At 45.2% G+C, this 288,358-nt stretch overlaps 3 protein-coding genes and 1 long non-coding RNA gene across 8 annotated transcripts; 3 read left to right on the top strand and 1 right to left on the bottom strand.

The window, feature by feature from the left end:
- Positions 1 to 69,735: 69,735 nt before the first annotated feature.
- On the top strand, positions 69,736 to 94,717 carry LOC147112331 (large ribosomal subunit protein uL5-like). The gene is made up of 6 exons (XM_085996487.1): positions 69,736 to 69,811; positions 80,199 to 80,343; positions 85,262 to 85,368; positions 88,046 to 88,177; positions 89,893 to 90,003; positions 94,642 to 94,717. The coding sequence occupies exons 1-6, from the start codon at positions 69,806 to 69,808 to the stop codon at positions 94,669 to 94,671; spliced, it is 531 nt and encodes a 176-aa protein (XP_085852613.1). The 5' UTR covers positions 69,736 to 69,805; the 3' UTR covers positions 94,672 to 94,717.
- A 4,313-nt stretch (positions 94,718 to 99,030) lies between these two features.
- Positions 99,031 to 223,978, bottom strand: eloal (elongin A, like). 5 transcript variants are annotated; one of them, XM_085996483.1, is made up of 11 exons: positions 223,597 to 223,773; positions 200,507 to 200,563; positions 194,096 to 194,208; positions 187,186 to 188,158; positions 178,523 to 178,628; positions 165,893 to 166,045; positions 165,221 to 165,318; positions 145,943 to 146,123; positions 141,345 to 141,468; positions 139,039 to 139,172; positions 99,031 to 99,266 (listed from the first exon to the last, which is right to left on the bottom strand). In XM_085996483.1, the coding sequence occupies exons 1-11, from the start codon at positions 223,666 to 223,668 to the stop codon at positions 99,247 to 99,249; spliced, it is 2,031 nt and encodes a 676-aa protein (XP_085852609.1). In that variant the 5' UTR covers positions 223,669 to 223,773; the 3' UTR covers positions 99,031 to 99,246. The 5 variants fall into 5 exon arrangements, with proteins under 5 accessions (XP_085852609.1, XP_085852610.1, XP_085852606.1 ...); XM_085996484.1 differs by lacking the exons at positions 99,031 to 99,266; positions 223,597 to 223,773 and adding exons at positions 137,806 to 138,171; positions 223,897 to 223,978; XM_085996480.1 differs by lacking the exon at positions 99,031 to 99,266 and adding an exon at positions 137,806 to 138,171.
- Positions 135,974 to 193,142, top strand: LOC147112330 (uncharacterized). The gene is made up of 3 exons (XR_015079481.1): positions 135,974 to 137,571; positions 183,858 to 183,983; positions 192,992 to 193,142. It is a non-coding gene; the product is annotated as an uncharacterized LOC147112330 (long non-coding RNA).
- Positions 223,819 to 232,889, top strand: klhl31 (kelch-like family member 31). The gene is made up of 4 exons (XM_085996486.1): positions 223,819 to 223,919; positions 225,362 to 225,403; positions 227,650 to 228,849; positions 231,135 to 232,889. The coding sequence occupies exons 3-4, from the start codon at positions 227,678 to 227,680 to the stop codon at positions 231,865 to 231,867; spliced, it is 1,905 nt and encodes a 634-aa protein (XP_085852612.1). The 5' UTR covers positions 223,819 to 223,919; positions 225,362 to 225,403; positions 227,650 to 227,677; the 3' UTR covers positions 231,868 to 232,889.
- Positions 232,890 to 288,358: the final 55,469 nt, after the last annotated feature.

Here is a 288,358-nt window from a genome sequence, read left to right as displayed (position 1 = left end):
TTAGTTATGCCGCGGATGTGTGGTCGGAAGCTCATTTCAGGGTCAAATATGACACCAAGGTTGCGAACAGTGTGGTTCAGCCTCAGACAAATGTTAGGGAGAGGGATGGAGTCAGTGGCTAGGGAACGGAGTTTGTGGCAGGGACCAAAAACAATGGCTTTGGTCTTCCCAATATTTAATGGAGAAAATCTTTGCTAATCCAGAATTGAATGTCAGACAAGCAGTCTGACAATTTAAAGACCGTGGAGGGGTCGAGAGAGGTGGTGAGGTAGAGCTGGGTGACGTCAGCATACATGTGGAAACTGATGCTGCGTTTTCAGATGATGTCGCCAAGGGGCAACATGTAGATGAGAAATAGGAGGGGGCCCAGGATAGATCCTTGGGGGACTCCAGAGGTAACGATGCGGGAGCGGGAAGAGAAGCCATTGCAGGTGATTCTCTGGCTACGATTAGATAGATAAGAATGGAACCAGGCAAGTGCATTCCCACCCAGCTGGACGACAGTGGAGAGACGTTGAAGGATGGAGTGGTCAAACGTGTCAAAGGCTGCAGACAAGTCGAGAAGGACAGGGAAGGATAGTTTACCTTTGTCACAGTCACAAAGGATGTCATTTGTGACTTTGATGAGAGCCATTTCCGTACTGTGGCAGGGGCGGAAACCTGATTGGAGGGATTCAGACATGGAGTTGTGGGAAAAAGGGGCACGGATTTGGGAGGCGACAACACATTCAAGGACTTTGGAGAGGAAAGGGAGGTTGGAGATGGGGCAGTAGTTTGCAAGGACAGAAGGGTCAAGGGTTGTTTTTTTGAGGAAAGGGGTGATGACTCCAGATTTGAGGGAGAGGGGGACAGTACCTGAGGAGAGAGAACCATTAACAATGTCGGCTAACATGGGAGCCAGAAAAGGAAGTTGGGTGGTCAGCAGTTTGGTGGGAATAGGGTTGAGGGAGCAGGAAGTGGGTTTCATGGACAAGATAAGCACGGAGAGGTTATATGAGGAGATCGGAGAGAAACTGGAGAAAGATGTGAGTTCAGGGCTAGGGTAGGGGGGAACCTTAGAGGAAGTTTGCCCGGTGGGCTAAGGGAAGGAAGGGGAGTGACAGAATAAGCTGAACAGATGGTCTCAATCTTAGAGACAAAGAAGTCCATGAGCTCCTCACACTTGTTGTTGGAGGTGAGGGTGGAGGAGACAGGGGAGAGGGGTTTATGAAGATGGTTAGCAGTGGAGAATAGAAGCCAGGGTTTATCTTTGCATTCCAGAATGATTCTGGAATAGTGAACAATTTTGGCAAACGAAAGCAAGACTTGATAGTGCTTTATGTGGTCCAGACAGATCTGGCAGTGAATGGCTAAGCCAGTTGTCCGCCATATCCGATCAAGTCTGCGTCCCTTGGACTTAAGGGAGCGAAGATAAGGGCTGTACCGGGGGAACAGCCAGGGTGAGAGAGAGTAATTGTTTTAATAGAGACTAGGGCATCAGAGGTGGTGGTGAGGATGTGGTTGAGCAGATCAGTAGCTGCAGAAATGCCATGGTGAATGGCGGGCCAAAGGCTGGACAGTTGGAATTTTATAAGTGCAGTTGTAAGAGAGTTGGGGGAAATGTTTTTTTCCAGGGGCGGACATAGAAGGAAGTATGGTTGGTGGGGGGGAGGGAGGGGGGAAGAGGGATGTGGTGGAGAGCAATACAAGGAAGTGGTTAGAGATGGTCTGATCTGCGATTTACACGATGGGAGTAGCAAGGTCAAGGGGTGGCCGTGAATATGGGTTGAGGAGTTTACATGGAGGGAGAGAGTAAGGGGGGATATGAGGCTATTGAACTCAGAGGAGAGAGATGGATGTTGAAATTACCAAGGATGAGAAGTCGCTCAGTGCAGAGGTTGAGGGAGGAAAGCAGTGAAGATAAAAACAGAAAATGCTGGAAATACTCAGCAGGTCAGGCAGCATCTGTGAAGACAGAAACAGAGTTAACGTTTCAGGTCGATGACCCTTCATCAGAACTGGAAAAAGCTGGAGATCGAACAGGTTTTTAAGCAAGTGTAGGGGCAGGGAAAGGGGGGAGGGGAGGAAAGAACAAAAGGGAAGGTCTGTGATAGGATGGAAGGCAGGAGAGATTAAGAGACATTAAGAGATGGTGCAAGGCAAAAGGAGATGGTAATGGGACAAGTTAAGAAACAAAAGATGGCTCTAGATGGCAGAATGAAAGACAGTTGCCATGTGGGAGAGAGAAAAAAATAATAATAAATAAAATAAGTGGAAAAGAAAAGAATAGGGGCCGAGGTTATGGTCTGAAATTGTTGAACTCTATGTTGAGTCCAGAAGGCTGTAAAGTGCCTAATCGAAAGATGAGGTGCTGTTCCTCGCGTTTTCATTGAGCTTAATTGGAACAGTGTAAGAGGCCGAGGATGGTAAGGTCTGAGTGGGAGCGGAGCGGAGAATTAAAGTGACAGGCGACCGGAAGCTCGAGGTTACCCTTACGGACTGAACGGAGGTGTTCCGCAAAGCGGTCACCTAATCTGCGTTTGGTCTCCCCAATGTAGAGGAGACCGCATCGTGAGCAGCGAATACAGTATACTAAATTGCAAGAATTACAAGTAAATCGCTGTTTCACCTGGAAGGAGTGTTTGGGGCCCTGGACAGTGGGAAGAGCGGAGGTGAAAGGGCATGTGTTGCATCTCCTGCGCTTGCACGGGAAGGTGCCAGGGGAAGGGGTGTTGGGGGTGATAGAGGAGTGGACCAGGGTGTCACGGAATGCTGAAGGGGGAGGTGAGGGGAAGATGTGTTTGGTGGTGGGATCATGCTGGAGGTGGCGGGAAATGGCGGAGGATGATCCGTTGAATGTGGAGGCTGCTGGGGTGAAAGGTGAGGACAAGGGGAACCCTATCGTGGTTCCGGGAGGGAGGGGAAGGGGTGAAAGCAGAAGTGCGGGAAATAGAATGGACACGGTCAAGGGCCGTGTCAACCACAGTAGAGGGGAATCCTCGGTTGAGCAAAAAGGAAGACATGTCTGAAGCACTGGTATGGAAGGTGGCATCGTCAGAACAGATGCGGCAGAGATGGAGAAACTGGGAGAATGGAATAGAGTCCTTACAGGAAGCGGGTTGGGAGGAAGTGTAGTCCAGGTAGCTGTGGGAGTCAGTGGGCTTGTAGTAAATGTTTGTCAATAGCCTATCCCCAGAGATGAAGACAGAGAAGTCGAGGAAGGGAAGGGAAGAGTTGGAGATGGAAGGGTGAGGGAAGGGTGGAAATTGGAAGCAAAGTGAATGAAATTTTCTAGTTCAGGGCGAGAGTAGGAAACAGCACCGATACAGTCATCAATGTACCTGAAAAGGAGGTGAGGGAGGGGACCTGAGTAGGACTGGAACAAAGAATGTTCCACATATCCCATGAAAAGGCAGGCATAGCTGGGACCCATGCGGGTTCCCATAGCAACACCTTTAATTTGGAGGAAGTGAGTGGAGTCAAAGGAGAAGTTGTTCAATGTGAGAACAAGTTCAGCCAGGCGGAGGAGGGTGATGGTGGTGGATGGGGACTGGTTGGGCCTCTGTTCAAGGAAGAAGCGGAGCACCCTCAGGCTATCCTGGTGGGGGATGGAGGTGTAGAGGGATTGGACGTCCATAGTGAAAAGGAGATGGTTGGGGCCAGGAAACTGGAAACTGTTAAAGTGACGGAGGGAGTCGGAAGAGTCACGGATGTAGGTGGGAAGAGACTGGACAAGGGGAGAAAAAATAGAGTCGAGATAGGAAGCGATAAGTTTACTGTGGGGCAAGAACAGGCTGAAACAATGGGTCTACCGGGGCAGTCCTGTTTGTGATCTTGGGAAGGAGGTAGAAGTGGGCTGTGCAGGGTTGGGGAATTATGAGGTTGGCGGCCGTGGAGGGAAGATCTCAACATAGAGTTTAACAATTTCAGACCATAACCTCTGCCCCTATTTTTTTTTCCATTTTTTTTTCTCTCCCACATGGCAGCTGTCTTTCATTCTGCCATTTACACTTCATCTAGAGCCATCTGTTGTTTTTTAACTTGTCCCATTACCATCTCCTTTTGCCTTGCACCATCTCTGAATGTCTCTTAATCTCTCCTGCCTTCCATCCTATCACAGACCTTCCCTTTTGTTCTTTCCTCCCCTCCCCCCTTTCCCTGCCCCTGCACTTGCTTAAAAACTTGCTTTTTCCAGTTCTGACGAAGGGTCATCGACCTGAAACGTTAACTCTGTTTCTCTCTCCACAGATGCTGCCTGACCTGCTGAGTATTTCCAGCATTTTCTGTTTTTATTTCAGATTTCCAGCATCCGCATTATTTTGCTTTTGTAAGCAGTGAAGATATCTCGGTAGTAAAAATTTTATGGTACTTGGTTGGGTGGATAGTAGAGAACTAGAATTTTAAATTAGTTGATTCAAATGTAGATGGTTTATATTAAATGCAGTACCATACACAATTTTTTCAATTCATGTTTCTTAAAACTTTTTTCCCCAGCGGTAGATTCAGTTGACGTCACCCATTCTATCATTGACCAGCTTTTTCCTTCCACCAGAACATTTGATGGTCAGTGACACAAACTTCTCCCAAGTTGCTTTCAGTAATTTTGTGATTGGCTGACAAAGGGTGTACTTCTTGAAGGTAGGGCTCGTCCTTATTAGTTTTTTTCTGGATCCACTATGAAATGCTTCTTCAGTTTGCATTCAGTCAAAAGCTAACAACTAAAAAAAACTCAAGTTAATAATGAAGATTGAATTAAAATTTGGGTCCTCTGACTCGGAACCCAGTACAACTATAGATGCACCATGCCAATTATTTAATTATTTTAATTAAGTTATTTTGCATCTTCAACTTTTAACTTATCAGGTCTCCATGAATACAAGAAATACAGAATAATTCATTGCCCATCTTTAGTTATCCTGGGAAGCTCACCACCATCTTCTGAGGGCAACTGAAGATGGGCAATACATGTTGCCTGGCAGGCATCACCCACATCCCAAGAACAAATTTGGGGAAAAAAAGGGAATTTGATCCATCAAGGTCATTCAGGGTTTCTACCTCACAAATTGAATCTCCATTCCCTGATTCCCCAGAATATCCAACTCCACCATTCAACCATGACCTGCTGTCCTCGACACACAATACCCTCAAACCCCAGCAGCACAGGAACGATTGTGTCCCAAGGAATATTTAATCATCTGTTACTGTACTTGTTCTTATAAACTTTAGTCCTGTTCCTAGTTATTTACTTATCCAGCCTTTTTTGAGCAAATTACCCAACACAACATTGGTCATTTTTTCCTGGGAATCTATTGCATCACACATTTGTGTTGACATCAAACATTAAGGGAGCAGGACTGAGACACACTGGCTATGTCTGCACCTTATGTCATAACGTTCTGCCTCTGCCCAGTCCCCATCCACCTGTACGTGTTTCAATGTACTAGTGAGCTTAACCTGACAGATTGTGAGCTCAAGCCCCACTCCAGGGACTTGAGCACATAATCTAGGCTGACACTACCATGCGATACAGAAGGAGAGCTGCAGTGTCAAAGGTGTCATCTATCAGACGAGATATTAAACTGAGGTCCAGAGATTTCACATCTCGGGTGGATGTAAAAGAACCGTTGTAGTGGCTAACATTTATCCTTCAACAAACACCACTTAAAAAGATTAACTGGTCATTTATTTAATTGCTGTTTGGCTGCCGCATTTGCCTACATTACAACAGTGACTACACTTCAAAAGCATTTAATTATCTCTAAAGCACTTTCAGATGTCCTGAAGCTGCGAAAGGTGCTATATAAATGTAAGCTCTTTTGTTTCTTTCCACCCATGGAGGAAGTTACTAGATGGACAGTAATCACCTGTTACTGCCAAAACATTCTCCACAAACTGGTAACTTAAACACTGCAGCCTAGAAACTTGGCCATGCAACACACATTTTTTGAACACTAAATAGCGTCCTAAGCTTCCAATATGACAGGCAGGAAGCGCACGCTCATTATGAGCGGAAGGCCGCTGAGGCCAAAAAATCAGCGTGCATTGCCCGCGGCTGAAACAGGCGTTAGACCCATTGCATATCCAAATAAGGGGCCTAAGGCCTTTTTGATGCCCCCATTGAAAAATGGGTTTGCCTTGAGGTAGCCGGCAGCGGTGGCGGCAGTGGCAACTGCACTCAGGCTTCATGTAGGCCTGGTTTTCTAACAAGCGATCCTTAAAGGGCCCACTGTTAGGCCACAACCAACAAGGTAAGCTTTTGAAACATACTTACCTGCATGTGGAGCCCAAATTAGAAGAACACGGACTGCAGCTGCTATGGCTATCGATTTTACCCCCTCTCCCTGGCCACTGATTACACTCCCTGGCTACCGATCTCTCCCAGTCACCAATCACCACCCTCCCCCCACCCCACCCAGACACAGATCTCCCCGGATACGGCTACCTGTCTCCCCTCCCACTGTCCAACAATGCCCTCACTTCCTGCCCACTGATATCCACCCACCCCCGCCACTTGCCACCCCACTTCCTCACTTACCTGCTAGCATTGCAGCAGCCTGACCTTCAACCATGCTTCAACCAATATCAAGGGCACCTCGTGCATCACCATTCAAGTGCAGTGATCGTACCCTGCGCCGTCCACGCGCCCAAAAATGGGTGCACCGTAGTTCTAGGCCTGGTACTTCAAACATACTTAAATTTAAAATTAACCTTAACAAATCATTTTAAATACAATCACAGTGCCTGTGCTCAGAGTGCATGTCAAATGTAATACTAGCTGGTAAGCTTCTCCGCGTACAAGGAAACAGGCATTCTTTGAGAAGCAGAGGACAATGTCGGACCAGCATGTTACGGATCACACACCTCTGCTGCTCACCCAGTCTTGTTTTCCTACCTGTCCTGTAGACTCCTGTTCTCTTCTTTCTGATTACCAGTCAGTGCAAGACTGGAAGATGGAATAACCAGCAACTGTTTTGTTATGCCTCTGGACTCTTTTGTTTAAAATTGGCAGGCTTAATGGTTTGAAACATATATTTATGGCATTGCTCCATTGCTAATGGGGGAGCAGTTGGTCCCACTGCTGCCCCAACTTGGCACCTGCAGCACCACGTCCCTGTGGTGAATTAAGCCAATCGGAATGGAATGAGTCCTCAGGCCAAAACTGTTGTACAGTGGTAGCCAGGAGGTAAAGGAGTGTGGTCCAGATTAACTTGTATTCAGTTTTTTTTTCTGTGGTTAATTGTCTGGCCTATGCTCAGTGCCTCCCCTTGAGCACCACAGTACCATCCACCCTTAAAGTTCTATCCTGTCATAAATGTCTAAAATGTCCAAACTATTCAATAACATTAGTGTTCCACTCTTATCTATCCAGTCAAAGCCAGAGAATCTCCTGCAATGGCTTCTCTTCCCGCCCCCACACCATTACATCTGGAATTCCCCCAAGGATTTATCCTTGGTCCCCTCCTATTTCTCATCTACGTGTTGCCCCTCGGTGACATCATCCAAAAACACAACGTCGGGTTCCACAGGTACGCAGATGACACCCAGCTCTATCTCACGAGTCACGACCACCTCTCACGACCACGCCACTGCCTCTGGTTTGTCAGGCTGCTTGTCCGACATTCGGTCCTGGAGGAGCTGAAATTTCCTCCAATTAAACATTGGGAAGATCGAAGCCATTGTTTTCAACCTTCGCCACAAACTCTGTTCCCTAGCCATCGATTCACACCCCCTCCCCAGCCAGTGTCTGAGGCTCAACCGGACTGTTCGCAACCTTGGCGTCTTATTTGACCCTGAGCTGAGCTTTTGTCCCCATATCTTCTCCATTGCCAAGAGCGCCTACTTCCACCTCTGCAATATTGCCTGTCTCCACCTCTGTCTCAGCCCATCTGCTGCTAAAACCCTCATCCATGCATTTGTTACCTCTAGACTCAACTATTCCAATGCTTTCCTGGCCGGCCTCTCATCTTTCACCCTCCATAAACTTAAGCTCATCCAAAACTCAGTTGCCCAGATCCTGACTCACACCAAGCCTCGCTCACCCATCACCCCTGTACTCGCTGACCTACATTGGCTCCCTGTCCACCAATGCCTCAATTTCAACATTCTCATCTTCATGTTCAAATCCCGCCATGGCCTCCATCCTCCCTATCTCTGTAACCTCTTCCAGCCCTACAACCCTCCGAGAACTCTGCATTCCTTCAATTCTGACCTCTTGTCCATCCTTCATTTCCTTCACCCCACCATTGGTGGACATGCCTTCAGTCGTCTAGACCCTGAGGTCTGGAATTCCCTCCCTAATCCTCTCCACCTCTCTCTCCTCCTTAAAGCCTACCTCTTTGACCAAGTTTTTGATCACCTGTCCTAATGTCTCCCTCTTTGGCTCGGTGTCAATTTTTGTCTGATTATGCTCCTCTAAAATGCCTTGCAACGTTTTACCACATTAAAGGTGCTATATGAGTGTTATTGTTGTTGTTGTTGGAGCTGAACTAGCACAGCTCTCTTAATCCAGCACATAACTTGAGTATTCCAACAATGTAATCATTAATAGTGAGCAAATGATCTCTGCGGCCAACCTTTAATTTGTGCTTGTAGAAGCGCTTCAATTAACAAGGAGGAATGCACCTCTACTGACCTATTGTCACATACTGTAAATTGTGTAATTTTTGAATGGCCTTATCTGCTGTGATCGTGCATCTGCCCATCTGTTATAAAAATTAAACCATTGTGAATTTTATCCTCATGTTTATTTTTAAAATGGTAGAAAACTAGCCAGGTGCAGAATTAAAGCCACATAGTCTTTATTAAGCTCACTTTTGGGAAAAATTTAGCCTCAAAAAGATTCAAAAGCAAAATACTGTGGATGCTGGAAATCGGAAATAAAAACAGAAAATGCTGGGAATACTCAGCAGGACAGCATCTGTGGAGAGAGAAACAGAGTTAACGTTTCAGGACGATGACCCTTCGTCAGAACTGGAAAAAAGTTAGAGATGTAACAGGTTTTAAGGAAGTGCAGGGGGCAGGGAAAAGGGATGGGGAGGAAAGAACAAAAGGGAAGGTCTGTGATAGGGTGGAAGGCAGGAGAGACTAAGAGATGGTGCAAGACAAAAGGAGCTGGTAATGGGACAAGTTAAGAAACAAAAGATGAGTCTAGATGAAGTGTAAATGGAAATGGCAGAATCATCAACGGCTGCCACGTGAGAAAATAAAATGGGGGCAGGGGTTATGATCTGAACTTGTTGAACTCGATGTTGAGTCCAGAAAGCTGTAAAGTGCCTAATCGAAAGATGAGGTGCTGTTCCTCGAGCTTATGCTGAGCTTCATTGGAACTGTGTAAGAGGCCGAGTACGGAGAGGTCAGACTGGGAGTGGAGCGGAGAATTAAAGTGACAGGTGACCAGAAGCTCGGGATCACGCTTGCGGACTGAACGGAGGTGTTCCGCAAAGCGGTCACCCAATCTTCGTTTGGTCTCCCCAGTGTAGAGGAGACCGCATCGTGAGCAGCGAATACAGTATACTAAATTGCAAGAAGTACAAGTAAATCGCTGTTTCACCTGGAAGGAGTGTTTGGGGCCCTAGACAGTGGAAAGGGAGGAGGAAAAAGGGCAGGGGTTGCATCTCCTACGCTTGAACAGGAAGGTGCCGTGGGAAGGGGAAGGGGTGTTGGGGGTGATTGAGGAGTGGACCAAGGTGTCGCAGATGGAGCAGTCCCTTTGGAATGCTGAAAGGGGAGGGGAGGAGACGATGTATTTGGTGGTGGGATCACGCTAGAGGCTGATTTACAACAACTTGCCTTTATATAGCGCTCTCACAGACAAGAATGCCTCACATTACTTCATGAGGCAATGAGGTGGGCATGGAAAAGAAAATTTAGGGGGTGAATTGGAAACAAAGTCAAGGGGGGAAAAATTCAGTTGGTTGCGCCTCCCGTTAGCGCCTTAAGAGGGCGCTAATGGGACGCAAAGCAACTAGCACCCGGGCGCAGCACTGCCCACGCCTCCCGCAAAATTCAGCGGGAGGTTAGTGCTGATGCTAACCGGTAGCACCCTGCGGTGCTGCGCCGCTGGCGATGACGTGATTGGCATGCGCAGCTCCCCGCTCACACCCCGGCCACGATCTTCGGGAGCGCCCCTTGACTTACCGCCGGACGCTATGTCCAACGGGGTCAGGGGGGCGTACTTGCGGCCGGGGAGGCGCAATTTAAAGGCGAGGTGCAGGGCGGCCATTTTTGTTGCTGGCCGCCTGCCAGCACCTGCCTACACTCCCGTCCCAGACCTCCTGAAACGTCCCCGCCCCGGCGGAGTGCTGGCTGCGCTCCAAGAGCCCGGCACTTCTCTTGAGTGCCAGGCTCTTTTGCCTGCACTCCTGATCCCCGGGGGCCCAGTTGGGCCCCAGGTCGCGCTACACAAGGCCCCTCCCCTTTAAGAAGGGGAGGAAGGCCTGCAGTACCGCAGCGCGACGTGCCGCACATAACGCCGCAATATTGACTCACAGCACCCCAAGAGGGATGCGGGGCGCTTCCAGTAGTGCTCCGCTTCCCTCTTGGGGTGCAACCACTCAATTTCCGGCGCGGGGACGCTAATTTTTCTGGCCGACAAAGTTAGCGCCCCAATTGGGGCACTACTCAATTTTTAACCCAAGGACTTTTGAAAGCAGGGAAAGAGTAGCAAGGCGATGGGTTTTGGAAGGGAGTTCCAGAGAGTACAAGCATGGTGAATAGAGGAACAGAAGCTGTTGGAGGCTATGCAATATTCATTTTTGGCTGTGTTGGATTTTTCAACTTATAATCATAGAATCACCTATTCTGCTAAAATCAGCGTGTTGTGGATTAAATCAGTATCACTCAAGGTTTCACAACAAGAGGTCACAGCTACTTCATTTTAGACGTCGTTGTTGCTTAGTTATGCAAGGTGTTAAAGCTGAGCAAACTCCAGGAATAAATTAACTGGCATTGACAAATATCTTAGGCCATTAATAGTGATTGCTTACATTAAATATTGAATAATAGCTATTCCGGTTTAATTAAATTAAGAAAGGTATATTGACCACCCACATTTCAACGGGTAGGCCCAATTCTGAGATACAGTAGTGACTTTGATTAACAACTATTTCTGAATACTTTGAAGAAAGAGGCAAGTCCATGATTGGCTGTAGGCCCCTGTGACTGACATCTTGGTGGACAGAGATTCCATCTCACAGCCTTAAGGGGGCTTAACAAAGACAGTCTGAATCTCAGAGTGTGTATAGATTATGTAACCAGCAGCCAAAGGTTGTCTATACTTTGAGGCCTGAAGACAGGGTTAAGACAGTGCAATTGGAGTTCTGTCTTAGGACCCATGTTTAGATAGAAAGCAAGTGGTGTTTTTGTTTTCATAGATCACCGGAGAGTAGGGAATTATACATTCTAACTGTGAAAACGGTATATTGTTCATTCATATGCCTTATTGGTTCAAAGCCTGTGTCTAGTCTCAGTAGAATGCTTATTTAATCCACCTTTTGTAAAGAGAGGAGAATTCACATGATATATTCCAATAGCTGATGCGTGGAGTAAAGATTTGTTGTAACGATTCATGGGTCATGCTATTGTTTAATATTATATTGGGCAGTAAAGGGTGCACTCAGATCATAGGGAATTCAAAACCCGCTTACTGTAATGGCCAATGACATTGAACCTGAGGCAATTTCTCGCGCAAAAACCCATAACTGTTGCAGAGGCAATTGCAATGAAGGATAGGTGGTGGCGGTGATGGAATGTGAAGTGTTCATAAGGTGAAGAAAGTGCCAGAGAATTTTGTGGACAGAGTAAAGTAAGCTCTGGAGGTGAGAGCCACACCACCTTCACAACAGTTCAGGTGGGGCATGTTGAAACACATAGCTGGGTGGAATGGCATTGGTGAGAAAGAAGGAGTTACCACCATTGAACCAGGATTTAGTCAATGCAAGCCCAGGATGAAGTCAAGTTTGGGGAAGATCTTGTTCGCAAACAGAGCAAATGTTTTGTAGGATGAAAGCACAGCGTCAGTTTCCACATGTACACTGACGATACCCAGCTCTACCTCACTACCACTTCTCTCGACCCCTCCACGGTCTCTAAAGTGTCAGACTCTGACACCCGGTACTGGATGAGCAGAAAGTTCCTCCAATTAAACATTGGGAAGACTGAAGCCATTGTCTTCGGTCCCCACCACAAACTCCGTTCCCTCGCCACCGATTCCATCCCTCTCCCTAACATCTGTCTAAGGCTGAACCAGACTGTTCGCAACCTTGGTGTCATATTTGACCCTGAAATGAGCTTCCGACTGTTACGTCCATGTAATAATAAGAAAAGGACTGCAGAGAACGGTACAACAGGTGTTTACTCAACGTGGTTCAAACTGCAACTGAAACAACAGATTACTACTCAGCGTTATATACAGGTGTGGTCACTGCCGGTACTACAGTATACGTGAGCTGTAGAAAGTAGTTCCCCCCTTAAAGGTACATACATTACAATTCCTCCCCTTTTAGATTAACAGTACCATAACACTCATTTAACAATTAAATATCAAACTAATTACAATTAACACTTTTAACATGCAACATTAGCTGAAAATAGTCTATTTATATATTCAGTCTTTGGGGAGGCTTCCTGATCCTTTCTGGATAGCGCCTTTCCCGAGTGTCTTGCTCTTGGTGCGGAGGCGATTCTGGCCCCCTGTCGTCGGATGTTTCATCAGCTTCCGATGCTACTGTTTCTGGGGTAGATGCTACCTGTACGTCGGGTTCATCACCAGGTACGTATGGGTGAGGCATGGGGTTGACTCGTTCCTGTGACTCTAGGATCTGGTCAGCATGGCATCTCACGATGCTCTCCCCAACGTCCACTGTGTACATTAGTGGCCCCTGCTGTGTGCATATCGTTCCTGGTTGCCATTTCTCTGTTCGGTAGTCGCGGGCCAAGACTGGTTGCCCTTCATTGAAGCTCCTTGTCGGCTTCTCATTGATGTGCTGGAATTGCTTACTCTCAACATCTCTTCGTACATTTGGTCTGAGCAAATCCAGACGAGATCTCAACCTTCGGTTAAAGAACATCATGGCTGGGGCCTGGTTGGTGACTGCATGTGTCGCATTTCTGTAGGCTAACAGGAAATTGTCCACCTTATGCTGCAGTGGAATGTCGTCATCGCACATGGCCTTTACTGCTTTTTTAAAGGTTTGTACGAACCTCTCAGCCAATCCATTTGTGGCTGGATGATGCGGGGTGGATGTGTAATGCCTTACCCCATTCCTTTTCATAAATCTTCGAAACTCTTCGGACACAAACTGTGGTCTGTTATCAGAGCAAATCTGCTCTGGCAAGCCGTTCCTGGCAAAAATGGTCCATAGGACTGCAATAGTTTTCTCCATGGTGGTGGAGGACATTTTGATCACCTCAGGCCATTTCGAGTGCGTATCCACGGCTATTAAAAACATTGAGTCCATGAATGGACCAGCAAAATCAATATGCACCCGTTGCCATGGAGATGAGGGCCATTCCCATGGCTGTAGAGGGGCATGTGGTGGTGCATTTTGGACCTTCTGGCATCCTGAGCAGCTCTTTGTCAGGTCCTCGATTTGCTGATTGATCCCCGGCCACCACACATAAGCCCTAGCAAGGCTTTTCATTTTCACCCCTCCCAGATGACCTTCGTGAAGCTCATTGAGCACTCTCTCCCTTAACTTGGGTGGAATTACCACTCGGGATCCACACATCAAGGTCCCCTGGCATACTGACAGCTGTTCTCTTCTGGATGAGAATGCTGGCAACAGTGAGTCGCCATGTGCTGGCCATCCCTTCACCGTCAAATCATATACCCGAGACAGTGTCAGGTCATTTCGGGTCTCCTTCTCTATACCAGCATTAGTTACTGGCAAGCATTCAATTATAGTCGAATGAAATATTTCGACAGGATCCACTGCTAGTGCTTCCTCCGCAGTAGGCAGTGGCAGGCGTGATAGCCCATCAGCGTTTCCATGCTGTTTCGTGCCCTTATACTCGATTTCATATTGGTGCGCCCCCTAGAAAAAGGGACCATCTTTGTAGCCGTTGCACAGTCCTCACCGGAACGCCCTTCTTTGGATTAAAGATGGAGACAAGTGGTTGGTGGTCAGTCAGCAAGGTGAACTTCTGCCCGTGCAGATAGTGATTGAACTTTTTCACTCCCCACACTAGGCTGAGGGCCTCCCTGTCAATCTGAGCGTAGTTACGCTCGGCTGAGGTTAGTGACCGAGACGCAAAGGCTACTGGCCTCTCCGAGCTGTCCGGGAATTTGTGCGACAGCACCGCTCCAATGCCATAGGGTGATGCATCACACGCCAACCGAATTGGTAGTGCTGGGTTGAAATGAGCCAACACCTCTTTTGATGTGATCAATGCTTTGCTCTTCTGGAAAGCTCGTTTATATTCGTCACTCCACTTCCATGGTACCCCCGTTTGCAGTAGGGTGTTCAGTGGGTGTAGTACGGTAGACAATTTCGGCAAGAACTTATGGTAGTAGTTCACCAGCCCGAGGAACGACCTCAGTTGTGACACATTTTCCGGTGCTGGAGCCTTGACTACTGCCTCAATCTTTTCAGGGGACTTATGTAACCCCTCTTTATCAATAACGTGGCCACAATACGAGATCTGCTTCTGGAAAAACTCGCATTTGTGGCGATTAGCTCGGAGCCCATATTCCTTCAATCTAGTGAGCACCCGCTCCAGGTTGGCGAGGTGATCACTGTCATTTTAACCCGTGACCAGGATGTCGTCCAAATAACACTGGGTCCCTGGAATCCCTTGCAGGACTTGTTCCATTGCCCTTTGCCAAATAGCCGGAGCTGATGCTACCCCGAACACCAGCCGGTTGTATTGGTAGAGACCTTTATGAGTGTTGATCGTGAGGTACTGTTTCGAGGCTTCTTCTACCTCCATTTGCAGGTACGCCTGGGCCAGATCAATCTTAGTGAAGCGTTTCCCTCCAGATAGCGAGGCGAAAATATCTTCAATCCGCGGAAGCGGATATTGTACAGTGTGAAGGACTGGGTTCACTGTCACCTTAAAGTCCCCACAGATGCGAACCTTCTTTGGTTCCCCAGGCGTATTACTCAACGACCTCTTCATTACAGGAACGATGGGTGTAGCCCACTCGCTCCAGTCCACTTTGGACAGTACTCCTGAACGTTCCAAACCTTCCAGCTCTGCTTCGACGGCTGGGCGGATCGCATAAGGTACCGGCCTGGCCTTAAAAAAACTTTGGGCTTGCATTTTCCTCTATTTTGATCGTCGCTGTTATGCCTTTTAGTGTTCCAAGTCCCTGCTGGAACACTTCTTGTGCATCAGTTAGCATTTTTGACAGTCGTCCAGGTGTGACGTCGTCATCCTTTTTGGCATCTACAGTCAGTGCTTGTATGGAATGCCAAGCTAGCTGTATCTTCCGGATCCATTCACGTCCTAGTAGTGGTGGTCCTCCATCTGGCAATACATATAGGTCCATTTTTGGTGTTTCCTTGCCGTTATATATAACGTTCACCCTTATTTTTCCTTTGGGGTAGATTTTTGCCCCGTGTACGTCTTCAAGACAATCTTTGTATCTCTCAAGGGTATATGTGAGAATAGCCGCTTGTAGTCCCTTCGGTTTATGACTGTTAGGGCTGATCCTGTGTCCAATTCCATTTTCACTTGGACTCCTGCTATCTTGAGCGTGACCCAGATAGTTTGGTGATCCTCCATTTTGATCACATTATGTCGTTTCAGACAACCCAGCTCCTTGCTTCCGGAGTCTGTATCACTCTTCTGTTCGTCTGAACTACTCTCCGTCACCTTATGTACCTTCTTGTACTTCTCCTGTGGAGATTTCTTGCTGCTGGTTTTCTTTCCCGACCTGCAGACTCTTGCTATGTGTCCTACTTTTCCACACTGTCTGCACACTTTGCCCTTGAACCAGCAATCATTATGGTCGTGTGTTGTTCTGCCGCAGCGATAGCACTTCACTGTTCCGTATGACATTTCATTTGTGCATTATTCTTGCGGTCTCCGTTGTATCTCTGCAGCACCCTGTGCTGCTGCTTCGTGTGATACTGCAATGCTGAAAGCCTTGTCCAGCGTAAGATCCTTTTCTGATAGAAGCCGTTTCTGGGTTCCTTCACTTTGAAGCCCACACACAAACTTGTCCCTTAAAGTATCTGCTAGTCCCGTTCCAAACTGGCAGTGTTTCGATAGCTTGCGCAGTTCCGTTAAATACTCAGCATTACTTTCATCTTTATGCTGGTTCCTTTTGTGAAACTTAAATCTTTCTGCTATCAGCAGCGGTGTGGGGTTTAAGTGGTCCTGTAGGATTGACACTATGTTTTCAAAATCCTTTTCTACTGGCTTCTCTGGGGTTACTAGGTTTCGTAGTAAGCCATACGTTTTTGCACCCATTGAATTCAACAATACCAGCGCTTTCTTGTCATCTGGCACTTCATTCGCCTTGCAGTATACTTCTATGCGTTCGACATATGTCGTCCAATCTTCGACTTCATTGTCGAACGCTGTGATACTGCCAGTCTTCGGCATTTTTGGGTGTGGTTAGACTGGCTTAAAATGGCGTCTCCCGCGCTTTCCTTTCTTCCCCGCTGCGGCTTAAAATGGCGTCTCCTGCGCTGCTGCCAACGCCGCTCTCGGCGGTCCTCGTGGCAAATGGCGACGCCCTGTGGGTTTCATGCGCTGCTCCTGCGCTGCTGCCAATGCCGCTCTCTGCGGTCCTCGTGGCAATGGCAGCGCCTCGCGTTTTCCTGCGCGCCTCTCTCCCCCGTTGATGCTGCTTGGCCCTTGACCACTGGCTGCGCTCTGCTCTCTCTCGCCTCTCTCCCCCGTTGACGCCGCTTGGTCCTGAACACCGGCTGCATCCTGTGCGCTCTGCCCTCTCTCTCCCCCGTTGATGCTGCTCGGCTTTTTTCTGTGCCGCTCGGTCGGGCACTAGCCCGTCGCTGTCCGGGAAGGGTCTGCGCAGTACCTGTTGCCAGCCTGTTAAGCTGGACCACTGTGACTGGAAAGCCAAGCCTGGCTCTCGACAGCCTCCCCTGCGATGCTCAAATCTCCACTGGATGACTGGGCGGTTGCCCGTGGTCGACGCCCGTGCTTCTGGACTCGACCTTCTTCCACTGTTCTCCAGGAGCGAATCCCTGGGAGGTGATGCAGAGTTGCAGGTAAGTTCGAACTTGCTCGTCGCCACTGTTACATCCGTGTAATAATAAGAAAAGGACTGCAGAGAACGGTACAACAGGTGTTTACTCAACGTGGTTCAAACTGTAACTGAAACAACAGATTACTACTCAGCGTTATATACAGGTGTGGTCACTGCCGGTACTAGAGTATACATGAACTGTAGAAAGTAGTTCCCCCCTTAAAGGTACATACATTACACCGACCACATATCCGTGCCATAACTAAGACCGCCTATTTCCACCTCCGTAACATTGCCTGTCTCCGCCCTTGCCTCAGCTCACCTGCTGCTGAAACCCTTATCCATGCTTTTGTTACCTCTAGACTTGACTATTCCAACGCACTTCTGGCTGGCCTATGTAAACTTGAGGTCATCCAAAACTCGGCTGCCCGTGTCCTAATTCGCACCAAGTACCGTTCACCCATCACCCCTGTGCTCGCTGACCTACATTGGCTTGCAGTTAAGCAATGCCTCGATTTTAAAATTCTCATCCTTGTTTTCAAATCCCTCTATGGCCTCACCCCTCCCTATCTCTGTAATCTCCTTCAGTCCCACAACTCCCCCGAGATATCTGCGCTCCTCTAATTCTGCCCTCTTGAGCATTTCTGATTTTAATCGCTCAACCATTGGTGGCCGTGCCTTCAGCTGCCTAGGCCCTAAGCTCTAGAATTCCCTCTCTAAACCTCTCTGCCTCTTTACCTCTCTTTCTTCCTTTCAGATGCTCCTTAAAACCTACCTGTCATCTGCCCTAATTTCTCCTTATGGGGCTCGGTGTCAAATTTTGTTTTATGACACTCCTGTGCGGCGCCTTGGGACGTTTTACTACGTTAAAGGCGCTATATAAATACAAGTCGTTGTTGTTGATGAAAAAGAGACTTGTGCAGCCAATTCATTGTGGGAGTTGGAAATAATACAAGAAAACGTGTAGGGAGTGTGGGAGTGGAGACAGGGGTGAGAGAAGTTAACCCCCAGACAGGTAAGTATTGGCAGAGGAGGATGATACAGCACAAGTGGATGGGTGGAGAAAGCCAAAAATGTGTGCCATAGTGCGTTTGACAAAGGAACCCCAGCTGGAGCAGAGAGAGAGACTGTGAGCAAATCCAGGAAAGGTAAGAGCTTTGGCAGCAGCAGGATCACTCAGAGGGCAGTAGCAATGAACAAGGTAGAAGACTGATGCAGACATCGTACAGTGTGTCACGGAGAGTGAAGGGGAGCTTGAAAGGCAAAGACTGTGAACATGAGATGACTCAAGGTAGATAGGGAGGTAGAAGAGCGGAGGTCCAATATGCACATATACAAGTGGACAAGGAGCAACCTGTAGTTCCAGTACACCATCTCCCCAACCAGATTACAATTTAATGTATTAGTCTTAGGCCACTCATTACTGAAAAGCCTCCTGATATTCATCACGAGGATCACACATAAACAAGGGCTACTTGGACAAGGCATTAGAGGGCAACTGCTGAGCATGGAACCATACCCCGCGGAGGCAGACAATACCTTCAGGGGTGAAAGGGAGGATGGAAAATTGAACAGCTAAAACAATAAAAAATGTATTACATTTTTGTGTGGAAGTAAACTTTTGAAAGTTTGCCCTGATTTATATTCATATAAAATTCCCACTCAGTTTTCTTCTGTCATTAGAGTACAATGTAGGAGTAGTGCTATAAAATTATAACACTTGGGCTCCAACATCATAGCACTACTTTACACACCATTTTCATGCCACAATTTAAATGAGGGGAAAAGATAATCAAAAACAGGCTCCGGTGTCTTTGATAAAAAAAAATCTGTTCTTATTTAAGACCAAAATGAGTGAATAAAAACTCCTTATTTCTCATAACAAAATGATATATCCATAATTATAAAAAGAACAAAATATCCCAACAGCATAACCCAGATAAGGCAGTATAGCCTCTATTGATGCTCAGATAGTACAGTGACGTGCTAAATTCATCTGCGTCATATTTTAAGCTGAACAAAGTAGTCTCAGGTGACGCATTTTTAAATTTCAATGAAATTAATATGACTATAAATGTTCTTCAGTCAAGAAAGTTACATAAAAGGCTCACTGACTGCCAAAGAAACAAAAGGAAAATTTAGGAACAGAAAAAGGTTATTTGATCCAACAAAAACATCCTTTTGATTGATCTCAACGATACTTTCTCAGCATATCATTTGGCTCCTGTTTTTCCAGAAACACATCTGGTAGCTTATTCTATGAAATCAATGGAATGAAAATCAGGCTGGTTCTAGAATGGTCAGGTAATCCACTCTCCCAGGTTACTGCCCAGGCAGTGAAGACAGAAATATATCTATAATAAAATATGACAGAACAGATTTTTGCTACTGATCTGTAACTTTAAAATTCTGATGATTTTGTACAGATTTGTAAATGCAATATGCTTTTTTTTGTGGTCCATACATAACAGGTTTACAATATTTTGAAATGGCACAATTTGTCTGTTCAGAAATACCTTTCTCAAATGACTACTAACATACAATGGAGCATCATACTGCTGTTATCCACCGTCTTAACTATCTGTCAGAATTTTCAAGGAGAAATTGTTTCTTTTGCACAGCTTCCTTTATTTTGTATTTTATCAGTCTTGTCTATGCAGTGATAGCACTATTGTCTCTGAGTCAGGTCATGGGTTCACCACCCACTTTCAGTCTTCATCCAACATCACTAAAACAGAGTATCTGGTTCTTTAGCTCATTGCTGTTTGTGGGACCTCCTGTGCAAATTGAATGCCACATTTCCTTATATCATGACAGCGACTACAGTTCAAAAGTACTTAATTAGCTGTGAAGTGCTTTAGGGCACCCTGAGGACGTGAAAGGCGCTATAGAAATGCAAGTTTGTTCTTTTCTTGGTGAATAAAATCATTCCATTTTTCTTTTGTCATTTGTATTGGTCTTTTCTTTGTTCCCGCACTGAAGGAATTAATGTACTGTATGTGCAACCCCAAAATATGGAGACACTCAATTAACTAATACTGTCTGTATCTGCAGGAGGGATTAATGGCCCAGACTTTGCTGTCAAAACAACAGTGAGGCTAATGGTGCTCACTGTTATTTATGCACAAATGGTACAGCAACCTCAGGTGAAGTATGCAGATGCATGGTAAAACTCAAATATCAAACTCAAATTAGCTTTGTGAAAACGGCATCTCGATTTCTGCTTCTCCATTGAAATGCATTGAACGGCGTGAATCATAGAATCATCGAAATTTACAGCACAGAAGGAGGCCACTCAGTCCATCTTGTCCGTGCCGGCCGACAAAGAGCTATCCACCCTAATCCCACTTTCCAGCACTTGGTCCGTAGTCTTGTAGGTTACAGCACTTCAAGTGCATATCCAAGTAATTTTTAAATATGATGAGGGTTTCTGCCTCTACCACCCTTTCAGGCAGTGAGTTCCAGACCCCCACCACCATCTGGGTGAAAACATTTCTCCTCAAATCCCCTCTAAACCTCCTACCAATTACTTTAAATCTATGCCCCCTGGTTATTGACCCCTCTGCTAAGGGAAATAGGTCCTTCCGATCCACTCTGTCTAGGCCCCTCATAATTTTATACACCTCAATTAGGTCTCCCCTCAGCCTCCACTGTTCCAAAGAAAACAAGCTCAGTCTATCCAATCTTTCCTCATATCTAAAATTCCCCAGCCCAGGCAACATCCTCATAAATCTCCTCTGCACCTTCTCTAGTGCAATCACATTCTTTCTGTAATGTGGTGACCTGAACTGCACGCAGTGTTCTATCTGCGGCCTAACTAGTGTTTTATACAGTTCAAGCATAGCCTCCCTGCTCTTCTATTCTATGCCTCGGCTAATAAAGGCAAGTATCGCGTATGCCTTCTTAACCACCTTATCTACCTGTCCTGCTACCTTCAGGGATCTGTAGACATGCACTCCAAGGTCCCTCTGATCTTCTGCACTTTTCAGTGTCCTACCATTTATTGGCCCTGAAATTAGGATCGGGTGCTTGCCGCGCGTGCAAGCCCCCGATCTGCACTCACCCTGCGCGCCGACATCTGAAGCCCGGGCCTGCTTGCATTTCCTGTCACTGGCCCGGTTCAGATGTCGGCGCGATGTGCTTACCTGATCCAGCGGCGTAGTTAGTGCGATGTGCCGGCTGGGATCAGGTGAGCACTGTGCAGCCAATCAGGGGAGGGGAAACTCATTCATGAGTTTGACAGAAAGAGCTGTCAAACTCATGAAAACTCCTGGCCCCAAAACACTACTTAAACCTGAAAGAAAATTTAAAAAAACATTGCACTACTTAAATGAACAATAAAGAACTCTGAAAAACTATTTTAAACAATAATTTTAAAATTTGAAAAAAAATTTTTTTTTTTTAAATCGGGGCTAAAACTAAACTTACCTCACTGTAAATTCTTTAAAAATAACAAACCTGTGGGGAAAAAAATTCTCAATTGTACTAAAAGCCCACTTACCTGAAAAACTAAGTACTTACGTGTGGTTTTTCAATGTGTAAAGACCGGAGGCCTTTACACACGCGCAACTCTGAAAAAAAAAGGAATTTCACTGCGCACACACTGCCTGTGCAGTCACGCACGTTCTGCCTCTTAACCCCTTGGGTCAGAGGACAGGAAATGCCGGTTTTCAGCGCATGCGCTGTGCATGCTGAAAACCGGCAATTCCTCCGGACTCACGCATTGTGCCCGGAATTACTGGGCCATTGTGTTAGCTGTTGTGTAACCTTGCCTTGTTAGCTGTTGTATCCGTGTGTTAATGAAGACCCGGAAAGCAGGAGTTGATTTAACAAGTGTTTACTGAACAAAGTCTGGAGGTGAACTAAACTATACAAGATGCTATACAGGCTTATATACCCGAGTGGTCACTACCGGTACTACAGTACACAGGGGCTTCAAAAAAACATAGTTCCGCTTAAATGTACATACACCACAATTCCTCCCCTTTTAGATAAATAGTACATAATATTTTAAGTAATCATTAATTAACATTTTTACAAGAACAATAATCTACACATTTGCTGAAGTTAATCAATTACAAATTCAGTCTCTCTGGAGGCTTCCTGACTCGGTCCGGATAACACCTCGGTGGTGTAGTAGGTTCTTTTGGCAAGGTCGATTCGGCTTGAATGCCAGTGTCGGGTTCATCTGGTTCCAGTATCACCGGATCGGAGGTAGATACTATGGGTATCTCTGCTTCATCATTAGGTGTATAGAGTTGTGGTGTAGGTTGTCCATTTTCGGATGACTCTATGATCTGGTCAGCATGGCGCCTTATTATGCTTTCTCCAATGTCCACGGTATACATCAGCGGCCCTAGTCGTGTGCAAATAGTTCCAGGCTGCCATTTCTCGGTACGGTAGTCCCGGGCCAAAACTTGTTGACCTATCTGGAAGGTTCTATTTGGCCTTTCATTCATGCCTTGAAATTGCCGGTTCTCTACGTCCCTTCTGATGTTTGGCTTGATCAAATCCAGCCGGCATCTTAGTCTTCTATTGAAAAACATCATGGCGGGGGTTTGGTTTGTAACCACATGTGTTGCATTCCAGTACGCAAACAAGAAGTTATCTACCTTATGTTGTAGATTTATGTCTTCATTACCCATGGCCTTTATGGCCTTCTTGAAGGTCTGGACAAACCTTTCAGCTAATCCATTGGTGGCGGGATGGTATGGGGCAGACGTGTAGTGCTTAACCCCATTGTTTTTTAAGAACTTCCTGAATTCTTCAGATACAAATTGTGGTCCATTATCAGAACAGATCTGTTCAGGCAGCCCATTCCTGGCTAATATGGTCCTTAATACTGTGATGGTTTTTTCCGCAGTGGTGGAGGACATCTTTATTACCTCCGGCCACTTGGAGTGTGCATCAACCGCGATTAAGAACATTGAGTCCATAAATGGACCAGCAAAGTCGATATGTACCCTTTGCCAGGGAGATGAGGGCCACTCCCATGGATGTAGAGGGGCCTGTGGTGGGGCGTTTTGGACCTTCTGGCATCCTGGACAGCTCTTGGTCATTTCTTCAATGTCTCCATCGATACCTGGCCACCACACAAACGCTCTGGCTAGGTTCTTCATTTTCACTCCACCCAGATGCCCCTCGTGAAGCTCCTTTAGCACTTTATCCTGGAGTTTGGGTGGAATCGCCACTCTGGATCCACACATCAAGGTTCCTCGGCACACTGACAGCTGTTCTCTTCTTTGCGAGAATGCTGGCAACAGTGGTTCGCCATGTGCTGGCCATCCCTTCACCGTTAAATCGTAGACTCGTGAGAGAGTCGGGTCATTTCTCGTTTCCTTTTCAATGGTAGAATTTGTCACTGGTAGACATTCAACTATGGTCGAGTGGAACATCTCCACTGGGTCCACTGTAGGTGCCTCTTCTACCGTTGGCAACGGTAGGCGCGATAAACCGTCAGCATTCCCATGCTGTTTTGTTCCTTTGTATTCTATGTCATATTGGTGTGCCCCTAGGAAAAGGGACCACCTCTGTAGCCTTTGCGCTGTCATAATGGGAACACCCTTTTTAGGGTTGAATATGGAGACGAGGGGTTGATGGTCAGTCAACAAGGTAAATTTTTGTCCGTGTAGGTAATGGTTGAATTTCTTCACCCCCCACACCAGGCTGAGTGCCTCCCTGTCGATCTGGGCATAGTTACGCTCAGCTGAGTTCAATGAGCGTGACGCAAAAGCTATCGGCCGCTCCGAGCCATCAGGGAATTTATGCGATAATACCGCTCCCACGCCGTAAGGGGATGCATCGCACGCCAGTCTGATTGGCAGTGATGGGTTGTGATGAGCCAACACTTCCTTGGACGTGATCAAGCCTTTGCATTTATGGAAGGCACGTTCACAGTCTTCGCTCCATTTCCAACTTACTCCCATTTGTAGCAGTGCGTTAAGAGGGTGCAGAACCGTTGACAAGTTCGGTAAAAATTTATGATAGTAATTTATTAATCCCAGGAACGACCTTAATTGTGAGACATTTTCAGGTGCTGGGGCTTTTACGACCACTTCAATTTTTTCAGGTGATTTATGCAACCCTTCTTCATTAATGACATGGCCACAATATGATATTTGTTTCTGGAAAAATTCGCACTTGGGGCGATTTGCTCGTAGGCCCCGTTCTCTCAGCCTTGTGAGCACCTGCTCCAAATTGGCAAGGTGCTTGTTGTCATTTTCTCCTGTTACAAGGATGTCGTCTAGGTAGCATTGAGTCCCCGGAATCCCTTGCAGTACTTGCTCCATAGCTCTTTGCCAGATAGCTGGAGCTGATGCTACTCCGAAAACTAGCCGATTGTACTGGTACAGGCCTTTGTGTGTGTTTATTGTGAGATACTTTTTAGAGGTCTCCTCAACCTCCATCTGTAGATATGCCTGTGCCAAGTCAATTTTGGTGAAACGTTTCCCTCCGGATAGTGAGGCGAAAATATCTTCTACCCTCGGAAGAGGATACTGTACCGTATGAAGAATCGGGTTTACAGTCACCTTGAAGTCCCCACAGATGTGAATTTTTCTCTGTTCTTCAGATTTATCATTATTCAACGTTTTCTTCATGACCGGGACGATGGGTGTTGCCCACTCGCTCCAATCTACCTTGGATAACACGCCTGCTTTTTCCAAATTCTCCGGCTCTGCCTCGACTGCTGGACGAATTGCGTATGGCACCGGCCTTGCCTTAAAAAACTTGGGAATTGCCGCATCTTCCACTTTTATTGAGGCGGTGGCGCCTTTCAGGGTTCCTAGTTCCTGTTGAAACACTTCTTTGGCGTTAGCCAAGATTTCTTTTAATCGTCCAGGGATGACGTCATCATCATTTTTTTCTTACTGGTCACCATCAGTGCCTGAATGGAGTGCCAGTCCAAACGTATCTTTCTGATCCATTCACGTCCCAACAACGGTGGACCACCATCTTGCAGAACGTATAAATACAACTTCTGTATTTCCATGCCGTTGTATACAACAGGCACCCTTATTTTCCCTCTGGGGTATACTTTCTGCCCCATATATGTCTTCAAGATAATGGATGTGTCTTTCAAGGGTATATGCGGAAATAGCCGCTCGTAATCCCGTCGACTTATGACGGTCAGATCTGATCCTGTATCTAGCTCCATTTTAAATGGGGACCCCGCTATTGTGAGGGTAACCCAAATGGTCTGGTAATCTTCTTTGGCAATTACATTATGTAATTTGAGACAGCTTAGTCTCTTGTTTCCGGAGTCGCTATCGCTCTTCTGGTCTTCGGAGCTACTGTCTGTCATCATTTGTACCTTCCTGTACTTTTCCTTATTGACCTTTTTACTGTCAGCGGATTTTTTTCCAGATCGGCATACACGTGCAATGTGTCCCATCTTTCCGCATTGCCTGCATGCTTTGTCCTTGAACCAGCAGTCCCTCTGGTCATGGGTGGATCTGCCGCAGCGATAACATCTCTTGAAACCCCGTGTCATTTCATGGGTGCCGAAGTCCTGTGGCTTTTGCTGTATCTCTGCAGCTCCTCTTGCTGCTGCTTCATATGATACAGCCACACTGAAAGCCTTGTCCAGTGTCAAATCTTTCTCAGAAAGTAGTCTTTTCTGTGTTCCTTCACTTAGGAGACCACAGACGAATTTGTCTCGTAGAGAATCTGCCAGTCCTGCCCCGAATTGGCAGTGCTTAGACAGCTTTCGTAATTCGGTGAGGTAATCAGCGTTACTTTCATTCTTGTGCTGATTCCTCCTGAAGAATTTGAATCGTTCCGCTATCAGCAGCGGTGTTGGGTTTAAGTGCTCCTGTAGGGTATCCACAATCTCCTTAAAATTCTTGTCCATCGGTTTGGCTGGAGTGATCAAGTTTCGTAACAGCCCGTATGTCCTTGCGCCCATCAGATTTAGAAGTACCGATGTCTTTTTATCATCCGCTACTTCATTCGCCTTGCAATATACCTCCACTCTTTCCACATATGTGGTCCAATCCTCTATATCACTATCGAAAGCAGTAATATTGCCAGTCTTAGGCATCCTGAAAATCAAAAATGGCGCCTCCCGCGCTTTCCTTTCTTCCCTGCCGAGTCAAGATGGCGCCTCCCACGCTTTCCCGCCGCTGCCGCTGCTGCCAACGCTGTTCTCTGCGGTTTTTATTCACATATATATTTTTAAACACTTTCTCCGTCACTCCGTCGGACTCTCTGGGACTTTCCCCTCCCTTTGCTTGGTCCGAACGCCGACCTGCTTTGCAGCGCCGGCCGTGTCCTGGGTGCACCACCCTCTGTCTCTGTTTGCTTCTGCCTTACGACTCACTGTCCGGCCCTGCTGCAGAGCTACCCGATCGAGCCCCAGCCCGCCGCCCAGGAAGGATTAGTGCACTACCTGCCACCAGCCCGTTTAGCTGGTGAAACCACAGTTTTTTTTTTTCTTCGACCGTCGTCTGAGGAATCGATCTCCTTGAGGTGCTGCCGAATTGCAGGTAAGTTCATTTCTAACTCGTCACCACTGTTGTATCCGTGTGTTAATGAAGACCCGGAAAGCAGGAGTTGATTTAACAAGTGTTTACTGAACAAAGTCTGGAGGTGAACTAAACTATACAAGACGCTATACAGGCTTATATACCCGAGTGGTCACTACCGGTACTACAGTACACAGGGGCTTCAAAAAAACATAGTTCCTCTTAAAGGTACATACACCACATTAGCCCTCCCCAAATGCATTACCTCACACTTCTCCGGATTGAATTCCATTTGCCACTGTTCTGCCCACCAGACCAGTCCATTGATATCTTCCTGCAGTCTACAGCTTTCTTCTTCATCATCAACTACATGGCCAATTTTTGTATCATCTGCAAACTTCATAATCATACTTCCTACATTCAAGTCCAAATCATTGATGTATACCACAAAAAGCAAAGGACCCAGTACTGAGCCCTGCGGAACCCCACTGGAAACAGCCTTCCAGTCACAAAAACGCCCTTCGACCATTACCCTTTGTTTCCTGCCTCTGAGCCAATTTTGGATCCAACTTGCCACTTTGCCTTGGATCCCATGGGCTTTTAATTTCATGACCAGTTTACCATGCGGGACCTTATCAAAAGACTTGCTAAAATCCAGAAAGACTACATTAAACGCACTACTCTAATCGACCCTCCTTGTTGCCTCCTCAAAAATTTCAATCAAGTTAGTCAGACACAACCTTCCTTTAACAAATCCATGCTGACTGTCCCTGATTAATCCATGCCTTTCTAAATGAAGATTTATCCTGTCCCTCAGGAATTTTTTCCAATAATTTTCCCATCACCGATGTTAGGCTGACTGGCCTGTAATTACTCGGTCTATCCCTTTCTCCCTTTTTAAACAACTGTACCATGTTAGCAGTCCTCCAGCCCTCTGGCACCACACCTGTAGCCAGAGAGGATTGGAAAATGATAGTCAGAGCCTCTGCTATTTCCTCTCTTACTTCTCTTAACAGTCTGGATACATTTCATCCAGGCCTGGGGATTTATCCACTTTCAAAGATGCTAAACCTCTTAATACTTCCTCTTTCACTATGTTTATTTCATCTAATATTTCACACTCCTCCTCCCTAATTGCAATGTCTGCATTGTTCCTCTCTTTTGTGAAAACAGACTCAAAGTATTCATTAAAAACCATACCCATGTCTTCCGCCTCCACACACAGGTTACCTTTATGGTCCCGAATAGGCCCTACTCTTACTTTAGTTATCCTCTTGCTCTTAATGTTTTATAAAACATCTTTGGGTTTTCCTTGATTTTAGATGCCAATATTTTTTCATGCCCTCTCTTTGCTTTCCTAATTTCCTTTTTAATTTCACCCCTGCACTTTCTATACTCCTCTAGGCTTTCTGCAGTATTGAGCCCTCGGCATCTGTCATAAGCTTCCCTTTTTTTCTTTATCCTACCCTGTATGCCCCTTGACATCCAGGGAGCTCTAGATTTGTTAGTTCCACCCTTTTTCTTTAAGGGAACATACTTGCTCTGAACCCTCACTATCTCCTCTTTGAATGCCTCCCACTGCTCTGACACTGATTTACCTTCAAGTGAAGTTGTTGTATTTGCACGCTAGATACAAACTAAACTTGCCACAGAAAGTTAAGTCTTGTCCATTCCAGTCTAAGTATCCTTTTAACGATGTGATACGTGTTAATTAGTGCCAATCAACCTCTCTGGTACTGAAAATTAACCGTTCCAAACGTGGAATCTCATTCCTTCAGGTTTTAATTGTTGTTGAAGATGTAAAAAAAATGTTTAAACATTTTGGGCTAGAAATTGACTTTGGGGCGGCCAGCTCGCTTGCGCCCAGAAATTACCGCTGCGCGCGGAGCCACTTGCGCCCGCCGGAAATTCAGTTTCAGCGCCCCAAGTCGATGCCGGCCGCAAAGCAAGGGTTTCGGCGCCCCCGCTTGGGGCGCTGAAACTGAATATCGGCGCACTAAGTGCCGCAGCGCCACCCGCTGCGGAGCGGCAGGCTGTGGTACTGCAGGCCTTCCTCCCTCTCTTAAGGGGGAGGTGCCTGCAACAGCGCGATCGCCGCTCGCTAGTGCCGGCAAATGAGCCCGGCACCACGGAGAAGTGCCGGGCTCCCTGAAAACAGCCGGCAATGCCGCGGGGGGGGGGGTGGAGGAGGCCGGGGAAGGAGGTGGGGCGGCCGGCCGCACATCCGCCTTAACTCGCCCCACTACCGCATCAGGTAGGCCCCGTTTTCTGGTCGCTGTTTGCGGCCGCCGCGGAAGAGGCGGCCGCAACTCAATATGGCGGTCGGGCCGGTAGTGGGGCGGTAGCGGGGCACTGCGCACACCGATGACGTCATCGGTGGCGGCGCAGCGCTACTGGCTAACGCCACCATTACCGCACCGCTGAATATCGGGGGAAGTTTAGCAAGTGGCGCAAAAGCCCTCTTTGGGCGAAAACTGGGCGCAAAGCCAACCGAATTTCTAGGCCTTTGTTTCTGCCTATTTTCTCTATCTTAATCCAATCTTTCTTTCCCCCTCTTATTTCTCTTTCTGTACCTGATTTGGCATTGAATTCACCCGCTCTAATTTACATTTACTTCTCAGTTCTTGCACTGTTAGTTTCACAATCCTTCAATCTGATTCGTTAGAGAGGTACACAGTTGGTGGCCCTGTTCACTCAGGTCCCAGATACCCTGTTTCCCTCACTGCAACATTACCAGCTTGCGCTTTCAGCAACTTCCCACGCATAAAAACCTAAACGTGCAAGGACAGGTCTAACACTCAGATGCCCTGTTACAGCAAGATTTGGCCCATTATGAAACAACTGATGCATATAATTGGCTTTTAAATTAAATTAAATTACACTTCATCAACAAAAGGTGTAGAAGTGATCTTAATGAAATGAGTCTTTGAACAACTAATGTACGTGGCTAGGAAACTTTGCCCGACAGCAATAGTATTTGTTTTATAAAGAGAAAATTAAACTCGTTCGAAAGGAAAGTCTTTTAAGTATTGTCTTAATTCAAAGGGTACTTACATAGTCATGAATGGATTACAGAGTTCGTGATAATTGTTTTGTTCAAGAAAACTAACATTTTTACATGAGAAATAGGAAATAGGAGCAGAAGTAGGCCCATCGCGCTGCTCCACCATTCACTAAGATCATGGCTGAACTTTTACAGCAACTCCACTTTCCTGCCCTATCCCCATATCCTTTGATTCCCTTAGTGCCCAAAAATCCATCGATCTCAATCTTGAATATACTCAATGACTGAGCATCCGCAGCTCTCTGGGGTAGAGAATTCCAAAGATTCACAAACATCTGAAGGAAGAAATTTCTCCTTATCTCAGTTCTAAATGGCTGACCCCTTATCCTGAGACTATGGGGGAGAAATTCGGTAGCGACCATTTTGGGGCGCTGACATCGCCTGGACGCTAATTAGTGCCGCTGAATGCGAAATTGAGTTTTAGCGCCCCAAGAGGGAGGTGGAACGCTAAATCAAGCGCTACATACTTCTCCTAGGGCGCTAACGTCGCAGAGTGGGGCGCTACCTTCAAAGCGCTAATCAAGTTCCGGCGCTGTCAATTAAAGAGTCCTCAGACATACTGGCCACTTACAGTTCTTAAAGGGGAGGTTCAATCATGCTGCACAGCCTCACTCTGATCATTGATGCTTGTGAACTGGGCCTGCAAGCAGCTGCAATCTTTCATTCAAGCAACTGACAGCTGAACAGAGGCCCAGGCAAAGAGCTCACCAGTTCAGCGACCACGCCTTGGAGGCTCTGGTCGTGGCTGTGGAACACCGAAGGGCAGTGCTCTTCCTGGACACTGGCAGGAGGTCATTGCTGTAATGATCAATAACATGTCATTCTATAGTGGACACTAGGTGGAGCCGTAGAGCTGTGTAGAGCTGTATATAGCTATATGTATAAGACTACACTACCCAGCTGTATATATATTAAGACTACATTACCCATGAGGCACTAGGCTACCCACAAGGCAGCAGTCAAGATGGAAGCCTCTACAGATACTGTACCTAGTCCACATGGGCTCAATAAAGTAACTAGCAAAAGCTAGCTGTGTTCATAATAAGAATGTCTATTTATTAATGAACATAAGATGGTACCAGGGTGGTGAAGATCTGCTGAAAATTGTGAAAAGCGAAATGGAGAATTTGAAGCCACCAGAGCGTTTGAAACTCACAGGAACTTTCAACTACAATTGGCAAACTTTTAAACAACAATTCGAACTCTACATTGCAGCCATCGGATTCGGTACAAAGCCAGACGCAAGGAAGATAGTGTTGCTGCTTACGGTTGCAGGCCCACAGGCGATAGAGGTATTTAATACATTTGTATTTAATCCAGAGGAGAACAGAGAAAAATTAGAAGATGTGCTAAAAAAATTTGATGCACATTGCTCTCCCAAAAAGAATGAGACGTATGAAAGATACATCTTCTGTTCTCGGACACAGCAACAAAATGAGACTTTTGATAGCTTTATAACTGATCTGAAACTGAAAGCACAGACATGTAATTTCTCTGAGCTCAAAGCATCCATGATTCATGACCAGATTGTGTTTGGTATTCATGATAAAAAAGTCAGGGAACGTCTGTTGAGAGAAACCGAACTAAATTTGGAAAATGCGGTGAAAATATGCCAAGCCAGCGAGCTAGCTCAAAAGCATGCGAAGACTTTCAGTGAAATCAATAATGATGCGATTGTAATGAGTGATAATGCTGCTGTCGGTGCTGTGTCCTATAAGGGGAAGAAACATGGGCAGAACAGAAATGAAAAGCAATCGGAGGATGACATTTTTAATTGTAAACGCTGTGGTTACAAACACCAGTTAAGCCAATGCCCAGCATTTGGAAAAATGCGCACAAAGTGTAATGGAAAGAATCACTTTGCTAAACAATGCTTTTCAAAAGTACAAACTAAGAAAGGGCAACGAGTTAATGTAATTGAGGACACTGATTTAAGTGAGACAATTTTTGTAGGAATGGTGTCGTGACAATATCAAAAAGGATACAGAAAATGTGCAGCCCTCAGAAATGGACAATGCTGAACATAAAGTTAATGCAGTAAAAGAGGACAAATGGATGACCCCACTGCAGGTAAATGGAGCATTAGTTACCTTGAAACTAGACACTGGGGCAAAAGCAAACTTAATCAGTATGAGTGACATTAACAATATGAAAGAAAAGCCCAAAATACAGAAAAAGTCAGTACTACTGAAGGACTATAATGGACAGAAAATAGATAGCTTAGGTGTATGCAGACTTAAAGTGACAGTCAAAGACAAAGTGCATCATCTCATGTTTTCTGTTGTGGCTGAAAGGCTTGATTCACTACTGGGTGACAAAGCTTGTGAGGACTTAGAACTGGTCAAAAGAGTCTACCGTATAAACTGTGCCATAAGCAGACCAGATGACTCGGTGGATTCTGTAGTGAATAATTTCCAGGATGTGTTCAAAGGATTTGGAGTTCTACCATTCACTTACAAGATCCAGCTAAAGCAGGATGCTCAGCCAGTGGTATGTGCTCCACGAAGAGTTCCAGCACCCCTGCGTGACCGGCTCAAGAATGAACTGGACAGAATGACCGCACTAGGAGTATTCAGGAAAGTCGAAGAGCCAACAGACTGGGTTAACTCCATGGTATGTGTAAAGAAAAAGAACAATGATCTAAAAATATGCATGGATCCAAAGGACTTAAATGCAAACGTAAAACGTGAACACTACCAGATTCCCAAGCGAGAAGAAATCACCAGTGAAATGTCAGGTGCCAGATACTTTACAAAGCTCGATGCCTCACAAGGATTTTGGCAACTAAAACTGGATGAAGAGAGCACCAAATACTGTACCTTCAACACACCATTTGGCAGGTATTGTTTCCTCAGAATGCCTTTCGGGATAATATCTGCATCTGAAATCTTTCATAGAGCGATGGAACACATAATTGAAGGTCTGGAAGGAGTTCGGGTCTATGTTGATGACATCATCATCTGGGGCTCCACACTGAAAGAACACAATGAGAGACTGACTAAAGTGCTACAGAGCATACGCTGGAATGGACTGAAGCTCAACAAAGCCAAGTGTCAGTTTGGCATCCAGGAAGTCACTTTCCTAGGAGATAATCTATCTGGTAAAGGAATAGAGCCAGATATGGAAAAAGTAAACGCCATACTCAAAATGCCCCAACCCACTGACAAAAAAGGAGTGCTACGCATCATGGGGATGATAAGCTTCATTGGAAAGTTCATTCCTAACTTGTCAGCCAAGATAGCCTGTCTGCGAGACCTGCTACATAAAATAAATGAGTTCGCATGGACAGAAAGACATGAACAAGAGTGGATAAACCTCAAAACAGTGCTGACAACCACACCTGTACTCACCTTCTTTGACCCAACAAAAAGAATCAAAGTGTCAACGGATGCATCAAAAGATGGCCTAGGTGCGGTCTTGCTACAAGCAGAGGGTGAAGATTGGAAGCCTGTTGGCTATGCCTCCAGGTCTATGACTGATACTGAGTGTCGATATGCCCAGATTGAAAAGGAATGTCTAGGCTTGGTAGTTGGACTAGAAAAGTTTCATGGCTACATATATGGACTTCCCACCTTCACAGTTGAGACAGACCACAGCCCTCTGGTTGCCATCATAAAAAAAAACCTGAATGAGATGTCTCCAAGGATTCAACGACTCATGATGAAGCTGCAAAGATATGACTTTGAACTGATCTACACACCAGGCAAATACATAGTGTTAGCAGATGCACTATCCCGAGCACCCACAATGAGTCATGTGAGCTCTACTGAAGAAGACGTGGATGTTCATGTGAGTATGGTCACTGCTGCGCTGCCCGTGTCAGACACAAAATCAAAGCAAATAGCAGAAGAAACAGTAAAAGATACAGTATTACAAACAGTAATAGAGAACATTCATCATGGTTGGCCAAAAGGTTCCTGTCCAAAATATTTTCACATAAGGTCAGAATTGAGTGTCGCAAGTGGACCATTACTAAAACAGAACAGAATAGTCATTCCACAGGCTCTACGTCAAGACATGCTCAAAAGGATTCATGAGGGACACCTCGGAATTGAAAAATGCAAAAGGAGAGCAAGAGACACTGTTTATTGGCCTGGCATAAATAAGGACATTGAGAACATGATAGGCAAATGTGAGACATGTCAGAAACACCAAAACAAACAAGCAAAGGAACCAATGATAGTAGCTGACATACCAACAGCAGCATGGCAAAAGGTTGGTATGGACCTTTTTCATTTAAATGGTAAAGACTATCTAATAGTGATTGACTACTATTCTAACTATCCTGAGATGGCGCTGCTCTCAAGCACCACAGCAAGCAGTGTCATAATGCATGTGAAATCCATCTTCGCCAGACATGGAATTCCCAGGATTGCCGTTAGCGACAATGGTCCGTGCTTCAACTGTAAGGAGTGGCAACAGTTTGCAGCACATTATGACTTTCAGCACATCACATCCAGTCCTTTGTATGCTCAGTCAAATGTTAAGGCAGAGAAAGGTGTTCAAGTTCTCAAGCAGCTACTGAAGAAAGCGACAGTAAGCAAGTCTGATCCTTATCTCGCCCTGCTGAGCTACCGAGCCTCACCTTTAGACTGTGGTTCTTCACCTGCTGAACTACTAATGGGTCGCAAGTTGCGCACCACGCTACCCTGCTGTGCAAAAGAACAGCAAAGTGAGGAACTGAGACAGAGACTTCAACTGTTAAAGCTGAAACAGAAATCATACTATGACAAGTCATCCAAAACTCTAAAACCATTGACAAGGGATGATGTTGTCAGGATTGAGGATCCAGATGCATGGAACAGGAAAGCTACAGCTCTTGAGGAAGTAGGACTAAGGTCATACACTGTTAGAACTGAGGAAGGACAGATTCTCAGGAGGAACCGCCGTTCCCTCCTAAAAACACAAGAGACTATTCAAGACCAGATTGATGACAATGCCGCAACTGCATCTTGTCATTCACCGCCAGAGCAATCTCATGAAGACACATCAGACTTACCTGTGTTGAGAAGATCCACACGTGAAGTAAAAGAGCCTGATAGACTTAATCTTTGAGTACAATGTAAAGCTTTGAAAATGTGTTGACTGTTTTGAAAATGTTTATGTTTTTTGAGCACTAACAAAGTGTTACTTATATTATCTTTATTGTTTTCTTGAAAGTTGATTGATATTGATTTTGTTGAACCTCAAAGAAAGGGGGATGTAATGATCAATAACATGTCATTCTATAGTGGACACTAGGTGGAGCCGTAGCGCTGTGTAGAGCTATATATAGCTATATGTATAAGACTACACTACCCAGCTGTATATATATTAAGACTACATTACCCATGAGGCACTAGGCTACCCACAAGGCAGCAGTCAAGATGGAAGCCTCTACAGATACTGTACCTAGTCCACATGGGCTCAATAAAGTAACTAGCAAAAGCTAGCTGTGTTCATAATAAGAATGTCTATTTATTAATGAACATAAGAATTGCCACAGGCCAGAAGTGTGGTCCCCAGAACTCCCACCCAGTGCCGGAAGAAATTCAATGACCTCACTCAGGTGGTCAGGGTGAGTAGATGCTTCAAAAACCTCTACATGCCACCATCTCAACCTCACTCTGTGCACACACTGTGCAAACCGCCACATCCCCAACACTCACCCACCAACTATACCCACCTACTAAAAGTGACATGCACGTCTCATGCCTTGCATACATTAACAGACATTCAACTATGGTAGGCACATATACCAAACACACAGCTGCACACTCACTCACACGCTTTCCTTTTTCTTGCAGGCCAAGCTTGCTCACAACAGGAGGGAGCAGGTATGAATGGGAGCAGGTGAGGCAGACCTGCACCCCCTTACAGACCTGGAGGAGTGAGTGGGCCGCATCAATGTCACCCATATCGTGGGCGCTGTGACCGTCAGAGACGTTGACCCCCTTGGGGACAACGGTATGTTCATCACCTCTCCCTCTTCTCTCATACCACTTCCCCCTCACACCACAAGCCTTTCCCACTTTCCATCTAAGTATACTGTCTCCATTCCTTGCTTCCTTCCTGCCCCACTCCCCTGACCTTAACCCCACTCTTGTGCCTTTATGCTTTCAGATAATCAGCCACCACATGACTAGCCTGTCCCGCAGCCTCCCAGAGGCAGCGATGCAAGAGAGGAGGAGGAGAAACAAGCCACAGCTTCACTGCCTGTGTCTCCTGATGCTGGGTCTGATAATGGGGCGACGCGGTCGCTGGAAGGGAGCTTAGTACATGGGTCTGATGTGGGTGAAGCTCCGAGACCCAGTGGGCTGTAGCAACGCCCTGGGGAAAGGGAAGCTCGGGGCCATCTCCCCGGAGGGTGAGTTCGCGTGTGTGTTCTGCTGCACAGGACTCAGATATGGAGGCAATGACCAGACGGGCGATGGGCATGCACACCGAGCTCATGGGTACAATGGCAAGGGTGCCCGAGAGCTTGGATGCACTGGCTAGGAGCTTGGAGGAGTCCACCTCCAGCATTGTACTCATCTCTGCACACACCATCGAGCCCGTCCTTGGCAGGATGGTCGACTCGCAGAGAGACCGTGGGGACCCAGACCTCATGGGTGAGGTGGCAGCAGCTATTGCAGCACAGGCCAAAGCAATGGCTTAGTGCTGGAATGGAGTCAGTGGTTGCTGGCATGTAATCTCAGAGTGCTCTCATGCAGTCTCAGAGTGATACCACGGAGCACTGCCGATCACGCCCTGACATCACCTCAGTTACCGCCCCACCAGGAAGTGGAGCGCCCAAGATTTTAGCGGCCGGAGCGGTACTTCCACACCAGGCGCTAAATGTTCGGCCTTAACTCGGTTACCGCCCCCAGATGGGGCGTAACCAAATTTCGCGTTTCTGGACTCTCCAGCCAGAGGAAACAGTCTCTCAGCATCTACCCTGTTAAGCCCTCTAAGAATTTTCTACGTTTCATTGAAATCAGCTCTCATTCTTCTAAACTCCAGAGAGTATAGGCCCAATCTACTCAATCTCTCCTCATTGGACAACCCTCTCATCCCAGGAATCAATCTAGTGAACCTTCGTTGCACCCCCTCTAAGGCAAGTATATGCTTCCTTAGGTAAGGTACGTGTAAAGTGCTAATTCTGAAGTAATGAACAGACACTTTCATTTGTTTGCATGTTATTTAAATATGCCCACCCAAATTGAATGCAAAATCAGCTGTGATTTTATTTTTTCTTATCTTCCCTACCAGGAATCTCAAGCATAAAACTGTAGTAAGGCATTTTATTGACATAGTCCTTTAAAGAGTTCATTTTAACATTCTAATTGCTATTTTAGAGCTTTCATTTGATAATCACTTTTCTTCAGTCCCCACCTGAATTCTCCTTTCCTCTGACTCTAGCCTCTTGTGCAGCCCCCACCCACTCCCACTTTGCTCTACTATTTGCGGCTCCTTGCTTTGGAATCCCCTTCCTAAATCCCTGCGCTTCTCCTTTAAAACCCTCCTTAAAATCCATCTCTTTGACCAAGCTTTAGTTCACCTCTCCTAATCATAGAATCATAGAATATTACAACACAGAAGGAGGCCATTCGGTCCATTGTGCCTGTGCTGGCTCTTTGAAACAGCTATCCAATTAGTCCCACATCCTTGCTCTTTCCCCAAAGCCCCGCAAAATTTTCCTTTTCAAGTATATATCTAATTTCCTTTTGAAAGTAACTATTGAATCTACTGCCACCACCCTTTCAGGTAATGCAGTCCAGATCATTAACAACTCGCTGCATAACCCTCTAATAATAATCAACTTTATTGTCATTGTTAGTGCACAAGTGCAGTACAACGAAATGTAAGCTTGCGGCTCCCGACAGTGTACATTTTGATTAAGACATTTAACATTCATTTGGCTTGTAACATAAACATAAACATAATAAAGTGCATTGGCAGATGTGCAGGCTTTAGAGTTTATTTGCAGAGTTCAATAGGATGACAGCCCTGGGAAAGAAGCTGTTCCTAAATCTGGTCGTTCGGGTGCAAATGCATCTGTAGCGTCTCCCAGATGGCAGGGGGGCGAACAAACTGTGGCTGGGGTGGGTAGGGTCTTTGATGATGGTCAGTGACCTCCATAAACAGTGTTTCTGGTAGATGTTCTCAATGGTCGGTAGCCGGGTGCCGGTAATGCGTTGGGCAGTTTTGACTACCCGCTGCTGGGCTTTCCGGTCATAGGAGCTACAGCTGCCATACCACACTGTGATACAGTTCATCAGGATGCTCTCTATTGTGCAGCGGTAAAAGTTAGAGAGGATCAGGGGTGACAGATTACATCCCTTCAGCCTCCTTAGGAAATATAGGCGCTGCTGGGCCTTCTTCACCAAAGAGGAGGTATTGAGGGACCAGGAGAGGTCTTCCGTGATGTGGACTCCGAGGAACTTAAAGCTGTCCACCCTTTCCACCACAGCCCCATGGATGTGGATGGGGGTGTGTCTTCCGCCTTTAGACTTCCTGAAGTCCACAATGATTTCCTTGGTTTTCTTGATGTTAAGGGCCAGGTTGTTATCGGCGCACCACTTCACGAGGTGCTGGACCTCCTCCCTGTAGGCTGACTCATCGTTGTTGGTGATCTGGCCTACCACCATGGTATCATCCGCAAACTTGATGATGGTGTTGGAACCATGAACAGCCACACAGTCGTGGGTGAAGAGGGAGTAGAGGAGGGGGCTCAGCACACAACCTTGTGGGGCCCCCGTGTTCAGGGTCAGGGGGGGGGAGGTGTGGTTACCTAATTTGACAGACTGGGGTCTGTTAGTTAGGAAGTCCAGGGTCCAGTTGCAAAGGGAAGTGTTCAGGCCAAGAGTGTGGAGTTTGGTGGCCAGCTTGTTGGGGACGATAGTGTTGAATGCTGAGCTGTAGTCTATGAACAGCATTCTGATGTAGGTCTCTTTACTGTCTAAGTGTTTCAATGCAGAATGTAGAGCAGTTGTGATTGCATCCTCTGTTGATCTGTTTGCACGATAGGCAAACTGGTGTTGGTCAAGAGAGGCGGGAACACTGGCTTTGATGTGAGCCAGGACCAGTCTCTCGAAACACTTCATTATGATGGGTGTGAGTGCGACAGGTCGATAGTCGTTCAGGCACGTCACAGCCGTTTGTTTTGGCACAGGAATAATGGTGGCGGTCTTGAAGCATGTAGGGACTACTGCCTGGGCCAATGACAGGTTGAAGATGGTGGTGAAGACACTCCTCCTTTATTGTGACATTGGCAGCATCCTCTTCTTTTGTGAAGGCAAATGCAAAGTACTCATTCAGTACCTCAGCCATGCCTTCTGCCTCCACAAGAAGATTTCATTTTTGGTCCCTAATTGGCCCCACCCTTCCTTCAACTGTCTATTTATTCTTCATATGTTGATAAAAGACTTTTATGATACCCATCAATTTTTTCTCATACACTCTCTTTTCCCCTCATTTCCTTTTTCAGTTCTCCTCTGCACTTTCTGTCTTCTGCACTATATTAATAACTTAAAATTTATCAAAAGCCACCTTTTTCTGTTTCATTTTAATCTCAAATTATTTTGTCATCCAGGGAGCTCTAGCTTTGGATTCCCTTCCTTTCCCCCTCATGGGAATCGGAACATAGGAACAGGAGTAGGCCATTGAGCACCTAGAGCCTGTTCCGCCATTCAATTAGATCATGGCTGATCTGCGACCTAACTTGTAAGTTGCAGGGTTCTCAAAATTCCTGCACTCCCCAAATTATGGATCAAGGGACCCTATTTTGGACAAGTTATTAAAACCAGGGTACCCAAAATGGCTTCTGTAACCTCGTGACCAAAACTGACAGGATTTTTAAAAGCAAGGCTCTGCAAACAAGCAGGCCCGGAGACGAAACTTAAAATGCAGGAATCTGTGAAAAGGGACTCTCTGGAGCCAGCCAGACAAAGTAAACACAGAATATGCATTTATTCGACTTGAATCAAATCAAGCGAGAATGGGCCTATAATTGTGGCCATTAGGTTTCTGCATGTTTAATCGATAACAGCTCACAGTAGCCATCAAGTCAGGATGGGGACAATTAAGTCTTATCCATGACAAAACAACCCGGACATCGGGGCCATTAGACCTGGAGACAATCACTCCAAAAGTAGTTAAAATAAATGGTTGTAATCATTTAAAACAAGCCTGCCAAAAGTTAAACAATGGACTGACCTGATTCGGCGCGCAGATAAGAAGTTGAAGAACGGGTATAATTGTAGGCCCATCAGTAGCAATCGCTCTCTTGACTCTTGACTCTGACCTCTTGCCTGTGGCCTTGGCTGCTCATACTCGCGCCCTGGCCTCGTGGCGGGTTCTCTTCTTGCTCCCCGCACCACTCAACAACCAAAGACGCCCATTACACCGGGGGCCAAATGCGGGAGGAGAACGAGACTCGAATTCAAAGCCACACAGGACACACAGGCCACAAAAGGGGCGGACGAGACGAGACGAGACGAGATGAGACGAAGAAGAAGGTAAACCAATAACAGCAGAGAAGGGCAGCGAAAGACGCATTGATAAAAACCAAACGCCTAGTTATAAGCTGGCGTTTGGTGAAGAAAGTGGCGGTGCATGTATGGACAGTGAGAATAAGTTGGCGTTTGAACACTGCGAATAAGCTGGCGTTAAACGCGGGTGTCAACGCCCACGATGAATAAACCGGCGCTCGAAACTTGGGTACTGAAATCATCTAAGCGGTAAAAACCGCCAACCGACCCCTAACCGCAACATTACTGCCGACGACTGCCTGAGGGAGAAGAAGAAGAAAACCCATCGCAACGAGACGACGACAGTAGTTGAGAAAAGAAGGGTGCTTCGCATCAACAACTTCAGCGCCGCGCCCTGAGACCACGTGGCGACGGGATACCCCAAAGGATAGGGAAAACGGACCTCAAAATTCACAACCGTTAAAGCAACAGGTTTTGGATTGGTGAGCATGAATTCCTGGCCCCTCATAGCTTAATCTAGTTAGGTATAGGGGGTGGGATAGAGATAAGGGGATTGTTAATGTAGTTGTTTTCCCTCGATGTGCCGTGTGTTCCCCGTTCCCATATCAGTGTAATTGTTTTATGCCTGTATTTTATACCAGTAATTTTTCATAAGATTGTTGTATTCTGCTTTTAATAAAATCTTGGTTTTCTTACACCAAACCACTTGTCTACTCGACTTTCTGTATCGCCGCCTGTACCTAAGTCCGGTGTCTAGAACCCAGGGGTGTGGGAGCGATTCGAACCGCTCAGAGGACAGTCAGAGGTGAAGCTGACTGGGCATGCACACGCCACCCCCTACAAACTCCATATATTTGCCTTTGGCCCATATCCCTTAATACCTTTGGTAAACAAAAATCTATCAATCTCAGATTTAAAATTAACAATTGATCGTGCATCAATTGCCATTTGCGGAAGAGAGTTGCAAACTTCTACCATCCTTTGTGTGTAGAAGTGTTTCCTAATTTCTACAGGGCATTCTTAAGGGGGAGGGTGAGCAGGCAGAGGTCGTGGTCCACATTGGGACCAACGACATAGGTAGGAAGGGGGATGAGGTCCTGCATCAAGAATTTAGGGAGCTAGGTAACAGATTAAAGAGCAGGACCTCAAAGGTTGTAATCTCTGGATTACTCCCAGTGCCACGTGCTAGTGAGTATAGGAATAGGAGGATAGAGCAGATGAATGCGTGGCTAAAGAGTTGGTGTAGGGGGGAGGGTTTTACTTTCCTGGATCACTGGGCCTGCTTCTGGGAAAGGTGGGACTTGTACAAGTCGGACGGGTTGCACCTGAACCAGAGCGGGACAAATATCCTTGCGGGGAGGTTTGCTAGCACTGTTGGGGGGGGTTTAAACTAACTTGGCAGGGGGATGGGATACAGAGGGGAGCTGAAATAGGGGGTGATGTGCTGCCAATTATAGAGAAAAAAACAAGTCAGCTTGGTAGACAGGGCAAATATACAAGGGCAAGGCTGGATGGCATCTATTTTAATGCAAGGAGTCTTGCAAATAAGGTGGATGAACTGAAGGTGTTGATAAACACATGGGAGTATGATATTGTTGCTATCACGGAGACATGGTTGAGGGAGGGGCAAGACTGGCAGCTCAATATTCCGGGGTACAGAATCTTCAGGCGAGACAGAGGGGGGGGGGGTATAAGAGGAGGGGGTGTCGCAATATTAATTAAGGAGTCAATTACTGCAGTAAGGAGGGATGACATATTAGCAGGTTCCTCTAATGAGGCCATATGGGTGGAGCTTAAAAACAAGAAGGGGGCAAGCACTTTGCTGGGAGTGTACTATTGTGGTAAACCACTTTTATCGTTCACTATCGTTACACTATAGTTATCACTGTTGTATTGTTATCACTGTTCTCACTGTTGTATCACTATACGAGGTCGCCTCTTGTTATACCTGGGCTGACCACCTCCGACTCCGCCCATGGCTCCACCTACCTGCCCAGGTATAAAGGTAGTCGACTGGCTGGTATTCCTCCTTGTTGGACCCGATCACCCACGAGGGTGGGCTCTGTTATTTAGTCAATAAAAACCTTTAGTTACGTTCCTAACTCGTCGCTTTTTATTGGACGAATTGATAGGTATATCAATTTTATTGACTAAATAACAGAGCCCACCCTCGTGGGTGATCGGGTCTGATAGGTATATCAACTATAGGCCTCCAAACAGTCAGGGGGAGATAGAGGAACAGATATGTAGGCAAATCTCAGAGAAATGTGCAAATAATAGGGTAATAATAATGGGGGATTTCAACTTCCCCAATATTAACTGGGATAGTCAGAGTGTGAAAGGCACAGAGGGTGTAGAATTCTTAAAGTGCATCCAGGAGAGCTTTTTGAGCCAGCATGTAGAAGGTCCTACAAGAGAGGGGGCGGTACTGGACCTAATTCTAGGGAATGTGGCCGGCCAAGTGGAAGAAGTGCTAGTAGGTGAGCACTTTGGTGACAGTGACCATAATATGGTGAGATTTAAGGTGGTCATGGAAAAGGACAGGGATGGGCCAGAAATAAAGGTTCTAAATTGGGGGAAGGCCGATTTTAATAGGATAAGGCAGGATCTGGCCAAAATGGACTGGGATCAGCTACTTGTAGGAAAATCCGCATCGGAGCAATGGGAGGCTTTCAGAAGGGAGAGTGAGATCATACAATGGCAACATGTTCCCGCAAAGGTCAAGGGTGGTTCCAAAAACCACAGGGAACCTTGGATGTCAGGGGATATACGAGAATGGATTAGAAAAAAAAGGAGGGCTTTTGGCAGATACAAAAGGCTAAAGACGGAGGAAGCCCTAGAGGAGTACAAAAAGTGCAGGGGGATACTTAAAAAAGAAATTAGGAGATCAAGGAGGGGCCATGAAATAACACTGGCGAGCAAAATAAAGGAAAATCCTAAGATGTTTTATAAGTATATTAAGGGTAAGAGGATAACTAGGGAAAAAATAGGGCCCATTAGGGACAAAAGTGGCAATCTGTGTGTGGAGCCGGAAGATGTAGGAGGGGTTCTAAATGAATTTTTTGCATCTGTTTTCACTATGGAGAGGGACGATGTAGACATAGAAATAGGGCGGGGGGGCTGTGATATGCTCGAACATATTAACATCGAGAGAGAGGAGGTATTGGCGGTTTTAGCAGGCCTAAAAATGGATAAATCCCCAGGCCCGGACGAAATGTATCCCAGGCTGCTGTGTGAGGCAAAGGAAGGGATTGCGGGGGCTCTAACACACATATTCAGAACCTCTCTGGCCACAGGGGATGTGCCAGAGGACTGGAGAACCGCTAATGTAGTTCCATTATTCAAGAAGGGGAGTAGGGAAAAACCGGGGAACTACAGGCCAGTGAGCCTAACATCAGTGGTGGGAAAATTATTGGAAAAAATTCTGAGGGACAAAATTAGTCTCCACTTGGAGAGGCAAGGATTAATCAGGGATAGTCAACATGGCTTTGTCAAGGGAAGATCATGTCTGACTAATTTGATTGAATTTTTTGAGGGGGTGACTAGGTGTGTGGATGAGGGTAACGCAGTGGATGTGGTATACATGGATTTCAGTAAGGCCTTCGATAAAGTCCCGCACAGGAGACTGGTCAAGAAGGTAAGAGCCCATGGAATCCAGGGTGCCTTGGCACATTGGATACAAAACTGGCTTAGTGGCAGAAGGCAGAGGGTGATGGTCGAAGGCTGTTTTTGTGACTGGAAGCCTGTGGCCAGTGGGGTACCACAGGGATCGGTGCTGGGTCCCTTGCTGTTTGTGGTCTACATTAATGACTTGGATATGAATGTAAAAGGTATGGTCAGTAAGTTCGCGGATGATACAAAAATTGGTAGGGTGGTAAATAGCGAGGAGGGTAGTCTCAGTCTGCAGGACGATATAGATGGGTTGGTCAGATGGGCGGAACAGTGGCAAATGGAATTTAACCCGGAAAAGTGCGAGGTGATGCACTTTGGGGGGACTAACAAGGCAAGGGAATACACAATGAATGGTAAGACCCTAGGCAAGACGGAGGGTCAGAGGGATCTGGGTGTGCAAGTACACAGATCCCTGAAGGCGGCGGAACAGGTGGATAAGGTGGTAAAAAAGGCATATGGGATACTTGCCTTCATTAGCCGAGGCATAGAATATAAGAGCAAGGAGGTTATGATGGAGCTGTATAAAACACTGGTTAGGCCACAGCTGGAATACTGTGTGCAGTTCTGGTCGCCACACTACAGGAAGGATGTGATAGCTTTGGAGAGGGTGCAGAGGAGATTCACCAGGATGCTACCAGGGCTGGAACGCTTCAGCTATGAAGAGAGACTGGGCAGATTGGGTTTGTTTTCCTTGGAGCAGAGGAGGCTGAGGGGGGACATGATTGAGGTGTACAAAATTATGAGGGGCATAGATAGGATGGATACTAAGGAGCTTTTTTCCTTAGTAGAAGGGTCAATAACTAGGGGGCATAGATTCAAGGTAAAGGGCGGGAGGTTTAGAGGGGATTTGAGAAAGAACTTTTTCACCCAGAGGGTGGTTGGAGTCTGGAACTCACTGCCTGAAAGGATTGTGGAGGCTGGAACCCTCACAACATTCAAGAAGCATTTGGATGAGCACTTGAAATGCCATAGCATACAAGGCTACGGACCAAATGCTGGAATATGGGATTAGATTAGACAGGGCGTGATGGCCGGCGCGGACACGATGGGCCGAAGGGCCTCTATCCGTGCTGTATAACTCTATGACTCTATAATTTCACTCCTGAAAGGTCTGGCTCTAATTTTTAAACTATGCCCCCTAGTCCTAGACTCACCAACCATCAGAATTAGTTTCTCTCTATCTACCTATCTGTTTCCCTTAATGTCTTGAAAACTTGGATCAGATCACCCCTTAACCTTCTAAATTCTAGGGAATACGACCCTAATTTGTGTTTAGTCTGTACCTGAACTATCTCCTCTTTGAAGGCCTCCCATTGCTCACTTACTGTTTTGTTTCCATTCCCCCTGGGCCAGATCCCTTTTCAACTCACTGAAATTAGCCCTCCTCCAGTTTGCTTGTTGCTTGTCCTTTTCCATAACTAAGCTAAGCCTAATATTTTCCAGATGCTCCTGCACTGAAAATGCTCCACTTCATTCCCCTGAACTAGGTCTAGCACACTTCCTTCCTTGTTCGGCTGGAAACATACTGATCATGAAAGTTCTCCTGTATATATTTCAGGAATTCTTCCCCCTCCTTGCCCTTTGACTGTTTCTCCCCCAGTCTATATTAGGGTAATTGAAGACCCCCATTATCACTGCTCTATTGTTTTTACATATTTCTGAAATTTGCTTGACACTATTTGGTGTCCTATAGTTTACACTCAGCAGTGTAACAGCTCCTCTTCTGTTCCTTAATTCGAACCAAATAGATTCTGTCTTTGAACAATCTGTCCCTTTAGAGTCATAGAGTCATAGAGTTATACAGCACAGAAAGAAGCCCTTCGGCCCATCGTGTCTGCGCCAGCTATCAAGCCCTGTCTATTCTAATCCCATTTGCCAGCACTTGGTCCATAGCCTTGTATGCTATGACATTTCAAGTGCTCATCTGAATGCTTCTTGAATGTTGTGAGGGTTCCTGCCTCTACCACCCTTTCAGGCAGTGAGTTCCAGTTTCCAACCACCCTCTGGGTGAAAAAGTGTTTCCTCAAATTCCCTCTAAACCTCCTGCCCCTTACCTTGAAACTATGCCCCCTGGTTATTGACCCCTCTACTAAGGGGAAAAGTTCCTTTCTATCTACCCTACCTATGCTCCTCATAATTTTGTACACCTCAATCAGGTCCCCCCCTCAGCTTTCTCTGCTCTAAGGAAAACAACCCCAGCCTGTCCAATCTCTCTTCATAGCTGAAGCGCTCCAGCCCAGGTAACATCCTGGTGAATCTCCTCTGCACCCTCTCCAATGCAATCACATCCTTCCTATAGTGTGGCAACCAGAACTGCACACAGTATTCCAGCTGTGGCCTAACTAGCGTTTTGTACAGCTCCATCATAACCTCCCTGCTCTTATATTCTATGCCTCGGCTAATGAAGGCAAGTATCCCATATGCCTTTTTAATCACCTTATCTATCTGTTCTGCTGCCTTCAGGGATCTATGTACATGCACACCAAGGTCCCTCTGATCCTCTGTCCTTCCTAGGGTCCTACCATTCATTGTGTATTCCCTTGCCTTGTTAGTCCTCCCAAAATGCATCACCTCACACTTTTCAGGGTTAAATTCCATTTGCCACCATTCTGCCCATCTAACCAACCCGTCTATATCGTCCTGTAGCCTGAGGCTTCCCTCCTCGCTATTTAGCACTCCACCAATTTTCGTGTCATCTGCGAACTTACTGATCATACCTCCTACATTCATATCTAAATCATTAATGTACACTACAAACAGCAAGGGACCCAGCACCGACCCCTGCGGTACACCACTGGACACAGGCTTCCAGTCACAAAAACAACCTTCGACCATCACCCTCTGCCTCCTGCCACTAAGCTAATTTTGGATCCAAGTTGCCCTGGATCCCATGGGCTCTTACCTTCTTGACCAGTCTCCCATGCGGGACTTTGTCAAAAGCCTTACTGAAGTCCATGTAGACCACATCAACTGCACTACCCTCATCCACACACCTAGTCACCCCCTCGAAAAATTCAATCAAATTGGTCAGACACAATCTCCCCCTGACAAAGCCATGCTGACTATTCTTGATTAATCCTTGCCTCTCCAAGTGGAGACTAATTCTGTCCCTCAGAATTTTTTCCAGTAATTTCCCTACCACTGATGTTAGGCTCACTGGCCTGTAATTCCCTGGTTTATATCCCTACTACCCTTCTTGAATAATGGTACTATGTTAGCTGTCCTCCAGTCCTCTGGCACCTCCCCTGTGGCCAAAGAGGCTCTGAAAATTTGTTTTCAGAGCCCCTGCAATCTCCTCCCTTGCCTCACACAGCAGCCTGGACTGTAACAGTATCTTTGACCAATACTGCCACCCCACCTCCTTTTTTTCCTTCCCTATACCTCCTCAATACATTGGCCCGGATGAGAATAATGGCGAGGCTATCAGCGCTCACCATTACTATGGAGTAAATCGGACAGCAACTTCTGGAGTCCACACATGCGCAGTTAGGCATGGAAATCCGGAAGTTGCTGCCCGATTTGCCCTGCTCTTCCACGAGTTGTGCACCACCGGTACCTCGCCAAGAGGCATTGAAATCCATGTAAGGACATGAAGTTTCTGTAATTGCCCACTGAACACATCAGAAAAAGTTAGGACTGGTGCATTCAGGTGTATGTGAATTTTTAAAGGCATGATAAGTCATAATTAAAGCCAAACATCTCTGACCCTGAAAATTTAATTTTACAATTCTAAAGTTTCATTCCTTCAGTATTTAGTTGCTGTTGGAGATTTTTTTTAAATTAAAATGATTTTTTTAACTTTTTCTTTCTGTCTCTTTTATCTCTCTCTCTCTTAATCCCATCTTTCTTTCCATCTCTTTATTTTGCTTACTGTACACAATTTTACAATGAATTAAATCTAATTTATACTTCCTGGCTTATACTCCCTGGTGTCTCTGCGTGTCTCAGTGAGGATTCTTCAATTTGATTGGTTGGAGAGACACGCTGTTGCTTGCCCTGCTCTCCCACACACCATAGATCCCCTGTAGAGGCCGTGCGCCCAAAATTTATGTCTAATTCCCATAAGATGCTGCTCAAAAGCCATTGCTATTAAATATATCATGACAAGCATCATGTTGTGGCCTCTATCGCAATTAGTTATTTTTATTTGTTCTCGAGATATGGGTGATGCTGGCAACTCCACATTTATTTTCCATGCCTCGCTGCTGGTGGGCCTTCTCCTTGAACCACTGCAGTCCTTGTGTTGGTGCTGCTCCCATAATAGTGTTAGTTGGGAATTCCAGGATTTTTGGCCCAGCGGCCATGAAGGAACGGTAATGCACGTCTAAGTCAGGAGTCTGTGTGACTTGGATGTGACGGTGTTCCTATGATCCTGCCGCACCTTCTTGGTGGTAGTCGTTGCAAGGTGCTATCGAAGTATGTTTGGCAAGTTGTTGCAGTGCATCCTGTGGATAGTACATACTGAGCCAACGTACTGTCGGTAGTAGAGGGCTTGGATATGGAGCCCAGTGGCAGGGGTGCCAATCAAGCAGACTGCTTTGTCTTGGATGATGTTGATCAGCTGTAGTGTTGTTGCAGCCGCACCCATCCAGATGCCGCAAGGTACCGCAAGGATCGGTCCAAGGACCCCAGCTGTTCACAATATATACTAATGATCTGGACGAGGGAATTGGATGTAGTATCTCCAGATTTGCAGATGAAACAAAGCTGGGTGGGAGGGTATGCTGTGAGGAGGATGTCGTGAAACTCCAGTACGATTTGGACAGGTTAGGTGATTGGGAAGAAACATGGCAAATGCACTATAATGTGGATAAATGTGAGGTTATCCACTTTGGTGGCTGTGATATCCGAGTGGTAAGGTCCGAAACTGAGAGAAGCGAGTTCTTAGGCAGAAAACCCAACTGTTTATTACACGGTGTAGCAGAGAGACATAGCTCTTACAGGCTGCAAGCAAAACACAGTATTTCTAACTGCACGATGCAAGATGGAGGATTCACCTCTGAGTCATACCCATAATGCAATGCCACATTACCTTAATAACTGGTGTACCAGGACATTGACTACATGACCCATTACCGTAAACACTGGTGAATGTGATACCTTAATCTTTGGCTCCATCTGGTGGATAATTTAAACATTACATCCCAGATTACTATATCCCCCCCCACCGTCTTAAGTTTACATTAATTTCGTAACAACATTCTTAAAAAGTCCCAGAAGGAAACTCCTTTAACAATAGTCCATACTGAACGAATCTAGCAGGTCGTTATCAATCTCTCTGGCGGCTTGCGACACCTTGGTGAACGTCTTACAGTCAAGTCCCTGCTTGGTTGTGGTAGAGCCACCTGCTGCTCCTGAGCAGTACCAGAGTATCTGACTCTGCTATGATGGTTTCCTCTTGACGAAGGGGTCCAGGTGTAACTGGCTCTGTTCGTGGTGTTGGTACCACCAATGCATTTGGATAACTGGGGGCCAACTTGTCCTCCGACATCTCCTCTGGAACCTTCAGTTCGATTTCCCCTTGTCTGGTCAGTATCTGATCTACATGTCTGCGTACTACCTGACCAGTTCCCACCATGACCGTATATGATACTGGACCGGTCATTTAAGTCTATGACGCCAGGAATCCATTTTGGACCATAACTGAAATTCCTGGTAAGGACCACATCTCCTTCTCCAAAACTGCGGCTCTTTGTTCTTCTGTCATGGTTCTCCTTTTGTTTGATTTGTCGGTTTTCCACCTTTTTAGGTCTGGGTGAACCAGGTCAAGAGTGGAGCGTAGTCGACGCCCTAACAACAGCTCAGCAGGAGAGAGTCCTGTGGTAGATTGAGGTGTTATTCTGTAGCTGAACAGAACTCGTGACACCTTGGTTGCCAAACTCCCTTCCGCACTTTTTTTCATCATCTCCTTAAATGTTTGTACGGCTCTCTCCGCAAGTCCATTTGAAGACGGATGATATGGAGCTGAGGTCACGTGCACTATGCCATTGTTTCTCATGAACTCTTTTGTTTCTGTACTCATAAAACACGTGGCATTGTCACTTACTACGATCTCCGGTAGCCCTTGATTACTAAAACTCCGACGCAGGCTGTCTATAGTAACAGTAGATGAAGCAGAATTTACAGGATACACATCCATCCATTTGGAATGTGCATCAATGATTATTGTTAAGTCTGTGAATTATTTAGTTAATTAAGACACAGACTAATGAGTAACAATAAAAACAGGTCTTTACTGGTTGGAGGTAGGGACTATACTGAATACAAGATTACTGCACAGTGCTTATATACCGGTGTGTTCACCCCCGGTATTACGTCTACAGCAGCCTGAGAAAGTAGTACATCTCTTAAGGTGGAACAGGCTTAAGCTCTCTTAAGGTGGAACAGGTTACATACACAACACTCCTCCCTTCTTAGCTTTATAGTCATCCCCCCATTTAACATAACGTAATAACATATATACATATATAACTTCATGTTTAACGTAACATATCACAGATTCAGTCTCTGCGGAAAACAGTTCACAGATTCAATCTCTGTGGTGTAGTCGGTTCACGTTACTCATTCAATAGTCCTTTCATGGATTTAACAGCTTGAACTTCCGAACTGATTTGGCTCCGTTCGGAGGGACCACGTGTGTGATCTGGTAGAGGTGATAATGGTTCAGATGGGTCATCTTCTGTTTTTACTTTTCCTTTTCTGCTTCTTGGAGACTCTCTGGGCTCCATTGTCAGCTGCCACAGCTGCCAGCTGCATGCGCAGTTCCTCCTTCTCTTCCTCCTGTTTCCGTCATAGAGCCAGCTTCTCCCGATGTTCCGTAGACTTTTGGTGCTCCTCCATGATTTCTGCACTTTGGGAGTCGAAGTTACAAGCTGGGCAGGACAGGACATCGTAATATTCGGTGTCGTCCACCAGGTCATGGTAATATTCGGTGTCGTCCTGAGCTAGACCAGTGAGAGGGTCGTCTATTTCCTCCATACCCAGCTGGACGTTAGCCAGCTCTTGTTCCAAATCCAGACATCTTTCCTGAAGAGACTTCTTCATGTGTACCTCTGCATCCAGCTTTTTCTGGGCTTTCAGCAAGTCGTTTACTAGTGACCTCATTTGTGATTTTAATACTTCAACTTCCTTTGGAGATTGATTGATCGGACTATGCAATCCCTCTACCGGAGCAGCTGTTTCAGCGGTCTGTTGTTCTACATTGACGTGAGTCAGCGTACTTTTGGCATCCAATGGCTGCTCTGTTGCAGTCGTTTCAGTCTGTGTCGTCACATCAGCCATCTCAATGACTTTTGAGAGCTCCGAACCCTTTTCCTTTGAAGATCGCAGCTCGTGTTCAAGTTTTTCCCATTTCAGAGTCTTGTCCTTCAGCATATGAAGGAGTTGGCTGACCGTTAACTCTTCTGACACCAGATTATGGCACGCACCTTCAGAACCTGAATCAGCTTTGATTCGTTCGGCCTCCTCGCGCAGATGGTTGGTGTGCTCCTGCTCCATTTTCTCCATCAGTTGCTTCTGTTGCCTTTCCAGATTCTCCCACTCTGTAACAAAGAACTTTTTTATTTCATTCATCTCTTGCTCAAAACGGCGAATCATTTGTTCTAATTGCTGTTGTAGTTTGAAATGGAGTAGAGTTTGAGCCCAGTGTCCCTCAAAAATGTGCATATCAGTAGACTTGACAGACTCAGAATTCTCTGTTAAACTATGTTGTTGTTGCTCAGTGGAATTCTGTGCTGAAACTTTGTCTTTTGCACATGGGTTGGTCTTACCATCATCAGTTCTAGAGTCTGGGCTGATTATCTGCACCGAGTTCTCACTCTTTATGGCTTTTAGCGAATGCCAGTCCATATTTATGTTTCTAAACCACTCCCGGCCTAGTAGTGGTGGACCTCCCTCCGGTAGCACATATAAGTCCATTATTTGACTTCCTTCGCCCTTGTTGGCCACTGCAACCTTTATTGTCCCGATGGGGTACACTCTCTGCCCCGTGTAGGTTGTCAATATAATCTCCGTATCCTGTAGGGGAATATGTTGGAATAACCTTCTGTAATCTTTCTTATTCATGACCGACAATGCCGATCCAGTGTCCAATTCCATTTTTACTTGGACTCCTTCTATCTGAAGAGTAACCCAAATTGTCTGGAGGTCTGCACCCTTACCAACGTTGAGTACCCTTAAGCTAGCCAGTTCAATACTGCTTAAGCCAACCAGTTCATTACTGCTAGCGTCTGAATCGGACTCCTGTTCGGCCACCTTGTGTAACTTTGCGTATTTCCCTTGCGGTGACTTCTTGTTGCTGGTCTTCTTCCCTGACCTGCATACTCTAGCTATATGTCCAAGCTTACCACATGTTCTGCATTCTTGGTTTTTAAACCAACACTGGTTCTGATCATGCGTTGTCTTTCCACAACGATAACATTTAACAGAACTCACACCCAATTTGTGTGCACTGAGCTCCGGTGACCGTAGCTGCATTACTGCCGTGCCTCTCGCTGCGGCTTCGTGTGCTGCTGCCATAGTGACCGCCTTCTCAAGCGTCAGCTCATTCTCCTCGAGCAGTCGCTTTTGTGTATCCTGTTTAAATAAACCACACACAAATTTGTCTCGTAGTGCATCTGTCAGTCCCGTTCCAAACTGGCAATATTTCGCTAATTTACGCAATTCCAGCAAATATTCAGCATTGCTTTCATGCTGTAGCTGCCTTCTGTCGTAAAATTTAAATCGTTCCGCTAGCATCAGCGGCGTGGGGTTTAGATGATCTTTCAGGACAGTAACAATCTCATCGAACGTCTTATCGGCCGGTTCATCTGGTGATAACAGGTGTTTCAATTGCCCGTATGTCTTCGCACCCATTAAATTTAATAATGTTAGAGCTTTATCTTGGTCACAAATTTTATTGGCCTTACAATAATTTTTTACTCTTTCAACATATATGGCCCAATCTTCGAGGTCACTATCAAAGGTGCTAATATTCCCGTGTTTAGGCATTGTAGATTTGCAATTTCTCAGATTTTATTTTCTTTACTTGTTATCAAAGATGGCGGCTTCCCGCTCTTGCCGTCGTCCTCCGCCCACAAAATGGCGGTTTTCCCGCGCTTGGCGGTCTTCACCCGTCCCCCGACGCCGTCTCCCTTCAGCCCCCGAGTGCGGCCCTTATCTTCGCCGCGATCGCCCGAGTGCGGCCCTTATCAACGGATGCGATCGATGGCCCAGCTGCTCCTCGCACTTGAAAGTGGCCCGGCCCTTATCAGTGCTTGCGATCGATGGCCCGGCTGCGCCTCGCACTCCAAAGCCCTTATCTCCCGATCGCGATCGATGGCCCGCGCTGTGCACCACGGCTCTCGCGCCTTCAATTTCTGCAGCCGCTGCCCTTTCAGCCTGAGTGCGGCCCTTATCGGTGGTTGTGATCGATGGCCCGGCTGCGCCCCTCACTTGAAAGCGGCCCGGCCCTTATCTGCCGATCGCTATCGCCCTGTACCTCTGTCTTCCCCAGCCCTGTCTTCTACTCCGGTTCACAAGCTGATGGAGGCTTCAGGGTCCTAATGCCTGTCGCTTCCAGTGGGGTGGTGTGGTTTGAAACCTCTCTTCAACCGCCGTGGAATAACTGCCGCAGGGTAAGAACCTGACTCGTCGCCAGTGTTAAGTCTGTGAATTATTTAGTTAATTAAGACACAGACTAATGAGTAACAATAAAAACAGGTCTTTACTGGTTGGAGGTAGGGACTATACTGAATACAAGATTACTGCACAGTGCTTATATACCGGTGTGTTCACCCCCGGTATTACGTCTACAGCAGCCTGAGAAAGTAGTACATCTCTTAAGGTGGAACAGGCTTAAGCTCTCTTAAGGTGGAACAGGTTACATACACAACAATTATGAGGAACATCTTTCCCATGAATGGACCCGCATAATCTACATGTAATCTTCTCCATGGTCTATCCGGCCACTCCCAAGGGTGGAGAGGAGCCGCTGCTGGTGCCTTCCTGTGTACTTGACAAGTGCTGCATGTCTTGACTAGATTTTCTATCTCCTCATCTAGCTTTGGCCACCACCAGTAACTCCTTGCCAAGGCTTTCATACGCGAAACTCCAGGATGACACTAATGTAGTTGCCCTAGGATAGACTGTCGTGCTGGCTGTGGAATAATCACTCGTGCTCCCCACAACACGCAACCATCCTGCACACTCAGCTCTGTCTTCCTGACACTGTAAGGTGTGAAATCAGTCCCTTCCGGATGTTGTGGCCAACCCCTCATCACATATTCTCAGACTCTAGACAGTACTGGATCTTTACCGGTCCATGTCCTTACTTGTTCTGCGGTCACAATTGCCGTGTCCGTGTCCCCCAACATCAACACTCTGTCCTCTGGAGCTGCACGGATAGGTGTACCTGGCAGTGGAAGATGGCTCAAGGCATCTGCGTTCCCATGGTACTTGCCCGCCTTGTAAATGATGACATACTCATACGCCCTCAACGTCACTGCCCACCTCTGGATCCGGGGTGACACCATCTGTGGTACTGCTTTCATTTCATTAAAAAGAGATAGAAGAGGTTTATGATCGGTGCATATGGTGAATTTCCTGCCATATATGTACTTGTTAAACCTCTGTAACCCAAACATTACTGCTAACCCCTCTTTATCTAACTGGGAATAGTTTTTTTCCGCTGGTGTCAGAGTTCGAGACATAAACCCTATTGGTCTTTCTGATCCATCTTCCAAGCTGTGTGAAAGAACCGCCCCCACCCCGTAAGGTGAAGCATCACAAGAGAGAATGATGTCTTTCTCTGCATTGTAGTGAACCAGCACATCCGAGGACAGCATCAGTTTCTTGGACTGTTCAAATGAAACCCTCTGTCCCTCTTCCCACCGCCACTGCATCTCCTTGTGCAGAAGTTTGTGAAGAGGTGCTAACACTGTTGCCAAGTTTGGTAAAAATCTGTTATAATAGTTTAGCAGTCCCAGGTAAGCTTTTAACTCAGTCACATTGGTAGGAGCTGGGGCCTCCTGCAGTGCTTGTACCTTCTCCTTGATTGGATGGAGCCCGGTGACGTCCACTCTGTGTCCCAAGAACACAGCCTCATTCCCCAGGAAAGTGCACTTACTCCTCTTGAGCCGTAACCCAGCCTTATCCAATCTTTGTAGTACCTCTCTCAGAGTGCTCAGATGCTCCTGGTCGGTTCTTCCCATCACCAGAATGTCATCCAGATAGATTGAAACATGTGGGATCCCTTGCAGTACACCCTCGATAGTCCTCTGGAAAATAGCTGGACTAGATGAGACACCGAATGGTAAGCGGTTATAGGTAAACAAACCCTTGTGTGTATTTATGGTTACATACTTCTTGGATTCCTCATCCAGTGTAATCTGCAAGTATGCATGACTCCTATCCAGCTTTGTGAATTTCTTCCCTCCAGCCAGGTTTGCAAAGAGATCCTCTGTTTTGGGAATAGGATACTGTTCTAGTTTAGACACCCTATTTACAGTCAATTTATAATCTTCACAGAGTCTTACCGAATTGTCCGGTTTTAAAACAGGTACAATGGAAGCTGCCCATTCTGAACATTTCACGGGTTCCAGAATGTTCTCTCTCAAAAGACGGTCAAGCTCAGCCTCTACCTTCGGTTTCATGGCATATGGCACAGGTCGTTGTTTAAAAAACCTTGGCAGTGCCTCCTTGTCTACATAAATCTTAGCTGGGGGGCCATTAAATGTGCCAAGTTCTTCCTTGAACATGTTCTCATGTTCAATCAACACTTCTTGCAAAGACAACTGTTTGCCTCCCTCTATTTGATTTATTGCTCCCCAATCTAATTTAAGTTCTTGTATCCAGCCCCGACCTAACAAGTTTGGTCCAGAACTCGGTACTACAACTACAGGTAGCTGTTCCATGGTGTCCCTGTGTTGCACAGTTACAGTAGCTGTACCCAATGTCGCCACTCGTTCACCAGTATATGTTTTAAGCTGCATAGAGCAAGACTTTAACTCTGGAACTTTTGCACGGTTCCACAATTTTGCGTACTCCTCCCTGTTCATTATGGTTACGTTGCATCCCGTATCCACTTCAAAGTTGACCTTAGAGTCATTTATTGTCAGTTGCAAAGTGATACGATCCACTTTTGGAATGTTCTCTACCATACTATGCATTACGAACATGTCATCTTCTTGCTCAGCTTCTCCGCTAATGTGATGGGCTCCCTGTTTTTTCACTTCTCTTCCTAGGTTTTGCTTTCCTCCCCCGTTTGGTTTGTATTCCTCCACAGTTGCTTTTGCCCTGCATGCACATTTTATATGTCCTGTTTTCCCACACTTGTGGCACTTTTCCTCCAGAAACCTGCATTCCCTCGCCAGGTGATCGCCATTGCATCTATAACATGCCTTTACATGCTCACGTTGTGGTTTCTGATGCAACTTTAACTTGTGCACATTAACCTGACCTCCAACTTGCTTTGTCGTAGCCCAGTCTGAACCTTGTATTTCTTTTACATCTCGGTTCGCTGTCTCTATGGCTTGAGCAAGTTCCAACGCTTTTTCATATGTAAGCCCAGTCTCGGACAATAATCTCCTCTGCATTCGATCATCCATTATCCCGCAAACAAGCCTATCTCTCAGCATGTCTTTTAGGTTGTTCCCGTAATTGCAATCGTGTGCCAATTTTCTCAACACCGCTACATAATCCAATACAGTCTCTCCCAGTTTCCTGTTCCGTGAATTAAATTTGAAACGCTGTACAATCTCACTCGGTCTGGGATTGAAATGGTTCTTCAGCAAGGCCACTAAGTTAGCAAATGTAATGTCTCCAGGCTTTTCAGGACTGCACAAGTTTCTCATTAAACTATACGTCTGACTTCCCACGGAAGTGAGCAAAATAGCTCTCCTTTTCCCGACATCATCTATATCATTTGCTTCAAAGAAATGCATCAGCACCTCGCAGTACTCATCCCAGGTCTGAGTCTGAACATCAAAAGCAGAGATCTTTCCTACCATAGCAGCCATGATCTGTTATTCAGCGCTCTTTTATTTCTCTTCTTCAAGATGTGATCTGTTGACCCTCGTCGCCAATATGTGACATCCGAGTGGTAAGGTCCGAAACTGAGAGAAGCGAGTTCTTAGGCAGAAAACCCAACTGTTTATTACACGGTATAGCAGAGAGACATAGCTCTTACAGGCTGCAAGCAAAACACAGTATTTCTAACTGCACGATGCAAGATGGAGGATTCACCTCTGAGTCATACCCATAATGCAATGCCACATTACTTTAATAACTGGTGTACCAGGACATTGACTACATGACCCATTACCTTAAACACTGGTGAATGTGATACCTTAATCTTTGGCTCCATCTGGTGGATAACTTAAACATTACATCCCAGATTACTATAGTGGCAAAAACAGGAAGGCAGATTATTATTTGAATGGCAATAGATTGGGAGAAGGGGAAGTGCAAAGAGACCTGGGTATTCTTGTGCACCAGTCGCTGAAGGTAAGCATGCAGGTGCAGCAGGCGGTTAAGAAGGCAAATGGTATGTTGCCCTTCGTAGCGAGAGGGTTTGAGTACAGGAACAAGGATGTCTTGCTGCAGCTGTACAGGGCCTTGGTGAGACCGCACCTTGAGTATTGTGTGCAGTTTTGTTCGCCTTATCTGAGGAAGGACGTTCTTGCCATGGAAGGAGTGCAGCGAAGATTCACCAGGCTGATACCTGGGATGGCAGGAATGACATATGAGGAGAGATTGGGTCAATTCGGCTTATACTCACTGGAGTTTAGAAGATTGAGAAGGGATCTCATCGAAACTTTTAAAATTCTGTCAGGCCTGGACAGACTCGATGCAGGAAGGATGTTTCCGATGGCTGGGGAGTCCAGAACCAGGGGTCATAGTCTAAGGATAAGGGGTAAGCCATTTAGGACTGACATGAGGAGGAATTTCTTCACCCAGAGAGTGGTGAACCTGTGGAATTCTCTGCCACAGAGGGCGGTGGAGGCCAGTTCATTAAATATATTCAAGAAGGAGTTGGATATGTTTCTTAAGGCTAAAGGGATCAAGGGATATGGGGAGAAGGCAGGGATAGGGTACTGAATTTGAATGATCAGCCATGATCTCATTGAATGGCGGAGCAGGCTCGAAGGGCCGAATGGCCTACTCCTGCTCCTATCTTCTATGTTTCTATGATGCATGGTCAGTATTCCGTTATACTCCTGACTTGAGCCTTGGAGAAGTTGGAGAGGCTTTGAAAGGTCAAGAGGTGAGCCACCGGTTGCAGGGTACCCAGCCTCTGCCCTGTACGTGAAGCCATGTTGTTCATATGGCTGCTCCAGTTAAGCATATGGTCAAGGGTGAATCCCCGGCTGTTGATCGGTGGGGAACGTGGGACGTTACTGGGAGCTGATTGGCCCTTTTCTTGTTGGAGATGGTTGTTGCTGGCTCTTATGTGCTGCAAATATTACCTACTTTCCTACAAAACAACAGTAACTACACTTCAAAAGTACTTAATTGGCTGTAAAGCACTTTGGGATGTCCTGAGATCATGAAAGGTGCTATATAAATGCAAGTTCCTCTTACCGCTCTCTCCAAAGCACGCCCATGCATGCAGCTGTTGACAGCGCGTAGAGCCGGGAGAACGCAGTGGTGAGCTATAAACCATACAGTAAACAACTGCTGAGATAACCGATAACTGTGAAGAGCTCAGACTATGTAATTGAAGTGAAAACTGCTTCCAATGCGATGCATCAAATCTCAGTCAAGCATTATGGTAAATACTTCTATACTGTACTGTACTACAGTAGTAATAATCTCAGGAAAAACTCATAGCTACATTTCCTTAAATTTTATACATTGGGTTTTCTAGTTTAGGAACTGATGAAATAATATGCAAAGTTTTAAAGTCTGTTTATAAAAGGCCAAGAATTAAGGAAGATTTAACATAGAAGATAGGAGCAGGAGTAGGCCATTCGGCCCCTCGAGCCTGCTCCATATTCTCACCCAGAGTTCTTCAAGATTTGTTGTTAAAAATTTAATTGAACTCTCTTCTGCACAATTTACACCAGTAAACTCGTGACCAAGAGGTTCATGCTTCCCTTTTAATTTTTTTTTATTTCAACTGATTTCTCATGCAATGGTTTAACAACATCTATGCCACAGTCTTTATGTGGTGTTTCCAGTCACAGTCCCTCCTGATCTGAGCCTGTGCTTTAAGACCCACTCACCAGGGAGTGAATCCCCTATGTGATATGCAGGCTAGCTGCAAGACGGTACATCCCCCTCCAGCACCATGGTGGAGCACAAAACCTCCACACAGCAAACTTCTGGGTGAAACATTTGTGGACCTATAGCAGCCAGCGAAGGTGGGAGTACCAGGCAGTCTGGTACTCATTTGTGGACCCCACACAAGACCCAGACTAATGTCCGAGAAAGTAAGAGGGGAGCCGTGGATAAACAAATGTCTCTGAATGTGCAACAACGGAAAATGCTCCAACCTTACAAGGGTCATCAGTGGACTCTATACCTCCTGACCCAGCAAAACCCAGGAACCGCCACCAAATTATCCCAAACAGCACATTCACTGTCAATAGGTGCAGAGATGCCACACCGATCCTTTAAATGCAGCCTTCAGCCTCCTGCTGATGTTACCGCTGCAAAGAGCGTGTTGCACAGGAGATTTTTAAAAAAAATTTATTCATTGATGGGATGTGGGCGTCGCTGGCTGGCTAGGCCTGCATTTAGTGCCCATCCCTAATTGCCCTTGAGAAGATGGTGGTGAGCCGCCTTCTTGAACCGCTGCAGTCCATATGGTGTAGGTACACCCACAATGCTGTTAGGAAGGGAATTCCAGGATTTTGGCCCAGCGACAGTGAAGGAACGGCGATACAGGTCCAAGTCAGGATGGTGTGTGGCTTGGAGGGGAACTTGCAGGTGGACTACACTTCCTCCCACCCCGCTTCCTGTAAGGACTCTATTCCATTCTCCCAGTTTCTCCGTCTCCGCCGTATCTGCTCCGACGATGCCACCTTCCACACCAGTTCTTCAGACATGTCTTCCTTTTTCCGCAACCGAGGATTCCCCTCTACCGTGGTTGACACTGCCCTCGACCGTGTCAGTTCTATCTCCCGCACTTCTGCCCTCACCCCTGCCCCTCCCTCCCGGAACCACGATAGGGTTCCCCTTGTCCTCACCTTTCACCCCACCAGCCTTCACATTCAACGGATCATCCTCCGGCATTTCCGCTACCTCCAAAGTGATCCCACCACCAAACGTATCTTCCCCTCCCCTCCCCTTTCAGCATTCCGTAGGGACCGCTCCCTCCGAGACACCCTAGTCCACTCCTCTATCACCCGAAACAGCCCTTCCCCTTCGCCTGGCACCTTCCTGTGCAAGTGGAGGAGATGTAACACCTGCCCCTATACCTCCCCCCTTCCCACTGTCCAGGGCCCCAAACACCCCTTCCAGGTGAAACAGCGATTTACTTGTACTTCTCGCAATCTAGTATACTGTATTCGCTGCTCACGATGCGGTCTCCTCTACATTGGGGAGACCAAACGCAGATTGGGTGACCGCTTTGCAGAACACCTCCGTTCAGTCTGTAAGGGTGACCCCGAGCTTCCGGTCGCCTGTCATTTTAATTCACCGCTCCATTCCCACTCGGACCTCACCGTCCTTGGCCTCTTGTATTGTTCCACGGAAGCTCAACGTAAACTCGAGGAACAGCACCTCATCTTCCAATTAGGCACTCTGCAGCCTTCCGGACTCAATATCGAGTTCAACAATTTCAGATCATAACCTCGGCCCCTATTACATTATTTCTCGTAATTTTTCCACTCCTTTCCCCCCCCCCCTTTCCTTTTGTTTCTCTCTCACACCTGGCAGCTATCTCTTGCCCTGCCAGTACACTTCACACCTAATCTCAGCCTATTACCATCTCGTCTGGCTTCGAATACCTTTTATTGTCTCTTTTACTACTTTTGTTTCTTTCACTTCTTTTGTCTGATCGCAGCCCTGCCTTCGATCTATTTTCTTTTCCTTCCAGTTTTGAAGAAGGGTTCGACCCGAAACGTCAACTCAAATTTCTCTCCACGGATGTTGCCTGACCTGCTGAGTTTTTCCAGCATTTTCTGTTGTTATTTCGGATTTCCAACATCTGCAGTATTTTGCTATCGTTGTAGGTGGTGATGTTCCCATGCGTCTTTTTTTTCTTAATTCATTGATGGGATGTGGGCGTCGCTGGCTAGTCCTGCATTTAGTGCCCATCCCTAATTGCCCTTGAGAAGATGGTGGTGAGCCACCTTCTTGAACCGCTGCAGTCCATATGGTGTAGGTACACCCACAATGCTGTTAGGAAGGGAGTTCCAGGATTTTGGCCCAGTGACAGTGAAGGAACGGCGATACAGGTCCAAGTCAGGATGGTTTGTGGCTTGGAGGGGAACTTGTAGGTGGTGATGTTCCCATGCGTCTGCTGCCCTTGTCCTTCTAAGTGGTAGAGGTCGCGGGTTTGGAAGGTGCTGTTGAAGGAGCTTTGGCGAGTTGCTGCAGTGCATCTTGTAGATGGTACACACGGCAGCCACAGTGCGCCGGTGGTGGAGGGAGTGAATGTTGAAGGTGGTGGATGGAGTGCCAATCAAGCGGGCTGCTTTATCCTGAATGGTGTCGAGCTTCTTGAGTGTTGTTGGAGCTGCACTCATCCAGGCAAGTGGAGAGTATTCCATCACACTCCTGACTTGTGCCTTGTAGATGGTGGAAAGGCTTTGGGGAGTCAGGAGGTGAGACACTCGCCACAGAATTCCCAGCCTCTGGCCTGCTCTTGTAGCCACAGTATTTATATGGCTGGCCCAGTTCAGTTTCTGATCAATGGTAACCCCCAGGATGTTGATAGTGGGGGATTCAGCGATGGTAATGCCATTGAATGTCAAGGGGAGATGGTTAGGGTCTCGCTTGTTGGAGATGGTCATTGCCTGGTGTAGTGTATGTACCTTTAAGAGAGAACTACTTTTACAGCTCCTGTATACTGTAGTACTGGCAGTGACCACACCTGTATATAAGCCTTGAGCATGCCTCTGTACTGTCAGTCTTGAGACTACCCTACTCCAGTAAACACCTGTTGATTGTTAAGTTACAGCCTCCGTGTAGTTATTGGAAAACATCATACTTTAAGAATCACGGATCCAACACCTGGCACTTGTGTGGTGCGAATGTTACTTGCCACTTGTCAGCCCAAGTCTGAATGCTGTCTAGATCTTGCTGCATATGGACACGGACTGCGTCAGTATCTGACGAGTCTCGAATGGTGCTGAACAGTGTGCAGTCATCAGCGAACATCCCCACTTCTGACCGTGTGATGGAGGGAAGGTCATTGATGAAACAGCTGAAGATGGTTGGGCCTAGGACACTGCCCTGAAGAACTCCTGCAGTGATGTCATGTGATTGAGATGAATGAGCTCCAACAACCACAGCCAACTTCCTTTGTGCTAGGTATGATTCCAACCCTTCTCCTTCTAAGTGGTAGAGGTCGCGTGTTTGGAAGGTGCTGTTGAAGGAGCTTTGGCGACTTGCTGCAGTGCATCTTGTAGATGGTACACACTGCAGCCACAGTGCGCCGGTGGTGGAGGGAGTGAATGTTGAAGGTGGATGGATGCACTCCGCTCATTTAAATCAGCAGGTAGCACTCTTAAATGCTATTTTTTTAAAGCAACGTGAATTCACACAAGCTTTAGAGAAAACACACCTAGATGAATGGAGGTTACTATGCTAATAGCAGCTACTTTTCTCAAAGACTGTAGACAACAAGCCATGTGTTAGCCTGTCTCGACAATCAGTGAATATCTCACACCCATTGTGTTGGTAAGCCTTAAGAGGCTTACCAACACAATGGGTGTGAGATGTTGGTGAACGAGGGGGTGATAAAAAGCAGTGACAGAAATGTGATGAAATATTTCCATTCATCACTGCCTGTGACTGAGATCGGTTTCAGTGTCATTTCCCTTCCCCCAGACCTCATTGTATTGTGTACTGGAATGTGCTGTATTGTATACTGGAATGTGCTGTGTGTAGGGCTCCGCCCATACCTGGCCCCGTTTGTAAGCTAGCTTCAGTCTAGCCCCAGTCTCCAGAAGGACAACATCTCTCTCGCTTACGTGTTTCGTTCTAAGTTAATAAAAGCCTTGTTTTGTTCTGCTACCTTCGAGTCTCGGAATTATTGAGGCACATCAATTTTATTAACTTATTTTCAACACTATGGATCAACTCCTGAAACCCGAACGTTTGGATTTGGATCAACATGCTCCGGACGCATCAGCACGCTTCGGACACTGGTTTGAGTGTATGGAATTCTTCCTGGACAATTCCGCAGCCGTCAAAGACGCTACGGACGCTGCAAGGATGAGACTCGGAATTCTGCGGAATTGGGTAAGCCACCGGGTTTACCCCCTCATCCAAGACGCCGAGACGTACCTGGCCGCCTGCGACATCTTAAAGGCGCATTACCAGCAGCCTACGAATGAGGTGTATGCTAGGCACCTGCTCGCCACCCGCGCACAGCGACCTGGGGAATCGGTGGAGGAGTTCCTAAGCACCCTGAAAATGCTTGGCAAAGACTGCAAGTGCCGAGATGTAAAAGCCGCAGTGTACACTGACGAGCTTGTTCGCGATGCCTTCATCACAGGCCTCAGCTCCACTTACATCCGGCAAAGACTGCTGGAAAAAACGGGGTTGGACCTGAAACAGGCTGCGGACACCGCGCGATCCCTGGATGTGGCCCAGAGAAACTCGGACGCCTACTCTTCAGCCCGCGCCGTCCACACCACCACGTGTGCACCAAGGGCGCTGCGATCTTGGAAGGCATCTTCCCCGCCCGGCAGCCCGACACCGTCGGGGCCCCGCTCTCCCCCCAGAAGCCCTACGACAGCCGCGACGCGTCGGGGACCCAACTGCTACTTCTGCGGGCAGCCAAAGCACACCAGGAACCTGTGCCCGGCGAAAGGCACCACCTGCTTTAAGTGCGGTAAGAAGGGGCACTTCGGGAAGGTGTGCAGAGGGAACCCCGCCGGAAAACCAACCGCCGGAAAACCCGCCACCGCCGCGTGTGCGCCGTGGGAGCGGCCATCTTGGACGCCATCTTGCCCGACCTCGTGGGGTCCGCCATCTTGTGAGCAGACAGCGTGGACGCCATCTTGTATCGATCAGGGCCCTACAGTGGCATCGGTCACAGTGGACCAGACCAGGCCGCACCCGCTATCCAGATCAATGGTGGACATCGAGGTAAACGGGTGCCGGGTTAAATGCTTAATTGACAGTGGAAGCACGGAGAGCTTTATCCACCCAGAACTGGCACAACAACTCTCCCTAAAGGTGGTCCCTACTCAGGGTACCATCTCTATGGCTGACAAAACCCAGACATCGACCATTCTGGGTTACTGCACGGTACAATTGTGCGTTAACGGAACTGTATATGATAATTTTAAAGTATTAATCATAAAGAACCTATGTGCGAGCGTGATCTTGGGCCTGGATTTCCAGTGCAACCACCAAAGCATCACGCTCAAGTACGGTGGGTCCCAGCCGCCCCTCACAGTGTGCGGTCTGGCTACCCTGAAGGTAAAGCCGCCTTCGCTATTCGCGAACCTTACCCCTAACTGCCGGCCAATAGCGACCAAAAGCAGGAGGTACAGCTGGGAGGACAGGCGGTTTATCGCGACCGAGGTAGACAGGCTCCTGAAAGAGCGCATTATTGAACGCAGCAACAGCCCGTGGCACGCCCAAGTGGTAGTGGTAAGGGGTAGCGAGAAGAAACGGATGGTGATCGACTATAGTCAAACGATCAACAGGTACACCCTACTAGACGCCTACCCGCTACCCCGCATATCAGAAATGGTGAACCAAATCGCCCAATACCGGGTGTTCTCCACCATCGACCTCAAGTCAGCGTACCACCAGCTCCCTATCAGACCAGAGGACCGCCCGTACACCGCCTTCGAGGCGAACGGACGCCTCTACCAATTCCTCAGAGTCCCCTTTGGGGTGACGAATGGGGTCTCGGTCTTCCAGAGGGAGATGGACCGCATGGTCGATGACCACCACTTGCAGGCAACCTTCCCCTACCTCAACAACGTCACCATCTGCGGTCACAACCAGCAGGATCACGACTCGAACCTCGAGAGGTTCCTGAAAACCGCACAAAAACTCAACCTCACCTACAACGAGGACAAGTGCGTTTACAACACCACGCGCCTCTGCATACTAGGCAGCGTGGTGGAGAATGGGGAAATCGGACCAGACCCCGACCGATTGCGCCCCCTACGGGAGCTGCCCCTACCCAACACTCCCAAAGCCCTGAAAAGGTGCCTGGGGTTATTTTCTTATTATTCCCAATGGGTCCCCAACTACTCCGACAAAGCCCGCCCCCTCTTGAAAGCATCCTCTTTCCCGCTCTCTGCTGAGGCCCACGCCGCCTTCAAAAGCATTAACTGGATATTGAGCGGGCCACGCTACAGGCAGTGGACGAGAACACTCCAGTTCAAGTGGAAAGTGATGCATCTGACTTCGCCTTGGCGGCCACCCTCAACCAGGCGGGGCGGCCCGTAGCTTTCTTCTCGAGGACCCTCCAAGGGCCCGTGATCAGACACTCCTCCGTGGAAAAGGAGGCCCAAGCCATCGTGGAGGCAGTGCGCCACTGGCGCCACTACCTAGCCGGCAAACGCTTCACCCTACTTACCGACCAGCGGTCGGTAGCGTTTATGTTCAATAATAAACAGAGGGGGAAGATTAAAAATGATAAGATTCTTAGGTGGCGGATCGAGCTCTCCACCTTCGAGTACGACATCATTTACCGGCCAGGGGCCCTTAACGAATCCCCTGACGCCCTCTCACGAGGGATGTGTGCCAGCGCCACCGGGGATCGGCTACAGACCCTCCACAATGACCTCTGCCACCCAGGGGTCACACGGCTGTTCCACTTCATAAAGTCCCGTAACTTACCCTACTCGATTGAGGAAGTTCGGTCCCTGACCAGGAACTGCCGCACTTGCGCTGAGTGCAAGCCTCGGTTCTACCGCCCAGATAGAGCCCACTTAATCAAAGCTACACGGCCCTTTGAGCGGCTCAGCTTAGATTTCAAGGGCCCCCTCCCGTCCGTCGACCGCAATGTTTACTTCCTGAACATTGTGGACGAATACTCCCGGTTCCCATTCGCCTTCCCCTGCCCAGACATGACCAGCGCCACGGTCATTAAATGCCTCAACAGCCTGTTCTGCCTGTTCGGTATGCCGAGCTACATCCACACGGATAGGGGGGCGTCCTTCATGAGTGAAGAGCTACGCCAGTACATGCTGTCCAGGGGGATCGCCATGAGCCATACCACCAGCTACAACCCCCGGGGTAACGGCCAAGTGGAGCGAGAGAACGGGACAGTATGGAAAGCAGTCACTCTAGCTCTAAGGACCAAGGGCCTCCCTATCTCCCGCTGGCAGGAAGTCCTCTCGGATGTGCTCCATTCGATACGGTCGCTATTGTGTACGGCCACTAATACCACGCCTCATGAACGAATGTTTGTCTTTCCCCGGAAATCCACCTCAGGCGTATCCATGCCGTCATGGCTCTCCACCCCAGGTCCGGTACTCGTGCACCTACTCCACGCCAACCCCCAATACGCATATGTCCGGCACGCAGACAGAAGGGAGGACACCGTGTCCATAAAAGACGTCGCCCCAGCCGGCATCGACAACAACCACGGCAATAGCGGCAACGACGATCACAGCAACTCTTACCCACCCACTACTCTTTCATCACCCCCGGAAGAACACCGACCAACGGCACCCCCACCAACTACCCCTTCAACAACCCTGGCGGCACCCCCGGCAGAGACCCAGGAGGCTACCGGGGACACCCAGCCAACACCCGCGGCACCGCAACAGCCACATCGGTCGCAGAGGACTATCAAACCCCCGAACAGACTAAATCTATAGAAGGGGTGAATGTGATGAAATATTTCCATTCATCACTGCCTGTGACTGAGATCGGTTTCAGTGTCATTTCCCTTCCCCCAGACCTCATTGTATTGTGTACTGGAATGTGCTGTATTGTATACTGGAATGTGCTGTGTGTAGGGCTCCGCCCATACCTGGCCCCGTTTGTAAGCTAGCTTCAGTCTAGCCCCAGTCTCCAGAAGGACAACATCTCTCTCGCTTACATGTTTCGTTCTAAGTTAATAAAAGCCTTGTTTTGTTCTGCTACCTTCGAGTCTCGGAATTATTGAGGCACATCAAGAAACACAGAGACAGCCAGGTTTTTAAAACAGAAAGCTGCAAGACAGCCAAGCAAAATGACGCATTGATGTGCATAGCGAGTCCATCATTTTATACTATTATATGATAATCGGGGGGGCAGTACTGTGTGGCGGGGGCAGGTTGGTAGAGGGCCTTTGTCTTACGGATGTTTAGTGTAAGGCCCATGCTCTCGTACATTTCGGTAAAGGTGTTGACGATGGTTTGGAGTTCGACCTCCGAGTGAGCACAGACGCAAGCATCGTCTACATACTGTAATTCGACGACAGAGGATGGGACGACCTTGGATCTGGACTGGAGGTGACGGAGGTTAAACAGTTTCCCATTTGTTCTGTAATTTAGCTCCACTCCAGTAGGAAGCTTACTGAAGGTGAGATGGAGCATTGCAGCAAGGAAGATCGAGAAGAGCGTTGGTGCAATGACACAGCCTTGCTTGACCCCGGTCCGTACGTGAATTGGGTCTGTGGTGGAACTGTTGGTCAGGATGACGGCTTGCATGTCATCATGAAGCAGGCAGAGGATGGTGACAAACCTTTTGAGGACAGCCAAATTTGAGGAGGACACTCCATAATCCCTCATGGTTGACAGTGTTGAAGGCCTTTGTGAGATCAAATAAGGTCATGTACAGCGGTTGGTGCTGTTCCCTGAATTTCTCTTGTAATTGACGTGCGGTGAAGATCATGTCCATTGTGCCCCTTAGTGGGCCACACAGTACTGCCCCCCGATTATCAAAATCCACGACAAGGCCTTGAACAACGTGGACCACTTTCCGTACCTCAGGAGCCTACTGTCAACAAGGGCAGACATCGATGATGAAGTCAAACACCACCTTCAGTGTGCCAGTGCAGCCTTTGGTTGCCTGAGGAAGAGAGTGTTTGAAGACCAGGACCTCAAATCCGGCACTAAGCTCATGGTCCACAGAGCAGCAGTGATACCCGCCCTGCTGTATGCCTCAGAGACATGGACCATGTACAGCAGGCACTGGGCTGTGAGCTGGTGCTGGGACACTGGGCTGTCTGTGAGCTGGGACACTGGGCTGTGAGCTGTTGCTGGGCTGTCTGTGAGCTGGGACACTGGGCTGTGAGCTGTTGCTGGGCTGTCTGTGAGCTGGGACGCTGGTGCTGGGCTGTCTGTGAGCTGGGACACTGGGCTGTGAGCTGGTGCTGGGCTGTCTGTGAGCTGGGACACTGGGCTGTGAGCTGGTGCTGGGCTGTCTGTGAGCTGGGACTCTGGGCTGTGAGCTGGGGCTGGGCTGTCTGTGAGCTGGTGCTGGGCTGTTGTGTGAGCTGGTGCTGGGCTGTGAGCTGGGACACTGGGCTGTGAGCTGATGCTGGGCTGTCTGTGAGCTGGGACACTGGGCTGTGAGCTGGTGCTGGGCTGTGAGCTGGGACACTGGGCTGTGAGCTGGTGCTGGGCTGTGAGCTGGTGCTGGGCTGTCTGTGAGCTGGGGCTGTGAGCTGGGACTCTGGGCTGTGAGCTGGGGCTGGGCTGTCTGTGAGCTGGTGCTGGGCTGTTGTGTGAGCTGGTGCTGGGCTGTGAGCTGGGACACTGGGCTGTGAGCTGGGACACTGGGCTGTGAGCTGGTGCTGGGCTGTGAGCTGGGACACTGGGCTGTGAGCTGATGCTGGGCTGTCTGTGAGCTGGGACACTGGGCTGTGAGCTGATGCTGGGCTGTCTGTGAGCTGGGACACTGGGCTGTGAGCTGGGACTCTGCGCTGTGAGCTGGTGCTGAGCTGTGAGCTGGGACATTGGGCTGTGAGCTGGGACACTGGGCTGTGAGCTGGGACTCTGAGCTGGTGCTGGGCTGTCTGTGAGCTGGGCTGTTAGCTGGGACTCTGAGCTGTGAACTGGGACACTGGGCTGTCTGTGAGCTGGGACTCTGGGCTGTGAGCTGGGACGCTGGGCTGTCTGTGAGCTGGGACTCTGGGCTGTGAGCTGGGACTCTGGGCTGTGAGCTGGGGCTGGGCTGTCTGTGAGCTGGTGCTGGGCTGTTGTGTGAGCTGGTGCTGGGCTGTGAGCTGGGACACTGGGCTGTGAGCTGGGACTCTGGGCTGTGCTGTCTGTGAGCTGGGACTCTGGGCTGTGAGCTGGGACTCTGGGCTGTGACCTGGGGCTGGGCTGTCTGTGAGCTGGTGCTGGGCTGTGAGCTGGGACTCTGGGCTGTGAGCTGGGCTGTCTGTGAGCTGGGACTCTGGGCTGTGAGCTGGGACTCTGGGCTGTGACCTGTGTCTGGGCTGTCTGTGAGCTGGTGCTGGGCTGGGGCACTGGGCTGTGAGCTGGGGCTGGGCTGTCTGTGAGCTGGTGCTGGGCTGTTGTGTGAGCTGGTGCTGGGCTGTGAGCTGGGACTCTGGGCTGTGAGCTGGGCTGTCTGTGAGCTGGGACTCTGGGCTGTGAGCTGGGACTCTGGGCTGTGACCTGGGGCTGGGCTGTCTGTGAGCTGGTGCTGGGCTGTGAGCTGGGACTCTGGGCTGTGAGCTGGGCTGTCTGTGAGCTGGGACTCTGGGCTGTGAGCTGGGACTCTGGGCTGTGAGCTGGGCTGTCTGTGAGCTGGGACTCTGGGCTGTGAGCTGGGACTCTGGGCTGGGCTGTCTGTGAGCTGGGACTCTGGGCTGTGAGCTGGGCTGTCTGTGAGCTGGTGCTGGGCTGGGGCACTGGGCTGTGAGCTGGGGGCGGGGCCTCGCGTGCGCGGGGGGCGGGGTCAGTATTTCCCGGCGTGCTGCTCGGCCTTTGGCGGCAGGGACTCTCTGGTAATGGCGGTGAGTGTTGTGCTGGTGTGGGTGAGCGGGACGGAATCTGTCGCCATCGGCTTCTTTCATCCCTTTCTTGGTTTGAGTGCTGGGGCTGTACAGTCGGGGTGCGGGCTCACGGTGCCGGCCGGCCGGATATTTAAGCCGTGGCGGTGATTTATGAGATTTGTCGGTTGGAGCGGGACCTCAGCTAGGCCGCAATTCTCGGGTGTGGGAGGCTGGCTGGCGGCCGGGTGGCTTGAGCCGGGGCCGGAGGGCAGGGGCTGGACTGAGCCGGGGCCGGAGGGCAGGAGCTGGACTGAGCCGGGGCTGGAGGGCAGGTTATCTGAGCTTGGTCGGTCTGGAGGGGAGGCTTGGATAACGGGCCAAGATTTCGGAGCTAGCCCTTTGCTGCCAGGATTTTACACTCCTGGTTCATTTTAGCCTTAAACTCCCCACTTGAATTTTGCTACAGGAATGGTGTAAATAAGTCATTGCCAGTATCTGGGATGAAAATACTGCAATCAAGGCGAGATTCGGGTGCAGCCAGTTTAAAGCAGCGGCGTCTACTTTCTTTTGAAAGTGCTGGATGAAACTGATCTGAACAAATATTAAAAGACAGTTGCTAAAATAGAGGTCGCCCTTGTGCTGATGAATGTAATTTTACGAGAGATTTATGTCTGTTTAATAATAATGTTGAATTAACAAAAGGCTGGAAACACCAGCAGGTCAGGCAGCATTGTTATTTCAGATTTCCAGCTTTGCAGTATTTTGCTGTTATAATAAAGATGTTGTATTGATAACTTGGGATGGAGTGAAAGTTTAGGATAACTAAGAACCTGCATTTTATACAGTGCCTTTCCTGACCTCAGGATGTCCCAAAGTGCTTAGCAGCCAATGAAGTACTTTTGAAGTGTAGTCACTTGGAGGAAATATGGTAGCCAATTTGTGCACAGTAAGGTCCAACAAACAGCAATATGATAATGACTATAATCTGTTTTAGTGATGTTTATTGAAGGATAAATATTGGTCAGTACACCAGTGGGAATAATGCTTTCTTTTACTCCACCTGAGAGCTGAATGGGTAATGTTGCATCAGAAAGATAGCTTCAACAGTACAGCACTCAGATGAGATGAGAACACCGAGTCTCTTCGCTGGGAGCAAGCGGAAGCCAAGCGCAAGGAGCGCACGTCAACCCAAGCACCCCACCCACCTGCCCCTTCAACCACCATCTGCCCCACCTGTGACAGACTGTAGGTCCTGCATTGGACTCATCAGTCACCTGCAAACTCATTTTTTAATGTGGAAGCAAGTCATCCTCGCTCCGATGAGAGTACTACCACTGAGCCAAGGCTTACCCCTAACTTGCATTTCTATCATGCCTTTCACATCCTCAGGGTGACCCAGAGAACTTCTCACCCAATGTATTACTTCTGAAGTGTAGTTAGATGATCAGCTAGGTGTGATTGGGGTGCTACAATTGGCCGTCACCTAGGAGTTAGAGAGGTGGAAAGCCAGCTGGGATTCTTGCTCCTGATTACCAGCCAGTGATCCTTGTTGGAAGGTGAACGGGTGTCGGTGTTGGGGGAGTATAGGATCAGAAGTTGCTGTCATGTTTGGTCGAATAGTCTGTTGACATTCACTATCCTAAGTTTGTATGATTTGCATGAGGGCTGCTGCCATCTTTGGAACTGTACCTCAGCCAGTGTCAGTGGGGTTAGTCTTTAACTCCGGCAACGACAGAAAACTTCAAAGAAAAAGCCATGTATCGGGCAGCTGACCTGCTTTGTCTAGTTTTCCCACATCGAAGTTGAAAATTACGCCAGCACTTTCAAGAGAGGCATAAAAGTTTGATCACTTTGTATTTAGCAGTAGAATTGCTGTATTAGTAACACGATTTGGTTTGTAATGTGGCTTCTTTTTAAGTACCTTTTTGGCTTTCCAGAATGCAAACCTTTTCAACCCAGTTATGTAATTACTAATTGGCCAGTACTGCTCACCTCCATAAGGCTTTGGTTTATTAGCCTTTTGATGCAGCACAGCTGAGCAACATCTAGACAGTAAGAGCTTAAATTTAGCAGAAAACATTTTTATAGTGTTGACTGAGTAGTTCACACTCTTGCTTCTTGAGTCAGATATTTGTGGACCACTTAGCATGTAATCTAAAGTAACCTTTCAGTGCAATGCCGAGGAAGTGTCACATTGTAGGAAGTGTCATTCTTTTGGATGAGCTACTAAACTAAAGCCCAGCCTTCCTGTTCCGCTAGTTCGTGTGGGTATTAAAGACCCCACGACAATTTGAACAAGAGCACGGAGTTCTGGTCATAGAATGGTTATAGCACGGAGGAAGGCCATTCGGCCCATTGAGCCTGTGCCAGCTCTCTGCAGGAGCACTTCAGCTAGTCCCACTCCCCCGCCCTTTCCCTGTAGCCCTGCAAATTTCTTTCAAAAGGGAGTTGGATAAGTATATTAAGGAAAGATAAGATTGAGTCTGCCTCCACCATTCTTTCAGGCAGTGCATTCCAGATCTTAACTACTCGCTGCGTTCAAGTTTTTTCTTACGTTGCCTTTGGTTCTTTTGCCAGTCACCTTAAATCTGTGTCCTCTGGTTCTTGACCCTTCTGCCAATGGGAACAGTTTCTCTCTATCTACTCTGTCCAGACCCCTCACGATTTTGAACACCTCTATCAAATCTCCCCTCAATCTTCTCTGCTCCAAGGAGAACAACCCCAGCTTCTCCAGTCTATTAGTGTAACTGAAGCTCCTCATTCCTAGAATCATTCTTGTACATCTTTTCTGTATCCTCTCTTAAGGCCTTCACATCTATCCTGAAGTGTGGTGCCCAGAATTGGACACAGTACTCCAGTTGGGGCAGAACCAGTGTTTTATACAGGTTCATCATTTCCACACCTTTGTACTCCGTACCCCATCTGTCTGGCCATTTCACCAGTCTCTCTCTCTCTCTCTCTCTCTCTCTCTTTTCCCCCCCCTTCACCACTACTGTTTCCCATCACTTGGCCAATTCTGTATCCATGCTGCCACTGTCCCTTTTATTCCATGGGCTTCAACTTTGCTGCCAATCCTATTATGTGGCACTTTGTCAAATGCCTTTTGGGAATCCATGTACACTACGTTGACTGCGTTACCCTCATCAACTCTCTGTTATCTCATCAAAGAACTCAATGAAGTTAGTTAATTTGCCTTTAACAAATCCATGCTGGCTTTCCTTAATTAATCCACACTTGTCCAAGTGACTTAATTTTGGCCCTGATTACTGTATCTAAAAGCTTCCCCACTAATGAGGGTAAACTGACTGGCCTGTAGTTGCTGGGTTTATCTTTACACCCTTTTTTGAACAATAGTGTAACATTTGCAATTCTCCTGTATCTAAGGCGGATTGGAATATTATGGCCAGTACTTGTTGTTTTCCGCCCTCAATCCTCTCAGCATCATAGGATACATCCCATCCACTCCTGGTGACTTAACTACTTTAAATGCTGCCAGCCTTTCTACTACCTCTTATAATTTTTTATTCTAACTCCTCCTTTACGATGTCTGTCTTCATTGGTGAAGACAGATGCAAAGTACTCGTTTAGTCCCTCCGCTATATCCTCTGCCTCAATGCAGGGGTCTCCTTTTTGGTCCCTAATCCGCCCCACCTTTCCTCTTGCTAACCTTTTACTATTTATATGTGTATCGAAGACTTGGATTGCCTTTTATCTTTGCTGCCATTCTATTCTCATACCCTCTCTTTGCCCCTCTTTCTTTTTCACTTCTCCTCTGACTTATACAGGAAACTTTGGTTTATCCGGAGGTTAACTGTCCGGAATGCTCGATCCACCGGCAAAAATCAGGAGCCGTTTGTTAGGTTTTTTTTCTCTTCGTTGCTTTTTTTTCACCAGTCAGGCTCTGCAAGGTCTCGCTGAAGCTGTTGCTAAGCTACAGAGACGTTTGCAAGGTACGGCCGACTGTTTAGAAGCTGTTGCTAAGCAACAGGGTTTGTTGCCAGATACAGAGCTACTCTGTATGTTTCAACATTAGCACTGGTTTGTCTGGCAGTTTTGATTGGACGGCAACAGCTCGGTCCCGTCCTGTATATAGCCTGATTCTCTGATGTTTTTGCAATCTGTCATACGTGCTCTTTTTCTGCTTCATATTCTCTATCTCTCGTCATCCAGGGAGCCCTGACTTTAATTGAAATAACGAAAAACGCTGGAGATACTCAGCAGGTCAGGCAGCATCTGTGGAGAGAGAAACCGAGTTAACGTTTCAGGTCGATGACCTTTCATCAGAACTGGAAAAAAGCAGGAAATGGAACAGATTTAAAAGCAATTTTAGTGGCTGGGAAATGGGGGAGGGGACGAAAGAACAAAAGGGAAGGTCTGTGATAGGATGGAAGGCAGGAGAAGTAGAGGCATTCAGAGATATTCAAGGCAAGATGGTATTGGGACAGTTAAGAAACAATGGCTCTGGATGAAGTGTGAATTGTGCTGGCAGAATGAAAGACAGCTGCCCTGTGGGAGGGGGGAAAAGTGTGGATAAAAAATATATATACAGGTAGACTACCCTTTATCCGAAAACCGAAACCCTCTAAAAACCAAAGGTTTTTTCGTTCAGCGTAAGTCGTGCGCACGACCCCCCGCCGGCTCCGACTTACGCTGAGCGTCAGCGTAAGTCGTGCGCACGACCCCCCGCCGACACACCTTCCGAAATTCTCCGAAACACGGCTGGTCCCGAGGTTTTCGGATAAAGGATAGTCTACCTGTATATGATAGGGGCTGAGGTTATGATCTGAAATTGTTGAAGACTGTAAAGTGCCTAATCGAAAGATGAGGTGCTGTTCCTCGAGCTTACGCTGAGCTTCCGTGGAACAATGCAAGAGGCCGAGGACGATGAGGTCTGAGTGGGAATGGAGCGGAGAATTAAAGTGACAGGCGACCGGAAGCTCGGGGTCCCCCTTACGGACTGAACGGAGGTGTTCCGCCAAGCGGTCACCCTGACGTTAGTTGCCCTGCCTTTCCCCCTAGTGGGAATATACCTCAACTGTACTTGAACCAGTTCCTCTTTAAAAGCAGCCCAGTGTTTCATTACTGTTTTGCCTGCCAATCTTTGATTCCAGTTTACCTGGGCCAGATCTGTTCTCATCCCACTGAAATTGCACCCCCCCCCCCCCCCCCCCCCAGTTAAAAATTTTTACACTAGATTGCTCCCTGTCCTTTTCATAACTAATCTAAACCTTATGATACTCTGATCACTTCCCTAAATGTTCACCTACTGACACTCTCTCCACTTGACCCACCCCATTCCCCAGAACCAAATCCAGCAATGCCTCCTCCCTCGTCAGGCTGGAACATACTGATGAAGAAAGTTCTCCTGAACACACTTCCCCTTCTCTGCCCCTTAACACTATTACGATCCCAGACTGTGTTGGGATAGTTGAAGTCCCCCATTATCACTACTCTACAGTTCTTGTACCTCTCTGTAATTTCTCTGTAAATTTGTTTCTCCATATCTTTCCCACTATTTGGCCATTTATAGAATACACCTAGTAGTGTAATGGCACCTCTATATTATTTCTTAACTCTAGCCATATAGATTCATACAGGATGTCCAGGACATCCTCCCTCTCCAGCACTAACATTCTCCTTGACCAATACTGCCATACCATCCCCTATCTTTCCTGAACACTTTATAACCAGGAATATTTAATGCCCAATCCTGCCATTTTTTGAGCCAGGTCTCAGTTATTGCCACAACATCATATTCTCATGTTGCTATTTGTGCCTGCAGCTCACTCACTTTGTACGTTCACATTCACTGTAAACCCATCTTGGACCATCCTGTATTCTTAGTTTGATGCCCCTAATACCTTACTATTTCTTACTCTAGTGCTCTCCGCCTCTCCCAATCCTTTGAGCACTTTATTTCCCCTTTCTAATGTTACATCCTGGTGCCCATTCCCCAGCCAAATTAGATTAAACCCTCCCCAACAGCACTAGCAAACCTCCCCTGCGAGGATATTGGTTCCGGCCCTGTTGAGGTGCAACCTGTCTGGCCTGTACAGGTCCCATCTACCCCAGAACTGGTCCCAATGCCCCAGGAATCTAAAGCCCTCCCTCCTGCACCATCTCTCCAGCCACACATTCATCTGCGCTGTCCTCCAATTTTTATACTCGCTAGCGCGTGGCCCTGGGAGTGATCTGGAGATTACTACCTTTGAGGTCCTGCTCCCTGAAAGCTGCCTGCAGGATCTCATCCCTCTTTCTACCGATGTTGGTACCGATACGGACCACAACCTCTGGCTGTTCACCCTCCTGCCTCAGAATATTCTGCAGCCGCTCAGTGACATCCTTGACCCTGGCACCATGGAGGCAACATACCATCCTGGAGTCACATCTTCGGCTGCAGGAACGCTTGTCTGCCCCCCTAACTATCTAATCCTCTCTCCCTCCCGTACAGGTGAGCCACCTGTGGTGCCGCAGACTCTGCTCTGGCTAAACACCCAGAGGAACCATCGCCCTCACCAGTACTGAGAATTAAATACTGTTTGGAGAAGGAGATGCACTACCTGTCTGCTGGTCACACTCTATCTGCGGGGTGACCACCTCCTGAAACGTGCTATCCACGAAGCTAACGGATGCACCGTAGTGACGCCAGCCGCTGCTCAAGCTCCAAAACCCGGAGCTCACGCTCCTCCAGCTGACTACGCTTCCTGCACGTGTGGTTGTCCAGGACATGGGAGGTGTCCTGGAGTCCCCTCATGGCACAGGATGTGCATTTCATGGGACTGAGCTGCCCTGCCAAGCCTTTACTTAATAGACTATTAACTAGAAACGCTTACCAGCTACTCGCCAATCAGCTCCTTCCCTGGTTGTGATGTCACTTGAGCTGTTTTGCAGCTGTTGCTTCAGAGGTTTTGCTGGAGGTGCTCCGCCTCCTCGCTGCCACTGCTGCTCTCGGCTCTGCTCTTTTTGGGCCTCCTGCTTGATTTATACTCCACCTCCTTCAAATGATATTAGTTTAATTAGTTTGTTATTAATTCAATAAAGTTACAGTAGTTAATACTCTCCCAGTTCTGAATTTAATCCACTTACCTAACCTAGAGAGCAAAAGAGCTGCAATACTCACTAACCAATCACCTACCTTCTGTCCTGTAGTGTCACTGCTTGGTTTTTTAAGTCGCCGCGCAGCTCCCTTTATGCTCCCGCTCGGGTCCGTGCTGTGTTCTGGGCCTTCTCTCCGCTCCCTTTAGGCTGCCACTCCCGCTCAGGTCCGCGCTGTGTTCTGGGCCTTCTCTCCGCTCCCTTTAGGCTGCCACTCCCGCTCGGGTCCGCGCTGTTCTGGGCCTTCTCTCCGCTCCCTTTAGGCTGCCGCTCAGGTCCGCGCTGTTCTGGGCCTTCTCTCCGCTCCCTTTAGGCTGCCGCTCGGGTCCGCGCTGTGTTCTGGGCCTCCGCTCCCTTTAGACTGCCACTCCCGCTCGGGTCCACGCTGTGTTCTGGGCCTTCTCTCCGCTCCCTTTAGGCTGCCACTCCCGCTCAGGTCCGTGCTGTGTTCTGGGCCTTCTCTCCGCTCCCTTTAGGCTGCCACTCCCGCTCAGGTCCGCGCTGTGTTCTGGGCCTTCTCTCCGCTCCCTTTAGGCTGCCACTCCCGCTCGGGTCCGCGCTGTTCTGGGCCTTCTCTCCGCTCCCTTTAGGCTGCCGCTCGGGTCCGCGCTGTGTTCTGGGCCTTCTCTCTGCTCCCTTTAGGCTGCCACTCCCGCTCGGGTCCGCGCTGTGTTCTGGGCCTTCTCTCCGCTCCCTTTAGGCTGCCACTCCCGCTCGGGTCCACGCTGTGTTCTGGGCCTTCTCTCCGCTCCCTTTAGGCTGCCACTCCCGCTCAGGTCCGCGCTGTGTTCTGGGCCTTCTCTCCGCTCCCTTTAGGCTGCCACTCCCGCTCAGGTCCGCGCTGTGTTCTGGGCCTTCTCTCCGCTCCCTTTAGGCTGCCACTCCCGCTCGGGTCCGCGCTGTTCTGGGCCTTCTCTCCGCTCCCTTTAGGCTGCCGCTCGGGTCCGCGCTGTGTTCTGGGCCTTCTCTCTGCTCCCTTTAGGCTGCCACTCCCGCTCGGGTCCGCGCTGTGTTCTGGGCCTTCTCTCCGCTCCCTTTAGGCTGCCACTCCCGCTCGGGTCCGCGCTGTGTTCTGGGCCTTCTCTCCGCTCCCTTTAGGCTGCCACTCCCGCTCGGGTCCACGCTGTGTTCTGGGCCTTCTCTCCGCTCCCTTTAGGCTGCCACTCCCGCTCGGGTCCGCGCTGTGTTCTGGGCCTTCTCTCTGCTCCCTTTAGGCTGCCACTCCCGCTCAGGTCCGCGCTGTGTTCTGGGCCTTCTCTCCGCTCCCTTTAGGCTGCCACTCCCGCTCAGGTCCGCGCTGTCATGGCCAACATTTTTCAACAGATTAATTAGTCAATCATCTCATTAATGTCGGTGGGATCTTGCTGTGGCTGCCACTTCTGCCTTTTCATAAATACAATGACTACTTCAGAGCTTTGAGATGTTGGGAGAGAGGGGCTAAGGTGCTATACAAGAGCTTTTTTCAGTACGTGCTGTAATTGAGCCCATGTAAATTTCTAATTGCAGTATTCCAGAGCACCAAATTCACTGCTGTGAAGAATTTCTTGTGATTAAGAATTTCTCATGCAAATAAAATGCAAAATTCCTGTTTATGACCAATATTTAGCCCATTTCTAAACCAAAAGCAGCACATTGTATCATTGTTATAAAATGTTAACTGCTGAATGAAGTATTGAAAAGGAAACTTTCCCAGCTTTACGGAAACCTGTTCAGCTACAGCCTTACTTTATAAGTGGTTTTGAAATAACTTCACATTTCTGCTGATTTGTAGGTTGGTCTTTCAAACTTTGTTTTAATTCTCCCTTTAACTTTTTTTGCTCCTTTTTTTTAAATATTTATTTGCTTTACTTAGAATCTACAGCACAGAAACAGGCCATTCGGCCCAACCAGTCCAGGCCGGCGTTTATGCTCCGCTCGAGCCTCCTCCCGTCTTTCCTCATCTAACTCTTAATCAGCATAACTTTCTAGTCCCTTCTCTCTCGTATGCTTAGCTAGCTTCCCCTTAAATGAAACTACTATTTGCCTCAACTACTGCCTGTTTTAGCAAGTTCCACATTCTCACCACTCTCTGGGAAAAGAAGAAACTTTTTCACCCAATTTGTTTTGCTCGTTCTCTACTCTATCAAAACCTTTCATAATTTTAAAGACCCAGCCTGTTCATCCTTTGTTGATGGGTATAGCCTCGCATTTCTGGTATCGTCCTTGTAAATCTTTTTTGCACCCTCTAGTGCCTCTATCCTTTTTATAATCTGGCGACCAGAACTGTACACTGTATTCCCAAGTGTGGTCTAACCAAGGTGCGATACAAGTTTAGCATAACTTCACTACTTTTCAATTCTATCCCTCTAGAAATAAACACTGTCACAACTTTGATTTGTATATTTGAACTCTCGGATCCCTTTGCTCCTCTACCCTGCCCAATTTAGATTTGTATTTTTCAAGTACTGTACTGTGACCTCATTTTTCTTAGCATAATGTAAAACCTCACTTATCTATGTTAAAATTAATTTGCCAATTATATGCCCCATCTGCAATTTTATTAGCGTCTTGTAATTTGCAGTCCTCCTCAGTTGACTTTCTCTCCCAATTTGGTGGTCTGCAAATTTAGAAATTATATTTGATTCCAAAGTCTAAATTGTGAACCGTGGTTCCAGCACTAATCTTTGTGGGACCCCACTTCCTATCTTCTGCCACTCTGAATAGCTACCCTTTACCCCAATTCTGCTTTCTGTCTTGCAGCCAGCTAGCTACATGTCCCCTGCCTCCGCATGCTCTGACCTTATTCATTAGTCTATTATGTGGTACCTTATTGAAGACCTTTTTAGAAATCTAGATATATTCTTCCTGATGCTGATGGCAAACACTTGTTGGCTGCCTCTTCAGTCATGCTGCTTTCATTTCTTTTACTTCAAATTGTTCCTTTTTTTTTTTTACATCTACCTATATCTGGTACTAGAATAGACCTTCAGGGCACTTGTCTAGAATACCATACTGTATTTTGATTTATAGTCTTGTATACAACAGTGGTGCTCACTTTTGGAATGCCTGCAGTCTTGGGCACCTGACTGTCGCAAGCATGTTCTAAAGTGATATTAGTGATTAATCACAAGTGGTTGCATATCAGAAAATAAGAGCTGTGACTGTCTTGAGAGTGTTATGGTACTGTGTAATTGCAAGTCCTTTACTTTCATTAAGCACTCTGTTTGAATGGCTTGGTTGTGGGGAAAGAAACTGGGATGAATCTTGTCCTAAATGAAGCTTGATGTAACAGATTGTCATATTTTACTTGATGGTTTTTATTGGCTTGTTTCAGAGTGAAAAGAAAGAAAACCCTATGCGTGAGCTCCGCATCAGGAAGCTATGTCTGAATATCTGTGTAGGTGAAAGTGGTGACAGACTCACCAGAGCTGCTAAAGTGCTGGAGCAACTCACTGGCCAGACCCCAGTGTTTTCCAAAGGTTAGTAGTTCTGACTCTTTCTTTCTCCTCCCCCCCCCCCCCCCCCTCCCTCCCTCCCTCCCTCCCTCAAACCACACCTGATGTACTGGATTGAATGTTTTGAACAAAATAAGACAGTAGCTTAGAACAATATTCACCTCTGGGTTCAAATCCAACTTATACAGGATGAAAGTCTCGGATGCTGGCTGAAAGTGTGCTGAGTGGAATAAGTTTACAGCAGTGTCACCTCTGTTCACTGTTTTCTGTCCGTCAACCAATCCTCAATCCATGCTAGTATATTACCCCTAATTTTGTTTAATTACCTCTTGTGTGGCATCTTATTGAATGCCTTCTGAAAATCCAAATACACCACGTCCACTGGTTCCCCCTTATCTATTCTGCTAGTTACAACCTCAAAAAAAAACAGAATTGTCAAACACGATTTCCCTTTCATAAATCCGTGTTGACTCTGCCCAATCCTACTATTATTTTCTAAGTGCCCTGTTACCACCTCCTTAATAATAGATTCTAGCATTTTCTCTACTACTGATGTCAGGCTAACTGCTCTGTAGTCCTGAGGATGTAGGTCATCGGGATTTATTGGCTTTCAGTCCCATTAATTTCTCCAGTACTATTTTTTGCTAATACTAATTTCTTTCAGTTCCTCATTCTCGTTAGACCCTTGGTTCTCCACTATTTCCGGGAGGTTTTTTGCGTCTTCATCTGTGAAGACAAACACAAAGTATTAGTTTAATTTCTCTGCAATTTCCTTATTCCCCATTTATAATTTCTCCTGTCTTGGCCTGTAAGGGACCCACACTTACTTTTGCTAATCTTTTCCTTTTTACATACTTATAGAAGCTTTTAGTCTGTTTTTATGTCTCTTGCTTGTTTGCTCTCATTCTATTTTCCTGTTCTTTGGCAATTTCTTGGTCCTCCTTTGCTGAATTCCATAATTCTCCCAAACCTCAGGCTTACTATTTTTGGCAACATTATAAGCCTCTTCCTTTGATCTAATACCATCTTTAACTTCTCATGGACCACTTTTCCTGTGGGGTTTTTGTGCCTTAAAGGAATGTATATTTGTTGTAAATTATGTATTCTTTAAATGCTAGCCACTGCTTGTCTACCGTCACACCTTTTTAATGTAGTTCCCCAATCTACCTTAGCCAACTCCCCCCACCCCCCTCATACCTACGTAGTTTGCTTTGTTTAGATTTAAGACCCTAGTTTCGGATTAACTAAATCACTTTTAAACTTAATATAAAATTCTAACATGTTATGGTCACCTAATAGGGGTGGGGCTTGGAGGCTCAGGGCAAGGCTAGAATACTCAGTACTTTATCAGTATTTACTAAGGAGGTGGATGTTGACAAAATATTGGTAGAAGTGGAAAAGGTACAAGCAATGGAAGGGATAAAAATTGATAGGATGTACTAGAAAGGCTAGGTATGCTTAGTGGATAAGTCACCTGGTCCAGATGGCTTGCATCCCAGGTTGCTGAGTGAATTGGGGGAGGAGATAGTGGAAGGACTTGCCATAATTTTCCAATCTTCCCTAGATGTGGGGGAGGTGCCTGAGGATTGGAAAGTGGCATATGTGACATCATTGTTCAAGAAAGGGTGTAAGGACAATCCTAGTATAACTACAGGCAGGTCAGTTTAACATCAGTGGTGGGTGAAGTTTTAGAAACAATCAAGGAAAAAAATTAACTGGCAATTGGAGAGGTTTAAGCTAATTAAGGAGAGCCAACACAGATTTGTAAAGGGCAGATCGTGTTTGACTAATCGAATTGAATTTTTTGATGAAGTAACGGAGGATTGATGAAGGGAATGCAATCAATGTTGTCTACATGGATTTTAGGAAGACGTTTGACAAAAGTACCACATAGAAGGCTGGTTAGCAAAATTGAGGCTCATGGAATAGGTGGGTCAGTTGCAGCTTGGATAAGGAATTGGCTTAAGGATAGAAAACAGCGAGTTGTGGTGGCTGTTTTTCAGACTGGAGGATGGTAGACAGTGGTATTTCCCAAGGGTCAGTGCTGGGGCCACTGCATATATATATAAATGACCTGGATGTTGGAATAGAGTAGAATTTCTAAATTTGCTGATGACCCCAAACTTGGGGGTGTGGCAAACAGTGAGGCTGATACCAATCGACTGCAACAGTACATAGAAAGGCTAGCAGAATGGGCAGACAAGTGGCAGATGGAATTTAATAAAGAAGTGTGAGGTGATGCATTTTGGCAGAAGGAACAGCGTGAGGCAATATACACTTAATGGCACAGTTTTAAAGAGTGTGCTGGGACAGAGGGACCTGGGAGTTAATGTGCATAGGTCCCTGAAGGTGGCAGGACATATTGAGAGAGTGGTTAGCAAAGCATATGGGATCTTGGGTTTCATAAATAAGAGGTATTGAATACAAAAGTAGAGAAGTTATGCTGAACCTTTATAAAGCGCTGGTTAGGCCACAACTTGATAGAGGTGTACAAGATTATGATGGGTTTGGATAGGCTAGATGGGGAAAGGCTGTTCCCACTAGTTGATGGTACAGGGACAGGGGGGCACAGATTTAAGGTTTTGGGCAAGAGATACAGGGGGATGTGAGGAAAAACCTTTTGACGCAGCGCGTGGAGGGATCCTGGAAAACTCTGCCAACGGAAGTGGTGGAAGCGGAGACGCTCAATGTTTTCAACGGGATACTGGATAGGCACTTGAGGGAATAATCTTATGGGGTTAGCACGGAGGAATGGGACTGACTGGATTGCTCTGCAGGGAGCCGGCACGAACTTGATGGGTCCAGTGGCCTCCTTCTGTGCTGTTATGACTCTTCCCTAAAGGCCCCTTTACTGCAAGGTTATTAATTAACCCTTTCTCGTTATACAATACTAAATCTAAAATAGCTTGTTCCCTAATTGGTTCCTCAACATACTGATCTAGAAAACTATCTTGTATACATTCCATAAATTTATCCTCCACACTATTGCAAATTTGGCTTGCCCAGTCTATGTAGATTAAAGTCCCCCATGATTACTGTATTACCCTTGTTACATGTGCCTCTAATTTCCTAATTTTATACTCTGCCCTACATTACAATTACTGTGCAGAGAACTGAAAAAAGAAATGAGGGGTAAAGCAAGTGTATGAGAAAAGATTAATGGATAACAAAAGGGAACACTAGACATTTATAAATATATAAAGCATGGAAGGGTGGTACCAACTGGGGACCAAAAAGGACATCTTGTGGGGAGGCATGACTGAGGTACTAAATGAGTACTTTGGCAGCATCCTCTTCAGTGAAGACAGATGCAATGTCACAGTAAAGGAGGAGGGGGTAGAGAAATTGGAGAGGATATAATTGGAGGTACTTAAGATTGGCAGCGCTCCAAGTAGAAAAGTTACCTGGTCTGGATCGGATGCAACCGAGGTTGCTGAGGGAAGTATGGGTGGAAATAGCCACAATCTTTCAATCCTCCTTGGATATGGGAGTGATGCCAGAGCACTGGAGGGTTGCTAATGTTACACCCATGTGAAAAAAGGGGAGGGGGACAAATGCAGTAACTACAAACCAGTCAGCCTAACGTTAGTGCTGGGGAAACTCTTGGAGGCAATAATCTGGGACAAAATTAATTGTCACTTGGAAAACATGGGTTAATAATTGATGGCCAGCACAAATTTGTTAAAGGCATATCATGTCTGACTAACTTGAGTTTGTTGACGATGTAACGGAGGGGATTGATTGGTGTAGTGTGGTTGATATTATCTATATGGACTTTCAAAAGGAGTTTGATAAAGTACCAAATAATAGACTTGGTAAAATTAACGGGACAGTGGCAGTGTGGATACGAAATTGGCTAACAGAGAGAAAGCAGAGAGTAGTGGTGACTGGTTGTTTTTCAAACTGCAGCGAAGTGTATAGTGGTGTCCCCCTGTGGTCAGTATTAGGACCACTGCTCTTTTTTGATATAATGACCTGGACTTGGTATAAAGGGCACATTTTCAAAGTTTGCAGATGACACAAAACTTAGATGTGTAGGAAAGAGTGAGGAGAATAGTAGCAGACTTGAGGACATACAGACTGGTAACATGGCAGAGAAGTGTGTGAAGTGATGCATTTTGCAAGGAAGTATGAGGAGAGGCAATATAAACTAAATGGTACAAATTTACAGCAGGTGCAGGAACAGATGCGTGGGATGTATGTACAGAAATCTTTGATGGTTGCAGGACAAGTTGATGAGACTAAAATAATAAATAAAAACAAAGTGCTGGAAATACTCAGCAGGTTTTAATCTTGCCTTCATACCTTTTTGTCATTTAATCTTTCCTGCCTTCCACCCTATCATAGACATTATTTAAGAGTTGTTCAAAATTATGAAGGGTTTTGATAAAGTAAATAAGGGGAAACCATTTCCATTAGCGGGTGGTTCGGAAACCAGAGGAATCCGATTTGAAGTATTGGCAAAAGAACCAGAGGGGAGATGAGAATTGTTTAAGCAGAGTGTTATGATCTGGAATGCACTCTGAAAAGTGCTGGAAGCAGATTCAGTAGTAACTTCCAAAAGGGAATTTGATGTATACTTGAGAAGGAAACATTTGCAGGGCTATGGGGAAACTAATTGGATGGCTTTCAAAGAGCTGGCACACATGATGGGCCGAATGGCTCCCTGTACTGAGATTCTATGATCCTAACCCTAAATGCAATTAAATTGGTTTTAGAATTGCATCAAATTTATGTCAATGTTCAATTCTTTTCCAATGTACTTTAGGGTTATTTGTTTCGAGTTTAATGAACGGTTCAGTAGATTGCTTCCTTTACACACCCCTGGTTTTAAGGTACTTCGGTTATTGAAATTGTCTTTCCTTGTTCTGGACTGAGCAGATGCTCAGTATTTTGAGACTGTAACAGCAGCAGATGTCCAAACTCGCTTATTTCTCAACAGCTCGCTATACTGTCCGTTCATTTGGTATCAGAAGAAATGAGAAGATTGCTGTTCATTGTACAATTCGAGGGGCCAAAGCTGAGGAAATTTTAGAAAAGGGTCTAAAGGTGAGTTGTTTTATATATTGATGTGTATTTTTGATGCATTTAAAGCTAATTTTACTTAAAATTAACCAAAATGGTAAGTGGGGCAAGCCACCAACTAATCTCTTTGTATATAAAATTCAGCAAACATCCTGCTTGCCATGCTTAAAGTGCAACGGTGACACTCGATTCTATTACTTTTAATAGTTAACACTAATGCTTGTTTGTTAGTCCTTCCCCCACTGGTGGTGCCATGGCATGAATCACCCAGGTCCAACTGGTCTGCTATAACAAGTCGAAAGAGATGCCGTTTCCTTGGCTAACTGAGCACGGTCCTGTTAACCATTGATTGTGTAGACAGTGCATAAGTTTTGTTTAATGAATAGAGATGTACATTTTTTTATTAACTGCTATTGTATGGACATTACAGCTGGTCTTGCCATCCCCGAGTTGGGCGGGTTCCTAAATATAGCCAGGGTTCCTGCTCATGATCGCCATCTAGTAACTGTGCTGGAAGTGTTTGGGTGAGGAAGGGATCATGCGGGGTTGTGACGCTCCCAACAGTCAAATGGTTCGCCATCACTCACTGTTGAGGTTTGCGTGTGTAATGGCTACTTGGGTAAGGTATCAGGGTGACCAGTGAACAGAAGAGATGCTTTTGTGTTTTTTTTAATAACCTTGGTTCCAACAGATTCCTTACACTCCCTGCCCACCCCACCCCCCACCCCCCTCCACTACCAGAAACTGTACAATGTATGCTGCTAGTTCCCTGAACACCTTGGGCATTGGGTACACTTTGTCATCTACCTAGCCAGTTGACTTCCCATGTTTGCCAATGTAAACAAAATGCACATGCCCAGGAGTTCATCCCCCCCCCCCCCCCCCTCCCCCAAGCAAAGCACTACAATTCCATCCATTTCTGCTATAAAAAGCTACAAATCCCAGTGGCCAGAGTGGCTGTGGCCCCCAACACCTGCACTAAGGAATTTGCTGCTTCATGTTACAAATGATGGCCCTTGTGTTTGGATGTGCAGTAGTACATCTCCAATTAACAAGTTCCTGTGTTCAGAGGGAGAAGATGGATGCTGTTTTTGAGGGTGGGTGGGTGGGTGGAGAGAGAACCCAGATACAGAAGTATTTCTGCTTGGGCCAGGAGGAATGAGTGCTGTCGGGACTTAGTGACTGCATGGTATTTAGCACCATATCCTCAACGTAAACCTGAGCAATTGCACAAGAGACCTGCCAATATGTAGTATGTTTCATTTATAAATGTAGGGTTCCTAATTGCTTTTTGATTGGTTACTGGACAAATCATTGCAGAAGAAATAATTGTCATGATTAGTACTGTGTGCACCTGTGAGACGCCGCTTCTGAAATGTGGACTGATGAGCATTGAGTGAATACCCCTCCTGACCTGAGAATTAGCACGGCCCTCATAGGAGCTGCAACACTACAAACATGAACTGCCAGTGCTTCCTTTCTATTTACGGCCTTCTGCCCAGACGGTCAGTGGTCAGTCCGGCCTGCACACTGCAGACACCACCGTACCCATGCGCAGCACCTCGAGATTCTGACTGGTAATTTTACAATTTAGTATTTTGTAATTTAAAACCGTTGTCTGAAAATGGTGCAGAGTAAAAGCTAACTGCTTATCCATAAGGAGAGATAATTGAACAGTAACACCTGCTTGTTGATTACCTCCCACTAGCTGGTTACAAGGCTGGAAGGGCGTGGGAACAGGCTGCATACACACACTCGTGCATAGAAGTGCTTGTGGGAGAACAGTGATTCTTCATGAAGACCACATGGGTGTAATAAGACGTTCTTTATCTTGTAATGAGCTTTGTGCAGTTGCGAGCTGAAGTGTACTGGGATGGTGCGAGTTGTTGGAACACATTGTATCTTTACCTTTGAATCCAGCCCAAAGTGACGAACACAACACCTCTTCTCTGGATGTACTGATCTTGTATGTAATGAAAGCAGTCTCTTGCAGGGAAGCCTCAAGGATTGTTGAAGTGGAGGAATAGACAATGCTGCATTAGGCGATGCAGGTCTGATGTTAATGTTGAGATGCTGCTGAGGCAGAATGTTCAACCTCAATTTTTTCTCTTCCCCCTCCTCCTTGAAGGCGTTGCCTCCTACTGAGGCACAGTTGGATAGGGGCCAGCAATCCCTTGTACCTTATCCAAATGGACACACTTTGTATGGGATGCTGAGATAGTGAGTATGAGTAGGGCATTTTGATTATGGGGGGCATCACGAGTCTTGCCCTCGACTGACTTTCACTTGTTTATCCAGTTACCCCTCTGCTGGAATGAAGAACAGAGACCCTGGCTGGTTCCCCTGCCACTGCCGCCCCCCACCCCAAATCCAGGAAACCAAGTCCAACTGTGGTGCCCCCATGGCGAGCCTAGCTGAGATTAATTAACTTCGTGTAGCCCAGAGGTCATACCTGGGACCTAGCATGTATTTGTGGCTCAGTATCCAATTAGGCAGTGTGCTTACCTGCTGAGCTTTTGGAAGCTGTGTAAAGTGAGGTTTTCTGGGCATCTGGCCATGCTATATGTGACCTGTGACCTTCGATGTTGACACTGGGTGCTAATAGAAGTCAGTGATCCATTCCCTAGCACTGAAGTTTCTCGCCTAGAATTAATCAACGTTTATGCTTCAGATCTATATAAATAGCACAACTTTTTTTTAGGTTCGGGAATATGAACTGAGGAAGAGCAACTTCTGTAACACTGGGAACTTTGGCTTTGGAATCCAGGAACACATTGATCTGGGCATCAAGTATGATCCAAGTATTGGAATTTATGGTCTGGATTTCTACGTGGTGAGTGAATGCTGAGATGTATAAACTGCTTTCAGCTTTATAGTTAATGCTTGCAACAAAGGGAGATACTGTGCAAGTTAGAAAATGACCTATTGGTAGCCCAAATCCAGACATTGGTAATTAATACAGGTCCAAAATTAACATTGTAGTATTTACTGCAGCCGTGATTGCACTTCATGTCTTATCAGGGGGTGCTTGCTAACTTTACATCAGACTATTCTTGCAAACATGCAAAAAACCTACATTTTTAAGAATAGCATGTGTGCCAAGTATGCCTACTGTGGTTTTCAGGTACAATGTTTTTGATTTGGGCAGGTCCACATTTAATCATCAGATGATCACTACATCTGATTGCAAAGATTAATATTTCGATACCAGCATTGACGGGCAGTAAGCAGAGCCTACTGAATGTAACACCAGCTGCTGACAATCCACACAGCAGCATGCACTCTGCTCACCAGTACCTCAGATGGTTGGACCTCTAATTTTAAATAGGCAATCTGATATTGGGTGGAGCACATGTTAAATATGCAATAAGCAATTGGTTGCATTCACTTACATGCACTCACTGTAAAAGTGTGCCATTGAAGTTTCACGAGGTGGTGGAAATTTTCTTGTGACGCTACAATTGTTTTTTATGCTGGGCTTTGACCGTGGGTTTTTCTGTAGTGCAGTTTTTGGATTGAACTGCGTTTTTAAAACTGGCCAGGAAGACTTTTTTTGTAATGGATATTCTTGACTGCCAGCAGTCTTTCAGGGACCATTAAACACACTGTTCCGACAGCTGCAGTGCGCTTTGACACAACATTACGCGTATTGAAGTTCTCTGTCGTGGCACAATATCGCTAATCTGTGCACTGGACAAAATGTCACAGCCAGTCTACACTCAAATTAATAGCTCTCCACAGTGCAGCTATTTTACAGTATAGCCAACTGCACACTAGAATGGTAAGTGAGACAGTGCCACAGCTAGCAGGCTCTCCCAGGACCTGACTGCAATACAGCAGGAACTCAAGTATTCACAACTTCCTTCAAAGCAAAGCCACACCATCCTTTACAGCAGTGTCCTTAAGCAAATTGTTTCTGAACGATTTTAAATAGAAACAAATTAGCAATACTGTCTTTTTCAGGGTGGGAAAAGATCTTATTCTATGGTGATACCATGGACTGAGATTAGACATACTGCTAATCTGATTAATCGCACTGAACCCCACGAGCATTTCAATAAATCATAATGGTAGGCAACAGGAAATGTTCATATTATTCCACTTGTAGTAGCCGCACCAGCTGTAGGATTATGTATTTTGCCTTTCCAAGATTGGTTTGTATTTAGAGAGAACATTTCAAGCTGTATATTTGAACTAGGACAAAGTACTGGCTGTTAGTCTTGTAACTATAGCTGATGGCGGTAGGAGCAGTTTGAGATGATGAATTTAGAGTATCTCAGTGAACACCCTTCACATAGTATATGAGGATCTGTTCACGCCAAATTGACACTATTCCTGATCATTGAAATGGAGAGTGCAACTCACCACATACTAACATAAAGCATTTGTTTTATATACCTGTTTGCTTGAGGTATATTATCTCAAGTACACAGAAGGGCTGACAGCCAGCTCGCGTCTTGGGAATGGAACAGGTTTGCAGAAAGAAGGAAAATCCTTTTTTAGCCTTGTTGAATTCTTGCCCGGTAATGTCTCTTTTGTTATTCACAGGTCATGGGGCGGCCTGGTTTCAGTATTTCTGATAAAAAGGTGAAAAGGGGACGCATTGGTTCAAAGCACAAAATTTCCAAGGAGGAATCGATGAGGTGGTTTCAGCAGAAAGTAAGCAGTGTCTCTGATTCTAATGTCCCTCTTGTTTCTTCCCTCTTATCTTCACTGCCTTTATGTTCAGACCATATGGAAAATACAAACCATGAATTTACAGCTGGTCAGAATCATGAATCTGTTTCCATCTCCAACATGTTTTAAATGTTTAGATATCAAAGAAGACTGCAGAATAAATACTGGTATTGCTTGGGGGGGATAAAAAGATTTGGAAGATTTAAAAACGTTTTATACAGACGATTCCTGATCAAAGTTGCCGTGACTTTTCAATGTGGCTTCTGGTCCTTGACCTTTTGCCCCCATTCCCAAATAGTGGGTCAACTAAAAGATTGCTGAGGTGCTGCATTAAGTGGTAGCTTTGATCTAGGATACAACTGCTGAATTAAGTGTTGAGCATTTATGTTTTTATCTTTGAAGAATATAGCCCTGCTGATCTAATAAGATCCCATGTTGGGATCTTTGTTTTAAGACAAAATCCTTCCTCAGAGTTTGAATTCCAGAACTAACTGAACAGTTGTGCATGTCACTACTAGATGGCGCCTTTCCAGTGCCGTGTTGCTAACCTTGGAGATCCCAGCTGTATGCAGCAATCAGTAGATCAGAGTTTATTGTGTGCATCAGTCTGTCAATGGACCACTCCTCCCCATATTAATCTGAAGTACCGCATTGACCTTTTAGCAATCTGGCTGGTGTGCAAGTGTTCAAAACTCTAGGAATTAGCACTAACCAAAAAAACAGTAGGCAGAGGGGGAGGTGTAAATGATGTAAGTTCAGTTCTTAAAATATTTTTTAACTAATCTGGGACAAAGCTTGTGCATTTAAAATTTAGCAAATTACCAGTTTCGGACCTTTTCAGCAGCTGCTTGTGAATAAACCTGTTTCACCAATCAATTACTTTTTAAAGACTAATTCATCCATTTTCTTCCTCCTCTTCCTCCCCTTTCTTCCCCCCCCCCCCCCCGCCACCATGTGTCATTACCCATGCACCACCTGCATGGGTACTGGGTGGTTGACCTACTCCCAATTCAATTCTCTTGCTCCTTAACTGATGTGACACGAGAGTGGTTCCCATTTCCCCTCTTTGCATCTGAGATTGGAAACTTGGGAGGGAGCTGAACTGGCATAATTCCGTACATTACACTTGTCTGTATATTTCTCTATATAGCTTTGCCATCTCTTGGGGTGTCGCTTATATTGAATGACATTTGGGTTTCTGGTGATGTACATGAAAACAATCTTGTAGTTTCATATGCAGCTTCTAAAATAGAGAACATGCCTCTTTCAAGCATAGAGTTATACAGCACAGAAAGAAGCCCATCGCGTCCGCGCCGGCCATCAAGCCCTGTCTAATCTAATCCCATTTTCCAGCACTTGGTCCATAGCCTTGTATGTTATGGCATTCCAAGTGCTCATCCAAATGCTTCTTGAATGTTGAGGGTTCCTGCCTCTACCACCCTTTTCAGGCAGTGAGTTCCAGATTCCAACCACCCTCTGGGTGAAAAAGTTTTTCTTGAAATCCCCTCTAAACCTCCTGCCCCTTAACCTTGAATCTATGCCCCCTTGTTATTGACCCCTCTACTAAGGGGAAAAGTTCCTTTCTATCCACCCTATCTATGCCCCTCCATAATTTTGTACACCTCAATCAGGTCCCCCCTCAGCCTTCTCTGCTCCAAGGAAAACAACCCCAGCCTGTCCAGTCTTTCTTCATAGCTGAAGCGCTCCAGCCCAGGTAACATCCTGGTAAATCTCCTCTGCACCCTCTCCAAAGCAATCACATCCTTCCTATAGTGTGGCGACCAGAACTGCGTGCACTACTCCAGCTGTGGCCTTACCAGCGTTTTGTACAGCTCCATCATAACCTCCCTGCTCTTGCCTTCATTAGCCAAGGCATAGAATATAAGTATCCCATATGCCTTTTTAACCACCTTATCCACCTGTTCTGCCTTCAGGGATCTATGTGCATGCACACCAAGGTCCCTTTGATCCTCTGTCTTTCCTAGGGTCTTGCCATTCATTGTGTATTCCCTTGCCTTGTTAGTCTGTCCAAAATGCATCACCTCACACTTTTCAGGGTTAAATTCCATTTGCCACTGTTCCGCCCATCTGACCAACCCATCTATATCGTCCTGTAGCCTGAGGCTTCCCGCCTTGCTATTTACCACCCCACCAATTTTCATGTCATCTGCGAACTTACTGATCATACCTTTTACATTCACATCCAAATCATTAATGTAGACCACAAACAGCAAGGGACCCAGCACCGATCCCTGCGGTACCCCACTGGACACAGGCTTCCAGTCACAAAAACAACCTTCCACCATCACCTTCTGCCACTAAGCCAGTTTTGGATCCAATGTGCCAAGGCACCCTGGATCCCATGGGCTCTTACCTTCATGACCAGTCTCCTATGTGGGACTTTATCAAAAGCCTTACTGAAATCCATGTAAACCACATCCACTGCACTACCCTCATCCACACACCTTGTCACCCCCTCAAAGAATTCAATCAAATTGGTCAGACATGATCTTCCCTTGACAAAGCCATGCTGGCTATCCCTAATTAATCCCTGCCTCTCCAAGTGGAGACCAATTCTGTCCCTCAGAATTTTTTCCAATAATTTCCCTACCACTGATGTTGGGCTCACTGGCCTGTAATTCCCTAGTTTATCCCTACTACCCTTCTTGAAGAATGGTACTACGTTAGCTGTTCTCCAGTCCTCTGGCACATCCCCTGTGGCCAGAGAGGTTCTGAAAATCTGTGTCAGAGCCCCTGCAATCTCCTCCTTTGCCTCACATAGTAGCCTGGGATAAATCTCATCCGGGCCTGGGGATTTATCCACTTTTAAGCCTGCTAAAACCGCTAGTACCTCCTCCCTCGATGCTAATATGTTCAAGTATATCACAGTCCCCCTGCCCGATTTCTATGTCCACATCATCCTTCTCCATAGTGAACACAGATGCAAAAAATTCATTTAAAACCCCACCTACATCCTCTGGCTCTACACACAGATTGCCACTTTGGTCCCTAATGGGCCCTACTCTTTCCCTAGTTATCCTCTTGCCCTTAATATACTTATAAAACACCGTAGGATTTTCCTTTATTTTGCTCGCCAGTGTTATTTCATAGCCCCTCCTCGCTCTCCTAATTTCTTTTTTAGGTATCCCCCTGCACTTTTTATACTCCTCTAGGGCTTTCTCTGTCTTTAGTCCTTTGTATCTGCCAAAAGCCCCCCTTTTTTTCCTAATCCATTCTCATATATCCCTTGACATCCAAGGTTCCCTGGGCTTGTTGGTCCCACCCTTGACCTTTACGGGAACATGTTGCCATTGTACTCTCTCAATTTCCTTTCTGAAAGACTCCCATTGCTCTGATGTGGATTTTCCTTCAAGTAGCTGATCCCAGTCCACATTGGCCAGATCCTGCCTTACCATATTAAAATCGGCCTTCCCCCAATTTAGAACCTTTATTTCCGGTCCATCCTTGTCCTTTTCCATGACTACCTTAAATCTCACTGAATTATGGTCACTGCCACCAAAGTGCTCACCTACTAACACTTCTACCACTTGCCTGGCCACGTTCCCTAAATTAGGTCCAGTACTGCCCGCTCTCTTGTAGGACTTTCTACATGCTGGCTCAAAAAGCTCTCCTGGATGCACTTTAAGAATTCTGCACCCTCTAAGCCTTTCACACTCTGACTATCCTAGTTAATATTGGGGAAGTTGAAATCCCCCACTATAATTACCCTATTATTTGCACACTTCTGAGATTTGCCTACATATCTGTTCCTCTATCTCCCCCTGACTGTTTGGGGGCCTATAGTACACTCCCAGCAAAGTGCTTGCCCCCTTTTTGTTTTTAAGTTCAACCCATATGGCCTCATTAGAGGAACCTGTTAATATATCATCCCTCCTTACAGCAGTAATTGTCTCCTTAATTAATATTGCGACACCCCCTCCTCTTTTTACCCCCCCCCCCCCCTCTGTCTCGCCTGAAGATTCTATACCCTGGAATATTGAGCTGCCAGTCTTGCCCCTCCCTCAACCATGTCTCCGTGATAGCAACAATATCATACTCCATGTGTTCATCAACAACTTCAGTTCATCCACCTTATTCGTAAGACTCCTTGCATTAAAATAAATGCCATTTAGCCTTGCCCTACTCCCTTGTGCCGTTACATATTTGCTCTGCCTTCCAGTCTGACTTATTTTTTCCTCTATATTTGGCTGTACATCACCCCCTATTATAGCTCCACTCTGTATCCCATCCCCCTGCCAAGTTAGTTTAAACCCCCCCGAACAGTGCTAGCAAACCTCCCCGCAAGGATATTTGTCCCGTTCTGGTTCAGGTGCAACCCGTCTGACTTGTACAAGTCCCACCTTCCCCAGAAGCAGGCCCAGTGATCCAGGAAACTAAAGCCCTCCCTCCTGCACCAAATCTTTCTTGTATAAGTAATTCTATAAGCTTCAGCATTAGGAATAGTACTTTGGGACTGAGTCTTGGTGCTCCAGAGATTAGGGAGCAGTTGGGTGAGGATTGAAATGTTGATGATGCAGCTCATCTTAGTCAGTTTGTCAAATGTGCTGCATGCTCACTACTGTAATCTTTGGTGAATATTTTGTTTCCTTTGTTTTCCAGTATGATGGTATCCTCCTGCCTGGAAAGTAATTTGCAGAGCACGTGAAACATGCAATAAAAGCAAATTGATACAGTACTATTGTTGTCGGTGTTTCTTTAAACAAAGTTTGACTGGTAATCTTCAGTAGTTTAAAATTGCTGAATGAAAGCGCCTTGGGACGTTTTACTACGTTGAAGGTGCTATATAAATGCAAGTTATTGAGAAGTGCAATTTTGAGATACAGAATGTTTTGTTAACCAGGAGTTCTGGTTACTTGTGCAGTCTTTGATGGCTGGCAAGATGATGAAATAAATTCTCTCAACATGTCATCATTAACCAGGAAGAACAGCTTCAGTGTGACCAGTAAAAGTTCTTGTTATCAGTCAAATCTACGCATTATTGTTAGCAATGCAGTCAAACATTTACATCTGAGTTCTTGAAAACGAAGCACACTGCTTTTGTAAATGAAGCAATGATGGTGAAAGTGTAACTTGAGAGAGTTGATAAGTGACCCTAGTATAGTGCTATAACAGAGCAAGGGTGACTATATGTAATGTCAGTGCAAGCAAGTGCCTAACCCAGGCTACCTTAATATGGGACACCATGCAGTGTTTAGTTTTAGCCACTCTTAAAGAATTCCCCCAGCTCCAGACAAAGTTGGTTGTTGTAAATTAAAATGGGAGTGATCAAAGTCCACGTGTAAGCTATCTGAAGGGAGTTACATGTAAGGTCTGATTCAAGGCTGTAGTTGTCATACATGCCCTCTTGCCAAACTTTTCATTGTATGTAAATCAAGAAAAAGGACAAGCATGTTGAAGAAAATAGCAGGCGATATGAAATTACAAAAAGCACACCATGAAATGTGAATAATTCACAATGATGTGATGTTAGACTGGATTCCCTTTACCCCACCCTACAATTTAGAAATGCTAATATTACCATGCTGCTCTGTGTCTTAAAGTTAAAATGGACTACCCAATGAACTACAGTAATACAAAATGTAACTTGAAACAATTTGCTGCAATTTTGAATTTACAACAAGATTCAGTTTTTATATTTTAAAAAGTGGGAAATACATCATTGCACTTACTCTGCCAAAAAGCACTGAGTTTTGACCTGATCTTCACCTCGGAGATTGACCCGAGGTGATAGTGCCAATCTTTTTTTGTTTGAGTGCAAAGCTGATTTTTAGCCAATACTTAAGTTGTTGCTGCCACCTTTGAAAAGTTCAGTCAGATCAAGGCACCTTAAGGTGCGTTGCATGTAAACCTAAAATAGTGGAAAGATTCAAATAGAGCTTCTGTTTGTGTAAAGTTGTAGCTATTTTAGTAGTTTAGAGCTAATCAGTAATAGTTATTCATGTTTAGATAACTGTAAAATAGGGATAAACTGGTCGTTTTCAGGTTGGCAGGTTGTAACTAGTGTGATGCTGCAAGGATCAGTGTTGGGGCCTCAGCTATTTACAATATATATTAATGACTTGGATTAATGTATCCAAATTTGCTGACGATACAAAGCTAGGTGGGGACAGTAAGCTATAAGGAGAACAGTCTGCAAAAGGATATAGGCAGGTTAAGTAAGGTGGCAGAGTATAATGTGGGGAAATTAGGTTATTCACTTTGGTAGGAAGAATAGAAAAACAAAATATTTTTAAATGGTAAACTTTTAAATGTTGGTGTTCAGAGATTTAGGTGTTCTCATACAAGAAACAAAGTTAGCATGCAGGTACAGCATGCAATTAGGAAGGCAAATGGCATGTTGGCCTTTATTGCAAGGGGGTTGGAGTGCAAGAGTAAGCAAGCCTTGCTACAATTGTACAGGGCTTTGGTGAGACTGCACCTGGAGTACTGTGCAGAGTATTGGTCTCCTTATCTAAGAGATGTACTTGCCTTGGAGGCGGTGCAATGGAGGTTCACTAGACTGATTCCTGGGATGAGTAGAATAGGCCTATACTCTGGAGTTTAGAAGAATGAGAGGTGATCCAATTGAAACAAGATTCTGAGGGCTTGACCAGGTAGCTGCTGAGAAGTTGTTTCCTTGGCTGGCGAGTATAGAACTAGGGGGCATAGTCTCCGGATAAGGGGTCGGCCATTTAAGACTGATCAGGAATTTCTTCACTCAGGGTTGTGAACCTTTGAAATTCTCTACCCCAGAGGGCTGTAGATGCTCAGTCGTGAGTATATTCAAGGCTGAGAGAGATTTTTGGACTCTAGGGGAATCAATGGCTATGGGGGTCGGTGAGAAAGTCAAGTCGAGGTTGAAGATCAGCCATGTTCATATTGAATGGCAGAGCTGGCATGAAGGGTTGTATGGCCTACTTCTGCATCTATTTGTGTTTTATGTTTCTTTTGTAATATTGCTTACTGCAGTGTCACACTGAGCTTAAAACCTACAGAACCGGTTGGCTCAGGGTGATGAGTGTCCTTGGAGTTACTGGCATTAGAAGGCTACAACAAAGTGTGGATGAGGCACCTGAAGACAAAAACAATTCCTTTATGCTTAATTATAGGGTAACTTTGTGCTGTGGACTATGGGGAACTGGATTTGATACTAACCCATTTCACTCGGCGTCAATGCCTTTTAATTTGATACTGGAGTCTTTTCATCCCCCAACTCGTGGTTGAATTTGAACTTCCTGTGGCTCTTGCTGTATTCCGTAGCCCCTCAGTATAAACCAGCATTGTTTGTTGCTGGGAATTAGTTTGTGTTCTCTAGTTTTCAGAAAGTTCAACATGCTGAGCTACTAATGTTGAATTTGACTAGTACAGTGTACGTGCTACATTGAATTGTTTTCTACCTCGCTTTATAGTTGTGTCTTGTTGAATTAGCCACAAAGCTTTTTGAAAACCATATGGTTACTGCCTTTTTCATTGTATCCTTTAGCTATAGTAGTTTTGTCCCCTTCCAAGATTAATATTTTATTAAAAGGCCTTTCCATTGCATTTGCTCCATGGCCTTTTCCTGCAGTGGAGGGGAAGTTGATATCTGACAGTTAGGTTGGAACACTAATTCAGCTATACAGGCAGACTTGTGGTTTTGTGAAAGATCAGCAATCTGCAAAATCTTCAGTTAATTTGGGTTACTGTCACTAACATTTAAAAGTTAATCAGACAATGGCCCAGATTTTGCACTTGTAATGATGGTGAAACTGACAGCAACTTCCGGCGTCTGCACATGCGCAAGTCACGCATGGAATTCCAGAAGTTGCTGTGATTCCTTCCCTGCTCCTCCACCGGGTGTGCTGTTGAAGTCTCTGCAGATGTCAATCTTTAGAAAATCAATTGAACTGATATGAACTTCCCTTTTACACTAATCGCTGTTCAACCTGGAAAAAGTTGAGCCTTGTTAAATGAGGTGTAACTGGGTTTTTAACGGTGTACGAATTCATAACTACTGCTGAACAACCTCTCTGGCCCTGAATATATTTGGAATGTCAAATGTTTCCATTGATTAAAAATGCCATAGGTTTTTAATATAATTGAGGCTTTTTAAAAATATTTCAGCTTCTACCTTAATCCGATGTCTATGTCCCAATCTTTATTTTGCTCTCTCTAAAAGTTATAAAAAGTGAAGGATTATCAGTGCATTTTACTTCCTGGCTTGCTGTCTGAGAATTTTTCCATGTGGTTGGCTGCTGAGCCTGCTTGATGACTTCTGTTGCTGGAGATTCCCTGTACATAGCACCAGAATGAAATTAACGCTAGGAAAGGTGAAATCGACACCACAGAGTTAGCTAGATCTTTGTGGGCAGTTTTCTTAGAGGTCAGCGTTGACTGACTGCAAAATCCGAGCCATTACTTAATCACTCTGATGCAGTGATTTTGGGGGGGACTTCAAGCCAAAAATAGCTGCTAATGCAGAAGACTGCTGTGCATGTTGAGGTTTTGTGACCTACCCCAATAGGCTAATTTACACTGATATCAGTGCCCATAGAGTGCAGTGTAATTCCAGTCTTAAGCCACTGTTTTATTGCTACCAGGTCTCCAGCCCAAATATCAAACACTACTGGCAGAATGTGCTGTTTAACTCTTAAGATAAATAAATGTTCTATTGTGATGTGAAATGATTTCTAGTATTCGGGTGTCAGCTATGGCTTAGTGATGGCACTTCTGCCTCAATCGGGTGGTAATGGGTTCAAGCCCCAAGCTGGAGAGTTGAACACAATCTAGACTGATTGTTCAGTGCACTAGTGAGTGTGCTGTCTCTTGGGTGGATATAAAAGATTCTATGGCACTATTTGAAGAGGAGGGGAGTTCTGGTGTCTTGATTACTTCAACCAACATAAATGATCAGATAATCTGTTTAAGTTATCTCATTGCTGTTTCCCTACATTACAGCAATGACTGGACTAAAGGTGCTACATAAATGCATATTCTTTAATAATGCTGTTGGACAAGGCTATACATAAAGGAGCTGTGTCACAACTGCCAAGCACTAAAGATCAAATGAGTCAGACCATCACAGCTCTTTGACTTTAAGTCTAAGAATGTTCACTGACTGATCCTGTTATTTTGTTTCATTGTAATTTCTTGTATTTTTTTTTAGCTTGGCAGAATGTTCCAATTGTTTCTCTGATTGTTCTCTTGCTCTTTTTATGTTGGTATGATCAGTCAGCATCACCAAGGTCATTGGTTTGCAGTTCTCACTGAAAAATGGATCAATTGCAGAAAGCAATGCTTTAAACACCCAGAAAACACTACAATAAAAATCACTGATTTTGTTAAGTCACAATAAAACAACAGTGGTCTTAATTATAAACAGTAGCATTGAATATGATACACACAACCCACAATCTAATTAAATAATTTATTTGGTCACTAGTAACCAAGAACTGGCAGGGCCACTATTTTAAGGTTAGTACTGTAAAGTATACAATTGATGCAGTGGTGTTATCTCATTGGTTTAGTTTGTGTTTTAATCATGTGCTTCTGATGCTTAATATTTAGACATTCCCAGGAAGCACACGCTCATTTAAACAATGTAAAAGAATCTTTTATAATCTGCATCAGATACAGGTTGTAGTCATTGTCTCCTGTTCCAACAATAAAAATACTTGGAGTTTAGAGTTTAATAGTCTTTCTGAAAAAGGAAACTACATTTAGCAATCTTCTCCACAATGTAATAACAATCTACTTTATGAAGTATTCAAATGAAAGCATCAGAACCAGAACAGTGTGACTTCCCAATGACACAGCCAGATTAATGAAATGGATAAGTGAGGTACAGGAAACTGGTTTATCCGGAGGTTTCCGGAATGCTCGAGCCACCGGCAAAATTCAGGAGTCGGTTCAGTAAGTTTTTTTTCTTTTCATTGCTTTTTTTTCCCCACTAGTCAGGCTCTGCAAGGTCTAACTAAAGCTGTTGCTTAGCTACAGAGACGCTTGCAAGCTACGGCCGACTGTTTAGAAGCTGTTGCTAAGCAACAGGGTTTGTTGCTAGATACGGAGCTCAAAAGCTTCCGTATGTTTTAACATTAGCGCTGGTTTGTCTGGCAGTTTTGATGGGACGGCAACAGCTCGGTCCCGTCGGTGCCGGATATCACAAAGTTTCCTGTAATAGTTTTGAGGAAAACCAGGAATGTAAGTATACAATTAAGGGCAAGATGGTGAAGGGTGTGGATGAATAGAAATCCCTCCTTTTTAATCCACATACTCCCTGATCTATCTCTCATAGGTTCACACAGACTACTTCATTTTACAAGTCAGGCTGCGGAATACTTTCTTTTAAATGACAAGGGCAAGCAAATTTAAAATAAAAACAAAATACTGGAAATACGTCAGGCAGCATCTGTGGAGAGAAACAATGTTTCACGTCAATGACCTTTCAGCAGAGCTGGAAAAAGTTAAGATGTAACAGATTTTAAGCAGGGGGAGGGGAGGAAAGAACAAAAGGGAAGGTGATAGGATGGAAGGCAGGAGAGATTGAATGACAAGGGATGATGGTGATGGGACAAGTAAAGAAACGAGTCAAGAAGAGGTAAATGGGAAAAGCAAACATTAACAGCTGCCATGTGGAAATAATAGGGGCAGAGGTTATGGTCTGAAATTGTTGAATCTATTAGTGAAGCAAATCAGACCACTTGTATCTAATGGAAATACTCAGCCGGTCAGGCAGCATCTGGAGAGAGAAACGGTAACGTTTCAGGTCGATGACCCTTCGTTAGAATTGGCAGTTCTGATGAAGGGGTCATCGACCTGAAACGCTAACTCTCCGCAGACCCTGCCAGACCTAAGTATTTCCAGCATTCGCAGTATTTTGCTTTTGTACCTGTATCTAATGTTTAATGGGACAGAAAATGCTGTTTCCTTTAAGTAACTTGAAACAGCAATCCTGTTTGAGGTGGAAGTCAGACGGTTATAATTCTAACATATTTCACCCAAACAGTTGTTAATTCAGCAGTGTTGGAGGTTCTATAATCCCTCTGTTTATATTGTAGGGTGATTTGAGCAAAACCAGAAGAGCTGGAAAGTCCACACATACAGCAAGCAATAGGTTCAAAATTTTGAACACCTCTTCGATTTCCCCTTGTGCTTCTCGGCTCGAAGGAGAACAATTTAAGCTTCTCTCACCTCACCCCATAACTGAAGTCACTCATCACTGGTATAAGTCTAGTAAATCACCTCTGCTCACTCCAAGGCTTTGACATCCTGCGTGAACTGTGCTGGGCAGAATTGGACATAACACACCAGCTGAGATTCAACCAGTAACTTGATCCAAGGGTCTGCTAATATGGCTCTTGAGCTGGCCTCCAAAAGATGTTTGGGAGCTACTTGGCGAGATTCCTTTCACCTCCCCCACCACCCTATGCTGTGGAAGTGCTGGTCTCCGATTAGCAGCTCTCTCTGCAAGGGTGGGTTACGAATCCATGAGTGCCAGTAGTTCTCCAGTACATCAACCAAATGGCCATTGTGCATATGTGAACCTGAACAGCGAGTGTCAGCGGGTTACTCAATTGGGGAGAGCTTTGCAGCTGAGCCCGATCCTGCCCTTACCTGGTAACCACATACATACACTTCCTGGTGTAGGTCTCTGAATAGGATACAAGAGTAGGACTCCTGGCTGATTGTTCCCTCCCCAGTCCAGGGGCACTGTAATCAATTGTATCTTGCATCATGCTTGAGATCAGTTAACCCAATAGACTTTTACAAGGAAGGAAATCCCACAGCTGCCCATTTTTCTGTCCTGAAAGCAGTGACGTACTGGGATACAGTGTCACAGATTCAGCCCAGTGGCCATTCTTGCCACAGATTTCTGATCATCATAAAGCCCTCAGTAACCCATGCAAGATGAATGGGTTATTCGGTTGTTATAATTGGAAAATGTAGGCCTAAGTGTCAGCAGGCTATTTGACTGCAATGGATATTACAGCATAGGTTCTTTGCCCAATGCCTACTTTTGTGCTCATTGCTGCAGTCACTGGACAGTGATCAGGAACAGAGTAGGAATAATGAGTATGTACTTGAATTGGCAGATGATCAGTGGTATCCCTTAGCGATGTGTAGTAGGGCCTCAGCTTTTCACTATATTTATCAATGACTTGGTTGAAGGGATAGAGAGCCTTATATTCAAGTTTGCTGATGATACTTAAGTTGCAAAGAGACATTGACAGATTGAGTAGGCAAAACTGCAGCAGATGGCGTTCAATGTAGGAAAGTGTGGTCATCCACTTTGGCCCCAAGAAAGATAATCCGAGTATTTTCTACATGATGACAAGCTAGGAACTGGGCAGGAGCCGAGAGATTGATGAGTCCAAGTACAGCAATCACTAAAAGCTAGCAGACAGGTTCAAAAACTAATTAAAAAGGCTAGTGAAATGTTGGCCTCTAGCCCAAGAAGGCTGGAATACACAGGAGTGGAAGTTGTGTGTTCAGTTCTGGACACCGCACCTCCAAAGGATATATTAACTTTGGAGGGGGTGTAGCACAGGTTCACTAGAATGATACCAGGGCTAAAAGAGTTAAATTATGAGGACAGGTTGCATAGCCTAGGCTTGTATTACTTTGAGTATAGGAGATGAAGGGGTGATCTAATTGACTTGTTTAAAATGGTTAAAGGAGTTGATAGGGTAGAGAGAAATTATTTCCTCTAGTGGGGAGTCCAGAACAAGGGGTCATAACCTTAAAATTAGAGCTCAGCCATTCAAGGGTGATATCATGAAGCACTTCTTCACACAAAGGGTAGTGGGAATCTGGAACTTCCCCCCACCCCAAAAAGCTGTTGAGGCTGCGGGTTAATTGAAAATATCAAAGCAGAAGTTGATAGAATTTTACGATAGCAAAATACTGCAGATGTTGGAAAGCCGAAATAACAGAAAATGCTGGAAAAACTCAGGTCAGGCAACATCCGGGGAGAGAAATCTGAGTTGACGTTTCGGGTCGAACCCTTCTTCAAAACTGGAAAGAAAAGATAGATCGGAGGCAGGGCTGCGATCGTGTTTTGTTGGGTAAGGGTTACGGAACCAATGCGTGTAGATGGAGTTGAGATGTAGATCATCCATGATCTAATTGAACGGCGGGATAGATTCTAGGGGATGAATAGCCTACTCCTGTTCCTATTTATTAAACTGGTATAAAGCCAGCACTTCCTGTCATGTCATTTTTAGCATCACACTTTTTGATTCCCTTAAATTGAAACGGCAACAAATGAGAACTGCCAAGTTTGTGAACGTGCAAATCGAAAGCGAGGACAGCAGCTAGAAAATAACCATGAGAAATGACTAAGGACGTCTGAAAGTAATGAATCCTGAACAGTCAAGAGAAGGCAAATCAATCAAATTGCACAAAAAATGTTTTGAAAATTGTTTCATTAGTCTTCGTTTCCCCCTCTACCTGCCAACAATGGACTGAAAATCAAATCATTCCAAACATAACAAAAACATTTTAACTCTTGCACACAATTAGACTTAACTATACAATTGTCTACAAATACATTAATTAATTCTAATCAAAGACACAGACCTTCAAAAGTCAGTTATGAATTTAATCTTTTTTCCTATCCCATCACTCTCGCCAAGCTTTGCACAACCTCAAACCTAGGGCTGCCTGTACTCCTGGCCTCATCCCAAGAATGCAAACACCCTGGTGTTAGGCCACCTCAAGCTCTGAACTGATGCCAAGTACCTTCCAGATGCTAAATTGGCCCCACTCCATCCCATCTTCAATGTAAGTCTTATGGTGCTCAATCTCCATGCCAGCTCCGATTTGGTCTAACTCCCTAACCCATGCTGCATTGCACAGCCTATGTGCTGGATTACCCCATAGCATTGCCATGGGAGAGCTATCAGCATTTCAGAATATTTCAGCTCATCACTAATGATTGCTATTGAGGTGTTTTTAAAGGAATTACCCTGCCAAGATTTAGTTGTTTCTGCAAAGATTACTAGCATAGTAACTCTCTCATTCATTAATGAGATGTGATGTTTCAGTGCAATGCAGAGTTGAGCCAGCAAGGGGAGCTACAGCTGTGCACACCAGTCCTTCCTGTTACTTCACTATAAAAGGAATATAATCTTCATTGAAGTGTGTTTGGCAAACATTTTTTATGTTTGGATGCAAATCTTGTTAAAATGTATTATTGCTGTGGTTATGCATGAGGAAAACTATACCAGCTTTTCTCCCTCTGCCAATGAATATTTTTAAGTTTACCTTTGTCTATTTATGCCAATAATTCCTTCAGATGTAAATAGTTAGTCCATAATAGTGTAGATTGTCATGGTCTTTAGAGTGTGCTTGACTGACAAAATGGCCTTTTCCTGTTTTACTCTTTATGCTGTCGTCCCCCGGCCCAATTTTCTCCATCTTCCTGCAGACACTAACTCTTGCTGACATAGTTGCTCTGGCACCATTACTGGAGCCTTCTTCTCTTTATGAAGTGACAGGCTATTTGAGCGAAACATATAAGATTGTGAGGGGGCTTGATCGGGTGGATGCAGTGAGGATGTTTCCACTGATGGGTGAGACTAGAACTAGGGGGCATAATCTTAGAATAAGGGGCTGCCCTTTCAAAACTGAGATGAGGAGAAACTTCTTCACGCAGAGGGTAGTAAATCTATGGAATTTGCTACCCCAGAGAGCTGTGGAAGCTGCAACATTAAATAAATTTAAAATGGAGATAGACAGTTTCCTAGCAGATAAGGGGTTACGGGGAGAGGGCAGGGAAGTGGACGTGAGTCTAGATTCAGATCAGCCATGATCCTATTGAATGGCAGAGCAGGCCCGAGGGGCCGTATGGCCTACTCCTGCTTCTTATGTTCTTACGTAGAGGCCATCATAGCCACGTCTGACCCGGTCCTCACCCAATATTCACACATGCACTTTTCCAGCAAGGGTTAATAGATAGGAATCAGGAGTCATAGCCCTGGTTTATTTTTCAGCATACTATCCCAAGCATGCAGAGGCCAATTGTAGCACAGGCAATCAGGACTGGGACCTTCTGGTGTGTAAGACTTTGTACCACATGGTACATTCACCCACTAGGTCACTGGGAGCTTCCAATCTTCTGATTATCTAATTGAAAAAGGTTTGCCAAACACTTTCCATCATGATATTGCCTATTTAATATATTGACAGACAACAAGGTTATTGCCATGTATATTACTATACCTGCAAGTCCACTACTGGAAATGCTACACACAAGTGTATTAATTATAGAATCATAGAATGGTTACAGCACAGAAGGAGGCCATTCGGCCCGTGCCGTCTCTCTGCAAGAGCACTTCAGCAAGTCCCGCTCACCCGCCCTTTCCCTGTAGCCCTGCATATTTTTTTCCTTCAGGTACTTATCCAATTCCCTTATGAAAGCCATGATTGAGCCTACCTCCACCACCCTTTCAGGCAGTGCATTCCAGATCCTAACCACTCTCTGCGTAAAAAAGTTTTTCCCTCATGTCACCTTTGGTTCTTTTGCCAATCACCTTGAATCTGTGTCCTCTGGTTCTCGACCCTTCCGCCAATGGGAACAGTTTCTCCCTATCTACTCTGTCCAGATCCCTCATGATTTTGAATACCTCTGTCAAATCTCCTCTCATCCTTCTCTGCTCTAAGGAGAACAACCCCAGCTTCTTTAGTCTATCCATGTAACTGAAGTCCCTCATCTGTTGTCTTCCTATCCTATCAGTTCTTCTTTCTGATGCATTTCAGCAGCTATGTTCTGAAATTCCTCCCTTCTACCTTTGTCATACCGATGGACCACTTACTTTCCCTCAAATCTAATCTTAATGAGCTTGACAAAGAACATTGTTCCATTCTGTACTACCACTATGACCAACATTAAACTTTACCCTGCCATATCTGTCTGGTCACCAATAAGGCACATACTCATGATGCCAGCTGTCCCTCCTATTGTCCCCAAGATATATGCCTTTGAACCAGCCCTATCTTGCTCTTCCAACTCTTGCCTTGAAAAGGACTAGATTTGACAGGCTGAAAAATGCACCAAGTTCATATATAAGCCCTCTGATTTGAAGATTTAAAGGATCAAATCCAATAACTGTTGAAAGATGAATTTCAAAATTAAGGTTAAATGCAATAAAACTCAGAAATATCATTAGCACACTGCATTTCTGGTGTGGCACACACAACAATTTCCCCTTCTTGCTTAGGGGGCACTTCTTCATCTCCCCATACTGGGCAGTGCACAATGCAGTCAATGAGCTGAATGAAAGTGTGTGGGGGGGGGGGGGGGTGGAGGAGATACTGAGGATGGTGCAAATGATGCATACCGACTTCTTTTAGCATGATACATTATGAAGAAGACAACAACAAATTGCATTTATACAGCACCTGTAGCTTAAAAACCAGAGAGGAAGAGCAAATGAATGAAAGACAAAGCAACAGACGCCAAACCATAGTAGGAGAGGTGACCAAAAGCTTGATCAAAAAGACAAATTTTGAGACAGTTTTTAAAAGGTGAAGAGAGAAATGGTGAAACACAGGGGTTTAGGGAGAGAATTCCAGACAGTAGGGTCAGGATGGATTGATGGATGTGTAAAGGGCCAGGGACAGAGGCCAGTTTGGAGTATGGGACTCAGTAAGGAGGACATTGGAGGTGACAAAAACCTGTGGACCACTTACCTTTTAAAATTAAGTCCTTACGTCTGCTTTTTTAAAGTGTAAAAAGTGGAGGCCTTCACGTACGGGCAAACCTGGGGGAAAAAAAGGAAGTTCAACACGCACGCGCAGACTCCTGCGCGCACGCGTTCGACCTCTGAAGGATCGGAAATGCCAGTTTCCCGCACATGCGCTGTGCATGCAGAAAACCAGCAATTCCATCGGTCCCACGCGTGAGTACACTGTGCTTACTCGTGCGCTGGGACACTAATTTCTGGGCCAAAGTGCTTTAGCATTGTGGGGCAAACGCAGCTAATTTTGCCGAGATGAAAGTGGTTTTAATGATAGACAGGTTGTGGAGATTGAAGCTGAACTGTGGGTCAAACAGGGCAGCAAGGCTTTGCATGATCTGGTTCAGCCTCTGTGCATGGCTGGGGTGGCAAGGGAGCAAAGATTATGGCAGGGGCTAAAAATGATGGTTCCGGTCTTCTCTACGTTCAGTTGCAAGAAACTTTAACTCATCCATGCCTTGATATCCAGACAGGTTGTTGTGAGGTTGAGGTAAGTGGCGGAGAAGTAGAGCTGGGTGGCAGTAGCATACATGCGGATGCTGACTCGGTGCCTACAGAGATTACTTGAGTGGCAACATGTAGATGGGGAAGGAGGGAGAGCATTCCAGGGTGACTGCTCAGGGGTTGGAAGAGAAGCCATTGCTGGAGGTGTGCTGACTTTGTTTCGATTAGGTAGGGGTGCAACCACATGAGGCCAATCCCATAGAGCTGGACAACAGAGGAGAGGCGAGGGAGGAGAATCGAGTGGTCGACTGTATTAAATGCTGCAGAGAGGTTGAAGAGGGCAAGGAGGGAAAACGCAGCACAGTTACAAGCTTTTCTTAATTTAAAGCAATACATTTGTTCTTTCCAAAATGGTTTTGCTGATTAAATCTGAACATTGCTTTATTTTTTCCCAAAAAACATATGCGCACAACCTAAAAAAACTATTTCCAACTGCATGATCAACCTTAAAATAGCTGTGAATTATTTGGGCAAAATCATAAAATGGTGCAGCACAGGAGGTGGTAATTTGGCCCATGCCCACTCTTTGAAAGAGCTATCCAATTTGTCCCATTCCCTTTCTCCATAGCCCTGCAATTTTTCCCCTTCATGTATCCAATTCCCTTTTCAAATTTATTACTAAATCTGCTTCCACCACCCTTTCAGGCAGTGCATTGCAGATCATAACTTGCTGCATAAAAAGTTAAAAAGAATCAATGATGCATCAAATTGTATTGTATATTGTTTAGAATATAGCTGGAATTATTGTATGTGTTAACTATTATGGGTTTGGAATGTTTAAAATTTAGATTTAAAGAAACAGTTCAAAGTGTAAAGGTCCAGTAATTAGAATATAATGCAGAAAAAAATTTATGGAAATTATATTGCAAAAGCTATAAAACAGATTGGAATTAGCAGCAATGTTATCAATTCTCACTACTTGATGGACCAGATGCAAACTTGCAGTTCAAACAGCTGAGAATTGAGCCAAGCTAAAACTCTCTTCTGCACTGTAGCTCCTATAGAGCAATGTGGCTTAATCTTCAACAATGGAGCACATCCAGCAAACGATATGCATAAATTGTTTTGACATTAGGTTAACACCCAGTCGAATGCTGAAAAAGTTTGTTGACCAAAGAAATGTTTGGTTTCACAGTTGACTAAATATGCAGATGTTTAGCTTTGTTGACATTCCAATTAAATGTGAAGTTTGGCTGATGTGAGGATCGTGATTAATTTACAGAGACTGTTGCACCACGTGATGCTGATCGGGTGGGTAAGGTCATGCACTCTGGATGTTCAGTAATTCTGTGGTGATCTATTAATGAAGAGTGCAATGGAAACACTGCACAGATGATTAAAGTCAAGCAGGGAATCATTTCAAGATTAGGCAGGCAATCATCATTAACATTACTTCTGGGAGTGTACACATAGTAGGTGGTCACGTAAAGCCCATAATGCTAGAGTATTTGTAAATACCATAGTATACGAGGAACAAGTAGCGATGATACCAAGGGAAATACAACATGGTAACAGTGATTGTGCAGATATGTTACACAATACAAAAGCAAACAAAAGTTATGATTCATTTGTACATGGCAATTGTGAGGTTATAGTTAGAGTACTGTGTGCAGTTTTGGCCACATTATAGGAAGGATATTAAAGCCATAGAGCATACCGCTTAGATTCACCAGGATGATAACGAGGGTGGGGAAGGGTTATGAGGAAAGGCTTGAAATAGTGGGATTGCTGCCACTGGAGCAGAGCTGGCCAAAATGAGATATAATAGAAGTTTTTTAAATTATGAAGGATTTTGTTAGGTCGATTAGGGAAAAACCATTCGGCTGCGGTGACTGATGAAAGGTTAGGAGAAATTTTGCGATAGAGCGTGAATGCTTTGCAACAAGGAGCAATTTGGTCAGAAACTGTTACCGAAGAGCAGATAAACAATTGAAACAGAAGCCGGGCTATGTGGCGAGCGAAGAGCATTGGGCTGAAGTGCCTTCTGCGCGGTGGTCCTTCTACACAGTCCCAATTATTGTGTGTGAAAACGGCTCACCATTGCCAAGGCAGAAATGCAGCACTTTCTGATCAACAGTAGCATGACTCCCACCCACGGAAAATTAAACCACCCACCTACAGCTCAGCCATAGTAATCATAGTTTAACACCATAACAAGGGAAAACTAAATGATACCAGGTGGGATGTTATGCAAATATACAGATCATAAAATTGTAACTTAAGGCCATGGAAAACCTGAATGGCATGGAAGTACTGTTGAGGGGAAGTGATCTTCAACATCGGAACAGCATACCTTAGCTATACACCAGGAGGCAGGCCTGGAGGAAACAAGGTGACATCTGAAAGTCATCTCTGTAGTGTATGTACCTTTAAGGGGAGAACTACTTTTTACAGCTCCTGTATACTGTAGTACCGGCAGTGACCACACCTGTATATAAACCCTGAGTAGGGATCTGTACTGTTAGTTTTTGAGAGACCCTCATCCAGTAAACACCTGTTGATTGTTCCTCTGCAGTCTCTGTCTATTTGTTGAAGGACACCATACATCAAGATTCACGGATTTAACATTGGCGACGAGTTGATTCGAACCTACCTGCAACTCTGCAGAAGGCGGCCGATTCCAGGGGCACGGGCGTCGACCATCCAGCGGAGACTCCAGCGAGACGGGCTGGCAGGAGGTACGGCGCAGACCCTTCCCGGACGGCGGCGGCTGGAGCCGACCGATGGCACAGGGGAAGGCCGAGCAGCGTCGACGGGGTAAGAGAGAGGGTAAAGCGCACAGGGCGCAGCCAGGGTTGAAGACCGAGCGGCGTCAACGAGAGAGGCACGCAGGAAAACGCGCAGAGCGCGGCCAGTGTTCAAGGGCTGAGCAGCGTCCGCGGGGGAAGAAAGGAAAGCGCGAGAGACGCCATTTGAGCCGCAGCGGAGAAGAAGGGAGAGCATGGGAGACGCCATTTTTAGCCAGTCTAACCACACCCAGGAATGCCAAAGAGTGGCAGTGTCACAGCGTTCGACAATGAAGTCGAAGATTGGGCGACATATGTAGAACGCATAGAAGTGTACTGCAAGGCGAATGAAGTGCCAGATGCCAGGAAAGCACTGGTATTGTTGAATTCCATGGGTGCAAAAACGTATGGCTTACTGCGAAACCTAGTAACCCCAGAGAAGCCAGTGGAAAAGGATTTTGAAAGCATAGTGGCAATCCTACAGGACCACTTAAACCCCACACCGCTGCTGATAGAAAAAGATTTAAGTTTCACAAAAAGGAACCAGCATAAAGATGAAAGTAATGCTGAGTATTTAACAGAACTGCACAAGCTATCGAAACACTGCCAGTTTGGAACGGGACTAGCAGATACTTTAAGGGGCAAGTTTGTGTGTGGGCTTCAAAGTGAAGGAACCCAGAAATGGCTTCTATCAGAAAAGGATCTTACACTGGACAAGGCTTTCAGCATGGCAGTATCACATGAAGCAGCCGCACGGGGCGCTGCAGAGATATAACGGAGACCGCAAGAATATGGCACAAATGAAATGTCATATGGAGCAGTGAAGTGTTATCGCTGCGGCAGAACAACACACGACCATAAGGATTGTTGGTTCAAGGACCAAGTGTGCAGACAGTGTGGAAAAGTAGAACACATAGCAAGAGTCTGCAGGTCGGGAAAGAAAACCAGCAGCAAGAAATCTCCACAGGAGAAGTACAAAAAGGTACATAAGGTGACGGAGAGTAGTTCAGACGAACAGAAGAGTGATACAGACTCCGGAAGCAAGGAGCTGGGTTGTCTGAAACTACATAATGTAATCAAAATGGAGGATCACCAAACTATCTGGGTCACGCTCAAGATAGACAGAGTCCAAGTGAAAATGGAATTGGACACAGGATCAGCCCTAACATTCATAAACCGAAGGGACTACAAGCGGCTATTCTCACATATACCCTTGAGAGATACAAAGATTGTCTTGAAGACGTACACAGGGCAAAAAGTCTATCCCAAAGGAAAAATAAGGGTGAACGTGATATACAATGGCAAGGAAACACCAAAAATGGACCTATATGTATTGCCAGATGGAGGACCACCACTACTAGGACGTGAATGGATCCGGAAGATACAGCTAGATTGGCATTTCATACAAGCACTGACTGTAGATGCCAAAAAGGATGACGACGTCACACCTGGACGACTGTCAAAAATGCTAACTGACGCACAAGAAGTGTTCCAGGAGGGACTCGGAACACTAAAAGGCATAACAGCGACGATCAAAATAGAGGAAATGCAAACCCAAAGTTGTTTTTTTAAGGCCAGACTGGTGCCTTATGCGATCCGCCCAGCTGTCAAAGCAGAGCTGGAAGGTTTGGAACGTTCTGGAGTACTGTCCAAAGTGGACTGGAGCGAGTGGGCTACACCCATCGTTCCTGTAATGAAGAGGTCATTGAGTAATACGCCTGGGGAACCAAAGAAGGTTCACATCTGTGGGGACTTTAAGGTGAGTGAACCCAGTCCTTCACACAGTACAATATCCGCTTCCGCGGATTGAAGATATTTTCGCCTCGCTATCTGGAGGAAAATGCTTCACTAAGATTGATCTGGCCCAGGCGTACCTGCAAATGGAGGTCGAAGAAGCCTCGAAACAGTACCTCACGATCAACACTCAAAGGTCTCTACCAATACAACCGGCTGGTGTTCGGAGTAGCATCAGCTCCGGCTATTTGGCAAAGGGCAATGGATCAAGTCCTGCAAGGGATTCCAGGGACCGTGTTGTTTGGACGACATCCTGGTCACGGGCGAAAATGACAGTGATCACCTCGCCAGCCTGGAGCAGGTGCTCACTAGATTGAAGGAATATGGGCTCCGAGCTAAATCGCCACAAATGCGAGTTTTTCCAGAAGCAGATCTCGTATTGTGGCCACATTATTGATGAAGAGGGGTTACATAAGTCCCCTGAAAAGATTGAGGCAGTAGCCAAGGCTCCAGCACCGGAAAATGTGTCACAACTGAGGTCGTTCCTCGGGCTGGTGAACTACTACCATAAGTTCTTGCCGAATTTGTCTACAGTACTACACCCACTAAACACCCTACTGCAAACGGGGGTACCATGGAAGTGGAATGACGAATTTAAACGAGCTTTCCAGAAGTGCAAAGAATTGATCACATCAAGAGGTGTTGGCTCATTTCAACCCAGCACTACCAATTCGGTTGGCGTGTGATGCATCACCCTATGGTATTGGAGCGGTGCTGTCATACAAATTCCCGGACGGCTCGGAGAAGCCAGTAGCCTTTGCGTCTCGGTCACTAACCTCAGCCGAGTGTAACTACGCCCAGATTGACAGGGAGGCCCTCAGCCTAGTGTGGGGAGTGAAAAAGTTCAACCACTATCTGCACAGGCAGAAGTTCACCTTGCTGACTGACCACCAACCACTTGTCTCCATCTTTAATCCAAAGAAGGGCGTTCCGGTGATGACTGCGCAACGGCTACAAAGATGGTCCCTTTTTCTAGGGGCGAACCAATATGAAATAGAGTAAGGGCACGAAACAGCATGGAAACGCTGATGGGCTATCACGCCTGCCACTGCCTACTGCGGAGGAAGCACCAGCAGTGGACCCTGTCGAAATATTTTATTCGACTATAATTGAACGCTTGCCAGTAACTAACGCGGATATAGAGAAGGAGACCCGAAATGACCCAACACTGTCTCGTGTATATGACTTGACGGTGAAGGGATGGCCAACACATGGCGACTCACTGTTGCCAGCATTCTCATCCAGAAGAGAACAGCTGTCAGTATGCCAGGGGACCTTGATGTGTGGATCCCGAGTGGTAATTCCACCCAAGTTAAGGGAGAGAGTGCTCAATGAGCTTCACGAAGGCCATCTGGGAGGGGTGAAAATGAAAAGACTTGCTAGGGCTTGTGTGGTGGCTGGGGATCGATCAGCAAATCGAGGACCTGACAAAGAGCTGCTCAGGATGCCAGAAGGTCCAAAATGCACCACCACATGCCCCTCTACACCCATGGGAGTGGCCCTCCTCTCCATGGGAACGGGTGCATATTGATTTTGCTGGTCCATTCATGGACTCAATGTTCTGAATAGCAGTGGATGCGCACTCAAAATGGCCTGAGGTGATCAAAATGTCCTCCACCACCACGGAGAAAACGATTGCAGTCCTATGGACCATATTTGCCAGGAACGGCTTGCCAGAGCAGATTTGCTCCGATAACTGACCATAGTTTGTGTCCGAAGAGTTTTGGAAATTTATGAAAAGGAATGGGGTAAGGCATTACACATCCGCCCCGTATCATCCAGCCACAAATGGATTGGCTGAGAGGTTCGTACAAACCTTTAAAAAGGCAGAAAGGGCCATGTGCGATGACGACATTCCACTGCAGCATAAGGTGGACAATTTCCTGTTAGCCTACAGAAATGCGACACATGCAGTCACCAACCAGACCCCAGCCATGATGTTCTTTAACCGAAGGTTGAGATCTCGTCTGGATTTGCTCAGACCAAATGTACGAAGAGATGTTGAGAATAAGCAATTCCAGCACATCAATGAGAAGCCGACAAGGAGCTTCAATGTAGGGCAACCAGTGTTGGCCCGCAACTACCGAACAGAGAAATGGCAACCAGGAACGATATGCACATGGCAGGGGCCACTAATGTACACAGTGGATGTTGGGGAGAACATTGTGAGACGCCATGTCGACCAGATCCTAGAGTCACAGGAACGAGTCAACCCCATGTCTCGCGTACCTGGTGAGGAACTCGACATACAGGTAGCATCTACCCCAGAAACAATAGCATCGGAAGCTGATGAAGCAGCCGACTACAGGGGGCCAGAATCGCCTCCGCACCAAGAGCGAGACACTCAGGAAAGGCGCAATCCAGAAAGGATCAGGAAGCCGCCCCAAAGACTGAATTTATAAATGGACTATTTTCAGTTAATGTTGCATGTTAAAAGTGTTAATTGTTAAATGAATGTTATGGTACTTGTAGTGTATGTACCCGTCTACCTTTAAGAGAACTATTGTATGTAACCGTTCACCTTTAAGAGAACTATTTTAGGTGTGGCACTACTTTGTTTGGCTTCTGTATACGGTAATACCGACAGTGACCACACCAGTATATAAGTGTTGTGCCAGGAGTTATTGGGCAGATTCGCCCTGACCTTCGAATAGTAAAGTCCTGTTTTAAGTTACTCTTGGAGTCTGTGTATTAATTAACTAAACAACCCACAGACTTTACAGTGGCGACGAGTCCGATTGTACCCTGCGGCAACAATAATTCCGAAGCAGTTAACGAGCGTCGAGAAGAGGCAACCGCCCTCGTCATTCTGCTGGGAGAAAACTCGAGTCTGCAGAGCTGGAAAGGAGGAAGAATTCAGAGACAAAGACTTCCATCAGCAACAGGCACTGACTGTCCCTTCTGCCACGGTGAGGAGTGAGCCGATCAGCACGAGAAGCAAGGCGGCCACGGTGACTGTGAGTAAGGGAAAAGTAAAAAGAATAACCGGAGGATAAGGGCGGTGCACTCGACCACGGTCGAGGGGGAAAGGAGCCGGACAGAAGTCGGGCCCAGAGGCGCCGAGACTGGGGCAGCGTGGAGCAAGGAAGCCGCGGTACAGACAGGCTGGGGACGCAACGGCGTCGTGAGACAGCTAGACCGCGACCGGCGAAAAAGGCCGGGCAGCGACCGAAGCCACGAAGCGCTGCGACCGGGAGCGTAGGCGCGGGAAGATATAAAAACTCAGCCGCAGCCGGGGAGGGAAGCACCGGACTGCGAGACGGCTGGGAGAGGCGTTTGGGAGCCGAGCGAGCGGGAGAGGCAGAGCCGACCAAGGGAGACTGCGCGAGAGCCAGTCCAGCGGCTGAAACTGTTCTCCGTCAACGGGGTGTACCCAGCGCCGGTAGAGCCGAGAGAGCGGGAGAGAGACCGAGCCCGAGCAAGGGGAACTGAGCGAGAGCCAGCCCAGCGGCTGAACCTGTTCGCCGTCAACGGGGTGTACCCAGCGCCGGTTGCCTTGCCGAGAAAAGGGAAAGCACTGAAGCCGACGCGCAGGCTGTGAATCTGAAAGCCAGCGGCCGTCGCCTGTGGGGGAAAGTGTACCCCTCCCGCTAGTGAAGAAACGCGGGAAGCCGCCATTAGGCGGGGAAGAAGACAGAAGCGGGAAACCGCCATTGAAGTGGGCGGGGAGAGAAGATAAGCGCGGGGAGAGAAGATAAGCGCGGGAAACCGCCATTTTTGCGGGAAAACCGCCATCTTAGAAAAAAAAAGTTAAAGAAATAATTCGGGGTGTTATCAGAAAGAGAGGAAGATGCCTAAGCGTGGTAACATCAACGATTTTAATGCCGAGGTAGAAGACTGGGCCACGTACGGGGAACGCATCGAGATCTTTTGTGAGGCCAATAAAATAGAAGATGATGACAAAGCTATAACCTTGCTAAACTCGATGGGCGCGAAGACATACAGGCTCTTGAAGCATCTACTATCACCAGCTAAACCGGCGGATCAGACTTTCGATGATATTGTGGCTGTTCTGAAGGATCACTTGAACCCCACACCGTTGATGTTGGCGGAACGATTCAAATTCTATGCAAGAACGCAACGGAAAGACGAAAGCAACGCAGAATACTTGGTCGAACTGCGTAGACTAGCGAAATACTGCCAGTTTGGAGGGAATCTGACAGAGGCATTGCGAGACAAGTTCGTGTGCGGGTTGGCAAAGGAAGGAACGCAAAAGCGACTACTCGAAGAGAACGACCTTACACTTGACAGGGCTGTCCTTATTGCAGCATCGCACGAAGCCGCAGCGAAGGGAACTGCGGAAATGCAGCTAAAGACAGCAGCACTAAGTGTGGATCAAATTACCTCGACAACAACAAAATGCTATCGTTGTGGGAAGACAACACACGACCAGAACCAATGCTGGTTTAAGAACCAGGAATGTAGGAAATGTGGCAAACTGGGTCACATAGCTAAGGTATGCCGGTCAGGGAAGAAGACCAACAACCAAAGGACCAACAACCAAAGGACCAACAACCAAAGGAAGCCATCACAGGAAAAGTACAACAAGGTACACAAGGTGGCTGAGAAGAGTTCAGACGAACAGAATTCAGACTCAGACCCAAACGGCCAGGAGCTGGGTAGTCTGAGAATTCACAATGTGAGTAAGGAAGCTGACCTACAAACTATCTGGGTCATGCTAAAAATAGCTGGAATCCAAGTGAAAATGGAGTTGGACACTGGATCAGCTCTATCAGTCATAAATCGAAGGGATTACCACCGGCTATTCTCACATATACCCTTAAGAGATACCAAGTTCGTATTGCAGACATACACGGGGCATAAAGTATACCCCATGGGAAAGATAAGAGTCAAAGTGAGAGATAGGGGTAAAGAACACCTGATACGCTTATCAATTATTCCATAAAAGACGATGAATCAGGAAGGTGATGAAAAGGCTTTTATTAACTAGAGAACAGAGCATGCCTCTCGTGGGTGGCTGGTTCCAAGAAGGAAGTGAGTCGGCGAAACCCCCACCTTTATACCTGGTCATGTGGGCGGAGTCAGCTGAGGCATGCCTTGGTACACAGCGCCACCCAGAGGTAACAATATACAACAACAGTGGTTTACCACATTCACCCCTTGTTTAAAATTAAGTCCGGCGGGGTGAAGGGTACTACAAGTTCGTGTAGTTAAGTCTATCAGGAGGCCTTGTCTGACGTCCTGATCGTCGTGGTGGCGGCGGCGGTGTTGCAGCATCCAACGTCGGATCTGGTGTCTGGGTGGTCAACGAAGGGTCCTGGGGCTCCGGCATGTCGTCTACAGGGGTTGGATTGGGAGGGGTGGTGGGGGATAACGGTGGTAGTTCAGGGGTACCCGAGGGTGCGAGATCTCGTATGGAGACCGTGTCCTCCCGCCCATCTGGGTATGTCACCCAGGCATACTGGGGGTTGGCGTGTAGGAGGTGCACCCTCTCGACCAGGGGGTCCATTTTATGGGTCCTTACGTGCCTCCGCAGTAGGACGGGCCCAGGAGAAGTCAGCCATGCCGGTAGCGAGGTTCCCGATGTGGACTTCCTGGGGAAAACGAACATTTGCTCATGCGGGGTGGCATTAGTGGCAGTACAAAGCAGTGACCGGATGGAGTGGAGCGCCGCAGGGAGGACCTCCTGCCAGCGAGAGGTCGGAAGGCCCTTAGATTTTAAGGCTAAGAGGACGGCCTTCCAAACCGTCACGTTCTCTCTTTCCACCTGGCCGTTCCCCCGGGGGTTGTAGCTGGTGGTTCGGCTTGTAGCAATACCTCTCGCTAGCAGGTACTGCCGAAGTTCGTCGCTCATGAAAGATGAGCCCCTGTCGCTATGTATATAGCTAGGGAACCCGAACAAGGCGAAGAGGTCATTCAGACATTTGATGACCGTGGTACTGGTCATGTCTGGGCAAGGGATGGCAAACGGGAAACGGGAGTACTCATCAATTATGTTGAGGAAGTACACATTGCGGTCAGAGGAGGGGAGGGGCCCTTTAAAATCGACGCTCAGGCGCTCGAAGGGGCGAGTGACCTTGATCAGGCTTGCTCGGCACAGATTTGGCAGTTCCTGGTCATGGTCCTGACCTCCTCGATGGAGTAGGGCAGGTTACGGGATTTGATGAAATGGAAGAACCTGGTGACCCCCGGGTGGCAGAGGTCATTGTGGAGGGTCTGCAGTCTATCAACCTGCGCGTTGGCGCATGTACCACGTGATAGGGCGTCTGGGGGCTCATTTAGTTTCCTGGGCCGGTACAAGATATCATAATTGTAGGTGGAGAGTTCGATTCTCCACCTCAAGATCTTGTCGTTCTTGATTTTGCCCCTCTGCTTATTATTAAACATAAAAGCTACTGAACGCTGGTCAGTGAGCAGGGTAAACCGTTTTCCGGCCAGGTAATGCCTCCAGTGACGCACCGCTTCCACAATAGCCTGGGCCTCCTTTTCGACAGAGGAGTGTCGGGTCTCGGGGCCCTGGAGGGTCCTTGAGAAAAAGGCCACGGGTCTGCCCGCCTGGTTAAGGGTCGCAGCTAGGGCGAAGTCGGATGCATCGCTCTCCACTTGGAAGGGGATCGACTCATCCACTGCGTGCATTGTGGCCTTCGTGATATCGCTCTTGATAAGAGTGAAGGCTGCACACGCCTCTGGTGTCAGGGGGAAGGAGGTGGATTTGATGAGGGGTCTAGCTTTGTCTGCATAGTGGGGCACCCACTGGGCATAGGAGAAAAACCCCAGGCATCTCTTCAGTGCTTTTTGGCAGTGGGGGAGGGGTAGCTCCATTAGGGGGCGCATTCTGTCGGGGTCGGGCCCGATGACTCCGTTCTCCACCACGCAGCCGAGAATGGCGAGGCGTTTGGTGTGAAACATACATTTCTCTTTATTGTACGTTAGGTTCAGCCGTTGGGCCGTACGGAGGAATTTTTCTAGATTAACGTCATGGTCCTGCTGGTCGTGGCCACAGATGGTGACGTTATCCAGATAGGGAAAGGTGGCCTGCAGCGCGTTCTCGTCAACCATCCGGTCCATCTCCCTTTGGAAGACCGAAACCCCATTGGTGACGCCGAAGGGAACCCTAAGGAAGTGGTAGAGGCGGCCGTTCGCCTCGAAGGCAGTATACTGGCGGTCCTCATGGCGGATGGGGAGCTGGTGGTATGCTGACTTAAGGTCAATGGTGGAGAATACTTTGTATTGCGCAATCTGGTTGACCATATCAGATATGCGAGGAAGGGGGTATGCGTCCAGCTGAGTGTACCGGTTTATGGTTTGGCTGTAGTCAATGACCAGGCGGCGTTTATCAGTGGTTTTAACGACTACAACCTGGGCTCGCCAGGGGCTAGTGCTCCCTTCGATAATGCCCTCCTTCAAGAGCCGCTCCACCTCAGAGCTAATGAAAGCTCTGTCCCCGGCGCTGTACCGCCTGCTCTTGGTAGCGATGGGTTTACAGTCGTGGGTGAGGTTAGCGAACAAGGGAGGGGGGGGGGGGGGGACTTTTAGTGTGGAAAAGCTGCAGGTGGTTTGCGGCGGGTGATTTAAAAGGTGTTGGTTGCAGACTGTGAGTGGGGGGAGGGGTCCACCGTATGCTGTGACACTAGCAGCACGGCAGCGCAGAGACGGGGCAGGACTAGAAGTTTAAAATTTTTTATATTCTGTGCCCCCAACCGAAAGGGTCACCACACAGTAGCCGCCGACGTCCATTGAATGGGACTTGGACGCCATAGAAATCCGATGGCGCGTCGGCAGGACCGTGAGGGAGTGGCTACGTACCGTGTCTGGGTGAATAAAACTCTCTGTGCTCCCGCTGTCGATTAGGCAAGTGGTGGCGCAGCCGTTTACCGTGATATCCATCATGGAGCTGGATAGATGATGAGGGAGGGCTTGATCCAGCGGAACGGAGGCCAGTGTATGGCTTAGTGAGTCGGTATGGTCGTCCGACGAGACGGTGGTCGAGTCCGGAGACGAAGTGGCGGTTGAGTGCGGCGGATAAAATGGCAGCGGCCATGCGGCCGGAGGTGCACAAAATGGCAGATAAGATGGCTGCCCCCATGGTTCGCACGCGGCGCTGCTGGCGTTCGCTGGTTTCCCCTGCAGGCATTGGCATAATGGCCTTTCTTCCCGCAGCCCGAGCAGGTAGCGGTCTTAGCCGGGCAGTGCGCTCTAGGGTGTTTTAACTGGCCACAGAAATAGCATTTTTGGGCCTGGTTACGGGGCATCGCTGCGGTTCTTACCGGGGGGCGGCTGTCCCAGTTGATTTCAGGACATCGCTGCAGCAGTTGGTGCCGGGGGCGGCGGTCCCATGTCCCACGGTCGCGATGGCCATGGCGCGGCACCGTTACGTGAGTATGCTTCGAGGTTTCGGTGGGCCGCATGTAGCGAGAGCGCAAGGGCTACGGCCGTCTTCAGGTCGAGCTCCTTGCTTTCGAGCAGTCTCTGCCGGGAGTAGTCGGACTGGAGGCCCCTGACGAAGGCATCACAAGTAAGTCCCTCCGCGTGCCCCGCAGCCGTTACCTCCTTACAGTCGCAGTCTCTGCAGAGTGTCTGTAACGCCCGTAAAAATGCCTCTACCGATTCCCCCGGTTGCTGCCTGCGGGATCCCAAGAGGTGTCTGGCGTAAATCGTGTTCACTCGGCGCGTGTATTGCCCTTTTAGTAGTTCGAGGGCCGCCGTGTACATAGTAGCGTCCCGGATGAGCGTATATACTTGAGGGCTCACCTGGGCGGTCAAAACTTTTAGTTTGTTCTCCTCCGATGTCACGGCGGAGGCTCCTAGGAAGGATTCAAAGCAGCTCAGCCAGTGTTCGAAATTGGTTGGTGAACCCGCTGCTTGAGGGTCGAGGTCCAGGCATGCCGGTCTGAGGGCTCGCAGCAACGCCTGCTGTTGTTGCTGTTCAAGTGTCGCCATTTTACTTCTAGTTAATAAAATTGATACGCTTATCAATTACTCCATAAAAGACGATGAATCAGGAAGGTGATGAAAAGGCTTTTATTAACTAGAGAACAGAGCATGCCTCTCGTGGGTGGCTGGTTCCAAGAAGGAAGCGAGTCGGCAAAACCCCCACCTTTATACCTGGTCATGTGGGCGGAGTCAGCTGAGGCATGCCTTGGTACACAGCGTCACCCAGAGGTAACAATATACAATAACAGTGGTTTACCACAACACCCAAGAATGAACTTATACGTACTACCTGAGGGAGGACCACCACTTCTAGGATGGGAGTGGATCAAGAAAATAGACATGGAATGGCACTATCTAAAAGCCATAACGAGTGAGGACTCGGTGCAGACAATCAGCTCAGATTCTGAAACGGATGACGATAAGACCAACCCAAATATGAAAGACAAGGCTGAAATCGACTTGCCGACGAAGGTTGGAAAAACGAAGGCATGCATAAAGGCTTATGCTCCAGAGAAGAACAAAGTTTCAGAGCAGAACTCCACCGAACAACGACAACCTAGTTTGACAGAAAATTCTGAGCCTGTTCAAGTTACGGACATATCCATGACGGAAGAACACCGAGCTCGGACTCAAACTTATTTCAAATTACGACAACAATTAGAACAATTGAGTTACCGTCTCGTACAAGAGATGAAAACAATGAAAAAGTTCTATGACACCGAATGGGAGAATCTGGAAAGACAACAGAAGCAGCTAGCTCAAGCAGAGAGCGACCATAGAGCCATCGTGACCAATTACCGATCACATCTCCCTTATGCTGTTCAGGAGTTAGAATATTTGCAGGAAGAAGCAAATGAAGAGGAATCTTCAGGAAGCCAGGATTTTATTCCAGTTCTTCTCTACGACTCCTTACAAGCAGAGTGTGAGAAGTTGAAAGAACAGTATGAACAGGCCCAGGCTACAATTCTGGAAGGGGTTAACTCGGCAACCTCCGAAAAGCTAGTTTCAGTGGAAGCATATGAGCAACTGAAGGTTGAACATGAGCAAGAAGTCCAAAGGCTGCAGGAAATTCTTGATGAGCTCAAGGCCAAGACAGACTCATCGGTAGAAGTTCCATCCATAGATGAGAAATTAGAGGTGAAAGACATGGCAGAACATGAAAGACAAGATGTACAAGAACTCAAAAATATTAAAGGAAACCCAAGACAAATATGGGGCGGCAATGACCGAGATTCAACAACTTGAAGAACAGATTCAACTGGGAATCCGTTCAGTGGAAGAAAAGGGAACTGTAAGAAACACAGAGACTGTAAGAATGGCCTCTGAACATGAGCTAGAGAGCATCAAGGCGCAACTTCTCCGAGCGCTGGAAGCCAAAGTACAAGAGGAAAAGGTGAAAGCATTGGAGGAAAAGGTGAATGAAATGGAGAAGACTCTGACCCACAGTGTTCCCGTGGAAGAGTTAACGGTCAGCCAACTCCTTCATATGCTGAAGGACAAGACTCTACAATGGGAACAATCTGAACACGAGCTTCAATCTTCAAAGGGAAGGAGTTCGGAGCTCTCAAAAGTTATGGAAATAGCTGAGGTTGCAACACAGATTTTACGGGGCTGCCAAAAGTACGCTGAATCACGTCAATGTGAACTACAGAATGTTGAAACAGCTGCTCCAGTAGAAGGATTGAATAGCCCGATCAATCAATCCCCGATGGAAGGGGAAGTATTGGAATCACAAATGAGGTCATTAGTGAAGGATTGGCAGGAAACCCAGGAAGAGCGGGATGAATATGAACGCATGAAGAAGTCTCTTCAGGAAAGATGTCTAGGGAGGGAACAACAGTCGGCTAACGTCCAGTTGGGTAAGGAAGAAGTAGCAGGCCCTCTCGCTAGACTAGCTCAGGACGACACCGAATATTACCATGACCTGTTGAGTGACACGGAATATTACGATGACTTGGTCTGCCCAGCTTGTGATGAAAACTCCCAAAGTGCAGAAATCAGGATGAAGCACTTAAAGTCTAAGGAACATAGGGAGATGGTGGCGCTACAGCTGGCAGCGGATAAGGGAGCCCCGAGAGTCTCCAAGAAGCAGAAAAGAAAAAGACGAAGCAGAAGACGATAACCATCTAAATCATTATCACTTCTATCAGATCATGCACGTGGGCCCTACGAAGGGGGCCAAATCAGTTGGAAAGTAGGAAAAATTACCAAGGCAGTCCAACTGTTTGTAAAAGTCAGCACTGCTGGTTCAGCAGGACGGAAGTTCAAGCTGTTAAGCCAAGGGAAAGACTATTGGATGAGTCACGCTAGAAATGTGAACCGGCTACACCACAGAGATGTTGTTCGGACCGAGTCAAGACCAGAGACTGAATCTGTGAACTGTTCCCGCAGAGACTATATCTGTGAATTGTTTTACATGAAGTTGATTATATGTTTAATGGGGAATAAGTATGTTGTAAGCTAAAAAGGGAGGATTGTAGTGTATGTACCCGTCTACCTTTAAGAGAACTATTGTATGTAACCGTTCACCTTTAAGAGAACTATTTTAGGTGTGGCACTACTTTGTTTGGCTTCTGTATACGGTAATACCGACAGTGACCACACCAGTATATAAGTGTTGTGCCAGGAGTTATTGGGCAGATTCGCCCTGACCTTCGAATAGTAAAGTCCTGTTTTAAGTTACTCTTGGAGTCTGTGTATTAATTAACTAAACAACCCACAGACTTTACAGTACTGTTAATCTAAAAGGGGAGGAATTGTAGTGTATGTACTTTTAAGGGGCGAACTACTTTTTACAGCTCCTGTATACTGTAGTACCGGCAGTGACCACACCTGTATGTAAGCCCTGAGTAGGGATCTGTACTGTTAGTTTTTGAGAGACCCTCATCCAGTAAACACCTGTTGATTGTTCCTCTGCAGTCTCTGTCTATTTGTTGAAGGACACCATACATCAAGATTCACGGATTTAACAATCTCGACCGGCTGAAAGAATTGATAGGACAATTTAATGACATCAACAAGATAAGAAAGGTAAAAGGTGCCTTTAACTGGCAAGCCAGGACAAACACCTCGAGATCTATAATGTGTTGGACCAGAAAAATTGTTTCATTGTAATCAACTATGCAGGGGAATGTTAACCAGAATGCTGGCTGCAATGGAAACCTTGGTGACCCAGTAACATTTATATCGTTTCAAAATATCCTGACTGCAGTTATGCCTCACATGGGGGTCTATCTGAGGAGTCTTGCAGTCAGGACTGGACAGCTTGCAATGAATTTGCAGTTGACCAGGAGGGACGATTTCTCTCATTCCCAGACGCGGCCCAACAACATAAGAGTACGTCAACACAAAAAGAAAATACTGCGGATGCTGGAAATCTGAAATAAACACAGAAAATGCTGGAGATACTCAGCAGGTTAGGCAGCATCTGTGAAGAGAGGAACAGAGTTAACGTTTCAGGTCGATGATCCTTCATCAGAACTGGGAAAAAAACAAGGAAATAGAACAGATTTTTAAGCAAATGTGGGAGCTGGGAAAGGGGGGAGGGGATGAAAGAACAAAAGGGAAGGTCTGTGATAGGATAGAAGGCAGGAGAGGTTAAGAGACATTAAGAGATATTCAAGACAAAAGGAGTTGGTAATGGGACAGGTTAAGAAACAAAGGATGGCTCTTGATGAAGTGTAAATTGTGCTGACAGAATGAAGGACAGCTGCCTTGTGGGAGAGAAGAAAAGGAAACACAAAAAAAAGTGTGGAAAAAAATGATCGGGGCCGAGGTTATGATCTGAAATTGTTGAACTCTATGTTGAGTCCCGAAGGCTGTAAAGTGCCTAATCGAAAGATGAGGTGCTGTTCCTCGAGCTTATGCTGAGCTTCCGTGGAACAATGTAAGAGGCCGAGGACAGTGAGGTCTGAGTGGGAGTGGAGCAGTGAATTAAAGTAACAGGCGACCGGAAGCTCGGGGTCCCCCTTACGGACTGAACGGAGGTGTTCCGCAAAGCAGTCACCCAATCTGCGTTTGGTCTCCCCAATGTATAGGAGACCGCATCGTGAGCACCAAATACAGTATACTAAACTGTGACAAACTTTTGAGGGCAGCTGAATTTGAGGATGACACTCCATAATTCCTCACGGTTGACAGTGTCGAAGGCCTTTGAGAGATCAAAGGAGGCCATGTACAGTGGTTGGTGCTGTTCCCTGCATTTCTCTTGTAATTGATGTGCGGTGAAGATCATGTCCATTGTGCCCCGTAGTGGGCGGAATCCGCATTGCGACTCTGGGAGGAGCTCTCGGCCACTGGGAGAAGGCGATTGAGGAGGATTCTTGCGATGACTTTCGCTGTGGCAGATAGCAGGGAAACTCCTCTGTAATTACCGCAATCGGACTAGTCACCTTTCTTGAAAATGGTCACAATTACGGCGTCCGAGATCCCCTGGCATGCTCTCCTCCTTCCAGATAAGAGAAATTAGTTCATGAATTCGCGCCAGTAGTATATCTCCACTATGCTTTAGTGCCTCGGCGGGGATTCCATCTGCTCCTGAGGCCTTGTTCTTCAGTTGTCGGATGGCCCTTTCAACCTCATGCCGGGCTGGGGTTGTGCTGAGATAGTGGCGGGTAGCATGCTGTGGGATGGAGTTGAGGACACTCATGTCGAAGACAGTGTCGTGGTTAAGGAGATCTTCGAAGTGCTCCTTCCAGCGGGCACTGACTGCTTCCCTGTCCTTGATGAGTACCTCGCCGTTCTTGGCCCTCAGTGGGGAAGGGCCTTGGGTTCTTGGGCCGTAGATGGTCTTGACTGCGCTAAAGAATCCACGCACATCGTGGTTGTCAGCTAGCTGCTGGATCTCCTGTGCTTTCTCCACCCACCATCTGTTTTTTGTTGGACCTCGGCCTTCAGGCTTCTGTAGAGCTGCTTTCTTGCTCTCGAGTTCTGTTGCTGTTTCCAGATCAGAAATACCTTGCGCTTGCGGCTTATTAGCTCCTGGATCTCCTGGTCATTCTTGTCGAACCAGTCTTGGTGTTTCCAGGTTGAGTGACCACTAGGTTGAGTTGTCACCATCCTCCGCCTGCTTCACGACGACATGCAAGCCGTGATCCTGACCAACGGTTCCACCACAGACCCAATTCACATACGAACCGGGGTCAAGCAAGGCTGTGTCATCGCACCAACGCTCTTCTCAATCTTCTTTGCTGCAATGCTCCATCTCACCTTCAGTAAGCTCCCCACTGGAGTGGAGCTAATTTACAGAACAAACGGGAAACTGTTCAACCTCCGTCGCCTCCAGTCCAGATCCAAGGTCGTCCCATCCTCTGTCATCGAATTACAGTATGCAGATGATGCTTGCATCTGCGCTCACTTGGAGGTCGAACTCCAAACCATCGTAAACACCTTCACCGAAGCATACGAGAACATGGGCCTTACACTAAACATCCGTAAGACAAAGGTCCTCTACCAACCTGCCCCCGGCACACAGTGCTGCCCCCCGATTATCAAAATCCGCGACAAGGCCTTGGACAACGTGGACCACTTTCCATACCTTGGGAGCCTACTGTCAACAAAGGCAGAAGTCGACGACAAAGTCCAACACTGCCTTCAGTGTGCCAGTGCAGCCTTCGGTCGCCTGAGGAAGAGAGTGTTTGAAGACCAGGACCTCAAACCCGGCACTAAGCTCATGGTCTACAGGGCAGCAGTGATACCTGCCCTGCTATATGCCTCAGAGACATGGACCATGTACAGCAAGCACCTCAAAGCACTGGAGGGGTACCACCAACGCTGCCTCCGCAAGATCCTGCAAATCCATTGGCAGGATAGGCGCACCGTCAGTGTTCTTGCTCAGGCCAATATCCCCAGCATCGAAGCTCTGACCACGCTCAATCAGCTCCGATGGACGGGTCACATTGTCCGCATGCCCGATACGAGACTCCCAAAAACAGCGCTCTACTTGGAGCTCCAACACGGCAAGAGAGCCCCAGGTGGGCAGAGGAAACGCTTCAAGGACACCCTCAAAGCCTCCTTGAAAAAGTGTAACATCCCCACCGACACCTGGGAATCCCTGGCCCAAGACCGCACAAAGTGGAGGAGAAGCATCCGGGAAGGCACCGAACACCTCGAGTCTCTTCGCCGAGAGCAAGCAGAAGCCAAGCGCAGGCAGCACACGTCAACCCAAGCACCCCACCCGCCCGCCCGCCCCTTCAACCACCGTCTGCCCCACCTGTGACAGAGACTGTAGGTCCCACATTGGACTCATCAGTCACCTGCGAACTCATTTTTAATGTGGAAGCAAGTCATCCTCGGTTCCGAGGGACTGCCAAAGAAGAAGAATATACTAAATTGCAAGTAGTACAAGTAAATTGCTGTTTCACCTGGAAGGGGTGTTTGGGGCCCTGGACAGTGGGAAGCAGGGAGGTACAAGTGCATCTCCTGCGCTTGCACGGGAAGGTGCCGGGTGAAGGGGAAGGGGTGTTGGGGAGTGGACCAGGTGTCGGAGGCAGCGGTCCCTTCGGAATGCTGAAAGGGGAGGTATGGGGAAGATGTGTTTGGTGGTGGGATCAGGCTGGAGGTGGCGGAAATGGCGGTGGATGATCCGTGAATGTGAAGGCTGGTGGGGTGAAATGTGAGGACAAGGGGAACCCTATCGTGGTTCCGAGAGGGAGGGGCAGGAGTGAGGGCAGAAGTGCGGGATACAGAACGGACACGCCAAGAGCCGTGTCAACCACAGTAGAGGGGAATCCTCGGTTGAGGAAAAAGGAAGACATGTCGGAAGCACTGGTGTGGAAGGTGGCATCATCAGAGCAGATGCAGCGGAGATGGAGAAACTGGGAGAATGGAATAGAGTCCTTACAGGAAGTGGGGTGGGAGGAAGTGTAGTCCAGGTAGCTGTGGGAGTCAGTGGGCTTGTAGTGAATGTTTGTCAATTGCCTACCCCCGGAGATGGAGAAGAGTACGTCAAAGTCACTGAAGCAAAAATGACAACTTCACAAAGTCATTGAGTGAGGCGACTGCTGCCAGCCGAGGAATGGCTGGGGAGGGAGCAGGCTCCGGGAAGGTTTGTTTTTTTTGGGGGGGGGGGGGGGGGGGGGAGAAATGGGACAGAAGGAAAAGGTGGGGGGGGGGCAGAAGGAAAAGAGGTGGGGGGGGGGGGGGGGGGGGGAGGGAAGTGCAGGCCAGGCAGGGGGAGGCAGGGAAGGAAAGACCGGGGGTGAAGGCCAAGTTTTTTTTTTGGGGGGGGGGGGGGGGTTGGGAAGAAACATCAAGCTTCCGGTTCCAGCTTAATGCGCAGTACGCCTCTGCGCAACTTCCGGTTGTTGGCAGCAGTCACTCCTTTTTACATTTTTCCCCACAGCAAGTGAAAGAAACAAAATAACAGAAAATGCTGGAAAAACTCAGCAGGCCAGGCAGCATCCGTGGAGAGAGAAACAGAGTCAACATTTCAGGTCGATGACTGTGTCAGAACTGGAAAAAAGCAGGAAATGGAAAGCAGGTTTAGGGGCTGGGAAAAGGGGGAGGGGATGAAAGAACAAAAAGGTCAGGTCAGTGATAGGATAGAAAGCAGGAGAGATTAAGAGACATTAGAAGATATTCAAGGCGAGACGAGATGGTAATGGGACAGGTTAAGGAACAAAGGATGGCTCTAGATGGGGTGTGAATTGTGCTGGCAGAATGAAGGACAGCTGCCATGTGGGAGGGAAGAAGAGAGGGGGGCCAAATAAAAATTGTGGATAAAAAAAAAAATATATATATTTAATATGTGATAGGGGCCAAGGTTATGATCTGAAATTGTTGAACTTTATGTTGAGTCCAGAGAGCTGTAAAGTGCCTAATCGAAAGATGAGGTGCTGTTCCTCGAGCTTACGCTGAGCTTCCGTGGAACAATGCAAGAGGCCGAGGATGGTGAGGACCGAGTGAGAATGGAGCGGAGAATTAAAGTGACAGGCCACCAGGAGCTCGGGGTCCCCCTTACGGACTGAATGGAGGTGTTCCGCAAAGCAGTCACCCAATCTGCGTTTGGTCTCCCCAATGTAGAGGAGACCACATCGTGAGCAGCGAATACAGTATACTAAATTGCAAGTACAACAAGTAAATCGCTGTTTCACCTGGAAGGGGTGTTTGGGACCCTGGACAGTGGGAAGTGGGGAGGCATAAGGGCAGGTGTTACATCTCCTGCGCTTGCACGGGAAGGTGCCGGGCGAAGGAGAAGGGGTGCTGGGGGTGGTTGAGGAGTGGACTAGGGTGTCGCGGAGGGAACGGTCCCTATGGAATGCTGAAAGGGGAGGAAGTGAAAGAAATAATTCAGTAACTGGTCGTCAATGAGAGATTCAACTCCAGGCTGTAGTTTGAGCACAGTTGCAGATTGGGTGCCACCAGTGCTTTTTGACAGTCACTTACTTCCTATCCAAGACATTAATTTTAAAATAGTTTACAGAGCTGTCACAGTGACAGAGGAACTCTACTTCCCCTGTATTTTCTTGACTCTCAAACCTCCTCCCCCAACACCTCTGCTGACTCTCATACTATTGCGCCAGCCCCTTGTGCACTGCAGGTAGGAATCTGCAAAACTAGTGCAAGAATTCCCGCCCACAATATGCAGCAGCAGTTGTTCCCTGTTGTGTCTCCTTGTGTTCTTATGACTATGTAATACAGACACTTAACTCATTTAGTTTACAACTTTCACTGTTTTATTCTTGTTTTTATGATGTTGCTGCCGCATGGTGCGGAGTGATACAAGATGTCCGACCTTGCACTGCCTTTTACAGTGTGCCACATAGCAATATAAATACACTAACCAAAGTAGTTCCATATAACGATGTAACACGTAGTTCCATTTAACGATGTAATAATAACGATGTAACATCCCTCTCTCTCAAAAAAACTAAAACATGAAATTTAATTTAATTTAAAAATTATACCTAAACTATGATCAAATACAAAGAATCGTGAGTTTTCTTTTCTTATTCGCGATATCACTCAGGTGGTTGGATATTGTCCCTCCATCTTGTGGATTTGGTGGTGACCACGCCTCTCTGCGGTGTTTTGCTGTGTTCCGCTCCTCTTGTTGTTGCTGTCACACTTGGAGTTGGAGTGTGCTTGCTCGTGGTTGTTTCATTTGTGACGCTTGTTTCTGGCATTGTACTGCTTGTGGTAGCTGGTGTTGTCAATGTTGCTGATGTTGTCTGCTGCTTAACCAGTTCAGGTGAAGGTCTGATGTGGAGTCTGTTCCGTCTGTATTGGTTACCAGGTTCGGTCTCTACGAAGTAGGATCTTGGAGTATCAGCTTTTCCAATGACCTTGGCTGGATTCCAGGTTTTCAACACCGGGTCTTGCACATGCACTGACTGCCCATTCAGCAATTCTGGTATCATCTTTGCATGTTTGTCGTAATGTTTGCTCCCTACGACTTCTGCTTCTGCCAGCTTCTGTCTGAAGTCCTCCTGGTCCTGGGGAGGATGTATTTTTGCTGGTAGGGTAGTCTTAAACTTCCTCCCATTCAGCAATTCCGCAGGTGATTTCATGTCTGCTTTCAGTGGTGTTGATCTGAGTGATAGGAGGGCAAGGTCTTGGTCTTCCCCCATCTCACTGCTTTTGATGAGAGTTCTCTTGACAGTCTGGATCTGTCTTTCGATGAACCAGTGTCCCCTTGGGAAATGTGAGGATGAGGTGAATTCACTCGATGTGAACTGGGTTCCATCGTCACAGATTACCTTTTCTGGGATTTCTTGTGCAGCAAACAAGCTCTTTGCAATTCTGGCGGTAGTTGTGGCTCTCAGATCTTTCATCCTTCTCACAAAAGGAAACTTGGAATAGTAATCTGTCACTATGAGATACCATTCTTGATTGCACATGAAGAGATCTGCCCCAACAGTGTGCCATGGTCTTGACGGTATTTCACTAGGTATCATCTCCTCTTTCTGTTGTGCATTTCTGTATTTCTGGCATATACCACATGCAGAGACCATCTGCTCGATATTTTTATACATGCCTATCCAGTATACAGCTGATCTGGCTCTCAGCTTGCATTTCTCCATTCCCATGTGGCCTTCGTGTATTAGATGGAGAAGTTCTGTCTGCATTGTCTTTGGCACAATGATCCTCGATCCAGCAAGGAGAATACCATCTTCTATTGCGATGTCGTCTCTAATCGTCCAGTATTGACGAATTGTCGCCTGTACCTGCTGGATTCTCTCCGGCCACCCCTGTATCACTTGTTGTGTGAGTAGTTGCAATTCCTCATCTTTGCTAGTCTCATCTCTGATTTGACTGAGCTTTGTAGGGGTAACACTCACTAGGTCGTGGATGTTTACTGTTAGACCCTCCACATGGTAACAATCGAGACAACGCATTTGCTTGCACCATTTCCTTTCCTGGCTTATATTTAAGCATGAAGTCATAGCTTTGGAGCCTTAGAAGTAGTCTTTGCAGTCTTGTAGGTGCTTTGCACAGATTCTTCTTGTAGATCTGTTCTAGTGGACGATGGTCACTCTCTATTGTAAACTGCCTTCCATACATGTATGTATGGAATTTCTCACATCCATACACTACTGCTAATAGTTCTCTTTCTATGTTGGCGTATCTCGTCTCGGCTGACGTCAAGGCCTTTGATGCGAAAGCTATTGGCTTTCCTTCCTGCACAAGAGCTGCCCCTCGTCCTCTGGTAGAAGCGTCTACTTGTAGAGTGACTGGTTTTCTTCTGTCATAATATGACAGACTTGTTTCTTTGCACAACAATTCTTTAAGTTGTTTGAAATTCCTTTCATATGATTCAGACCACTGGTATTCGGCGTCTTCTTTCATTAGCTCTCAGATTTGTTGTATGTTCCGACATGTTCTGTGATGTTTGGGATGAAAGAACTCATGTATTGGACCAAGCCGAGGTAGCTCCTCAGCTCTATCTTTGGGTGGTTTCATTTCAGCAATCGCCGCAATCTTCTCAGGACTTGGCTTGACTCCCTCTGGTATGTAAATCATACTGAAGAATTGGCATTCCTTGACTTTAACTATGCACTTATCGGCATTTAACTTGATGCCAGCCTTCCTGGGATGCTCCATGGCCTCATGTAGGTGCATATCATGGTCTCTTTCATCTGCTCCATAGATCTGAATATCATCAGCTATTCCTATAGCTCCTCCACATGTCTTGTCTACTTTCTGTTGAAAGATATCTTGACTGACCTTTAACCCAAATGGTAGCCGTAGGAATTTGTAATGCCCAAATAGTGTGTTGAATGTTGTCAGTGATATGATTCCTCATCCAACTTCACGTTCCAATATCCATTTCTGGCATCTAGTTTTGAGAAAACCTTGGCTCCTGCCAGTGATGGCGTAATCTCCTCTAGCATTGGGGTGGGATAGTGGTCCCTCTTTATTGCCTGGTTTAGATCTTTGGGGTCCAAACATATTCTGAGATGCCCGTTTAGCTTTTCTCATACCACAATTGAGTTTACCCAGTCTGTGGGTTCAGTGACCTTAACGATCACTCCCTTTTCTTCCATCTCCTTTAGCTCTCTTTCAAGCTTTGTCTTCAGCTCGATGGGTACTTTTCGTGGAGCATGGATAACGGGCTTTACCTCTGGATCGATGGTGATGTGGTATTGGAAATCTCCGAAACATCCCACTGTGTCATCGAAACATTCCGGATACATGTCTATCAAGTCTTTTTTACTCTGATTTGTGGGCGATTCTCCAGCGGGGTGTTGCTGTCTATCCTCAGTGATGTTTCCGTCAGCTCGTGATTCACTGAGATCAATCTCAACTTCTCGCAGCTGTTTAATCCCAGGATCGCTGGCCCCTCAGTGTCGATGACATAGAACATGCAGTTGATGTTCTTTCTTTTATGTGTCTCTTTGACAAAGGTTATTCCGAGTTGTTTAATCTCACTTCCCCCGTATGTTGTCAGCGTGACATTACTTGCCTTTAAACAACCCTTTTTCGGGTAGCCATCTTCTCTCAAGTTTTCGGGAAAGATCTGCTGGTACAGTCTCAATGGGAGAATGTTGCTCTGAGCCCGTGTCCAGCTTCAACTTGAAGTTGATGGTTGTGGGCTGACCTTTGACCCTCTTTTCGATTTGGATGATGGTGTGCAATTCTCTCTTCGGAGTGTTTTCCGCTCTGGACATCTCGTGAAGCTGTACCTTTATGGTTTTGATGTTTAGTGTATTGTCATGACCATAATCATCATCATCCTGTTCATCCATGGCATGGATATTATGTTTCTTTCTCTGGTTCTGCTGTCCGCCTTTGTTTTTGATGTATGTTCCTTCTTTCTTTGTTCTACATCTCTTTTCCCAGTGGTTTAGTTTGCCACATGCATTGCAGCTTGTTCCATATGCTGAACATTTCCTCCTGTCTGTATAATCGTGTGGTCTTCCACAGTTTCTGCACGTTTCTCCCGTTGTCATGTGCATGTCTTTGTGTGTTGTACTTTTCTCTCACTGTATCCACTCTGTTGTCTGTCTCAGAAGTGGTCCGCATATCAGCCGTTTGAGAAATCAGCGTTCTCATTTGCTGCTTCATGGCTTCATGAGCTCTTGCAGTATCTATAGCCTCTGTTATTTCAAGCTTTTCTTTCCCTATCAGGGCTTTTTGTACCTCTGCATGCGCTGACCCTCATATCAGCTGGTCCACAAGCCTTTCCTCCATTTCCTTAAATGCACACTTGCTGGCTTCATTTCTCAGCCTGGTCAGGAAATTGTCAGCTGTTTCACCGGATTCCTGTCTTAGACTCTGAAATTTGCATCTGTGTATACGGTGATTGGATTTAGGCTCTAGATGGTTGCTGAATTTCTCAGATTGTCGCAGGGTTTTCCTTTTCCTCTTCAGTCAAACTCCAGCTATTATACAAATCTAGACCTTTTTCTCCTGTCCACAACAGAATATAACTAACTTTTTCTTCGTTGGCAGTACCCTTCAGGAAGCTTTTGAATGTAAGGTCACATTTCTGTTTGAACTTGCGGAATGCCTCTACTATATCGTCTGCTTCCCAGTTCATGAGGGGTTGCATTTGCGCAGTCAGTGCAGCGGCAGCCACCATCTTAGTTGCCTGTACGATTCACGTTCAATCACCACAGACACCGGCACTCACGATCAGCTCATATATTCACTTTTCGTCTTATTCGTAGTTCGTATGGCACAAGTTGTACTCACTTATACCGCTGCCACCATGTTGTGTCTCCTTGTGTTCTTATTACTATGTAATACAGACACATTTAACTCATTTAGTTTACGACTTTCACTCTGTTGTATTCTTGCTTTTATGATGTTGCTGCCGCATGGTGCGGAGTGATACAAGATGTCCGACCTTGCACTGCCTTTTACAGTGTGCCACATAGCAATATAAATACACTAACCAAAGTAGTTCCATATAACGATGTAACAAGTAGTTCCATTTAACGATGTAATAATATAACGATGTAACATTCCCCCAGAGCAGCAATAGCAGGCCGGAGCTGTGGCTGGTGCGGAGTTTCAACTGTGACCATAAACAAGCAGACCCCGCGTTCGCTAGCAATGCATGCATGTGTTTTTACCACATGCAATTAACGCTCAGCGGGTTCAGTGGCCACCATATGTAAAAAACAGTATTTGAGGAGCTATTTGATTTAAACCTTATTCAGCTGTGTGCGCAGCAGAAGCTACTGAAAACAGGACAAGTTAAGAGTTTCTGGTTTGACACAAGGTTGTTATGCTATGCTGCCTGCTAACTGTACTTTAAAAAAATATTTGCCCTCGGGATAGGGATGCTGGCATGGTTACATTTATTGTCTATCTTTAGCTGGTACTAGTTGGCCCAGAAATTGGTGTCGGGGGCTTCCCGCGGGTGCAAGCCCTCGACCTACACTTACATAGCACGCCGACAGTTGAAGCCTGGCCCTGCGTGGATTTTCTGTCAGTGGCCCGGTTCAGCTCCCGGCGCGCTGTGCTTGCACGATCCAGCGGCGTAGTTAGTTCGATGAGCCGGCTGGGATCACGTGAGCACTGGGCAACCAATCGGAGGTTGCAAAAGTTCATTCAGGAGTTTGATAGTAAGAACCGTCAAACTCATGAAAACTCTGGGTGCCCAAAACAGTACTTAAACTTAAAATAAAAGTTTTTAAAAAAATCCCACTAATTAAATGAACTATTAATAACTGTAAAAAACGAATTTAAACAATTATTCAAATTTTTGAAAAAAATAATTTAACAAATCGGGTCTAAAAATACACTTACCTTACTGTAAAGTCTTTAAAAATAATAACCTTGTGGAAAAAAAATTCTAACTTTAATTGATAGACCACTTACCTTTTAAAACTAAGTACTTACGTCTGCTTTTTTCTCGCGTAAAAACTGGAGGCCTTATCGCACAGGCAACCCTGTAAAAAAGGAATTTCAGCGCGCACGCGCAGACTCCTGCGCGCACGCGTTCCACCTCTGAACCCCTTGGTTCAGAGGAAAGGAAATGCCGGTTTTCCGCGCATGCGCTGTGCATGCTGAAAACCGGCACTTCCATCGGGCCCACGCGTGAGTACACGGTGCTTACTCACGCGTTGGGACCCGAATTACTGGGCCATCGTTTTTACAACGGTTTGGTTCGCTTGGCTATTTCAGAGAGTATTAAGACTCGCGCTGGGGTGGTGTACAGCAGACCGGTTAGGGGATGCAAATTCACTTCCTTGACGATCAGTAAACCAGTTGAGTGTTTAAGGTCAATGGCTATAGTTTTCTGGTGCCAGACCACATATTACCATATTTATTGAATTCAATTTCATAATTTGTCCTGGTGACACCGAGCCACAAGGAGATATTAGGGCAGATGACCGAAAGCTTTGTCAGAAAGCTAAGTTTTAAGGATTGTCTTAAAGGAGGAGAGGGAGGTAGAGATGCAGAGAGGTTTAGGGAGTGAATTCCAAAGCTTAGGGCCGCAACAATTGAAGGCATGGCCACCAATGGCGGGCAAAGGAAGTTCCGGATGCACGAGAGGTCAGAATTGGAGGAACGCAGAGTACTCGGAGTAGGAGGTTACAGAAATAGGGAGAGGCGAGGCCATGGAGAGATTTGAACACCAGTCTAAGAATTTTAAAATCGAGCCGTTTGGGTACTGGGAGCCAATGTAGGAGGAGGCTGGAGGAGGGGGGTGGTGGGAGGGGGAGGGGTGTGTGGGGAGGGCGAAGGGTGGTGGTGGGGTGGGGTTGTATTAGTGTGTGTATTAATTAAAGTTCAGATGTTTCTATATTTCCTGGTCGTTGAACCTGCATGGAGGTGAAGGATAGGGAGTACCCTAAGAACCTAACAAAAAATATCCCTGAACAGGAGTTCCAAGGTGAGCAGAGGACGAGGATACAATTCCGAGACCCATTGTTATATGTTGCTGTGACAAAGCCAATCAACTAAAATGTCTCAGCTGACTAGGAGATGAAACTAATAGAAATGATGGCACTACATCCTATACTGTTTTGGTGCTTTTAAATTCTAAATATGTTCCTCAGGTTCAATGTCACCGACCACTCCTGTAAGTCAGTCTGCACACCTCAACCTTTTTTGCCCGATATCTAGGTAAATGTAATGAGCCCAAGAGTTGAATAAAAAAATCTTCATCACAGTATTTTGGCTTACTGCATATACTATGTTCCCTCACATGATTTGCTCGACTTTGAAAGGTGGAAGAATAAACACCATCATGGCTTCAACTGCAAATTATAAGTCAGATTTATTGAACAGTGTTGAACACAAACAGTAGGTTTACAATAATTATAGACTTTACTATTCTCCTCAGAATAACATGAACAGCAAAGATGCTTCTGCTCTAACATAGCACAAAACTTGAAGCATGGTCGCTTGCATCCTGCGTAACTATTCGCTGTCACCGAGTCTCTGGCCTGCTCTGCTGCGGTTAGTTTCAGAATGGTTGTTGGCCTTTGGCCGGCTAACCAAATATAAATCCACAGCCAACTTCTAGCTAAAGAGCTAACCATCAAATAGACTGCAAAGAATCACAGACTGCCTCCCTCAGAGCTGATTCAAGTCTTCCCAAGATTCCCAGGTTAAAGGCACTCAAAATGAAATTTCCCCACACAAATACAGTTCCTCTGGTGCAAAGATATTAAAATGTATAGACTTTAGAAATATAACCAAAACTGCCTATTCACCTTGGTACATCTATGTAAACAGTATAATTATACCTCCGTCAAGTGGGTTTTGCAGCTGAAACTCCAGTGTGGGATGATATACCTAGCAACATCACCATGAAGGAAAACAGAGGTTCTATTATTCCATCGTGGATAGTCAATGGAAATCAGCAATCTACAGTAATGCTGGCAGCTATGGCGGATGTCATGAAGCTCCTACCATTTTTGATACTGAAATGGAAGACACTACTCGAGGATGAAATTCCATCTGGTGTGCATGTACAATTCGAGTATAAGAATTTAATGCAGCATCAGTCAAGAATGGACGTGTGCAATGAATGATCAGGTGCCTTGCTCGTAAACGTGCTCCAATGGAAGTTTTCCACGATCATTTAACGTTAATAATTAAGCAGCTTGTTCATCAATGCAATACTTATTTGGCCAAAGTAGCAGGAAGGATGGCCAGCCAACTGCAAGCCACACACGTGGTCATAAACAAACCACAGATGGTTTGCAAATGATCACCACAACTGGCTTTACAGGGGTAAACTGATGCCAGCAGGCTATCTGCAAAAACCTAGACTGCTTCTGAAGCTGCAGTAGTGCTGTACAGTCATGCCAGATTCTATCCTTTCAAAAAATGCTGTGTCTCCAATGCGAACAGAAGGATTTTCTCGGTGATGGTGATGAGGAGAATCTGTCTAGCACCTCAAAATCAAACTCCTGTGATGAATGAGAGCTTAGCTGGACAGTTTATTTCTCGTAAGAACCCCTCGACTGGAGGATCTGGGTACAAGTAGCCACAAACGTTGTACACAGGTACCAGTACTAGATTTTGTTTTTTAACAACCACCATCATGGAACACTGTTCATTGCATGTCTTCAGTGGCTGTGCTTAAAACTGTAGGTGTTTAGGTGAGAGGGAAATGCCCTACAGTCATATCCAAATGGTATAATGCAATACCATATCCAAATAATGCAAGCACATGAAAACTGAATTAGATTTCATACACTACAAACATCCGGAGGGTAACAAAAATCTACAGGACAAAATAATTTTCAGCTTTTATTCTGAATGTGATTTGAATCATCATGTGTACATAAATCAACTTGTAACATGTTTGAGAAACTTTAAATCATTTCAATCTCACACTTTGATTTGTCTTTACATTCATACCACACTTACTCCAGAACTTTGCAAATGATCGGTTATCTCCCAGAAAATAAGTGTGTGCAAGATGCACTTCTTGGTCAAAATAGTATAGAAAAATAAATAATAGTAAATAAATGTTCCATCTTCTGAACAATATATTTATATACCATCATACATGGCTCAAGCAGCTGCTAGCAAGTATATTTATCGTGGACCCAGCCTGTTCTTAAAGGCCCTTAAAGATTTTGCCATCATTGGTGCAACTTCTGAAAAAAAACATTTTCTTTAAGAAAACCATGCCTAGCTCCAAAGAGCTCTTAACATCCACATTGCACATTTAAAAAAGACTAATCCATTACGAAAGTGCTAAATTGTCAACAGTCAAAAAAACCAAATACAATCTCCAAATATGTAATTCCACAGTTAAATGTAGATTGTGAAGAGAGAAAATTCATCTTTCGAGGTAACACACCTCCAAGATTTGGAACGAAAACCATTCCAACATTCTCAGTCACAAATTTCCACAACCGAGTATGTAATAAAAACGGAGCAGGATGCTGCAATCATTCCCATTTCCAACCCATAACTATCACAGCAAGAGTTACTAGGTCACCATTTATCTATATATATAATCCCCCTATTGAATGCACTAATTTACTATCTAATTAAAATAATTTGAAACAAAGCCTGAATTTTACTTTCACCTGTGCACCAATTTTCTCCTTTACCCACCCTCCTTGGGTCTCTGCTCCATCTATCTCTACACTTTAAGCTGCACAGTCGTGTCTGATCCAGCATCAATGCTGCTCCATAAGTGACCAATGGACCAGTACCTCCAGAGAAGTTACTTCTGCTGGCCTTTCATTTCTTCCCCCTCCCCCGCACCCACCACTCCCCGCATCAAACAGTAGCAAAGTCTGTTACTGGCTTCAGGGATACACATTTGAAGGGCAGTCTAGAATCAATGCTAAACTCCAGAACCCGGTTTAGAAAGAGCAAAGCCACAAACTCATTTTCCCCCAAGTGTTGTACTACTACATTGTAGGCTTTCGAACAATTGGAAATATCATTTAATCTCAATTTTTATGGTCCACAAAAGTTAGGTGCTTTTAAAAATGGTTTGCTTTACTTACTTTTAACGTGCCTCTTTGCATCTGGGCCTGAATGACTGCTTGAAGCAACATAGCTACTGTTGCTCTTTGGTCTGTCAGAAGAGCCACTTCCCCCAGCAGAGCCAGAGTTTTCTGTGCTCCCAATGGACTTCATCCTAGGTGAGAAAAATATTTCAGATGCAGCTAAGAAAAATGTATCAAACATGCTCTATTCAATTCGTGAAAAAAATGAATCACCCTTATTTATACAGTTCTCAATGTTGACTGGATTCAGTGTAGATCACTGATGGAACCTGAAACCTCATCACCATTTCACATTCTCACACGCCACTGAAGCCAAAGGACTCGCATGCATCATAAATCTGCATATTTTCCAAATTGCAAATGGAGTCTGGGGGATAAGGCGAGAAATGTGCACTTCTCAACAGTTTTGAGAATGGAGCTTAATAATAAAGCTGGTTCACAATAGAAAGAATACCATGCTAGAAGAATTCTACAATCCAGACAGACACCATATTACGTGAAAGCTGGCCAACAGCTTGTCCATTGCACAGCATGTGTTCCCCTTCCCCAAAATGTTTTGGTGCAAGTCATGCCTCAACCATGCTCTAAATTCCAAATCACAACCCCCAACCCCCACCAATTAATTAAAATTTTTTTTTTTTTTTTTTTTTTTTAAAAAAGGCATGCAGTTATATTTACAGCCAGCATAGTTAGAGCCTAATTAATTATGAAGGTTTACAATGCTGAACTTACAAAACGATTAGTAAATAAAAATTACAAGCTAGATGATAAAAGACACTACTTCATTGGGAACAGTACAACTCAGCAATCACAGGCTTACTTCCTTTCATTAAATAACAAGGCGACTTATTCTTACTGCAGTAGAGATTGCTTTTGTATTTATAGTTTAAGAACTTCCACCATTTCTTCTGCATGGCTAAACATCCAGATGTAACCAAAGTGCCAAGCACTAGAGCTCAGTGTTCCATTACCACCACCACAAACCACAGATATTAAAGTGAGTTGGCTCCGAAGCATGATGCACAATATCAATTTAGATGACTTGATTCAGTAGTTCAACACAGGTCACTGATCACTGGAATAAGTCAAATAAATTTATCAAAACCATCCAGAGGAGCGCCCCATCACCAAAAGGATTAATGGTCAATAACAAAGCACAATTTTACAATGTGACCAGCATTGTACAAAACCAAAGGTGAATTGGAAAACAATTTATTATACTAGAAGCAAGAGGTGTTATCTATCATTAGCTGTAAATTAAGAGATCACAAATGCCACTACAGAATTCAATATCTGATCTACCCATATTCAAAAAAAGAAAAATTCCTCAACTAGATCATTGAAAAACACTTTCTATTCAGTGGTACAGACATAGCATTGCAGTAAGAAAGTGCTCAATGTATTTGCTATATAAAGCTCAGTTGTGACAAGTTACTTCATCTTCTAAATTTATCCCATTCCCTTTTGGAAGTTACTATTAAATCTGCTCCCACCACCCTTTCAGGCAGTGCATTCCAGGTCACAGCAACTCGCTGCATAAATTTTTTTCCCCTCCGGTCACCTCTTTTTGGCCAATTATCTTAAATCTGTGTCCTCGGGTTACTGACCCTTCCACCACTGGAAAAACTCTCTTTATTTACTCGATCAAAACCCTTCATGATTTTGCACGCCTCTACCAAATCACTCCTAAATCTTCTCTGCTCCAAGGAGAACAATCCCAGCTTCTATATTCTCTCTCATAATAACTGAAGCCCTCATCCCTGGTACTATTCTAATAAATCGCCTCTACACCCTCTATAAAAGCCTTGACATCCTTCCTAAAGTGTGGTACCTAGAATTGGCCACAATATTCCATCTGGAGCCTAACCAGTGTTTTATGAAGGTTTAGCATAACCTTCCTTGCTTTTGTACTCTGTCTCAATTTATAAAGCCAAGGATACTACACACCTTTTTAACAGCCTTCTCAACTTGTCCTGCCACCTTCAAAGATTTATGTACCTACACTCCCAGGCGTCTGTTTCTGCACCCCCTTTAAAAATTGTACCTTTTAGTTTATATTACCATGAGAGTTACATGGTTACACTCCTGATGATTTACATTCTTGCTGGAGAAGCACCTTACTTCCCCCCTCCCCAACTGAGATTAGAAATTGTGTTAACCTGCACCCTACCACTCCCTAGAATATAGCACCAGGCCATCCATCCATAAGCTGTTCCAACACATGCAATTTTCATTTTAAAAATGGAAAAAGAAAGACCTTCTGCTCCAATTTTTAGTGCACATGGTGTAGGAAGAATGCTTACTTGTGCTTTGCAAAGGGAGAACTTTGAAGGGCAGAGCCTGCAGTGCCATGCCTTCCTTGTTGGCGGAGAATGTTTCTGGGTGGTTTTGCAGAAGTATTTACATATGCCATTTTCACTTGACGACCTGAAGACAGAATCATTGATCAAACTTACATTTTTGGCATATTCTAACATCACATTGGCCAAGAATGTCTGCGGAGCCAATAAAATTTACATCATTCCCTGTTGCAATGATAATGAGGTTCTAATGGCATGTTTTAACTGACTGTGGTAATTTCATAATAGCAAAATACTGCGGATGCTGGAAATCTGAAACAACAGAAAACGCTGGAAAAACTCAGCAGGCCAGGCAACATCCGTGGAGAGAGAAACAGAGTTAACGTTTCAGGTCAAAGACCCTTCGACCTGAAACGTTGACTGTTTCTCTTTTCATGGATGTTGCCTGGCCTGCTGAGTTTTTCCAGCGTTTTCTGTTATTATGGTAATTTCATGTTATCTTCTCTACTCCAGTAGCAGGCACCAGTCAGAGAATTCTCTAGCAGTCAAATACAAACTATTTTACTGAATTTGCATTCATCTTGTCTTATGGACGTGTGGCGAAATATTAAGTTATAACTGGATGCCCAAGGTTAAAAACAGTGTAGGAACCCTAAGCAAATTGAGAATATCCTCCACCCATAACCCAAAAATGTAACATCTACAAACTAACAGTCATAAGGTTTAGATACTGTAGAGAAAGTGTAAAGCCTCTGGCTTGGAAATGATAGGATTTATGTTGTACTGGTTACTGGAATGAAGTCATTAAACAAATGAGGTCAACTCTCAAATCAGGTGTGTTTCAAGGTGATGTCTTAATTTAAATTCTAAACCAAAATTCTAAAGTGTTTAAAAAAACTCACAGAATTGCCTAGGCAGAAGGAAGTTCTTTGCATTGACCGAATAAGATTGACTGTAGTTGGAACACTAAGATCTTCACTTGGAATACAAAAGGTAGATTGATCAGGAATTGGTCTAAAATAGTCTTCTGTGGCAAAACCATTAAGTGACTTACATAATTGTCTGTAACCAATGTTATTACCTTTCAAGTTGGCTCTGGTTAAACAGAGCTAGATCGACAACATCGCGATCTGACGCGATGACGTCATCACGTGGGTCACGTGATGTCCCCTTCGGCAGGAAACGTGATGACGTCATGACGTCAGAGGTAGAGGGCAGGACCAGCCAGTCCTCGTGTGGATTGAAAGAGAAAAGACCTGTTTTGAGCTTCTCCTGTAGTTTCTTGTTTTGTAAAGTTCTTAGACAATAAATTCAGTTTGTTAACTTCCAGTAAGTTATAGATTCTTTGTTAGGAGTGCAGAGACTCCTACACTTCAGTACTTTCCTTTCTAAAAAGGTAAGGGTTGTTGCTCAGGAGATAATTTTACACTATGCCTTCATAACAAAGTGCATTGAACTACAAGTTACTTACATTATATAGACAATTGATGAGGTCACATTTGGAATAAGTGCAATTTTGTCCTCTGGACCTTCAAAATTTTGAACACTAATGTGAAAAATTCAGAGAATAAAAGGATAATTCTAGTCTTAAGATAGAAAGAAAGACTTGCATTTATATAGCGCCTTTCACGACCACCGGACATCTCAAAGCACTTTTCAGCCAATGAAGTACTTTTGAAGTGGAGTCACTGTTGTAATGTGGGAAACGTGGCAGCCAATTTGCACACAGCAAGGTCCCACAAACAGCAATGTGCTAATGACCAGATAATCTGTTTTTTTTTTAATGTTGGTTGAGGGATGAATATTGGCCGGGACACCGGGGATAACTCCCCTGCTCTTCTTCGAAATAGTGCCATGGGATTTTTTACGTCCACCTGAGCGCGCAGACAGGGCCTCGGTTTAACGTCTCATCCGAAAGACGGCACCTCCGACAGTGCAGCACTCCCTCAGCACTGCACTGGAGTGTCAGCCTAGCTTTATGTGCTCAAGTCCCTGGAGTGGCACTTGAACCCACAACCTTCTGACTCAGAGGCGAGTGTGCTACCAACTGAGCCACAGCTGACACCAAGTGTAGTCTTAAGGTTTAGGGGGCGGGGGGTTATTGTACCAGGGCGCGCAGTGGTACTTTAGCAGCCCCCCCCCCCCAAGCAGCTTGAGTGCTAGAATTGGCCTCAGAGCCCCTGGAGGCTATCTAGCAACCCCTGCTTGAAGGTGTGTGGGATCTGATTGGGGAACAAGCCTGGGGGCTCTGACCCGTGTGGCTCTGTACACCACCTGGTGCAGTAACCCACAGGAAGGTCAAACAAATTAAGCAAAACAGGACATACAGTATATATATTTTTTAAAATTAAAAGTAAAGATTCAGGGATATCATGACCCAGGTTTTTTCTTTAAAAGTGCCGAGTGTGATAAAAAAAGGTAAATTAATGTGGGCTGTAAGTGCAGAACTTTAGGACAATTTCAAAATTAAAAATCTTCACCCAAGACAAGTTTAGAAGGAAATAGTTCCCCTCTTCTCAGGTGTGGCTACGGGGAATAGATCGTAAAATAAAACACGTAATGAAATTTAGATAAATGCCTGGAAAGATTGGCACAATATCAGTTTCGGAAAGGGACTGGAGGTTGTAACAATTTCAAACAGCGATGAATAGTGCGGTGTTAATCATGATGGTTCCTTAACTTACCGGGACCCTGGAAATGTTGTACCAAGAGAGGCAACTGGGTAAACAATCTACATCTCAAGTCACTACTGACTTGAGTATATAATCTAGCTTGACAGTTCAGTACAGCACTGAGGGGATGTTGAGTTTTTGGAGGTGCCATCTTTTGGACGAGACGTTAAACTAGCTTACATGGAAATAAAAGATCCATGGCAGTATTTAAAAGAATGAAAGAAGTTCTCTTGGTCAACATTTCTCCCTCAAAAAGCACTCAAGCAGATTATCTGGTCAGTCATTCATTTGTTGTTTGTATGGGCCTGTGTGGGGATTGGCTGACATGTGTGCCTATGAAACATCAGTGACCAACTTCAAAACATAATCTATTGGTTATAAAGTGCTTTGGGATGTCCCAACTACAGGAGGAGGCTCTATAGCAGTGCAAAATTTGGTGTACGCAATACAAATAAGAAAAAAAATTGCAAATGCTTAAAATCTGCAATAAAAATACAAAATTCTAGAAATAAGCAGGCCAGTCAGCATCTGTAAAGAGGAAAGACAGCTCCATGTCTCAGGTGTATGACCCTTCCTCAGAAATGAAAACAGCCAATACCTCAAACATTAACATGTCTTTCTTCTTTACAGATCCTGATTGATCTACTGCGTGTTTCAATACTCTGTTTTTGATACTTCCAATGCTGAATTGAATGAGTAGTCCAATTCAGAGTCCCATCCTATTCACACCTGCAAAAGACAGGATGTGACAGTTGCACTTAATACTTTAAATAGTTTTCAAATAACAAATACCATCTTTCAAGTGAAGAGTGTCATTTTGGCTCATTTGTTACTTGAACAAAATGAAAGCACACATTTCATGTTTTGTAGCATGCACCTTCATGCTTGCATGACAGGAACAAAAAACCCACAAACAGGAAAATGTGAAAAAAAAGTGGAGCACCTCCCCCCGCAACAATTTGCATTTAGATATTTTATCCCAATACCAATTTGCTCATGTTAAAATTCCGATTCACAAAATGTTAGCCACAAGCATTTGTAGAATGAGGTGTTATATACACATTTACCTGAACATAACCAGAAACGGACGTACAGAAATGGTTTTGTTAATGAGAGTTGAGCGTACATTAAATGGCTGACTAAATATAATTTTAACCCAGTTCAAATATATTCATTTGAAATAATTACTTCAAATATAGCCCACTAAAAACTCTTGTAAATTACACTGCATTTACTGTGTTATCTTTGAGTTTTGTAAGCCCTGGTTTTATGATATGCTAAAAATTGGGGTTGGGCTTGCCCATGGTGTGGGTGCCAATATCACGGGGGACAAGCCTTGCTAAACTTGCTATTACAAGATAAGCACACAGCATCCAAGGTGTCTTTGGACCTGCAGGTGAGGTCACATCCTGTGGCACCCCCATCCAGATCATGCAGCAGTACAGCCTAACCTTACTAGGTGGAACTGGGATTGCAGCAGCTACTTGGCACTTTAAATTGAAGTGCAGCATAGCAAACGCGAGGATTGTGCAAAAGATTAGTCCCAAGGAACCCCAATAATATAGGCTCCAAAAACCAAAGCAGGAGGGTTTCGCCCTGAAACATTAACTCTGTTTCTCTCTCCATGGATGTTGCCTGGCCTGCTGAGTTTTTCCAGCGTTTCCTGTTTTTATTTCGGATTTCCAGCATCCGCAGTATTTTGCTATTGTACATTTTATTTAAATTCATCTCAAGTGCGTGTTAAGTATGAGGTAGGTGAAGAACCCAATTATAGGAGGGCGCCTGTCTACAGTGACTACCAAACTCCAGATTCAATAATATATTAATGATTCAAATTTGAACCATTGCATTGCTATAATGGCTTGCCAATATAAATGTTTCATGGCCTACATTTAAAAAAGGTGAGCACCATACTAAGTTCACACTGACCTTTGGGCTTATTAGCATGTGCAGAACTAATGCTTTGTGTCAATATTTTCAGTTTCTGTTCTCTTTCGTCGTAAAGCCTCAGATACAGCACACGCCATGATTCATATTCATAGGGCTCCTCACTTTTGAAATCTTTTTTACAATGCTTCATCCAGAAATGGCCAGTCTGTTCAATAAAGGTCTATTTAAGATAAACAAACACAAAGCACCCAAGGAGCTCATCAAAAAGATGGTACAAGTCATTCAATGAGCATCCAGCTTTCGCACTTTATTTCCATCAATCATGTAGACACATTGTAAACTCAAGTACTGAATATGGAATTGAAAAAATAAAAAACATAAATTACTGTGATTTACCAGAGAATGGATAGCAGGTTGATGCTTCAATCTCTGATGTTTCAACTATACACTAGAGTGCAGGCACATTTTATTACTGTTTGTTACATAGTTATGTTGGGACTACATTGTACAAGTGTACTAACAATCAAATCAAGTGTAGCAGCACTACGACACTGGGAAAGTAGTGCACAGGCGCCGCACAGAGCACTTGGAAATATCACCCCGCACCATGCGGCAGGCAGGCATTACAACAAATAAAACAGTCGTTTCTAAGTACAAACTACTGAGTCCAGAGGCGTCTTTACAAAGCACTACGAGCACTAGAAGACATAACATGGCGGCAGCGGTATAAGTGAGTAAAACTTATGCAAATAAAAAAGATATCAGATTGAAGAAAGAAATTTAAAAGTAAACTCTGCAGCGTTTTAACCGCAAATCATACGGGCAGCTAAAATGGCGGCGTCCAATGCACTGACTGCGAATATGCTCCCCATCATGAACTGGGAAGCCGACAATATCGTGGAAGCTTTTCGGAAATTTAAGCAAAAATGCGAGCTTACATTTAAAAGTTTCCTGAAAGGCTCCTCCGATGAGGAAAAAGTCAGCTACATTCTACTGTGGGTGGGAGAAAAAGGCTTAGATCTCTATAACAGCTGGAGTTTATCCGAAGAGGATAAAATGAACCCTACGGAGATTTATGAAAAGTTCAGTAACCATCTCGAGCCTAAATCAAACCACCGCATACACAGGTATAAATTCCAAAGCTCAAGACAGGAACCTGGTGAAACGGCTGACAATTTCCTGACGAGATTAAAAAACGAAGCCAGCAAATGCAAATTTACGGAACTGGAAGAAAGGCTGGTAGACCAATTAATATGGGGATCAGCACATACAGAAGTGCAAAAAGAACTAATAGGAAAAGAAAAGCTTGGAATATCAGAAGCCATAGCTACAGCGAGGGCTCACGAAGCCACAAAACAACAGATGAAAACGCTGAATACTCATACAGCTGACGTGCGGACAACTCCCGAACCGGATCACAGAGTAGATGCAGTGCACGAAAAGCACAGCACACAAAAACAAGTAGATGACAGCGGGAAGAATACGTGTAGAAAATGCAGAAGACAACACGACTACACAGACAGAAGAAAATGCCCAGCGTATGGAACAAGCTGCAACACGTGTGGTAAAGCAAACCACTGGCAAAAGATGTGCAGAGCTAAAAGAGGAGGGGCTACACACCAAAAGCAGAGGTGGACAGCAGAACCAACAAAAGAAAAACAAAATCCATACCATGGGTGAGCAAGATGACGAAGACTGCGGGTACGACAAAGCTCTGAACATTGAAACCATAAAGGTTCTCTTACACGAAACATCCAGAGCGGAAAGCACCCCAAAGAAAGAATGGCACACTATCATCCAGATTAAAAAGAGGATCGAAGGACAGCCCACAACCGTCAATCTAAAAGTAAAGTTGGACACAGGAACTCAGCAACATCCTTCCACTGAGGCTATACCAGAGGATCTTCCCCGAAAACTTGGGCGAAGATAGATACCCGAAAAGAGGATGTTTAAAAGCAAACAACGTCACGCTGACAGCGTATGGGGGGAGCGAGATCAGACAACTCGAAACAACCTATATAAAAAAAGGAACACAAAAGCAGAAACATCAACTGCATGTTCTATGTGACCGACTCAGAGGGACCGGCGATCCTGGGATTAAACAGCTGCGAGAAGCTGGGGTTAATCTCGGTAAACCACGAACTAACAAAAACATCACTGAAAGTCGACAGCAACACCCCACTGGAGAATCGTCCACAAATCATGGACACGAAACATTTGATGGACATGTATCCAGAGTGTTTTGAGGACACTGTAGGATGCTTCGGGGAATTCAAGTACCATATAACAATAGATCCAGAGGTAAAACCAGTCATCCACGCTCCAAGAAAAATACCCATCGAGCTAAAAGAAAAATTATACACCGAACTAAAAGAAATGGAAGAGAAAGAAATAATCGCAAAGGTCACAGAACCCACAGACTGGGTAAACTCGATTGTGGTACGGGAAAAGCCGAACGGGCGGCTCAGAATCTGTCTGGACCCCAAAGACTTAAACCAGGCAATAAAGCGGGACCACTACCCCACACCAACATTAGAAGAAATCACACCAGCACTGGCAGGAGCCAAAGTCTTCTCCAAACTGGATGCCAGAAACAGCTACTGGAACGTAAAACTGGACGAAGAATCAGCTAACCTGACAACTTTTAATACACCATTGGGGCGTTATAAATTCCTGCGGCTGCCATTCGGGTTGAAAGTCAGCCAAGACATCTTCCAACAAAACATCGATGAAACATACAAAGGCTGTGAAGGAGCCATTGGAATCGCTGATGACATCCAAGTTTACGGAACAAATGAAAGAGACCACGACGTGCACTTGCACGAGGCCATGGAGCGTACCAGAACGGCTGGCATCAAGCTGAACGCCGAGAAGTGCATCGTTAAAAGTACGAAATGCAAATTTTTTGGCCTGATCTACACACCGGAGGGTGTCAAGCCTAATCCTGAAAAGGTCGAGGCGATAGCAGAGATGAAACCACCAAACGACAAGAAGGAGCCGAGAAGCTACCTCAGCTTGGTCCAGTATATGAGCTCTTTCATCCCGAACATGTCAGACTACACAGCGAACCTAAGAGAATTACTAAAAGACACCGAATACCAATGGTCAGAATCCCATGAGAGGAACTTCAAACACCTAAAGGAATTATTATGTAAAGAAACCAGCCTGTCTTATTACGATAGAAAAAAACCTGTCACCCTACAGGTAGATGCCTCTACCAGGGGGCTAGGGGCAGCCCTCGTGCAGGAAGGAAAACCAATAGCTTTCGCATCGAAGGCATTGACATCAGCAGAGACAAGATACACAAACATCGAAAGAGAGCTATTGGCAGTAGTATACGGATGCGAAAAGTTCCACACCTACTTATACGGAAGAAAATTCGAGGTAGAGTGACCATCGTCCACTCGAACAAATTTACAAGAAAAACCTAAGCAAGGCCCCAGCAAGACTGCAAAGGTTACTGTTAAGACTCCAAAGTTACGACTTCGAATTAAAATACCGGCCAGGAAAAGAAATGGCACTGGCAGATGCATTGTCTCGATTGTCACCACACAAAAAACACGAGATGAAGGGCCGGACAGTAAAAATACACCACCTCGTAAATGTTACTCCCACAAAGCTTAGCCAAATTCAAGAGGAGACTGGTAAAGAAGAGTTGCTACTACTCATGCAACAGGTAATACAGGGGTGGCCGGAGAAGATCCAGCAGGTCCAAAACCAAATCCGACAGTACTGGACAATCAGAGACGACATCTCGGTGGAGGACAGTGTTCTCCTTGCTGGCTCAAGAATCATAATACCAAAAACGATGCAAACGGAACTTCTCCGCTTAATACACCAAGGCCATATGGGGATGGAGAAATGTAAACTAAGAGCCAGATCAGCTGTGTACTGGATAGGCATGTGCAAAAGCATAGAACAAATGGTCTCCACATGCTGCATATGCCAGAAATACTGAAACACACAGCAGAAGGAGGAGATGATTCAAATGGAAGTACCCCCCGAGACCATGGCACACGGTCAGAACAGATCTGTTCCTGTGCAACCAGGAGTGGTACATCATAGTAGCAGACTACTACTCAAAATTTCCTTTTGTCAGAAGGATAAACAACATGAGAGCCACAACAATCACAAAAATTGCAAAAAACTTATTCGCAGAACAGGGCATCCCAGAGAAGGTCATCTGCGACAATGGGACACAATTCACCTCCAGCGAATTCAGAGCACTGGCTGGAAAATACGGATTTAAAATATTTACCTCATCCCCACATTACCCAAGGGGACACGGATTTATTGAAAGACAGATCCAAACAGTCAAAAGAGCTCTCATTAAAAGCAAGGAGATGGGAGAAGACCAAGACCTCGCCCTTTTGGCAATCAGATCGACACCTTTGAGAGCAGACTCAAAATCACCAGAACTACTAAACGGTAGAAAATACAAAACAACTCTACCAGCAAAGATATATCCTCCCCAGGACCAAGAGGACGTTCGGCAGAAGCTGATGGAAACACAAGCTACGGGGAGCACACACTATAACAAGCATGCAAAACCACTACCGGAGCTGCTAAATGGGCAATCAGTGCATATACAAGATCCGTTGTTGAGAACATGGAGTCCAGCCAAGGTTATTGGAAAAGCAGATGCTCCAAGATCTTACTTGGTAGAGACAGAACCTGGAAACCAATACAGGCGAAACAGGATCCATATCAGACCCTCACCTGAAGCTGTCAAACAGCAGACAACATTGACAGCAGTTACAGTACCAGACACAGAAAACAATATAACGCCAGAAACAAACACCTCAAATACAACAACTGCAAACATGCACTCTCCAGAGCCAAACATGACAGCACCGGCAACAAGAAAAGAACACACCAAAACACCGCAGAAAGGAATAGTTACAGCCAAGTCCACAAGATGGAGGAGTAACATACAACCACCTGAGCGGTATTGCGAATAATTATAAAGACAATTATAATTCGCACAGAACAGTAAAATAACATGGACAAATATCTATATAAATTGAGCAAAGAAAGCTCACGTTCTGTATTTTGTTAACGTTATTCAACTGGAAACATTGTAAAATAGAAAATTGATGTAATTAGTTTTGTTGGGAAAGAGGGATGTTACATAGTTATGTTATGTTGAGACTTCATTGTACAAGTGTACTAACACTCAAATCAAGTGTAGCAGCACTACGATGCTGGGAAAGTAGTGCGCAGGCGCCGCACAGAGCACTTGGAAATATCACCCCGCACCATGCGGCAGGCAGGCATAACAACAAATAAAACAGTAGTTTCTAAGTACAAACTACCCAGTCCAGAGTCGTCTTTACAAAGCACTACGAGTGCTAGAAGACATAACACTGTTATTTGATAACTGCTTTTAATGTATAAAAAGCATGAAGATGCTTTTACAAGTGACTCTCATTCATTTTGGTTCCATCAATTTAAGCTGTCATCATGCTGTTTACTGTGCAATGTATTCCCTCTCCTCATGTACATATTCTTCAGGCATTAGGAAACATCATGCAATTTATTTTGAAGTATGGTGATGCACTTTAATTCAATACAATCAAAGATTTATGTTTTATGCCCGAATACCTTTGGAGAATGTTTTCTTCAGCCATTAAATTAATTATTGGTTAAAACCCATTTCACAAAAATTTGTTCGGGTTTCAAAAAAAAAAAAAAACCATCACTTATATCTAGCTAAACATATACTTGATTTTCTAGACAGTGAAACATTAAGAACACCTCCCTGTGATTATCCTAAAATGATATTTAAAGATCAAGCCAAAGTATCAACAGCATTTACTGCGCTTAAAATGTGTACACAAGTTAAAATAAAAACTTGTTTAACCAGTTAAACAAAATTAATAGTTCACCATCTGATTTCCCTCCATCCTTGCTCATCATCTACCTGGTGACATGGCCAAGATCAAGAGCTCACTACTAGATCTCAACACTCCCCATTACATTTTATGTTCTTCTGATCATCTGTGAGCAAAGACACATACAAGGCACAAATTTATTTTGTAAGAACATTGCCCACCTCCCCAAAAAATGTAGGGAGAAGAGCGGATTAAAAAAATACATTAAGCTTTCAGAAATCTGGGAAATACTCTCAGCTACTGTGCATTTCAGACAGCAAAAATAATCTGATCTTCAGTCAATGAATTAACCACATTTAACAGATTGCTTCTTTATTTCCCCAATTACTCCTCTGTTCTTACTGTAGGAAGCAACAACTAGTATTTATATAGCACCTTTAATGCAGTAAAATGTCCCAAGGCGCTACACAGGAGTATTGTAAGACAAAAAATATAACCGAGCCACATAAGGAGAAATTAGGGCAGGTGACCAAAAGCTTGGTCAAAGAGGTAGGTTTTAAGGAGCATCTTAAAGGAGGATAGAGAGGTAGAGAAGCAGAGGGGTTTAGGAAGGGAATTCTAGAGCTTAGGGCCTAGGCAACAGAAGGCACAGCTACCAAAGGTTGAGCGATTATAAACAGGGATGCTCAAGAGGGTAGAATTAGAGGAGCGCAGATATCTCGGGGGGGGGGGGGGGGTTGTGGGGCTGAAGGAGATTAGAGATAGGAAGGGGCGAGGCCATGGAGGGATTTGAAAACAAGGATGAGAATTTTGAAATCGAGGCGCTGCTTAATCGGGAGCCAATGTAGGTCAGCGAGCACAGGGGTGATGGGCGAACGGGACTTGGTGCGAGTTAGGACACGAGCAATCGAGTTTTGGATGACCTCAAGTTTACGTAGGCCAGCCAGGAGTGCGTTGAAAGAGTCAAGTCTAGAGGTAACAAAGGCATGGATGAGGGTTTCAGCAGTGGATGAGCTGAGGCAATTGCGGAGATGGGCAATGTTACGGAGGTGGAAGTAGGCGGTCTTTGTTATGCTGTGAATGTGGTCGGAAGCTCATTTCACTGTCAAATACGACACCAAGGTTGTGAACAACTGGTTCAGCCTCAGACAGAGGTTAAGGAGAGGGATGGAGTCAGTGGCTAGGGAACAGAGTTTGTGGCAGGGACCAAAAACAATGGCTTTGCTCTTCCCAATATTTAATTGGAGAAAATTTTTGCTCATCCAGAACTGGATGTCGGACAAGCAGTCTGACAATTTAGAGACCGTGGAGGGATCGAGAGAAGAGGTAGTGAGGTAGAGCTGGGTGTTGTCAGCATACATGTGGAAACTGACGCTGTTTTTTTGGATATGTCGCCAAGGGGCAACATGTTGATAAGAAATAGGAGGGGGCCAAGGATAGATCCTTGGGGGACACCAGAGGTAATGATGCGGGAGCAGGAAGAGAAGCCATTGCAGGTGATTCTCTGGCTACGATTAAATAGATAAGAATGGAACCAGGCGAGTGCAGTCCCACCCAGCTGGACAATGGTGGAGAGGCGTTGGAGAAGGATGGAGTGGTCAACCGTGTCAAAGGCTGCAGACAAGTCAAGAAGGATGAGGAGGGATAGTTTACCTTTGTCAGTCACAAAGGATGTCATTTGTGACTTTGACGAGAGCTTTTTCGGTACTATGGCAGGAGCAGAAACCTGATTGAAGGGATTCAAACATGGAATTGCGGGAAAGATGGACATGGATTTGGGAGGTGACAACACACTCAAGGACTTGAGGGGAAAGGGAGGTTGGAGATGGGGCGGTAGCTTACAAGGACAGAGGGATCAAGGTTTGTTTTTTTGAGGAGAGGGGTGATGACGGCAGATTTGAGGCAGAGGGGGACAGTACCTGAGGAGAGAGAACTGTTAACAATATCAGTTAACATGGGAGCCAGAAAAGGAAGTTGGGTGGTCAGTGGTTTGGTGGGAATAGGGTCGAAGGAGCAGGAGGTGGGTCTCAGACAAGATGAGTGCAGAGAAGTCATAAGGGGAGATCGGATAGAAACTGGAGAAAGATGAGTTCAGGGCTAGGGCAGGGGGGAACCTTAGAGGAAGTTTGGCCCAGTGGGCCAAACCTTAAAAAAGTTCTACTGTCTACAGCATATATCTGGTCCACCACTATATACCATGTTATAACTTGAATATTTTGTGCTATGTATGTCAAAAATACAAGAAACAAATGGTAACTCTAAAAATAATATAGGTTTATATTTATTTAAAAAGGGAGATAGAACTATTCCAGGGAACTATAGGCCAGTTAGCTTATCGTCAGTGGTAGGAAAGGTAATGGAAGCTTTACTCAGAGTAATAGAAAAACCCATCTAGAAACTGAAAATATAATAAGGAGCAGGAGTAGGCCATTCATCCCCTTGAGCCTATTCCGCCATTCAATGAGATCATGGCTGATCTGCGATCTAACTCCATATACCTACCTTTGGCCCATATTCCTTAATACCTTTGGTTAACAAAAAGTTATCAATCTCCAATTGAAAATTAACAATTGATCTAGCATCAATTGCCGTTATAATAAAGAGTAGTCAGCACGGATTTCTCGGGGGTCGTTCGGCCCGACTGCCTGCCTCTCTTCCGCGGCTATGTTCGCTCCCGGGTGGCCCTGGAGATGGAGCACGCGGTGTCCACCAGCACGCTCGAGGCCTTCCGCGACCGGTGGGCACTGCAGTGACTGGAGTGCATCATCACACCCGGGAACAAAATTTTAATTTAATTTGTTAAGGTTCCGTTAAAGTTTTTTTTGTTAAGTTACAGTTCTTTTATTGGTTGTGCCCCTTTAAAAAGGGGGAATATGCTGAACTTTAAATTGGCAATTGCCAGGATGAAGAAGAGTCAGCACAGATTTTTAAGGGGAAGGTCATGCTTGACCAACCTTATTGAATTCTCCAACCCCCTCTTTGTCCCTAATTTGTCATACTGCTTGTCCAATACCCAGTACTGGATGAGCCAACATTTCCTCCAACTAAATATTGGGAAGACCAAAGCCATCGTCTTTGGTCCCCACCACAAACTCCGTTCCCTAGTCACTGACTTTATCCCTCTCCCTGGCCACTGTCCGAGACTGAATCAGACCGTTCGCAACCCTGGCATCCTATTTGACCCCAAGATGAGCTTCTGACCACATATCCTCTCCATCACCAAAATCGCCTACCTCCACCTCCGTAACATCGCCTGACTCCTCCCCTGCCTCAGCTCAACTGCTGAAAACAGAGGTTATCTCAGAGGAAAGAGATTAAGTTACAGAAACCAGAACACTCAAATTTATGACATATATGAAATTAAGGCAGGAATTTTCTTTACCTGGGCGGGTCTGATGCGGGCGGTGTCCGTGGGGTCGCGGCCCCGTTGCCGACTCCATCCTGCTGTTGAAAATGAACTTACCTTAATGGGGCCTATTGAGCCCGTCCAGCGCATTACCCGGCCCAATGAGATGGAGCGGCTCTGGTGACGTCATTCATGACACGTTATCTGCCGGGATCTTTAAAAAGGGACCATGGCCACATTATATTTGATGTTTTATCCAACATAGTGCTGTCAGTGCACTACAGCATTGGAGTGCTGCAAACACTGACAATGACTGCACAGAGGCAGAGGGCTGCACCCAGGTTCACCGACGACTCTCTCCATATGCTTATGGAGGGAGTCAGAACACGCAGGGAAGTCCTCTTCCCTTCCGATGGGCGGAAGAGACCTCCCCAGGAGGCCAAGACAGCCTGGTTGCAGTTTGCAGAAGAAGTCACAAGTAGGGATGAGGTCACAAGGACCTGGGTGCAGTGCCGCAAACGTTTCAATTACCTCATGAAATCAGGAAATGTTAGTACAAAGCCACACTCAACTGCATCCTGCTGTGCCTCTCATCACATCCCCATCACTCTGCCTTCCCAACTCTACTCCTGCACATCCTTACTCACACCAACTTAGCTTGCATGTCCACCCATCCCTCTCTATCTACATGATCACATCCCCATCTCACTAGCCACCCCTCACACTCATCCTAGTGCAATCATACCAACTAACACCACACAAGGGTAGCCACTTGGGTGTTTTATCCAATATTTATGCAAAGTTTCTGTTAATGTGGTGTCAAACATAAAAATATTTATTTTTCAACACTTTGCGGTCTTGGACAGATTTGTGCACCCCTTTGGAAGTGTAAAGTTCACTAAATCTGGCCGTGATGAGGCCATCCCTGGCCTCCCAGGAAGCAATGTGCTCGGGTGCTGATGCCCTGTGTCCTGTGCAGCATCAGGTGATTGCGGAGAAGGTTGGTGGCGTTGTTGTTGGTGCTGCTGGTGTTGGGGCTGTAATGATCAATAACATGTCATTCTATAGTGGACACTAGGTGGAGCTGTATATAGATGTATGTATATAAGACTACACTACCCAGCTGTAGGTACATTAAGACTACATTACCCATGAGGCACTAAGCTACCCACAAGGCAGCAGTCAAGATGGATGCCTCTACAGATACTGTACCTAGTCCACATGTGCTTAATAAAAAAGTGTCTAGCAAAAGCTAGCTGTGTTCATAATAAGAATGTCTATTTATTAATGAACATAAGATGGTACCAGGAGTAAATTGTGAAAAGCGACATGGAGAATTTGAAGCCACTAGAGCGTTTGAAACTCACAGGAAATATCGACTACAATTGGCAGACTTTTAAACAACAATTCGAACTCTACATGGCAGCCATCGGATTCGGTACGAAGCCAGACGCAAGGAAGATAGCGTTGCTGCTTACGGTTGCAGGCCCACAGGCGATAGAGGCATTTAATACATTACCTGCCAAATGGTGTGTTGAAGGTACAGTATTTGGTGCTCTCTTCATCCCGTTTTAGTTGCCAAAATCCTTGTGAGGCATTGAGCTTTGTAAAGTATCTGGCACCTGACATTTCACTGGTGATTTCTTCTCGCTTGGGAATCTGGTAGTGTTCACGTTTTATGTTTGCATTTAAGTCCTTTGGATCCATGCATATTCTTAGATCATTGTTCTTTTTCTTTACACATACCATGGAGTTAACCCAGTCTGTTGGCTCTTCGACTTTCCTGATGACTCCTAGTGTGGTCATTCTGTCCAGTTCATTCTTGAGCCGGTCACGCAGGGGTGCTGGAACTCTTCGTGGAGCATGTACCACTGGCTGAGCATCCTGCTTTAGCTGGATCTTGTAAGTGAATGGTAGGACTCCAAATCCTTTGAACACATCCTGGAAATTATTCACTACAGAATCCACCGAGTCATCTGGTCTGCTTATGGCACAGTTTATACGGTAGACTCTTTTGACCAGTTCTAAGTCCTCACAAGCTTTGTCACCCAGTAGTGAATCAAGCCTTTCAGCCACAACAGAAAACATGAGATGATGCACTTTGTCTTTGACTGTCACTTTAAGTCTGCATACACCTAAGCTATCTATTTTCTGTCCATTATAGTTCTTCAGTAGTACTGACTTTTTCTGTATTTTGGGCTTTTCTTTCATATTGTTAATGTCACTCATACTGATTAAGTTTGCTTTTGCCCCAGTGTCTAGTTTCAAGGTAACTAATGCTCCATTTACCTGCAGTGGGATCATCCATTGTCAACAAAGCCAAGTGTCAGTTTGGCGTCCAGGAAGTCACTTTCCTAGGAGATAATCTATCTGGTAAAGGAATAGAGCCAGATATGGAAAAAGTAAACGCCATACTCAAAATGCCCCGACCCACTGACAAAAAAGGAGTGCCACGCATCATGGGGATGATAAACTTCATTGGAAAGTTCATTCCTAACTTGTCAGCCAAGACAGCCTGTCTGCAAGACCTGCTACATAAAACAAATGAGTTCGCATGGACAGAAAGACACGAACAAGAGTGGATAAACCTCAAAACAGTGCTGCCAACCATACCTGTATTCATCTTCTTTGACCCAACAAAGAGAATCAAAGTGTCAATGGATGCATCAAAAGATGGCCTAGGTGCGGTCTTGCTACAAGCAGAGGGTGAAGATTGGAAGCCTGTTGCCTATGCCTCCAGGTCTATGACTGATACTGAGTGTCGATACGCCCAGATTGAAAAGGAATGTCTAGGCTTGGTAGTTGGACTAGAAAAGTTTCATGGCTACATATATGGACTTCCCACCTTCACAGTTGAGACAGACCACAGCCCTCTGGTTGCCATCATTAAAAAAAACCTGAATGAGATGTCTCCAAGGATTCAACAACTCATGATGAAGCTGCAAAGATATGGCTTTGAACTGATTTACACACCAGGCAAATACATAGTGTTAGCAGATGCACTATCCCGAGCACCCACAATGAGTCATGTGAGCTTTACTGAAGACGTGGGTGTTCATGTGAGTATGGTCACTGCTGCGCTGCCCGTGTCAGACACAAAATCAAAGCAAATAGCAGAAGAAACAGTAAAAGATACAGTATTACAAACAGTAATAGAGAACATTCATCATGGTTGGCCAAAAGGTTCCTGTCCAAAATATTTTCACATAAGGTCAGAATTGAGTGTCGCAAGTGGACTATTACTAAAACAGCACAGAATAGTCATTCCACAGGCTCGACGTCAAGACATGCTCAAAAGGATTCATGGGGGACACCTCGGAATTGAAAAATGCAAAAGGAGAGCAAGAGACACTGTTTATTGGCCTGGCATAAATAAGGACATTGAGAACATGATAGGCAAATGTGAGACATGTCAGAAACACCAAAACAAACAAGCAAAGGAACCAATGATAGTAGCTGACATACCAACAGCAGCATGGCAAAAGGTTGGTCTGGACCTTTTTCATTTAAATGGTAAAGACTATCTAATAGTGATTGACTACTATTCTAACTATCCTGAGATGGCGCTGCTCTCAAGCACCACAGCAAGCAGTGTCATAATGCATGTGAAATCCATCTTTGCCAGACATGGAATTCCCAGGATTGCCGTTAGCGACAATGGTCCGTGCTTCAACTGTAAGGAGTGGCAACAGTTTGCAGCACATTATGACTTTCAGCACATCACATCCAGTCCTTTGTATGCTCAGTCAAATGGTAAGGCAGAGAAAGGTGTTCAAGTTCTCAAGCAGCTACTGAAGAAAGCGACAGTAAGCAAGTCTGATCCTTATCTCGCCCTGCTGAGCTACCGAGCCTCACCTTTAGACTGTGGTTCTTCACCTGCTGAACTACTAATGGGTTGCAAGTTGCGTACCATGCTACCCTGCTGTGCAAAAGAACAGCAAAGTGAGGAACTGAGACAGAGACTTCAACTGTCAAAGCTGAAACAGAAATCATACTATGACAAGTCATCCAAAACTCTGAAACCATTGACAAGGGATGATGTTGTCAGGATTGAGGATCCAGATGCATGGAACAGGAAAGCTACAGTTCTTGAGGAAGTAGGACCAAGGTCATACACTGTTAGAACTGAGAAAGGACAGATTCTCATGAGGAACCGCCGTTCCGTCCTAAAAACACAAGAGACTATACAAGAGCAGATTGATGACAATGCCGCAACTGCATCTTGTCATTCACCGCCAGAACAATCTCATGAAGACACATCAGACTTACCCGTGTTGAGAAGATCCACACGTGAAGTAAAAAAGCCTGATAGACACTAACAAAAGTGTTACTGATATTATCTTTATTGTTTTCTTGAAAGTTGATTGATATCGATTTTGTTAAACCTCAAAGGGGGATGTAATGATCAATAACATGTCATTCTATAGTGGACACTAGGTGGAGCCGCAGAGCTGTATATAGATGTATGTATATAAATATACCTACAGCTGGGTAGTGTAGTCTAAGACTACATTACCCATGAGGCACTAGGCTACCCACAAGGCAGCAGTCAAGATGGATGCCTCTACAGATACTGTACCTAGTCCACATGTGCTCAATAAAAAGTGTCTAGCAAAAGCTAGCTGTGTTCATAATAAGAATGTCTATTTATTAATGAACATAAGAGGGGCTCATTGTGGTCCCATTCTGAAGACCAAGGTGAGACAGTATAAACAGCACCCATGTTGATGGAATAGATGGCAGGTGAAGTACAGATGACAGAAGCATACTGTCAGTGAAGAGTGTTCTTCCAATGAAGGGACACTGCATGGAGACTTTGCTGAAAACACTTGCAGCCTGCAGAATCGGTGCTCGAAATGGACTGAGCAACAACTTCTGCCTGAGGAAAGTGATCATCTGTCAGGTGTGAGCTTTCACTGAACATCTGATGCTGTCAAGTAATCAGCTGGAGCAATGGCCACAACTCCCGCCTTAGGTTGACAGACGTGGTTCCCAAGCTGCGTGAATCCCGTGGCCATGCAGGGAAATTAAAAAAGTTAGTGGAAAAAGGCTCACAAGTGCCTGCAAATGACCTGATAATTATTTCAATTAGGTCGCCCACCGCTGCCGGTCGAGTTGGCTCAGCAATGACACGCGCCTGGGGGAAAGGCGCGTGGGGGCGGGATGACAGCGGGTTCCCCACCCGTTCCCAAAACAACTTCCCCATCTGACCTGCTACGATTGCGCCCGCTACCACCCTGGAAAATTAGGGCCTAAGTGACTAGAGGAACCTTCTCCATTGCTCAAGCATGCAGCCATCCAACTTCAAGCCAATTCATAGAAATAGATGCATATGCTTAAATCTAATGTGCGTTATTTTTTTTAATGCAATGCTACAAAAGTAAATTTGGTTAATTATGGCCCTCATTTCCATTTTAAAACACTGCACAGATGGTACCCTCGTGTACAATGCTGCATCTTTGTCCCATAATACTTTGTTCCCCAATCCCACTAAGTTTACAGAAGAGTAACAAGAATGAAATTAGTGAGCTTGTTACGCGTCGACATGCAAGTTATTGAGTTATTTATTAAGGATGTGCATGTAACTGAGATCTAATACTCAAAGCAAACATGATAATTTTAGGATACAGCATTGGTTGAGGTAAATAGCCTCATTATAGCTTCTGAAACAGATACACAGCAGTGGAAGCACAAGTGCATACCGTAATAGTACGTATGCTTAGTCTACATATTCTGCATTAGTCATATTAAAGCAAATACTGTAACAGATCTAGGGTACAGTGAAAAAAGGAAGCTTGTCTGTCTAGTTTTGACTTGGTGCCCGTCCTGTCAAGTTTCTTAAATATTGTCAGAAGTTAAGAGCCAGCTACAGTCAGAATCTTGTACCAAGCTTAACTTGATACAAAGATTCATTCAAAGAGCTCGAGAGGAGTGAAGCTACTTTGTTGGCTTGTGTGTGATGGAGAGTTATTTCCGAATGCAGTTGACAGTTACTCAAGATCCAGAAAATCCCAGTAAATGTTTCCAGGGATATTTAAGGATCTGTAGTTGTTCAAATTGCGTAGCCCGTTTGGAGTGGTCATTAGCTCCTGTAGTGATGAAAAAAGCAATAAAAAGGGAAGACTGTTTATAAAAAGTATTGTACAAAAGCACAGTTTAGCATTAGATTGGTGACATTTTCATGGAGAAGCGCGACAGGATTTGTATTATAAATATGTATCACTTAATTATTTGCTTGTTCGTCTTTTGTAAAGTAAATTTGCTTAATTTTAAACTTAAAACAAGGTCTTAACATAGAAACATAGGAGTAGGCTATTCGGCCCCTCGAGCCCGCTCCACCATTTAATGAGATCATGGCTGATCATCCAAACTCAGTACCCGGTCCCTGCCTTCTCCCCATATCCCTTGAGCCTTAAGAAAAATATCTAACTCCTTCTTGAATATATTTAATGAATTGGCCTCAACTGCCTTCTGTGGTAGAGAATTCCACAGGTTCACCACTCTCTGGGTGAAGAAATTCCTCATCACAGTCCTAAATTGCTCACCCCTTATCCTTAGACTGTAACCCCTGGTTCTGGAATCCCCTGCCATCGGGAACATCCTTCCTGCATCTAGTCTGTCCAGTCCTGTTAGAATTTTAAAAGTTTCAATGAGATCCCCTCTCATTCTTCTAAACTCCAGCGAGTATAAGCCTAATCGACCCAATTTCTCCTCATAAGTCATTCCTGCCATCCCAGGCATCAGTCTGGTGAATCTTCGCTGCACTCTCTCCATGGCAAGAGCATCCTTCCTCAGATAAGGCGACCAAAACTGCACACAATACTCAAGGTGTGGTCTCACCAAGGCCCTGTACAACTGCAGCAAGACATCCTTGCTTATGTACTCAAATCCTCTCGCTATGAAGGCCAACATACCATTAGCCTTCTTAAACGCCTGCTGCACCTGCATGCTTACCTTCAGCGACTGGTGCACAAGGACATCCAGGTCTCGTTGCACTTCCCCTTTTCCCAATCTATTGTAGTTCCGATAATAATCTGTCTTCCTGTTTTTGCCACCAAAGTGGATAACCTCACATTTATCCACATTATACTGCATTTGCCATGCATCTGCCCAATCACCCAACCTGTCCAAATCATCCTGGAGTTTCTTGGCATCCTCTTCACAGCACACACGCCCACCCAGCTTTGTCTCATCTGCAAACTTGGAGCTATTACATCTAGTTCCTTCGTCTAGATCATTTATATATATGGTGAATAGCTGGGGTCCTAGCACCGATCCCTGCGGTACCCCACTAGTCACTGCCTGCCACTCGGAAAAAGACCCGTTTATTCCAACTCTTTGCTTCCCGTCTGCCAACCAGTTCTCTATCCAAGACAGTACCTTACCCCCATTCCCATGTGTTTTAACTTTGCATGCTAATCTTTTATGCGGGACCTTATCGAAGCCTTCTGAAAGTCCAAATACACCACATCCACTGGTTCTCCCTTATCTATTCTACCAGTTACTTCCTCAAAAAATTCCAGTAGATTAGTCAAGCACGATTTACCTTTTGTAAATCCATGTTGACTTTGTCCGATTCTGTCACTGTTTTCCAAGTGCTCTGCTATTACATCTTTTATAATGGACTCTAGCATTTTCCTCACTACCGAGGTCAGGCTTACCGGTCTATAATTCCCCGTTTTCTCTCTACCACCCTTTTTAAATAGTGGGGTTACATTAGCTATCCTCCAATCCATGGGAACTATTCCAGAGTCTATCGAGTTCTGGAAGATGACCAGCAATGCATCTACTATTTCTAGGGCCACTTCCTTGAGTACCCTAGGATGTAGATTATCAGGCCCTGGGGATTTATCAGCCTTCAATCCCGTCAATTTCCCTAACACCATTTCCCTACAAATACTGATTTCATTCAGTTCCTCCCTCTCATTAGACCCTATGTTCCCCGATATCTCTGGGAGGTTATTTGTGTCCTCCTTTGTGAAGACAGAACCAAAGTATGTATTTAATTGGTTGGCCATTTCTTTGTTCCCCATTATAAATTTCCCTGATTCTGACTGCAAGGGACCTACGCTTGACTTCACCAATCTTTTCTCTTCACATATCTATAGAAGCTTTTACAGTCAGTTTTTATGTTCCCTGCAAGCTTACTCTCATACTCTATTTCCCCCCCTCTTAATTAATCCCTTTGTCCTCCTTTGCTGAATCCTGAACTGCTCCCAATCCTCAGGTTTACTGCTTTTTCTGGCCAGATTATATGTCCTCTGTTTGCAACTTATGCTATCCCTAATTTCCCTAGCTAGCCATGGTTGAGTCACCTTTTTTGTTTTATTTTTATGCCAAACAGGGATGAACAAATTCTGTAGTTCATCCATGCGATCTTTAAATGTTTGCCATTGCCTATCCACTGTCAACCCTTTGAGTAACATTCCCCAATCAATCCTAGCCAACTCGTGCCTTATACCATCATAGTTTCCTTTATTTAAATTCAGGACCCTAGTCTCCGAGTCAACTACTTCACTCTCCATTTTAATGAATAATTCCATCATATTATTATGATCGCTGCTCCCCAAGGGGCCTCGCACAACAAGGTTGCTAATTAATCCTCTCTCATTACATAATACCCAGTCTAAGATGGCCTGATCTCTAGTTGGTTCCTCGACATATTGGTCCAGGAAACCATCCCATATGCACTCCAGGAATTCCTCTTCCACAGTATTGTTACTAATTTGGTTAGCCCAATCTATATGTAGATTAAAGTCACCCATAACTGCTGTGACCTTATTGCACACGTCTCTAATTTCCCATTTAATGCCATCCCCAACCTCAGCATTACTGTTTGGCGGTCTATATACCACTCCCACTAACATTTTCTGCCCCTTGGTATTTCTCAGCTCTGCCCATACAGATTCCACATCATCAGAGCTAATATCCTTCCTTACTATTGTGTTAATCTCCTCTTTAACCAGCAATGCTACCCCACCTCCTTTTCCTTTTATCCTGTCCTTCCTGAATATTGAAGTGGCGATATTGCTCATTAAAGGCAGCTTATGTAGCTAAACGATAGATATGTGTGTGCAATAGAAGGCTAAGCAATAAGCTAAACAAAGGTAGAAAAGACCCAAAAACATTAATAAACTTCAAGTTTTATTAAAAGCTTCTGAATATAAAATATTGCTTTCCTGATCTAATGTAGAACATATGACATACACCAAGATGTGGTTACTATCAAAGCATAGACCTACCTAAAAAAGAACAAATTTAGTTGCCTCAGCACCTTAAACAAGTGAGATTTTAAAATCCAGGCAATGGACAAGAACTGTTCTTAAAAGGGATACAATTCTGAAGTGTTTGGAAAACTTATTCTGTGAGCTAATCAACTGATATGATGCAATTGAGACTAAAATAGGTGACTGCATTCCAAAAATGGTACACTATTATGATGCCTTGTTTACATCGACTCAAATGATGAATAAAGCAGTCAAGGACTGCAACAACTTTGACAACTCGAGCTAAAATAAGGACAAAATGTCTTGGTGACCGAGGCCAAAATGAAACTAAAATTCAAGATATAGAAACATAATTTTCTAAGATAAATTTAAAAGCAGTCAGTGGTCCACAACTTTAAGAGCAGCTGTTGGAAATTTAAACCAACAAATCAAATCTTAGTCATCATATGAGCATAAGCTTTTCACTTTACTATTTTTCTGGACTTTAGTTGTGTAAGAGGCAAAACAATTTGAATGAAAATGAAGACATAAGCAAAAATATGGAAGCCAGAAACTACACACTTGACTAAAACTAAATTACAACAAAAGTTTGGAAGCAAACGACTAAACTAAAATTAGGACAAAATTTCTTCTGAAGACTAAAACTCGAGCCCCAGAGTTGAAACAAAAATTAAAATTATATCTAGGACTAAAATAATACTACTGCAACGGTGCTTACATTATTCTCGAGGCAAACATGGCACAAAATAGCTCGGCGTTGTAAACAATGCTATATTTTACTATGTACACCCCAGATATTTTACCATCATGAACTAGAAAGGTAGTTCAAGAACAAACTTCGAAATAGTACTAGTCAGTTGCTATTTACTTGTCAACATGAACTTGTGTCTTATATAGCAAGTTTCCTCACCGGGTTGCATTCCTCAATTCGATAGAGCTGTTCTGAAGTACATCGTTCAAGCACTGGCTCAATAATCTCAAATGGCACACCACCTACTTCATGAATAGCTTGGGGGATGGGGGAGAGGAAGAATAAAAAAATCAACATTTTGTCCACATATAAGCACTTGACTGTATAAAGATTACCTGTAACTGCTTCAGTTACAAAAATAAAGTCTGGACACATTTTAACCATTCCTTCTGCTTTAGCAAAGTTACAGTTTATTGTTTTGGAATATGTAAAAACAAAAGAGCATTTAGTTCCATAAAGGGCAACAGTCCACAAAACAGAAGTTTTAAATATTTTCCATAAACATGCAATTAACATAATTCTGAGGTACACTAGGTTGTATGCTTTTCTACTCGAGATTCAGCTCCACCAGACTGTAGGAAGGTGGGTCCTTAAGGATGTTCCAGCAGTCAATTACAGAGCAGCACTGTCCAAATGCTAGAAATAAGTGATCATCTCTGTTTTCTCCATTGATATGTGCACACACAATACAGGGAAGAAAAGGTACAAAATGTTTTAAAAAAAAACTATTTATGCTAACGTGTTATATTATTTGTACCTTTTCTATTTTTATTTCTCCTCTGGCATCTATTTAAAAAAGAACAATGAAAAATGGTGTTCCTAATTCCTTACAGTCAATGTTGTTCTGAAGGACTCGAATGCACTGTTCATACAGAGACATCATCTTCAAAAGGCTGGTTGTTTTAGAGCCAGAGTACACCTGCATTTTACAGTTTAATCTCCGACCAGTAAACTCCACTGTACTATCAGAAATGTTGGGTGTTGCTGTTGGTACAAAGAGAAAAATTATTTTCAATTTCAGATACAAGAAAATTACCTTCAATTAACTAAACTTAAGGAATTAGGAACAGGAATGGGCCATTCAGCCCCTCGAGCCTGTTCCGCCATTCAATTAGATCGTAACTGACCTGTACCTCAACTCCATTTACAGGAAACTCTTGTTTTATCCGGCACCGACAGGACCGGCGTGCTGCCGGTTGATCAAAAAGTCCGGATTACAGAGAGGTATACTTACTTAGGTACAAGAGCCCCGTACACGGCCACAGATCCAGACGTCCCTGTTGCATGGCAACAGGTGCAGGAACCCCGGTTACATGGCCACAGATCCAGGAACCCTGGTTACACAGCCACTAATATGAAGTAAAACTTACCTGAACCTACTCCTGAATTTTGCCGGTTGAGAGAGATTTCCGGTTATTTAGGTGCCGGTAAAAAGAGTTTCCTGTACCTACCCCTGTTCCATAGCTATTGATACCCTTGCCTAACAAAAGTCTATTGATCTTAGTCTTGAAGATTTCACTTGACCTAATTTTTGGGGGAGTAAGTTCCAGATTTCCACTACCCTTTCGGTGACTCGGAGCAGCTCATACTTGTTCAAGTGCTCGGTCATTCTTTCCCGGATGATAGATTCCAGTGACCGACGACGGGTCTGTAGTTTTCTGGATTCTTCCTCCCTCCGTTCTTGAATAATGCAGACATAATTCCCAAATCTAGGGAACTTTGGCAAATTATGACATAACACATCTGCAATTTCCGCACCCGTTTCCTTTTAATACCCTACGGTGGAAACCATCAGGATCTGGAGATTTGTCCATCTTAAGTCCCATTATTTTCTTACATATTAAAATTTAATAAGTTCTTCCCCTGGACTTATTAATCGGTTTTCTTGTACTGCTAGTATTTTGTCCTTTTCCACCACTGTTGAAACAGACAGAAAGTATTCACTTAACAAGTCTGCCATTTCCTTATTATCCATTATAGTATCACCTGCATCTGTCTTTAATGGGCCATTAATGCCCCTTATCACTCACTCAATATATTTATAAATGTTAGTTTTGATATCCCTTGCAAGATTTTTTTTATACTCCTTTCTTTCTTTGTATCCTTTTGTTGCTTTCCAGTCCTACAACCCTTCGCGATCTCGTCGCTCCTCCAATTCTGGCCTCTTGTGCATCCCTGATTTTCATCGCTGCACCACTGGGGGCCGTGCCTTCAGCTGTCGAGGCCCTAAGCTCTGGAATTCTCTCCCTAAACCTCTCCCGCCTCTCTACCTCTCCTCCTTTAAGACGCTCCTGAAAACCTACCTCTTTGACCCCTGTCCTAATATCTCCTTTTGTGGCTCGGTATCAAATTTTGCTCGATAAAGCTCCTGTGAAGAGCCTTGGGACATGTTGCTATGTTAAAGGTGCTATATAAAAATGCAAGTTGTTGTTCTTATAGCTCTCCCGTACTTGAATTTAAAACCTTGGTCTTGATTCTCACCTTTCCCCCTCAAAAGCAATCCTTTATGGGCACGATTCGCAAGATTTTCCCTTCTTCCAGTCTATTTGAAAATTAAAATCCCCCATTCATATTGATACACACCACCACCCACTACATCACTACTGCCAGGAGGTCTGTAGACAACTCCCAGAGTCTTGCATCCTTTACTGTTCCTTGGTTCTTACCCATACGGTTTCCATTGCCTGCCCACCCTTACTGAATTCCTTTCTTTGCACTGCTGTAACTGTGTCTTATCAATATTGTTGCTCCTTCTCCTCTCTCAATTTCCCAGTCCCTTCTAAAGATTCTAGAGCCTGGAATATTTAGCTCCCATTCACAGCCAGGTTTCTGTAGTTGCTACTACATAATACCCTTTAAGCTGAATTTGTGCTGCTAACTCATTTGCCATATTCCTTATGCTATGTGTATACATGCACAGTCCTCTGGCGATCTTCCCTCCATGGCTGCCAATCTCATAGCTCCCCAACCACGCACAGCCAGTTTCTACCTCCTTCCCAAGATCCACAAACAGGACTGCCCTGCTTCAGCCTGTTCTTGTCCCACGGAACTTATCTCGACTCTTTTTTCTCCTTGTCCAGTCTCTTCCCACCTACAACCGCAACTCTTCCGACGCCCTCCGCCAGTTTAACAGTTTCCAGTTCCCTGGCCCCAACCGTTTCCTTTTCACGATGGAGATCCAATCCTTCTACACCTCCATCCCCCAGCAGGATGGCCTGAGGGCACTCCACTTCTTCCTTGAACAACTAGTACCCATCCACCACTACCCTCCTGAACTTGTTCCCCCATTGAACAACTTCTCCTTTGACTCCACTCACTTCCTCCAAATTAGAGGTATTGCTATGGGAACCCGCATGGGTCCTAGCTATGCCTGCCTTTCCGTGGGATATGTGGAACATTCTTTGTTCCAGTCCTACTCAGGTCCCCTCCCTTACCTCTTTGATGACTGTATCAGTGCCGTTTCCTACTCTCGCCCTGAACTAGAAAATTTCATTCACTTTGCTTCCAATTTCCACCCTTCCCTCACCTTCACATGGTCCATCTCAGACTCTTCGCATCCTCGACTTCTCGGTCTCCATTTCTGGAGATAGGCTACTGACAAACATTCACTATAAGCCCACTGACTCTCACAGCTACCTGGACTACATTTCCTCCCACCCTGCTTCCTGCAAGGACTCTAAATAGGACTCTATTCCATTCTCCCAGTTTCTCTGTCTCCACCGCATCTGCTCCGACGATGCCACCTTCCATACTAGTGCTTCAAATATGTCTTCCTTTTTCCTCAATCGAGGATTCCCCTCTACAGTGGTTGACACGGCACTTGACCATGTCCATTCTATTTCCTGCACTTCTGCTCTCACCCATTCCCCTGCCTCCCAGAAACATAATAGGGTTCCCCTTGTCCTCGCCTTTCACCCACCAGCCTCCACATGCAACGGATCATTCTCTGCCATTTCCACCATCTCCAGCATGATCCCACCATCAAACACATCTCTTCCCCTCCCCTCCCAGCATTCCGAAGGGACCGGTCCCTCCGCAACACCCTGGTCCACTCCTATCACACCCAACACCCCCGTCCCCTTCCCACGGCACCTTCCCGTGCAAGCGCAGGAGATGCAACACCTGCCCTTTTACCTCCTCCCTTCCCACTCCAGGGCCCCAAACACTCCTTCCAGGTGAAACAGCGATTTACTTGTACTTGTAATTTAGTGTACTGTATTCGCTGCTCATGATGCGGTCTCCTCTACATTGGGAAGACCAAATCCTCCGTTTGGTCCGTAAGCGTGACCGAGCTTCCAGTCGCCTGTCACTTTAATTCTCCGCTCCACTCCCACTCTGACCTCTTCCGTCCTCGGCCTCTTACACTGTTCCAACGAAGCTCAACGTAAGCTCGAGGAACAGCACCTCATCTTTCAATTAGGCACTTTACAGCCTTCTGGACTCAGCATAAAGTTCAACAATTTCAGACCATAAACTCAGTCCTTATTTCTTTTTCTCATATGGCAGCTGTTAATCATTCTGCCATTGCTGTTTACACCTCATCTAGAGTCATCCTTTGTTTAACTTGTCCCATTATCATCTCCTTTTGCCTTGCACCATCATCCCTTTTGTCTTTTAATCTCTCCTGCTTTCAACCCTGTCACAGTCCTTCCCTTTTGTTCTTTCCTCCCCTCCCCCCTTTCCCTGCCCCTACACTTGCTTAAAAATCTGTTACATCTCCAACTTTTTCCAGTTCTGACGAAGGGTCATCGACCTGAAACGTTAACTGTTTCTCTCTACAGATGCTGCCTGACCTGCTGAGTATTTCCAGCATTTTCTGTTTTTATTTCAGATTTCCAGCATCCGCAGTATTTTGCTTTTGCACGCACAGGCCTTATTTGAGTATCTGTCTCCACACTGCCCCTATGCCCTCATCACAGAATCTTACAGCACAGATGGAGGCAATTTGGCCAGTCATAGCTCTTTGTAAGAGCTGTCCAATTTAGTTCCACAACCCAGCTTTTTCCCCCACTACCCTGCAAATTAGTCCTCTTCAAGTACACGTTCAATTGCCTTTTATAAGTTCCTATGGAATCTGATTCCACCACCCTTTCAGGTAGTGCATTCCAGATCTCAACAACCCGCTGAAGAAATTTCTCTCATTTTCCCTCTAGTTATTTTGCCAATTATTTTTGGCCAGCACATGGCGAACCACTGTTGCCAGCATTCTCGCAAAGAAGAGAACAGCTGTCAGTGTGCCGAGGAACCTTGATGTGTGGATCCAGAGTGGTGATTCCACCCAAACTCCAGGATAAAGTGTGAAAGGAGCTTCACGAGGGGCATCTCATAGAGTCATACAGCACAGAAAGAGGCCCTTCGGCCCATCGTGTCTGCGCCGCCCATCCATCCCTGTCCAGTCTAATCCCATTTTCCAGCATTTGGTCCATAGCCTTTTATGCAATGGCATTTCAAGTGCTCATCCAAATGCTTCTTGAATGTTGTGAGGGTTCCTGCCTCTACCACCCTTTTAGGCATGGAGTTCCACATTCCAACCACCCTCTGGGTGAAAAAGTTCCTCCTCAAATCCCCTCTAAATCTCCTGCCCCTTACCCTGAATCTATGCCCCCTTGTTATTGACCCCCCTACTAAGGGGAAAAGTTCCTCTGTCTACCCTATCTATGCCCCTCATCATTTTGTACACCTCAATCAGGTCCCCCCTCAGCCTTCTTTGCTCCAAGGAAAACAACCCCAGCCTGTTTAGTCTTTCTTCATAGCTGAGGCGCTCCATCCCAGGTAACATCCTGGTGAATCTTCTTTGCACCCTCTCCAAAGCAATCACATCCTTCCTATAGTGAGGCGACCAGAACTGCACACAGTACTCCAGCTGTGGCCTCACCAGCGTTTTGTACAGCTCCATCATAACCTCCCTGCTCTTATATTCTATGCCTCGGCTAATGAAGGCAAGTATCCCATATGCCTTTTTAGCCACCTTATCTACCTGTTCCGCTGCCTTCAGGGATCTATGTACATGTACACCAAGGTCCCTCTGACCCTCTGTACTTCCTAGGGTCCTACCACTCATTGTGTATTCCCTTGCCTTATTTGTCCGTCCAAAATGCATCACCTCGCACTTTTCCGGGTTAAATTCCATTTGCCACTTTTCCGCCCATCTGACCAACCCGTTTATATCGTCCTGTAGCCGGAGGCTTTCCTCCTCGCAATTTACCACCCCACCAATTTTCGTGTCATCTGCGAACTTACTGATCATACCTTTTACATTCTCATCCAAATCATCTATGTAGATCACAAACAACAAGGGACCCAGCACCGATCCCTGAGGCACCCCACTGGACACAGGCCTCCAGTCACAAAAGCAACCTTCGACCATCACCCTCTGCCTCCTGCCACTCAGCCAGTTTAGGATCCAATGCGCCAAGGCACCCTGGATCCCATGGGCTCTTACCTTCTTGACCAGTCTCCTATGCGGGACTTTGTCAAAAGCTTTACTGAAGTCCATGTAAACCACATCCACAGCATTTCCCTCATCCACCCCACTAGTCACCCCCTCGAAAAATTCAATCAGATTTGTCAGACATGATTTACCCTTGACAAAGCCATGCTGACTATCCCCGATTAATCCTTGCCTCTCCAAGTGGAGACTAATTTTGTCCCTCAGAATTTTTTCCAATAATTTCCCTACCACAGATGTTAGGCTCACTGGCCTGTAATTCCCTGGTTTATCCCTGCTACCCTTCTTGTATAATGGTACTACATTAGCTGTTCTCCAGTCCTCTGGTACATCCCCTGTGGCCAGAGAGGTTCTGAAAATTTGTGTCAGAGCCCCTGCAATCTCATCCTTTGCCTCCCACAGCAGCCTGGGATACATCTCGTCCGGGCCTGGGGATTTATCCACTTTTTGGCCCGCTAAAACTGCTAGCACCTCCTCCCTCTCGATGCTAATATGTTCAAGTATGTCACAGTCCCCTTGCCCGATTTCTATGTCTGCATCGTCTTTCTCCATAGTGAACACAGATGCAAAAAATTCATTTAAAACCCCGCCTACTTCATCTGGCTCTACACACAGATTGCCACTTTGGTCCCTAATGGGCCCTACCCTTTCCCTGGTTATCCTCTTGCCCTTAATATACTTATAAAACATCTTAGGATTTTCCTTTATTTTGCTCGCCAGTGTTATTTCATGGCCCCTCCTCGCCCTCCTAATTTCTTTTTTAAGTATGCCCCTGCACTTTTTATACTCCTCTAGGGCTTCTTCTGTCTTTTGTAACTGCCAAAAGCCCCCCTTTTATTTCTAATGCATTTTTGTATATCCCTTGTCATCCAAGGTTCCCTTTGCTTGTTGGTCCCACCCTTGACCTTTACAGGAACATGCTGGCATTGTACTCTCTCTATTTCCCTTCTGAAAGTCTCCCACTGTTTTGATGTGGATTTTCCTATAAGTAGCTGCTCCCAGTCCACTTTGGCCAGATCCTGCCTTATCATATTAAAATCAGCATTCCCCCAATTTAGAACCCTTATTTCCAGGCCGTCTTTGTCTTTTTCCATGGGTGGAGTGAAAATTAAGAACCTAGCTAGGGCATTTGTATGGTGGCCAGGTATCGATGGAGACATCGAAGACATGACCAAGAGCTGCCTAGGATGCCAGAAGGTCCAAAATGCTCCGCCACAGGCCCCTCTACATCCATGGGAGTGGCCCTCATCTCCCTGGCAAAGGGTGCACATCGACTTTGCTGGTCCATTTATGGACTCAATGTTCTTAATCGTAGTTGATGCACACTCCAAGTGGCCGGAGGTAATAAAGATGTCCTCCACCACCACGGAAAAAACCATCACAGTATTAAGGACCATATTTGCCAGGAATGGCTGCCGGAGCAGATATGTTCTGATAATGGACCGCAATTTGTGTCCCGAAGAATTCAGAAAGTTCTTAAAAAACAATGGGGTAAAGCACTACACGTCCGCCCCATCCCATCCTCGTCGCCACTGTAGTGTCCGTGTGTAGATAAAGACACTGAAGACAGGAGTTGGTTCATAGGTATTTACTAAGCAAGTCTGGGGGGGGGGGGGGGGGGGGGGGTGGGGGGGGGGGGGGGGGGGGGGGGGGGTGGGGGGGGGGGGGGGGGGGGGTGTGGGGGGGGTTCTAAAGGATATACACAATACACAGGCTTATATAGCCCAAGTGGCAATTATCGGCATTACGCACACCTGGGGCTCTTAAAAGGCACATACACCACAATTTTAAAGCTATGACCTCTGTTTAATGACACACTTGCTGGAGAAAAGAGTTTCTCCTTACCTGCTCTAACAAAACCCCTCAATTTTGAATACATCCATTAGGTCTCCCCTTTTAACCTTTGCTGCTCTAAGGATCTCTCCACATAACTAAACTCCCTCATCCCTGGTAAAACCCCTTTGTAATCCCAAAGGCCTTGACATCCTTCCTAAAGTGTGGTGCCCAGAATTGTCCAGCTGAGCCCTAAACAGAGATTTGTAAGGGTTGAGCATGGCTTCCTTGTTTTTGTATACAATGCCCCCATTTACAAAGCCAAGTATCCCATACACTTTCTTAACCACCTTCTCAACTTGCCCTGCCACCTTCAAAGATTTGTAAATATGCACCACCAGGACCCTCTCTTCTTGCAGCCCCCTCAAAATCATACCATTTAGATTATACTGCCTCTCAATGTTGTTTCTCCGCATCACTTCACACTTATCCGCATTCAATTGCATCTGCCATGTGTCTGCCCATTTCACCAGTCTGTATGTCCTCCTGAAGCCTGCTACTATCCTACTCACTATTTACTACATTACAAGTTTTAAATCATCAGCAAACTTTGAAATTATACTCCCTACATCCAAGTCCAGGTCATGTATATACAAGAAAAGCAATGGTCCTAATACCGATCACTGCATACTTCTGTCCAGTCCGAAAAACATCCATTCACCACTACTCTCTGCCTCCTAACCCGTAGCCAATTTCTTACCAAAGTTATCACCGTCCCTTTAATACCATGTGCTTCTATTTTCCGAAAAAGTCTTATGAGGAACTTTGACAAATGCCTTTTGAAAGTCCGTATATAAAACATCTACTAATCATTTGCCTTTAACAAATTCATGCTGGCTGTCCCTTACTAACCAATGCTTCTCCAAGTGAGAATTAATCTTGTCCTTGAAAATGGTCTCTAGTAGTTTTCCCACCACTGATATTAGACTGATTGGCCTGTAGTTACCAAGTTTATCTCTCTCCCCCTTTTTAAAAAAATAAAAACAGGGGTGTAACATTTGCAATCCTCCAGTCCTCTGACACTACTCCAATATCCAAGGAGGATTGAGATTTTGTGGTCAGAGCTTTCTCAGCAACCTAGGATATATCCCATTTGGACCAGGTGACTTGTCTACTTTGAGTGATGCCAACATATTTAGCACCTCCTTTCTATCTATTTTTATCCTATCCAATATCTCTACATCCCCACTCCTCTACTGCGACAATATTTCATCCTCTTTAGCAAAGACAGCAGCAAAGTACTCATTCAGTACCTCAGTCATGCCTTTACCTCCACAAGATTTCATTTTTTGTCCCAATCGGCCTCCACCATTCCATTAATTATCCTTTACTTTTTATGTTTATAAAAGATTTTTGGGTCCATTTTAGGTTACCTGCTAATCTTCTCATACCCTCTCTTTGCCTTTCTTATATCCTTTTTCAAATTTCCCCTGCTCACACTGTATTCTGCCTGTTTTTTGATTGAATTCTGTACCTGATGTGTCCCTTTCTGTTCTATTTTAACCTCTATTTCGTCATCAAGGGAGCCTTAGCTATGGATGCCCCAACTATCCTCCATATCAGAATATGCTTGGTTTGTACCCAAACTATCTCCACCTTGAAGGCCGGACATTGTTCATTTACTGTTTCTTGTCCAATCTGGTTTCCAGTCCATCTGTGCTAGATCTCTTCTAAAAATCAGTGAAGTTGGCACCCTTGAAGTGAAGTGGAGTATTTTCATCGTTGAATTTGCATTGTCCCTTTCCATAACTACTTTAGGCCTAATTATATTATGATCACTATTACACAGATGTTCTCCCATTGAAACACAATCCACTTGCCCTACATCATTCCCCAGAACTAGATCCAGCACTGCTTCATTCCTTGTTGGGCTAGAAACATTGGCCCAGAAATTCAGGTCGGGGGCTTCCCGCGGGTGCAAGCCCCCGACCTACACTTACCTAGCACGCCGGCGTTGAGCTCTGGGCCTGCGTAGAATTCCTCTTCCGGGGCCTAGCCCAGAGGCCGGCGCGCTGTGCTGGCATGTCCCAGGGGCGTAGTTAGTGCGATGTGTCCCCTGGGATCACGTGAGCCATGGGCAGCCAATCGGAGGAGGGAAAAGCCCATTCACAAGATTGACAGAAAGACCTGTCAAAACGTATGAATGCTGAGGGCCCAAACAGTAGTTACCCTTCAAATAAATTTAAAAAAAAAATATCACACTTTTAAATAAACTATAAATTACATTAAATAACTATTTTAAAACAATAATTTAAATTTTTGAAAAAAATAATTTTATTAAAAAAAACAGGGCTAAAAATAAACTTACCTTGCTTTAAAGTATTTAAAAATAATAAACCTGTGGAAAAAATGTTTTAATTTTAATTAATTGACCACTTACCTTTTAAAATGCAGTCCTTACGCCTGGTTTTTACATTTCTAAAATCTAAAGACTTACCCTCACAGAAAAACCTGTAAAAAAAAAACGTAAGTTCAAAGCGCACGCGCAGACTCCCGCGCGCATGCGTTCGACCTCTGAACCCCTTCGTTCAGAGGATCGGAAGTGCCGGTTTCCCACGCATGCGTAGTGCATGCAAGAAACCGGCACTTCCATCGGGTCCATGCGCGAGTACCCAGTGCGTACTCGCGCGTTGGGACCCGAATTTCTGGGCCATTAACAAAGTTCTCCTGTACACATTTTAGGAATTAATCACCCTCCTTGCCCTTGACTCTGTTTTCCCCCTAGTATATATTAGGGTAATTGAAATCCCATACTATTACTGCTCTATTATTTTTACATTGTTCAGAAATTTGCCGACAGATTTGCTCCTCACAGAATCTCCTCCTCACTATTTGAGGGTCTTTAGTAAACACTCAGCAAAGGAACAGCTCCTTTTCTGTTCCTTAATTCTAACCAAATAGATTCAGTCTTTGAAACCTCTAGTACACCGTCCCTCTGTAGAACTGTAATGTTATCCTTGATCAATACTGCCACCACCTTTTCTTTTTCCCTTCCTTATCCCTGAATACGTTGTAGCTAGGAATGTTTAGTTCCCATTCCTGCCCATGTTTAAGCCAGGTCTCCATTATAGCCAATATATCACAAACCCATGTGGCAATGTGCACCTGCAGCTCGTCAACCTTATTTGTAACACTCCTCACATTGACACACATGCATTCCAACACTATGCTAGTCGGCTTTGCTTTTTTTCTCCATTTACTTCCTGCTCTAATGCACTATTCTTTGTTCTGTTGCTGTTTGTTGCTCCTAGTTTTTTATGCACCTTGTCTCTCCTCTCTGCTCCTGCATCCTGGTGCACTTCCCTCCCCGCCCCCCGCCAAATTAGTTTAAACCTTCCCCCACAGCACTAGTGATGGTGTATTTCTACACTTTTTGAATGTCACAGTTTTGGTTGCTGATGCTCTGTATATTGTTATACAGGCAATTTAATAGTTCTTTTAAAGCACCTCAAAGCTCTGGAGAGCTACCACAACGCTGCCTCCGCAAGATCCTAGCAAATCCATTGGCAGGATAGGCGCACCGTCAGTGCTCCTGCTCAGGCCAACATCCCCAGCATCGAAGCTTTGACCACGCTCAAACAGCTCCGATGGATGGGTCACATTGTCCGCATGCCCGATAACGAGACTCCCAAAACAAGCGCTCTACTCGGAGTTCCGGCGCGGCAAGAGAGCCCCAGGTGGCAGAGGAAACGCTTCAAGGACACCCTCAAAGCCTCCTTTAAAAAGTGTAACATCCCCACGACACCCGGGAATCCCTGGCCCAAGACCGCACAAAGTGGAGGAGAAGCATCCGGGAAGGCGCCAAACAACCTCGAGTCTCTTCGCCGGGAGCAAGTGGAAGCCTAGCGCAGGCAGCGCAAGGAACGCACGTCAACCCAAGCACTCCACCCACCCACCCCTTCAACCACCGTCTGCCCCACCTGTGACAGAGACTGTAGGTCCCGCATTGGACTAATCAGTCACCTGCAAACTCATTTTTAATGTGGAAGCAAGTCATCCTCGGTTCCAAGGGACTGGCCAAGAAGTTCTTTTAAAAATCATTCCTGCTTTATTTTTAACAAGTATTTTATTATTACTTCCTAGAACCTATTCTGTACCCCAAGTACTTCGATTACCTTGATCTCTCTTTGTATTCTGACCTTTGCTCTTATCCCCTCTTTCTCGAGGCTATTATTTCCACTTGGAACCTCCATCTTCCCTTTTATTGGTTTAAAGTCTTTTCTATGGTCCTATTTATCCTTTCTTCTTGGACCTTGGTCCCAGCCTAGTTCAGGTGCAGCCCATCCCAGCGGTATGGCTTCTTCCTGTCCCAGTACTGATGGCAGTGTCCAATGATACGAAACCCCTCCTTTCCACAGTTTTCAGCCACTGATTACTTTCTTGATCTACTTATCCCTGTGCCAATTAGCATGTGGGACAATTCCCATGCTCAACCAATTCCCATTTTAAAAGACCTCACTCTGTTCCCAGCTCACTCCATTACCTGCTAACGGACAACTGGTAATTCACTCTATAAATGCCTTTCAGACGCAAACCAGTTTCAACTGGAGTCAGCCCCCAGAGACAGTACCTAATTAGCACTGGCCAGTGACCTACTTGCAGATGACCTATATAATTGAAACACTGCAGGTTTTGAGAAGTTTTACTTTTCACCTAGTTATGGCACGTAACTTTAATATTAATAGTTACATCATCCTTACTTACAGCCAGAGGTGGCCAGTCGGTTGACACTATATTTTTCAGCATTTATGTTCAAACTATTTATGTCTGGCTTCCTCAATTTCTTTCTCAGAACCAATTCTTAACTGCAATGACCATCATCTTCAAGACTTCGGTACATTAGCCTGACAAAAGTATCCAGCAGGGTCATTTAAAATGCATATTAAATAATAATCAAAAGGAAGTGAGTGTGAGTTTTTGATCTCAAATCAAGTTGCTATGGGAAGGCTCAGAGTGGAGGCCAAATGCCTCACTGTGGGGAGAGGTAAAAGTACAATGCTTAGTCCAGCAACACTTGGTTGCTCTGGCACATTGATACCAAGCTATGGGTACTGGTGGAAGACATTCTCTAGCCTAGTCATTTAAGCTAGAAAACAGATACCGGAGGGATTCCCATGAATGGAAAACAAAAGTTACAGCAAAGGGAAAAATACCGACTAAAATGTACATGATTCACTTACGTTTCTTGATCGGTGATGTAGGTGGACTATCAGAAGGCATATCAGTAACATCTGGTAGAAATTTAGGCAATGGGATAGCTAACAAATTATTAATATCAATTTTCACCTGTAGAACACAAAAGAAACGGAGTAAAATTGGATTTCTCTTATCAACACAATAATAAAACTTCTGATATGGACAAGTTATTCGAATGGAGAGAGTGCACTGAACATTGTTTCCCCAACCCACCATTATATAAAAACTGGCATGTAGCACTTCAGTGAATGGAGAGGGGCAGCTGCACATTTAACTCAGTTACACTGTTGTGCTGCGACAAGCAACTTAATGGAAAGCTGGTGAACATTTTGCTATCCAGCATCCAAATTACCTGAGCCTGAAGTGCATATGGAATCCTAGAAACTACAGCACGCAGGGCGGCCAATCAGCCCATTGTGTCTGGTGCTAGCTCGGTTACAAACGCCAATCCTATTTCCCTACCCTGTCCTTTTATATTTTTCCATTTCAAATACTTATCCAATTCCCTTTTAAATTATGTTATAGTCTATGCCTCAATTGTAAAGTATTCCACCGTCTAAAAAATCCCAGTATGGAAAATGTACAACAGGTTTCCTTTTACTCCCCCCCCCCCCCCCCCAAAAAAAAGGACCATCTCACATTTCTCTACATTGATTATATCTGCCATTTATTTTCCCACTCTACTAACCTTTCTACATCCTCCTCACCACTTATAATGCCCTCTAATTTTGTATCATTAAGCTTTAATATCAGTCTCGCCGTGCCTGTGTCCGGATCATTTATACAAATGGCAAAAGAAAAGTAGTCTTAGCACAGATCCCTGGGACACTGCTGCCCACATCCAGTTATCCCATTTCTCCCGACTCTGCTGATTGTCTCCGAAACATTTCTCTATTCACATAGCTGCATTCCCTTTAATAACACGCCATAATTTTCAACACGTCCCTTATGTAGCACCTTATAAAATGACTTCTGTAAATCCATATATACATCTAAATGCATTCCCTTTAACTATACATTGATTTCCTCAAAAAGTTCAATTAAAGTAGTTAAACACTTTACAGATCCATGCTGACTGTCCCCAATTAACTCCTGCCTTTGTAAGTGCTCACTGATTTCACCTTCAAAAAGGGAAGTATAGATGAGGGAAGTTATTAGACCACCGAGCTTACCCTCCCTTAGCTTACAGTCCCACCATCACAGCAGTTTGTGTCTCCACTACCTTTCAGAAAACATTCCAGGTCTTAAGCACTCTTTCTGTAATGCTTCTCTACACCAAGCTGAAATTCCCTTTTATCAGCTTGCAACTAGGTCTCCTTTCCCTGCAGTTGTTCAACTTAAAATAGTACTCCACATCAACCATTTCTATAATTTATATACCTCTTATTAGATTATGGAGTGATCGTAATTGTCTGACTTCAAGTTGAAGAGTTGAGTTTTTCTAAGCTTTCCTCTGACATTCAGAATCAACCTCCTGGCTCTTTGCACTACATCTCGGGCTTGGTATGACGGAGCACTATACAGCTTCAGCACAGCAGCTTCTGACTTACACGCTATTGATCATGCAATATAGCTTGGCATTGGCCCGTACTTTGCAGTCAGCGGCGAAGCAGAGGCATTCGCCGCTGGACCCGAAGTAAGCTTCCCACAAAGATCTCTGTGGCAAGAAGTTCGGCTTTTCCGACGTACAGTTGAAATCAACTTCGTATAATGCGAACTGCTGTGATGTCAACAAGTTGCCGAAGCAGCCAATCACATTGCAGAATTCTCAGACAAGAAATAGAAAGCAATCACTTTTGAAAAAATTGAGAACGAAATAAAGACTGGGACAGACACATTGGGCTCGAATTTCATCAGGCCGTTGAGGCGGGATTGGAGGCATGAGGGGGTTAAAATTGCGAAATCGGGGGGGCACGAACGCCCCCATGCCCGTTTCCCAGGAGGTGGGTACCCGACCTGTGCTGGGAGCCGCCTCACCGAGGTGGGAAGGGGATTAGTGCCAATTAACAGGCAGTTTTTAGCCTAATCCCTATTTTTATCCCGGAAGTGTGGGCTGCCCGATGGCTCCAAACCACACCAAGTTAGCGAGGCGGACCGTCGGGCTGAAGGGCTTGGAGGGTTCGAGATGTCCGGTGTTCAGGTGAGTGATGGGTGCATGAGTGCAGAGGTAAGTGTGTTTGATGTGTGTAAAGTGTTTAAATAAGTTTTAGTTACCTTTACTTACTAATGCAGGCTTCCTTCCTTCAGATCTCAGTAGTCCCTCATCTCACCGGCACAGAAAGCAGAATGGCCGTGAGCTGTCAAAAGTTGCAGCCTCTGCTTTCTGTTCTGGAGAGATCTCTAAATCAGCCTGAGAGGAAGGAATTAACTTAAAGTACAGATTGTCAGTATTTGACAGCATCAAAGAGCTGTCAAATGCTAATAATTCATCTGTCAAAAGCTCTTGACAGATGAAATGTCTGTCTGTGACATCACCTGTTGCCGGGTGGCCCTTAATTGGCCTGCTGAGCCCACTGGGCGGGCTCAACAAGGTCAATCAAGGGAAAATCAAGTGGGTTGGCCACAACTCTATGGAGGCGGGACTACAACCCCAAAAGTGGGAGTCCCGCCTCCATTGATAAAATCCAGCCCATTGGGTTAAGGTAGAAGCTGAAATAGCATGAACAAACTAAAAAAATTTTAATTAATTTAAAAATCTAAATTTTTAACTTAATGGAGAAATTTGACATTCTACCAATATAAAATTAGTTTTTCAGGGTCAGAACGGTTGTTTATCAGTAGTTATTACTCAGATTGCCGTTAAAAACCCAGTTACACCTCATTTGAATGGGTCTAACTTTTTATGGGCTTTCGAACAGCGATATTTGTTTGGAAAAGGGGAAGTTTTCATCAGATCAGTGATTTCACGGATTGCTGGCTTGGGGGTGGGGGGGGGGGGGGGGGGGGACAGAACAGCCTGTGGAGGACCAGTGAATGACAGACTGCAGCTCCAGGATTTCTTTCCACGTTGGGCTGCGCATGCGCTAAATCCTGATGTTGCGGTCTGTTTCAAAGGTGAAATGATGGCGAACGCTGCCAATTTGCCGTCATCAGGACTGCAAGATCCGGACCATTGTGTTTGATTTGTTGAATGCCGCTCGGCAATAACTATAAATGGTATTACCCTAGCTACTTCAATACCATTCGTCAAATATTTCCCCTTTTTTTTTTCCTCTTGCAATGTGCAACACGTTGCATTTATTGGTCCTGAATTATTGGTCATAGCTCCACCCACTTGCAAACTTTGTCTGGGCTACCTCATCAGAATTGATTACTGGCCCCTCATTTAGTATTAATTTTACTAACTTGCATTGTTATTCTGAATGAGGATCATTGATGGGTATTAGAAACAGTAAGGGCCCAACACTAATCCCAGCGGTATGCCACTCAGTACATCTCCCAGCCTGCATCACTTCCTTATCTAATAACTCCTGCTTCTTCTCCTTCAACCAATTGCTTATTCAAGAGACCCACTGCTTTACCCTTGTGTAGCAACATTTCATGCCACACTCGAGTGTTTGCTTGGCCAAGTGTAGCATTCTTGCCCGAGTCAGAAGAATGTGGTAGAAGTCCCACTCCCGAGACTTGCGTATATAAAATCGACACTGGGTCTTCAGTGCAGTACTAGGAGTGCTGCATTGAGAGAGATGCTGTCTCTTAGATGGGATGTTAAACAAAGGTCTATTCAGGTGGACATAAATGATCCCACATACTATTTGAAGAGGAGCAGGAGAGTTCCAGTGTCCTGGCCAACATATATCCCTCAAACACCACCTCCAAAAAACACATCAATTGGTAATTTATCTCACTATACTGTCGGAGACCTTTTGCACAAAATGGCTGCCACACTTAGCTACAAAAACAACAGTGACTGCATTTGAAAAGCAATTAATTAGCTGCAGAGTGCTTCGGGACATGAAAGGTACTAAATAAATACAAGTCCTTTCTTGCTTTCTAATTATAGGCTTTCTGGAAGTCTAGGTACACTACATCATAGTGTACCTATATTTCCAGGCAGGATCTCCCCCTTCTGAAAATGTTTTCACCAGATTAATTTTATATAGGTAACTAATGATTGTTCTAATAATCAGTTCTATTATTTTGCCAAATACAGTACTAGAATAAGATTAATGAGTCTGTAGTTACCTATTTTTTAAATAATGATAGTCAGTACGTAGCAAATTTCATCACTAATCTTATTTAGTAGCATTAACTTGTACCATTTCTCCCTGGGGATTTATTAGTTTTATAAACCCTTTGAGCCCAACTAGGACCTCTCTGCCAGTGCTGCTACAAAGTCATTAAGTTTAGATGTAGAACCTCCTATGGTGGATGGCATGCTACTCGTGTCTTCTCCAGTGAATATTTCCAGGGAGTAATCATTTCGCTAATCTTCTAGGGATTAGCTAAAATATTGGATTGTCAGAGGCCTGGGGGCCGAATCACCTGCTCTTAGCCACAGGTAGTACAAGATCCATGAATATATCAAAAACCGAATTATAGATTCATAAAGACTCGATCATATCCCAGTTATATGGCCAACAATTACTTGCATTTATATAGTGCCTTTAACGTATAAAAACATCCCTAGGCACTTTACAGAAGTGTAATCAGACTAAAAATCAACACTGAGACAAAGAGAGAGATTATAGGAGGGGTAGGTTTTAAATTCAATATCCAAAACCTTAAGGTGAAAGACCTGCTGGGTATATACAGCATCTTCTGCTTTTATTTCTTTATGAACATTAACAATCTGCTTTAATCAGGACAGATTTAAATTTTGATATTTACATTTACCAGAAAGGAGTATTCAGTAGCCTAATGGTAGAAATCATCGGCTTTGTATTCCAGCCTCAATAATCATTTGAAACCTGCTATACACCTTTAACTTCAGCCAGTAAGAAGTCTACAGCCCAGAACAGCACTGAACCCACTTCTCCCATTATAAAACAGACAAGCAACAAGCTCTGCCTTACATTTATTTCGAATTAACAAAACCTTTTCCCCCAGTGTTCCCCAAAGATTCAGGCCGGAACTTTGACGGCGCTCAGAGCGCGGGTTTGGAGGTGGGACCACTGTCAAAATCGCAAAGATTGACAGCGGGTAGGAAACCTGCTGTCAACCCACCTCCAATCAATCTTCCCAAGTGTCAGGTCCCCGATTTGCACGTGGACCCGACACCTAGCAGCGGGAAGAGGATTACAGCCACTTACCTGCCTGTTAACAGGTACTTGATAGTTGTTAACAGGCTCTTTTTCAATTTTGCCGCTTCTGCCTCAGGTTTCCTGACGTCCGGACGCCACGCCAGGTACATGTGGCTTGTTGTGAGTCTGCTGTAATGTTTCTGCACTGAGGACAGCTGCAGAAGTGGTGTGAGGGATCCAATGGTGCACTCGTGAGTTTGAGGTAAGAAAATGTTGGGAAAATTATTTTTAATGCATTTACACTTTTCTGTAGGTAACAAGTTTTGAATTGGATGTCTCGTCCCACCTCATTGGGAGAACCTCTCTCACCAGTGACAGATCACTTCTGTAACTTCACCTGCAGCTGCCATCTGTTCTAGCCTATGGAGGGAGTCATTGGAGAGCCTGGGTGCAAGAGCTCACCTTTGTACAGTGATTGTCAGTGTTTGCAGCACCTCAATGCTGTCAAACAAGGAGAAATGAGCTGTCAAAAAAAGATTGTGCATGGTCCCTTTAAGAAAACCGTCAGATGATGCGTCATCAAGTGACGTCATCTGACTGGTTTCCTTTTAATTTGCCGGCAAGTCCGCAGGGCGGGCTTAACAATTCAATCAAGGGACAATCACATCCGTGGGATGGTTGTAGTTGGGGGCGGGACTGGAACCCAGAAACCAGCTGACCTGCTCCCAAGCTGCATCCATTTACAAAATCGTGACCTAAGTATGCCATCAATGTCTTTACTTGTGAAGTTAGTTATTGCTGAGAATCAAACACTTTTCCTGTGATGCAGCAATGGCTCCTTGGTGCCACCTGTTGCCAAATAGAAGTGCTATGTGGAGCTTTATACAACAGAGATCATATCTAAACAGCCCATTTAAAGGTGAATGGCTTTCATTGCTCCTCTATACACCGGCCATCCATTGTGTTGCATAGTTCACATGGAGCTGCCCCAATATAAGAAAAACAAACAAGGGAGAGTATGAAATTATTTAGAGAATGTAGTGTACCAATAGACAGGTGGCAGGTGTAATTTAATGAGAATTGTGAGGCAATACATTTTAGGAGAAAAAAACAAGGACTGAGTGTGCGCAACCAACTGTGAAGGGTATAGATGATGAGACCCCCCCCGGGGGGTTCAAATACATAACTCGTTCAAAGTGCAAGTGCAGGTAGATAGAAAGAAAAAAACTTGCATTAATATAGTGCCTTTCATGGCATAAGAAATAAGAGCAGGAGTAGGCCATATGGCCCCTCGAGTCTGCTCCACCATTCAATAAGATCACGGCTGATGATGATGTCAGGACATCCCAAAGCACTTTACAGCCAATGAAATACAAGATAAAACCAAACAAAAAGTCAACAGCATTTTGGGTTTTATAAACATGGACAGAGTTCAAAAACAAAGAGGTAATGATCAATTTGTACAAGGCAAAGATTAGGCCACAGTTCGAATACTGCATGCAATTTTGGACAACCCATTATCATAAGAACGTGAAACCCACAGAGTGCACAGCATAGATTCACCAGAATGATGCCAGGGTTGGGAAACTAAAGTTAACTATAGGAAAGACTGGAGATACCAGGACTATTTCTACTAGAGCAGAGAAGGCCAAGAGCAGACTGAAGAGTTATTTTAAAATTATGAAAGCTTTTAAGAGAGGATTTGGGAAAGACAATTTCCTCTAGTTTGAGAGTTAGTGTCTTGGGTCATCAATTTAAAATTGTTCGTGTGTGTGGAGGCAGGTTAGAAGAAATTTCTTTGCTCAGTTATTACAGCAACAACAGAGCAGTTTAGACAGAGACGATTGAATCTTTTTTAAAAATTCCTTTTTTCCCCCAGAATGTGCCTGTTGCTGGCATGGCCAGTATTTACTGCATATCCCAGGTTGCCCCGAGAAGGCAGCGGTGGGCCGTCTTCTTCAGCTGCTTCCAGTCCGTGTAGTAAAGCTACTCCCACAATGCTTTTAGGTCTGCCCTTTTTAAAAAATTCTTGTTATTCTTTGTAGTGGTTTGATATAACCAATTGGCTTATGAAGCCACTTCAAAGGGCAGTTAAGACTCAACCACAGTGTGGGACTGAGCCACATATAGGCCAGGCCAGGTCGGGTCGGCAGGTATCCTTCCCTAAAGGACATGCACCAGTTGGGTTTTTATGACAATCCAGTAACTTCATGGTCACTTTTCTTGTTAATTAACTTATACCAGCTTTTCATTTCCAGATTTAATTAAAAACTGAATTTAAAATGCTCAAACGGTCATGGTGGGATTTGAGTACTGAATTCTTTTGACTCTGAATCCCTGTAGCTTTGAGCTTGACGGACAGTGTTTCATGTGGAACTTTGACAAATGCCTTCTGAAAGTCTAGGTACAACACGTCATGGAGCTTACCACAGTTCACTTGGAATGTAACTTCAAAGGAGACAAAGGCTAGTCAGGCAGGATCTCCCCTTTCTGAATCCATGCTGTTTACTAAGTTATTACTGTACAGATAATCTTTTAAGTTTATACCTGAATTGAAGACAGATTAATAGATCTATAGTTAACCGTATCTGATTTGTCACCCTTTTGAATATGGTCACCACATTGGCCTGTTTCCAATCTACTGATATTTCCCCAATATCCAGTGACTTCCTCAAAGATCCTCAATACCTCACAAATCAGGTCCCCAGTCTCTCTCCGCACTCGGAAACATACCATCTACACCTGGAAATGTATTGTTTGGGCCTTTTTACTTTGTGTAGGGGTCTATTTGCAACAGGCCAAGTCTTGTAGTTCAGAACCTTAGCATATTGTTGATCTGAAGTTTAGTTTCCTTCTCCACAAGACTGCTTTTTCCCCCATCTTTTCAAACATTGCTGGCCTCTGTCTCTACCTCCCACTCACTGATGCTGAAATTCTAATCCATGTCTTTATTACCTGAATGCTGATTTCTCTAATGCTCCCCCAGCTGAAATCCCGGATTTAATTCCATAAATTATAATGGATTGAGAATGCTGTGGCCCATAGCCTTACCTGTTCAAAGCCCACACTTCTACCATCTGGTTCTTGCCATGCTCCACTGCCTCCAAGACCACACCTCATGCAACCTCTGACCTTTTGTCAGTCCTAAACGCAAAACAAGAGCACGGTACTCGAACGCAACACGAGTAACCTAGTGAAATGCTGATGGATATTTTGCTGTCCAGCATTCTAAATACAAACAGAAAGCTTGCTAAGCAAGTTCACAACTGCACTTGCCCTTTGCTCTTCTGATGCTGGTCCGCTCCCTGTTAGTGTCATCTTTAAGCTGTGCAATTGGTGGTCACTCATTCAACCACCATGCCTCTACCCTCTTGAGCTTCCTCCTTAAATCCCTCCAACTTGCTTCCTTCCTGCTCTAAAATCAATATCTGGTTGGATTCACAGTTTTCTTTAAAAAAGTATACCTTTTTATTTGGTGTTTGAAGCAAAGTGTCTTCCTCATGTTGCTCTCTTTTGTCTGCATTCCTCTTTATTTTGCTTTCCTTACTGCGAGATGAGTCAGATCCAACACTCTCCTTTCTTATAGTGGTGTTCAATTTAGAGTCGGTGTGTTTTCCTGGCATAGGTGAATTCTTATTTTTATGGGGTTTTTTTGCTTTTCTTTTTGGTTCCTCATAGTTTAGATATGCTTCAAAAGCCATAGCTGGTTTTTCAAACTCTTCTTCATTTTCAAATTTAGATACATCATCTACTTTACAGCCTTTAATGCTGTCTTTAGTCATACGTGACATGTCCTGCGATTTGCCTGATCCAAGACTTCCTTTGTCCGTTTCAGACCCTTTCTGCATCTTGCTCGATAATTTAGAATGTTCGGTTTTGTCCACAGATCTACTTTTATTCTTTTTACCATTTTCAGGAGTACCCTTCTCTGAATGAGATTTTTCCTGACAGGTGTTGTGGGATGTAGCAGAGCTTTCCAGGGAAGACTCCTTCTCCTGTTGGTCTTTAGTGGGCTTTTTGGTTTGATGGCCACCAGTAGACTTTTCATCATTTCTAGAAGAGTTATTTTGGTTGTTGTGTGAAGATTTTGTTTTTTCACATTTCTGAACCTTAAGAGATTTTTGAGTAACTGGAGAACTGTTTTTTGATGCACAATGACTGTATTCTTGTCTTTCCTTCTGTGAAGGCTTGTATTCACTGGCCTTTAGCTGATCAGGATTGATCTTAGAAGGTCGCTGAGAACACATAACCCCATCTCTCTTTTCTGGACTTCCTTCCTCATTTAAGCATTTTGCAGATTGATTCACATCAGTTGCCTGCAAAGTCTCTTCATGACTGGAGAGCCCAGATGACTTGTTTGGATTTTCCTTTCCATCCTTCTTCCTAAAATGGCTGCGGTCATTATTGCTCTTCCTGTCATTCTGTTCACTGCTATTCCTCAAAAAAAAATAACATTCCAATAAATTTAAAGACCAATTGAAAAAGAGGAAAAAATAAACCTCAATAAATATTTGCATCCACAATAAATCATCTTAACAGTCCTATCATGCATGGTAAAGGGTCTTGAGCATGTACAATACAGGAACCCTGCTCCAACCGCGGTTTTGCCATACGCGGATTTCAAGTATACACGGTTCCCTCTCTGCGACAACTTTTGCCAACCGCGGCAGTGAATTTTGCGTATACGCGGTTTTTAATTTAGGATTAAAGGTAAATAACATGCTTTTATATTCTTTTTAATTGTGTTATTTGAACATTTATACTGTATTTGCCAACCGCGGTTTTATTAACCATGGGAGTTTTCAGGGACGTAGCCAGCGCAGTTGGGGAGGGATTACTGTATACACAAAAATATCATACTAGTAAAATTAAGTCTATGGATGCATAATTCACTGACTTCATTCCCACGAAGCTACTGGTTATTCCTCTACTATTTCCAAGGTTATAGGTCATTAACAGTTTATTCTCGATTCAAATTCTTTACACTATGCACTTACATGTTACGTAGTGTTTCCTCACATTTAATCTAGAGCCGGAGGGACAGCTCTCCTGATAAGTATATCTTAAATAAAAATAATAATGTAGACCCAGGTACTGGGTGGTGCAATGGGATAACACACGATCCTTTCACCTCCAAAATCCGAGTTTAAATCCAACCCACTTTCTGACAAATAACAGAAAATGCTGGGAAAACTCAGCAGGCCAGGCAACATCCGTGGAGAGAGAAATAGAGTCAACGTTTCCGGTCGAAACCCTTCGTCAGGACTGAAAAAACACAGGAAATGAAACCGATTAAAAGGCCAGTTTGGGGGCTGGGAAATGGGGATGAAAGAACAAAAGAGAAGTGGAGAGACATTAAGAGGTATTGAAAACGAGACGAGGTGATGATAGGACTAGTAAAGAGAAAAAAGATGGCTCTAGATTAGGTGTGAAATGCACTGGCAGAATGGGAGACAGCTGCCATGTGGGAGAGAAAAACAGGGGGAGGGGCACAAAATAAAGGTGTGGATAAAAAATGTAAAAATGTAATGGGGGCCGAGGTTATGATCTGAAATTGTTGAACTCGATATTGAGTCAGGAAGGCTGTAAAGTGCCTAATCGGAAGAGGAGGTGCTGTTCCTCGAGTTTACATGGAACAATGCAGGAGCCAGAGGGCGGTGAGGTCTGAGTGGGAATGGAGCGGTGAATTACAATGACAGGCGACCGGAAGCTCGGGGTCACCCTTACGGACTGAACGGAGGGGTTACGCAAAGCGGTCACCCAAACTGCGTTTGGTCTCCCCAATATAGGAGAACACATCGTGAGCAGCGAATACAGTATACTAGATTGCAAGTACTACAAGTAAATCGCTGTTTCACCTGGAAGGGGTGTTTGGGGCCCTGGACAGTGAGAAGGGGGGAGGTATAAGGGCAGGTGTTGCACCTCCTGTGCTTGCACGGGAAGGTGCCGGGCGAAGGGGAAGGGGTGCTGGGGGCGATAGAGTGGACCAGGTTGTCTCGGAGGGAGCAGTTCCTATGGAATGCTGAAAGGGGAGGGGAACGGAAGATGTGTTTGGTGGTGGGATCACGTTGGGAGGTGGCGGAAATGGCGGAGGATGATCCGTTGAATGTGGAGGCTGGTGGGGTGAAAGGTGAGGACAAGGGGAACCCTATTGTGGTTCCGGGGAGGGAGGGGCAGGGGTGAGGACAGAAGTGCGGGAGATAGAACGGACACGGTCGAGGGCCGTGTCAACCATGGTAGAGGGGAATCCTCAGTTGAGGAAAAAGGAAGACATGTCGGAAGCACTGGTGTGGAAGGTGGCATCGTCGGAGCAGGTGCGGCAGAGACAGAGAAACTGGGAGGAGAATGGAATAGAGTCCTTACAGGAGGCGGGGTGGGAGGAAGTGTAGTCCAGGTAGCTGTGGGAGTCAGTGGGCTTATAGTGAATGTTGGTCAATAACCTATCCCCAGAGATGGAGACGGAGAAGTCGAGGAAGGGAAGGGAAGAGTCGGAGATGGACCATGTGAAGGTGAGGGAAGGGTGGAAATTGGAGGCAAAGTGAATGAAATTGTCAAGTTCGGGGCGAGAGCAGGAAACGGCACCGATAGTGTCATCAATGTACCGGAAAGAGAGTTGAGGGAGGGGACCCGAGTAGGACTGGAACAAAAAGAGTGTTCCACATATCCCACAAAAAGGCAGGCATAGCTAGGACCCATGCGGGTACCCATAGCAACATCTTTAATTTGGAGGAAGAGTGGAGTCAAAGGAGAAATTGTTCAATGCGAGAACAAGTTCAGCCAGGCGGAGGAGGGTGGTGGTGGATGGGAACTGGTTGGGCCTCTGTTCAAGGAAGAAGCGGAGCGCCCTCAGGCCATCCTGGTGGGGGATGGAGGTGTAGAGGGATTGTACGTCCATGGTGAAAAGGAGGCGGTCGGGGCCAGGAAACTTAAAGTGGCAGAGGGTGTCAGAAGAGTCGCGGAAGTAGGTGGGAAGAGACTGGACAAGGGGAGAAAAGATAGAGCTAAGATAGGAAGAGATAAGTTCCGTGGGGCAAGAACAGGCTGAAACGATGGGTCTACCAGGGCAGTCCTGTTTGTGGATCTTGGGAAGGAGGTAGAAGCAGGCTGTGCAGGGTTGGGGAACTATGAGGTTGGTGGCCGCAGGGGCGGGGGGGGGGTGCGGGGAGATCTCCAGAGGAGATGAGGTCAGTGACAGTCTTGGAAACAGTGGCTTGATGTTCGGTAGTGGGGTCATGGTCCAGGTGGAGGTAGGAGGAGGTGTCGGAGAGTTGGCGTTCAGCTTCCGCTAGGTAGAGGTCGGTTCGCCAAACAACAACAGCACCCCCCTTGTCAGCAGGTTTAATGACAATGTCGGGGTTGGATCTGAGAGAATGAAGTGCTGCAAGTTCAGAGGGAGGTAGGTTGGAGTGAGTGAGGGGAGCAGAGAAATGGAGACGGCCAATGTCACAGCAGCAGTCAGCAATGAAAAGATCTAGAGGGGGCAAGAGGCCAGGGGGAGGGGTTCAGGTAGAACAAGAATTCTGAAAGCAGGAGAAAGGGTCAGCCGTGTGTTGGGTGGGGGGGGGGGGGGGCGGAAGTCTCCTGGCCAGAGAAGTGGGCATGGAGATGAAGGCGGCGGAAAAAGAGCTCAACATCGTGCCGAGCTCAAAATTCATCGAGGTGGGGGCGTAAGGGGATGAAGCTCAGGCCTTTGCTGAGGACTGATCGTTCGGGGGCAGAGGGGAAGGTCAGAGGGGATAGTGAAAACGCAGCATGGGGGAGGAGATTTGGAGAAGGGGGTCAGGGGAAAGTGAAGGGGAAGAAGGTTCCGGAGGGGCGTTGGTGTTCGAGAGTTGATGAAGTCGACACTTCTGGTGAAAGAGACAAAAAACTGCCTAAAATTAGGTATTGAATTAGCATCACTTAACAGAGAGAGATTGCTGGGAAACAACACTTCAGATCAGTCCAAATGGAAGTTTTCTCTTGAGATCAGAGCATAGTAAAAGGACCTGATCATACTACACTTAATTTGTCAGTGCTTCACGCCAACAACAGACCCCAAAAGTAGACTAAGGTTTCCTCCAATTTTTCCTTTAACCTTTCTCTCCTGAAGGTAACAACTCATGGCTGGGTTACAACTCCCCAGACAGTGGTAGCCCTCCAGGACTGCACGTTCTTTGCATATGAGGCAGGCTATTTGACTATGGAAACTATCACAACTGAACCCAATCCCATTCTCAGCCAGCACCCACAGAGGTGTACTTAATACAAGGATCTCTGGATAATTATTAAAAGCAGGAACCCTGATCAATGTTTCCTCTCCCTTGTCTAGGGATCTCAAGGCCAATTAGGCCTCCCCACCTAATATAGTTTGAATTTAGTTCCGAATGATAGCAGTTTTCTGTCAATCACCCGAGCTCAGATCAACCAACTCAGTATGGTCCATAATTCAACTTGCTCTGTATGGCTCAGTCATATAATTTAACCACTACACAAAAAAAAAATCCTTGAAAACATAATAATATTTTTGTTTTAGAATTTTGGGAGGTGATGTAATTGATACAAGTTAGATTAGGGAAAAGAAACACTTTTCCCATTTCAAATACTCCAGGGTCAGGAATAACAGAGTAACATTCCATAAACTCTGGTTTAATGATGTGCCCAAGCTCAACCTAAAAATAGCTCCTACTGCACTAGTGTGATAGTTTCCCATTTCCCAAACATGTAGTTTGAGTAAGACTGCTAATTCAGTCCCAACTGTTACGCAATTTTACACTATAATGCCATGCATAATGGGAACTGGCTTAAGGGCAAACTTACTTCACACAACACCCTTACAACCAACAGACAGAGAATTTCATATAGTCAATTTGGGTGGATCTACCCAAGTCCCGGAGGCGACAGGATAATATGCTTACCCACTAAACTATCTACTTCCCTTGTTTCAAAATATCTAATAACTAGTTCTTCAAGTTTCTACAGCACCATCTATCCACATGCCTGCTTGTCCCATCCTCACACATTTATACAGTTGAGAGAGAGAGTAGTGGTACACAATAATGAGCCTCTATTTCTCCAGAAATGAACCGTTCCCTTCTGTTCTTGTGGTACCATTGCATGCCTACCAAGAGAATCATAGTTTTACAGATCTTATTGCAAAAATGATGAGGCTGACACAAAGAAACATCGGCTCACCTTGGGAACCAAAAAGTGTCAATTGTTGGGCATTTAACGTGCATGCTTTAGTTTTCAGTTCTTAATTTTAATTACATTTTCATTTTTTTTTTTTAGCTTTTATTTAAAAATCACCCAACAGTCTGGAGTGGAGTAAAAGGGAAGTAACCAAGACTGGCATTTATATAGTGCATTTCATGACCTCAGGACGCCCCAAAGTGCTTTGCAGCCAATGAAGCGATGAAAATAAAAAAAATCTTGTAAAAACTCTACCTACCTATTTACTATATTTTCATTAATTTACATTATACAATTAAAAAAGGACAATGTGTTCGCACAGCATATTCTATCTCCCTGTTTGAAAAAAAGGCACATAAGGAAACCAATATGTTGGGAAACTTCGGGATTGGAAATCCCCAAATTTCAAAAAAATATTGCTACTGATATTCCGGAGACTTGCTACACCAATAAAAGTCTCGTAGTGAAACCCTCTAGGCCTGCCCCAGCCTAAAATTGGACACCTCATCTTAACTGCTGTGTAGAGCATCATTTGCATGACTGGGGTTGGCACATTGCACCTGAAGAGAGCTTCAGTGGCACCTGCCCAATCCATCCCAGCAGCCCACAACCTAATTGGGTTGTGCCCTCAGACTGTTCTGGGCTGAAGAAATAAATGGCCAGAAAATGATTCACTACTAGTGGAGCCACAGTCCCTGCAGAATAAGGTAATCAATTTCCTCCAGGATCAATTACTGTAGTCTGGTCAAGGTTTGGGGCCTTTTTAAAGGCCTCAACAGGGCTCATGTCAACTCTCAGCTGGCATCAGTTCTGCTGAGGCCTACCGAGGGTGTAACGGGCAGAATTCTGGGGAAGCCCAAGAACTGCCCCAGACACAGCCCCTTGATGTGCCCATGGGCTCCCCCACTGGGATTTAAAAGGGTCAGTGCAATTGGGGCAAAATCCTGGCATAACTTGGCCTTGCCCACATTCCCAGCCCTCTCCTTAGCCTTTCTGCCTCCTCTGACCACAGGAATTTTAGAGCCCACATTTTTTAACTTAATATTTTGAAGTCACTACACACCCACTTGTAAATGACTTGTAATTTATGTGCTAGAAACAGCCAATTTGGCAACAACAACATTCGAGGAACACTGAATTGGCACTTGCATTGAATAAATCTCAATGTGGAACACCATCTAGAAGCTGTAGGTGAAAGCCTACCTGGATGTTTCCTGAGGAATTAATTTTTTCCACTGGCATACCAACTCTTTGGCGATGTCACCAACAACTTTATTTTTCCGGAATCCATTTACTGTTTTTCCTATTCCAGTTTCCTACAAAAAAAGAAAGAAAAGTCATTCTGACCAACTTGAAAAGCTTCAATAAGGATGGGTAAACCATTTATTTAGGCTTCAAGAATTTACAAATTTAAATTTGTGGCCATTATTAGAAAAATTCTTAGCTCAGACTTATTCCATACTGACATTCCATTCATAGCATCCTTCACCTTATTCATTAATTTAATTTTATAGTGGGTCATAGACCAGCTTTCAGGCTTTTTGAGGTTTGCAAAGTGATTTTCAACTCAGTGACCAAAAAGATGATTCCCCAAGAAAGGAAGTTCCAGGTTGTCTTGAAATTCTACAAGGGAACGTGAAATCTTAAAGCTTGCATGTATACTGAGTAAAATGTCGCAGACTGCACCTGGCCTCTGTCAAGGGTATCTATGGCAGACTAGTGCAAAGGCTTGGCTGTATGGGCAACATGGTCCAAGTTAGTTTAAGCACAGGAGGCGGCCATTTGGTCCACTGCGCCAGTGCCAGTTCTGTACTAGAGCAATTCAATACTAATCCTGCTCACCCAAGGGTCTTGTACCTTCCTCTGCTTTACATAGTTACCCAGTTGTCCCTTAAAAAGACACAATGGTCTATGCCTCAACCATTCAGTGTCAAAACATCCACACTCTTATGTAAAGAAATTTCTCCGAACCTCTCTTTTCACTTTGTGACACAATTTTAAATTGATAACAGTCACCAACTCCTCAGCCAATGGAAATAGCTTTTGCCTTTTCATCCCATCAAAACCCTTCAGCATTTCAAGAAATCTCTTAAATCTCCTCCTTCTCTGCTCCAGTGGAAATCATTTCATTATTTGAAGTCTCTTCTCAGAACGATAGTTTACCATCCCTGGCATCATCCTGGTAAATCTACAATCACTAGGGCTTTAATGTCCTTTCTATAATGAGGCATCCAGAACTGCACTATATTTTAACTGTGGCCAAATCAATATTTTGTATAAATTTATCGCTTTGTTACTCCTATACAGGTCTAATGATAAAACCCAAAATGGTATTGGTGTTTTTATGGCATTATCTATCTGCACTTGCCCCAAGGTGTCGCTGTTCATCCTCACTCTTCAGCGTGTTTCCATTGAATGTATAATCCCATTCCTTATTTTTCCTCCCAAATTCCTCACAATTACCCATATTATCTTTGCCACCTGTCTGCCAATCTGCTAGCCTGTCTATATTGCCCTCAAGTCTTCTACAGTCCTCCTCAGTTTATCAAAGCTTCTATTTGTGTTGTCAGTGAAGATAGATTGTGTTCCTTATACCCAAGTTCAAATAATCTGTATATACCGAGGAGAACACTAGGCTGAAAGAATCCTTTGCAAAATCTCTTTGGGGGAAGTGGGGTGTTCACTAACTGAGTTTTTCATTCTCACAACTACATCAGTTCTTCATGACTGAAGTTGGTTCCTTCCATTTACCCTAGTTTTGGTATTGATCAGAATTTCTGTCAGCACTGGGCTGCAGACATCTGCACTGGGCAGGCTGGTTGAGGACCAAGGCCTTTTCACTTTTTCAGTATTAGTGTCAGTCAGCCCTATTGAAGCCGGAAAGTCTCAAGCTTGAGTAGAGAGGTTACTGTAAATGAAGCAGACTGTGTAAGCCCTAGAGAATTCAAATGCCTTCCCCCAGCCTTATGAATCAAAATATATCACTATAGGACTACTGTATCTTTTATTGATCAAACCCAAGAGACATCCTTCCCAGAATCCAATCCCTTCTTTGAACTAGATAGAATTACATAGAATGTACAGCACAGAAACAGGCCATTCGGCCCAACTGGTGTGTGCTGGTGTTTATGCTCCACACAAACCTCCTCCCACTCCTCTTCATCTAACCCTATCAGGATAGCTTTTCTATTCCTTTCTCCCTCATGTGTTTATCTAGCTGCCCCTAAATGCATTTATGCGATTCGCCTCAGCTGCTCCCTGTGGTAGTGAGTTCCACATTCTCTGGGTAAAGAAGTTTCTTCTGAATTCCTTATTGGATTTATTAGTGACTATCTTATATATATGACCTCTAGTTTTGGGCTTCCCCACAAGTGGAAACATCTTCTCTACTGAAAGCATAAAAGGAGGAACAGAAAGGTATATCTGCATTTTAGGAATTAGGTTAGATGCTCTTTTTCCAGGGGATTATCTTACAGCAAATAAGGTGGTCTTGAGTGCTTTTCCTAAGTTTAGGGCAGGCTTATAGAAATCACAATGTTAATAAAGTACATTTTTTGGGGCACTTAAGCCATGACATTCAACACAGATCTCAAAACAGATGCCAGTATCAACCAGGGCATATCCACCCAAGTATGCCTGACCAACCAGATATTAGGAGCATAAACATCATATGTAACATCCGTGACCATGGCCTCGTAAAATGTAGATAAACATTTTTCTCCTGTATGAATAAATGACAGGCAACACTGTTTTTGACAAAGGGTGAAAAAGAACCAAGTACACAGCTGCGAACAAGGCCGACAAAACTTAGTGAAGGTGACTGCTTGCTCAAATGCGGAAAGAAATAGTAGCGTTCTTAACATGGTGGTGCTTTCAGGTACCTTTTCTCCATAGGAAGATAAAGTTGAATGAAGGAGGAAGAATTTTATTTGCTTTTTTGGGAGAAAGGGGTTTGACCAAGAGCCAATTACAATGGAGTTCTTGTATAGGCGAGATCCTGAACTACAAGAGGGAAGACAATAAATTACTGGCAAAGAGAGGCACTGACTAAAACTTGCATGCAACAGTTACAGCAAATAGATTCAAGTGTATTCCATAAGCTCTCAAGCTAAAAACAAAACTCTGTCCATTATACAAGATGTCAATTATTTTTCATGCACAAGGTTAAAATTGCAAAACAGATTTGTAAATGCCATTCTATTCTAATCTGTAGGCATTTCGCTCCATTGTTAAACATGAAAGTTTTTTGTATTCAGACACATTTTCTGCGCACATAATTTTAAATATGACACACTTGAATTTGTTTACTATTCTAAATATAGCCATATTTTCTTGTTGGTTTGTGCTGATGGACACAGAGAAATCATCAAGGACTCAAGAGAAAAACACGGTGAAAGACTGAAATGGAACATACTCCCTAGGGAGATGGTGAAATCAGGTAGTATTAATTCAATCAAATGCAAATTGGATAGGTTTCTCCAGAAAGTAATATTTTGGAATACAGTAGATGAGTAATTTGAGCCATCACGTGGCAAGTGTAGCAGGCTTGGGAGGATCAGGTGACTTTGGACCTCTGGTTCCCAAAGCTCTCCACCACTGGAGTTTTCCTCACCTCATGTCTGGGTCTGTTGTAGACTAATCAATAGAGATTGATTGCTATAATTAGTCAACAACTCTTATCATTGTATCACACGACTAGCAAGATGCTGGAAGGCGAACTAGATGGACCGCAGTCTTTTTTGGTCTACAAGTTAAAGCCAAGCGCAAGCAGCGCACATCAACCCAAGCACCCCACCCACCCACCCCTTCAAGCACCGTCTGCCCCACCTGTGACAGAGACTGTAGGTCCCGCATTGGACTCGTCAGTCACCTGAGAACTCATTTTTAATGTGGAAGCAAGTCATCCTCGGATCTGAGGGACTGCCTAAGAAGACGACGACAAACTCATGGGCCTGAATTTGCGGTCGGAGGCTTCCCGCGGGCGGATGCCTCCGAACCGCAATAAATCTACGCACCTACTTGATGCTCCTGGATCCACAGAGACTCGTGCTCCTGGGCCTCTATGCGTAGGCCTGCTTAGAGGCCCGTGTATCCCGGGGCGCATGTGGTTTGCAAGCACCCCATGGATCACGTGGGCCGGCTCAACCAATGAGAAAGAGGCTTCCCCATTATGTTTATGGGGATTCCATTTACGTACGAAATCCCCATAAGCTTAATAGGAAGCACCCAAAAAACACACGTACACAACCTTGAAATAAAAAGAAATTACCTGTTTAAAATTAATTAAAATACAATTTCATTAAACAATTAAAACAAAAATTTCATTTTTTGAAAAATAAATTTAAAAATTAAAAAAAAAAAAAAAAAATTTAAGAGACCAAAAATAACAAACTTATTTTACAGGTTCTTGAATGTTAAAAACATTTTTAAAAATTATTTTCACCCTTTTACCAGGCATAAGAGTTTCATGGGCATTCGCTGGGCAAACAGCTCAACTCTCCACCAGATGTCCATTTCCTGCGCACGTGGAGGATCGGTCAAGAAGATTCTTGACAGATCGCAAGTTCCGTGTTTTCTCATATGTGCAGCCCATGCATAAACCCGGAACTTGCGAGGCACTTACGTGGTCATAGGCCACAGAAAATCCGGGCCCATATGTCCCTATGACCTGGGAACTCCATTGATGTCTGCAAGTAACAAAGAGACTACAGTCCATGATTCACAATGTCCGCACTAAACTATTCACAATAGAAGTATAATGGTGCTCATTCGGCTACAAAGAAAGTTGCAAAGTTATCGCTCGCAAGACTTTTTTCCCCCCGCCTCTCCTGGATGCAGCAACTCTTGTTGAGGTACAATTCCACTGTTGCTGCCAACTGACCATTCATCAGTAGTGCATGTCACAACTCAGTCTGATCCTGTTACTATCCGATGTCCACACACTGACTATTCCAGGAAAGGTCACTAGATAGTGACCAGCAGCAGGGACCCTGACTGATGCTTTTCCACTCCATATCTCAGGGGTGCCGAGGACAATGGTAGTGTCCCAACTGCTGCCTAGGCGAGACCAGCTAACACAGCATGGACTTAAAACAAATCTGCAACCAATCTGAGGTGAGTTTAATAATGTGCTGGGTGGACAATGCTTTTATCCACCAGGCCATCCAGGCTGTCACTTGTGGAATATTTTAATGCTAGGTCTCATTGAAGAATACAACAATGACAACTCGCTCTATACCAAACCAGAGAACAATACCAAGTGTATAATCTAATCTAATATTTGCAGTGTAGATGACACAGACACTAACAACAAAAAGCAACACAACTTAGTTGATGATATAGGCAAGCAGCTGGTATGGACTAAAGATAGAACTCAAATTCACACCTGCTACGCAATTTACTTCCAGTCAGATCCATTCCCAATGACTCAACCATTGCAAAAATATCACCAGAATTTTAAGAATGCTACCCAGAACCCTCTGCACAACCAGGGCTTCCCAGCTGTGAATAACTTCATTAATAACATCTCACAAAGCATGGCGCCCAAGGCCCAAATAAAATTTCCAACTCCAACAAAAAGGTAGGTCTATGAAGGGACATTTCTAGCAGGCATTTTTAACATTACATGACCAGCTGTGTGAGTAAGTTGTAATTTATAACAACAATATTATACACTGACCAGAGTGAAATAAGAAAATGGTGGTCAAGTGTAAAAAATAAATTGTGTCTCGTAGCTGGTACCAGATTGCCGAGTTTGAATTCTGAGTGAATCTTAAATGAATGGAACTGCTTTTTGGTTGCTTTGCATTTAGTCAATGAGCATGGTTGACTTGATATTTGAGCCAATTTTTTTTGCTCTATGGCATACAATACTTTTACCATACTTAAAAAGGTACAGTATATTGTTATAGACACTCATGAAACACAAAGCTACTATAACAATTTTTCCAATATGCCTGCGAGGACAGGCAGAAAAAGGATTCGACTACTTCACAACGGGTGTCATTTTCCAGAAGCCACAAAATTCAGAAGGACCACTTAGTTTGACGTTGTTTACGACTGGTCTACCATAGTTTCTTTCATACTGTGTAAATGGACACCTTGGATGTTTGGCTCAACAATTTTGCCAAGAAAGTGGTTTTGTCAAGTTAGTACCCAATGATAAGTCCAGAAGATCTGTGAAATGGCCGCGGCCGCTTTAGTGCACATTCTTTTCTAATTCAGTTGACCTGTAATTGCAAATACCCCGCAGGGTGATTTTTTTCAGCAAAAGTTTAACCAGCAACATCTCACTTGTGGCATCTTTAGAAATAGGACCCATTTGGAAGGGCAGTCATCACATTGCATTGTACAATAATTTTCTTGCTTCCGTAAGCTGGTGGAGCCTATAATTGATCAAGGGCTCTGCATAAGCAACTCAATAAAGTATCAGGCACTTACTTCAACCCCAGCTGAGTTTAGACATGAGAAATCTCATTGTTTTCGCACATTTATGCAAAATAGCTAATTTCACACAGACACATCTCAATCAGACCTACATCAAGATTTGCTGAATCAAACAGTGCAAATCTGTGTTTAGTTGACAAAATGTTTTGTACAGATGTTGTATCTTACCACCAGAATATCCACTGTAATATTTAAATCTTGCAATCGCTTCAACAATTTCAGAACCTAGAAGGGATCAAAAAATAGGTGTCTTTAGAAGAAGTTCAAAGGGTGTTTTATGACAGATATAAATGCATTCCATTTCACGGAGACTCAGCCAGTATTTTGTTAATAATTGGAAATACTGTGTGTGAAAATTTACAGTTACAAAGAGGAAAAACATTCTACATCAGGTTATTACTCTTAAATGCTTTTACAAAATTAATAAATGTCTAAAGCGCAACACAAAAGCATGGTTTCTGTAACTTTTAAAAGAATACAACCTTTAAACATTTAACTAGAATAGCAACATTTAATAACATTAATTTTAAGATTCAATAATTTAGTTGGCTAAGTATCATGTATGGCAAATGACCCCCTGTTCTCTTGGAAGCATGGAATGCTGAGTCTGCAATGAGCTCAGTGCCTATCTATGGAAATGCTAGATTGGCCTACTCCATTTACCATGTACTATAAATGAGCAACTTAAAAATGACAGCAGTTACACAGGCAGCAAAAAATAGCTTGACCTCGCTGGGGCTGGCCTTAATTCTAATCTCCAGCAAAAGTAAGTTCACAACATATGCTGCTGAAATCTGTGTAAACTCAAAGCTACTAGTTACGTTCACAGCAACAATGCATCAAGGACGTAAGATAAATCAGGATACATTCCATTTACTAAGAATTGTTCTACATGTACTGTACTGAAGCATGTGCAGTGGTCACTCGAGTCTGCCTCCTGAAAATTCTAATGCATTTTGCATGCATAAGAAATGGCATCAGCTGGACTTGGCAGAAGATAGTGGTGGGCATATTATGAAGGAAAGATTGCCAGAGAATTTTACAGCTATGCTTTCAATATTCTCACTCCTGTTTTGCTTCCTCATTATGTACATTTTCATTCTAATAATGGTCAAAAGTTTACTGGCAAAGGGCCTGTCTTGTCAGGAGTTTAGGTTTGCAAATCTTTGGATTGTGTAAATATATTCTTCTGCTAAGATGTTAGGAGCATGTATTTGCATAACATGCCTGCGTGAGAAAATCATGACAGTGGAATATTTAAAATTCAGTTAGGTGGTGGCATATTGTATCGCTGCAGCACAGAATGGAAGGAAACAGATTTGCACCCACCATCCCCACATAACACATTCTTAATTAAGTAGATGTGAAGCAAATCACCAAAAAGGTGGTGGTGAAAATCTGTCACTTTCACACACCTCCTGGTAGCCAACTTAGCAGCACTAACACAGGCTCATGTGCTTGGCCTCAGGCTGGGGAATAGTTAATAGCACAATAGGGAGGAAGAGGAAAGAGGAGAAAAGGAAGTAAAAAGAATTTGTAAAGAAGAGTGAAAATAAAAACAAGTTTGGAAGCTACTGGCTAGCAAACTTCAACTCTCAACACAACCACAAGTAATACTTGGTGACACTTTCATATCTTTTGATGTTCTCTAAATAAATTGTAAACAAACAGATGTACCACTTAGGGGTTTTGTTAAAATTGTGACCATAAATTAGGCAGATTGGATCAAGAGACATCATTTTAAGAGAAAATATTTAATTTCCAACTTAAATGTTTAGTAGAAGACAGTGATCCCTTGGAGCTCACTTATTATGTATTCTTAAATTACATTTTTTTAAATTATAAATTCAGTCCTGTGATTTGTGCAATATCGTTACCAAAGGGCAGATGAAAATACTTGGCACCTTTAAATTTAGTCAAATTGAGTAGCATTTATAAACCAGGATATCGTATTTCTGGAAGCAAACACTGGTATGTGTAGAACACAAGATGTACACCACTTGCATTCTGGCTCCATCCAACTGATAAAAGTAAACAGAATATTGCTCTGCATCATGAGTGTGGCTCATCAATATCAAATTCTATCTACTCCACATGGCATGTGTACAACTTACAACAGCTTTTTTGGCAGAAGCTATGCTCAGCTCCCAAGATTTTGTAGCCATGAGTTACTAAACCAGAACAGGAGGACAAGAAGAAAAAAGTAAAGCAGACTTTGGTTATAGTTCTTAAGATAATTTTCATACATTACAACAGTGACTACACTTCTAAAGTACTTCATTGGCTGTAAAGCACCGTGGGATGTCCTGAGGTTGTGAAAGGTGCTATATAAATGCAAGTCTTGAGTGTTTGAGAGGTAAATCTAGCATGATTTGAAACTGCGTTCAGTGCTGTTATTTCTGAACTCAATTTAAGCCTGGTTGCAGAACAGATACAGGGGTTCAACTTTACTCTTTACAGATCCTGAAGGATCTGCTGTGATCTTGATTGAGTTTTTTGATGAGGTAACAGAGGGTTGATGAGGGCAATGCGGTTGATGTGGTGTACATGGATTTCCAAAAGGCATTCAAAGTGCCACATAGAATCATAGAATGGTTACAGCACGGAAGGAGGCCATTCGCCCATCGAGCCCGTGCCACATAATAGGCTTGCCAGCAAAGTTGAAGCCCATGGAATAAAAAGGGACAGTGGCAGCATGAATATGAAATTGACGAAGTGACAGGAAATACAGAATAGTGATGAATGGTTGGTTTTCGGACTGGAGGAAAGTACACATTGGTGTTCCTCGGGGGTCGATTCTAGGACCACTGCTTTTCTTGAGATATATATATTTTAATGACTTGGACCTGGATGTACAGGGCACAATTTCAAAATTTGCAGATGACAAAACTTGGAAGTATAGTGATAGACTTTAAGAGGACAGAGACAGGCTGGTGGCAGATTAAATTTAACAGAGAAGTGCAAAGTGATACATTTTGGCAGAAAGAATGAAGAGAGGAAATATAAACTGAAGGGTACAATCCTAAAGGGGGTGCATGAACAAATACCTAGGGTATGTGCACAAATCGTTGAAAGTGGCAGGGCAGGTTGAGAAAGCTATTAAAAAAGCTTACAGGATCCTGGGCTTCATGGGATACAAAAGATGGGAGGGAAAGCAGTGAGTGAGGAGGACATAAAAAACCTGCAAAAGGACATAGACAGGCTAAGTGAGTGGGCAGAGATTTGGCAGATGCAATATAATGTTGGAAAGTGTGAGGTTATGCACTTCGGCAGAAAAAAATCAAAGAGCAAGTTATTATCGAAATGGAGAGAAACTGCAAAGTGCTACAGTACAAAGGGATCTGGGGGTCCTGGTACATGAAACACAAAAAGTTAGTGTGCAGGTGCAGCAGGAGATCAGGAAGGCCAATGGAATCTTGGCTTTTATTGCAAGGGGGATGGAGTATAAAAACAGGGAAGTCTTGCTTCAGTTATACAGGGTATTGGTGAGGCCACACCTGGAATACTGCGTGCAGTTTTGGTTTCCATATTTAAGAAAAGATATACTTGCTCTCGAGGCAGTTCAGAGAAGGTTCACTCGGTTGATTCCAGAGATGAGGGGGTTGACGTATGAGGAAAGGTTGAGTAGGTTGGGACTCTACTCATTGGAGTTCAGAAGAATGAGAGGCGATCTTATCGAAACATAAGATTGTGAGGGGGCTTGATCGGGTGGATGCGGTGAGGATGTTTCCACTGATGGGTGAGACTAGAACTAGGGGGCATAATCTTAGAATAAGGGGCTGCCCTTTCAAAACTGAGATGAGGAGAAACTTCTTCACTCAGAGGGTAGTAAATCTATGGAATTTGCTACCTCAGAGAGCTGTGGAAGCTGCAACATTAAATAAATTTAAAATGCAGATAGACAGTTTCCCAGCAGGTAAGGGAATTAGGGGTTACGGGGAGAGGGCAGGGAAGTGGACGTTGTAGTGTATGTATCTTTAAGAGAGAACTACTTTTACAGCTCCTGTATACTGTAGTACCGGCAGTGACCACACCTGTATATAAGCCTTGAGTATGCCTCTGTACCCCCAGTCTTGAGACTACCCTACTCCAGTAAATACCTGTTGATTGTTAAGTTACAGCATCCGTGTGGTTATTGAAAAAAAATCATACTCTCAGAATCACGGATCTAACAGTGGCGACGAGGTCGATTCGAATCTACCTGCAACTCTACATTTCCCTTCAAGGATTCGCTCCGGGAGGGCGGTGGAAGAAAGTCGAGGCTAGAAACACGGGCGTCGACCACGAGCAACCGCCCAGTCGTCCGGCAGAGAGTGAACATCGCAGGGGAGGCTGTGGAGAGCCGGGCTTGGTTCCCCAGCCACGATGATCAGCAACAGACTGACGAAAGGTACCGCGCAGACCCTTCCCGGACAGTGGCGGCTGGAGCCGACCGACAGCAGAGGAAAAAGCCGAGCAGCGTCGACGGGATAAGATAGAGGGTGAAGCGCACAGGGCGCAGCCGGGGGTTGAAAACCGAGCGGCGTTGAGGAAAAACAAAATAGAGAGAGAGAGAGCGAGCGCAGCCGGGTTCAGGACCGAGCGGCGGAAACGGGAAAGGCGCACAGAAAAAAAAAACCGTGCAGAGCGCAGCCAGGGCTCAAGGGCTGAACAGTGTCCGCGGGGAGAAGGGAGAGCACGGGAGACGCCATTTTTAGAAGCCACAGCGGAGAAGAAGGGCGAACGCGGGAAGAAAGGAAAGCGTGGGAGACGCCATTTTTGACAGTTAAAATCACACCCAGGGATGCCGAAGACTGGCAGTATCTCTACGTTCAACAATGAAGTCGAAGATTGGGCGACATATGTGGAACGTATTGAGGTGTACTGCAGGGCGAATGAAGTGCCAGATGCTAGGAAAGCACTGGTTTTGTTAAATTCCATGGGTGCAAAAACTTATGCCTTACTGCGAAACCTAAAAACCCCAGAGAAGCCTGTGAATAAGAATTTCGAAAGCATAGTTGAAATCCTACAGGACCACTTAAACCCCACACCGCTGCTGATAGCAGAACGATTTAAGTTCCATAAAAGGAACCAACACAAATACGAAAGCAATGCTGAGTACTTAACGGAACTGCGCAATCTATCGAAACACTGCCAGTTTGGAGTGGGACTAGCAGGTACGTTAAGGTACAAGTTTGTGTGTGGGCTTCAAAGTGAAGGAACCCAGAAACGGCTTCTATCAGAAAAGGATCTTACGCTGGACAAGGCTTTCAGTATGGCAGTATCACACGAAGCAGCCGCAAGGGGCGCTGCAGAGATACAACGGAGACTGCAAGAATATGGCACCAATGAAAGGTCCTATGGAACAGGGAAGTGTTATCGCTGCGGCAGAACAACACACGACCAGAAGGATTGTTGGTTCAAGGACCAAGTGTGCAGACAGTGTGGAAAAGTGAAAAAGCAGGACACATAGCAAGAGTCTGCAGGTCTGGGAAGAAAACCAACAGCAAGAAATCTCCACAAGAGAAGTACAAAAAGGTACACAAGGTGATGGACAGTAGTTCAGACGAGCAGAAAAGTGACAGACTCCGGAAGCAAGGAGCTGGGTTGTCTGAAACTACGTAAGGTAACCAAAATGGAGGATCACCAGACTATCTGGGTTACTCAAGATAGACGGAGTCCAAGTGAAAATGGAATTGGACACAGGATCAGCCCTAACAGTCATAAACCAAAGGGACTACAAGTGGCTATTTTCACATATACCCTTGAAAGCTACAGAGATTGTCTTGAAGACGTACACGGGGCAAAAAGTCTACCCCAAAGGAAAAATAAGGGTGAAAGTGATATACAAAGGCCAGGAAATACCTAAAATGGACCTATATGTATTGCCAGATGGAGGACCACCACTGCTAGGACGTGAATGGATCCGGAAGATACAATTAGATTGGCATTCCATACAGGCACTGAAGGTTGAGGCCAAAAAGGATGACGACGTCACACCTGGACGACTGTCAAAAATGCTAACTGATGCAAAAGAAGTGTTCCAGGAGGGACTCGGAACACTAAAAGGCATAACAGCAACGATTAAAATAGAGGAAAATGCAAGCCCAAAGTTTCTTAAGGCCAGACCAGTGCCTTATGCGATCAGACCAGCCGTCGAAGCAGAGCTGGAAGGGTTGGAACGTTCAGGAGTACTGTCCAGAGTAGACTGGAGCGAGTGGGCTACACCCATCGTTCCTGTAATGAAGAGGTCGTTGAGTAATACGCCCGGGGAACCAAAGAAGGTCCGCATCTGTGGGGATTTTAAGGTGACAGTGAACCCAGTCCTTCACACGGTACAATATCCGCTTCCACGAATTGAGGATATTTTCGCCTCGCTATCTGGAGGTAAACGCTTCACCAAAATTCATCTAGCCCAGGCGTACTTGCAAATGGAGGTAGAAGAAGCCTCAAAACAATACCTCACGATCAACACTCATAACGGTCTCTACCAATACAACCGTCTGGTGTTCGTGATAGCATCGGCTCCGGCTATTTGGCAAAGGGCGATGGCTCAAGTCCTGCAAGGGATTCCAGGGACCCAGTGTTATTTGGATGACATCCTGGTCACGGGCGAAAATGACAGTGATCACCTCGCCAACTTGGAGAAGGTGCTCACTAGATTAAAGGAATATGGGCTACGAGCTAATCGCCACAAGTGCGAGTTTTTCCAGAAGCAGATCTCGTATTGTGGCCACGTCATCGATGAAGAGGGGTTACATAAGTCCCCTGAAACGATTGAGGCAGTAGTCAAGGCTCCAGCACCGTAAAATGTGTCACAACTGAGGTCGTTCCTAGGGCTGGTAAACTACTACCATAAGTTCTTAACAAATTTGTCCACGGTATTACACCCACTGAACATCCTACTGCCAACAGGGGTACCATGGAAGTGGAATGACGAATGTAGACGAGCTTTCCAGAAGTGCAAAGAATTGATTACATCAAAGAGGTGTTGGCCCATTTCAACCCAGCACTACCAATTCGTTTGGCATGTGATCCATCACCCTATGGTATTGGAGCGGTGCTGTCGCACAAATTCCCAGATGGATTGGAGAGGCCAGCAGCCTTTGCGTCTCGGTCACTAACCTCAGCTGAGCATAACTACGCCCAGATTGACAGGGAGGCCCTCAGCCTAGTATGGGGAGTAAAAAAATTCAACCACTATCTGCATGGGCAGAAGTTCACCTTGCTGACTGACCACCAACCACTTGTCTCCATCTTTAATCCGAAGAAGGGCATTCCAGTGATGACTGCACAACGGTTACAAAGATGGTCCCTGTTTCTAGGGGCGAATCAATATGAAATAGAATATAAAAGCACGAAACAGCATGGAAACGCTGATGGGCTATCACGCCTGCCACTGCCTACTGTGGAGGAAGCACCAGCAGTGGACCCTATCGAGATATTTTATTCGTCAATAATTGAACGATTGCCAGTAACGAACGCGGATATAGAGACCCGCAATGATCCGACACTGTCTCGGGTATATGATTTGACGGTGAGGAGATGGCCAACACATGGCGACTCACTGTTGCCAGCATTCTCATCCAGAAGAGAACAGCTGTCAGTATGCTAGGGGACAGTGATGTGTGGATCCCGAGTGGTGATTCCACCCAAGTTAAGGGAGAGAGTGCTAAATGAGCTTCATGAAGGTCATCTGGGAAGCGTGAAAATGAAAAGCCTTGCTAGGGCTTGTGTGGTGGCCGGGGATCGATCAACAAATCGAGGACCTAACCAAGAGCTGCTCAGGATGCTAGAAGGTCCAAAATGCACCACCACATGCCCCTCTACACCCATGGGAGTGGCCCTCCTCTCCATGGCAACAGGTGCACATTGATTTTGCTGGTCCATTCATGGACTCAATGTTCTTAATAGCAGTGGATGCTCACTCAAAATGGCCCGAGGTGATAAAAATGTCCTCAACCACTACAGAGAAAACGATTGCAGTCCTACGGACCATATTTGCCAGGAACGGCTTGCCAGAGCAGATTTGCTCTGATAATGGACCACAGTTTGTGTCCGAAGAGTTTTGGAAATTTATGAGAAGGAATGGGGTCAGGCATTACACATCCGCCCTGTATCATCCAGCCACAAATGGATTGGCCGAGAGGTTCGTACAAACCTTTAAAAAGGCGATAAAGGCCATGTGCAACGATGAAATTCCACTACAGCATAAGGTGGACAATTTCCTATTAGCCTACAGAAATGCGACACATGCAATCACCAACGAGACCCCGGCCATGATGTTCTTTAACCGAAGGTTGAGATCTCGTCTGGATTTGCTCATACCAAATGTGCGAAGAAATGTTGAGGATAAACAATTCCAGCACATCAATGAGAAGCCGACAAGGAGCTTCAATGTAGGACAACCAGTCTTGGCCCAAGACTACCGAACAGAGAAATGGCAACCCGGAACGATATGCACAAGGCAGGGGCCATTAATGTACACAGTGGATGTCGGGGAGAACATTGTGAGACGCCACGTCGATCAGATCTTAGCGTCACAGGAACGAGTCAACCCCATGTCTCGTGTACCTGGGGATGAACCAGACATACCGGTAGCATCTACCTCAGAACCAGTAGCAGTGGAAACCGATGAACTAACCGACAAAAAGGGGCCAGAATCGCCTCCGCACCAAGAACAAGAACCGCAGGAAAGGCGCTATCCCGAAAGGATCAGGAAGCCGCCCCAAAGACTGAATCTATAAATGGACTATTGTTGTTTAATGTGCATGTTAAAGTGTTAATTGTTATTTGAATATTATGGGTACTGCTAATCTAAAAGGGGAGGAATTGTAGTGTATGTATCTTTAAGAGAGAACTACTTTTACAGCTCCTGTATACTGTAGTACCGGCAGTGACCACACCGGTATAAGCCTTGAGCATGCCTCTGTACTGTCAGTCTTGAGACTACCCTACTCCAGTAAATACCTGTTGATTGTTAAGTTACAGTATCAGTGTGGTTATTGAAAAAAAACATCATACTCTCAGAATCACGGATCTAACAGACGTGAGTCTAGATTCAGATCAGCCATGATCCTATTGAATGGCGGGGCAGGCCCAAGGGGCTGTATGGCCTACTCCTGCTCCTATTTCTTATGTTATGTACAGAGTGATGGGCCTTCAATAACCACAAAACTAGAAGTTATAAACAAGTTGGCTTTTAATCACGAAGATCAGAGCTAACATCTCAACACGCCGACTGGTTCACAGGAATGAGTCATACAGATCCTGGGATCTTTATGTAAGAGAAGTCAGGGGCAGAGCCAAGAGCCAAGACCTGGAACCTCCCAGGTTAGTCAGGAAAGAGGAAGTGAAACTATACACAGTGGGGGAGGGTAATATACATGAGTGCAAAACGAATACAGGATCAAGACAAACAGATTTCATTACATTCACCCCTTCTATAGATTTAGTCCATCGGGGTGATGTTTCTTAAAAGTTGGTATAAGTGAGTCTGTCAGGAGGTTTTGCGGTTCTCAGTGATCGGCGCAGCGCCGGTTGGGGTGCCTCTAGGGGAGTGGATTTTGGTTCCTCCGCTGTCCGGGCCTCCGCAGTGTCTTCCAGGTTATCTGCAGTGTCCTCCAGGTTAAAGTTGGGTATTGATACCTCTGGGCGTCCTGTCTTTGTAGTGTAGGTCTTCATCGGGTAGTCTCCCATCGTTCTCTCCGCTCTCCGAGGGAGCGAGGTCTTTTATGGAAACAGTGTCCTCTCGCCCGTCAGAGTATTCGATATAGGCATACTGAGGGTTTGCATGGAGGAGCTGTACCTTTTCCACAAGGGGGTCTGTTTTATGGCCTCTCACGTGCTTCCGCAATAGTACTGTCCCCGGAGACGTCAGCCACGCGGATAGAGATATGCCCGAGGTGGATTTCCAGGGGAAAACCAACATCTTTTCATGAGGGGTAGCGTTAGTGGCAGTACATAACGGAGACCTTATGGAGTGGAGCACGTCTGGGAGGACTTCCTGCCAGCGGGAGGTCGGAAGGCCTTTTGACTTTAAGGCTAACGTGACAGCCTTCCAAACAGTAGCATTCTCCCTTTCCACTTGCCCATTACCCCGGGGGTTGTAGCTAGTGGTTCTGCTAGTGGCTATCCCCTTCGAGAGCAAGAACTGGCGCAGCTCGTCACTCATGAATGACGTCCCCCTATCGCTGTGTATGTAGTTCGGCATGCCAAACATGCAGAATAGATTACAGAGACACTTGATGACCGTGGCACTGGTCATGTCTGGGCAGGGAATGGCGAAGGGGAAGCGGGAATATTCATCGACGATATTGAGGAAGTATACGTTACAGTCGGCAGAGGGAAGGGGTCCCTTGAAGTCCAGACTTAGGCGCTCGAATGGCCGTGTGGCTTTGATAAGGTGTGCACGGTCAGGCCTGTAGAAACGAGGCTTGCATTCCGCACAGATGCGGCAGGCTCTGGTCATTGCCCTGACCTCCTCGATGGAGTGGGGCAGATTGCGGGACTTTATAAAATGGTATAGTCGGGTGACCCCTGGGTGACAGAGGTCGTTGTGGAGACCCTGTAATTTGTCCGTATGAATGCTGGCACACATTCCCCGCGATAGGGCGTCTGGGGGTTCATTAAGGGCTCCCGGCCTGTACATAATATCATAGTCGAACGTGGATAGTTCGATCCTCCACCTGAGTATTTTGTCATTCTTGATTTTCCCCCTTTGTTATTAAACATGAAAGCCACCGACCGCTGGTCGGTGAGCAGGGTGAAATGTTTGCCGGCTAGGTAGTGTCTCCAGTGCCGCACTGCCTCCACTATAGCCTGTGCCTCCTTCTCGACAGAAGAGTGCCTGATTTCAGGTCCCTGAAGGGTTCGGGAGAAGGCGGCCACAGGTCTCCCAGCCTGACTGAGGGTCGCAGCTAAGGCAAAGTCTGACACATCGCTTTCGACTTGAAAGGGAATGCATTCGTCCACTGCACACACTGCAGCCCTTTCAATGTCCTGTTTAATACTGGTGAAAGCCTCCCGAGCTTCAGCTGATAGTGGGAAGGACGTCGATTTAACGAGGGGTCGGGCCTTATCAGAGTAATTGGGCACCCATTGGGCATAATACGAAAAAAATCCCAGGCACCTTTTTAAAGCTTTGGGATTGTGTGGCAGGGGCAGTTCCTTTAGGGGGCGTAATCGGTCAGGGTCCGGTCCAATTACCCCATCTTCCACCACACAGCCGAGGAGAGAGAGACGGGTTGTGTTGAAGACACATTTGTCTTCGTTGTAGGTTAGATTCAGCTTTAGGGCAGTTTTTAAAAATCTCGCAAGATTTAGATCGTGGTCTTGCTGGTTGTGCCCGCAGATAGTGACATTGTCCAGATAGGGGTAGGTAGCTTGTAGTTTATTCTCGTCAACCATGCGGTCCATCTCACGTTGGAAGACCGAGACCCCATTTGTTACTCCGAAGGGCACGCTGAGAAAATGGTAGAGGCGCCCATTCGTCTCGAAGGCGGTGTATGGGTGGTCCTCCGTTCTAATGGGGAGCTGGTGATATGCGGATTTGAGGTCGATAGTCGAGAAGACTCGGTATTGCGCAATCTGGTTGACCATTTCTGATATGTGGGGTAAAGGGTAGGCGTCCAGCTGGGTATAAATATTAACAGTCTGGCTGTAGTCAATTACCATCCGTTTCTTTTCGCTATTTTTAACTATGACTACTTGGGCACGCCACGGGCTGGTACTGCATTCAATAATGCCTTCCCGCAGGAGTCTGTCCACTTCCGCCTTGATAAAGTGTCGGTCTTCCAGACTGTACCGTCTACTTTTGGTCGCTATGGGCCTACAGTTCGGAGCGAGATTAGTGAATAAAGAGGGCGGGCTGATTTTTAAGGTTGATAGGCCACAGACTGAGTGGCGGCTGGGACCCGCCATATGCTAGCGTGACACTTTCGTGGTGGCACTGGAAGTCCAGGCCTAAGATTACATTAACACAGAGTTCTGGCATCACGAGGAGTTTAAAATCCTTGTAGTCCGTGCCTTTTACAGTCAGTGTTACCACACAGTAGCCCAAAATGTCCGAAGTGTGGGGCTTAGCAGCCATAGCAATTCTGCTCCGTGTAGGGGTTACCATTAATATGAGTGCCGCCATACCAGGCTAGGGTGGATAAAACTCTTGGTACTCCCACAGTCAATTAAACATTTCGTTAAATTCCCGTTTACCTGTATGTCCATCATGGATTTTGTCAACGGGTGTGCCTGGATTGATCCACCGTGATCGAAGCCACTGTTGGGCCCTGGGCGGCCGTTGGGTCGGGAAAAGATGGCGGATCCCAAGATGGCGGCCCGCACGGCACGCACGAGGCGGTGACGGAGTTGGAAATCGGATTCCCCCTGCAGACTTTGCTAAAATGCCCCTTTTTCTTACATTTGAAGCATGTAGCATCCTTCGCTGGGCATCGTTGTCTGGGGTGCTTGGCCTGGCCGCAGAAGTAGCATTTCGGGCCTCGAGACATTGCCGCTGTAGTAGGACTCCTGGGTGAACTTCTGTGTGGGGACTCCAGCGGCGTAGAGCTGGTCTGAGACCTGGATGGGGAAGATGGCTGATTCCAAGATGGCGGCCCCCTCAGCGTGCACGAGGCGGTGAGGGCCGCATGGCCGGAAGAATAAGAGTCAGAGTTTCTCTGGGCCACGTCCAGCGATCGCGCAGTGGCCACTGCCTTTTTTTTTTTTTTTTAAGTCCAGGACCTCCTTCTCCAGCAGTCTCTGCCGGATATAATTCGATTTGAGGCCCGTGATGAAGGAATCGCGGACCAATTCATCAGAGTACGCGTTGCCCGTCACGGCCTTGCAGTTACAGTCCCGGACCAGGTCCTTTAGGCCCTGTAATAAATCGTCCATTGATTCCTCTGGTCGCTGCCTGCGTGTAGCCAGCAGATGTCTGGCGTACACTTCGTTTACCGGCCTCTGGTATTGGGCCTTCAGTATAGTGATGGCCTCCGTGTAAGAGGTGGCGTCCCGGATGAACGAATAAATCCGATGACTTACGCGAGTAGTCAGTAGACTCAGTTTATGTACCTCGCTAGCGGATGAGGCCCCCGCGAAGAGTTCGAAGCATTTGAGCCAGTGTCCAAATTGATTTAATGCTTCAGCAGAATGTGGATCCAAGTCCAGACGCTCTGGTTTTAGGAGTCGATCCATCCTAGTATTCTTTAGTGATTAAAATTGATGGGCCTTCAATAACCACAAAACTAGAAGTTATAGACTTAAACAAGTTGGCTTTTAATCACTAAGATCAGAGCGAACATCTCAACACGCTGACTGGTTCACAGGAATGAGTCATACAGATCCTGGGATCTTTATGCAAGAGAAGTCAGGGGCGGAGCCAAGAACCAAGACCTGGAACCTCCCAGGTTAGTCGGGAAAGAGGAAGTGAAACTATACACGGTGGGGGAGGGTAATATACATGAGTGCAAAACGAATACAGGATCAAGACAAACAGATTTCATTACACCCCATTAACAGCCTAGTTCTAAATTTAAGGTTATGCCCCCTTATTCTGGCCTCTCCCACTAGAGGAAATAGTTTCTCCCTGTCTACTCCTTTGATCATCTTAAACACCTCAATTCATTCACCCCTCAATCTTCTACACTTAAGGGAATCCAAGCCTAATTTATGCAATGTGTCTTGTATCATTCTGGTACATCTGCGCTGCACCCCTCCAAGGCCAATATATCCTTCCTAAGGAGCGGTGCCCAGAATTGAACACAGTACTCCAGATGGGGTCGAACTAAAGCTCTGCGCAGCTGTAACATCACTTCCTCCTCTTTGTATTCCAACTCTCGAAATAAAGATCAACATCCATTAGCCTTTTAATTTTTTTTGTACTTGTCCTCTAGCTTTTAGTGATTTCTGTCCTTGGACCCCTAAATCTCTCAGTTTATTCACAGTTCCCAGCTTCTCACCATTCAGAAAAATACTCTGATCTATCTTTCTTCGGTCAAAAATGGATGACCTCACACTTTCCCCACATTGAACTCCATTTGCCACAGTTCTGCCCACTCACTTAATCTATCAATTTCCCTTTGCAACTTTCTGCTCCAATCTACACTATTTCCTGTGCCACCTAATGTAGTGCAGTCAGCAAACTTATAAAATGGCTCTCTATTCCTTCGTCTGAATCATTTTTAAATATAGTGAAAGATTGAGGTCCCAGTATAGATCCCTGGGAGACACCACTAGCCACATCCTGCCAATTGGATTACGTTCCCATTATCCCTACTGTCACCTACCCCCCAACCAATTCCCTATCCAAGCCAATAGGTTGCCTCAAATTCCATGTGCTCTCATTTTTGTTAATAGTCTCGGAGGTGCAAGTCCATATATGTAACATCCATAGACACTCCCTTATCTACCACGTTAGTTACCTCTTCGAGAAAAAGATTGGTGAAGTCAAGCGTAGGTCCCTTGCAGTCAGAATCAGGGGAATTTATAATGGGGAACAAAGAAATGGCCGACCAATTAAATACATAGTTTGGGTCTGTCTTCACAAAGGAGGACACAAATAACCTCCCAGATATGTCGGGGAACATAGGGTCTAATGAGAGGGAGGAACTGAATTAAATCAGTATTTGTAGGGAAATGGTGTTAGGGAAATTGACGGGATTGAAGGCCGATAAATCCCCAGGGCCTGATAATCTACATCCTAGGGTACTTAAGGAAGTGGCCCTAGAAGTAGTAGATGCATTGGTGGTCATCTTCCAAAATTCTATGGACTCTGGAACAGTTCCCATGGATTGGAGGATAGCTAATGTAACCCCACTATTTAAAAAAGGCGGTAGAGGGAAAACAGAGAATTATAGACCAGTAAGCCTGACATCTGTAGTGGGGAAAATGCTAGAGTCCATTATAAAAGATGTAATAGCAGAGCACTTGGAAAACAGTGACAGGATTGGACAAAGTCAACATGGATTTACTAAAGGTAAATCGTGCTTGACTAATCTACTGGAATTTTTTGAGGATGTGATTGGTAGAATAGATAAGGGAGAACCAGTAGATGTGGTGTATTTGGACTTTCAGAAGACTTTCGATAAGGTCCCGCATAAGAGGTTAGCGTGCAAAGTTAAAGCACATGGGATTGGGGGTAAGGTACTGACTTGGATAGAGAACTGGTTGGCAGACAGGAAGGATAGAGAACTGGTTGGCAGACAGGAAGCAAAGAGTTGGAATAAACGGGTCTTTTTCCGAGTGGCAGGCCGTGACTAGTGGGGTACCACAGGGATCGGTGCTACGACCCCAGCTATTCACAATATATATTAATGATCTAGATGAGGGAACTAGATGTAGTATCTCCGAGCTTGCAGATGACACAAAGCTGGGTGGGCGTGTGTGCTGTGAGAAGGATGCAGAGAAACTCCAGTATGATTTGGACAGGTTGGGTGATTGGGCAGATGCATTATAATGTGGATAAATGCAAGGTTATCCACTTTGGTGGCAAAAACTGGAAGGCAGATTATCTGAATGGCAATAGATTGGGAAAAGGGGAACTGCAACGAGACCTGGGTGTCCTTGTGCACCAGTCGCTGAAGGTAAGCATGCAGGTGCAGTAGGCGGTTAAGAAGGCAAATGCTATGTTGGCCTTCACAGAGAGATGATTCGAGTACAGGAGCAAGGATGTCTTGCTGCAGTTGTACAGGGACTTGGTGAGACCACACCTTGAGTATTGTGTGCAGTTTTGGTCACCTTATCTGAGGAAGGATGTTCTTGCCATGGAGGGAGTGCAGCGAAGATTCACCAGACTGATAACTGGGATGGCAGGAATGACTTATGAAGAGAGATTGGGTTGATTAGGCTTATATTCGCTAGAGTTTAGAAGAATGAGGGGGAGCTCATTGACACTTATAAAATTCTAACAGGACTAGATGCAGGAAGGATGTTCCCGATGGCAGGAGAGTCCAGAACCAGGGGTCACAGGCTAAGGATAAGGGGTAAGCCATTTAGGACTGAGATGAGGAGGAATTTCTTCACCCAGAGTGGTGAACCTGTGGAATTCTCTACCACAGAAGGCAGTTGAGGCCAATTCATTAAATATATTCAAGAAGGAGTTACATATATTTCTTAAAGCTAAAGGGATCAAGGGATATGGGGAGAAAGCAGGGACAGGGTATTGCATTTGGATGATCGGCCATGATCTCATTAAATGGCGGAGCAGGCTCGAGGGGCCGAATGGCCTACTCCTGCTCCTATCTTCTATGTTTCTATGTTTCAAAAAATTCAACTATGTTACTTAGACATGACGTACCCTTTACAAATCCATGCTGGCTCAATTTATATTTGTCGAAATGCACAGTCACTCTGTCCCTAATAACAGATTCTAGCAACTCCCCCCAAACAGACATTAGATCAATAATTACAAAAGCTTATAATTTACAAAAGCAAAATACTGTGGATGTTGGAAATCTGAAATAAAAACAGAAAGTGCTGGGAATACTCAGCAGGTCAGGCAGCATCTGTGGAGAGAGAGAGAAAGAGAGTTAACGTTTCAGGTCGATGACCCTTCGTCTGAACTGGAAAAAACTGGAGATGGAACAAGTTTTTAAGAAATTGCTGGGGGAGGGGAAGAAAGAACAAAAGGGAAGGTCTGAGATAGGATGGAAGGCAGGAGAGATTAAAAGACATCGAGGAGAGATTAAGAGATGGTACGAGGCAAAAGGAGATGGTAATGGGAATAATTTCCTAGTTTATCACTCCCACCTTTCTTAAAAACAGTAATGGAGTGACATTGCCAATTTCCCAATCCAAGGGGACAATTCCTGAAGATCATGACTAACATATCTGGATTTCTTCACCACCTTCTTTTAATACCCTGGGGTGGAAACCATTGGGTCCTGGAGATTTGTCTCTATCAGTATCTCCATCATCTTTTTAAAAAACCTATATTGATTCCAGTTAGTTCCTCCCCTTGATTTCCTCATATCTCTGGTATTTATCCTCATCCTCTACTGTGAAGACTGATACAAAATAGTTATTTAGTAAGTCTGCCATTTCCTGATTTCCAATTACAATATAACCTGTGTCTGTCATTAAGGGGCCCACATTACTCCTAGCCACCCTCTTTCGCTTAATATATTTGTAAAAACCTTTAGTGTTGTCCTGGATATCCCTCGCAAGCTTTTTCTCATATTCCTTTTTGCAGTTCTTACTACTTTCTTGATATCCTTTTGCCGTTCTTTACATCTCTTCCAGTCCACGGAATCTCCACTGTGCTTCGCCTTCCTATAAGCTTCATTTGAGAGGCAGCATCTACTGCTATTCATACTTGTGCACTGTGCACTAAACTATGACTTAGTTTTACCTATATTAAGGAACTTGAAAGATAAACACGTTTGCAGTATCAGTGATCATAGTATGCATTAAAGGAATACTACATCAGATAATATGGCATACAACAACAACATGTATTTATAGAGCGCCTTTAATGTAGTAAAACATCCCAAGGCACTTCACAGGAGCAATTATCAAACAAATCAAGCGATTATGACACTGAACCACATAAGCAGCTATTTAGGACAGAAAACCAAAAGTTTGATCAAAGAGGTATGTTTTAAGGAGTGTCTTAAAGGAAGAGGGAGAGGTAGAGAAGCGGAGAGGTTTAGGGAGGAAATTTCAGAGCTTCGAGCAGCTGAAGCCACGGCCGCCAATGGTGGAGCGATAAAAATCGGGGATGCGCAATGGGTCAGAATTGGAGGAGCGCAGAGATCCGAGAGGGTTGTAATGCTGGAGGAGGTTACAGAGATAGGGATTTGAAAACAAGGATGAGAATTTTAAAATCGAGGCATTGCAGACCGGGAGCCAATGTAGGTCAGCGAGCACGGGGCTGATGGGTGAATGGGACTTGGTGCGAGTTAGGATACGGGCAGCAGAGTTTTGGATGAGCTCAAGTTTACGGAGGGTGCAAGGTGGGATGCCGGCCACGAGAGCCTTGGAATAGCCAAGTCTAGAGGTAACAAAGGCATGGTGAGGGTTTCAGCAGTGGATGAGCGGAGGCGAGACGAAAATGGGTGATGCTACGGAGGTAGAAGTAGGCAGTCTTGGTGATGGAGAGGATATGGGGGCGGAAGCTCAGCTCAGGGTCAAATAGGACGCCGAGGTTGATAACGGTCTGGTTCAGCCTCAGACAGTGACCAGGGAGAGCAATGGAGTCAGTGACTGGGAACAGAGTTTGTGGCGGGGACCGAAGACAATGGCTTCAGTCTTCCCAATATTTAATTGGAGGAAATTTCTGCTCATCCAATACTGGATATCAGACAAGCAGTGTGACAAATCAGAGGCAGTGAGGGGCATAGCTGGGTGTCGGCAGTGACATGTGGAACCTGACGTTTTTTCGGATGAAGTTGCCAAGGGGGCGAAGGATAGCTCCTTGGGGGATTCCAGAGGTAACCGTGCGTGAGTGGGGAGAGAAGCCATTGCAGGCGATTCTCTGGCTACGACTGGATAGACATGAATGGAAACAGGCGAGTGTAGTTCCACCCAGCTGGATGACGGAGTAGAGGCGTTGGAGAACAGCATGGTCAACCATGTCAAAGGCTGCAGATAGGTCGAGAAGGATGAACAGAGATACTTTACCACAGTCACATACGATGTCATTTGTGACTCTGATAAGGGCTGTTTCAATGCTGTGGCAGGGGCGGAAACCTGATTGAAACAAACTACATGTTTGAACCCCTCCAAACATATATGTTTACAAAGTACATCAGAAGCAAAAAGGATATAAAACAAGGATTTTTTGTGCCTTCATTGTCATTTAAAGAATTTCATCTATTTGCTGTGAGATTTTAAGAGTAAGATGGCATTTTTAAAACAACTTGCATTTATAAGACTTTTAATATAACAAAATATGCCAGCACAATTTACCATTGGGAGTCAGGCAGAAGGAGCGAGTATGGTGGCAAGATGGCTGAAGGCTCCATCATCAACAGTTAAGCAAGCAGAGGGAGAGGGAAAAGCACATTAGGCCAGATTTGGAAAAAAGGAGGACATTAACAGGGATAAAGAGCTGAAGATCACAGGTCAGCTGGAACAAGGCCATGGAGAGATTTGCAGTGAGGATGGGCTTTTTAAGAGAGGCAAGAGGAAGGGAAAACCAGTTGAGGCTGTCAAGGACACAGATGATAGATAAGCAGGACTTAGGGCAGAACAAAATATAGGCAGTGAAATTCTAGATCAATCAACTTTTAGTTTGGGAAGCTTGGGAGAATGGCAAGGAGACTGCTGGAAAAGTCAAGGCTTGCATTTACAAAGGCATGAATGAAGGCTTCAGCAGCAGTGGAGGCGAGCCAGGGATGTAGACAGGAGATGGAAGCAGACAGTCTTGGTGATGGACTGACTGAACATGCGGTTTGATACACAGCACAGGGTTAAGCAGGATACCCAGATTGCACACTGACATGAATCAGTCAGTCAGTCATTCATGAAAGAAAGACTTATGAAATAATACTGAGCGGCCTACAGGTGGCGCTGTCCAGGGAGAGTATAAATACTCAGGCACGGGCCCAGCTTGCGCAGGACATTCTTAACAGGAACTAGTGAAGGACACTAGACCTCCATGTTGTAAAACAGTTGATTAAATTGACGTAAGAAAACTACTAGGCACTTGGTCTAAGCATTAAACAAAGCTTTAATCAACTGTTTTACAACATACACCATTGAACGGAGCTTGAGCAAGTATCCAGGCAGAGGAATGGGATCAAGGGACCACTGCACAGAATTTCCATTGGGACTCAAAACAGGCTGGGTTCAGTTTTGCCAATGATTAGCTGTGAAAATCTCTGGCTCACCTGCAACTTGATGTCAAAGAATCAGTTGACCCAGCAACAGTTATGGTATCAAGGGTAATGATGGAGAGGTAAAACAGCATACATATAAAACATACTCCATGCCTATGGAGAATATTGCTGAGGAGCAACACACAGATAAGATAGAGAGGAGCAAGGATGGAGCCTTGGGGCATTCAGGAAAATAAATCAATCCAGAAATTGTGTAGGCTGCATTGGGACAGGTATGAGTGGAGCCAAGTATGGGCACTGCCATGGATTTATACTATGGAGAAGAGTAAGTGGAGAAGGATAGTTTTATTAGTTACAGTTAAATTTGTTAAAAGTACTGTTAAAAAGAGTACACTTGCCCACAGACTTTCTATGGGCTTTTGCACTGGAACTTGCTGTGATTAGAAAGCCATTTTGGTACAGCACCCTCTACAGGGGATCTGAGACTTGTATGAACAGGGTAAGCAACTGTGCATCTCCTTAACCAATCAGATTAAAGAATGGTTACTGAGCAGCGCAGAGTCTCAACCAAGATGTGTCAATTAAGAACATTTAATGTCAAATCAGGTACAGAAAGTGAAATAGAGGGAAAGAAAGGTGGGATTGAGAAAGACAGATAAAAGATACAGAAAGTAGTAGAAAAATGCATTTAAATGCTTTTATTTAAAATCTCCAACAATAATTAAAAGCTGAAAGAATGAGACTCCACACTTGTAAAAATTAATTTTCAGTGCCAGAGAGGTTGTTTAGCAGTAATTAAGACTTATGTTAAAAATCTACTTACACGGGAATGGACAAGCCCTAACCTTTTCTGGCAAGTTTAGTGTGCATCTATCACATAAGTGTAGGAACTTCACACCCTACCATGTGGAGTCTCTCGGCGAGATACCATTATAGTGAAGTTTCTGGAGGAGCAGGGCAACTCGGACAGCAACTTCCCGATTTTCACATTTAACTGCGCGTGTGTGGTCAATGGAAGTTGCTGTCCAATTTACACATTAATAGTAGTGAGCGCTGAAAGCTTCCCCTTTATTTCTACTGCAAAAGATTTCAGAAAGTTGAGTCAAATCTGGCAACAGACAAGTTGGTCAGTCATTCGTAGTGTGCACTGGAGTCTGTGACACTCAGATTGGAGAACGTGAAGGTGAGTATTTTACCACTGGGAGCAGCAGGGGTGGAAGACCACAAGGGATCGGATGGAAATAAGGGGATTGAAAATAGAAACAAGGGTGCTTTCGATAGATCAATAGAGTGGAGAACTAGAAAAGAACAAACTTGCATTTTTATGACACCTTTCATGACCTTTCAGGACATCCCAAAGCACTTCACAGCAAATTAAATACTTTTGAAGTCACAAGTTGTAATGAAAGGAAATGTGGCAGCCAATTTGCACCCAAAGTCCCAGAAACAGCAATGAGTAAAATGACCGGATAATCTGTTTTTACTGATGGTGATTGAGGGATAAATATTTGCAGGACACCAAGAAACCCCCCCCTCTTCTTTAAGTAGTGCCATTGGATCTTAAGTTTACCTGAGAGTGTAGATAGGGCTGTGGTTTAACAGCTCATCCAAAAGGAGGGATGGGTTTGGAGTGAGTGCTAGAAAGGGAGTTGGGAGTAGATAGGAGAGCTTCACCACTGTGGGTATGTGACAGAATGGCCTTAACAGGGAGAAAGAATTTGGTTTGATCTAGGATGTCAATGGACTCATCCAGGACTAGGTCATGGCTGGGAAGGGTCTCATTTGCAAGGGAGCAGGCATTTTAAGGGGCTGTTCGCAGTGGACTGATGGTGGAAGGCCTGCCAAGGGAGGCAATGGCAGGGGAGTGAAGAGAGAAACAGGGGGAAAAAAGCTATTAGAAGTTTACACCAGGTGACCTGTTGGGCCAAATGGCCTGTTTCTATGCTGTAAATACTATGTAACTAGGGGGGGAGGAGAAGAAGAAATGATAGTTAGCTACTTTGGGACAACTAATAGAGCCAATTAGCACAGCGGAGCATGCCTAGGGCAAAGCAGAGAGAAGCCATGGGCTTATGCAGGAGGAACTTGAGCCTGTGAAGCAGCAGGAAGAAAGATCAGCATAGGAGTCATAATGAATGGAACAGGGGCTGATAGGGGTATGTTGCAGTGAGGCATGAGTAAAGTGGTGAGTGTTAATGGCTGAAGTAATACACTTCTATTTTTAATAGTAGCGCACACTACTGTACTGCTCCTTTACTTGCGGGATTTTCTACCATTCTCCCCGCCCCCCCCCCACAACCTTCAGATTGATAAATGTGCAGCCACTGGTTTAACTAGTATAGGCCAGACATTATCTTGGAAAATCAGGCAGCTGCAGTAGCTCCCATGCAGAATAGGCTACATTATGTTCTCAAGCTTCTGCCTCCAAAGCCATCCTCTAACTCACTAGAAAAGCCACAACTGGGCATGCGAGAAGAAGCTTAACTTGATAAAATACACCAAATACATACGGCTTACCAAGCAGACCAAATCACGTTTGTATAAATTTATTTGGCTACCACTCAAGTTCACACTACTATAAATCAAGAATCAAGTTCAGGCCAATGCAGACACCACCAGGCACCACTTGGCAAGAATCTCAGTTTCCTATCTGTAGACAGAAGGTGGTTAATATGCTGAACAGAAGTTGTTTCGCCCAGAAACTGAACAATAAGTAATTGGTTAGCTTGTCTGAGTAATTGAAGAACACCTCACACCCAGTGTGTTAAAAAAGCTCTTTGATCTCTATTGATCAGTGAAGATGGAATTTAAAAAAAAACAAGATACGCAGAAAATGAGGCTTTGGAAAGAGGAAAGCTGTGAGGGCATTAAAGGGAAAGTTTGGGAGCTTTCACTGAGGTGAAGAGGTTAGAAATGTAGGAGGATATCTAGACATCTTGCTTATGTCGAGTAAGCGGATGTGGGGAAGCACACTACTTTTCTTATATTAATTGAAGATAAGTTGTACCAATTGAATAGTAAATCTGATCCTAACTGGTGCGCTGCATGTTGTAAAAAAGCAGCTCGAGAATTCATATCAAACTTGGTTTCACCAAGTGTTTATTTCATCTACCTTCAGGAGAGTGACGAAGTAGCCATGGAAAAGACACAAAAATCCAGTTCAGGTCACAAGACTTATTATATTACTATTCTATCTAAGATTATGCTATTGTACAAGTAGATACAGGGCAGTATCAGGTAACTCCAATAAAGCTACAGGGTTCAAACCACTTATGGGAACAACTGAACCCAACAAGGTATTTATGGAAGACCCGAATTTGTAACATCACCTAATTTGCAAAAATGGTTGATGATCTTTTCAGGAAACCGATTATTTAGACAGTGGGGGTCTTATCAGATGTGGCAGTGTACAATACAGAACCAAAGTAGCCCTGTGTAGGTAACAATGTTCTGAACAATTACAATACGGGGACAGTTCACTTTGGAACTATTACCCCACAAACACACCTTATTTGGGTCGCTGACCTCGACGAGTCGTTCTTTCAGATGCAATATATTTTGCACTACCTCTTCTGCCATACCTGGCTCGCCCAGAATGAGCACACAGGTTGTTCAACCTGAGGCTGCTGTGAGGGAGTGAGATGAGGCTCCACTCCCGGAAACGCGTTCACACTCACCCAGTCTCCTGATTTAACAGAGATGCAATGCGCAGAATCATTTTTTTTTTTACCGACCCGACGCCGGCTTTGCCCTTCCAGCCTTCAGCAATAGCGGCCAGAGAGCACACTGCCGTCTTCTAATACTTACAGGAAGAAAGTTCATCATTAGGGGTAGGCTTTCAAAATGTGTGAAATCGGTGGTCCGTTAAATTGCAATAACTTTGTATTCCACCATTTAAAAACGATGTACAGCAACCTGTAGGTTTATATTAAGTTTAAATTTCACGAGGAACGCGTGTATCAACTAAACATTCTTTTATTAAGAAAAAAAATCAGTTATATGATTTCGAACTTATAAATCTCTTAATTGCTAATAATGGATTTACTGTATACCAGCTTATGTTCGAGATTGTTAAATTAAAGTATTAGACGATGACAAGTTTTAAGTTTTTGTCATGCCTTTACTTGTAACATCAGTTTAAAAAACTAATTGTGTACTTGTACATGAATTAAGATCTTTAACTTTAGTGCATGAGTTAATTCCCTTTTGAAGTAAATTATTCACTTTGGTTTAAAGTAACTGTTTTATGCTGATAAACTAATCATAATGAATGAAATGTAGACCTTCCCCCACCACCACCTTTTGCCAGAAAGGCAGTATCTTTATTTGAACCAATCTTAATATGGAAAACCCTGAGAGAGCTGCTGGGGTCTGAGCTGCAGTGTTACTATTCCTGGAGCGGAGTGATGTACTTTAGCAGATGCAAGGAGCGAAGGAATGTAGGGGGCTGAATCTTCAGCTCACACAAACCTTATTCCATTGCCAGCTATTCCATGTGTTGATTGCTTACCAGAATATCAGCGATTAAAACCTACACTTTAATTTTTTTAATGTTATTTTGAACTTTTTTGAACAGTGTCAGCTGTGGCTCAGTGGGTAGCACACTCGCCTCTGAGTCAGAAGGTTGTAGGTTCAAGCCCCACTCCAGGAACTTGAGCACATAAAGCTAGGCTGACACTCCAGTGCAGTGCAGTGCTGAGGGAGTGCTGCACTGTCGGAGGTGCCGTCTTTCGGATGAGACGTTAAACCGAGGTCCTGTCTGCTCTCTCAGGTGGATGTAAAAGATCCCATGGCACTATTTCGAAGAAGAGCAGGGGACTTAGCCCCGGTGTCCTGGCCAATATTTCTCCCTCAACCAACATAACAAAAACAGATCATCTGGTCATTATCACATTGCTGTTTGTGGGAGCTTGCTAGTGCAAATTGGCTGCCGCATTTCCCACGCTTTGAGATGTCCAGTAGTCGTGAAAGGCGCTATATAAATGCAAGTCTTTCTTTTAAAATCCTAGTTTTTACTTCAGACTTCTAGTTCATATGTTGTTTATTAATTATTTTAAGAGAGTTCCTTTACCAGGTTAAGTTAATGATCTTTGCCATTTTAAACCACATGTGAACTTTAGGTATAAACATAGTTTAATAATTGTGTTTAGAACAAATTGTGTGATAACAAACAAAAATCTAAAGTTCTAAACTCTTATCTCTCTCAAATTTTCTTTCCTCACTTCCTCTCCTCTCGGTTTTCTTGATGGGATTCGATTGCACAACCCTCCAGAATCCTGCCTAAGTGGCTGTTATTCATGTGTGAACATTGACGGTGAGTGTCGGCAGGCGATTCAACCTCATCACAGGAACACTGAGCTCAATCCTGTCCTGACCCAGAGTCCACACATGCACGACCCCCGGGAGTTAGAACCCAGACTGTTGTTTCCTTCCCCACCTTGGCTGAGATCAACTAATGCAACATGGACTGCAGATCAAATTTGGGATCTTGCTGGTTCATGTTGCTCAGCTGCTCTCCGGGTAAACTGGCTGAGTTACCAGGGAACCTGTTTCATTCTTAATGTATGTATTGTCTGAATATGATACTCAGTAAACACTGTACAACATGGCCATGGCTCAGTGGGTAGCACTCTCACCTCTGAGTCAGAAGGTTGTGGGTTCAAGATCTGCTCCAGAGACTTGAGCAAAAAAATCTAGTGCAGTGCTGAGGGAGTGTCGCACTGTTGGAGGTGCCGTCTTTTGGATGAGACATTAAACCGAAGCCCTGTCTGCTCTCTCAGGTGGACGTAAAAGATCCCGTGGCACTATTTTGAAGAAGAGCAGGGGACTTCTTCCCAGTGTCCCGGTTAACATTTATCCCTCAACCAACATCACTAAAACAGATGATCTGGCCATTAGCACATGAATGTTTGAGGGAACTTGCTGTGCGCAAATTGGCTGCCATGTTTCCTACATTACAACATTGACTACACGTGGCTGTAAAGCGCTTTGGCACATCCTGAGGTCATTAAAGGTGCTACATAATTGCAAGTCTTTTTTTATTTCAGAAAATGCTGGAAACACTCAGCAGGTCGAGTTAACATTTCAGGTCGATGACCTTTCATCAGAACCTTGGGTCTGAAAGGTCATCGACCTGAAACGTTAATCCCACCTTCCTCTCGCCACAGATGCTGCCTGGCCTGCTGAGTATTTACAACATTTTCTGTTTTTAGTTCAGATTTCCAGGACCTGCAGTATTTTGCTTTTTGTTTTATGGTTTTATGTCATTTGTACTGAAAGATTTTGCTACTCAAGAATAAATTCTGTATTTCACTTTACCATGAGTGAAATATTTACTGATTGGAAAGTTTTGGATTATGGTTACTTCAAAATTGAAATAAAAAGCAATTTCAATGCAGTTTGTAAAATATGGAAAGTATATGTTGTTACACTCTTGAGAGCAGTAGGCATTCAACTCGGTTATGGAGCTTTCCCAAAGGTTCAGTGAATAATGCACTGTGTGGTATAGCACTGGTGGGTGTTCAATCTGGGCCCAGGCTGGCCTCCTTGGCTTCCCGGATCCTCCTTATTCAAGCTGATGGTGCCTGTTTCTGGGCTCCTTTTGCAACTGATGCTGAGGAATTCCAAAGCTGGTATACAATTCGAGATTCCACAGCATCTTATTAATTACTATAGCTTGATATGTGCTTTTGATTGTTCCAGTATTATTGAAACCACAATATTTCTCATCGTATTGTTCGACATTAATAAAGTTGACATGCATCAATGTTCAGTTAATTAACACGAAACTTGATTGTGTAGAAACTAAGGTTTGTGATCTTGGAAATATGTAGCTAAAGTAACTTCAGTGGTGCGAAAGAGCTTTGCAAAAAAATGTTTATTCTTATGACAAATATTACTTTAAGATCAAAGTAAAAACAGAAATTGCTGGAAATGCACAGCAGTGATCTGGTGTGCATTTCCAGCATTTTCTGATTTTTCAGATTTTCAAAATTTACAATTTTTTTCTTTTTACAGGAAACTTTCTGGTATCCGGCACTGATGGGACCGAGCTGGTGCCGTACCATCAAAACTGCCGTAGAAACCAGCGCTAATGTTAAAACATACGGAGCTTTTGAGCTCCGTGTGAATCAACAAACCCTGTTGCTTAGCAACAGCTTCAAAACAGTCAGCTGCAGCTTAAAAGCGTCTCTGTAGCTAAGCAACAGCTTCAGCTAGACCTTGCAGAGCCTGACTGGAAAAAAAAAGCAACGAGAAGTAAAAAACTTATAGGAAACGGCTCCTGAATTTTGCCGGTAGATAGAGCCTTCCGGACATTTAACCTCTGGTTAAACGAAAGTTTCCTGTACTTTAAGATTGCTTATCATGTTTAGTATATTAATAAATCAAAGAAAACGGCAAGATTTTCTTTTCCTGGGGGAGGAGAATTGCAATCCATGTTCCATAATTATAATGCATGTTATATGTCTACAATTTATTAGGACTTTTAAATATTTATGCATTTAATGAGAGCATTACAGAGTTATGTACTAAGTTTGTAAATAAATACATATGTTCCAGATCGTGACTGTGACACAGCATTACAGTCATGGCACCAAAGAAGAAAAGTGTTAAAAAGAGTAAAGCAGAGAACAAGGAGACGACTGTCATTGTGGAAGAAAGTACAATCATCCATTTGAATGGCATGAATGGCCTTTTAGATGGAGGCAATGGTTTTAGCTGTATTTCCACTGAGATATCCAACCCATCTTACAGCTCCAGTCTCTTAGAAGCACTCAGCGGAATGAGACAAGAAATGTTTCTGTGTGATTTAACCATTGCTACAAAAGCCAAATCTTTTGATGTTCACAAAGTGGTGATGGCTTCTTGCAGTGAGTACTTCAGGAATATTCTGAAGAAAGACCCATCCACCCAAAGAGTAGACCTCAGTGACATATCTGCAGTTGGTCTTGTCACAGTTATTACTTATGCCTATTGTGGAAAGATAACACTGTCGTTGTATACCATTGGTAGCACAATAGCAACCGCCAACTTGCTGCAGATTCATTCTCTCATAAAGATGTGCTGTGACTTTTTGATGCAGGAAATCAATGTTGAGAATTGCATGTACATTGCGAACATTGCAGAAACTTATGGACTCAAAACTACCAAGGAAGCAGCACATAAATTCATTAGTGACAATTTCCGAGAGTTTTCAGAAAGGGACCAGTTCTTGAAACTCACCTTTGAACAAATAATGGAATTTATGCTGGATGATAACTTGCAGTTGCCATCAGAAATCACAGCATTCCAGATTGCAATGAAATGGCTGGATTTTGACAATAAAAGGGTTAAGTATGCAGCAGATCTACTGAACACCATTCGGTTTGGTACCATCTCGGCAGAAGACCTGGTGAACTATGTTCAGACTGTGCCTAGAATGATGCAAGACCTAGAATGTCACAAATTTCTGGTCGAGGCCATGAACTATCACCTGCTTCCCTATCAACAGAACACCTTACAGTCCAGAAGAACAAAAGTTCGCAGTGGCCTCAGAGTTCTGGTAATGGTGGGCGGCCGTCCAGCACTAACCGAAAAGTCACTCAGCAGAGATATTGTATACCGAGATCCTGAACGTGTTTGGAACAAACTTGCTGAAATGCCTTATAAGAGCTTCAATCAATGTGTGGCTGTGATGGATGGATTCCTGTATGTTGCTGGTGGAGAAGATCAAAACGATGCCAGGAATCAGGCCAAGCATGCTGTGAGCAACTTCTGCAGGTAACACTACAGTCATTACAAAGAATTAATATGATGTAAGCGTTTCAAATCTCATAGTAACACCCCAGAATAGTCTCCATGCCTCAATAAATAGAAATGTGGCAAATGAAATTTAAAAGTTTCCACCAAGCATTTTGGAATAAAATATTTTAGGAACACAATATTACTGATTGAAGTTGCATTTTAGTGTTGATTGTAACCATCTCTCGTTATAGTGGAATGCTATTAAGGTCATTTTCATTAAGTGTTTCATTTTTGGATTTCCATATTTTTCTTTTATAGATAGGCTCTTGCACAGCTTTAAATGCCGATTTAAATTAAGTATACTTAATCTCAGATTCATCTTGTTCTTATTGGGTTTAATTTTCCTAGCTAAGACAAAGCAATTAAAATATTAGTACTCTTAACTGTTTCTCAATGATACATTTTATGTTTCAAATATACATGGTAATACTTTCCATTTAACCTTTGGATTGTCAGTAACTGCAAGAAATTCTAAGCTTCCTGGGCCAGCCATTTTGTAACATTTTCACCTCGTGCACCATGACACTGATTCAAACCCTAATCTCACAGCAATAAAGTTACTTGGATGCAGGAAATAATTTTAGTACGGCAGTATTAACACTAAATTACAAAAATACTTGAAAATAATGTTACTATTTCTGCTCGGCATCTTTTTTCCCCCCTTATGCTCTCCTCCACCTTCTCTCCCTGTTTTTTTAAAAGATATTTTAACTTTACTTTTAGTTTATTTCTAATTAACATACTAGATTCTAACCCTCCTTTTTTTTTTCAATTTGAAGTATTTTTTGGAGGTGGGGGTCACATTCTGCAAATTTGTCTCTTATTGATTGTAAACCACATAGAAAGGCTAACGTTTAGAAGATCATATGGTTCAACTTCTGATTTAATGTTTAAGCATCAACTGGGGAGCACTGCTGCTCAAAGAGAACCCTCCTTAATGGCCCTGATGAGATAGCTTTTTGGCAACACTCCAAGAGTTAAAATAATTTTGGTGTTTCTAATTATATTGAAATGTGCCTCTCTTATTAAACAAAGAAAGCTTTGTGCTTCCTACCGTAAGCATGGATTATTTTAAATTTCTACTGTCTTAAATTTAATTGTGAAAATGCACAGATTTTGAGCACATAATCTGGAGATGATCGACATAACAGTAATGGCATCAATTAAGCATGTAGTAGGAAGGTTTTAACTGCCTGTACAAATCTAGAATTAGTTCTTGATCCAAAATGCCAATACAAACATTAATCTTGTTACATCTTTATTCATCTCACTCTTTGTAACAAAGTAAATAATGAATTGTATCATTAGATCTGCCTCTGTAGTACTTGGATTTAAAAAAAATAAAATTACCATTGAAAAGCTAAAAAAATGTTAGCTTTCAAAATTAAAAAAAATACATGGCCTCCCAAAACCCAGCAAAATGCAACATTAATGATTCACAACTGACATCACACTTACAAATTTAGCAGATGAAATTTACCTTTTGACTAGCATATGGAATATGAAGCACATCATTTATGGTGTTTCTTTACTCCTCTTCATAGGAAGCAATGTCAATACTGGGGAACTGAACACTTTTCCACTTTTTAAAAAAATCCAATGTTAGCACCTAGTAATCCCATTCTAATGCAACATGGACTACTTGTAGACTAAAGCCTTTTTACTCAGCTTCAACAATGTGGCTTAACCCAGTCCTCCGAAGAGGACCCTTTCTACACCAGTGAGGTAGCGTCATTAGTGCTGATTATGGACAGTTTTGTGTTGGTTACTTAAGCTGATTAGAGAATGGGTTGAGACAATTCAAACTCATTTCACATAAGGTAAAGACTTTGTTCCATTTCAGATTGGATTGGAAACCAGGTCTCTAAGGTGAAGGTACAAAGTATAAGCCAACCAAACCATCTGGTACACCTTGAAGAACATTATGATTGTTTGTAAAATGATACTTTAGCAAAGCATTGGATAATGACTGTTGCCCATGAACCTGCACACCATTGTCATTTGTCTTCAGACAAGGAGAGCAAGAATAAAAAAAACACACAAACAGACATGGATTAGAGCCTCCGTTCAAGGAGGGTCGTTGATTTGAAAATCAACTCAACATTTAACTAATCCCCAAGATCTTGAATGAATTGTATTCTGTTCCATGATTTGCAGGCAAAGTTCTTGGGTTACTACAAACAAATTCTTAAGCTATTGTAGGAAAAGATTATGAAGACTATAGTATAAGTATTTGCATTTTCTTTTTATTCATTTTACAGATATGATCCTCGATTCAACAGTTGGATTCATCTGGGAAACATGGTCCAGAGACGCACCCACTTCAGCCTAAATGTTTTTAATGGTTTACTTTTTGCAATTGGGGGGAGGAATTCAGATGGTCCTCTTGCCTCTGTTGAATGCTATGTGCCAGCAACCAACAAGTGGCAGTTTAAGACACCCTTAGAGGTATCCAGGTGCTGTCATGCTAGTGCTGTCATAGATGGGAAAATCCTGGTTACTGGCGGATATATCAATAATGCATATTCCCGATCGGTCTGTGCCTATGATCTGTCAGCAGACAGTTGGCAGGATAAGGCTAATCTAAGCATACCCAGAGGGTGGCACTGTGCCATGGCCCTTTCAGATCGTGTGTATGCATTGGGCGGAAGTCAGCTAGGAACTCGGGGTGAGAGGATTGATGTGCTCCCTGTTGAATGTTACAACCCTTATACAGGGCAGTGGAGCTATGCTGCTCCTCTCCATGCTGGTGTCAGTACTGCTGGTGTTACAACTCTTGATGGTAAAATCTATCTAGTGGGAGGTTGGAATGAGATAGAAAAGAAATATAAGAAATGTGTCCAGTGTTTTAACCCAGATCTTAATGATTGGACCGATGAAGATGACCTGCCGGAGGCTACAGTCGGCTTGTCCTGCTGTGTTTTCACCATGCCTAGTCAAAGAACACGAGAATCCAGTACCAGTTCAGTATCATCGGTTCCAGTCAGTATCTGATTACAGTCGAAGAGCTTTTTAAATCAAAATTAAATCATTTCACAGAAAGAAGCTCAGGCTTAAATTGATGCTTAAATCATGATTAGATACAAATGATTTTCATAATTAAATTAAAAGGGAACCACTGGAACAATGATGCAGATCATTGCCTTCAAAAGATGTACATATTATGATGTGCTTAAGTTAGTTGTTTACAGGGGGAAAAAATCAATCCTAAAGGTGTGACTTTCAGACTCCGCGTCATGCAACAACAGATATCTGTAGTCAGAAAGGCAGTTAGCTTCAGCCAAGGATAATACATTTATTTAGTGGTCTCAACATTTATGTTTTCTCAAAATTGGCAAATTTTTACTAATGTTTAAAACTAAAAGATTTGATAGTTTTAATTTCATAGTTCATTTATTACACTCATAGTTTTTCCAGTTTCTTTGTGGAAATTGAGGTTTTTTTTTAAGTATCTACTGCAATGAGCTAATCTGTAACTCTATTGGGGAAAGTGTGAGTAAGAGCGAGTCACCTAACCTTTGACAAGAGAACTAGGACCCAGTTTCCAAAGGCTGAACTTCCCTATGCATTTCCATTCAATGCAATACAGACAAAAATGTTTTTGTATCTTTAGCTAAGATGTGAAGCATTTTCAGAATTCTGAATGACGTGACAATCATTCAGAGAACGGCATTGCTAATTCTCGATTTACAACTGATATCTCTGTAAATCGGATTGAAACGTTATACATTTCAGTTGTCTTCTGCTATGAAAACAGGAAAGGAAATGGTCAGAGATAAATAATGGAAATCTGTGGAGAATATTGGTAAGTTCTGGAGAGGTTTTTGGTGAATTCTGAGGAAATTTGAGAGCCAGTTTTACCCAAGGCTGTTTTCTCAGCTTTAAAACAGATGCATTTAAAAACAGAATATCTGTTTATCCTAAGCATACATGAACTTTGTTAATACAGCAGCATTTCATTGAATCAGATGCTTTGAACTACTATTTTGTGAATTAAAGCATTTTGTGCAGTTTGACAGCGGATTGTACATTTACCTACCAAGCCTTCAGGGGATTATGAGTTGGCTATTTAAAATGATAAAAACTGAGGAAAATATAATGGAACATAAATTCAGAATGAGTCACATGGCATACAACTGGCCATGGATTGAACATTGCAAGCAATATTGCCTCTCCCTCTGTGGCCAACTCGTCTTACTGTTTTAAGATTATCCTGGAGTGTAATGACAATCTCAAATTCCTCCATCACCAACCACTTCCCTACATCTGCTCCCTCCATCCTTCCTGCCAATGCTCATGGATTTTTTTTGTTTCTGTTACTAAGGTTATCCACTCCCCTGCCTTAACCGACTTCTCCTGTTCCACCTTCCATGTTGCTGAATTACCCCTACCCTCCCTCACAAATTACACCCCGCCACCCCACCCAATCCTGAAACCATAATTCCCTGCTGCACCTTCATATCCATGAGGTCCATTGTACCATCATAAATTATTCCTTTTCTACAGGCACTGTTTCTCCCTCTTTAAGAATCTCACCTTCGACCTTTTCAACCACCACTCCCATCTCTAATCTCATTTTCTTTTCTTATGTACTCAAAACATCTTGTTACTAGGTTGTGCCACGCACAACTCTCGCACCATTCACTGTTCACTGTGATTTCTGTCCAGCCTACAGCATCTTTTCAAAGTCACCCTTCTTGGTGATTGCATCATGTTATCTCCCCTTGTCTTTCTGCAGCTCTGGACATCATAGATCACTCCAGCCTTCTCTACTATTGCTTCTTTGTGGTCCATCCCCGTAGCACCACACTCACATGGTTCCACTGGTACTTGTCCCAACATAGCATATCTGCAGTGAATTATCTCCCACACTCACATGGTCACCTCCAGCATGTCCCATGGTTCCACACCCCAATGATATTATCCACAAGCACTGAGTCAGCTTTCTTATGCATGCTCGCAATATCCAGATTTAGCGCTCTACCACCATCCTCATTTCCACAACTCTTAATGGACTGTCTGATTGCTTGTCCAACATCAAATCATGGATGAACCAGAACATAAGTACATAAGAAATAGGAGCAGGAGTAGGCCATTTGGCCCTTTGAGACTGCGCCACCATTCAATAAGATCATGGCTGATCTTCTACCTCATCTCCACTTTCCTGCACTATTGCCATATCCCTTGATTCCCTTAATATTCAAAAATCTATCGATATCTGTCTTGAATATACTCAACGACTGAGCCTCCACAGTTCTCTGGGGTAGAGAATTCCAAAGATTCGCCATCATCTGAGTGAAAAAATTTCTCCTCATCTCAGTCCTAAATGGCTGACCCCTTATTCTGAGACTGTGACCTCTGGTTCTGGACTCCCCAGCCAGGGGAAACATCCTCCCTGCATCTACCCTGTCGAGCCCTGTAAGAATTTTGTATGTTTCAATGAGATCACCTCTCATTCTTCTAAACTCTAGAGAATATAGGCCTAGTCTACTCAATCTCTCCTCATAGGACAATTCCCACATCCCAGAAACCAGTCTGGTGAACCTTTGTTGCACTCCCTCTATGGCAAGTATATCCTTCCTTGGGTAAGGAGACCAAAAACTGTACACGATACTCCAGGTGTGGTCTCACCAGGGCCCTATATAATTACAGCAAGGCGTCTTTACTCTTATACTCAAATCCTCTTGTAATAAAGGCCAACATACCGTTTGCTTTCCTAATTGCTTGCTGTACCTGTATGTTAACTTTCAGTGATTCGTGTACAAGGACACGCAGGTCCCTCTGAATACCAACATTTCCCAATCTCTCACCATTTAAAAAATACTTTGCTTTTCTATTTTTCCTACCAAAGTGGATAACTTCACATTTCTCCACATTATATTCCATTTGCCATGTTCTTGCCCACTCACTTAGCCTGTCTATATCCTCTTGAAGCCTCCTTGCATCCTCCTCATAACTTACATTCCCACCCAGCTTTGTATCATCAGTGTTGTAGGAAAAATGATTCCTCGGAAACTAGACTTTGAGTAAGAGAGACAACTTTATTAAATGACAGAGCTCTGGGAGAAGCGTCTGCAACCACGCGGTCTGCGAGAGCACCTTCTCGTCGATTGTGGTACGTGCCGAGCTTATATACAATTCCAAGAAGTTGGTTTTAGATCATTTACATTCATTCAATCAATTCGTTTATTAGCGCATATCGTTATTTTCCTCCAGTCAGGAGTTTACACACTCGTGTTGCCAATTCTGCCTCTTCAGCGATTGCGAAAGGTCTTTGTTCCGTCTTGTTCCGTCCGCGTCACCGGCGGAATGTGATTAGTTCGATAATAGGATACCAGTGAACCTTGTTAGTTCTTGGGACTGCGATAACAGGACACGAGATGAACTTTGTTCCAGCCATGCGTAGGCGTGGCATGTCTCATTGTGCAATGATTCAATTAGTCCCAGTCAGCGAATTTGTTATTTGTGTCTTTTCCAGCAAAATTTTATTCTAACATCAGCAAACTTGGATATATTACATTTGGTCCCCTCATCCAAATCATTGATGTAGATTGTGAATAGCTGAGACCCAAGCACTGATCCTTGCAGTACCCTACTAGTTACAGCCTGCCAACCCGAAAATGACCCGTTTATTCCTACTCTCTGTTTTCTGTCCGTTAACCAATCCTCAGTCCATGCTAGTATATTACCCCAAATCCCATGAGCCCTAATTTTGTTTAATAACCTCTTGTGTGGCACCTTATCGAGTGCCTTCTGGAAATCCAAATACATCACATCCACTGGTTCCCCTTTATCTATTCTGCTAGTTACAACCTCAAAAAAACTCTTAACAGATTTGTCAAACACAATTTCCCTTTCATAAATCTGTGTTGACTCTACCCAATCCTATTATTATTTTCTAAGTGTCCTGTTACCATGTCCTTAACATTAGATTCTAGCATTTTCCCTACTACTGATGTCAGGCTAACTGGTCTGTAGTTCTCCATTTTCTCGTTCCCTCCTTTCTTAAACAGTGGGGTTACATTTGCTACCTTCCAATCCTTGGGAACCATTCCAGAATCTATGGAATTTTGGAAAATGACAACCAATGCATCCACTATATAGCCATCTCTTTCAAAACCCATGGATATAGACCATCAGGTTCAGGGGATTTAACGGCTTTCAGTCCCATTAATTTCTCCAGTACTATTTTTTTACGAAGACTAATTTCTTTCAGTGCCTCATTATCGCTAGACCCTTGGTTCTCCACTATTTCCGGGAAGTTTTTTGCGTCTTCTTCCGTGAAGACACACAGAAAGTATTTGTTTAATTTCTCTGCCATTTTCTTATCCCCCATTATAATTTCTCCTGTCTCAGCCTGTAAGGCACCCACATTTACTTTTGCTAATCTTTTCCTTTTTAGACACCTATAGAAGCTTGTACAGTCAGTTTTTATGTCTCTCGCTAGTTTACTCTCATATTCTATTTTCCCTTTATCAATTTCTCGGTCCTCTTTTGCTGAATTCTAAAATCCTCCCAATCCTCAGGCTTACTACCCTTTTTTGGCAACATTATCAGCCTCTTCCTTTGATCTAATACTATCTTTAACTTCTCTTGTTAGTCACGGTTGGACCAGTTTTCCTGTGCCTTAAAGGAATGTGTATTTGTTGTAAATTACGTATTAATTCTTTAAATGCTAGCCATTGCTTGTCTACCGTCGTACCTTTTAATGTAGTTTCCCAATCTACCATAGCCAACTTGCTCCTCATACCTACGTAGTTTGCTTTGTTTAGATTTAAGACCCTAGTTTCAGATTTAACTCTTCCCTAAGATCCCCTTTACTACAAAGTTATTAATTAACCCTTTCTCATTGCATAATACTAGATCTAAAATAGCCTGTTCCCTAGTTGGTCCTCAACATACTGATCAAGAAAACTATCTTTCATACATTCCATGAATTCGTCCTCCACACTATTACTGCAAATTTGGTTTGCCTAGTCTACATGTAGATTAAAGTCCCCCATTACTGTATTACCCTTGTTACATGCGCCTCTAATTTCCTGATTTATACTCTGCCCTACATTACAACTACTGTTTGGGGGCCTATAAACAATTCCCACCAATGTTTTTTGCCCCTTGCTGTTTCTTAGCTCCACCTAAACTGATTCTACTTCTTGATTTTCGGAGCTAAGATCCTTTCTCTCTACTGTCTTTATCCCATCCTTTATTATCAGGGCTACCCCTCCTCCTTTTCCATTTTGCCTATATCTTCTAAAAGTTAAGTAGCCTGGAATATTTAGTTCCCAACTGACGTAATAAAACTCACTACGCACTTGGTTCGAGTATAAAGCAAGGCTTTAATCAACTTGTTTCAAAACATGGAGGTCTAGTTGTACTTCACTAGTTCCTGTCTTACAAAATGTCCCTGGCAAGCTGGGCCCACGCCCGAGTATTTATACTCCTTGGACGGCGCCACCAGCTGGCCGTCCAGTGTTATTTCATGAGTCGTTTCTTCATGATGATGAGATTTATAACACCAACCATGGCCACTTTGCAACCATGTCTCCGTTATGGCTATTAGATCAAACCTGTTATTTTCTATCTGCGTTATTCATCCATTTTGTTGTGAATGCTTTGCACATTCAGATATAGTGCCTTAACTTTGACTTATTTCTTTTTTTCCCTGATGTCACCTTAGTCACTGATGCCTTATTACCTTTGTTACTCTCTCTGTCCCTTCCTGACCCGCTCTGCTTATTTTTACCCAAAACTCTACTCTGCTCTAGAGCCTTGACATTTCTCTCGCTGCTTTTAAATCTACTCTTTCCTGAATCCTCCCACCCCCCCTTCATTAGTTTAAAGCCCTGTCTACTGCCCTAGTTATTCGGTTTGCCAGAACACTGGTCCCAACAGGGTTTAAGTGGAGCCCATCCCAACGGAACAGCTCCCTCTTTCCGCAGTACTGGTGCCAGTGCCCCATGAACTGAAACTCCTTCCTCACACACCACTTTTTGAGCCACGCATTTAAACCTCTAATCTGTTTGTCCCTATGCCAATATGCCAATTTGTGCATGGCTCGGGTAACAATCCAGAGATTATTACCTTTTGAGGTTCTGCTTTTTAATTTGGATCCTAGCTCCTCAAACTCCCTCAGCAGAATCTGATTCCTAGTTCTACCTATGTCGTTGGTTCCTACGTGGACCACGACAACTGGATCCTCCTCTTTCCACTCAAGTTCTCCTCCAGCCGCGAGGAGATGTCTTTAACCCTGGCACCGGGCAGGCAACACAACCTTCGGAACTCTCTGTCGCAGCTGCAGAAAACAGTATCTATCCCCGACTATACTGTCCCCCACAACTACATTCCCTTTCACTCCCCCCACTTGAATGGTCTCCTGCACCATGGTGCCATGGTCAGCTTGCTCATCCATCCTGCAGGCTTTTCCCTCCTCCACACAGGCAGCAAGAACCTCATACCTGTTGGACAATGGCAAAGGCTGAGGCTCCTCCAGCACTGCACCTGGGGTCCCCTTACCTGCCTGAGTTGCAGTCACACCCTCCTGTCCCTGACCACTAACCAGACCTGTACCACTACCTAACCTAAGGGGTGTGACTGCCTCCTGGATCAAAGTGTCCAGGTAACTCTCCCCATCCCTGATGCCCCGCAATGTCTGCACCTCAGACTCCAGCTCAAAAACTCTGAGCTGAACTTCCTCAAGATGCAGGCACTTACTGCAAACGTGGTTGTCCGGGATCACAATGCTCTCCACATGCTGCATTTGCGGCACACCACCTGCACTGCCATCCCTATATGACCTTGTTTTATTGAATTACATTTGTAATTAGGTAACTTAGTTTACAGTGTAGTTTCTTGACTACTTACTTGATCTAGATTAAGTTAAGGGTGCTGAAATTAAATGTCTACCTTTAACACAAAGCACTACAAGTAGTGGAGGGAAAAAACTCCTTCCCCCTCTTCTCCAAATTCCCACTCTTTCCAAATTCCCAAATAAAACACTCTGATCAAGTCCACTCCATTTAATTCCGCTCTGTGCAGACTGCTTAATTGCCACTGGCAAGACCACACCCTAATTTTGATTTCATTCCCCTTGCAGCTCACTCAGGCTAATCCCAACAGTGTGCAACCTCTTGTTAGACCCAAAGCTGAACTTCCTGATATCCTGTCCATTACCAAGATTAACTATTTTCACCTCCACTACATCTCCCGGCTCTGTCCATACCTCAACCTCACTGCTGCACAACCGCTTATCAATCCCTCCTTCACCTACACTACTACCGCCTAAGCGCCATCCTACATAAACTCCAACTTGACTAAAACTCTACTGCCCATGTATCCTCTACTGAGTCCTGCTTACCAATCAGCCCTGTCCTCACCAAATTGCACTACTTCCCCATCCTCCAGTGATTTCAAAGTCCTCGCCCTGTTTCCCAGCACCTGTTCCCTCCCCCCCGGCCTGGCCACTCCTCCATCAGCAACGGAGCTTTCACCCTTCAGGACCTTGCCTCTGTAATTCTCTGCCTAAATCCTTTTGTCATCTTCAAAAGTCTCCTTAAAGCTTTTCAACTATGCCTTCGGTCGTCTCCCCGATCTCCTCTAACTCCTCTCAGTGCCTGTTCTACCCCTTTTGTTAAGTGCCTTGGGACCTTTCAATATGTTAAAGGTAGTACATATGTGCAAGTTGTTGATTTTGACAAAGACTTGTAAGTTTTAACAGTATCTATAGAAAATTTATAAAATTTGCAGAATTCTGTGTACTTCTTGTACATGACAATATCCAGATGTGAGCTCATCTTGTCTATGAGACCCACTTCCTGCTCCCTCGACCCTATTTCCACTAAACTGCTGACCACCCAACTTCCTTTTCTGGCTTCCGTCTTCGCTGATATTGTTAACAGTTCTTTCCCCTGTCTCCTGCTCCTTCAAATCTGTCATCATCACCCCTCCCCTTTAAAAAAAACAACCCTTGACCCCTCCGACCTTGCAAACTACCGTCCCATCTGCTAGCTCCCTTTCCTTTCTGAAGTCCTTGAACGTGTTGTCACCTCCTAAATCTGTGCCCATCTTTCCCGGAACGTCATCTTTGAATGCCTCCAATCAGGTTTCCGCCCCGCCACAGTACCGAAACAGCTCTTCTCAAAGTCACAAATGAAATCCTATGTGACTGTGACGAAGGTAAACTATCTCTCCTCGTCCTTCTTGACCTGTCTGCAGCCTTTGACACGGTTGACCACTCCATCCTCCTCCAACGCCTCCCCACCATCGTCCGGCTGGGCGGGACTGCACTCGCCTGGTTCCATTCTTATCTATCTAATCGTAGCCAGAGAATCGCAATGGCTTCTCTTCTTGCTCCCGCATCGTTGCCTCTGGTGTCTCGCAAGGATCTATCCTTGGCCCCTTCCTATTTCTCATCTACATGCTGCCCCTTGGCGACATCACATACGATACAGCACAGAAACAGGCCATTCGGCCCAACCAGTCCATGCCAGCATTTATGCTCCACTCGAGCCGCCTCCTGTCTTTCCTCATCTAAATCTATTAGTATAACCCTCTATTCCCTTTTCCCTCATATGCTTATCTAGCCTCCCCTTAAACGCATTTATACTATTCACTTCAACCACTCCCTGTGGTAGCGTGTTCCACATTCTCACCACACTCTGGGTAAATAAGTTCCTTCTGAATTCCCTATTTGATTTCTTGGTGACTATCTTATATTGACGGCCTCTAGTTTTGCTCTTCCCCACAAGTAGAAATACTCTCTGTATCTACTCTATCCTCTATTAGGTCACCCCTCAGCTTTCTCTTTTCAAGAGGAAAGAGACCCAGGTTGTTCATCCTTTCCTGATGGGTATACCCTCACATTTCTGGTATCCTCCTTGTAAATCTTTTTTGCCCCCTCTCCAGTGCCTCTATATCCTTTTTATGACATGGCGACCAGAATTGTACACAGTACGCCAAGTGTGATCTAAGCAAGGTTTGATACAAGTTTAGCATAACTTCTTTTCAATTCAATCCCTCTAGAAATAAACCCTAGTGCTTGGTTTGCTTTTTTATGGCTTTGTTAACCTGCATCGCTACTTTTAGTGATTTGTGCATTTGTACTCCGAGATCCGTTTGCTCTTCTACCCCACTTAGATTTGTATTTTCCAAGTAATAAGTGACCTCCCTATTTTTCTTACCAAAATGTAATACCTCACATTTATCTGTTGAATTTCATTTGCCAATTATATGTCCATTCTTCAAGTTTATTAATGCCTTGTAATTTGTTGCAGTCCTCCTCAGCATTGACGACCCCCCCCCCCAATTTGGTGTCATTTGCAAATTTAGAAATTGTATTTTTGATTCCAAAGTCTAAATCGTTAATATAAATTGTGAACAACAGTGGTCCCAGCACTGATCCTTGTGGAACACCACTACCTACCTTCTGCCACTGTGAATAGCTACCCTTTACCCCTACTCTCTGCTTTCTGTCTTGAAGCCAGCTAGCAATCCATTCTGCTACTTGTCCCCTAACTCCGCATGCTCGGACCTTACTCATTTGTCTATTATGTTATACCTTATCGAAGGTCTTATGAAAATCTAGATAAATTACATCATCTGCATTACCCTTGTCTACTCTCTCTGTTACCTCTTCAAAAAATTTAATGACGTCATCCGAAAACACAGTGTCAGTTTCTACATGTACACTGACGATACCCAGCTCTACCTCACCGCCACTTCTCTCGACCCCTCCAATGTCGTCTCTAAATTGTCAGACTGCTTTCTGTCATCCAGTACTGGATGAGCAGAAATATCCTCCAGCTAAATAAGCCATTGTCTTTGGTCCCCGCTATAAACTCCGTTCCCTAACCACCAACTCCATCCCTCTCCCTAGCACCTGTCTGAGGCTGAACCAGACTGTTTGTAACCTTGGTGCCATATTTGACTCTGGAATGAGCTTCCGACCACATATCTGCGCCATAACTAAGACCGCCTATTTCCACCTCCGTAACATCACCCAACTCCTCCCCTGACTCAGTGCATCTGCTGCTGAAACCCTTATCCATGCCTTTGTTACTTCCAGACTTGCCTATTTCAATGCGCTCCTGGCTGGCCTCCCACGTTCTACTCTACGTAAACTTAAGGTCATCCAAAACTCTGCGGCCTGTGTCCTAACTTGCACCAAGTCCCATTCACCCATCACCCCTGTGCTCGCTGACCTACATTGGCTCCTGGTTAAGCAATGCCTCAATTTTAAAATTCTCATCCTTGTTTTCAAATCCCTCCATGGCCTCGCCCCTCCCTATCTCTGTAATCTCCTCCAGCCCCACAAACCTCTGAGATATCTGCGCTCCTCTAATTCTGGCCTCTTGCGCATCCCTAATTTGAATCACTCAACCATTGGTGGCCGTGCCTTCAGCTGCCAAGGCCCTAAGCTCTGGAATTCCCTCCCTAAACCTCTCCACCTCTCTACCCCTCTTTCTTCCTTTAAGACGCTCCTTAAAACCTACCTCTTTGACCAAGCTTTTGGTCATCTGCCCTAATTTCTCCTTAATGTGGTTCAGTGTCAAATTTTGTTTTATAACGCTTTTGTGAAGTTGTTAAGTTTGTGTGTCCCAGTTATGCTTATTATAAATCACTGGACACAGACCACAAGAATAACTTTAACAGTTCTTTACTATTCGGAGGTCAGGGCTGAACTGCCCAGCAAATCCCTACACAACGTTTATATACCGGTGTGGTCACCACCGGTATTACAGTATACAGCAGCCAAGAGAAAGTAGTACATCTCTTAAGGTAGTTCTCTTAAGGTGGAACAGGTTACATACACCACAATCCTCCCTTTTTAGCTTAACAGTTATATCCCCATTTAACATAACATAATAACATATAGATATATATATATACAACTTCATGCAAAACAGTTCAAAGATTCAGTCTCTGAGGAGGCCTCCTGATTCGAGTTGGATAACGCCTTTCAGGGGTCTCTGATTCTCGTTGCTGGGGTGACTCATCTAGTTGATCTCTTATGGATTGGACATCATCCTCAGGTACATTCACTTCTGAGGTAGATGCTTCAGGTTCACTAACTTCTTCCACGGTTGTCTCTGCCATAACCCTGGGTTCGACCCTTGTTCTCGATTCTACCAGTTGGTCAGCATGACGCCGTATTACATTTTCACCAATATCTACCGTGTACATCAGGGGTCCTTGTCTGGCCCGAATTGTGCCAGATTGCCATTTCTCGTTTTTATAGTCCCGGGCTAACACTGGTTGTCCTATTTCGAAACTCCGAGTGGTCTTGTTATTTATATGCTGGAACTGTTTGTTTTCAACTTCCCTCCGCACATTTGGTTTTAACAAGTCCAACCTGGACCGCAACCTCCTGTTATAGAACATCATGGCAGGACTTTGGTTTGTCACTGCATGAGTGGCGTTTCGATATGCCAGTAGGAATTTGTCCACCTTGTGTTGTAGTGGAATCTGATCTTCGCTCATGGCCTTGATTGCTTTTTTGAACGTTTGTACAAATCTCTCGGCCAACCCGTTTGTAGCCTGATGATATGGGGCAGAGGTATAATGTTTCACCCCATTCTTCATGAATTTCTGGAATTCTTCTGACACGAACTGCGGTCCGTTGTCTAAACATATTTGTTCTGGCAATCCATTTCTTGCAAATATCGTTCTTAGCACCGCGATCGTCTTTTCCGAGGTAGTGGTAGTCATCTTAATCACTTCTGGCCATTTAGAATGTGCGTCCACCGCAATTAAAAACATGGAGTCCATGAATGGACCAGCAAAGTCAATATGTACACGTTGCCATGGGGTTGAAGGCCATTCCCATGGATGCAGCGGTGCAATCGGAGGTGCATTTTGCACTTTTTGGCACCCTGAGCAGCTTTTCGTCAGATCCTCTATTTGTTGGTCGATACCCGGCCACCACACATAAGCCCTAGCAAGGCTTTTCATCTTGACTCCCCCCCCAGATGACCTTCATGCAGTTCCTTTAGAACTCTCTCTCTTAACTTAGGAGGAATAATCACCCTTGTTCCATACATCAATGTTCCTTGACAGACGGACAGCTGTTCTCGTCTTGCTGAGAATGCCGGTAACAGTGGATCACCATGTGCTGGCCATCCCTTCACTGTCACTTCGTAGACCCGGGACAGTGTCGGGTCATTCCTGCTTTCTCTTTCAATACTTGCATTGGTGACTGGTAAACATTCGATGATGGTCGAGTGAAATAACTCAACAGGGTCAACTGTCGGTGCCTCCTCCTCTGTAGGTAGTGGCAGGCGCGACAGCCCATCAGCATTACCATGCTGCTTTGTACCTTTTGAATTTGATCTGATATTGATGTGCCCCTAGGAAAAGGGACCATCTCTGGAGTCTCTGTGCTGTCATCACCGAAACACCCTTCTTAGGGTTAAAAATAGATACCAACGGCTGGTGGTCTGTCAGAAGCGTAAACTTTTGGCCCTGCAGGTAATGGTTAAACTTCTTTACTCCCCACACAAGGCTGAGAGCCTCCCTATCTATCTGAGCATAGTTGCGCTCAGCGGAGGTCAATGATCTGGATGCGAACGCAACTGGCCTCTCCAGGCCATTTGGCAACTTGTGTGAGAGTACTGCCCCAATACCATATGGAGAAGCATCACAAGCCAAACGAATAGGCAGCGTTGGGTTGAAGTGAGCCAACACTTCCTCTGAGGTGATCAATGCCTTGCTTTTGCGAAAGGCCCTCTTACAGTCCTCGCTCCACTTCCATGGTACTCCCTTCTGCAAAAGAGCGTTCAGCGGGTGCAGCACCATGGATAAATTTGGCAGAAACTTATGGTAATAGTTAATCAACCCTAGGAACGACCTCAACTGGGATACATTATCCGGAGCGGGAGCCTTCACAACAGCTTCGATCTTGTCAGGAGACTTATGAAGCCCCTCCTGGTCAATGACATGACCACAGTACGAGATCCGCTTCTGAAAGAACTCACATTTCTGGCGATTAACTCGAAGTCCATATTCTTTCAATCTGGTGAGCACCAGTTCCAAATTTGCAAGGTGTTCCTCGTCATCATCTCCTGTAATCAGAATATCGTCCAGGTAACATTGTGTGCCTGGAATTCCCTGTAATACCTGCTCCATGGCCCTCTGCCAAATTGCTGGAGCCGATGCCACTCCAAAAACCAGTCTATTATACCGGTACAAGCCTCTATGCGTGTTGATCGTGAGATACTGGCATGACTCTTCCTCAACTTCCATCTGTAAGTACGCCTGCGCCAGGTCTATCTTGGTGAAGTGTTTCCCGCCAGACAACGAAGCGAAGATATCCTCAATCCGCGGAAGCGGATACTGCACCGTGTGAAGCACCGGATTAACAGTGATCTTGAAATCTCCACAGATGCGAACCTTCCCCGGTTCCCCCGGCTTGTTGCTCGATGAACGCTTCATGACGGGGACAATGGGCGTGGCCCACTCACTCCAGTCCACCTTAGACAGTACTCCTGAACGTTCTAGCCCTTCCAGCTCAGCTTCCACAGCAGGCCGTATCGCATAAGGTACCGGTCTGGCTTTGAAAAATTTCGGGTTTGCATGTTCTTCAACCTTGATGTTTGCCGTAATTCCTCTCAGTGTTCCCAGTCCCTGTTGGAACACCTCTTTAGCATCGTCCAATATTCTGGACAATCGTTTAGGTTTGACATCTTTTTTACCGGAATCTACCGTTAGTGCTTTTAAGGAATGCCAGTCCATATTTATTTTCCTAATCCACTCCCGTCCCAGTAGTGGTGGACCTCCCTCAGGTAGCACATATAAGTCCATTCCTCGGCTTTCTTTGCCCTTGTGGACCACCTTTACCTCTATCTTCCCGATGGGGTATACTCTTTGCCCCGTGTATGTTTTCAATACAATCTCCGTATCCCGTAGGGGAATATGTGGGAATAACCTTTTGTAATCTTGCTTATTCATGACCGTCAATGCCGATCCAGTGTCCAATTCCATCTTCACTTGAACTCCTGCTATCTGACGTGTGACCCAGATTGTTTGGAGGTCTGCTTCATTACCAACATTGTGTACTCTTAGACTACCCAGTTCATTACTGCTGGAGTCTGAATTTGACTTCTGTTCGTTCGAACTGTTCTCTGTCACCTTGTGTACCTTTCTGTACTTTTCCTGCGGTGACTTTTTGTTGCTGGTCTTCTTTCCTGACCGGCATACTTTAGCTATGTGACCAAGCCTGCCACATTTTCTGCATTCCTGATTTTTGAACCAGCACTGGTTCTGATCGTGCGTTGTCTTTCCACAATGATAACCTTTTACTGTACCCAAGACCATTTGATTGGTGCTGAGTTCCGGTGACCGTAGCTGCATTTCCGCAGTGCCTCTCGCTGCGGCTTCGTGCGATGCTGCAATAGTGACAGCTTTATCAAGCGTAAGATCATTCTCCTCAAGCAGTCGCTTTTGTGTTCCTTTTAACAATCCACACAAATTTATCTCTCAGCGCATCTGCTAGTCCTGTTCCAAACTGACAGTACTTTGATAGCTTACACAGTTCAATTAAAAATTCAGCGTTGCTTTCGTCTTTCAGCTGCGTTCTTCTGTAAAATTTAAATCGTTCCGCTATCATCAGCGGCGTGGGGTTTAAATGATTTTTCAGGACAGTAACAATATTCGCGAAAGTCTGATCCGCCGGTTTATCTGGTGATAGAAGGTGCTTCAATAGCCCGTATGTCTTCGCACCCATTGAGCTTAATAAGGTTAGTGCTTTCTCATCATCTGGTACCTTATTTGCTTTACAATAAACTTCCATGCGTTCTACATATGTGGTCCAATCTTCGATATCGCTATCAAAGGTATTAATGTTCCCATGTTTAGGCATCCTTGCAAGTTTTTAAATTTTTCTTTTTCTCAAAATGGCGGCTTCCCGCGCTTGTCTTCTTCCCCCGCCTACTAAAATGGCGGCTTCCCGCGCTTGGCGGTCTTTCCCGCGCTCATCTTCTTCCCCCACCGACTACAATGGCGGATTCCCGCGTTTGCCTTCTTCCCCCGCTGGCTGCAATGGCGATTGCCGTGCTGCTGTCGTTCTCGCCTCCCCAGCGGTTCTCAATTCCCCGACGCTGCTTTTACTCCCCCGCGGTTCCCGTGGGCATTCACGCTTCCCCTGCTGTTGCGCCTCTCCGCCGCGCATGCAGCCCGGTCCTTTACACCGGCTGCGTTTGAGTTCTCCGCGGCTCTCGTGCCTTAAGCTGCCCCAGTCGCTGCGCCTCTCGGCCTCGATTGTAGCCCGGCCCTTTTCACCGGCCGTGGTCGAGTTCTCCGCCCTTTTTCCTCCGTTTTCCCTCCCCCACTCCACAGTCAACGCGGCCGACTTTCTGCTCGTGTCGCTGATCGGCTTACCCACCACCGTGGTAGAAGGGATGATCACTGCCTGTCGCTGATGGAGGGCTTTGTGGTCAGAATTTTTCTTTTTAACCCGGGTTCTCGATGCCTCCCATGCAATGGTGCTCAGCAGGATGATGAGGGCGGATGCCTCTTCTCGACGCCCATTCTGAGGACGAAGCTGCCTTGGATGTAAAACTGCCGCAGGGTAAGATCGGACTCGTCGCCACTGTTAAGTCTGTGTGTCCCAGTTATGCTTATTATAAATCACTGGACACAGACCACAAGAATAACTTTTAACAGGTCTTTACTATTCGGAGGTCAGGGCTGAACTGCCCAGCAAATCCCTACACAACGTTTATATACCGGTGTGGTCACCACCGGTATTACAGTATACAGCAGCCAAGAGAAAGTAGTACATCTCTTAAGGTAGTTCTCTTAAGGTGGAACAGGTTACATACACCACAGAAGTGCCTTGGGACATTTTACTACGTTAAAGGAGCTATACAAATACAAGTTGTTGTTGATGTTCTTAGAAATTTTCCATTTATTGGTTTCCAGTGACCCTATTCAATAAATGACAATCAGCTGAACAATTTAATAACTTGGCAAAAATATAAACTACAAAAGCTGTAAAACAGACCATCTGTGTTGTGACAAAGATGTATTAATAAACATCATTCAGCATTAGGTTGATCAACTTATTTTTATACAGGTGAATGGGCCATTGTCCTCCAACAAACAAAACTAATAAGAATTTTGACCAGCATTTTTGTTAACGGAACACCAATTGAAGAGGCTTACGATTATTGTATGATATTTCTTGGGTATTTCCAAGCAAAACGGCCATTGCATATTGCAGTCTTGTTGCATTCAATGTTTATCAGTTTCAGCAGGTAAACTGCCAAACTCACTTTTTTTGTTAATAAACCTAGGTGAAGGTTTAAGGCCTATTGTGTAGGTCATGACCAAGGTTGGAAAAAGTGGAAGGCAGGTTACATAAAAAGTCATAGTTAAATTTGGGTTTTAAAAACCAATCGACTGTACCAAGAAGGGCAGATTAAAATAGGTGAAAAGAATGTGAGAAACAGTATAAAATACATTACAGGCGGATCTGTTTCTCTATAGTTGTAGAATATTAGAATTAGGGCCATTATACATTTGTACAATTCCATTCATCATTTAGATGTCTGGCTAAATTAGGGCGCCAAAGAGCTGGTACAACCCATTTTAACCTATCTGTGGTGAACGGGACAAAATTGGTTTTAAATTACATATGGTTGCATAGATTCATTAGATTTGTTTCCAAAGTATAAAAGATTTGCATGTCTATCTTGCATCTTTTGGAACAAAATGCATTTTTAAGGCTGAAATCTTAGCTGCAAATCAGTTGTATTTTTAGTGAAACTTCGAGTTGGAATTTATTAACAATACTGCACAGGTTTTAAAATTCAGGTGGAATTTCTGCGGGGATTCTGCATCACATCCAAGCCTGATTCTGTCCTCACCCAAAGTCCTCACACATGAACATTCCAGCAGGAGTCAGAAGAAACAGAATGACCATATTAATATATATAATCCCACAACTACTGTTGTATTATAATCTTAAATCCGCAATAAATAGCTCCAGCAGTTAAATGCCTTTGCATTAGCATTTAACTGTGTCAAACATGCAGACAAACACAAGTTATCATTTAATTGTTTATTTGGTCACTTCAGTCACACAAACAAATACAACATATTTTGTGCTGAGGAATACATTCATTTATTTACTCCTGTAATTTGAAGTAATTTTATACAATGGTTTTATCACTTCAAGTCGCATCCAATGTGTTGAAGCTTTTTTTTTAAATAGCTATTTTCCACCTTTCCGATTGTGCTACAGGGCTAAGTATTGCACTGCAGCTGTTCTTCTTCTCCATTCAAAATACAACTACAGCAAGATATAAACTGAGATAAAGCAAAACTGAAAAACCCACAAAAATAAAATAGAAATACATCCTACATTGAAACCTGCTTCCTATAATGCCCAAGGTTACAAATGTCCATAAATGCCTATTGACTATTTCAGAAATAGACTAATCTTAACCCAGAAACATGAAGGTACTTTTAAATCTAGCCCCAGGCTTAATGCCTAATATCCCACAGAATCTCTTCAACATCCTCACACAAACTGGTTGCACTCATTAGGAGAGAAACTCAATTATTTTGGTTTAAAAACTGTAACCTTTCATTCTGGAACATAAACTGAGATGCATGTTTAAAAAGGTTTGTGATTAAATAGCACATTCCTAACATTTCTCAATGTTGATTGCTGGGATCACATAACAAAAGTCACACTCAGCAGCTACCAAAGCAAACAAGGCCAACTGATGTATCCCGAGGTCAAGTCATTCCATTCCTTTAGAAAAAAATAAAAAAACATTAAATGACTTACACATTGGAGGGAATTTTAACCCCAAAAAACAGGTGGGTTGGGGTCAGGTGGGAAGTTAAAGTGTTAAAAGTCTGAATCCCAACTCCAACCCGCCCACTTCCGGTCTTAATGGAGGTGGGACGGGGGGGCAGGCAGCCAACCCGCTCCCAGGAGGCAGGTCGCCCATTTAAATATTATAATGAGGCTGGCATGCCTCAGATTTAACCTGCATTTCAAATTTAACTGTGGCTGGTCGGGTTTTGCTGGCCTCTGGAAACCCAACTGCTAATGGAAGGTGAGGACTGCTGGATCCAGGAGGTAAGTTCCTTTACACTTGCCTCCAGGATCTACCATCCCTCCCCCGCACTGCAATTGGAGACCCCCTACGAGGCCTCCGATCGCCTTCCTGGCCTACCCACCCACCCCACATGAGATCTCCTAACACCTTCCCGGCCTCCCACCCCCCAAACCGATGATCTTCAGGTTGGCCCCGATGCTCTGTCCCTCCACCCCGATCCTCCTCCGGCCCCCGATATTCTCTCATAAGAACATAAGAAATAGGAGCAGGAGTAGGCCAATCGGCCCCTCGAGCCTGCTCCGCCATTCAATAAGATCATGGCTGATCTGATCCTAACCGCCAATCCACTATCACAGTACCATCTCCTGAATCTAACAGAATTAGACACACGAAATAGGAGCAGGATCAGGCTACACGGCCCCTGGGCCCGCTCCGCTACCCACAGGGCCATGACCGATCCGAACCTACTCGTCCAAATTCCTGCCCGCTCCCCGTAACCCTTAATTCCCTTTACTTCTAGGAAACTGTCTATTTCTGTTTTAAATTTATGTAATGATGTAGCTTCTACAGCTTTTTGGGGCAGCATATTCCATGGACCTACCACCCTCTGAGTGAAGTAGTTCCTCCTCATCTCAGTTTTGAAAGAGCAGCCCCTTATTCTAAGACTATGCCCCCTAGTTCTAGTTTCACCCATCATCGGGAACATCCTCCCCGCATCCACCCGATCCAACCCCTTCACAATCTTATATGTTTCAATAAGATCGCCTCTCATTCTTCTGAACTCCAATGAGTAGAGTCCCAATCTACTCAACCTCTCCTCATATGTCCATCCCCTCATCCCCGGGATTAACCGAGTGAACCTTCTTTGTACTGACTCGAGAGCAAGTATGTCCTTTCTTAAGTATGGACACCAAAACTGTACGCAGTATTCCAGGTGCGATCTTACCAATACCTTGTACAACTGAAGCAATACCTCCCTATTTTTATATTCTATCCCCCTAGCAATGAAAGCCAACATTCCATTGGCCTTCTTAATCACTTGCTGCACCTGCATACTAACCTTTTGAGTTTCGTGCACCAGGACCCCCAGATCCCTTTGTACTTCAGTACTTTCCAGTTTCTTGCCATTAAAGATAATAACTTGCTCTACGATTTTTCCTGCCAAAGTGCATAACCTCACACTTTCCAGTATTGTATTCCATCTGCCAAATCTCTGCCCACTTACTTAGCCTGTCTATGTCCCCTTGCAGGTCTTTTATGTCCTCCTCACTCACTACTTTCCCTCCCATCTTTGTATCATCTGCAAACTTTGATATGTTACACTCGGTCCCCTCCTCCAAATCGTTAATATAGATTGTAAAGAGTTGGGGACCCAGCACTGACCCTTGCGGAACACCACTAGTTACTGATTGCCAGTCTGAGAATGAACCATTTATCCCAACTCTCTGCCTTCTGTTCGATAGCCAATCCTCTATCCATGCCAGAATATTACCCCCAATCCCGTGATCTTTTACCTTAAGCAATAATCTTTTGTGTGGCACCTTGTCAAATGCCTTTTGGAAGTCTAAATACACTACGTCCACTGGTTCCCCTTTATCCACCCTATATGTTACTTCCTCAAAGAACTCCAGCAAATTTGTCAAACATGACTTCCCCTTCATAAAACCATGCTGACTTTGTCCTATTAAATTATGATTATCCAAATGTCCTGTTACTGTCTCCTTAATAATGGACTCCAAAATTTTACCTACCACAGATGTTAGGCTAACCGGTCTATAGTTTCCAGCTTTCTGTCCACTGCCCTTTTTAAATAAGGGTGTTACATTCGCAGTTTTCCAGTCTGCCAGGACCATTGCCGAGTGCAGGAAGTTTTGGAAAATTATTACCAATGCATCCACAATCCCTACCACCACTTCCCTCAAGACCCTAGGATGTAAGCCATCAGGTCCAGGTGATTTATCCGCCTTGAGTCCCATTATTTTACCGAGTACCACTTCCTTAGTGATTTTGATCGTGATTAGCTCCTCCCCCCCCTTTAGCCCCCTGTTTGTCCAGTGTTGGGATATTCTTAGTGTCTTCTACTGTAAAGACTGATATAAAATATTCATTCAGTGTTTTTGCCATCTCCATATTTCCCACCATTAATTTCCCGGTCTCATCCTCTAAGGGACCAACATTTACTTTAGCCACCCTTTTTCTTTTTACATAACTATAGAAACTCTTGCTATCTGTTTTTATATTTTTTGCTAATTTACTTTCATAATCTATCTTCCCTTTCTTAATCAATCTTTTTGTTATTTTTTGCTGTCTTTTAAAGTTTTCCCAATCCTCTATCCTCCCACTAGATTTGGCTACCTTATATGCCCTTGTTTTTAGTCGAATACTACCCTTAATTTCTTTACTTAGCCACGGATGGCTGTCTTTTCTTTTACACCCTTTTCTTCTCAGTGGAATATATATTTTTTGGAAGTTGTAAAATAACTCCTTAAATGTACACCACTGATCATGTATCGTCTTACCCTTTAATCTATTTTCCCAATCCACTCTACTCAATTCCGCTCTCATACCTTCATAGTCTCCTTTATTCAAGCTTAGCACGCTTGTTTGAGATCCAACCTTCTCACCCTCTAATTGAATATGGAATTCAACCATGTTATGGTCACTCATTCCAAGGGGATCCTTTACTAGGACATTTTTAATTAATCCTGTCTCGTTACACAGGACCAGATCTAAGGTTGCTTGCCCCCTGGTCGGTTCAGTTACATACTGCTCAAGAAACCCATCCCTAATACACTCAATGAACTCATCCTCAAGGCAGCCCTGCCCAATTTGATTTGTCCAATTAATATGATAGTTAAAATCCCGCATAATTATAGATGTTCCCTTATTACAAGCCTCAACTATTTCCTGATTGATACTCCGTCCAACAGAGTTGCCACTGTTCGGAGGCCTATAGACTACGCCCACTAGTGTTTTTTTCCCCTTATTATTCCTTACCTCCACCCAAACTGTTTCATTATCCTGATCTTTTGACCCAATATCATTTCTCTGTATTACAGTGATTCCTTCCTTTATTAACATAGCCACCCCACCTCCCCTTCCTTCCTGCCTGTCCTTCCTGATTGTTAAATAACCTGGTATGTTTAATTCCCAGGCATTGTCACCCTGCAGCCATGTTTCTGTAATGGCCACAAGATCATACCCATATGTAGTTATTTGTGCCATTAACTCGTCTATTTTGTTACGAATGCTATGTGCATTCAGATAGAGAACTTTCAAAGATGTTTTGTGACACTTAGTTCCTGCTTTTGCCCTTTTTATTACTTTACCTTTTACTCCATACCTTCTGCCCCTTCCTGACATGCTCTGGTTTTTAATTTCCCCACTGCTACCTAAGTCTATGACCTTCTCTGTTGTCATTTTTATTATTTGCTCTCTAGGAACCTCCCTCCCTCTCACTTACCCCCCCTCCCCCCCCAATCCTCCTCCGGCCCCCGATGTTCTCTCCCTTCCCCGTGTGAAATCCGCCACTTTCAGTTTTGAGTATTTTCAATTTAAAAATCTATGCCCTTTTATTCCAAATAATTGTATACCTGTTCCTTATATTTTACTAACAATTAACACTTTAACATGCACACTAAACAACAATAGTCCATTTATAGATTCAGTCTTTGGGGCGGCTTCCTGATCCTTTCAGGATAGCGCCTTTCCTGAGGTTCTTGTTCTTGGTGCGGAGGCGATTCTGGCCCCTTTTCGTCAGTTAGTTCATCAGTTTCCACTGCTACTGGTTCTGAGGTAGATGCTACCGGTATGTCGGGTTCATCCCCAGGTACGCGAGACATGGAGTTGACTTGTTCCTGTGACGCTAAGATCTGATCGACGTGGCGTCTCACAATGTTCTCCCCAACATCCACTGTGTACAGTAATGGCCCCTGCCTTCTGCATATCGTTCCGGGTTGCCATTTCTCTGTTCGGTAGTCACGGGCCAAGACTGGTTGTCCTACATTGAAGCTCCTTGTCGGTTTCTCATTGATGTGCTGGAATTGTTTATCCTCAACATTTCTTCGCACGTTTGGTCTGAGCAAATCCAGACGAGATCTCAACCTTCGGTTAAAGAACATCATGGCCGGGGTCTGGTTGGTGATTGCATGTGTCGCATTTCTGTAGGCTAATAGGAAATTGTCCACCTTATGCTGTAGTGGAATTTCATCATCACACATGGCCTTTATCGCCTTTTTAAAGGTTTGTACGAACCTCTCAGCCAATCCATTTGTGGCTGGACGATACGGGGCGGATGTGTAATGCCTTACCCCATTCCTTCTCATAAATTTCCGTAACTCTTCGGACACAAACTGTGGTCCATTATCAGAGCAAATCTGCTCTGGCAAGCCGTTCCTGGCAAATATGGTCCGTAGGACTGCAATCGTTTTCTCTGTAGTGGTTGAGGATATTTTTATCACCTCAGGCCATTTCGACTGAGCATCCACTGCTATTAAGAACATTGAGTCCATGAATGGACCAGCAAAATCAATATGCCCCCGTTGCCATGGAGAGGAGGGCCACTCCCATGGGTGTAGAGGGGCATGTGGCGGTGCATTTTGGACCTTCTGGCATCCTGAGCAGCTCTTGGTTAGGTCCTCGATTTGTTGATCGATCCCCGGCCACCACACATAAGCCCGAGCAAGGCTTTTCATTTGCACCCCTCCCAGATGACCTTCATGAAGCTCATTTAGCACTCTCTCCCTTAACTTGGGTGGAATCACCACTCTGGATCCACACATCACTGTCCACTGGCATACTGACAGCTGTTCTCTTCTGGATGAGAATGCTGGCAACAGTGAGTCGCCATGTGTTGGCCATCCCCTCACCGTCTATTCATATACCTGAGACAGCGTCGGATCATTGCGGGTCTCCTCTATATCCGCGTTAGTTACTGGCAATCGTTCAATTTATTGACGAATAAAATATCTCGATAGTGTCCACTGCTGGTGCTTCCTCCACCGTAGGCAGTGGCAGGCGTGATAGCCCATCAGCGTTTCCATGCTGTTTCGTGCCTTTATATTCTATTTCATATTGGTTCGCCCCTAGAAAAAGGGACCATCTTTGTAACCGTTGTGCAGTCATCACCGGAACGCCCTTCTTTGGATTAAAGATGGAGTCAAGTGGTTGGTGGTCAGTCAGCAAGGTGAACTTCTGCCCATGCAGATAGTGGTTGAATTTTTTTACTCCCCATACTAGGCTGAGGGCCTCCCTGTCAATCTGGGCGTAGTTGCACTCGGCTGAGGTTAGTGACCGAGACGCAAAGGCTGCTGGCCTCTCCAACCTGTCTGGGAATTCGTGCGACAGCACCGCTCCAATACCATAGGGTGATGCATCACATGCCAAACGAATTGGTAGTGCTGGGTTGAAATGGGCCAACACCTCTTTTGATGTGATCAATTCTTTGCACTTCTGGAAAGCTTGTTTACGTTCGTCATTCCACTTCCATGGTACCCCTGTTTGCAGTAGGGTGTTCAGTGGGTGTAATATTGTAGACAAATTTGGTAAGAACTTATGGTAGTAGTTCACCAGTCTGAGGAACGACCTCAGTTGTGACACATTTTCCGGTGCTGGAGCCTTGACTACTACCTCAATCTTTTCAGGGGACTTCTGTAACCTCTCTTCATCGATAACGTGGCCACAATACGAGATCTGCTTCTGGAAAAACTCGCACTTGTGGCGATTTGCTCATAGCCCATATTCCTTTAATCTAGTGAGCACCTTCTCCAAGTTGGCGAGGTGATCACTGTCATTTTCGCCCGTGACCAGGATGTCGTCCAAATAACACTGGGTCCCTGGAATCCCTTGCAGGACTTGATCCATCGCCCTTTGCCAAATAGCCGGAGCCGAGCTACCCCGAACACCAGCCGGTTGTATTGGTAGAGACCGTTATGAGTGTTGATCGTGAGGTATTGTTTCGAGGCTTCTTCTACCTCCATTTGCAAGTACGCCTGGGCTAGATCAATTTTGGTGAAGCGTTTACCTCCAGATAGCGAGGCGAAAATATCCTCAATTCGTGGAAGCGGATATTGTACCGTGTGAAGAACTGGGTTCACTGTCACCTTAAAATCCCCACAGATGCGGACCTTCTTTGGTTCCCTGGGCGTATTACTCAACGACCTCTTCATTACAGGAACGATGGGTGTAGCCCACTCGTTCCAGTCTACTCTGGACAGTACTCCTGAACGTTCCAACCCTTCCAGCTCTGCTTCGACGGCTGGTCGGATCGCATAAGGCACTGGTCTGGCCTTAAGAAACTTTGGGCTTGCATTTTCCCCTATTTTAATCATTGCTGTTATGCCTTTTAGTGTTCCGAGTCCCTCCTGGAACACTTCTTTTGCGTCAGTTAGCATTTTTGACAGTCGTCCAGGTGTGACGTCGTCATCCTTTTTGGCCTCAACCTTCAGTGCCTGTATGGAATGCCAATCTAATTGTATCTTCCGGATCCATTCACGTCCTAGTAGTGGTGGTCCTCCATCTGGCAATACATATAGGTCCATTTTAGGTATTTCCTGGCCTTTGTATATCACTTTCACCCTTATTTTTCCTTTGGGGTAGACTTTTTGCCCCGTGTACGTCTTCAAGACAATCTCTGTAGCTTTCAAGGGTATATGTGAAAATAGCCGCTTGTAGTCCCTTTGGTTTATGACTGTTAGGGCTGATCCTGTGTCCAATTCCATTTTCACTTGGACTGCGTCTATCTTGAGTGTAACGCAGATAGTCTGGTGATCCTCCATTTTGGTTACCTTATGTAGTTTCAGACAACCCAGCTCCTTGCTTCCGGAGTCTGTATTACTTTTCTGTTCGTCTGAACTACTGTCCATCACCTTATGTACCTTTTTGTACTTCTCCTGTGGAGATTTCTTGCTGTTGGTTTTCTTCCCAGACCTGCAGACTCTTGCTATGTGTCCTGCTTTTCCACACTGTCTGCACACTTGGTCCTTGAACCAACAATCCTTCTGGTCGTGTGTTGTTCTGCCGCAGCGATAACACTTCCCTGTTCCATATGACATTTCATTGGTGCCATATTCTTGCGGTCTCCGTTGTATCTCTGCAGCGCCCCTTGCGGCTGCTTCATGTGATACTGCCATGCTGAAAGCCTTGTCCAGCGTAAGATCCTTTTCTGATAGAAGCCGTCTCTGGGTTCCTTCTCTTTGAAGCCCACACACAAACTTGTCCCTTAACATATCTGCTAGTCCCACTCCAAACTGGCAGTGCTTCGATAGCTTGCGCAGTTCCGTTAAGTACTCAGCATTACTTTCGTCTTTATGCTGGTTCCTTTTATGGAACTTAAATCTTTCTGCTATCAGCAGCGGTGTGGGGTTTAAGTGGTCCTGTAGAATTTCTACTATGCTTTTGAAATTCTTATTCACGGGCTTCTCTGGGGTTATTAGGTTTTGCAGTAAGCCATAAGTTTTTGCACCCATGGAATTTAACAAAACCAGTGCTTTCCTAGCATCTGGCACTTCATTCGCCCTGCAGTACACCTCAATACGTTCCACATATGTCGCCCAATCTTCGACTTCATTGTCGAACGTAGAGATACTGCCATTCTTCGGCATCCCTGGGTGTGATTTAACTGTCAAAAATGGCGTCTCCCGCGCTCTCCCTTCTTCTCCGCTGGCACAAAATGGCGTCTCCCGCGCTTTCCTTTCTTCCCGCGCTCAACCTTCTCCGCTGCGGCTTCTAAAAATGGCGTCTCCCGCGCTCTTCCTTCTTCTCTGCGGCTCGATGGCGTCTCCCGCGCTCTCCCTTCTCCCCGCGGACACTGTTCAGCCCTTGAGCGCCTTTCCCGTTTCCGCCGCTCGGTCCTGCACCCGGCTGCTGCTTTACCCTCTCTCTCTCTGTTTTGTTTTTCCTCGACGCCGCTCGGTTTTCAACCCCCGGCTGCGCCCTGTGCGCTTCACCCTCTCTCTTACCCCGTCGACGCTGCTCGGCTTTTTTTCTGCCGTCGGTCGGCTCCAGCCGCCGCTGTCCGGGAAGGGTCTGCGCTGTACCTGTTGTCAGTCTGTTGCTGATCGTCGTGGCTGGGGAACCAAACCCGGCTCTCAACAGCCTCCCCTGCGATGTTCACTCTCTGCCGGACGACTGGGCGGTTGCTCGTGGTCGACGCCCGTGCTTCTGGGCTCGACTTTCTTCCACCGCCCTCCCGGAGCGAATCCTCGAAGGGAAATGCAGAGTTGCAGGTAGAGTCGAATCGACACTCGTTGCCACTGTTAGATCCGTGATTCTGAGAGTATGATGTTTTCCAATAACTACACGGATGCTGTAACTTAACAATCAACAGGTGTTTACTGGAGTAGGGTAGTCTCAAGACTGGGGGTACAGAGGCATGCTCAAGGCTCATATACAGGTGTGGTCACTGCCGGTACTACAGTATACAGGAGCTGTAAAAGTAGTTCTCTCTTAAAGGTACATACACTACACCCGCCTTCGCCCCCAATACCGATCACCTTCACCGACCCTGCCCCCCCCCCCCCACCCCAGGACTTCTCTCTGAGCCTCTGCACAGGACAACATTTGTAAGGCCCTGCCAATGAGCTGCATCAGCACCGGCACTTCACCTGATTTATTGTGATGAGGCCTGAGGATGGATTTACTTCGGTCCTCTGGCCTCTCTGTTTCAGCAGGCTTTTGCTGCGCACCGCTGGAATCATGCCCAGTTTGAAGTGCTAAGGAATGTAGGCCCCAGTGTGTGGCTATAAGATTCCACTGACCTAACGCCTGGAGGCACTGTGTTGATCACATTATGTGACCCATTAAATACAGTTACTATGACAATCCACTGCACCAAGCCTGAACTTCTGCATCAAGGCAGTTTGAATAAGATGATTTTTTTTGCTTAATGGCATTTATTTAAAAGTAACCATTACTCTCTCTGACTTCCTCCATCAGTTTGCAGTAATTAGGTTTGAAAAGCACTGGAAGTATCTATGCAGCACAAGCATTCAGTTTCAAATATGTACGGCATTCCCCAAGCTTCTGTAGTTATGTGTCTGATTACTGTATACTGCCTAAGAAGACACTCTTACTATTATGGCTGAACATAAATGCCTGTGAAAAGTAATCTTTACTGCCTGTAGTCTCAGTACCGTGGCAGAACAGAGAAAACAATAGACAGAAGGGACATGTAAATTGTCACTCCGAACCCAGCACCTGTAATTCAGTGCACTGCCCCAATGAATTCACCTCCACCCTCCGGCCCGCCACCAGAAACGTTCCCAGTATAGTTGCACTCAAAAGACTGAAGCGTGCGCTGTCCTTCCACCAGAAAAAGCCATTCAAAACTCTCAAATTGCAACCACTTTACTGGAAGACTTGAGGTCTCAGAAGCTGCATACAGAACATTCAGAACGCAATCCTAACCAACAAAGTTTCCTGTCGTCCCCCCCCCCCGCCACCCCTCAAGCCAAATTCTGGTCCCTACAAATCCTCGCACCCTGTAGTGTAGACAGTGGAGCAGAGGTTCCCAAAGTGGGAGGTGGGATGGAAACACTCGCCATAACTCACGAACGGGTGCAATGTGTATTTTCCCCATTGGTGGCGCTGTTGCCTTCCCCTCAACACTCATGGCAGATTTTTGACTCTGCTCTTTTCAAAACTCAGGCATCCCCTGCACACAGTTCCAGTTTACAGGCATTTTCAATACTCCTCAGTGTTTCGTTCAGTTAAAACTAAGAGTAGCTTTCACTTTGGTCTGTACCTCTGTGCAGCATAAATTTATTTTTGAAGGTGCTCTTGAGCCCTGGAGTCCCCGCTGCTATAAATAAATAACAGCAAGTCCTTGGAGAGGTGATTTACTAGAATGGTACCAGGGATGACGGACTTGAGTCATATGGGGAGATTAGAGAAGCTGGGATTGATCTCCTTCGAGCAGAGAAGGTTAAGGGGAGATCAAAGTTATCAAGGGATCCTGACAGAGTAGATGGGGAGAAACTGTTTCCACTGGCAAGAGCGTCGATAACCAGGACACAGATTTAAGATACTTGCCAAAAGCACTAGAGGGGAGAGATTTTTTTTTACGCAGCGAGTTATGATCTGGAATGCACCACCTGAAGGGATGGTGGAAGTAGATTCAACAGTAACTTTCATAGGAGATTGTATATACATTTGAAAAGGAAACATTTTTAGGAATATGGGGAAAGAGCAGGGGAGTGGGACTAACTGAATAGTTCTTTCAATGAGCCAGCACAGGCATGATGAGCTGAATTGCCTCGGTCTGAGCTGTAAGCTTCTACAGTAAGTCGGTGTATCCCTTGCCCATCCCCCACCCCGACTGCTTCAAAAATCTGTTCAAAGGTTCTCTGCCCTGAGTTCTGCAGCTTTGTGGCACTTTGTTTTTCCCCCCCCCAACCTGCTATCTTTTTCCTTGCCTCTCCCCCTCGGCTCTCTCCCACCCATTCCTTTCTCTTCGGCTCCATCTCCTATCTGCCTCCTCCCCCTTGCCTGGGTTCAATTATTCCCCTGCCGTCTAACTCTGAATATTGCACTTGCTCTTGACTCCTCTTCTGTATTCTGCAAATATCTTAGCACACTCCGCTGGTGGCTCAGGAAGTTTATCCAGTGAACAGCAGATCAGGAAGGTCCCATGTTTGATCTACAATCTATGCCGAGTTAACTAATCTCAGCTGGGGCAGCATTGTCAGTACTACGCTTTGCGGAACACCTCCGTTCAGTCCGTAAGGGTGACCCCGAGCTTCCGGTCGCCTGTCATTTTAATTCACCGCCCCATTCCCACTCGGACGTCACCGTCCTCGGCCTCTTACATTGTTCCACGGAAGCTCACCGTAAACTCGAGGAACAGCACCTCATCGTCCGATTAGGCACTTTACAGCCTTCCGGACTCGATATCGAGTTCAACAATTTCAGATCATAACCTCGGCCCCTATTACATTTTTACTTATATTTTTTATCCACACCTTTGTTTTGGCCTTCCCCCCCCCCCCCTTTCTTTTTCTCTCTCTCCCACACGACAGCTGTCTCCCATTCTGCCAGCGCATTTCACACCTAATCTGAGCCGTCTTTTGTCTCCACGAGTCCTAGCACCATCTCGTCTCGTTTTGAATACCTCTTAAATGTCTCTTCTTCTTTTGTTCTCTCCCAGCCTGGCCTCTTAATCTATTTCATTTCCTGTGTTTCTTTAGTCTTGACAAAGGGTTTTCACCCGAAACATTGACTCTATTTTCTCTCCACGGATGTTGCCTGGCCTGCTGAGTTTTTCCAGCATTTTCTGTTGTTATTTCGTCAGTACTATATTTGGCCTCAACTCCTCTGGGTTTGAAGTAGGAGAAATATCAACCGAGATTCCCGCTCCTGATTTCATTATCCAGTAGCACCTGCTGGAAATGTGCTTGTGTGGGTGTCTGATGAGGACAGAATGAGGTTCAAATATGCTATTGTCCACAATCTGACACCTTGTTTCCACTCACCACTGATGCTTACACGTGAAGAGAGGCCACTTGGACAACTAACCAGAGGTTGGTTAGTGGCTGTGGAACATTACCCCAGCAAAGAGTCAACGTTTTCAGAGGGAAAAAAACTGGCAAGGATAATACAAACAAGATAAATGTTATAGAAGATATAGATTTGGTTATTAATACAAGTAAAAAATCATGCTTACTGAAGGAAACTTTTATTTTAGAAAATAAATGATACCAAATGTTTGATGTGGTAGGGGATTAGCCAGGCATTCTTCAAGCCAAAATTGAGTTCACCCAAGTCAGGCATATGACCCAGCTTGCTCAACCCGAGTGAAAGATTACAATTCACCGAAAGTATTTGTATAGTGAGACAGAAATGTTTCAATAATGGTTCAACTCTTCTATATGGAATAATACAAAAAAGCATTGGCATAATGCCATCTCTTCCCAGTGTATCATAATGTACATGTTTTATCAGTTGAGTGCACAGCCATCAAGTTTCTCTAGCTTTCTTTTTTAAATGTTTTATACTTTATAACTGTCAAATGTATGTCCCCATCACGCCATCTAAATACCCAATCCTTCACTGTTTACAAAGCACAACCCATAACTAATAGAAAACCAATATTCCAACTCTCTGGGTATTTGGACTCAGCTTATTCATACCTTGTCCTTTTTAAATCCCAGCCTAAGATATAGCTTTACAAATTAGTTGTATTTTGCTCTGATTCATTGGGTTTGCCCATTGTATGTTTTGACAGGTTCTGATTCCTTATAACTGGGAGTCGTGTTATTGTCAGTGCTAAGCTATGTTACCATCTGACTGGAGTCCTATACATACATTACTGGCAAAATGTCAATTTGCCCTCTTTCACAAACACTTGCTGTCTCTCATGAATTGGCAGATGCGTCAACAAGTCACCTCAGTGGGAGAGCTCCAGATGGGCAACTTGTTTTGTGTAAAATAAAAAAAACCTAATTGCTGTATACCAGTAACATGTGGTACCTTTCCATGTTAAAATTTTACATCGAGCATTAAGGAAAAATTAGAGCATTTGGGGAGTGGGTAGAAGTTACAACTGTCCAATTACCAGACGGTAAAATTATCCATATCTTTTGTAGTTTAGTACAAACAAATTTCTCTGGGGCAGCATTATAAATATTCTTTGAGAGGTCAGGGATTTCAACAGGATGTGTAAAATGGCATTTTTGTTTGCTGTGAATAAGTGTAATGTACAGTCTACTGTAGTCCATTGCTATGCTTATGTCAACATTAAAGTTCAATTTGTTGAAAGGAAGCAAACGTAGTTTTATTTTTTCACTGATAGGAATCATGCAAATTATTATTATAGTATTTCCCTAACAGGGTTAAGAAATGAGTTTAAAAAAAAGACTCCCTCAAGTGAAGAGATGAAAACTGGTTGGTTAAAGAGGACTAAAAACAGAAAATGCTGGAAATACTCAGCAGGTCAAGCAGCATCTGTGGAGGGAGAAACAGAGTTAATGTTTCAGGCCAATGACCTTTCGTCAGAACTGGAAAAAGCTGGAGATGGAACAGGTTTTTAAGCAAGTGCAGGGGCAGGGAAAGGGGGGAGGAAAGAACAAAAGGGAAGGTCTGTGATAGGATGGAAGGCAGGAGAGACTAAGAGACAAAAGGGATGATAGTGCAAGGAGATGGTAATGGGGCAAGTTAAGAAACAAAAGATGACTCTAGATGAAGTGTAAATGGCAATGGCAGAATGATCGACAGAGAGAAAAAAAAAATCAAAAACAGATAGGGGCAGAGGTTATGGTCTGAAATTGTTGAACTCGATGTTGAGTCCAGAAAGCTGTAAAGTGCCTAATCGAAAGATGAGGTGCTGTTCCACGAGCTTACGTTGAGCTTCATTGGAACAGTGTAGGAGGCCAAGAATGGAGAGGTCAAAGTGGGAGTGAAGCGGAGAATTAAAGTGACAGGCGACTGGATGCTCGGGGGTCACCCTTACGGACAGAACGGAGGTGTTCCGCAAAGTGGTCACCCAATCTACGTTTGGCCTCCCTAATGTAGAGAAGACTGCATCGTGAGCAGCGAATACAGTATACTAAATTGCAAGAAGTACAAGTAAATCACTGTTTCACCTGGAAGGAGTGTTTGGGGCCCTGGACAGTGGGAAGGGAGGAGGTAAAAGGGCATGTGTTGCATCTCCTGCGCTTGCACGGGAAGGTGACAGGCGAAGGGGAAGGGGTGTTGGGGGTGATAGAGGAGTGGACCAGAGTGTCGCGGAGGGAGCGGTCCCTTCGGAATGCTGAAAGGGGAGGGGAAGATGTGTTTGGTGGCGGAACTGGCGGAGGATGATCCGTTGAATGTGGAGGCTGGTGGGGTGAAAGGTGAGGACAAGGGGAACCCTATCGTGGTTCCGGGAGGGAGGGGAAGGGGTGAGAGCAGAAGTGCGGGAAATAGAACGAACATGGTCAAGGGCCGTATCAACCACAGTAGAGGGGAATCCTTGGTTGAGGAAAAAGGAAGACATGTTGGAAGCACTAGTATGGAAGGTGGCATTGTCAGAGCAGATGCAGCGGAGACGGAGAAATTGGGAGAATGGAATCAAGTCCTTACAGGAAGTGGTCCATCACATGGTCCATCTCTGACTCTTCCCTTCCCTTCCTCAACTTCTCTGTCTCCATCTCTGGGGATAGGCTATTGACAAACATTCACTATAAGCCCACTGACTCCCACAGCTACCTGCAAACGCAGCTTGGAGGAATATTGATCTAAATGATGCACGCTATTATTAATGCGCAAATCGGCCAACAACTTGCAGAGAGGATGAGATATCCTGTGAATTGCAAATCGCACAAGTTGTTGCATTTGCAAATTAATGGAATACTACACTCACCACATAAAGTTAAGTCTAGTAATAAGTCTAGTGATGGGTATAGTAGCATAGTGGTTATGTTACTGGACTACTAGTAATCCAGAGGCCTGGACTAATGATCTGGCGACATGAGTTCAAATCCCACCATGGTAGCTGTGGAATTTAAATTCAGTTAATTAAATACATCTGGAATAAAAAGCTAGTATCAGTAATGGGTGACCATGAAACTACCGGATTGTTGTAACAATCCATCTGGTTCACTAATGTCCTTCAGGGAAGGAAATCTGCCGTCCTTACCTGGTCTGGCCTATATGCGACTCCAAACCCACAGCAATGTGATTGACACTTAACCGCCCTCTGAAATGGCCGAGCAAGTCTCTCAGTTGTATAAGGCGGATCACCACCATCCCAAGGACAATTAGGGATGGGCAACAAATGCTGGCTTTGCCAGCGCCGACCACATCCCATGAACGATAATTAACAGCGTAAGTACACTTTTAACAACAGGGTCATTGTTAATGACTGCCAATTAACACCTCTTGCCCAGAAAGTGAACAATTTTAAGTGCAGAATCTCATTTGTGAATTGATTTAAAAAATCAAATTTGAAATTTTTACCTTTTTTGTTACTTTTCCTTTCTATTTTTTCTCTCTCTCTCTTAATCCAATGTTTCTTTCCTTCTTTATTTTTCTTTCTGTACCTGATTCGACATTGAATTCACCCTCCTTGTCAGTCCTTCCTCTGTTTATTTCTCAATCCTTAAATCTCATTGGTTAAGGAGATACAGTTTGTCCCATTGTTCATCAAGGTCCCAGATGCCCTGTTGCCCTCATTATCAGTTCACACATCCAGCAACTTCTGTGGGCAAATTTTTTTTAAACCTAAATGCCCCGCTCCAGCAAAATCTGGGCCATTGATACACTCTTGGGGCCCCTGTAATAACTGCTGAAATATAGTGTCAGCTACCCAAAAGAAAACAGTGCTATCATTCCAAAAAAGTTGATTAGTAAAAAGCAACAGAAATAACATGCTAGTATAGGAAAATTCAGAAATTTGATGGTAGATGGACATCTGATGACTTCAAGGAGCCCTCAAGACTCCATTCAGGCCCTCCAGCGTCCGGGGATTCTAATTTGAAAACCTCTGTTTTATGGAACTACTTTAAGCTGTCACTGTTTACAATATGTGACTAGTTAGTACACTACTTCTCTTGCTCCTAGAATTTTGAATTGAAATTTGAAAACAAGAAATGCTAATGAACTTTCAGAAGGAAATGGTTAACTTCCTGGACAAGATCGGGATAATTCCATCCAACAGTCTCTTTTATCTCTTGGGTAGCTCTTCATTGGCAAGTAACTCTTGTGAGAAAAATCAGATAGATTCTCGTCAGCTTCCTGGTTGAGAGAAAACAGCCATTGGCTATGCAACTGTTAAAATATGGATAATATACTGAGGATTGGGAGCAGTTTAGGATTCAGCAAAGGAGGACAAAGGGATTAATTAAGAGGGGGGAAATAGAATATGAGAGTAAGCTTGCAGGGAACATAAAAACGGACTAAAATCTTTTATAGATATGTGAAGAGAAAAAGATTGGTGAAGTCAAGCGTAGGTCCCTTGCAGTCAGAATCAGGGGAATTTATAATGGGGAACAAAGAAATGGCAGACCAATTAAATACATACTTTGGTTCTGTCTTCACAAAGGAGGACACAAATAACCTTCCAGGGATGTCGGGGAACATAGGGTCTAATGAGAGGGAGGAATTTAATGAAATCAGTATTTGTAGGGAAACGGTGTTTGGGAAATTGACGGCATTGAAGGCCGATAAATCCCCAGGGCTTGATAATCTACATCCTAGGGTACTTAAGGAAGTGGCCCTAGAAATAGTAGATGCATTGCTGGTCATCTTCCAAAATTCTATAGACTCTGAAATAGTTCCCATGGATTGGAGGGTAGCTAATGTAACCACACTATCTAAAAAAGGTGGTAGAGAGAAAACGTGGAATTATAGCCTGACATCGGTAGTGGGGAAAATGCTAGAGTCCATTATAAAAGATGTAATAGCAGAGCACTTGGAAAACAGTGACAGGATCGGACAGTCAACATGGATTTACAAAAGGTAAATCATGATTGACTAATCTACTGGAATTTTTTGAGGATGTAACTGGTAGAATAGATAAGGGAGAACCATTGGATGTGGTGCATTTGGACTTTCAGAAGGCTTTCGATAAGGTCCCACATAAGAGATTGGCGTGCAAAGTTAAAGCACATGGGATTGGGGGTAAGGTACTGACTTGGATAGAGAACTGGAAGCAAAGAGTTGGAATAAACGGGTCTTTTTCTGAGTGGCAGGCAGTGACTAGTGGGGTACAGCAGGGATCGGTGCTAGGACCCCAGCTATTCACAATATATATTAATGATCTAGACGAGGGAACTAGATGTAATATCTCCAAGTTTGCAGACGACACAAAGCTGGGTGGGCATGTGTGCTGTGAGGAGGATGCAAAGAAACTCCAGTATGATTTGGACAGGTTGGGTGATTGAGCAGATGCATGGCAGATGCAGTATAATGTGGATAAATGCGAGGTTATCCACTTTGGTGGCAAAAACAGGAAGACAGATTATTATCTGAACGGCAATAGATTGGGAAAAGGGGAAGTGCAACAAGACCTGGGTGTCCTTGTGCACCAGTCGCTGAAGGTAAGCATGCAGGTGCAGCAGGCGGTTAAGAAGGCAAATGGTATGTTGGCCTTCATAGCGAGAGGATTCGAGTACAGGAGCAAGGATGTCTTGCTACAGTTGTACAGGGCCTTAGTGAGACCACACCTGGAGTATTGTGTGCAGTTTTGGTCGCCTTATCTGAGGAAGGATGTTCTTGCCATGGAGAGAGTGCAGAGAAGATTCATAAGACTGATACCTGGGATGGTAGGAATGACGTATGAAGAGAGATTGGGTCGATTAGGCTTATATTCGCTAGAGTTTAGAAGAATGAGAGGGAATCTCATTGAAACTTATAACATTCTAACAGGACTAGACAGACTAGATGCAGGAAGGATGTTCCCGATGGTGGGGGAGCCCATAACCAGGGGTCACAGTCTAAGGATAAGGGGTAAGCCATTTAGGACTGATGAGGGGGAATTCTCTACCACAGAAGGCAGTTGAGGCCAACTTATTAAATATATTCAAGAAGGAGTTAGGTATATTTCTTAAGGCTAAAGGGATCAAGGGATATGGGGAGAAAGCAGGGACAGGGTATTGAATTTGGATGATCAACCATGATCTCATTAAATGGCGGAACAGGCTCGAGGGGCTGAATGGCCTACTCCTGCTCCTTTCTTCTATGTTTCTATACCAATGACATTTTGAGTCAGAGAAATTAGTCCAAGTTGCAGAAAATTAAGAAATGAATAGACAAGATCACAAAACTCTCCTAAGCAGACAAGAACAATTAGCAACTATTGATAAGGCACAACAGAGCAAGGATGAACTGACTGGAATAATCCTGATCCATTCAGCTGATCTCTGAGTAGTCCTCAGATCTAGGATGCTGCTTCTTATGAACCACAGGAACAGGATTTCTAGTATCTTTGATTTAAGAAGTCTGAATATTGTACAAAATTGTACAATCACCCTTGGTACTATATTTTACTAAGGCCTTGTTTGTAATAATAATTTCTTGGGAGCATTTCTGTACTCATTTAACTACATATTTGCAATGCAAACTTTCCTGGAGGCTAAGATAGCAGCTCCAAAACAGAGTTTTTGAAGTAGGCTGGCCCTGGAACTGTGCCTACTCTTAAAAACTTCCCGACATCAACAATAATTCTTTAATATATTGAATTATAAAATGTTGCTAGTGTTGGCTCTATGTGTAGAATTTAATTTTTCTTCCTGGGTCCATATGAGTCAGCACAAACATATGTGCTTAACATCTACTTAAGAGCTTATGCAAGAACTATTTCCCTTTTCCTAATGTCAGCATGACTCAGCATGATTACATCAGGCTCACATCGTCATTTGTAGTAATAATTCAGTAACCATGTCAGCCTTGTATGTTGCTTAATTTTACTTCAGATGAGCAAAGCTGATTTGATGTGGATTTCCAATAGCCGTCTGAAATCCAGAAACAATGCCAGAGTGGTGGGGATAAAAGCATTGCCCACCTTGTAAGATTTTATTCTTTTGTTTAAGAGGATATCTTCCAGATACAGCTGGAGTGAAACACACTAGGTTATGCTTTCTGGAGATCACAAAGAGACAAACCCCCTTTAAGATGTTTTCGATGTTGGCGTACAGCAATATTATGTAACTCCCAGTGAAGTCATGTACAGTACAGAAGGGTTGTAGAGGTGTTACAACATCAGTTGTTTAGATCAGTGGTTCGCAATCTTTTTTGGTTGAAGGACCCCTTTACAAATGGATTAGTAATCACGGACCACCATCTAATGCTATATAATTTTTTTTTTTTTATTCGTTCATGGAATCTGGGTGTCGCTGGTAAGGCCAGCATTTATTGCCCATCCCTAGTTTCCCTTGAGAAGGTGGTGGTGAGCCGCCTTCTTGAACCGCTGCAGTCCGTGTGGTGAAGGTACTCCCACAGTGCTGTTCGGTAGGGAGTTCCAGGATGTTGTCCCAGCGACGATGAAGGATCAGCAATATACTTCTACGTCAGGATGGTGTGTGACTTGGAGGTGGTGGTGTTCCCATGCGCCTGCTGCCCTTGTCCTTCTAGGTGGAATGGGTCGCGGGTTTGGGAGGTGCTGCCGAAGAAGCCTTGGCGAGTTGCTGCAGTGCATCTTGTAGATGGTACACACTGCAGCCACGGTACGCCGGTGTTGGAAGGAGTGAATGTTTAAGGCGGTGGATGGGGTGCCAATCAAGCGGGCTGCTTTGTCCTGGATGGTGTCGAGCTTCTTGAGTGTTGTTGGAGCTGCACTTATCCAGGCAAGTGGAGAGTATTCCATCACAGTCCTTACTTGTGCCTTGTAGATGGTGGAAAGGCTTTGGGGAGTCAGGAGGTGAGACACTCGCCACAGAATACCTAGCTTCTGACTTGCTCTTGTTGCCACAGTATTTATGTGGCTGGTCCAGTTAAGTTTCTGGTCAATGGTGACCCCCAGGATGTTGAAGGTGTGGGATTCGGCAATGGAAATGCCATTGAATGTCAAGGGGAGGTGGTTAGACTCTTGCTTGTTGGAGATAGTCATTGCCTGGCACTTCTGTGGTGCGAATGTTACCTGCCACTTATCAGCCCAAGCCTGAACGTCGTCCAGGTCTTGTTGCATGCGGGCATGGACTGCTTCATTATCTGAGGAGTTGCGAATGGCGCTGAACAATGTGCAGTCATCAGCGAACATCCCCATTTCTGACTTTATGTTGGAGGGAAGGTCATTGATGAAGCAGCTAAAGATGGTTCGGTCTAGGACACTGCCCTGAGGAGCTCCTGCAGTTATGTCCTGGGGCTGAGATGATTGACCTTCAATCACCACAATCATCTTCCTTTATGCTAGGTATGACTCTAGCCAGTGGAGCGTTTCCCCCTGATTCCCACTGAATCGAATTGGCTGAAGACTGGCTTCTGTGATGGTGGGGACCTCAGGAGGTGGTTGAGATGTATCATCCACTCGGCACTTCTAGTTTAAGATGGTTACAAACGTTTCGGCATCGTCTTTTGCTCGCGTGCTAGGCTCCAACATCATTGAGGATGGGGATATTTATGCAGCCTCTTCCTCCCGTTAGTTGTTTAATTGTTCATTCATGACTGGATGTGGCAGGACAGCAGAGCTTTGATCTGATCCGTTAGTTGTGGGATTGCTTAGCTCTGTCTATAGCATGCTGCTTCCGATGTTTAACAAGCATCTAGTCCTGTGTTGCAGCTTCCCCAGGTTGGCACCTCATTTTTAGGTACGCCTGGTGCTGCTCCTGGCATGCTCTTCTACACTCCTCATTGAATCAGGTTTGGTCCCTTGATGGTAATGGTAGAGTGAGGGACATGCCGGGCCATGAGGTTACAGATTGTGGTGGAATACAATTCTACTGCTGCTGATGGCCCACAACGCCTTACAGATGCCCAGTTTTGAGCTGCTAGATCTGTTCTGAATCTATCCCATTTAGAACAGTGGTAGTGCCACACAACACAATGGAGGGGGCGTCCTCAGTATGAAGACTAAAACTGTTTTATTACAAAATGAACATATCTTCAATTTATTTCCTTTTCACTGTTTCAAATCTTAATCCCTTTTATCTATCACTATCAATTTGAACTTTAGTTTCAGCTCTTAACCACTTACAGCTTCAGAGTTTGCCACCATTAAACAAAATTTCCAGCCAGCAAGTTTTAACGCCAAAACTTTCCAGGCGGTATTGTAGTTTATTCTGTAGCAGACTAACAAAAGTAGCAATGCAATAAATATAAATTCCAATTCAAGAAGTTGTATTCTTTAAATATCTTTTATGATTTTTTATAGTGAAAATTAAATGTTTACCCAACATTCAAGTATTAAAAGTCATTACAAACTAGGGTTGTATTCCCTGGAATTTAGAAGATTAAGGAGTGATCTGATCGAAGTTTTCAGGATATCAAGGGGGAACTGATAGGGTAGATGGAGAGAAACTATTTCCGCTGGTTGGGGAGTCTAGGGCTCGGGGACATAGCCTAAAAATTAGAGGCAGGCCTTTCAGGAGTGAAGTTAGGAAACACTTCTAGACGCAAAGGGTGGTAGAAGTTTGGAACTCTCTTCCGCAAACGGCAGTTGATGCTGGGTCAATTGTTAATTTTAAATCAGAGATTGATAGATTTCTGTTAATCAAAGGTATTAAGGGATATGGGGCAAAGGTGCGTATATGAGTTAGGTCGCAGATCAGCTATGATCTCACTGGAACAGGCTCGAGGGGCTAAATGGCCTACTCCTGTTGCTATTTTCCTACATTCATATGTACTGTTAGTTCTGAGCAGCATAAGATTTTCTTACACCTGCTCTAAACTTCATGTTTAGATGGTGTAGCTAGTAATTAAATCATCACTCTCAGTCATGCAAATTTGCTAACTTCCTATGCACCTATTATCACTTTAAACTGAGTAAGTGTTGACATCACTGTTTCAGACAATGAGTTGCACTGTGTCAGCCAATGAGTTGAAGTCGGGGCAGAACTTGCTGCAGGGCGTACAGCAAGCCGGATCTATTTTATAGCAAACAGTCTCTACGAACTACAACAAACAGAACTCTTGACCAAAACTACAGCAACATCTCCTGATAAAAGCAGGATTATTTCTTCAGCAAAATGCAGTGAGTGGAGGATAGTTACATAATACAAATTATGTGTGTAAAATCAATCCCAGTAACTAACAGCAGTGCAGCCTCCAGACATGATTGAGGGGGGAATTACCCAATCATCTCCATTCTGGCCAGGACTTGTGGTGTCATTATGTACAGCCATATTTATATTATTTAACCAAACCAGTGAGTATTGGTTATATGCAGATGCTGAGATTAGATGATAGAGGAAAATCCTCAAACAGCATAATGCAACTATTTTAGATTTATTCAACATAGTTTTGTTTAAATAAGAGATGCTGTAATGTTTTAAAGCACAGTATTTTTGTGACATTTTTTACATTTCAAATGACAGTCCTGAATTTGCTGTAACAGTTAGATTGTTATGCCTCCTGATCCTCCAGCGGTGAATTCTCGCCACAATTTGCTGGAAAAATAATTAGAATCCATCGCAGTGACCATAGCGGTGGATGGGGAGATACACATCCAAGGTACCAGGACCTGACACAGAACGGAACAACAGGTTGTTTCACAGCGAAGCGTTTAGGAGCAGTGACTCCGATCTGATAATGTGGGGGTGGGTCACGAACAGAATGTCCAGGTCAGGTTTAATTTGATTGATGAGTTTGTACTGAAACGTAAGTATATAAATTGGCATTAAGAATGGAAGCTATATCACGGTTGTCTCTTGAACTATGTGCAATCCCGAGTTATATTTCATTACCGGTTACAGTCCATGCTTAGTTCACAAGCTCAATAAATATTACATGAAAATAATGACAAGTCAGGGCAAAATCAGTACAAGCCTGACTGTCAAAACTCTTATTTGGTTATTTAACTGAGGTTTTAAGATTTCAATTAAGTTCCCAGAACAAGTCAGTAAAAATGTCAACCTCGGGCAACCTGCTGAGCAATTATTTACTTTACCGATTCTGAGCCCTCCACTACCATTCTGTAATGGTCTACGTGGCTGTGGCTATCACAGTGGAGTTAATTCACCAAACGCCATCTCAGCATTGATTCTAATGGTGGTGCGCAGCTATAATAATGAGCTGTTCCAAGACTACTCCTGGTCTGGCATGACCTTAGGGAGCTCCTTTGCTCTGCAACTCTATCCTTGGCCATCCGCTGCCATCCTTTCCCCTTTCTCTCCCAATCTCCTCTCTTCCACCGTTTAAGTTCCCCGGCCCAGAAATTGGGCTACTTACCACCATGAGTTACCGCTGCAATCCTGGAAATTCTCTGGTGTGGGACTTGGCGGCCGCCATTTTGGTGAGGGCCTTCGCGCTGCCGATAGCAGCACTGGTTCTGGAGATGCAAATACGGAGAGCGTGATGACGCCGACTTAACATCACGTTCCGTGAACTTTGACCTTAGCGCTGGGTCCTAAGCTCGCTCTGAAAAGTATGTGAGCAGCAGACTGACAGAGACGGTCAGCAATTCTTAAAGGGACACGCACGTCTTTCAGGAAAGTTTGCATTTAAGCTTTTGGACTGGATTTTTTATATTTTATTGAAATAGTGGCTTGGTGCAATACATGTTAGAAGTTTTCAAAGTGTGCAGGGAGTGCTGCTGGATGCTTGCAGGGCCTCTGATGGTAAAGGAAGGCCTCTGAGAAGACAGAAAATGCTGAAAATACTCAGCAGGTCAGGCAGCATCCGTGGAGAAAGAAACAGAGTTCAGGTCGAGATGCTGTCTGACCTGCTGAGTATTTCCAGCATTTTATGCTTTTATTTCAGATTTACAGCATCCACTCGCAGAGGGAAGAGGACGGCGCGAAAGAGGAAAACGCAGAAAGAATGATGCAACCCACACAGCCCCTTTCTGGCCGAGATATCCGGGATGATCCGCCTGCGGTACCAGTGACCACAACCCCAATTCCCCTTTAAACATTTATCCCACACCTTCCCTTCCCTTTGTTACTGACCATCACAGTGTCCTCTTGGCTACAATGCTGAAATAAAAGCCTCCAAAAAGCAAACTTTCCAATCCAACTTTATACTGCTATCCATCCAATATGACATCAAGAAATCAACTTATCACCCTTATGCATTCCCTTAGTGACTGTCTTGTGTATGCCTTTGCCTATCCTATTAATGTCATGCAATGCTACCCCAGTGGCTGCAGCATGGCTAGTGGAAGGCAAGAGGTGTATGTGAGAAGGATGATAATGTATGAAGATACCAGCAACATGTATCCTTTCAGCCCCACTGCTGGCCAAAGGCTCAGCCATGCCCCTGCCAAGAATGGCCAGCACCATCTCCTCCAAGGGGGTGAGGTGAGGCCAGGAATGGGAGGTGTGTCTTCTGCTTAGCACAAATTGTTGGTAGGTGAGTGATTGCGGGTGGTGGGGGGGGGGAGGAGTCGTGCATTGAGAAGTGTGTGAGGCAGTTAGTAGGAGACGGATTTTGAAGATGCATTCGCTGAGCTTGACCACTGGTCTGAGGTCATGAAGCTTCTTTGAGCACTGGAGCCAGGTCGTGGGGGCAACACTGCTGACAGTGACGGCCTCGGTGATCTGGTCCCACATCCTTCTTTCTAGAGGGCCTCATAGCCCGTGTGGGTAGAGGACCTCCCTTGCAATGTTGATGCCCTGCACAAAGCTGGAGTGCTGTGTGCAAGATCCTGGGTGCCCCTTCCCTGGCTTGCTGAATCATTTGTGTTAGTGCTGAAGCACTTTTCCCATTTTTTTAGGTGTGGAAGGGAATTCAGCTTTAAGAGCTGAAGACTCCCATTTGGGAATTCTTTTTAACGTTAATTTTTTTAAGAAGGCAATTGAGTTGCAAGGGCTAAAAACTACCTATTTTAAAATTTTTATTTTTTTCATTTTAGAAGGTAGTTCCCCTTTAAGGGCGCGCACTGCTCTCTAAAATGACAGCCTTGCTTTAAGAGAAGGCGGTTCTTGCTGCAATGACACTATGGCCATGCAACATTGGGCCTTCTGCTTGGACTAACGCCACAAAAACGGCGTTGCATGCTATGTTTAGCGCTGGGATAATGTTAATTAACCACCAGCGCCAATATCCCGGTCCTGCCAGCGCGATCAGTTTCGGCGGCCATTAACTCTGGCCCGCGGTGGCACCAACAGGTTTTTAGCGATCTCGAATTTCTAGGACCCTGTCCCTAATAGTAAATGCATTTTAGTCTAAACTACAAGTTCAAGCTGCAAATTAAAAGTTACCTGTGCTGAGTCACTGCCCATCCCCAACCTTGTTTTCACTGAACCCCTCAACACCTGGAACTGTGCTCAAATCTGGCTTCCCAATTCCTGGACTTCTCTGCCATCAGGATGACTGAGCTCCACTGGACTGCACTGTAAGACTCGGCTGCTGTGACTCTGATCTGCTATTCAGTTGCTTTCAAGTTTTACGGTAACTTTGTCTAGCCTACGGCCCATCCCCTGCCTGCTGCTGGTACCTGCTGAGCTTACGACTGTCCTGCAGGTTTATTTTGCTGCTGTGTCGGTCCAGGCCAGAAATTCACTTCTCCTGGGCCGAAGTCCATTTCTCTACCACTTCTGAATATTAGAGTGGCCTCTCATTTTGCAGGCGTTTTCTACAGAGTCTGTATTCTTTGCTGGGCTGTCTCGTTCTATTATCTGGCCTGCTGCTGCATCCTCAGTTTTCTGCTCCTCTGAAGGGATTTTTTCATTCTACCCTGAGCTAGTTTTGATCTGTTTCTGTTAGTTCCCACCGTGCTCTGGATTCTGCTCCACTGTTACCGAATGACCTTTGCTCTGCCACTTTTCCATTTTCGCTGACTCCATTTCATCCCACTACCGGTATACTGGATTCGTTGGTGTCTTCTACTAATCACTGAGGCCACTACTCGCCTCAACTGGATCCCTGGCTCAACCTACGATGCTCCACGATCGATTCGCCACACCGCCTTGGCTCTTCATTTTCCACGGAAATATCTCTAGTAGTGTGTCCAATGATACTCTACCCTTCAAATAGCTCCTGGATTCACCCGCCCTCCACACCCATCTCCTAATGATACAGACTTGAACGTTTATGGCGGAAACTGGTTTAGCCATTCACATAAGGTCGCGACTGTTGCCAACAAAGTTGAAGTAGTTGCACATGTGCAGTTTAAGTGTTTTTTCAGTTGTTCGCTAACTGAAAAGAAAATATCGTCGCCATTACAAAGAAAACAGTTCCAGAGAGAGAGGGGCGGGGGGTGGTGAAAAGAGATCACTACTGCCGAACAGGGCCGCATCAGGAAAAGAAAATCTGCCCCAGAAAAACACAGTAAACGTCCATTTTTATGAATTTTTTTCTCCTTTCCCTTCACACGGAGCTTGCGCACCATACAAATAAATCTCCGCAAACCTCCCCCCGCGAAAATATCATACATTAATACTTAAAGCACTACTGGATCCGGCTTTCCTCTGCCAAAACTGCTCTCTATTCCAGGATCAGCTTGTAACGTAAAGATAACCCCCAGCTTCTCTTCTCCACTACCAACCATCATCTTATACCCCTCTCTCCTGCCCCCTCCACCAACATGTGCGAGGAGCTCATGGACTTCTTTGTCACTAAAATTGAATCCATCTGTTCTTCTCCATCATCCAGTATTGGATGAGCAGAAATTTCCTCCAAGTAAATATTGGGAAGATCAAAGCCATTGGGGGAGAAATTCAGTTGTTAGCGCCAGCCGTTAGCGCCTTAAGAGGGCGATAAGTGGGGCGCAAAGCGGCTAGCGCCCGGGCGTGGCGAGACCTGCGCCTCTAGTGAAATTGAGCGGACATTTAGCGGCGGCGCAAAACCTCAACGCCCGCTCAGCTGCGCGCGCAGATCCTGACGTCATTTCATGGTGCAACGCCCTTGGGGCGCCCCGAACCGGAACTTCAGTGGCGCCCCCCTTCTTTCCGCCTGGCGCTCCCAGCGACTGGTTGAGTGGAACGGTTCCCAGTCGCTGTGGGGCTGGGGGAGCGCTATTTAAAGGGGGCTCTTCCTGCCTTCTTAGTGGTAGCCATTTTGGACCACTCTTTCTGTGAGCGAGAGTGAGATTTGCAGAGACAAAGGGAGAAAGCTTTCTGCATTGAGTCAACGCTCGCACAGGTACTTCTGGCTTCAGCCCAGAACTTTACAGTTGGATTGATTTTTCAGTGCCATAGCCTTGAGTGGCCACATATTATGGGGGCTGCAATGGGTGGAAATGTTGGGTTTCTCCATTGCATTGAGAGGGCTCAGAGATTCTGAGAGAGAGTGCCAATCATGGCCAGACGGAGGAGGGCCAACAGGTGTCGGCACAGGTGACCTTACCCTCCCAGGGTATTCCGCCAGCAGTTCTCCTACCTCAACATGTCTGAGGAGCAGTGTATTCGGAGGCTTCGATTCAGCAGGGAGGTGGTCACTGAGCTCTGCCACCTGCTTCAGACAGATCTGCAGCCTCAGCTGAGGAGCAGGATGTCTCTGTCGATGGCAGTGAAGGTGACGGTGGCTCTCAACTTCGATGCCACCAGCTCCTTCCAATCCGCTACCGGGGACATTGCCGATGTCTTCCAATTTGCGGTGCATTGTTGCATCCGCCAAGTCACGAATGCCCTCTTCAAAAGGAGACATCAGTACATTTCCTTCCCCATGACCCTGGACAAGCAGCAAGAGCGCGCAATGGGATTTGCAAGAATAGCGGGCTTCCCCATGGTCCAGGGCGCCATTGACTGCATGCATGTGGCTTTGCGGGCGCCTCAAGAGAATGCCGAGGATTACCGCAACCGGAAGGGGTTCCATTCGTTGAACGTGCAGTTGGTGTGTGACCACAGACAGCTGATGCTAGCTGTCAATGCCCGCTTTCCAGGCAGCAGCCACGACGCCTTCATTCTGCGCCAGACTTCTGTGGCAGACCTTTTTGAAGCCCCGGCTCACCCAGGAGGCTGGCTTCTCAGGGACAAGGGCTATCCTCTGTGCACCTGGCTGATGACCCTGCTCCGTGCGCCCAGCACCCCTGCTGAAGAACGATACAATGACAGCCATCAAGCGACCAGGAACATCATTGAGCACACAATCGGCATGCTAAAGCAACAGTTCCGCTGTCTGAACCATTCCGGGGGAGATCTTCAGTACTCGCCTGAGCGAGTCTCCCATTTCGTTGTAGTGTGCTGCATGCTGCATAACCTGGCTATCCTCAGGACTCAGCCACTGCCAGCAGACATTGGAGCACCAGCAGAGGAGGAGGAGGGGCACCAAGATGGGCGGGAGGCACAAAGTACAAGGGCCGTCCGTCAGCAGCTTATTGCAAGTCAGTTCTAGGCCCCCTCTGAGGGAATGGCTTGTGCCATTGAAAGAACATGAATGGAACTGTTCCGCAAACCCTAAGCCGGTCAAGGCAACAAATAGTTCAAAGAGCAATCATGCACAATCTGAATAAAGACAATTATTTATTTAACAAACTGTGTGCCCTTCCCGCATAACAAAGTAATACAGAGAAACCCCCAAAAAAGCAGTCAGACACAGAACTGGCTCTCACAACCTGGAGACAATGAACAAAAGAGTTAACAAAAAATGACCATGACCCTCGGCCTTCAGTAAAAAAATTTACAGCATTTTGCCACACCTCCTACTTTTTGGCCTTCGAGGGTGATCTGCTTCGCTTGCGAGATTGGCCCCTTCCCACCCTGCAGCTCCTCCGCAATGGGACCCCAGTGGCTGCAGCAAGGCTGGGGGAAGGCTGCTGAGTGTCAGAAATTGAGTCGGCAGATGCCCTTGGGGGACGGCCTGGACCAGCTCTGTGCCTGGAGGGCCCGGCTGCTGACTGCTCCAACTCTGCATGGGCGGCAGCAGTCTGTCCCAAGGTGGTGGTAGCTGCAGTGGAGGAGTGAGTGTTGGCAGCAGGAATGCTGCCATCCTGACAGAGGACAGGCACTCCCTGGTCGGACGACACAGTGGCACTCCCACGGGGCAGCACTGCAGCATGCGGAGCAATCTGCTGAAGCACAGACTGCTGGCCTTCTGCGGCGCGGCGAGGGCCCCGGCGATTCGTGCCCGATGCAGCGTGGGTGGCAGCAGTCAGTGCTCGTGTGGCCTCAATCTGTGTCTGCATCAGACCAGCCACTGACTGCATGGCATCACTAAGCACTTGCGTGGAAGCTGCCTGTGCTGCACCGAAGTCCTGCAGACTCCTTGCCTGTGCTGCACCGAAGTCCTGGACACTGCTTGCCAGTGACTCAGTGGAGTCGGGCATCCTTGCCACTGCAGCCATGAGCTCAGTGTGCCTCTGCTCCGCCTGGGCGCCCATTTCAGCGAGGAGCCACACCGCTTCTGTGCTCACTGTAGCAGGACTGGAGGCCAGACTCTCCCTCAGGGGAGAAGGCCGCCAAACTTCCCTAACCCCCCCGTGTTGCTGCAGCCCGCTGGGCCCCGGAGCTTCACCTTCCTCAGACCCTTCACCCCTGCTCCCCTCCAGGGAAGACGTGTCCCCATTATGGCCATGGGCTGCCTCGGCTGAGGGTGGCACCGATAGTCCGGCTTCCTCTTCCTCCTCGCCTTCAGAATCACTCACAGTGGCAGCTTGAGGGCCCGCCTCCTCACCTGGCGATTCACCATCTGAAAGCAGGGAGGTACAAGAGTTGCTTTAGCGTGAGGACTGTGGAAATTGACATTATACTTAGCATGCTGGGTAGAATAAAATGGCCAAGTAAAAGAACAAACTTGCTTAGGTTGTAGCTAAAGCAAGAAAAGCAAATGTGTCACAATGTGTATAGGACCAAGAGATCTTTCATAATACCCACCCACATTGAGGATGTGATAACAGCTATAATTGACTCACTAGCACAAGGGAGGCATAAGGCTATGGAATAGATAAACTATTAATGATTGTCGCTCGACAAAGAAGCAAAACTATTGAGAAAGCTAATCATCTTGGTAACAAGATGATCAGACATGAGTAAGTAAATCATTTTGGTAACAAGATTCAGACAGAACCTCCTGACAGAATATATGATTAACTAACCTTGTCTGGAGATATTTCTGTCCTGCTGACCTTTTGATTGTCCTTGTGCAAACTCTTAATTTGTTTAAAATGATACAATACCATTACACGTGATTTATGGAACGCTTGCTCGTTTGAGTGTATAAATATGCTGCATTCGCTGATGTTCATTGGAGATGTTGGCCTAGCCTTTGTCCAGGCAGCTCTCCCCTTGTGCAAGTAAAAATTAAACTAACAATCTGACGGTACTGCTTGTGTTTTAGAGTCTTACTCGGAGTCGAGATTTCAACAGGACAGGGCGGCAGCGAGGGAGGCATGAGTGCTGCAATGCACTGTATTGGTTCGATAGTGGCAAAGGATGCTGGTGTGAGGCACAAGTGGAAGGAGAGAGGTGAAAAGGTGATGACCTTACCATTGCTGTCCAGAACGGGGTCGGCATCTCCAGTGGCAACGGGGCCAATCAGCCGGCCTGCCAGAATGCTCTGGACTCGCTGCTCCAGATCGCTGAGGTCTTTAAGGTGAGGCCGGCCTCCCCGGGCCGTTGCTGCTGCCTCCTATTGTGGGCCAGCTTGCCCTGCAAGAGAAAGGACGGGCTCTGAGTACAGTGTGAAGCCCTGATCTTGGCTGCACTGCCTCCCGTGGTCGAATAGCCCTTACAGTGTGAAGCCCTGATCTTGGCTGCACTGCCTCCCATGGTCGAATAGCCCTTACAGTGTGTAAAGTGGTGAATGTGCATATGAGTTTCATGAAAGCCCCATAGGTGTTGGTTGAGGGCTGGCCATTGGGGCTTTCAGGACCCTTTGACCATAAAGTGAGGTGCACATGCAGGGATGAAGAGGATACTGGAAAGGGTACTCACCCTGACAACCCGAGTGAGGTCGTTGAACTTCTTCCTGCATTGCACAGGGGTCCTAGGTACCATGCTGCTGGAGGTCACTCTGTGAGCCACCTCCCTCCAAGCTTTGCGGTAGTCGGTCGAATGTCTACCTGTTACAAACTCAAGTATAGAGAAGGAAACCCGAAATGACCCGACACTCTCTCGGGTCTATGATTTGACGGTGAAGGGATGGCCAGCACATGGCGACTCACTGTTGCCAGCATTCTCGCCAAGGAGAGAACAGCTGTCAGTGTGCCGGGGGACCTTGATGTGTGGATCCCGAGTGGTAATTCCACCCAAGTTGAGAGATAGTGCTCAATGAGCTTCATGAGGGTCATCTGGGAGGGGTAAAAATGAAGAGCCTAGCCAGGGCATTTGTGTGGTGGCCGGGAATCGATAAAGAAATCAAGGATATGACCAAGAGATGCACAGGATGCCAGAAGGTCCAAAACGCTCCACCACAGGCCCCACTACATCCATGGGAGTGGCCCTCATCTCCATGGCAACGGGTACACATTGATTTTGCTGGTCCATTTATGGACTCAATGTTCCGAATCGCTGTGGACGCCCATTCGAAATGGCCAGAGGTCATCAAAATGTCCTCCACCACCACGGAGAAAACTATTGCAGTCCTACGGACCATCTTCGCCAGGAATGGCTTGCCAGAACAGATTTGCTCCGACAATGGGCCACAGTTTGTGTCAGAGGATTTCCGGAGGTTTCTGAGGAATAATGGGGTGAAGCATTACACATCTGCCCCATATCATCCAGCCACAAATGGATTGGCTGAGAGGTTTGTTCAGACCTTTAAAATGGCCATAAAGGCAATGCATAATGACGACATACCACTACAACACAAGGTGGATAATTTCTTGTTTGCTTACCGGAATGCGACACATGCAGTCACCAACCAAGCTCCAGCCATAATGTTCTTCAACCGAAGGCTAAGATGTCGCCTGGATTTGCTCAAACCAAACATAAGACGAGATGTTGAGGATAAGCAATTCCAGCACATAAATGAGAAGCCAACCAGGAGCTTCAAGATAGGGCAACCAATCTTGGCCCGCGACTACCGAACAGAAAAATGGCAGCCAGGAACGATATGCACACAGCAGGGACCACTAATGTACACAGTGGACGTTGGAGAGAGCATCGTGAGACGCCATGCTGACCAGATTCTAGAGTCACAGGAACAAGCCAAACCCATACCATGAGCAGGTGCACCTGGTAATCAACCCGAAGTACAGATTGCGTCTACCTCAGAAGCAGTGGTATTGGAAGCTGACGAACCAACCAATGACAATGAGCCAGAATCAACTCCGCCGCAAGAACAGGATACTCGAGAAAGGCGCTATCCAGTCAGGATCAGGAAGCCTCCTCAAAGACTGAACTTATAAATGATTATTTCAGTTGATGTATATAGTACAGAGAAAATTGTAATTGTAATTAGTTATTATTTAGTTGTTAAATGAATGTTATGTACTGTTTATCTAAAAGGGGAGGAATTGTTGTGTATGTACCTTTAAGAGAAGAACTGATTCTATACTGCAGTACCGGCAGTGACCACCCCTGTATATAAAGCCATAGCAGGCTTCTGTATTTCAGTCTTGAGTTCCCCTCTGTTCAGTAAATACCTGTTTTATTGTTCTCCTGCAGTCCGAGTATTATTGATACCCGGACACTACAGTCCGGAAACAGGATAGATTGCTTGCGCTCCACTGCGCCAACCAGAACCTTCAGGGCCCCCTCACTGAACCGCTGTGCTCGCTCCCTGGCCCTCTCCATGGTCCTAGGCGTTAGAGTGTGGCAGCAGGTCTGTCCAGGCCGAGAATCAGGGCTCCAATGTGCAGGGCGTGGCTGCAATCCAAATCGACCCTCCCCCTTTAAGAGCTGACCGGTGCCAGCGTGTCTGCCTGCAATCGCTAACTGGCCGCACCTGTGCTGCACCCGCCCTCGGTGGTAGCGCCTCGCTTCTCCGGCTTAGCGCCTTAGAACAGTCGTGCAGCGCCTGCTTTAGTGCTCCAAGCACCTCTTGGGGCGAAGCAGATCAATTTCACTGAAGGTGGCGATAATTTGCGCCGGGTGCTAAATTTCACGCCCGCTCGACTATAACGTCCCAAACGTGCCGATTGTTTTCAACTCTCGCCACAAGCTCCATTCCCTAGCCACCGACTCCATCTCTCTCCCTAGCATCTGTCTGAGGCTAAACCAGACTATTCGCAACCTTGGTGTCATATTTGACCCTGAAATGAGCTTACAACCACATATCCGCACCATAACTAAGACCGCCTATTTCCACCTCTGTAACATCGCCCGTCTCTATCAGTTACCTCAAAACTCGACTATTCCAAGTCTCTCCAGGCCAGCCTCCCACCTTCCACCCTCTGTAAACTTCAGCTCATCCAAAACTCTGCTGCCCGTGTCCTAAATCTCGTTCACCCATCACCACTGTGCTCGCTGACCTACATTGCCTCAAGGTCCGGCAATGCCTTTATTTTAAAATTTTCATCCGCATGTTCAAATACCTCCATGGCCTTGCCCCTCCCTATCTCTGTAACCTCCTCTAGCCCTACAACCCTCTGAGGTCTCTGCGCTCCTCTAATTCTGCACTCTTGCACATCCCTGATTTTAATCGTTCCACCATTGGTGACCGTGCCTTCAGCTGCCTGGGTCCTAAGCTCTGGAATTCCCTCCATAAACCTCTCCGCCTCTCTACCTCTGTCTCCTCCTTTAAGTTGCTCCTTAAAACCTACCTCTTTGACCCAGTTTTTGGTTACTTCTCCTAATATCCCTTTATGTGGCTTGGTGTTAATTTTTGTCTGATAACACTCCTGTGAAGCGCCTTGGGATGTTTTTACTACCTTAAAGGTGCTATATAAATGCAAGTAGTAGTTCAACTTTTTTGGCAACTGTCTCTGTGGCAGCAGGGCAAAATGTTACTCACTCCATATTTTCTGGAATTTCTTCACCCTAATAATGGTGTATGCCATAGGTATGCCATTATTATGCCTCAAGTTTTCAACAAATTCAGCTCTACATTCTTGAAATACAACTTATGTATTTAAAATGAGAAGCTTTCCCAACAATAACATGTAATTAAAATACTGTTTTAAATCATCAGGGATATCTTCTCACTGTAATTTTCACACCACTTGCCACCATGCTGAAAATAGCAGGCTAGGCCTTAAGGATACTCTGGTCAGTATTAAAGTGAGTTCACAATTCCAGCATTGGTTTAACATTCAAATTAATATTTTACAGCAGTGGACTAAAAATATCCCGTTAGTCAGTTAATGGGCATTGGAACAATTAACTTTAGGCATTCTACAAATTCTAAATTGTTCTGTGGTGTACGGTACTTGCTTTATAAGTTGTGCTGAAACCAGATCTTAATCTAAGGCAGCAGGCTAAACTTAATAATTGATGTGATTTTAATATCTTTCAGAATGTGTTGGTTAATATGATGTGCGTTCCATTTTGATTTGTGTAGAATAATTATGCATAAATGCTAATGAGTTGGCATTTTATTGGTTCTTAAACGCATTGCAATAATAAATGCTCTTTGCATCCCTTTATATTAGTCTATTTTTCCATAAGGAACAGTTTGGTCATGGATGCAAGTGCAGCATCAATGTGAACAAAATCATTTTTCTGCTGAAAGTGGCACAAATGACAGCTTCTCATCTATGTACGAAATGGGATTGAAAGAATTTTATGAAGGGGACAAAAGAATGCATTGCATAACTTTAATTTACTACTTTGCAAAGTGCTTACTCAGAGCTTTGGGAGGTTCTGAAGTTCAAATCATTCTGCACAGGATGATACTCTAGATTTGGGCCATCTCCAAGACAGGAGAACTTGATTCTGGCCTCTAGATTTTTGTGGAAAGCCCTCCAAATGGATTTTCTCTGCAAATTGTTGTAATTTATTCAGAACGGTCATGGGCTGCACCAAGATTGAATGACGCACCCCTTGATGTACTGCTGGATGCAGTGAGAAGTAGGAGAGAGATACTCTTCCCCAGCAACGGGAGGAAGAAACCTGCTACTGCCACATGAAGGCGTGGCTGGAGGTGGCCCAGGAGGTCAGCATTGTGCCACACTCCTGGATTCAGTGCAGGAAGCGCTTTAATGACCTCACCAGGTCCGGAAAGGTGAGTAAAGTGACACATTCACCTACATCCTGCTGTGCGCATCACCCCAACCCCTCACTCTGACTTGTCAAGCCTACTGCATCACATCACTCCTCACATCCCCATCTATCCATCCACCACTGCCACTCGCACTGATCCTTATGCAATTTGATGCTTCTCCCTGATAGTCACCCTCACCAAATTCATCAGGTGAACACATGCCATTACAGTCACTCATAGGTCTGTTCTTTCCACCATTGCAGAAGAGAGCACTGAACACTAGGGAGAGGGAGAGGACCGGAGGTGGTCCTCCACAGATTGACAGCTGCAGAGGAGGAAGCGCTGGAGATCAGTGGCGTTTCATCTTCCCTGACCATCGGATATGGGGGATTGGGACCTCGCAGTTACCTGGTGACAGAATTAAATATCAGCGACCCACATGTCATTCAACACTCAGTCATGTTGACTTGATTTCATCAACGAGTGAAATATAATTAGCGTCATAATGCTAAGTTGCATCATTCTTACCTTGCCAGTACTAATTCATATCTTTTCTTTTCGCCGGGGCCTTCACGCGTGCAGCAGTCGGAGGACCTCCCGGATGACAAATCCTCAGAGGAGCTGATTCCTTCACAGGACTCATGCTTAACATGCACCAGCTCAGATACTCGCACTTCAGTGGGTCCAGTTAGGCAGCTGGTTGGGTTTTCACCTGGTGACTCACAGTTCACAAGTGAGCATGAGCAGACAATGGTGGCAGGGACAGCTGTGGAGGGTCTGCGTCGGCCCTCTCCATGCTCTGTTCAGCTGGACACAGATGTTGTACCGGGGAGGCCATCAATGAAAAGGAGCAGCAGAAAATCTGCAACGTACTGGCAGGCCTTCCACGCACACTGTCCACAATTACAGAGAAAATGGAGGCATCCAACTCAAGCATGAGTGGGTTTATGTCGCAGGGCATTGCGAGGATATCTTCTTCCACGGATAGGTAGGCCAACTCTGTACAACATCAGTTGCGGCAATCAAATGAGTCCATCCAAGCCTTGACCACGGCCGTGTAGACTCTCGATGCCAACATGTCTGGTGCCTTAAATAGGATGACAGACACCTTAGCCGTGGCCTTACAGTGTGTCACTGATCTGCACCAAGCTACTCTCCAGCAGAGTGGTAGGAGTGAAGTGTGGCTGACTCAGGAGAGGGATGGTGGCGAAAGGGGATATGAAAGTGGGAACTCTATTCAAAGCGCTCTCACTTCTCACCCGTTGCCCCCTCTCTCAGCCAGTACCCGACATGCTGCCTCCTCTCCCGATGAATGAGTCTGCTCCTGCACAGGTGCAGGTGGAGCAGTTTTTGGCGAGGCTCTCAGACTCCAAAACTCAGAGGTCGTCAGCCAAGAGCATCTCAACAGTCAGGGCAGGGATCTGAGCAGCCTGCCTCTACCTCTGCTGAAACCACAGGGGTTACACCACGTATGAGCAGTAGGAAAAGGAAGAGTAAAGCTTTGTAGTTCAACAAGAGTATGTACATGGGTGGTTGACAAAATGTTATGTTGTTAAGTTTCCATTGTTTACTAGAATCAGAATAATAAAATGTATTACTTTGTACCACTTTCCCATGTTGCCAGTTCTTGGTTGCCGGGTGGCAACTCGCCTTTTCATTGGTTGTTGATAAATGGGAAGACATGAATTGACAGGGACCAATGTGCAATGGGTGGATGGTTGGTTATAGGTGTGCTTTGTGTCAGTGGGATTGGGATTAGGATGGAGTGGGGTGGGGCGGGGCGGAGGGTGTAGCCGTTGGTGTCTTGTTTTGCACACTTTGTACAAAAATAATAACTTGCAGGACAACGGAGTATTACAGTTTAACTCTTTTATTAAGCATTAGGTCTGATCTTACTCATAGCAGCACCATTGGAAAAAGCCTGGCATTAGGACCCCTAGCCTGGGTCTTCAAAACAATAGTAGTCCTTACAGATGCCTGCAGGCCAATGACAACTCAGCATGTGATCACATGTGAATATAATAGGTATTCCTTACAGATGCCTGCGGGCCAATGATAATTCAATATGCAAATGTTACAGTTGGGTGTGATTGTTGGATTGGTCCAGTGGTAGTGACTATCTGAACTTTACAGCTATAAGGGAATCCCTGGCATCCCAGGCAGCAATGCGTGGCTGGTGCTGTGTTGGGGGTGAAAGGGGGAAAGAAGATGTATAAAAGTTAGTGTAGAGTGGTGGTGCATGATGGGGATTTGGCTCAATACAAAAAAAATGGTCAGGAAAGGCAGTGCATAGCATTACCTCACATAATCGCGTAACTGGGCTGGCTACAAGATGTAATCAAGGATATAGAAATGCAAATGTTGCAAGACAAAGATGTGTAACCGCCCTAGAAACCAGATGGCCGAACAATATCCCAAGGGCATTAAGTAGATCAGGAAGCAGACACGAAGTCAACAATTCTTGGGACTAGGACAAAGGGCCAGTAAAGAAATGCTGATAAGAGCTACAAATGATGTTATAACGCAGAACATTCTAGAAGGTAGGCGGGAACAATGTATAGCACATCAAACTGTATGTATAAATATCTACTAACCGCTGTAACAATTCGGAGAAGCTTGACTAAGGTGGAAGCAGGCTGTCTCCCCACCGGTGCGAAGAAAGGCTGTTTGGACTCTCGATCTTGGGCTTGTGTTGAGCGATTGGAAATTACTCCACAGCAGGGGCACCATCTTCATGCTCTGCCTCCTCCTTGTCCTCCTCCTCTTCATTGGAATCGTCTATAGATGATGTGTGCTGAGTGCCTTGCTCCTCCTGCAGCTCCAATCCTCGTTGCTGCACAATGTTGTGCAGTACACGATCATTCTGGAGACCCTCGCTGGCGAGTACTGAAGGGCGCTGGCGGTCACTCATGAGCTAGCAAGTTAGCCTCATGACTCTTAAATCAGGCATTAAGTAACTGTCCACCAGAAGATGCTCCCATTTAAACCAGACTATGTTATTTATAACAAAAGCGGATGCTGGAAATCTGAAATAAAAGCATTTCCAGCACTTTCTGTTTTTATGTTATTTATAAATTAATTTCTGGACTATCTTGTGTTTTATTTAATTTTTTATTAATATTAGCTTGAACTATGGCCCATACTCACCATATCTTGGCTAAAAGTTACATTTTGCCTTACATCGTGAAAATTTCCCTAAACAAGAACAAAGTTGAAAATTAGAAGTACAGCCTCCAAACTATACCAGTTCACTAAGTTATCAGAAAGATTCAATTCAATTCAATTCAATTTTTTTTATTTGTCATATATGCAGCAGACGTGTGTACTGCACAATGAAATGTTGATTTTTACGAGTCCTCCCAACATTGGAATAAATATGGCATAACAGTGATAAAAATACTAATAGAAATACTAATAGAAAGACAGTAATAATAAATAAAACAGTAATAAATAATAATAAATTAATCGTTCATGAGTCTTATGGCCTGGGGGTAGAAGCTGTTTCGAAACCTGTTGGTACGAGACCGTATGCTTCGGTATCTCTTACCGGACGGGAGCAGGGCGAAGAGGTTGTGGCTGGGGTGACTCGCGTCTTTAATGATTCTCAGGGCCTTCCCCCGGCACCTCTTGGGGTAGATATCCTGCACAGCAGGTAGTTTAATTCCTATAGTGTGTTGTGCAGCTTTCACTACCATCTGTAGAGCCTTGCCGTCTGTGGCGGTGCAGTTGCCATACCAGGTAGTGATGCAGCCGGACAGGATACTACAGATAGCTTGTAGGAGTCTACGTACTCCTAACAAAATATACTGAACTCGGAGAGGTTCAACAGAAAAGGTTTAATTGTTGAGACCACATGTTGAACACAAAAATGGCGTCAGAGACTACACCAAGTC

This window comes from Somniosus microcephalus, chromosome 9 (assembly GCF_052327205.1).
Source record: "Somniosus microcephalus isolate GS21.2 chromosome 9, FLI_Smic_1.0, whole genome shotgun sequence".
Classification (NCBI taxonomy): Eukaryota; Metazoa; Chordata; class Chondrichthyes; order Squaliformes; family Somniosidae; genus Somniosus; species Somniosus microcephalus.
This window is presented reverse-complemented; position numbering and strand designations above follow the sequence as displayed.

Excerpts from the sequence above, each read along its gene's own strand:
- klhl31 (XM_085996486.1), top strand. The coding sequence starts at position 227,678 with ATGGCACCAAAGAAGAAAAGTGTTAAAAAGAGTAAAGCAGAGAACAAG. Across the intron at positions 228,850-231,134 it reads GCTGTGAGCAACTTCTGCAG|ATATGATCCTCGATTCAACA; the intron begins GTAACACTACAG and ends TTCATTTTACAG.
- eloal (XM_085996480.1), bottom strand. The coding sequence starts at position 223,668 with ATGGCAGAAGAGGTAGTGCAAAATATATTGCATCTGAAAGAACGACTC. Across the intron at positions 194,209-200,506 it reads TTACAGTGGATATTCTGGTG|GAAACTGGAATAGGAAAAAC; the intron begins GTAAGATACAAC and ends CTTTTTTTGTAG. Across the intron at positions 146,124-165,220 it reads GAATTGAGGAATGCAACCCG|ACCTTTATTGAACAGACTGG; the intron begins GTGAGGAAACTT and ends TATCTTAAATAG.
- LOC147112331 (XM_085996487.1), top strand. Across the intron at positions 80,344-85,261 it reads GACCCCAGTGTTTTCCAAAG|CTCGCTATACTGTCCGTTCA; the intron begins GTTAGTAGTTCT and ends ATTTCTCAACAG. Across the intron at positions 88,178-89,892 it reads ATGGTCTGGATTTCTACGTG|GTCATGGGGCGGCCTGGTTT; the intron begins GTGAGTGAATGC and ends TGTTATTCACAG.